Source organism: Eulemur rufifrons, chromosome 20 (assembly GCF_041146395.1).
Source record: "Eulemur rufifrons isolate Redbay chromosome 20, OSU_ERuf_1, whole genome shotgun sequence".
NCBI classification, from domain to species: Eukaryota; Metazoa; Chordata; class Mammalia; order Primates; family Lemuridae; genus Eulemur; species Eulemur rufifrons.
Genome location: NC_091002.1, coordinates 2,247,344 through 2,491,136, shown reverse-complemented (window position 1 = coordinate 2,491,136; position 243,793 = coordinate 2,247,344). Strand labels below are relative to the sequence as shown.

Genomic DNA, 243,793 nt, shown 5'->3' with positions numbered 1-243,793 from the left:
CAGGGCTGGACTCCGCCCGAGCCGATCCCAGCGTCTCAGCTTCACCCGCTGCACTGCCGTGGCGCCCAGCTCGAGGGCCAGCTGCTCCCTGAACACGTCAGGGAGTAGTTTGCTTTTTGTGGGAGCCCAATTTCCTCCCGGAACAAACTTTCTAAGCGCCCATGCTTCCTAGTTTGTAAATAGGGAGGCGCCCCGTCAATGCTGGTTGGGCACCTCTGCAAGGCGGCAGTAACGAGCTGATTCTACGCGCCCTTGCCAAGAGGGCAAACCTGGCAGGCTGGCAGACACGGAGAGCTCTGCTGCAGCGCGGGCTTTCAGGGGAGCGCTGAGGACACTCTGTAGAGTGGCCGATGACCAGTGTCCAGTCTGAATGGGCACCTGCATGCCATCCCAGCACTCGGGGCTGGTGGGGGTGGGGACAGTCTTCTGTGAACAAGGGGAGGAGTGAGCCCACAGCACCGAGACCTTAGGGACCAGGCTGGTCTGCACACTGCACCGTCTTAGAAGCCCAGAAAGACTAGTCTAGCAGAGAATGCAAACTGAGACACTTCAGGTTTTGCTCCAGGATTTGGAAGCGGTATTCTCACAGGAGGGGCAAACATATCAGACGTTTATTTCACCCTTGGGGCTGCATTTTCCAAAAGTACCCTCTAACAATCAAAAATGACCTAAACTGCAAAATCGTGATGGTCTACTTGCTTTGGAGGATGGGAGTGCAGTTCAAACATTAAGGTTGTATTCTGCATGTATAAATAATGTTATAAATACCAAAGGTTTTGCATGTCTGCTACCTAATTGGAGTCTCACAATCCTCTTGTGATTTGAGGTGGGGCAGAGATGTTTAACCCCTTTGGCAGATGCAGACAACTGAGGCACAGGGAGGGCGCGACTTGTCTGAGGTCACACGTTGAATCAGTCAGGGAGCTGGGACCAGAACCCAGGCTCCCCAGCTCCGAGTCCAAGGCTCGTTCTGCATCCGATGTTTTCAGGGGTGAGACAGGGGCAACTGGGCACAGAGAGGCGCTGGGCCTGCAGGGCAGAGCCTCGTGCAGTCCCCGCTGGGCAGCTGCAGGCAGGGGCTTAGCTGTTGCAGCCGTGGGAGCAGGTGTGGCCAGGGACGTTGTTGTTGTGCCCATCCTGGAGCTTGCCCTGGGCCTGGCCCCCAGCCTGGCCTTCCGTGTCTGAGAGCTGGCTGCCCTGCCCCTGCTGCCTCCGGAGCCTGCAGACAAACACAGACATGTCTGAGTCAGTCACGGGAGCAGGTTGCAGAGGCGTGTCCAGGAGACACGCTGGCCGGGCAGGGCAACTGGGGAGCCTTCGGCCCAAACCGTCTGTGCCCTGGAGCCAGACGGGCCAGGAGTCAAAGCCTGGCTCAGGTGCACTCAGGTGAGTTACTTAACACACAGAGTCTCAGTTTCTCTGTCTACAAAATATAGATAGTAATTCCTGCCTCATGGCTCCCTGTGCAGTTTACTTGGGATCGTGTATTTATGTTCACACAGTCAGAGGAGGTGGTGGGCCCAGGCGTCATTCATCCAGTACACGCGTGTTGGATGCCGACTAAAGTACCAGCACCATGCCTGGGCACAGGGGATGCTCCATAAGCAGAACACTCATGTTCTCTGTCCTCAAGGGGCTTACTGTCTAAAGGGGAGATAGGCACTAATCCAATAATCCCACAAATAAATATCCAAACGGTTAAATACAGACTTACAAAACATCCCATTGCAAACTGTGTTGAGAGCGTATGATTCTGAACATTGCATTTCCTAGTAGCTTACCACTTGGTCACCTTCCACATGTTGGAAGATATCAATATCCCTCCGTTTCTAATCTTGAAGTTCAGGTTCATTCACTATGCCACCGCTGTCCTTGCATGTGGATGGTGCAGGCAGGGAATGGGACTGGTGCATTTGAAGAGGCAGGGAAGCTTTAGAACAGTGAAGACCCCAACGCAAACCCTGGCTCTCGACACTGCCTACCGGGGTTATGTTGGTCAACATGCTTTATCTTCTTCTGGGCCTCAGTTCCCCTGTATTACACTGGAGCTCATACCATTCACTTTGCCGGAGGTGAAGGGGGTCAGAGAGGATGCGTGAAAAACATCCAGTGCAGGCTGGGAGCAATAACTACGACTAGTTCTACCTTGCCCTGAAAGACACAGGGTTGAGGCTGAATGTACCTGATTTTGCTTAGCATGTTTCTGTCAAACAAAGTGAGGGAGGAGATCTGAAATGAAAGGACACCAGTGGGTAAGGTGCAGGAGGAAGGAAAGCTCGCTGGAATAATGGCCAGGTCCTCTCTGGAGTGATGGCTCCTCCACTATGGCTCATGCTTAGGCAGAGCTATTTTAAGGAGTAGAATTAGCTGTTTCAGGTCTCCCCTTCTCTGGGGGAGGGCCACACGTGAAACACTGCCACCGTGAGTACTGGAAGCCTAGAGCAGGAACTAAATGAGGTGGGGGCGTGTCCTTGCAACTTACCACCAGGTTCAGTGTCAGCCAGGAGTCAGAATCAAGAAGGAAATACCCTTCTAGAGGCATCTGCCCATCCACCTGTAGGCCTGCAACGCTAGGATTCTAATCTAACTCTGGGGGACTCCACAGCCTGTGTTATTCCCACTACATCCGCACTCCCACCCCCCCGCCCACCCCCGCAGCCACTCACCATCCATTTGCCATCCACCCATCCATAAATGCATCTGCCCACCCACCCTTTTTCTATCCACGGATTCATCCATCCACTTATCCACTCGCCACTCGTCTACCCCATCTGTCTGTCCGCACATTCCCGTACGTTCATCCATCTACCCTCGCCCTCTGTCTACCACACCCACCTGTGTGAACACCTCTTACCTACCTGGCCGTTCACCACCCACACATTCACTGTTCGCTCATCCGCCCACCTACCCACCGCATCCATTCACCATCCCCCTCCACCATCCGTCCGTGCACCACCCATCCACCCGCTCGTCCACCCACTCACTGTCCACCCATCCACTGCTGCCACCCGGCCTCCCCCAGCCTTCCACTCCTCCTTTCCGCCAGCCTCATCTGTGTGCCAGGCTCACCATCGAAGGAGTCAGGGAGCGGGACAGGGAGCAAACAGTGGGCGCTCACTGTGGCGAAGTCTCTGTTGGAAGGAAGCAGTGTGGCGCAGCATTAAGGGTCTGGGCTTGGAGCCAGGCTATTGACTCTAACCCTGGTTCTGCCACTTACTAGTCATGTGACTTTGGGAGGCTGGATTCAAACCCAGGCCTGTCTCCAAGACCCCTGCCCTTCCCCACTGAATCTCATACCTTTCCATCTGACCTGGAAATAAGAGCATGGAATGATTTTTCCACAGTCCGAAGGAATTAGAAAGGCTCACACGGCTCAGACGGGAATCCCTGAAGCAAGAGAGAGCTATGAAACCATGACAGCTCTCGCTGAGAGCTCGCTTACAAGACTAGCCCACGGCCCAGTGATCTACGGCTTAGGAGGAAGTGGAAAAGGATCTCACATCTACTACTCCACGCGGCTCTGTTCTACTGATGCAAATCGGCCAGTTATCTCTGCAATGGAAGAACATTTAATTTCTCGGCCAACTTATCAAATTAATTGTCAGCTTTGTGACTAGAATTCCTGAACCCAACCGTGAGATGTCAGAGCAAGTCCTCCCTGACGAGAGCCTCAATCAATAGGAAACACGTTGAACTTTGTGATAAATAGGGCTGGTGGCATTTTTTTTAAAGGCAAAGCGTTACGTAGGAGTAAAATAAAATGGCTAGCAACCAAACTCACGTCAAATCAGCTACTGCACACGCAGGCTGGAGTCAGAGTAACGCGGCGCTGATGCCGGCGACCAGCCATGGGCGAGGCCTGGCCTCCGCCTCCTAAACTGGAGACGGCTTTCCCTGTGCACTGCGGTTTAGCGAAAACAAAACGTTGTAAAGTCCTTCCGCCCCTGTTCATATCGCTTCACTTGCTCTTGCCTCTCTTTCCTGACTTTGTAGAATTCCGGAGTGGCAGTGTGATGCAGTAGGAAGTCGCAGGCTTTGGAGTCCAGCAGAACCGGATCAGAATCCTAGATTTGCCATTTACTGGCCGAGTGGCCTGGGGAAACTGCTCAACGTAAAGCCTTTCTTTCCTTATCTGTGACACGGGGACAATGACACATCCTTAAAGGGCAGGATGAATGAATGTGTGTCATCTGCCGGCTCTGTGGGGGCACGTTGCGAAGGGCAGCTATCTTCGTGATGCCGACTGCAGTGTGGACGTGCTCGCGTTTCACAGACGGGGAAACTGAGGTTCAGTACAGCTAACTTCCTGCCATCGCTCTAGTGAGCATCTCCTGACGAGGAGCCCCTTGCGTGGCTAGCTCTGCAGGCCTCGTCCTGGGGTCAGGGACGTCTGAGGGTCAGGACCTGAAGTGGGTGAACAGGACAAGAGGCCAAGGGGGAGGAAACCCAGCCCCAGGAGTCACAGGGGTGTCCAGAGAGGTCCACGGGCTCTGGAAGACCAGGGCACGGACCTGGCAGCTGGAACCTGGTCTCCTGTCTGGGATGGGTCTCTCCTCCACTGGGCAAGGGCCACTGCATGCCATCTGTGGCTTCGCAGCCCTCAGCACTGTGACCAGCCTGGGCCAGCTACATAGTGTGACTGGCTGGATGGGTAGGCGCATGGGGAATAAATGGCCCAGCCTGGCTTTTACCCCTCATTAGCAGGGTGTGTACACAGGTTGGCAGGCTCTGCCTCAACCTCCTGAGGGGAAAGGAGGCTAGCTATAACTAAATGGAGTAACAGCGTGTCCTAGCGGGACAAAAATTGGATTGCTATTTGCAGAACTGGAGAGCTGGCAGCCTGGATGCATGCTGATTTGCATGAGTTAACATGCACAGAGCTTTTGTCCTTGTGGCTGAAGGAGTTGGCATAGGTTGTTTATTATTTTGTGTGCGTGTGTGTGTGTGTGTGTATGTGTGTGTTGATTTAAAAAATGGAGACAAGCCAAGTGTAGTGGCTCGTGCCTGTAATCCTAGCACTCTGGGAGGCCAAGGTGGGAGGATTGCTTGAGGCCAGGAGTTTGAGACCAGCCTGAGCAAGAGCAAGACCCCATCTCTGCAAAAAATAGAAAAATTAGCTTGGTGTGGTGACGCACACCTAAAGTCCCAGCTACTTGGGAGGCTGAGGCAAGAGGATCACTTGAGCCCAGGAGTTTGAGGTTTCAGTGAGCTGTGATAGTGCCACTGCCCTGTAGCCCGGGCGACAGAGTGAGACCTTGTCTCAAAACAAACAAACAAATAATGGACACAAGATAATGTTTGACACAGCGCTTTATCGAATGGCACTATATTGGTCTGATAATTTTGCATATAATTAATGTTACTAGCAAACACTTGTGTAGTGCTGACTGTACCACGGGGGCTATTAATACTTAACAAGTGTATCATTTGTCCTTACAATGATCCTATGAAGCAGTTATTAATACCTCCCTTTACCAATGATGACACTGAGGCACTAGTGTGAGCTCTAAGGTCACAAAGCTAGCAAGGATCAGGATTCGAACCCAGGCAGTCTGGCTGCAGAGTCTGCACTCTGAGCCGCTTGTGTGTACTGCCTCCACAGTTAAACACACACATGCACAGACCAGAAAGCAAAAAAAAAAACAGAGTTGAAATTACCAGGAAGTTTTGGAAGGACACACACCAAATTGAATAACGGTTGTCCGGCTGGGGATACAGGGTGAACGCTGAAGAGGGAAAAAGCCAAACGTGATCTGGTGCATTGTCACGCACGGCAAGAATCCCTTCTCTAGAATCCTCGCAGAGACCCCGTCAGTCTCACCAAACCCTGCTTCCACCTCCCCAGACAGCCCACGCCATCTGGGAACAGCTCAAATCCTTAGCCGGGATCAGAAAGAGCAGGGTGTCAGGCCTGGGCACTGGTCCCAACTCCCTCCCTGCACTGTCACCTCGGGTGTTCACTGCTCAGATCAAGGCAGCTCCCTTCATGGACGGCTGCTGGCGGATGTCCCCACACCTTCATCTCCTCCAGCCCCCAGGTGGCAACACCTCGGCTTCGGCAAAGCCCCCGGTACTTCACCAGCCTCTGTGGTGTCCCTACAACCCACCCCATGTCAACAGTCCTCTGTGAATGGATTCTCCTTTGAGTGTTTCCTCTGGGACTCTGACTGATACAGCTTTCCAGTCTCCCGTGAGATTTCTCTTTCTTAAGCAAAAACTCTGTATAACCGGCTGTACTTTCAAACCTCATCACTTATTGGGAAGATCACTTTGTGTGCAATTCTTATCTCATAAATTCAATAATAGCCTTTGGCCAGAGGCATTAGGATTCTGTTTTATCTGCTGTTGCCTGAAGCAAAACATATTTGAGGAAGTTTTGGGATGAAGTCCACCAAACCATGGGTGTGATACAGCAAAATGCCTGCATTCTCTCCCATCGTCCCCTCTCCCTCCCCGGGTCCCTTGCCAGGGAGATCGGCCCTGGCGGAAGCTGGAGGGTGGTGACTCGGGCTTCCAAGCAACGGCAGCTGGTGTGTGTTGGGTGTCTCCTTATTCAACACCTTTCGTTCAGTACCCACGTCCGTGACCATGCCATTCCAAGGGCAAGAAAGGGACGTGAAAGGGATGCGCAACTGGTAGTGGGTTGCACGGCTTCTCAGAGGGGAGCCCAGATTCAGATGTGGGACCCTGCTCTTCCCTTCTTCCCAGCTAAGTTCTCCTTTCCACCACACCTTCCTGGGCAGGTTTCTGTCTGGATTCGGAGGGGAGGCTCAGCTCTTCTGTCTCAGCTGGCTCACGGGTGGGGAGGACAGGAAGGACCTGCCCTGGGGCATATGGGTGGATGGTCACTGAGGGTGCTCACCATGAGTGCTGGTGGGCACCTGCTCCTGACCAGGGCAGGGCCATTCCCCCTGGCTCTCCTGTGGTTGGGTGGGGCTGTGGGACTGGGACTGGTCCTGACCGGGGGTGCGGGCAGAGGTGCTGGTGCTACCATCAGGCCGGAGGATTTAACTGGCAGTGCCAGCCTCTCCAGAGGTGTCTTTCCCTGTCACCATCATTGCAATGTTCCAGATGTTGACTAGGTGAGGAGGAGGAGGAGGACATGGGAGCAGCACTCCCAGCAAACCTGCCGTGGACACAGAGTGAACAAAAAACAAACTTTGTTGTTGGAAGCCACTGAAATTGGGGGTTTCTCCATGGTTACAGTGCAGAGAGGGGACCTGGAGGTCTAGGTGCTGGTCTGTGGGTGAGTAATGAACTCAGTCCCATTCTGAGCCAGAGTTCCCACTGGGACACCCTCATGGCTCTAGACAGGAAATGAGCTCTTTGATGGTCAAGGGGCCAGAGTTAATGGTCCACTTTGGGGCCACTACCTCCATGGCTGGGCCTCGGGCCCTCCCTGTAAGTCCTCCCCCCCAACCCATCTCTGTTACCGAGTTCCACCTGCCCAGAGGAGCGGGGAGGAGACAGGTGTGAAGCACGGGAGGAGACTGCCTTTTCTTTGATACCTTGCCCAGCTCCCAACACCCGTTGTGCTCTAGTCTCTCCTCTCCTGGGCTCCATTAGCCCTACACTATTGTCTTTGTTTCCAAGTGGAGTAGACTGCCATTATTTTGTCTTCCTAACATAGTCCTCTGCCTGTGGCCAGATTTGATTGGTTCAGGGAATGGCACCTGACCCTTGCTGGGCCAATCAGAGCCATTTCCTGAGATACTTGAATTTGAGATCAGAACAACTTTCTCCTTTTGCCTTTCTTCAGCTGCCTGTTTCTTGGGTTTGGTGGTGGAGCTGGGAGACTGTGGTGCTCTTGACAGTCATGTCCTCCCCTGCGTGGGAAGAGCGGGGAGGAGGAAGGCGTGAGCAACGGTAAGCGTCCCGGCCTGGGCCCCAGTTACCTTCCTATAGCTGTTTGGGTCTTCTACTAAGTTCCCATTTCATCTAAATGGTTTGATTTTTTTGTTTCCATCCCTTGCAGCCATAGAAGTCTCTCAGAATCCGCGATTTATGCTTGTGTCTGTCTCTCTAACCTCCTAAATCCACAACTTTTCTAGGCTGAGCAATGGGACCAGTTAAGATACATGCTTATCTTAACCCAGAGCTTCGTAATATACAAAGTACTTTTGCTTATGTCTTATGTTCATATGTAATGCAATTGCAAAAACAATTCTTTATTTTTTTCACCAGACTTCACAGAACTCTTTCCCCTCACTGTCTCATTGGTGGCTCAGAGCCCATGGGAAGGCAGAACCGCTATATCTCTTTTTATTCTGATTTTGTGCCTGCAGTATTAGGTTTGGAGACTTTGTGTCTCATTTGGCCAAGGCCACACAGCCAACGAGCGGCAGAACCAGAGCTGAATGCAGATCTGGCTGCTGGTATGACCCTCTTTCTAGCTCTTCTCAGCAAACCCCAGGATCCCTGGCTTTGCACACACTATTTCAGTGAATACCTCTTATTCCTCTGTTTGTGCTGTGCTTGAGGCTTAAAGTATTTCTTCCCATAGGATCTTTTCAGATAAAAATTCTAATATCTTGTCCTCCAATGCTTAATGGTTGCTAAAAGCTCTGCAAGTTTTTTGCTCACGACAAGAGATACTATCTTTTTGGAATTCTTTGCACAGATTTTCCTTCCCACTGACTCTCACCATCTGTTGTCAGTTTGATGCATCAATCAAACTAATGGTGATGGCATGCCCCAGATGCTCAAGGCAGCGTGTGGCAGGCTGCTGTGATCTGGAGTCCTGGGTTTGATTTCAAGCTCAGCCGGCCGAGCAGTCTTGGGCAAGACATTCCACCTTTCTGAGCTTCAAACTTCTGTCTGTGAGATGGGGGTGATGGTACATCTTTGCCTGCAGGGAGAACTTCCAACTAGGTTTAAATGTGCCGAGGACTGTGCAAGAGCTCCAGCAGCTGTCCCAACGTCACCCAGGAAGTATAAGGCACTTCACAGCGGCAGATATATCTCTATTAAGTGTGTGTATGGGCACGTGCATGCATGTAAAATCTCTACTCATTTATTTTGATAAATACATATCAAATATACAAATATATATAAATTACTGTGATTTTAATTTATTTTACATTATTTATTTGCAAAATAATTTTCCTGATAATAATAGACATGCTTAAAATTTTGGTTGAAATCTGGGAGATGTCGAGTTCAGTGGTGAGACAGCACTGCCCACCAGGGACCCTTCATATGTCCCTGGAAGATCTCTTTGTTCCCGTAGGCTGCCTAGCAAATTTCCACAAAGTGTGTGGCTCCAAACAACAGAAATTTATTCTGTCACAGTTCTGGAGACCAAAGAGACAGAAACCAAGGCTCAGCAGGGCCACGCTCTGTCCAAAGGCTGTGGGGGAAAGTTCTTCCTGGCCCCATCCGGCTGCTGGGGTGGCTGGAAACCCTCTCTGTCTTCTGGGTTGTGGCAGCGTTTCTCCAGTCTCTCCCTGCATCTGTACGTGGCCTTTGTCCCTGTGTGTCACTGCATTTAGGGCCCACCCTAATATAGTATGCCCTCATCATGACCCGATTACTTCTGCAAAGACCCTATTTCCAACTAAAGTCACATTTGTAGGTACTGGGGGTTAGTATATCAACATATCCTTTTCAGGGACACAATTCACCTCACAACAGAAGGCTCTCAGGCAGAGAATCTAAAGCTTCTTCACAAGAATCTAGGATGTAAAAAACAGCTAGATTAAGCAGTGGAAATCAACATCAGGGTGTAAGGCTGGTGGCGGGCATCCCTCCCCTCCCTAATGGAAAAAGAAGAAGCCCCTCCTATTCCTCAATACCTGCCCTAAAGTTGAAACAAAGAAATTCCTTGGTCGCACTCCGTGGGTCCCGTGAGGCTCGCCCGGGGTCCCTCTCTTGGGACTCATTACCCTCACCCAAGAGCTCCCCAATAAAGCCTCTTTACTTAGCCCTTTCAACTCTGCTCCTCTTTCTTTCTCTGGCACCGGCCACTCCAAAAAACTTTACATTTGGTGCCGAAACCCGGGAGGGTGCTTTGACTTTCGGCTGCACCGCCCGTCCCGTGGACTCTGGTCTTAAAACCTTACACAGGGGTCTATCTGTAAGAGAAGTTAGCGGTTGCCCTTAAGTGTGTATTTCAGAATATTTTACTGTTTGTTTCCATATTTTACACATATTCCCAACAGTAGTAATAAAAATGTTCATTTTACTTGGATCTTTTAATTAAAGCTTTTATATTTATAAAAAATTAAAAGTGGGAGTCAGAGTAGGAAAGTGAGAAAGACTATGGGATTGAGAACCCCCAGACCTATGTGGAATCCCAACTCTAAGTGAAACATTAAATACTTTACTAGTGACCGCAGGTGAATGACTCGTTCGTGCTTGATGTCTGTACTGACAAAGCGAGGTGTGGTGAGGGATCGTAGATCAAACGTGAATGAATACAGTGCACCCAGCACAGTGCATGGCATGTAACAGCTTTTTAATGTACTCAAAAAATGATAGTATTTTCCATGTCTTTTTATTTCTATTTATTTGTTTATTTCCCATGTCTTTTATTAGCTGAGATTAATTTGTCAGGATCAGTAACCTTCTTAAACCAGATTGCAATTTCCTTTAATGGAGAGCTGAGTGAAATTGACACAGAGCCCTGATTCCTGTGCAATTTCTTGGTTCCGAGTTTCCACGGAACTTTTAAGATACCGCAATCTAAGCGGCCTTTTAGGCTACCTTCATCTCTGGCGGAACTTCCTCCCGCTGTGTCAGGTCACTGCGCTGATTTTCCCTGGCCACTGGAAAGGCATTCGCCCGGCTCTGCGTATCTTGGTTCCCAGAAAGCCTGGCCCTGCCCTGCTCAGTCTTTGCCTGCCCTCCCCCTGCAGGGAGCGAATCCTCTACGCTGCTGAGATTCAGAGACGCCATTTAAGTCAGATTATGTTTTTATCAGTTTTGCTGACTGCACCGAGAATAGAAATCCTACTGATAGAATCTCGAGGAGAAGGGAATGCTGCCCCAGGGCCCAGCACGCAGAAGGTGGCCTTGACTGCGAGCTGCCTCTACTCCTCCTGCTCACCCATAGAGTAAGGTTTGGACCGCAGTGTTTAACTCAAAGACTGGAGAGAATCTAAATGTGCTGGCCTTGATTTTGGAAGTTTGCTGCTGCCTAGAAACGCGGCTTGGGGGAAGGGGCTGAGCGTGAAGGGTTTTCCCCACTTTTTGAGCTTCAAAATACAGGGAATGACCCTTCCTCTTTTTGCTGGTGGGGCTGTTGGAGAGATAAGAGGGATGTCAAGGCAGCCTGCAAATGGCGCAGACCTCGGTAACACCGAGCCCAGCCCCTGATGACACAGATGAGAAACCGGAGGCTCAGAGAAGCTGGGGACCCACCAGGACCGCAGCACCATGAGCAGTGAGACCAGATTCCCAAGTCTGAGGTGAGTCGCACCCCTCAGGCCCTGTTGGCTCCGCCCCCAGGGGCTTCGGGCCATGCTGCAGGGTCCCTGTCATACTGCTGGGGTCCCCCCAGGCCAGAGTCCTCCAGGGAGGCCACCTGGGCAGATGAAGTCAGCAAACTTTATGTTTTGATTATTTACCTCACCATGGCCTTGGTCTGGGCACCCTCAGTCCCCAGCTGAGAGTGGCCATGGTTTGCTGCGTGGCGTGGTCTAAGGAGGGATAAGGAGGAAAATTGTGGTCTCATTAATTCGTACGATCTTGCACCTGACATGTCTGGGCTCACCAGCACATGGTGTCCACAGGGAGAGCGGCAATTCCTTGTCTAACATTTAACGTGCATGGCGAGAGGCCATTTTGTAGTCTGACTTAGTGCCTGGGCTCTGGAGCCAGACCAGCTCCACGGAACCATGGCTCTGCCATCTCTTAGCTGTGTGCCCTCCATCTCCTCCAGCTTGTACCTCCTCACTTGTAAGATGGGGGAATAAGAGTAACTAGCTCACAGGACGGATGTATAAACTAGGTGGTGCAGGTGGTACCCAACAGAAGTGAGCTCTCAGGACCACTCCATGCCATGCCAGCCACTGTGCCCTGGATGCAATGCAGAGAGACCTCAAAGCCATCGCTTGTGGAAAGCGACCCTTCCTGTATGTCTTAAAGCTCATTCCAGCAGGTGTGAGCTCCATGGAAGCATGGGCCTTGCTTCCCTGGCATCCCCCGTACCTGACCCCGGGGAGAAGCTGAATAAACATCTGCCCAGCACCAGGATGAAGGCACGCACGGCAGAGAGCGCCTGGGATCTGGGGCTTGGAAGATCACAGCTCAAGTCCTTTGTACTCCAATCCGGAGCTGCAAGACCTTGAACATATTAACGAAATGTCCCTTAGGAAAATGTGGTAAGGAAGCAGGACAGCAGTGGCTCTTAACTGGGGCTGATTTTGCCTGCCAGGGAACTTATGGCAATGTCTGGAGACATTTTTAGCTGTCACACTACACAGGTAAGACTGGTATCTAGTGGGTAGGGCAGGGATCCTACACGCACAGGATGGCCACGCAGCCAAGAAGAGATGTCAGCAGTCACCAAATGTCAATAGTGCCAAGGTTGAGAAACCCTAGACTAAAGGAACACCACGCAGAACCATAAAACCATATATAAATGTTGGTCCTTATTAATAGTATTATAAAGTGAAAGACATGCAGTGTTTCATTTTTAAAATGTAGTATTTTCAAGGGCCCCAAAGGTGGCTTTAACGTGATTTTAAATCTGTTTTTGTTGTTTCAAGAGATGACAAGGATGGAAAATGCAGCTCCTTAAACTGCTTTCTCACCAGAAGTTTCTTATTTTTCAAAACCTTGTCAAATGCTATTGAAAAGACCTCTTGGAGAAATCATTCCTGCTCAGATCTTCGGCCACAAATAGGAGGACGAGCCCAACAGTGTGTCTCTCAAACTAATGGAAGCCTCAGCTGCCACGGCCTTCACAGCCCCAAGTAACCCCGGAAGCAGACACTCCACCTGGCTCTGTGGCCTTTTGCCAGCTGAGACCATTAGCCAATAATAAACTGCATTTCCAGAAAATTAGGCAGTGCTAATTTTAATTTTGTTCTCTGTTTAGAAATGAACGTCCAAAAAGGCTAGAGCCTGGGCTCCCCGCCGTGCCCACAGCAACCCCGGGTGCGTGTCCGTCCCGGCACACGCTGCACTGTTGGGTGATCGTCCTGAGGACACGGGCCCAGACCGGGATTACAGCTTATCATTCAAATGATGGGATGAAATGTCCTGCCCACGTCCTCTCTGTGTCTCTGCTCTCACCCGCCGCTTCATGCAGATGGCGGCTTCTTCTTCAGGGAGATTGCAGGGCCCCCCTCTCTGCCCAGGAGCCTTTCCTAGTTAAGGAAGCATCCTTGAGCCCTGCAAGGGGCAGTCAGCTGTGCAGGGGAGTTAAGGCCCCCGGAGCATCCTTCAGCCAGTTGCAGATGATCCCCCGGGTAGGGGAGACAGGGCGGGAGGGTTTGCGGATGGGCAGCCCTGTGACTCGGAGCCCATGGGAGGAGCCGTCAGAGCACGCTAGCCTCCCGCACACGTCTCGCACTATCGAGCATCAGAGCGGCTTGCGGGACGTGCTGCAGTGCAGACCCCCAGGCCCCCCTCTCAGCTTCTGCTTCGGAACGCACGGATTAGGGAGCTGCTTTAGCTTCCTAGGGTGGCCACAGCAAAGCACCACCAACCGGGTAGCTTAAAACAACAGAAACGTATTCTCTCATAGTCCTAGGGGCTAGAGTCTGAGATCTAGGTGAGGCAAGATTGGTTCCTTCTGAGGGCTCTGGGGGAGAGTCCGTTCCAGTCCTCCCTCCCGGCTCCCCGGTGGCCAGCAGTCCTGGGTGTTCTGCGACTTGTGGCCACATCACTCCAGTCTCTGCCTCTGTCTGTGCATGGCTTTCGCCCGGTGCCCATGACTCTTCTCCTCTTACAGGACACCAGTCAAGGTAGATTTAGGCCCCCCTGTCTAGTAGGACCTCTTCTGAACTCACTACACTGCAACAACCCCATTTCCAAATCGGGTCACATTATGAGTACTGGGGTTAGGACTTCAGCATAACTTTTGGGGGCACAGTGCAACCCACAGCAGGTGCAGCAACTCTAAATGCTCCCCGGCCCCCAGGCGATTTTGACATGTGCCCGTGGACCATGGCACTCCCATGCGACTCGTCTTTGCAGCCCACGCTGTGCAGAAGAGGCCTACACTCCCTGCACACGGGCAGGAGCAGCCCGTGCAGGCCTCGGGCAGTCTGTGCACACCGAAGGGGGCAGAACTGCCGGAGCAGGGCGTGGTCTGGGTGAAGCAGGACCAGCCGGCCGGCCGGCCCCCGCTCACCTCATTGCTGTTGTGGGGAGGGAGGTACTCGATTCAATCTTGTAGCTCGAGTGCCAACACAGCAGGTGCCTCGAAGGAAGAAGGAGGAAAAGTAGGGCCCACTTTTTCTTAGTTTAAAGGAAAAATGCTTGGTCTCGGGCAGATTATGCATTGTGAATCATCTTCTCCTGGGCAGTTTTACTGCTGAGAAACCGTGGCAGGGAGGGCTGTGGGTGGACAAAACATGGCTCTCGCCCGAGCAGGGGTGGGGTGGGTGTGACGCTCAGGCATCTTGGGGGACACATCAAGCCCTCCCACCCGGACACCTTTCAGTGGTGGCTGAGCCTGCACACCCGCTCTGATGGGCAGCCGAGGGGGCACCCGGTGAGCCGGGAGGGTGGGGGGGAATGAAGGAGCAGGAACCGCAGCTCAGGCTGAGGTGGACGCTCCCCCGTGGCCACAATCTCTCATGCCTGGGGCTTCAGCATATGCTGTTCCCTGACTCCGTGCCTGGAACACAAGACTTCCGTGCTCTTTCTCCATTTTGCCGACTCCTATAAATTACGCCAGCCTCATTTATAATCCATGACCACAAACCTCAAAGGGGTCCGTCCATAGCCTCACTGGGCGATCCTACCACGTTTCCCTAATCAATTCACATTTCCACGTGAGAAAGAAAACATCTAACTGGCTGAAGCTACTATATAGTTAGGTTTCTGCTAAAAGCAGCCAGATACAACCCCCAAATGACACAAGGAAGTATGGCTCATTCTCATTTTCTTTTGAAAAGAAACAGTTTGGATTCTTTAGACTCCATACTGAAGCAAGTTCTGGCACAGAGCAGATAGGAAGCGCGACCACTGTCTGCTCGAGCTCGCGTGGCTCCGCCTTTCCCGGGCTCACGCCTGCCAGCAGCTGCCCCCAGAGGACCCCAGGGCCCGGGCACAGGCAGATGACAGCTGCCAGGGCCTGCGGTCACTGCTGGGCTCTGAGCTGAAGTTCCTGGGTCTGGGTTTCCAAGGCTGGGGGAGGGGCCGTGAGCCTCCAAGCAGGGGGCACTGCAGGGAGACTGGGATGAGCCCGAGTCTCATGGCTGCTGTTGCGGTGGCCGGACCAAGGGGACGCGATGCCCAGTGGCTGAGGCTGGCTGCCCAGGCCTGGCGTGAGTCGGGGCTGACCTGGGCACCCGCCAGCCCTCAACTGTAGCCACCCAGGATCCATGACAGGCTGTTCCAGGCTGCTTCCGTCTCCCCAGCACCCACTGGGAATGGGGCCCTGCCTTGCCCATGCCCAGCCCGTGGCTAGAACCCAAACACCCCTCCCTGCCCCGCCCTTCACCTCCCTCCAGGCTCTGGTGCATCAAGCTTCTTCACCAGCTGCAGGGCCCTGGCCTGCCACGCTGTCTCCTTCCTCTGTGCATTGTCCCCACTCTGGGAGCAGTATGCTTTTCTCCTTCAGGGCCCCCAGGACTAGGCCAGGCATGGAGGCTTCCCTGAGCACCTGGGCTGAGCCAGGTGCCTGCTGTGAAAGTCATCTCCCAGGGCTGCCACTGATATAGCACACATCCCCTGTGCTGTTGTCATCTGCTGACAGCCAAGCGCAGTTGAACATCGGTGGCTGCACAAGGCCCAGCCTGGTATGTGCCCACCTGACCCTGCTGGCAGGTGAGAAGCACCTCTGGTTTGTCTCGGCCAGCCCGAGGCCTGGTTCAGCTGGTCCAATGGGGCTGATCCGCAGCCTCTGCTCGAGCCCCCTGCTCTGACACATCAGCCACGGCTGATGAGCCCCTAGATGTTCAGGTCGGCAGGGACCAAACCTGTGTCATCTGCTTCCTTGGCTGACCAGCCCTGTGAGGGCTGTCCCGCGGCCAGGGCACACCCCAGCGGAGCACCCCCAGACTCTGCGACGCATTTCCTACCCTGTGCGGCTGCCCAGCCCGCCTGACCTGAGTCGATAGCCACAGCGGTCATCGTTTCCCGTGCTGAGCACTCCTACCATGCCGGGGCCTGTGCCAACAGCCTCACTTAATTCTCACGGCCCCACACCGCAAGGACACCACTGCCACTCTGCCTGAGGCGGAGCAGAAGGCTCCGTGGGGTTCAGCACCTTGACTCGGGTCACTCCGGCAGCGGCAGAGCCAGGGCCTGGCCCCCAGGCAGTGTCGCTCCAGGGCTCCTGCTCTTAAGCACTGGGAGCTGCCTCTCCACACGGGCGTCCCTGGCCCCAGGAGCACCCCGAGGCCCAGGGAGGTGGAGTCAGTGTCACGGGGCAGAGGCAGGATCAGGACGCAGCTCGAAGTCCAAGTCCAGGAGCTCCATGCCCTGCAGGACCCTGTGTCCCAGCCCACCAACACCTGCCCCTCCATCACCAGGGCCGTCTTCGTCAGAGGGTCGGGGCCCCTGGCTTGTTTTGGACGGGCTCTGCCCAGGGGGCGCTAGCTGGAGGACTTACTTCTCTCTGTTGAATACGATGAACTCCTTCCGTACGGTCTCCAAACACTGCTGCAGGTGGCCGTTCTGTCAAAGAGCACAGAGAAGGGACTAAACGACAGAGCACAGTCTGGACAGACAGGGCAGACTGACCTAGATGGGACCTCGGACACCTGGGACAAGCTACGTGTCTGGCCCTGATTGCCTGGGTGGCTGCATCCAAGGGGAGCCTGGCAGACAAAGCTGATTTTCTCAAGTTTAAACCATTAAATCCAACTTAAAGGTCAGGTTAGAATGGAGGGAGGGTTGAAAATCATCAGATTGGTTTCCTGATCATTCCTTAGGCTCGCTTAAGAGGCACGACGAGGGCCGGGCGCGGTGGCTCACGCCTGTAATCCTAGCACTCTGGGAGGCTGAGGCGGGTGGATCGCTCGAGGTCAGGAGTTCGAGACCAGCCTGAGCAAGAGCGAGACCCCATCTCTACTAAAAAAACAGAAAGAAATTATCTGGCCAACTAAAATATATATAGAAAAAATTAGCTGGGCATGGTGGCGCATGCCTGTAGTCCCAGCTACTCGGGAGGCTGAGGCAGGAGGATCGCTTGAGCCCAGGAGTCTGAGGTTGCTGTGAGCTAGGCTGACGCCACGGCACTCACTCTAGCCCGGGCAACAAAGCGAGACTCTGTCTCAAAAAAAAAAAAGGAGGCACGACGAGAAATTCATGCCAGCTGCTTGACTTTTAATATATTTTTATAGAGGAAGGGGCTGTCATGCTGTGTGTTCCCCCAAAAGACATGCTGAGCCCTAACCCATAGTCTGCACAAATGTGACCTTTTTGGAAATAGAACCTTTGCAAATGAAATCAAGTTCAGATGAGGCCATAGTGAATTAGGGTGACTGGTGTCCGTACATGGAGGCCAGGAGAGGGCACAGAGACACAGAGAGAAGCAGGCCATGTGGCAGTGGAGAGAGAGACTGGAGTGAGACATTAATAGCTGCAAGCCAAGCGGTGCCAAGCATGCGGCCACCCCAGGAGACAGCAAGGAGGGCCCCTCCCCCATGGCCTTCCTGGAGCGCATGGCTCTGTCGATACCTTGATTTCAGACTTCCAGCCTCTAGAATTGTGAAAGAATGAATTTTGGTTGTTCTCAGCTGCCCAGTTTGTGGTGTTTGCTATGGCACCCCCAGGAAACCAACACGGTGGTCCCTGAAGGCAAAATGCCCCGAGCCACCAAGGTCACAACACAGCAGAAATGTGTTTCCAAAGGGGCCGAATACCCTGTGCAGCAGTTGTCGTTCAGTGTCGTTTCTCCTCCTCTTCCTCAGAGCTACACGAGCCCCCTGCCTGAGAAACAGTGCTACCAGGAAGCGTAAGGGTGTGACGCCCGACCTGAGGCAGTTCTCCCACAGTTTTGTACTGAAAAAGGCTGACTGTTTGATGCTGGCATTTTATTTACTGCCAAACCAGGTAATTGGAAAGGAGAAGTGAAATGGGCCCTTCTGGTGGCAGAGTAGCCTTGCTCGGTCGTTTCCGTGGGAGGGGAACACTGCCCCCCTCCGGGGACTGCCCCTGGGACGTGCTCACCAGAGGACAGCTGTCCTTCGTGCCATCCTTGGACCTGTTCTTTGCCAACCTCTTCTTCTTTTTGTGAAGTGGCTTGGATTCTAGAATCATTTCTTCAAGTTCAAATGTGGGATCACAATTCAATCTCCCTTTCTAAAGGGAAGCAGAAAAGAAACCATGGTTTGTCCGTGTCCCCCCAGCAGTGAATTTTCTCTCCATTCATTCATCCAGTCAATCAGTCACGCATTCGACAAACGATGATTGCTACTGTGGGATACGTCAGTTACATCTTTTCTTTCTGATGATGAAAGCAGCACATTCCCACTGCGTGCACCACTGATCCGCACATCCCACCCTGGGGTGAGCCCACCCTGTTAACCTAAGTCTCCTTCCTATGCACGCTTTTCACATGAAGGTGAGTTCAGCTTTCCAATCGGATTTTTTTCACTTGGTATTTTATTACATACACATTCTTGTACCATTACTATCTTTTTTATAAATCATTCTAAATAACCTAAGAAAACCATTTCTGGTCAAATCTGCCCGACTCCCTGTCCTGGTGCCCTGTTCCAGGAGGTCAGGAGGAATTTTCGTCTCCCTGCCTTCCTAGACTTGGGCCCCAGGTCCCTGGGCGGCACTTTCAGTCCTGAGCCCTAGCCCTGGTGACAGCCAGGACCCCAGTCCCTGCAGTGGTTGTGACATCAACAGCTCTGGAGTCGTTCTACTTCTGCAGCTTTCTGACCTCGGACAAGTTTCGTGACTTCCTTGGGACTCAGTTCGCGACCTGTAAGGTTTGCATAACCTCCTTTACAGGGAATTACTAATATAATATCTGCAAAGTATTTCAAGCAGGGCCAGGCGGGAAGCAAGTCCTGTCTGCACGGGCTGTCTCTGTGCCTGGTGGACCAGGGCCTGCTGTGACTGGGCCAAGAAGGGGAGAGGCTGGGGGGCTCAGGGCCAGGCAGCCCCACCCTGTACCCGTGTGACTCTGGGAGAGACACACCCGCGCAACCGACAGGCTCAGCTTCCTCTTAGTGCACAGTGCAGCCTCCCAGAGACTGCCAAGGGAAGGCTTAGCTGAGATAGTGTCTGCCAAGGGTCTGGAACAGCAGCTGCCTGGCCCGTGGAAACCTTCACTAACTGGCCATTCCCTGCCGCTCCGCAGCCCCCCGCCTCCCGTGGGTCTGCTGGCCTTGAATCCAACTCACAAGGGGGGTCCTGCTGCCTGCAGACGAACTTGCCTTGGCCAGGCTGCCTGACCTGCTTGGTATCAGCAGGCACCCTGGTCGCGGCCCGGGCAGGAGGAAGACACGCTTTGCAGACGGAAGAGGGGCAGCGCTGTCTTCCCACCTGCCGGCAAGTCACTAAACCTCTGCGGGCCTCTATTCCTACAGCTGCAAGAGGAGGGTAAGGAGGATGATGTGAGAAAGTGCTGGAAAGTCCTCAGCCCAGCCCAGCCACACAGGAGGTGCCCAATAATGTTCCTGCTGTTGTCGTGTCATTTGTGAGTGGATGGAGTGGCGTCCTAGGTCCTTTGCACCTTAGTTTCTCAGTCCTAGAGGCAGCGCCCCCACCTTTCTGTTGGGACCTGATGGGATCCCTCCCTGGGTCTCCTGGTGCCATGGCCCTGCCCTCCCGGGCCCGGTGCTGGGCTCCTGGAGACGTTTTTGGTTGTCACAACCCAGGCAGTGCCACTGGCAGCTCAGGGGCGGAGTGTCGATGCTGCTGAACATCCCACAGGGCACAGTCAGCTCCGCCCGGAAGACTGATCCCTCGCTGAGGGCCGAGCCACGGCCGAGCCTCGCTGCACGTGGCCGTAAGTGCCCCGACAGCTGGCACCACGACTGTGTGCCTCGCTGCGGGTTCCCTCACGCCCAGCACAGTGCTGGCAGCGGTGGGTGCTCAGCGAACACAGAAGGAGTGACAGTGGTGACAAGGAAGCCTGTGTTTTACCTGTAACTGACTTTCACTGGCCAATGAGATCCGGTGGAAAAGGGGCTGAGAGACTGAGACTCCAGGACTGAAGCTGTCCTGCCCTCCAGGGTTGAGCCATCACCCCTGCGGCTGCCCCTGCTGTCCCTGCTGTCCCCAAGGCACACCTGTCCACCCACACGCACATGGACACACTCCCGCAGACACACATAGGGGCACACACGCAGAGACACACACGCAGACACACATTGGCACACACAGCTGCACAAACACACAGACACACACACAGACACACACAAATGCTCACACAGACACACACAGACACAGACAAACACGCAGGCACACATAGAGAGACACACAGGCACACAGGCACACAGACACACACAGACACACACACATGCTCACACAGACACACACAGACACAGACAAACACGCAGGCACACAGACACACACAGACACACATGCACACAGAGCTCGCACGTGGCCAGGGAAGCCCACTCGCTCTCACAGTGGGAGGCAGGAGGCGCCACCTGAGCAGCCCTCTATGCTGAGCCTGCTGGGCACATGTCCCCACGGCCCGTTTCTCGTGACAGTGGGCAGGGTGGCGAGGAGGAGGGGCCGTCTGAGCCCACGCGGGTGACAAGGAAGGCCTCCCACAGGGCAGAGTCCTTAAGCACAAGCCGATCTGGGCAGGTGGAGGGGCCAGGGGGTGGGGACAGGCATGTCGAGGCCTGGAAGACGGGGCAGCCTGTCTGGGGCCGGCCTGGGGGGAGGGGAGGCAGCGTGCTGAGGGTGCAGCAGGCGCGGCCTCCAAGGACCACCGGGCTGGCTCCCAGGCAGGGACACGCTGTCTGCGCGACACTGGACACGGAAAGCCTGGTGCCAGCCCAGCTCTGCTGCCGGAGCACTCGGCACAGAGCCCTGCCCAGGCCGCGGGAGACCCGAGCTCGGAAACGTGCGCCCGCGGCAGCCGCTCCGTGGAAATGGAACCGGGAGCCCTGGATTCTGGGGAACCTGATTTGTGGAAACATTACTTTTGTACCAAAGTGAGTGACAGAAAGGAATCTTTAAGATAATCTGACAGGAAACACCTCCCTGGGGTGTCTGAGGCTCCCCGGAAACCAGCCTGGTGGCCCTAACAAGTCTCTTCTGCATTCTGGGCCTGAGTCCCCCCTACTCAGACAACAGGGGTTGGAGTAGGGAGCAAGGAAGACCAGCTTTTGTGGCCGCTTTTAGGCTCACAGCACCACCAGGCAGGGCAACTGTCACACAACCCACTGTCACAGATGGGCCAGGGGAGGCCTGAGCTGCAGGGTGAGCTCTGCAAGGACACAGAGGTGGCTGGGCTGGAACATCACCCATTTGTCACTATTCCTCTCTCTGAGAGAGACTCAGGTCGTGGCAGGAAGGGGCCACAGGTGGCTTCCGTGCAGGCCCCAGCTCCCAGCATTCCTCTCCCGGAGGTCAGGAGCCTCCTGTCTGCTCCCTGTTCCTGGCCTTTGTAGCTCCTTCTCCACCTCCAGCCAGAGCCTCCCCCCGGGTCCCCACAAAAAATGCGAATCCAACACTTGCACTTCCCTGCCTCGAACACCCCAGTTTTCAGGAGACAAAACCTAAATAAAACCTTTACTACGGCCACCGAAGCCTTCCTGGCGTGACATGCACCCCCCAACCTCATTCCTATTATTTCTGTCTGGTTTATTCCGTACTAGCGGTAAAGCCTCCACGCTGCCTGTGAAGCCCAGGCTTTGTGCTGCCTCCAGGTGTGCGGTCTTGGTGATCCCTTGGCCGGGGGGGTTCGGTGTCCAGCCCTGCACGCCCGGCCCTTCACTTCGTGCAGATCTCTGCCAACTCTCCCGGAAAGAGGCCCCTGCCCCCTCACCTCCCACCCCGTCTCCCTTCTGCTGAGCTTGTTCTACACGTGCTGACTGCCCTGGCTGGGGCGCTTATTGCCTGTCCTCCTCCACGAGGCGGGCAGCTCTCCCCAGTGCCTGGGCCTGTGTGCACAGGAGGCAGGACTCAGTGGAAGACGAGGTTCAGCACCTCCAAAGGAACCACCGCAGGAAGAGAAGCTGCACAGCTGGGGCCTTGGCAATCAGCCCCAAGTCCACCCTGACTCCCAGCAAGATGTGAGCCCTTTGGTGCTCAAGTGGCCATGGCCAGCAGAGGGCTCACTGGCCAGCAGCTGGGGCCATGCTTTGCACCAAGGTGGGGACCCTGCAGAGGGGTGGCAGGACACCTGCCAGGACTTCCACTCACATTGGGCACAAAGCCGGGCATCAGCGTCTTCTCAAACACAGCGTCCCAGTTCATGTCGGCCAAGTAGGGCACACTCTGCAAGTCATGGAGGCTGGACAGGCGGCTCTCGGGGTCCTTGGTCAGGAGCTGCAGTCAGAGGACAAACGTGATTCCTTTAACTGGGCACCTTCCAAGGTCACCGGATACTCTGGAGGAGGGAGTCTCAGGACATTTAAGGAAACTGGGCTCTTCATGCACCATTAATGTCGTGCCCTGTCTGGGTCGCTGTTGCTGGAAGCACCGTCTGCACCCATCTCCTTGCAGCCAGGGAGGGACTGAGGGCTCAGGCCTTTCTGCAAGGTCGTCCGCAAATGGACTGTGGAGTGGGACCAGCGGTTCAGGCCCCGTGTTCCCTTCTGGGACTAGAGCCCTGCACCGGGCTGCCTGTCACTGATGTCTGCAAAGGTTTCCGGTTAAAAATGAAAAGCACTGGCCACATCATCTTAGGACTTCCAACTGGGTAATGGGAGGTATCAAATTGTAATAAAATCTATCCCTGCACAGCTATGAGGTGACCTCAGTGACCTAATGGGGTGGACTCATTTGTAGACAAGGGGACAATTTTTAGCTTCTCCTCAAATTGAGTTTCTGCCTAAAAGGAGTGATGCAGTATAAAAACAGCCAACGAATATTACCTGGCATCCAAACGGGGCCTCCAGCGTTTCAGAACACTGTAGTTTAGCAGGTGTCAAGAGTATGGGGCTAAAAATGCAAGGATGGAGGCCCGAGCCCTGGGACTGCACTCAGCAGTCGTGTGACCCTGGGTGCGCTGCACGCTCTGCACCGGCTGCCTCCTGTGAAAGCAGGAAGAACGGCAGCTCTCCCACTTCCAGCCCGGGGGCAGGACGGGCCCAGGGGGATTGGCAGGGCCTGGCACGTGCTAAGCAAGGGCGCAGGCAGCTTCTGCAGGTGGAGCTGGAAGTCAGAGCCTGCGCCTAGTTCACTCTCAGCTGTTCCTGCAGAAATCTCCCAGCTACACCCAGTCAGTGGGCTGGAGTCACACCACCCCAGGGACACCTGGTGGGGATCACACCCGCTGGCTGTTGAGGCCATTCTGCAGGGGCTGCCCCAAGACAGTGGGTGCCAGTTTGAACAGACTCCAAGTCAATGCCATATGGGGGTCACTGCGTGCGGCAGCTATTCTGAAAGCGTGCTGATGCCCACGCCCGGGCCAGATTCTGAGTCACTGGGTGGGCTGGAGGTGCCAATGTCAGCAGTATGTTAGGCTTCCAGATGATTCTAACAAGCACTCAGGGTTAAGAACCACTGGGGTCTGGGGTGGCGCCTGGAAAGGTGCCTTTCTACCAGGTTCCCACGTGGCACTCGGCTGCTGGTCCTGGGCCCACACTCTGAGAACCACCGCTTTATTCTAACAGCAACAGTTCCTGTGAGAAGTCAGGAGATGCCCGATATCTCAAAGCTCAGTGGGTTAAAAGACCATTTGTAGCAAAGATTTCTAAAATCCATATGCATTAAGTGTTTCTATTTATTGGGATCCCGCAGCCGAGTGACAAGAGCCGGGAGGCTTGCTGCCACAGGCTCAGTGGTCTGAGGCTTGCTGATCTGCGTGCACTGCCGAGACAGTCCTCATTCCGCGGCAGCAGAGCTCATCTGACTTTACTGCTTCCAGCCCTGCTGTGCCAGCTGTTTTCTGCCCCCTCCTCTGCTGGTATGCCTGTGTCCACACCAGCGGACTGCAGCCCTCGGCGGCAGGCTGGTGGCTCCCACCCCTACCTTCTTCAGCAGGGCCACCATCCCCCTGCACCACGCGGACGAGTAGTGGACGCGCTCCACCTTGAACATGTTGAGGATCTCATCGATGGGCGTGGCTGAGTGGATTTCATACGGCCTCTGCAACCAAAGGACAACAGCCAGAGTCAGAGAGAGGGCCACCAGGAAGCCACTATCCATAGGAATTGAGATTGTGTAGTTACAAGGGGCGATTTATTCTTCCCCTTTACGTAAGAGTGGGTGCTCCTCTTTCATGGCAGGGCGGGTGGCTCAGACCCATGTGCCCACAGGAACCAGGCCTGGGGGGCAGTGCAGGACCCGGCAGGTGGGTGCTGCTGCCATGGACACAGGAGGGTGGGTGGCTCACCAAGGCCATACAGCCGGTAAGAGGCAGAGGCAGGATTCACTCACAGCAGCCTCACCCCAGAGTCCCTGCTCTGGTCACAGGATGGAGGGTTGACTCTTGCCACCTAACGGGCACCCAGGGACAACTCCAGTCACAGACCCCCCGCTGCTGGGCTGCTGGGGGGCCTCAGCCCCACTTGGTCTGTCTGGGCTGAACTGGCTCCTAGAGTGGGCAGGGCGGGGACGGCCGGTGTCTGGCTGTGGCTGGGCTGAGTGAGGAGAGGTCGCTGGGCTTCTCCCCCTGCTGTCCTCACCTGCCATCCCCTCCCTTCAGTGAGGACACGGAAGCTCTGCCCTCCCCCAGTTTTCGAACTTGGTAGAGTGTGAAGCCTCCTAACTGTGTTTTTTCGGCATTGCCAGTGGCGATTTCTTGCTTCTAAGCACTTCTCAAGCTCAAAGCCTTTCTTTTTTTCTTTTTATTTATTTCAGCATATTACGGGGGTACAAATGTTTAGGTTACACGTATTGCCCTTGCCCCACCCGAGTCAGAGCTTCAAGCGTGTCCATCCCCCAGACAGTGCGCACCACACCCATTATGTGTGTACAAACCCCTGCCCTCCCCCTCATCTGCCCGACGCACGATGAATGTTACTGCTATACGTGCACTTCAGTGTTGATCACTTAATACCAATTTGATGGTGAGTACCCTGGTGCTTATTTTTCCATTCCTGGGATACTTCTCTTCGTAGGACGGGTTCCAGCTCCACCCAGGACAATATAAGAGGTGTTTCTTGACTGTGACCCTGGGGAGGAGCTCAGAGAGCGTCTGAGCCTCAGCTCTCCCCTCCCTTCCCCACCCCGCCTCCCACTGAAGGCACAGCTCTCTCGGAGCCCCCTCACCCTCCACCTGGCCACCTGGCTCTGTGGTCCGAGACGCTGCCAGGTCTGCAACATGGTCAGATGTGTCGGGACTAGAAAAGCAGTCATTTCCCCGGCACACGCGGTGCAGCAACTGCGCTGGCCCTGGACAGTGCCGAGGGATGAATTCATGATCAATCCATGTGATCTTGGCTGTCTAGTACGGACTTCCCTCGTTAATACTCAGCAGTAAAATTGTTGCTGTCGGTCTCCTCCACGAAACTGGGGCTCCCTGAAGGGGGGATTTTATCATGCTCATCTCTGTGTCCCCAGGCCCTGAGCAGTGTCTGCCATTGAGCAGGTCCCAGAGCACGGTGACAATGGACGCATCAGTCCACCCACAGGTGTGGACTGGACAGTCACCGTGAGCCAGACACCGTGCTGGGACCCCGTGGCATTTAAGGCACTGGCTCCAACCTCATGGAACTTGAGTTCCCACAGGGCTGCTGCGGATAGAGGGTGCCAGTCCGAAGGGGCGAGGGGTCCTGAGCTCTGGGTGGGCTACAGTTCCCTAGGATGAAGGAGCACCTTTAGTGTCAGCAAACCAGGCCCCTGGAGAAGACCTCTGCCCGCACTGTGTGCCTGAGCTGCTTCTGATGCGCCACCCGGAAAGGGGCCTTTCTCCGACCAGCCGCCTCCCCCCGCCTCCCCTATCTGTTAATTACACGGGAAACTGTTCATTTCACCCTGCAATACAGGGAACAAAACCAAAACCTCTGGGCTCTCTTGAAGGGCTAATGAACTTGATTCACTAACAGTCTTTAAATATTTCTTCCAACACTTTTTTCCTCTGGTGGGAAGGGGTGCGCTTCCAGGACTGGGCATTTAAACATTTCCACCTAAAGGTGCTGCCTGCTGCCGCATTCGCGGGACCCCTTTGCCCTCACCAGTAAGAACGACCAACACCAGGAATGACTAAGACCCAACCGTAAGAGTGCTCCCTATGTGACACAAAGCTCACAGAATCTGTATGAGCTGGTGACTATTGACACAGGAGACAAAACAGAGGCACGGCACCCTGGAACTGGGCACTGAGGGTAGAGGCCAGAGTGGTTCACCGAGGACCACTCCCATTACAGGCGGAATTGTGTCCCCCGAAATGCATATGCTGAAGTCCCAACCCCCCAGGACCTGACTTGATATAGGGTGTTCACAGACAGAATCAAACCAGCATGAGGTCGTGGAAGGAGGCCCAATCCAACCTGCCTGGTGTCCCTATAGCAAGTGGAAGGTCTATACGAAGGGGGCGTTAAGGCACAGAGCAATGCACACGCAGCGGAAGAGCGTGAAGACACAGGAGGAAGACGCCCGCCGCCGCCCGGAGAAAGGCCGGGTGCAGGTCCCTCGCGCACAGGCTCAGGAGGAACCAACCCTGCCAACTCCTTGATCGCAGACTTCCGCCCTCCAGAACTGCGGGAGGACACATTTCTCTTGTTTGGCCACCCGTGTGTGGAACCGCAGCCACCCTTGTCGTCGTATGCAGAGCCTGATTGGAGGCGTCTGACGCCTGCTTTTGTCTCCGCAGATGGGCGCTGGAGTGCGCAGGGCAGACGCGGTCCCTCCCGCACCGCGCTCGCCACCTGAGAGCAGGCAGCAGTACAGAGTCCTGGTGGAATGGGCACTGGGCAGGAACCGACAGGAGCACCTGGCGCACGTGGGGGAAGGGCGCGCTCTAGAATCTCCACCGGCGCGGGTGGCAGGAGACCAGGGCTCGGGACCACCACCCGCAGATGGACCGGGCCAAGAGCTCGGGTTCCGACTCTTTAGGGTGGCTGCTTCCCACCTCTTTGCCTTTTATATAATAATAAATGATTCCGCTCACCCTAGGTGCCCCTTCCCGTGGAAACCCAGTTGCTGGAGCTGTGGGGACCCTGGGAGATGATGACTGTCACCTCCTCCCTCAGTCTGAAGGTCAGGAGCGGAGGTTTGGGGATGGAAAGAGACTTCCCCAGCATCCAGATAGACCCGGGTTCTCATTCCCTGCTCTTTCTGCCATGTCACCAGAGCCTGAGAACCCAAGCACCAACTAGAGAACCAGCCGGAAACGAATGTAACGACCTCTCTGATTTACATGTCATTCTCTATTTCCTTCTTGGTCACCGCAAGGCACTCATCAGTTCTGCTTTCCCCTCGGACTCCCAGTGCGCTACGTGCTCTCTCCAATCTCTGCAAATCTCCCCCTTCCCGAGGGAGCCCGACCACTCACAGCAACAGCGATGGTCACAGCGGGAACGGTGGCTGCAGCACGCTGGGCCCCACCAGGAGGTGACTCAGAAACAGTCCGACGCGCTGACTGCAATGAGCTCAGCCTCAGGCTCCAGGCTCAGCCCCACCTGTCTGGGCGGTTGCAGAGAAACCCAGGTCCCTTGGCAACGTGACCGGCAGGTATTAAGATCAGAACCGTGGCTGCCGGTGGTGAAGGACTCTGCTGATGCTAGTGCTCACTCGCCGGCCCTAGGCTGTGTGGACGCAGAACAGCAGGTGGTGTCTGTGAGGTGACCTCGTGTACTGCTGGTGAGAGTGACGGTGGCAGCAGGACACTGGACACACTCACCATGCAGGGCGGTGCATCTCCACTCCAGGAAACTCAGTTTACCAAAAAATGCCAGTTTACTAAGAAATAGAGAGAAGACAGAGGAAAAGAATTGCCGCAGACCTGTTATTTTAACCGTTGAAGCTGAGCCGGGCCTTGGAGACTACCTAAGCCAATGTATTTTCCCCAAATCCTTTTACTTAAAATCCCAAACACGGAGCAGATGAAAGTGAAGAACCATTCCGCAGGCGATTTAAACCTCTAAGGCTTGAAGAAACATTTTCCCCCTCCGGACCTGTCGAGTCATTTCGGCAGGGCTCTGAAGTCCAGAAACACAGCCTGAAACCACTGAACCTTCAAGAAGGTCCTTCCCCCACCCTTGAATGGAGGCCAAGGGGCTCTGACTCCTGGCACGGTGCTCTGTCTGCTTTACTAAGGGACAAGAAGTCAGCACTCACCCCAAGGAGCCTCCCGTCTTTGTTAGGCTGACACACCATCGCTTCTCTTTCTCCAGCCAGAGCCCCCCACCTGCGTACCCCCAGTTCTCAGTGCCGCCCTCCAACTGGGAGCCCCGGACACCCCTGCTCCCTGGCCTCTCTGCACCCTCAAGCTCCCTGTCCACACATCCCCGAAGAGAGGCGCTGCCTGGGTCAAAGGCCGGCACGTGGCTGGTGGGCCTGCAGCGAGGGTCAAGCCCTCCGGGCACCAGAGAGTGGGCTTTCAGGGCCCCGCCCCCCATATTGAGACCCCCCCCCCCCCCCGTGCAGCGCAATGGGCCAACAGCCTTGCACGCGGGGTCTCACTCAGTGGCCTTGCTTACTCTACGGCGGTGGTTCTCAGCCAGGGACAGTAAGTGTGTCCCCGGGGGGTACCTGGCAGTGTTTGGAGACACGTTTGGTTGTCATAACCGGGTGGGGGTTTCTGCTGGGCATTGGTGGGTCGAGGCCAGCGGTGCTGCTGGACCCCCCACCATGCAGAGGGTCGTCCCACACCACCAAGAATCACCTGGCCCCAAGTGTCCACAGTGCTGAGGCTGAGAAGCCTGGTGCTACGGGCCTGTGCGGCTATTCCCACCAGACAGGCTCACCATAGATCATTCAGAGACTGTGCCGCAAAGCCAGGATGTGAACCCAGACATATGTCATGCCACAGATCACACATCCACTGTGCCGCCACGTCCCTGCTTAAACACCATGGATGGCACCACACCGTCCACAGAGAACGGCCAAATGCCCCAGCTGGCCTCCGGGTCCTTTACAGACTGTCCCCTGACTACCTTCTGACAGGTGGCTGGGCCAAACTATCTGCAGAAGCGGGCTTAGCCCCCCTTCCTCCTCTGTGCTCACACCATTCCCTCCAGACACGCATCTATGACCCAGCAGAAATGCCGCCTCCCTCAGAAACTCTCCCCTGCTCCCCTACACCTAAGCCATCAGAACGCTACCTGCATCTACCTGTCTTGTGGCATCTTCGCCCTCTGCATGCCTCCGGTGTACCCCTGTGTCCCGGCCGCACTTTCTCACTTAGTCCCACAGTGACCGCAGGTGGGCTAACGCTCCTTCTATGAACGAGGAAGCCAGTGCTCGGACGACGCAGCGATTTAGCCCAAATCACAGCACCGAGAAGCACGGGGAGTGGTGGGGACCCATCTCTGCTCGCAGAGCCCGCGAGCCTTCCTCGCTGGCAGCAGCAGGACGCGAGCCAGCCTCTGCCCTCGCAGCCAGTCTTGGTGACTGGAGGTGCTGACTTGGGAAGGACGCAGGCTTGCTCGCCGGCCCTCCCCCAGCAGGGGTCCCCCGGCAGGGGTCCCGGGGCAGGGGAAGGAAGCTGACCCACCGTTCGTCAGCAGTCATGTGCTAGGTGATTTACATCATCGGAATCATTTAATTCTCAAAGCAACCCTGTTGGGTAAATAGAATTATTAATTGTTTTTTGTTAATGCCAAAGGATTCTGAGCACTGAGTCTGTTTAAAAGCCTCACTTAAGATCCCAGATGGGGCACCTGTGGAGTCAGCGTTTGAGCCTGTGACAGTCCTCTAAGATTCTTTTTGTCTGTTATGAGGAGGCAGCTTTTGGTTGAGTAAGGGGAGAAAATTTCAGCCATTAGAGCTGTCCAAAAATGAAACAGATTCTTTCTGGCGGTAAGGAGCTCCCTGGATCCTGAGGGCAGCCAACGAACAGGTGGGTGATCACCTGTCAGCCTTCCAGGTGGGGTGGGACAATGGCTGGGTGGAGGTGGAGGATGGGTGTCTCTTCTCTGTGGGAGTTGTCCTCATGGCTGTCCCCGTCGTGTTCTCGTTGGAGGGTGTGGTCCTTGTGCCAGGGTGGCTGAGGCACCGGGCTCTAAAGGGGATGCTGGTGGGCGGCACCTGCTTGGGCCCTTTTCTCTCTCGCGGCAGGGCTGCGGGGGAAGAGCTCAGATTCCGGTCTGGGATCAGAGAGAAGCTGGAGCCTGTTCGTGTCCCTTGTCCAGGCTGCAGGCTGCATCCAAACTCACAGGGCCTCAAGCCTGCCAGTGACTCTGACCCAGTCCCCCTGCTCTCCTTGCAGAGTGCCTGGCTCCTCGTGGGGACAAATGGCTGTTCTCAGGCCACGTCTAAAGTACTCCTGGGTCTCTGGCCAACAAACCGTATTAATACCTTCGACTTCCCACTGCCCATCGCTTTGAAAGCTTCCCGACTCTCAGATCCTAGAACGCAGCCTGGGAAACCCCCATTAGGACTTTCTCTCATCTTGCGGAAGGAAGGAGCCCCCTGGACGCTGCCAGGGGCGCTGTCACTGGTGTGACTGAGGAATTGCAAGCAGGAAGGATGACGCCTAAATTTACATAGTCCATGGGTAAGTGTGAGTGTGTAGTGCTTTTGACTACATCATTTGTTTCTACTGTGAAAAGTAGAGAATAAACTATGTGTATCAACCTGTTACCCTTTGAGTCAAAGATTAAGCCAGGAAACAATATCTGGGAGAAAGATTTACAGGTCTTCTCTCACTCCATCATGTTGTGCTCACGCCCAAGACTCTGACCCCACTATTCACCTCTCCCCGTTCTGTTGAAAGTGGCATCGGGGCCTTTAAGCAGAAAACTCGGAAGAATTAAAAGTGAAACGGGTTATTTGTGGTGCGGCAGGGCCCACTCCATCCTTGGGGCTCTGCCGAGCCATCATCTGCGACTGCGCTGGCCGTGAGGAATGGCGGCCAGTGCTCTCTCTGTTGCGGGCGTCCAGTCACGCCAGGGCAGCCGCTCGCCACGGTCATTCGTAGGAGTGAGCACGAAAGACGAACAGCCTCTGGCAGACGCCTGTGCACTCCGGTTGGCACAGCGTCATGGCCCACATCGTCCTTTGAGCATGTGCCAAACCCACCCGGCAGAAACAAGCAAACCTGTGGGACATTCATCCTCTGTATTCAGTGCCTACGAAAGCGAACAAGTTCATATTTTCTTTGCATTCTAAAAACACTGCATATAGTAATTATGTTTATGATCAATTCAGGAGAAATTATTGAGATCAAGAGCAGAAAATAGTTGCTTGAACTACGGGGTAATAAATCATACCTATTTGCATTCACATAGTGCTTACGATTTACACCTGCTCTCACCTTTCCTTCATTCATGCATTCATTCAACACCCATTATCCCCGTGCACGGGGACCCCCACAATGAATAAGACCCTCACAATGAATAAAGCACTGTGGGCCCTTAGGCACCTTCTTTGGGCATGAATATGCATGTATGCAAATGACCATGAAACAACAGCGAAATTGCAGCCAGTGGGAGGAGCTTGCTTTCTGCCGGCTCTGTGTTAGGCACTGGAGCTATCAAGACACAAAGTTAACAGTGTCTTCCACAGTGCACTGCCCCAGCTGCGTGCCCTGCCCACTCCGCCCAGCCTGGCACAATTTGAGCCCCCCGGTGCATGACCCCTCATGCTCACCGCGTAGGCACACGCCTTACCCAGCCCCGCAGGAGCTCGTAGGCCGTGACACCCAGGGACCACCAGTCGACTGGGTAAGAGTACCCAGGGCCTCCGTCCACGTACACCTGGAACACTTCTGGGGCTGCCAACGACAGGACAAAGAGAACATCATTGGGTGCCACAGCTTATGCAGCCACAACCCCTTAGAGAGGGTCACCAGGATATGAGCCCAGCTTTTATGGACAGTGAGACCTGTACTTGTCCCACTGTGCCACGTGACTCATGCCTCAGTGAGCCAGGAGCTGAGAACAAGCCGCCGGCATCACAGGGAGCCCCCACGCGGCCCCCAGGGCAGAGTACAGACGGTGCCCTCCGGGCGCGGTGGGAGGGGTCTCCTTCGGGCCAGTGAGGGAAAGCCCCCTGGGGAGGTGGATTTGAAGGAGCAGGAATCCCAGTCTGCTGCGAGAACGGGTGGGGCGCACTCAGAGCGAAGAGGAGGAACTGAGCCCCCAAGAGGTTGAGAACCTTGATAAGTGCCACCCTGCTTGTGTCACCAATACCCAGGCCAGGCGTCCCAACAGCCAGGACGCTCAGAACTCTTCGAGCCTGGTGCCTATCGCAGGGACGATTTCATCTTAGCATAGGCGGAGTCTAACAGGAAACACCCAGAGGAGGAAAGTCTGCAGAGGCAGAAGGCAAACTGGAGGTTGCCGGGGGCTGGGGCTGCGAGGCAGGTAACCCACGTGCTCATTCACAGCTTTCCTCTGGGGGTGAAGGCAACGTTCTGGAACCAGGTAGAGGTGTGGCTGCACAACACTGTGAGCGTTCTAAATGCCACTGAATCATTCCCTTTGAAATGGTTAATTTTGGGTTATGTGAATTATACCTTAGTAGAAAAAAATGTGAAGAATGGAGGCCTGAGGCCGGTGGACCCGTGTTCTTCAGAGCCCTGCATTTGTCCTGGGGGCCCCGACCCTGCCCGCTGTCTGAGGGACTGAGCGGGGGGTTAACCTCCTGGCCTTGCCCCCACCTCGCTAGGCCAGGAGTGCATCGTAAGGCCCAATTGTTCACATTGGCTTCCAGGAAAATTTTGTGAAATGTTGATTATTTTCTAGCAAATTAATTTGCAGGCATAATTCCATTTTACAGTTGTCAGAGCAGCCCAAATCTGTCTCGGGAGCCGCAACATGTTGTGATCATAAGCTGTCTCGATTCAGTTTCCCAACTGTCATTCACTCGGCGTGAGACGGGGAGGGCCGATCGGGCAGGAGAGGGGACACACGGCTCGGGCTGCTGAGTCTGCAGCTTCACACGTGGATCCGCCCAGAGGCCGCGTTCCCGCCGCCCTCCAGCGACCCTCTCCGCGTGGGTCGCATTTCACTCTGCACTGGCACCCCGGGCTCTCCTTTCCTCTTCCCAGCAGCCTCGGGGGGACATGGTGTCACGCGACACATTTACAGATGGGGGGTCCAGAGAGGGCCAGCTACGTGAAGGAAGTCACACAGCCAGGAAGTCACACAACACTGACACGCCTTACACATCGGCTGAATTCCTGTTTGAAATAAGGTTTGTGTCAATGTTGCTTTTAGTATAAAAACATACTCAGCGCCACGCAGGGGCAAGACGCAACTAGGATTTGAGGAACTGTCCCCAGGGTTTTTGGCCCTTGAGAAGAAACCGCCTTGGTATGTCGGGGACCAGGAAGACCGCCAGTGAAGTTGGGGTCACTTGCTGGTAACAGGCCACTTACCTGCTCCTTGTAGATTGTGACACAACCCTGGTTCACTTGCAGGGCTGTCCGTGAGGGAACACGCGGCAAGAGCTTCGCAGGCTGCGCTGCCACAGCAAGTGTCCGGACATTAGGCCTTGTTAGCAGGAGTCCAGCTGTCCCTCAACCTCCTCTTGCTCAGTCACGCGTAGCCACCCCGCCATCCCCCTAGTCACCCAAACCAGTAACCTGGGGACCGTCCTCAACTCCATCCTCCTCAGCCTCATGAACTGTCATCTCTGAACCTCGTGGGTTTTGTATTTGCAGCATCTTTTTGTCTCCCCCTTCCTATCTGTCCTAGATCAACCCGACTCCAACGCGGGTGCTCGCACTTGTGCATTAAGCGCCTGGTGAGCACGTTCACCGATTTCCTGGTATGTGCCGGGCGCTGAGCCGGGCTGTTCCGGATCCCACCACCGGGCCCGGAGCTGAGCTGGAACCACGGGGACTTCCTTCCTTATGCCACAGACTGTGCGCCTGGCCTGCTTCCCTCTGTCCCAAGGGTTCTGGGAGACAAGTCACGCCGTGTTTGTCCACGGTCCACGCGTCCCCACGGTGGGACACACCCATGATGGCAGGCGTGGCTGTGCGTGCAGAGGGCTCCCCATAGACCCTCGTCAGGCCGCGCGGCCCAGACCCCATTTGGAACTCAGGGGAGAAGCAGAAGCTGAGTGACTTGCTGCTCTCCTGGCTGCTGTGACCCATCAAGTGGCAAATGTCTGCAGTCCTAGAGAAGGTGACATTCCCTCCTCCCCCACCCACTTGGGGCTGACAGGACATAGACAACATTTATGTCGCAGTCCCTACGCCACCACTGTGACGGCTTTGGTGGCTCAGAATTGCGGTGCCTGGACCTGAGAGACCCGCACAGGTTTGGAGCTGGAGCCAAGGTGACGTCCTTTCACACGGGAGATGAGCGACAGCAGCCGCCACCTGTCAGGGGCTGTGTGAAGGATTCGACGTGTATTTCCTCTTTAATCCTCCCAGCCACATACAGAGATAAGTGCTGTGACGATGTCCGTTTTTCAGATGAGGAAGCAGAGTCTTGAAGGCGTGTCGGGGGCTGAATCACGAAACCCCATAAAAGATTTGTCTAAGTCTTAAGCCCTGGTGCTGTGAATGGGGCCCTGTGTGGAAAAGGGTCTTGGCAGATGTAACCAAGTTAAGAATCTCAAGATAAAACCAACCCGGATTTAGACTGGGCCCTAAACCCAGGGACCGATGTATTCATAAGGAAAAGGAGGAAGAGCGAGGCAGCGGAGATGCCGTGCGCAGACGCAGGCAGACTGCAGCAAGGCAGCCACAAGCCAAGGAAGGCCGGGGGCTGCCAGAAGCCGGGAGGGGCAGGAAGGACCCTCTGTCACAGCCCTTCGAAGGAGTGTGGCCCCGCCGACACCTCGATATTGGACTCCCAGCCTCCAGAATTGTGAGAAAATGAACTTCTGTCGTTTCAAGCCACCCAGTTTGCAGTAATTTGTTTTGCAGCCACAAGACATGAACACAAGGGCTAAGGAACTCGCCAAGGTCACCCAGCCGGCACCACAGCGCAGGGATTGGCAGCTGTTTGCTGACCCCGAGGTCCTTTCTCCTATACGAGGTGATCGGTGCCCTCTGTCCTTCCCTCCCAGGGCCCGGTGCTCAGGCAAGTACACAGAAGGCACCTAATAAATGTGTGTCAATTGGCTCTTTCACCCCGATGCTGTCGGGCTAGGCCAGCTCCTTGGTGTCCGACTCAGAGGAAGAAACAGCTCACGGCCTCTCGGGACGTCAGCGTGGCGGAGGTGAGGGCTCCCTCAGGAACCCTGTCATCCCCTCCTTGTTAGAGCCGGCCACCAGGCTCGAGGAGGAAGAGTGGCTTTCCTCGGCCACCACGTACTGACTCTGGGGTCAAGACTGGAACTCTCGGTCCTGACTCCCAGGTCACAGTGATAGTCACCTGTCAATCCTAGATAATTCTGCCGCCTGATGGCACTTGTACCCACCCTTCCTCTTTGTGCGCACACTGCCGGTGCGACGCCTGGGCTCCGCTCCACGTCCCCTGCGGTGGGCTCCCAACCCAGCCTCAGGTCCCAGCCCCTCTTTCTCCGATCTGTCCTCCTTGCTGAGGGGGGCGTCGGCCTTCCCACACTCAGACTGTGGCATTCCCTGCTACAGACCTTCCCGGCGTGATGGCTGTTTCACACACTGCTCCTTGCAACGCACTGGCCCAGTGCCAGGCTGGCAGGTGCAGGAGAAGAAATGATTCGGAGATCCACCAGGCCTGAGGAGTGATAAGGCTAACCACTCTGTTCTTCCCTGTGGGACTTCTCAGAGCCTTTCGTGTGCCAATGCCCTCCTGGGACTCCCCAAGGGGCCTGACTCAGCAGCAGGCATGGCTTGGAAATGTATTGACTTGATCCTGAAATGTTTTCTCTGTGTCGTTTTTGGTGGAATGCTACAGGGCACCAGGGCTGGGGACCCGCCTGGCCTAGAGGGTGAGTCTGAATTCTGCGGCCCAGCACTCAGGCCCCTCCAGCACCTGCCGGGCGGCCTCCCAAGCTGCCCAGTGCCTCTGCGCTTGCCCACGGCCACCCCTGGTCCCGCCTGCTCATGCTACGTCTGTGCTGCTCCTGACACGCTCTGCGTGTCCCTCTCTCCTCATTCCCCAGGCTGTCTCACAAAAGATGCAGCTCCAGGTTCCCTGCCCCAGGGACCTGCCGTGAGCCATTTACTCCTCAGAATCTCTCTCTGCCGTTATTATTTCCTTAAATTCCCTCCTCTCCATGCTAGATTCGGGGCTACCTCTCTGCCTGCACCCTCTTTTCCTCTCCTGCTGCGGTTTTGCTTATGTGTCTGCCTCTTCTCTCTAGACTCTAAGCACCTTGAGGGAAGGGACTGTCGTGTTCTCCCTGGTGCCTCATGCCTTGCCTAGTACCAAGAAGACCTGTAAGAAAAGTTTGTTGATTGACTAAATGAATGAACGATCATATTAATAATAAAAATAGCACACATGCGTATGGCCCTTGCTATGTATCAAGCACTGTTCTAAGCTGCTAATAAAAATAGCTAATCCTTAAGAAGAATCTGCTATGTGCCAAGTCTTGTGTTAAGAGCTTAACAGTATTAACTCATCTTCTGAGTTATGGAATCTGAGCCAGCCTCTCTCGATTCTCACCAAGGAAGATCCCAGCTGCTCTGGGCCAACACCACTGAGGCCAAGACGGATCCCTGGGGCACAGTGTGATGAGGCAGCCCCAAGGGGAGAGTCCTGGCTTGCTAGGACAGTAAGTGACAAACCGAGCAGATAATCAGAGTAGGCTATGGAGGTGTCCAACAGGTTGTCCAGAGTCCAAGGTCTGGGTGCACCTGCGTGGGTTATGGTTGAATGAAGTTCTGCAAGGCCTTCCAGAAAAAAAGAAAAAACCTAAAACCTCTTCTAATCCCTGGTGGGGGAACTAGCAGCCCCGGATTTATTTTGTCAGCTGTTGGAAATGCCACCTGTAGCCATCACCGTCATGTACATAGCATTTGTGTGGGGCTTCATCAAGCACAAAGATTCCGGCATATGTCACCCCTTCCGTCCTTGAAGCACGCAGGGCCACCGAGGAAGAGACTGAGGCCCACGGAGGCTACGGGACACATTCGGGCCATGAGACAGTGCGCGCAAGAGCCTAGACCGGAGCACCTTTCTCACGCTTCATCAATAGAACTGCTCCATTATGATTATGAGCAGCATCCTTATTGGCAACACCAATAGCTACATCATTAACGCGGCCATTTACTGGGCACCAGCAATGCGCCAGCAGTTCTTCAGGATTCTCTACGTATGTCATTCACTCCTGAGAAAAGCTAGTGTTGACGGAGCACTGCCAGACGCCAGGCACTGTGCCGAGTGCCACCTGCACTGCGTCGCTTCAAGGTGAGTGCTATTACTGCCTCCGTTTCAGGAGAGGGGCTTGGGGAGAGTACGTGCCACGCCCAGGGGGACACGGCCACCGAGGCTCACAACCTTACTGCAGCCCAGGCCTGCTCCCTCCTCCAGAGTCAACCAGAGTGACGATCAGAACCTGGCTCTGTCTCCTTTAAAGCCCACACGATTTCCACCAAATTCTGCTATCTTTATGTATGTGCTGAAAATAAAAATCATATATCATAATATATATACACACAAAAAAAATAAACTATGTTTTATATTCCAAAATCTCTCCGTGGTCAATGTGTTAAGTCTACTAATTTAATTGGAAACCAAATCAAGAGCATTTATGAAGATCCAGGAACTTCATGTTTGAGGAAATGAGGGTTTCAACATAACCCAAAAGAAAAAAAAAGTGGGTTCACCATTAGCATGCATATAAATGATGAATAAAAGTGATTTAAAATCCCGTGGAAACTGGCTCTTGAATCACATTCCCTGACGGTGCCTGTTTTCCTCCCTGCTGCCTGCCGAGGGCTGTCGCCGTGCCGGCTGCATGTTGCCGCTCTGGGGGTTCTCGTGGGCCTGTGAATCCACTGGGTGGACACCAGGCACCGCGGAACCCTCGCTGCCCCCAGCGTGGCCCAGTGGCGTAGCAAGATCAGCCTCGCCTCCCGCTAGCCATCTCTGCCGGCAGCTGAGCACTTCTGCCTATGCAGGTTTGACATGGAAAGTGGGTTTGGATTCCAAAGAGCAGCAGGGCATCACATAATTGGCCTTCCAGGAATGCAAGAACATGGGGCATCACATGACAGAGCCTGCCTTTCTTCCCATCAGAAACGTAAATGTGCTTTTGGTGGGATTTGCCCCCTACACTAACCACACAGAGTTTACTTCCTTATTAGACTAAAAATATGAAAAACATACAATAACCCCCCAAGTTGTAATTATGAGCTTGCTGCTTTAGCTCCATGACTGTTGCTGAGGCTTCGATAGCTTCAGTGGAGCGCGAAATGCTACTCAGCATCCAGTCCAGGAGCTGGCGGGCGTCCAGGATTTGTTTCTACAGGTGAGGGCTCCCTTCTTGGCTGGGAACAGAGAGTGCCCACAATTCAGCCTGGAAGGAACCTTCAGGGGACATTCCTTCTTTCCCAGATTTCATAGATAAGGAAGCCAAGTCCTAGTGGAGGGGTTACAGGATGTCTGGCCAGCCGGGACTAGAACCCAGGTCTCCTGCTCATGGATGCTTTCTTCAAGGCAAGACCAAGACCTGCCGCAGGACGGCCTGAACTGTGCACCTGGACATCTCTACCTAAAGGTCCACGGGCGCTACTCAGCCTGTCCAAACCCAACTCCTGCCTTTCAAATGGCCCCTTCTCCTGGGTTCTCAATTGCAGCCAATGGTTTGCTCAGTTGCACAGTTAGAAACCTGGGAGGCATCTTGGACTGTATTCCTCTTTCGGCCTCTGTTTCTGATCATTCCATTGGTCCCCAAGACTCATCATTTTTCCTTTCCAGAAACTTCCCCTCTGTGCTCTACTCTGGTCCTTTTTCATCTCTGTCTGGTCTCGGGCCAGGTCCCTCCCCCCACCTGCCTGCCTCCAGCCTGGTTTCTTTAACCCCACCTCCACCTGCCCTGTCGGACCTCCCTAGGTCAGCCGGATCGATGGAACGTCGACATGTAGAGGCGGCAACTGCCCAGCCTGCGGCTGAACCCCAGTGCCCATGTTTAGTGGCACAAGGGCTGGGGTGAGCCGCTGAGCCTTTTATTTGTGCCTCAGTTTCCTCATCCATAAAAGGAATAACAATAGCTGCTATATAATGTCACTGTGAAGAGAAAGTGGAGTTGTGTGTATATTTTTATTGAGCATATAGTAAGTGCTCAATAAATGTGGTCTAATATTATCATTGTTGTGTTATTATTCACATGTTTAAATCACTTGCTTAAAATCATTCCAAGTTTTCCTATTTACTGTAGAATAAAGTTCAAACTCCTTGGCATAAAAACTTCCTAAAGATTCACCCCAATTGACCTCATAGCCTCATATTAAGCCACTGTCCTCATTGCACTCATGTAAAAACCTCAAAGAATAGGACACACTCTATTTTTAATCTTCTATCACTTGCCTAATAACCTTTACCCTGTTTTTCATACTCATGAACTCCTATTTATACTTCAAGACCCAGACGAAATTTCACTCCTCCGTGGACTATTCATCAAGTCCCTTGCTGTTCCTCTGTTTCTCTCTTTCACCCTGTCCTTGCCAAGCACATCGATCTACACTCTGAATTCTCACCAAACCCTTGCTCATTCCTCCCTTGCAGCACTGCTTTAGCATGCTGTATTTTATTAATCATTCATGGTATACATGCCCCCCTTCCTCACTGGGTGGTGACTCTCTGCAGGTGGGAACACGACTAAGCCAGACTCAGATCCTCAGGGATTAGCATGGGGCTGGTCTCGAAGTAGGTGCTCACAGTGGCAAAGAAGTTGAAGTCACAAAGTCCTGGCTTCACGTCTCAATAGTTACTCCGCTTGTTATTTGTCATTGGGCAGGCATTTAACCTCTGAGTAAGTCTCATGTTCTGTGGCGTAATAATAACTCCTACATCATATATGTGATAACATATGTGTTGTATTTAGTTCAGGGACAGACACAAAGCAAGTTCTCAACAGATGTGCGCTAGTTTTTATGAGATCAATTCATTATGGAACAGGCAATGACATGCATGCATGAGCGAAAGCCAAGGTCCATGTTGTGCACGGTCCCCGGATGGTTTGAAAGCCCCGTCACAATCCTCTGGACAAGGCTGTGGGAAGTGGAGACGAGCAGCAAGCACGTCCGGACCCTCTGGATCTCTTGGGGGTAATTTATATTCCCTTGGCTCTTGGCCAGATGAACCCCGGTGCCACACACTTTGGTATTGTTTGAGATAACACGAAGCCACCACATCAGTCTGATATTTTCTAGTTTTGAGGGGATGCTAGTAGCATTAATAGCAATGGAAAACTCATTCCATTGCCGTATGTAAGAAACTGCTCGGCTGTTGGCCCTGTCAGGATTTCATAGGCCTGCACCGGAAGAGGGAGAGCAGAGGAAGTTTAACTGGCTACCGAGCAAACCGGGAAGCTCTGATGAGAGCAGAAACAGATCACGTGGCCGTACCAGAAACCTACTTCACGCTCAGTGTGTAGGATTCCACTAATAAATTTTTTCTAGAAAGACTTTGCTGCGGTCACACTAGTTTTCCTTTGGTTCTTTCTATGGGCCAAGCTCCGTTCTGCCTCAGGGCCTTGGCAATTGCAGTTCCATCTCCCAGCAACGCTTTTCCTTCCCTTTTTGCTGAGCAATGCCTACTCATCCTTTAGGGCCCAGGTGGAAAGTTACCTTTGAACCCTCCGATCTAATTCATCTGCCCCATCATTATCTCTCTTTCCCATCATCATTCTTACAAAGATTTCAAACAATTCTGCTTTATTTAAAATGTAGGAATTGTAGTGTCACACCTAGTCTAGCAATAAGAAAAAGCTAGACAATCTTTAAAATCATAACTTTTCTTGAATCTGACTAGCTTGAAATCTAAAGAAATCCAGGGGCTTTCAAGAATAGATAGGGCTGTGAATATTGGCTTACCTTGGGGATGAAATGGGGGAAAAATAGGGCTGCTATGGAAGATGGTAAGATTTTAGCTAAAATTTGGAATCCCTCAAGAGAATGATACTATCTAAATGAACGTTTCTAACAGCATCAGATGCTATTTGGAAGTTCATCCAGGGTTTCCCACAGTGACCATGTAAAATGCACTGATTCTAACTCTGTCCACTAGTTAGAACGTCATTCTTCATGAAAACTTCCAAAAGTCTCTACTAAAACTAGAAAAAAATTAGCCAGGCAACTAAAAATAGAAAAAATTAGCCAGGCGTGGTGGTGCCTGTAGTCCCAGCTACTCAGGAGGCTGAGGCAGGAGGATCGCTTGAGCCCAGGAGTTTGAGGTTGCTGTGAGCTAGGCTGACGCCACGGCACTCTAGCCTGGGCAACAGAGTGAGACTCTGTCTCAAAAAAAAGTCAGGTTCAAAAAGCTATATCCAACAGACGTGATGGGAGGGGCAAGATGGCAGACGAGAAAAACCGCCAGCCAGAGTCTCTGCAAGAAGACAGATTTTTAGAACAAAGTGAAAAAAAATAAACAGGCGGACAAACATAGATCAGACGAGGGTCAGAAGGGAGAGTGCCCGAAACTACAGGAGACTCCACAGGAAGAGGCTGCGGAGAACTGGAAGGAGAAAGGCCCCCGAGAGGCTTGGAGACCAGCAACAAGGGTAGGTGGAGCAGCTACATTTCCCCTCCCTTGTGTTTTGGACTGTGGGTGGGCTCCTGAGCGGAGAGACCTGCCCACTCCAGCCCAGAGACGGCCACCGCCAGTGAGCTGTGAGCCTCTTGCGGACGGGGCACCAGGCTCCCAGCTCCCTCGGGGCACCTTCTGGTCCACAGACGTGAGCCCATCGGCAGGCGCCATATTGCTTCATTCTCCCCTCCCCTTTCCCTACTGGCAGCTGCCAAGAGAGACAATGTAGCCACCACTCGGAGGCATCTGCAGGGAATGGTACCTTTCGTTTTGGGGACCTACAGCAGACTGAGGAGTACTGAGATTGTGAACTCCCTACCCACCCAGCCTCCCAGGTGCTGCTTGCCTGGTGACTCCAGGAGAGCGGGGCAAATCCCGAGGCAGAGAGACATCAATCCAGCTTGGGCACCCCGTAGGTGACTGGAGACCAGCACTCCTCTCCCTGGAAGGGTCAAGGATTGATCTCCAGGGCCCAGGGGACAGGCCTGCAGACCAGATCCCGTACACCCAGGTTTCGCATTGCCCTGGGGCACAGAAGGGATATTTGTGAATGACCCTACTGAGTGTGTGTGCCTTCAGGGGCAGACCAGGGTGGCTGAGGGGCACCCCTCCTCTCACAGGAAGGCCGGGCTGCGATCCTGGGCAGGGAACCTCCTGGCCTGTGTGACAGCCAGGGAAGATCCACTGGCTTGAGGTCCTGCCTGCTGGCAGAGGCCTGGGAGAAACTGTGGAATAGCGGAGCGTGGAAAGGAGCAAGGCCGGCTCCAGACTACAGGTCTCGGACAGCCCCACCCCCCCACACAGACTTTCCTACTGAGAGGGACCACTCCAGCCCCTCCCTGGCAGCTTTGCCCAGAAGCAGAGAAAAGACCTTTGACCCCAGCTAACAGCATTTGTGGAGCTTGAGGGCAGGCTCACCCAACCCAGCTCTGCCCAGCCTCACTCCCCCACCTGGCCCCACTGAGGTGCAGAATAAGGACACACCTGGAAGTCCCAGGGCCACACCCACCACCGGAGGCACTAAAATGCCTCTCCAGAGGAATAAGAGCTGGTTACAAGACACAAAAACAACACTGCAGCCTGCTCCTCCCAGCAAACTCCACCTACTGACAGGGAGGTCATTCTGCACACCCTTTTACTGCATCTACTGACTCATCATAAAGGGTGTGGTCGAATCTCACCCACAAACACTACCTACTGGCTCAGAGACTAAACAGGGCATGTTATTATCGATATGAAAATCTAAAGGTAAGAAGCAACAGCTGATCCAGACGGGAAGGAATCAGTGAAAGAACTCTGGAAGTATGAAGAATCAAACGGAAAGCACACCCCCAAAGGGGGACACTGGCTCTCTAGCAATGGACATCAACCAGATTCAGAACACTAAAATGACAGAAGAAGAATTTCAAACATGGATTGTAAGAAAACTCAATGTTATGCAAGAAAAAATGGATAACCAACACAAAGAAACCACAAAAAAAAAAAAAAAAATCCAGGACTTCGAAGAAAAATTCACTAAAGAAATTGAAATATTAAAGAAAATCAAACTGAACTCCTGGAAATGAAGAATTTATTCAGGGAATTACAAAACACAGTGGAAAGCCTAAAGAGCAGGGTAGATCAAACAGAAGAGAGAATCTCAGACATCGAAGATAACACCTTGCAATTGAATAAGTCAGTCACAGAGCTAGATCAAAGAAATAAGAGAAAAAATAAGAGTATGCAGGAAATGTGGGAATATGTGAAGAAGCCTAACTTGAGTGTTATGGGCATTCCTGAGGGTGAACAAGATAATACTCAAGTGTTGGATAAGCTATTTGAAGATATAATTGAGGAAAATTTCCCAGGCCTTGCTAAAAATCTGGATATACAAGTACAAGAAGCCCAAAGGACCTCAGGGAGATTCATTGCAAATAGGAAGCCACCACGTCATACAGTCATCAGACTGACTAAAATATCCACTAAAGAGGCCCTTCTTTGAGCTGTAAGTTGAAAGAAACAAGTAACAAAGAAAGGAAAGCCCATCCAAATAATGCGAGATTTCTCAACTGAAACCTTACAAGCAAGAAGAGACTGGGGCCCCATTCTCACTCTTTTGAAACAGAATAATGCCCAGCCTAGAATCTTGTACCCTGCAAACCTAAGTTTCGTATACAAAGGAGAAATTAAGACATTCTCAGATAAACAAAGACTGAGGGAATTCACCAAGACAAGATCAGCCCTCCAAGAAATACTCAAAACAGAGTTGCACATGGACCAGCACAAGAAACACTCACAAATGTAAAACTACTCAAAAGCTAAAGATCAAAGGCCAGATACCACAATGGCTCAAGAGAGAAAACATAGCAATGAAGTTCTACCCAACAGGATGAACAGAAATCTGCTCCACCTATCAGTTCTCTCAATAAATGTGAATGGCTTGAACTCCCCACTGAAGAAACATAGGCTGTCCCAATGTATAAAAAAATACAAGCCAAGTATCTGCTGTCTCCAGGAAACTCATCTAACCTGCAAGGATGCATTTATACTGAAAATAAAGGGGTGGAAATCGATATTTCAAGCAATGGAAGCCAAAAGAAGGCTGGTGTGGCAGTTTTAATTTCAGATAACTTAGTTTTTAAATCAAGAAAAGTAATGAAAGACAAAGATGGTCACTATTTAATGGTGAAGGGTACAATTCAACAAGAAGACATAACTACACTTAATGTGTATGCACCCAACTTAGGTGCACCCAGATTCACAAAGCAAACCCTACTTGATCTAAATGAAATGATAAACAGCAACACCATAATAGCTGGAGACTTCAACACCCTGCTGACAGCACAGGACAGATCCTCCAAACAGAAAATAAACAAAGAATTAATGGACTTAAACTAAGCATTAGAACAAATGGGCCTGACTGACATTTACAGGACATTCTATCCAAAATCAACTGAATATACATTCTTCTCACCAGCTCATGGGACATTCTCTAAGATTGACCACATCCTAGGACACAAAGCATGTCTTAAAAAATTAAAAAAAAAAATAGAAATTTTACCATGCATCTTCTCAGATCACAGTGGAATAAAAGTAGAGATCAACCCTAACAGAAATTCTCATTTCTACTCAAAATCATGGAAGCTAAACAACCTTCTCCTGAATGATTATTTTATAAATGAGGAAATCAAGATGCAAATCAAAAGATTCTTTGAACTAAATGACAAAGGAGACACAAGTTATCAAAATCTGTGGGACACAGCTAAAGCAGTCCTGAGAGGAAAGTTTATTTCCATAAATGCCTATATCCAAAAGACAGAAAATTTACAAATAGACAACCTAATAGACTCAAAGAGCTGGAGAAAGAAGAAAAGACTGACCCCAAACCCAGCAGAAGGAGTGAAATTAATAAGATCAAATCAGAACTAAATGAAATGGACAACAGGAAAACTATATGGGAGATTAATAAAAAAGAGTTGGTTCTTTGAAAAGATAAACAAAATTGACACACCTTTGGCTAGACTAAGAGCAGAAAAGAAAAATCTCTAATAAGCTCCATCGGGAACATGAAAGGAGAAATTACAACTGATGCCACGGAGATACAAGATATCATCTATGAATTCTACAAAAACCTTTATGCACACAAACTGGAAAATGTGGAGGAAATGGACAAATTTTTAGAAACACACAGCCTCCTTAGGCTCAACCAGGAAGAAATAGAATTCCTGAACAGACCAATATGAAGAACTGAAATCAAAACAGCAATAAAAAACCTTCCCAAAAAGAAAAGCCCCAGACCAGATGGTTTCACACTGGAATTTTACCATACCTACAAAGAAGAACTGGTGCCTATCCTATAAAAGTTATTCCACAACATCGAGAAGGATGGAATCCTCCCCAACACATTTTATGAAGCCAACATAATCCTGATACCAAAACCAGAAAGGACGCACCAATAAAAGAAGGCTACAGACCAATATCCCTTATGAATATAGATGCAAAAGTTCTCAATAAAATCCTAGCAAATTGAATCCAGGTGCTTATCAAGAAAATAATCCATCACGACCAAGTGGGCTTCATCTCAGAGATGCAGGGATGATTCAATATACGCAAATCTATAAATGTAATTCACCACATAAATAGAAGCAAAAACAAAGACCACATGATCCTCTCAATAGACACAGAAAAAGCATTTGACAGAATTCAACACCCTTTTATGAAAAAAATGCTTAACAAAATAGGCATAGACCGGGCCTACCTAAAAATGGTACAAGCCATATATGACAAACCCACAGCCAATATCATACTCAATGGGGAAAAATTGAAAGCATTCCCACTTATAACTGGCACCAGTCAAGGTTGCCCATTGTCCCCACTGCTATTCAACATAGTGCTGGAAGTCCTTGCGAGAGCAATCAGGCAAAAGAGCAGAATCAAGGGTGTCCAAATGGGGACAGAAGAGATCAAACTCTCACTCTTTGCTGATGATATGATATCATATCTAGAAAACCCCAAGGATTCAACCAAGAGACTCCTGGAATTGATAAATTAATTCAGTAAAGTCTCAGGATACAAAATCAACACACACAAATCAGAAGCATTCATATATGCCAATCACAATCAAACTGAGAACCAAATCAAAGACTCAATACCCTTCACAATAGAAACAAAGAAAATAAAGTACCTAGGAATATATTTAACTAAGGAGGTAAAAGGCCTCTACAGGGAGAACTATGAAACACTGAGGAAGGAAATCCCAGAGCACGTAAACAGGTGGAAAACCATACCATGATTGTGGATCAGAAGAATCGACATTGTTAAAATGTCTATACTACCCAAAGTCATCTACAGATTCAATGCAATCCTTATTAAATTACCAACATCATTTTTCACAGATATAGAAAAAATAATTTTATGCTTTGTATGGAACCAGAGAAGACCCCGTTTAGCAAAAGCAATTTTAGACAATAAGAACAAAATGGGAGGTATTAATTTACCAGACTTCAAACTATACTACAAGGCTGTGGTTATGAAATCAGCTTGGTATTGGCACAAGAACAGGGACACAGACCAGTGGGACAGAACTGATAATCCAGATATAAAACCATCCTCATATAGCCATCTAATCTTTGACAAAGTAGACAAAAACATACACTGGGTAAAAGAATCCTTATTTAATAAATGGTGCTGGGAAAACTGGATAGACACATGTAGAAGACTGAAACAGGACACATACCTTTCACCTCTCACAAAAATCAAACCACGGTGGATAACAGACTTAAAGCTAAGGCATGAAACTATTAGAATTCTAGAAGAAAATGTGGGAAAAACTCTTATAGACATTGGCCTAAGCAAAGAATTTATGAGGAAGACCCCAAAGGCAAACACAGCGACAACAAAAATAAATAAATGGGATCTGATTAAATTAAAAAGCTTCTGTCGAGCCAAAGAAACTGTCATGAGAGCAAACAGACAACCTACAGAATGGGAAAAAATTTTCGCATGCTACACATCTGATAAAGGGCTCATAACTAGAATCTAGTTAGAATTCTGAAAATCAGCAAGAAAAAAAATCAAACAACCCTATAAAAACGTGTGCAAAGGACATGAATAGAAATTTTTTAAAAGAAGACAGAAGAATGGCCAACAAACATATGAAAAAATGCTCAACATCTCTAATCATCAGGGAAATGCTAATCAAAAGCACAATGAGGTACCACTTAACTCCAGTGAGAATGGCCTTTATCAAAAAGTCCCAAAACAATAAATTTTGGCATGGATGTGGAGAGACAGGAACACTCATACATTGCTGGTAGGACTGCAAACTAGTGCAACCTCTGTGGAAAACAATATAGAAATACTTTAAACAGATACAAGTAGACCTACCATTTGATCCAGCAATCCCATTATTGGGGCATCTACCCAAAAGAATAAAAGACATTCTATAAAAAAGACATCTGCACCCGAATGTTTATAGCAGCACAATTCACAATTGCAAAGATGTGGAAACAACCCAAGCGCCCATCAATACGTGAGTGGATTAATAAAATGTGGTATATGTATACCATGGAGTACTACTCAGCTATAACAAACAATGATGACATAGCACCTCTTGTATTTTCCTGGATTGAGCTGGAACCCATTCTACTAAGTGAAGTATCCCAAGAATGGAAAAATAAGCACCACATGTACTCACCATCACATTGGTTTCACTGATCATCACCTAAGAGCACATTTAGGAACAACATTAATCGGGTGTTGGTAGATGTCGGTGGGGGGGAGGGGATGGGTGTATACATACATAATGAGTGTGATCCGCACCGTCTAGGGGATGGACATGCTTGAAGCTCTGATTCGGGGTGGGGGCAAGGGCAATATATGTAACCTAAACTTTTGTAACCCCATAATATGCTGAAATTAAAAAAAAAACAAAAAAAACCCCAAAAAGCTTATATCCAATATGATTTGATTTATATGACTCTTTGGAGTAGGCAAAATCATAGGGGGAGAAAAATCCATCACTGATTGCCAGAAAAATCCATCACTGACTGGGAAGGAGGGAATTTTTTTGGAGAGGTGAAGTAACTGTTCTATATCTCTATGGTGGTGGTGTTTATAAGACTGTATTTGTCTGAATTCATAGAACTACACACTAAAAGAGTACGTTTTAAGTATGAAAGTTATTCATCAAAAATAAGCATCTCAAACTACATATTTATCAGTTTGGTGATTTTTAGTGACTGTCTTCTTCTCAAACACTCAAAGCAATGAGGGCAGGAATACTGTTTTATTCACAGATGCATTTCAGTTCGCAGAACACTACCTAGAACATAGAAGGTGCTCAATAAATCTCTGTCGAATGAATGAATGGCTCTCAGAAAAGATAACGGGGGCAGTGCAGCCTCGCTGCCCTGGGGCTGAATGCTGGCTCTACTATGCTTTCTGGGACATTTGTGGGCAGCAAACTTCACTTTCCTTAGTCCCTATCATTTCTGCGAGGAGTGCATGGGGTCACGTGGACGCCCCGTCACCTCCTGCGTGCTCACTGCGGCATCCCTGGGGAACAGCCCTGATCTCTGGCAGTCAGTGTTTCTGGAGTGTTCATCATGCTAAGCACTTTATGTGCATTACGTCTGGTAATGAGATTCACCCAAGTCCACGCAGCCCCTACGTGGAAGATACCCAGCTTGCTCCACACGGAAGCCCACACGTCACCTGGACCCATCGCTGGCGAGCCTGGCCCCTAATGCTTTCTTGCTACCTGTTCGTCTCTCCAAGGTCACCCATGAGGCTCTGATCCCAGAGTCCGATCACCACAGTCTCCAGCACCGAACCTTCCTCTGGTTCCCTAGGCTGTCACCACGGCACTCAAGACCCCCACGCCTTGGCCTGACCCATTTCTCCCTCCCCACCTCCTCTCGTTCTATAAGACGTAAAACAAGGGAACTGCTCTGTTGTCCGTGCACACAATGCTGTTTCACTCCTCTGTGTTTGCCCTGGCTGCTCCCTCTGCCTAAATGTCCTCTCCCTATTGTTACCGAACAGAGCATGCCCTTGAAGTGTAACTCAGATTGCCCCGTTCTCCAGGAGTCTGTCTCAAAACTGTCCAAAAGAGTTTATCTCCCTCTCTTCGTGCCAGCACCTGCCCCTTCCTGGTGCTAGGCTTCTGCCCCACCTCAGCGGGATCCGCACACAGCCACGTTCACCGCCTGTCTGCCCACCAGCTGCTGAGCTCCTGGGCACAGGCGGACTTCATTCGCCGCTGCAGCCCCAGTGCCTAACCCTGAGCCCTGCGGCTCCCAGACGCCCTGAAAATGTTTGCGGAACCAGCGCCCTGCTCTTCATTTCTCCTCAAATTAATACACTCTGAAGCCAGGGGTGGTTGCTGGAACATTTCTGACTTCTAATCTGGCACATTTTAGAAAGATTTTTTTCTCTCCAATTGTGAATTCCATCTGCTCTTTTAATTAATGAAAATTCAGTTCTATGCAAATGTTTCTTTCGGGATCATCCTTTGTGAGCCACCTTTGGGAGCTTACTCATCAGACCGTTCCCTGAATCTGTGTTTGGAACCTTCTGGGAACTTGTTATTGGATCTTTGAACTGAGTAGCTCAAGTGAATGAAATCAACGAACCTGCCACTTGGCATTAGGAATTTACAGCCCTGGGAACTGCGGGGTTTGACTTTGTCGAAAGAGCTCCCTTAACCCCATCTTCCGCTCTAAGCTCCCATGCCTGGCACGGTTCCCTTACAGTAATAGGTAACGGATGAAAATACATCTACTTGGAAAATCAGCTGTGTCCTCTACAGCGCGTAAACATCTCTGCTGCACATTTGTTCATTAATTCAGGCCCGAAACGTCTCTAATTAGAAAGACGCCAGAAACTCTGACTGTTACGTGTAGCTGGGACTGATTCTCGGTCTGAGAAATACGGCTTTATGGCACAGGAGCTCAGGGTCAGAAAGGCAGCTTGGCGTAGTGGTGAAAGCCTGGACTTCAGATCCAAATAGACTTGGCTTCGAACTCTGGCTCCTTCACACACCGGCTGTGTGACCCTGGGCAGCCTAACTAGCCTCTCTGGACCTCAGGTTTCTCATACATAAAAGAGACATCAAAACCTCTCACAAATCTGAGGATGAAATGTGAAGACAGGCATGTAGTAGGGTCCCCATCCGTGTCGGGTGTCTCGTCCCTTTTGAAGGTGGGGCTGCCGTGGAGCGTGGCCGGCTGGGTCACCGCTGCTCTGCTTTCTGAAGAGCCGGGCCAGAGCTGCCTGGGACGGCTGGGGCTCCGGGAGCGAGGCTGAGGGAGCCGTGTGCCCTCTCCGAGGCGGGCCCCAGCAGTCTGGCAGGCACGGCCTCAAGGACAGGGTGGATGGGGCAAAGCTGGCAGAAAACCGCCTTGAATTTCTCCAGTGGCCCAGGGTCTACATTCCCTGAGGTCAGTGTGCTTTTTGGGAACATTCTAAAGGCGGTTGGAACTGATTTACAGGATTACAGGGGAAGCTCCACCCTCAGGGGACGGCTCCCTCAGCTCCTCTCCGGGCGCCTGGGGAACACCTGGGTGGTCTGAGGCCCCGCAGACACCTCACGTCCAAACTCACCCCTCTGCCACCCCGCGAACCTGCTGCTCTTGCTGGGGCCCCACAGCAAACACCACGTGACCTACTCTGCTGTGCCATCCAGAGCCCTGGGGGGACCTGACCACCTCCTCTGGCCACTGTCCGTCCCCTGGGCCGCTGACTCCTGCCCATTCGGCCTCTCTCCTGCGTCCTACGGCAGTGACCTCCTTGGCCAGACTCGCCCCAGCTCTGGCTGCTGCTGAAAAGGGATTTAACAAAGGTTAAAAAGAAATGCCTTATTGGACTCTTTTTTCCAGCCTCTCAAGGGGACTATTTTCAAGTGAATAGACTCGCTTGTGTGTGTATCTGCTGGTATAAATATTTTTGCTAAAGGGTCATCCCTGTCACGGAGGCCAGGTTAGAAGTACTTCAGGGTTTGGTTTTTGGAGTCACGCTGACCTGGGTCTGACTGTCACCAATAACGTCAACTTAGCAAGTCACCCAACCTCTCCAAGCCCCAGTTCCCTTCACTCTAAATGGAGGTACAGAAATGTGTCTCCCTCGGCCTATGGCGGTGACTGAAGCTGTGGACGGGAGCACTTAGCTCAGTGCCTGACCCGGACCCACCACCGGAAGCAGCTTGTCTGGTGTTTTTACCTTCACAGGGGTTTACTGCCAAGCCTCATTTATTTAATTCATTGAATAAGTTAAAATTAATGCCATAAATAGTGGATTCTGGGGAGACGATGGCATACATTTGAATGTCCACAAATCTGCACAGAAAAACAGAGAAAATAGATAGCTAAACCAAAAGCCCATGGATGCCTTTACTACAAAACTAAGTTGTCCCCTCCAAATGCAAGTGACTGGGAAAAAAGACACACCAGTGACAAGACCTCCGCAACAGTGATTTCTATCCAGGAAGAAACAGAAGCAACAAAGCAGCATGTTGTGGACAAGAGCACAAAGATCTCCAAAACAGCTGGCAGCTATTCACCAGGAAGCACAGCTGACCTGTTTGAGAACAGGTGCTGAAACTGTGAGGCGTCTGTCTGACACAGCCGCAGGGAGCCAAGAGGCCCCTGACCAGCTCTGAAGGAGGCAGGGCGGGCTGGGACGTCAAAACCCTTCCATCGATTGGGCCACGGCTCCTGCCCGGAAAGAGCCCCAAAGAGTAGAACCAAAAGGGAGCAGGACAGGGCCCCACAGACAAAGGGAGGATCAGGTCCCCAGACGAGGGAGAGCGGAACCAGGAGCCTCAGAGAGCAAGCTGCCTTCGAGTTCCACGCTTCACCACAACAGCAGTGGAGAAAGGTCTGCTTGGTTAGGAGAGCTACCCCGAACCACACCGGCCTCTGAAAGTTCAGGAAAACAAATTTCACATAAAAGTGAGCAACATAAACGTATCAAAGTCAAATTCCATACAAAGGTGTTACAAGAAATAGGAGTATAAAGAGCAGAATAACACGAAGACAGTGAAAACACCCCAGAAAGATGTGCTAATAAAACAGATCGAAGCTGTAACCTACTGTTTCAAGAGTTAGAAGACACCATTGTGGGCTGTTTCCTGAATGGCCTCTCGTGAATCGAGCCTTCTGGAGGCCATGCCGAGGATGGTCCCCTCCTCCGTGGTGGCCGTGTGGCTTGCCTGGGCTGAATGAACATCAGGAAGTGTGATGCAGGCAGAATCTTGGTAAGCATAGGGGACTGGCTGTTCCATCTCGAAACCATGTGAAACTAGGGGCTCACTGTGGCCCCCTTGTGAAGGAAGCCCAAGCAGAGAGAGCGGCCTGTCCAACCCAGCTGTCCCAGCTGAGCCCAGCCCCCGGGGGGCTGCCAGCTGGAAGCAGCTGCGTCCGGGGGCCCAGCCCAAGTTGGCGGAAGAACCACCCCATCAACCCACAGAACTGTGGGAACCAGAGCACTGTTGCTGTTCTAGGCCACCAAGCTTCGACCTGGTTTCTTACACAGAAACTGACAAACAATACAGGCATTGAGAATTAATAAGGAATAAAGACATTAAGAACATTGTACAAGATGTAAAAGAACAACATAACTTAGAATAAAAATTTCAGAAATCAGGCTAGAGAGCTCAGGAAAGAATTACAAAGAGAAAATTGCTTCAGAAATGAAGACTTCACTAGAAAACACACAGAGAAAATACGCACAACGGATGATGCCTTGAGGGAAAGAAAGGCAGCGACGAGGACATTTTCAAAGAAGTGAAGGAAGAGGTGATAAAGATTTGAGAGAAAGTGACAAACGTTGAGGTTTGGCACAGAAGGTCCAACGTTCAGAAAACGGGCTCCTCAGCAAAGAATGGAAAGCCGGAGAGTAGACTGCGTACTGAAAATGATGACACGCCCACCAAAATTCCTGATGGAAAACCAGTTTGAAACACACCTTGACAGAGCCCTGGGTAACTGAGAACGTAGACCCAGAATGACCAACGCACGTTACATTCTGGCAACGCTACTGGACTTCAGTGGAAGGGAAAATACTTGTCTTATTTGCCCCGTCCCAAGCCTAAGCTGAGGCTTTCTGGCTGGGCAGGCGCCCTCTACAAAACCCAGGGAGGGAGCGTGTTCCCAGCAGGGGAGATGGTTTGGAAAAGGCCCGAGCTTCGCGGGAGCGTGGCACATACTGGGAGCCGGTGGACCCCGGCGTGTGAGAGGGTGGCAGCTGCAACAGGAGTGGGACGACTCTCAGGCACCGGGGCTGAGCACACCAAGAGGGCCTGGAGCACTCACCCATGTAGGGCTTGGTGCCAGCCATGGAGGAGGCCCGCTCTGCTCCTTCCACCACCGTCGCTATGTTGAAGTCTGTAATGTGAACGTGTCCTGTAAACACAGAAACAGAAACTCCAGTCAGCGAGCGCTGCAGGGAGCTGGGCTATTTAAAGCTGTGGTCTGCCGGGTGGGGTACAGGAAGCAAATATTTGAACTTCTACTTGTATTTTATCTGATACTTTTAACACGTCTATTTTGTGTGCATGTGTTAGAATGTGAATTCATTTGGTAGTACATGCATATTGTTTGTAAATAAGAAGATTTATATTGAGGGGCAGGATAAAACATCCTATGGATTAACAGTTTAGAGATATTGATGCGCAGAAGGAAAGCTCTGGTGCATAATTGAGACAGGTCGGTCCAGGCTCCCTCTGTCGGGAAAACGGTGGGTGGGCTGTGGCTGGGAGAGGGGTGGGCAAAGAGGGTTCTCTTGGCCAGAGGATACTGCCTATTCTGCGGCTTGTCTGCTATTGGCAGAGGGACCCTTAGTACTGTACTGGACGAATTTAGTAGGAAGGGGGCTGGAAGGTTGAGACCACCTACCATCCGGCCTGAAGTGATGGCAGCAGCTGGTACCCGGGTAGGCTGGGTGTAGCTACAATGTAGGTGTTCAAGAAACATGACAAGGAAGGAAGAGAGAAGGGGAAGAAGGAAGGAAGGGGGCAGAGGGAAGAGACACCTGAATGGTCAGTGCTTGCTCTCTGGGGAATTTGGTGCATAAAAGAGACCAGCTCTGGCAGCCATGATTAATAGATATAACTGCAATTACATTTCTATTTGTCTGTCATCGCATCGTGTATAGGCAGCTGATTATATTTTCATCAAATCTGAGAGTGGTATTTGGGGTGTGGAATGTAAATACATGGGCGGGTGGCATATGCAAAACTCACTTTGGGGGGACTTAGGGAGCACCTCCAAGATGTGGGCAGACTCCTTCTGGAGCAGGTGCACGGAGACCTGCTGAGAGGCCCATGGACTGCCCATGGGAGAGGCGTGCCCGACATGATCAGCCACGGTGGGCAAAAGAGCGCCAGCAGTTCCACTGAACAACCCTCATATCTCAGGCTCAGCAGCCAGCAGTGGTGTGTGAGCGAGCAGCTCGCCCGGGGCCCTGTGCGAGATCCACGTGAGACGCCGCAGTGAGGGGCTTAACGGTAATAATACTCTCAGGGTGCTTGTGGGCGAAGCTTAAGTCACCCGGCCAGCTCCTCGGTGTGCACAGTGTTCCCACCCAGGCACTGTTCCTGGGACATGCCCAACCCAACCTGCTTCAGCCTCCGGGGTGTCCTCAGGCCTCTCCCTGTGGCTGGAGTGGGTGTCCCCCACGGGGCCATCCGCAGTCCTGTCTGCAGAGAGGCAGTGTGGGCGAGTGGTTGGGCGCACACACTCTGAGTCAGACTGCCTCAGTTTGGGTCTCAGCTTTGCTGGGACTAGCTGCGAGACCTTGGGCAAGTAACTTAATCTCCTGGGCCTCAGTGTCCTCATCTATAAAATGGGGATGATGCTAATAAAATAGCCATCTCAGAGGGTTGTTGTAGGAGCCAGGGAGAGAATACACATGAAATGGTCAGAGTGACGCTAGCACACAGGACGTAGAAAAGCTTCTCGTAAGTGGTTGGCTGTTAGCATCATTATCCTGCCAGGGCGGGGCTCAAAGCCCATCTTCCCCGGTCGGGGCAACCCACCCCTTGCGCCTCCCGTTCCCTCATTTCTAACACTAACAGAGGGGCAAGTTCACGTTCCTGTGTGGCCGCGAGGCCTGTGAGGGGGGCGCACGTCTTCCTGGCTGCTGTGCCCCGCACCGCTCGGCTCCAGGTGTGGCGGCTCAGCCGTCATGGTGAGAGCATTCTGGAGCCTTCAGATACGGCTTTTATTTGGTTTTCTTTCACCTCCCCCTCTTTGAAAAGTTTAGTATTTGCATTATGAAAGTGACAAAGAGCACAGGACATGTTTCTCAGTTGCCCCGTTGCCTCTCCCCAGCCCCCCGGAATCACGGTTGGGCGGGCTCCTCCGTGGCTTCTCCTTTGCTTACGCAAACTTCTGCCAGGACTCGCTTGTTCTTACAGCGAAGAGATCACACTCCAGGGGTCATTCGAAAAGTTACTTTTGCATTAGCCGAGGACCATGGACATCTTTCCAAGTTAGTACACAGCGGTCTACTTATGAGATGCAAAATCCCTTCTCCTCCATTCTAAATCCAATTTTTCCTCAATTTATCTGGTGATAAGATTTTTTTTTTGATTTTACCATTTTTCTATTTTATTTGCATTTTGTAATAAAGAATGGAATTATTGGTGCAAGAGGCAATTTATGGATAATCTATGCTCCAAATAAAAGTAGATAAGTTGCTTGAAATCCTGTGATTTCTTCCCAGAGGTCCTCCTAAGAACTAGATGTACTTCCCAATTTTGAACTAAATGACCATCTCAATTTAAAAGGACTTGCCTCCAACTGAAGACAGTTGCTGGGAACCACCAGTGTTCCGACCTTGGACCTTTTCTCCATCCTTAAATCACAGGAAGTGTCAATTGGTCACTGTGCTCTCAGTGAAACTGAGAAGGTCAGGCCCTGATTTCCACATCTGTTGGAGTGCCTCATGCTCCTGGGGAGACGGTCCCTCTCGTTCACGTTCAAACCACCTCACCAGCCCGAGCCACAGGAGACGGAAGACAACGCAGGAACGCTGTATTTTTCATGTATTGGGTAGTATCCAAACTTGCTGAACTTTCAATAATTCTAATTGTTCGTCTGTAAATTATTTTGGGTTTTCTGTGTAGACAGTCATGTCCAGTCTGGATAAATGTTTTTGTCTTTCTAATCCTCATAACATTTATTTTTCTTGTCTGTTTTACTGGCTATGACTGAATAGTAGTAACAATAGCAGCATTCTTTTAGTTCCTGATTTTAAAGGGAATGTTTCTATGTTTTACAATGTTTGCTGTAGGATTTGGCAGTTAAAAAAAATCAAATTAAGGGAGCTCCATTCTATTTCTAGTTTTCTAAGAGATTTTTTCATCAATGGGTGATGCATTTTTTTTAAAATGATTTTTCCATCTTTTGAAATGATCAAATGGTTTCTCTACTTTTTTAAAGTTTTTTATTGATACATAATAGTTGTACATATTCAGGGAGTACATGCTATATTTTGATACAAGCATATAACATATAATGATCAAATCAGGGTACTTGGGACATGATTCACCTGAAACATTTATGATTGCTTTATGTTGAGAACATTTGAAAACTTCTAGCTATTCTGAAATATAATAAATTATTGTTAACTATAGTTGCCCTATTGCACTATTGAACATTAGAACTTTTTCCTTCTATTTAACAGAATTACCCCTTCACCAACACCTCTTCATTGCCCCTTCATTCCCACCACTCTTACCAATCTCTAGTAGCCACCATTCTATTCACTACCTCCTTGAGATCAATTTTTTTTAGGTCCCATATATGAGTGTGAAAATGCAATATTTGTCTTTCTGTGCCTGGTTTATTTTGCTTAAAATAATGTCCTCCGGATCCATCCATGTTTCTGCAAATGACAAAATTTCCTTCTTTTTTGTGGCTAAATAACATTCCATTGTGTACATACACCACATCTTTTTTATCCATTCGTCCCTTGATAAACACTTAAGCTAATTCCACATTTTAGCCATTGTGAATAGTGTTGCAATAAACACAGAAGTGCAAACATCTTCTGGTTACATTTTATGTCTTTGCCTCACCCAAGCTAGGTTTAGAGGGATGCCCTTCCCCTCTTAAATGCTCACCGTGTCTGTAACCATTAGTTGTGAGATTTTACCTGAAGTTTCTTTTGTTAGTTTTATTTATTCCATTTAAGGTAAATATTTATGTTTTTCTATAGAGATATTAATCTGCTTGATTACAAGGTGTTTGTTCCCCCAAACGCCTATGGGGTATTATATAATATACAGAATATATTATTTTAAACTATTATTACGTATTAGATATTAGACCCATTATTTTATATTATTATTGATATAATTACTTAATATAAATGTTTTTAAATCTGAAAAATTCTGAATTATGAAAACAGACCTGCCCCCACGGGTTTCCGATAAGAACTGTGGACCTGTGGTTGCAGAGTATTCCGTAGTGCAGCTGGACCACATTTTTTTCAACAATTCCCTAATATGGGTATTCAGGTTGTCTCCAGTCTTGTTTGCTTAATTGTTTGTCTTGTTATTATAGAATATATGACAACAAGCATTCTTGAACATGTATTTACATATTGGTACTTTCACTTTGACTGGATAAATGGATTGCTGGGTCCAAGGGTATGCACATTATGTTTCAAAAGGTTATGATTTATGGTCCTACAAATAGAATATGATGGTGTGTATTTCTCTGCACTTTACTAGCACCAGTTTTTTTCCCAACATTTTCATTTCTTTTCTTTTTCTCAAACAAACACTTTAGATCGCCCAAAGGCTGGCCCTTCCAATGGGGGCTACACATCTCTACTTTGGTGTGATGGACCCAAGGTTTCACTTCTGGCAATTTTAATGCCAGCACTAGTTGCTATTAGTGATTCTGTGTTTTGCACATCACATGGTGAGAGTGGTAGAATGGAGAACTAGTCTGCCCCATTGCCATGGGATCAGCCTCCTCCCCTGTGAATTCCCTCTCTGGAACCTTGGCCAGTTTTTAGTCAGAGCTCCTGTCTACAAGGTACACTTACCTTTTCTCTGCTGTATTTATTGCAAATCTTTTCTCCTAGCCTATTGTTTGTGTTTTGACTTTGTTTATAGTTCTTTTTGCCATGAAGAAGTTTTTTAAAAAGCAAACAATATGTCAATTTTATAGTTTTAAGTATTTTTAATAACTTTCCAGTTTTCAGAAGCCCATTTTATATCCCCTAGATTTTACATATTCTTTTATATATTCTTATAATTCTTATGTAATTTATCTCTTATATTTAAATCTTACAACTATCTGGAATAACGGTACAGTAAGGCCAACAGATCAGAAGACACTGCCATTGAAAAGACAGTTTGTTACTCACAGTTCCCAAGAGGAGGGGCCGGGTCGTGCCCCAGGGAAGGACCAGGGCAGGCCAGGAAATGTGGGCTGGAGCTTTTATTGCGGTTTCCATGGGAAGGAGTGGGCAAGGCAAGGCAGTCAGGCTTAGGATTGGGTAATCTGAACAATTTCAGTGGGCTCTGGGGTCAAGGGGCTGCCTCTAGTTGTCTGGTACCTGGGGTGATGAGGGCAGGTGGACAGTGGCCTCCAGCGTGAACTTCCCATGACAGCCTGGCTCTGGGTTGGTTGGTTGGTGTGAAAAGCCTGCCCGGGGGTGAGCTGTCTACCAGCGCTAGCATTGGCTGGCTCTGGGAAGGGCAGCCCCTCCGGCTCAGCAAGGCCCCAGAGGCCAAAGCCTCAGCATACAGAAAATATGAGATACGGGACGGGCGTGGTGGCTCACGCCTGTAATCCTAGCACTCTGGAAGGCCGAGGTGGGCGGATCGTTTGAGCTCAGGAGTTCGAGACCAGCCTGAGCAAGAGCGAGACCCCATCTCTACTAAAAAATAGAAAGAAATTATATGGACAGCTAAAAAATATATATATATAGAAAAAATTAGCCGGGCATGGTGGTGCATGCCTGTAGTCCCAGCTGCTCGGGAGGCTGAGACAGGAGGATCGCTTGAGCCCAGAGTTTGAGGTTGCTGTGAGCTAGGCTGACGCCACGGCACTCACTGTAGCCTGGGCAACAGAGTGAGACTCTGTTTCAAAAAAAAAAAAAAAAAATATGAGATACGGTTCACACAATGAGGACAACACATTCGCCAGGACAGTGTGGCCGCTGTTACCAGCTGCTGGAGACCCAGGAAGGGTCTGTGGTGCCCAGGGCCCCCATCCTAAGGCTGCGGCAATGACTGTGTTTTTCTGCAACGCCGTGCCCCAAACGCTCCCTCGACCTCACTCTCTCTTCAGGATCTACCACGGCCACCCCTTCCTCCAGGAAGCCCTCCCTCAACGCTCCTGGGCCTCAGCGACCTTCCGCTGCCCCACAGCCTCACCCTTGCGCTGTCCTGGCACTGACCCACTGGGTGGTCATCACCAGTTTATGTGTGGTTGGAACCCCTGGGAACCGTAAAATATCCCACTGCTCAGCACTAGGTCCTGTCGGATGAATCAAATGCACCTCTGTGACAGAGAGCCACCACCCCAGACCACGAGGTCCTTGAGCATAAGGACTCTGTGTCCTTTGGTCACCTGGCAAGTGCCTGGCCTATGGCAGTTCAGGGCGAGGACTACATCCTTCCTCCTCCTCATCTGGGGCCCTCAGTGGGGCACGAGGGCGAAATGCAGGCGCTTCCCTTCTGCCTCGGACGCTTCTTTCCTTGCCCACCTGTGGGGAGTCAGGCTCCCCTGTAGAAAGCACTGACCGCCCCTGCCCACTGTGCAAGCACCCCTTCCGCCTCCCTGTCTCCGGTCAGCGCCGCGGTGGGCGGTGGGGGACCCCAGTATGGCCCAGTGCTGCACCCACCCCTGGGCCACCCCTGCCACCGTGTGGCTTTGCAGTGCCCCTGCCCCCACCGCTTGGGTTGGCCGCCTGCCTTGCTCTGTCTGCTGTTACGGCGGAGGCAAACGCAGCGCGGGCAGAGGCCTGTGTGGCTTGAGGCTCTTGCTGCTGCCGCAGCTGTGAGCAGACTGGGCAGGAGGGCCGCAAGGGAAGAGCCCCAAGGAGCAGGGCTCAGGCGTCTGGTCGGCAGACGGCAGACGAGTGGGCCCAGCCAGCCCCAGCCCGCCTGGGTCTCAGGGGCACGGCCTGCCCCGCCCAGCCCACCCACATCGCCACAGGCCTGTGGGCTAACCGGAAGTTTCTTGCGTTCGCCACTAAAGTTATGTGGTTTCGTGACCCGGCTCTGGCGTCCGGACGGGAAGTGGACTCAACCCTCCCTCCCCATCCCTAGAGCCCACTGCCTGGTGCTCTTGGCCCAAACGCACTCAGTCCTTTGCCTGCTCCTAAGATGCTACATCTTCCTTCAACTCGGTCTCGCCTCCACGTATGGTCTCCTGCTTTCGCTGCCGACCGGGAACCCCACCTCTCCCCGCAGAATGACAGTGCCCTAAGACACAAAACCCACCCCAAAGGGTCAGAGAGCAAAGCGGACACTGGCGCGCAGAGAAGCCTGCGGGAGACACCGGGACTTTGTGTAACTAGCTAATCTTGAACACCATGAACAAAATACTAATGCATTTATTTAACCATGTTTGCATTTCATTGGAAACAGAGCTAACTAACCGCCTTGTTCTCTGAGAGAACACTGGATGCCATCAGGGACGGGACCCTCGAGACAGCAGCGCATCGTCACTGCTCTGTCGCACTGTGTCGTGACGCAGTTCACAGACAGCGCACATGGCCCCACGGACGCACCCCCGGGACCCACTGAGGAGCACACACCACCCTGCCCCTCTGTGGACAGTGCCTGTGTAATAGTAAAGGATTAGAAGGCGTAAGGTTAACAAGTAAAAACTCACAGAGTAAATGGCCGACATATTCCTCAGACAGACATTTCTCTCCACTCTCTGTGGCTTGGCCCCCACTGTGCCCGTGGCCTGTCACCCAGGCCTCTGCTCTGACCCTCACCAGGCCGTCAGGACCCCCGCACGGCACTGCCTCTGAGATGACACACGCCCATCCCCAACCGCAGGTCTCTGCCCCCCCAGCCCCTGGTCTCTCCCCGACCACACTGTGAGACCCCCAAGTGCCAAGAGACCACGTGTGCTGCCTTCCTCATCCTATTCCCAGAACCTGACACAAGGCAGGTGCTCAAGGAGTATTTGCTGAGAGATAAAAGTGAGGTGGCCACAGATTCAGGCTCTGCTAGAAAAACCAGTCAGCTTCTTTCATATCACAAAAGCAGGTGGGGAAAGGCCATGGGCCTAGACGCCTCTCTGTCCCTTCCCTCCTAGGATGGGAGACTTGTCTTTCATGAGAAAGTTCCCTGCTCCTTAATTTCTTGTCTGCACTACCTGAAAAGATGGGATCTCAGCAATTTACCTCTTAGTATGAAAGAGTGCATCCAACACTCCCTCTCGACACCTAGTGGAGACGCCCTGAAGGAGTGGGAGCTCGGGGGAGAAGGAGGCTGGGCGCAGGGGCACTTGGGAAGCGCGCGGCGTGCTGCAAGCCAGAAGGCAGGGTTGGGACAGTGCAAGCTGGCCACGTGAGGGGGCGGTGATGGACGGGGAGCTCAGAGGGTCAGGATGGGATCTGGAAGGAAAGTGGGAAGGGCAAGGGCTGAAGAGCAGCTGAAGCTGGGTGCAGAAAGGGAGCAGGAGGACAGACATCCAAGAGCACGGGAAGGAGGAAACCCGAGGAGGCTGCGTGCGAGCGGCCTGCCCACTTGTGTGCAGCAGCCTCGGGAGAGCGGTGGCCACAGGCCTGAGAACTGAGGGTGGACCATGGAGCCGGACAGGCCCTGAGGATCCTGCCCGGAGCCCAGCCCTCCACACCCCTGCGTCCTGGACAGCCTGCAGAACCTCCCCACCTCCACTCCCCCTGCTCCCACGATCTGACTGCCCTGATGGAGGACGAGCACGGGAAGAGGGTGTGCTAGCAACCCTGCTCACTGGCGTTCTGGTGCTACGATGGGTGGTGACCTTTGCGGTCTCACCTGAGGCCGTCACCACCCTGCAAGGTGGGTAGGTTACTCCTCTGCTCCTGCTGGGAGGGCCAGGGCTCAGAGGCACAGTCCCTTGCCCAAGGACACACAGCTGGCTGGGACACTCAGCTGAGGTCCACGTCAGAGGATCTTGACTTTTAGATACACATGGGGACCTCGGTTTTGCTTCCTCTTCAGCCCCCATTTGGAGCCCCGGCCCCATCCGGGGCCCCCGGCAGCTGGCGCCAGCGGCTGCTCTCCGGTCCAGGAGCGCAGTGGTTGCAGCATCGCTGCCCCCGAGTGCTGAGCCTGGTGTCAGCACGTGATGCAGAGGATCAGATGGGCTCACCCACTGCTCCTGGGCACAGGGATGCACGCTCTGAGGTAGGACACCCTGAGCCACACTGGCAGCTCATGGAAGGTTCTAGAGGGGCTGCGAGACAGAGCAATGACCTCAGCCTGCAGGGATGGGGTGGGTGGGGCGAGGGAGCTGTGTAGAAGAGGTGATTTGTCCCTGTGTGCTTCAGCAGCACCCAGAAAAATCGCTACCCGCTCACTCCAGCCCAGCCCCCGAAAGGCCCTGAGGGACAAGACCCTGAAGCAACACCAGGGAATTTAGTTTTTAATGCTGCAAGGCTGTTGTTGGCATCAACTGCAATTGATTGTCAAGGCCACTGAGCATTCTTGGGCTATGCCCTAGACTCATGGTCCTTAAACTTGGCTGGGCATCTCATCCCTGGATGCTGACCCCAAAGACAGAGGCCCCGGCTCACTGAAGCAGGTGGAGTCTGGTGAGGCCAAGGTCGGAGGGCCGTTGACATGGGGCCTCCCACTCAGAGTGTGGGCCGTGGACCAGCAGCGCGGACCATGTGGGAGCCGTTAGAAATGCACCATCTTAGCTCCCAAGTCAAACCTACTGCATCAGCTCAGGAAGATACTCAGGGATCCACGTGTCCCTGAAAGAAATCTGGAGAAGCCAGACGTAGCCCTGGTTCAAAGTTCATTGACAAGGAGGAGGAAGGATGTGATCAACCCTAAAACGCAAATCACCCAGAGCCCCCAACTTCCCAGTGCCTCAAACTTTCTGCTGCAAGCGTCCACATAAAAGATGCGTGCACACTTACCGTGCTCGTCCAGCAGCACGTTGTCCGGTTTGATGTCTCTGCAAAAGAAAACAGAGAAGCTGGCAACGTGATTCCCGAGCCCAGGGACGGGCACACCCACAACACACACGCAGGACATGCTGGCCACACCCAGGTGCTCACGGCTCCCCAGCCTGCGGGCTCAGGCAGGAGGACAGTAATTAGCGTGGTCATGGAGCGCCTGTGTTCTTCCTCTTCTCCTTCCTGGAACGGCAGGTAAGTTGTTTGAATGTATTTTCTTTCCTGAACATGCTTAACTGTTGGCCTCTCAACTCTGACTATGATGGGCGCACGTGGAGGCATCGCCCCCCCCCACCCCCCCCCCCGGCCGCCAGGCAGTCCAGCCCTCCCGGCAGGGCTCCGTGGGGGTGTTAGGGCGGCCACTGAGCACAGCTTGTCTGTTTCAGGGACAGGCAAACGTAGCCCTGGGCCAAATCCAGCCCTAGGCCTGTTTGTGTGTAGTCTGTGAGCTGAGACTCACTTTTACATCTTTAAAGGGTTAGAAAAGCAAAACAACACATACACAGAGACACACAAACACAAACAAAAAGGAATATATTCATACAACAAAGACTAATGTGGTCCTCCCAGCCTGAAGTATTTATTATCTGGCCCTTTATGGAGAAAGTTTGCTGACTTCTTTTTAGGGTAACACAGTGAACCACATGCAGCAAAATCTGGGCCAGGGAGTTTCTGGAAAGTTCTGCTGTACATCGCCATCATAGCAAAGTGCCTCCCAGTTCCAAGCGGTGCATTTTCAAGGCTGGGGCTTTGATTTCTTCCCCTCTGCATGCCTGTCCCTAGCACAGTGCAGCACCACTGAGCGCAGAACGGAGCAAGGAAGGTGCGGGCAGGCCAGCGGCAGCCCCCATGGACTTGCTATCAGCACGCACACAGGCGCCGAGGCTCTGCATTAGAAACCCAGATTTACAAAGGCGTAGGCTTTCACTTGTTTATAATGTCACATCTACTGAGACTAATGATAGCTTTCTTCAAAATAAAGAGCAATTGCTCCTGAGTTTGTCAAATGTTAATGCTACCTGAAAACACCGTGGTTATCTGTAACAACGCAATGCAATATCTATGGGTTTGAGGATGCAAGAAACACTCATCCAAATATTTAAATTTTTATTTTCATCGTGACTTTTCAAACCCGTGAGTGTTGACAAGCAGTAAGTAAGGAGGCCTCTGTTGCCAAGGTCACGAAACACCCACTGTGAGCAGAGAGAGGTGCTTAGGGGTGATGAACTTGAGAACCTACGGAACTAAAATAAAAGGCGGAAGACCCGGAGTCGGGTGTTTGTGGATGAAGTCAGCAGACACTGCGTTCCCGCCCAGGGCAGCTCCCAGCAGGGCCTCTCAAGAGAAGGTGAAGAAAGGGGAACAACATGTGTCAGGGATGGAAACACAGCAGCACTCATTAAGGCCCCCTTAAGGCATCACTAGGACTGGGATGACGCCCTGCGGGGTGTGGGGGAGAGAGAGGAGGTGGCCGTGGCCCAGGGCCACAGACTGAGACAGAACTAGAGCCAAGACACAGGCAGGGGGGTGAGGGTGGTCTGGTGTACTGGGTTGGACACCGTCTTCCCAAAATTCATGTCCACCCAGAACCTCAGAATGAGACTGACTTGGAAATGTCGCCTTTGCAGATGTAATTAGTTAAGGATCTAAGTCATCCTGAGTTTAGGCTGGGCCCTGGATCCAGTGACTCAAGTCTTCACGGGAGAAAGGAGGCGGAGATTGGGACACCCAGAGATGCGCGGTGAGAGAAGGTGCCACGGGAAGACGGAAGCGGAGGGATGCGGCCACAGCCAAGGGACGCCGGGAGCCACCGAGAGCTGGGACAGGCCAGGAACGAGTCTCCCCTGGACCCCCCAGAGGGAGCTCAGCCCTGACTATACTTCCATTTTGGACTTCTGGCCACAAGTATGAGAGAATAAATTTTGCTGTTTTAAGCCACCAGTTTCGTGGTCGTTTGCTGTGGCAGCCACAGGAGGCTAATACGGTGGGCACAGAGCAAGCAGAGCTGGCGGAGGAGGACGGCAAATCCCAGGCGTAGCTGAGGTCCCGCTGACCACAGCACGGCCATGGACAAGCCCCTTGTCTGTCCAAGCCTCAGGCTCCACGTCAGAAAGGCCCTTCTCACAGCACCTCGTACCTTGAGAACAGAACGGCGGCACAGATGTGGCCGGCTTGGTCACTAGACCCCACAGCTGCAAGAAAAGGGGCTGTCCAGCCCGGGAGCCAGACCGCCTGGGCGCCAACTCCAGCCGCTCTCCGACCCCCTGCGCAGTCCCTGTCTGCGCTTGTCTCCCTGCTGTGCAGGTTAAATAGCTGACACATAACACACACTCCTTCTGTGCCAACTCTTAGCCCGGAGCAGAATCTCCACCATTTATGGGGTGTCCCCTCTGTGGTCACGTAGTGAACAAATCAGACCCGCCCAGCCAAACGGAGCCTGCATTCTAGAGGACAGGCCGGCCAGAAAGCACACAAATAAATGGCGTGACTGCAAGTTGGGACAAGTGCTCTGTCAACCGAAGAATGAGGGGGGTCATATATTCGGAAAGAGAGCTTTCTTTCCCACAGAGGGTTCAGCAGGCGGCCGTCTCCCAGGCTGGGCAGCACAGCCCTGGGCAGAAGCCAAGAGCAAGCACTGCCAGGGGACGGAAAAGGGAACAGGAGTCGATGCTGAGTGGGGTGGCCGACTATGTATATTCACTGAGCTACAGAAGGAGTCATGGGTCCTTCTGAAAGGAGAAACATGCAAATGCACAATTGAGCTTCATGTCCCTTCATAGATCACATGTAGAAAAAATGTTGGCATTAGCGTGATCTGAGGGTGGAGTTTTTGACCCTCTGACATCCAAAGGTGAAGCAGAAGGAACACTGGTCAGCTGTACCAAAACTGCAAGAGGGAAGGGCATTCACAAGGTGGGCTGCGACCGGCCGCAGAGCAAGTCTCCCCAAAGGCCGGCTCTGTGTGGCCCTAAGGAAGAAGCCCCATGGAAGGTGGCAAGTGAGGGGCATAAAGAGGCGTGTCCGCGAACTCTCAACCTCTCATGGCTGAGATTTCAGTTTTTAAGGTTTCTCTGGGGTCTCCTTGGTCCAAGGAGGGATTTGTTCAGTCAGCTGGGGAGCTTAGGATTTTATTTTTATTTTTCAGCTTGAAGAAAGCAAACCAGGCTCTAGAAAAAGGGGACCTGCATTTGGCAGGTGGTCAGGAAGGCCTCTCAGAACAGGTGACACTAGGTTGACCTCTGAAAGCAAGAGAGAGCCAGCTGCACCACCCAGGGAGCAAGCTCCCATTTTGCAGATGAGGAGGAAGAGGCTGAGAGAACAGTGACCGGACCTGGGAGGTACTTCTAGCCCACGGAACCTGGCAAAGGTGATGGCGTCGCTCCCTTGTCACATGGCAAGGCTGCCCGGGTGCCGTTCCCACAGCTGTGTTGTTGCCTAAGACGCTGTCCCAGCAGACTAGGGCAAGAGCCCAAGGTGCACGCTGCCAAGTGTCAGCAGGCCACACGGCAGGGAAATGCAGGTGTCCCCAGGAGTGACAGTGGCCTCCAGCAGACAGGTAGCAAGAAAATGGGGACCTCAGTCCTGCAGCCACAAGAACTCAATTCTGCCAACCACCACGAGAGCTTGGGGACGGCCCCGAGTTCAAGACAGCGACGCAGCTCTGTGGGCGCCGGGTTGCAGCTTTGGGAGACCCTAAGCAGAGGACCCAGGCAAGCTTGCCTCGCCTCCTGCCCCGTGGGAAGCGAGAGAAAATAAACGCCAGTTGCTTTAAGTTGTTCAATTCGTGGTAATTAGCGACACTAGCTGTAACTTGGGCCACTTACTCTGAGCCTCGTCTTCCTCATCTGGGAGGTGGGGACAACGGCAGCTCTCACTGCTGCGGTGAGTGTCTGGCCAGATGGCACTTGCACAGTGCCCAGTGCCGCCCCCAGGCCGCAGGGAGTGCCGAGACAGATAACGGAGGCGACACTGTCCCCGCCCCTTTCAAGGGAGCGAGGGAGCGCAGGTCTCTCACATGGCACCGTCTGGGCAGGTCCCGCAGGGCCGTGTGGAGGAGACGGAGAGCCAGAATCCCTTGGGATTAAATACAAATAGCATTTTGTGGGAGAAGCATCTTGTCAGTGCCTGCAGTTCGCTGGTTTCAGGACCATTTCCTCCAGCTCTATTTTTCACATTGATCATATCTCGGTTCTAGAGCGTCGTCCTGCTGGAAACGGGCTCGAGCGTTTGGAAAGGGCACTGGGAGCCCTGTGTGCACGGGAGAGGCCGCGACAATGTTTTCTGAGCACAGGCCCCTAATTTCAGAGCTGGGCGAAACGGCACTTTGATGGAAAGTATGCATGCGAGGCTATAAACCTCGTCCTGCTCTGGAATTATTCCATGGCCCTCCAATAAAACAAGCACAGAATGTCAGCTGGGCTATTTCAAAAAGCAGAGCAGAAATGGCTCTGGCCCGGCGGAGCCCGTGCACAGCCGGCACAGGGGGCCGGGAGGACACTTCTGCCCGCGTCCCTCAGCAGGGGTGTCTTAGTATTCGATGCCGGCGATCTTACACAGCAATGAAGAAAAATCAAAACCTGAAGGCAAAAGAGCCAGGCTTGGGAAGTGCAAATCTGTGGCTCTTCCACCGCTAGTGGAGGGAACACACAGCCCATGCGTCTGGGAGGGAGGGTGGCGGAAGTGCTGCTGTCCTCTCTTGAACTCGGGGCCGTCCCCAAGCTCTCGTGGGTGTTGGCAGAATTGAGTTCTTGTGGCTGCAGGACTGAGGTCCCCATTTTCTTGCTGCCTGTCTGCTGGAGGTCACTGTCACTCCTGGGGACCCCTGCATTTCCCTGCCGTGTGGCCTGCTGACACATGGCAGCGCGCAGGTGGCAGAGACTGAGTTCCAATCCCGAGTCTGCCTCTCGCTGGCCGTGTAGAGGTGAGCGCCCTGCCCTCTGTGAGCCTCAGTTTCCTCAGCTGTAAGCTGGGCGACAGTATCCTCTCCACGTGGCTACAGTGGGGACTGGGCGAGACGGTTCTTATGAGAACACACTAACAACAGAGGGAGCAAAGACCGTTCAGTACCAAGGCTGCGTCAGCAGAACAGACACTGGGGAAGGCTGGCCACAGGCATTTACCGGGGCCGGGGGTGACTGGGAGGTTCACCTTGGCAGCTGACCTCAGCTGAGTGGGACTTTGCACCCTCCCGGCAGCAAGCCCAAGTGGGCCAGGGCGAGAAGGAACTGGCTTCTCAGGTTTTGGCCTCTCTCCCACATTGGCACGGATTGCTCTTCTAGAAACTGTGTCACAAGGAAGAAACCGCACCCCGACACCACTCTTTAAACATGGCGTCCTTCTCGGCCCCATCTCCTGCCTTCTGTGGAGGCAGCCCAGGTACACGCCACAGCCCCCGGCACCGTGCCCCACGTCCACAGCAGCACTGAGACTGTCCCCAGCTGGCCCGGGCGGGGGCGATGGGACACGTTCCGTGGACTCGGCAATGTGCACTGTGGCGATTCGGTACCAGGTGCCTCGAGAGAAGCCCTTCGTGTGTCACTTCATTTGATGCTGACACAGCTCTTAGAGGCAAGCATTGCTGCTCCTGTGCCAATGATGAAGAAAGAACTATTTACAGACGGTCCCCTTGCGATTGTCACAGGTCAGACGTTAGCAGAGTAAGACCTAGGCTCAAGTCAGTGTACAGACCAATGTTCTCTGCCTGTGGCTGGGAACTAAAAAAGAAAAAAGAACTAGGGTTCCCAGAATTCTAAAGTAGGCAGTAATAATTTGAGGAACACACTCGTGACAAATATCTAATTTGATTTTTTAAAATTATGTTATTCACATTTCAGGATACTTTTCATTTATTACAACACCCACATGCAAAGTTACATTCTCTCTCTCTCTTTTTTTTAATATGACTCAAGTGGCTTTCCACAGCATAAATCTGACCCTGTCCCTCCCCTACCTACAACCCCTCAATGGCTTGCTGGTGCCAGGCTCTGGGATTCTGTGTCCCAGTATAATCTCAGAAATGAAAAGTGAACGCGGAGACGTGGTTGTCAACTTTTAAATCTGACAACTAAGGTCATTAAAGCTAACTACTGAGCACGGCCACCTTATGCAAATGACAAAAGGGGAAACTGAGGGAGCCATTTCAACCCAGAAGAGTCACAAGGACACAGATTTAGACTGAAGCAGAGTTGACACATGCCCAGGCCCGTCTGTGGACAAGTGTTCAGAAGGCACTGTCCCAATGGCCAGGGTCGGGTGTCCTCACGGTGTTTCCTGATCTGGCCAGTCAGCCTGGCCCTGTCCCTGCGGCCCAGCCCTAGCAGATGCCCGGTGCTCCGGCACCTCAGGCTCTCCCTAGCCTTCTCCCTCGAGGACAAGCCCTTCTCCCTGCTGACACCCTGACTGGGGTTTTAGGACCCAGCTCAGGTGCAATCTCTCCGGGAATACTGCAGTGGTTGAAGAGTATGTCCACAACATTCACGTGTACCTAGTACCTTTGAATGGGACGTTATTTAGCAATAGCGTCTTTGCCAGACAAGCGTGTCCATTTGTGCCAGCAAATGGTGTCCTTGCTAGCAGACTGTGACTTTGCCAGTGAGGTAGTTTGGTTTTGCACCTAAGTTAAGATGAGGTTGCCCTACAGTAGTGAGCCCCAAATCCAGTGCCTGGTGTCCTTCTAAGAGGACAGGAAAAGACAAACACACACAGAGAAGGCCTGGTGAGCACAGAGGCAGAGTTCGGAGTGACACAGCCACAGGCCGCGGAGCACCAAGGATTGCCTGGGACCCCCGGGGCCGGGAGAGAGGCCAGGGACTTCCCTTCCCTCAGAGCCGCCAGAGGAACCAAACCTCGATTTCAGACTTCTGGCCTGGGGGAGGGGCAGACACTGTCCTCCAACTTTGAAAGTCCTCCCTGCTCTGGGACCTTGACGTTGCCCCGACAAACGGCGCAGGAAGTGCCAATGTGAACGGGGGAGTTTTGCATCTTCTGTCGACGTGGCCTCTCTGCCCAAACTGCCACCGGGCTGGCAGCACCTGGACGGTGCTGGTCGGGGTCTGGCCGGCGGAGCTGACCCGTCCCAAGTGCTTACACTCTACCAGTGATTGGTCCGGGCACCCTGCGGGGGTCACTCACGTGATCTTCGTGATAGCCCGTGTTAGTGTCCCATGGCTGCCGTGACAAACTACCACAAACACGGTGACTTAAGTCAACACAGATTCACTCTCACAGTGCTGGAGGCCAGAAGTCCAAAATGAGTCTCGGGGGGCTGAAATCAAGGTCAGCAGGGCCGCATTCCTGCCTTCTGGGGGCTGCACGGGGAGCCTGTGCTTCGCCCTCTCGGCTTCTAGAGGCCGCTCAGGTGCCGTGACCTGGGCCCCTTCCTGGTGCCGCCGCAACGTTGCTTCCATGGTCACAGCTGCTGCGACTGCCTGCGTTGTGAGAGCTGCCCCGTGATGACGTCCAGGGTGGCCTCCCCTCGTGATCCTTAACCCGACTGTGTCTGCAAAGGCCTTTTGCCATGAGAGGTGACATAATCGCAGGTTTTGAGGATTAGGGTGTGGCGTCTTTGGAGGGAGCGTTATCCATCGCACCACGCAGCCCGCAGAGGTGGTGTCACGGACTGAATCGTGTTTTCCTCGGATTCTTATGCTGAAGTCCTGCCCCCACTGTGGCAGAACGTGACTGTCTTTGCAGACAGTGTCTTTCAATAGGTGATCAAGGTAAAAATGAGGACATCAGGGTGGGCTTGAGTCCAGTCTAACTGGCGTCCCTATAAGAAGAGATCAGGACACACGGAGGGGCGTGTGCAGAGGGACGACCTTACGAGCAGGCAGCAAGAGGCTGTCTGCAAGCCAGAGCGTGAGGCCTCCAAGACCAGCCCTGCCAGCACCTGCGTCTGGGGTTCCAGCCTCCAGAGCCGGGAGGACATGAGCTTCTGTTGGTTAAGCCACCCAGTTTGCAGTATTTTGTGTTGTAGCCCTAGCAGACGAACACAGGTAGATGGTCTTAGTACCCCTCTTGTACTGGACAATAAAATCAGGGCTGAGGGAGTTAAACATTCTCCTGAAGTCATAGAGTCTGTGCACAGGGGAGCAGGATACACCAGGCAGAGACCCAGGGCTTAATCTGAAGGCAGGGAAGCAAGTTTTCAAACGCACACAGAGTCTACTGAGGTCTCGTCTCTAACATCAAACCTCACGTTGCCACTCAAATCATTGTCTTCTTGCTTTATGTTTTTGGAGAGAATGAGCCTTTGGTTAAGCCATGCTCAGAGGCTGTTGATCTTTCTTTCATTCTGCAAAGAACACACATCAGTGTGGTTGACGTTGATTAATTCAGCTCAAAAGTTGTGTCACTCCAGGGGGTGGCCTGGATGTCAACTTGGTTACGAGAGCAAGTGCATTCAGCTAATTGTTCCCAAGCACATCTCGGGGAGATTTTAAAGCTTTCAGGATTCACAAACATGTTCAAGGATGTGCTTGGGTCCAATTAATCCCTTCGTGGATGGGTGAGCCCAGGCACAATGAGGGGTCATCGTCCCAAAGAGCTCAGGCTCCGCCAGTCCACACGGCCTGCACAGATCCACCCACTGCTTTCTTTCTTTCTAGCTGCTCTTAGCACACTGAGACGCAGCGGTTGGTCCACCAGACGGCGGATCCTCGAGGCCAGAGTGATCACCGCAGCACCGGGAAAGCAGCACGGGTGTGTGGGAGAGCAGGACGCTGGCCCCCAGGGACTGCGAGGCAGCCTCGGTGATGGGTGACGTGCTAAAGCCCTTCGCACGTGAACAATATTTCAAATCCTTGCTCTACTACTGTGAGGGTCTCAGTTTTCCTCATCTGTAAAATGGGGATAAATGAAGTGATGTATGTGAAGGACTCCCCTATTTCCTAGCACATAGTAGGTGCTCAGTAAGTGGTGGTCCCTTCTCCCACCCCTGCCTCACTTCCACTTAGCAGGGACTTCAGGAGGAACACGAAGTGGCAGAAAGGAAGATGGAGGAGCTGACCCCAAAATGGTTAAGACCGTTTCTCACATTTGTACAATCCTGCAGTTCACAAAGCCCCTATCCACGCTGAAATCCGTTTAATCCGCCTGCCAGCCCTAGGGAACCAGCGCTATCTTCTGTTTTGTGGATGAAGAAACTGCAGCCCAGAGAGGCGAAGCGACTTCCCCGTGGGCACAGGTAAAAAGTGGCTGAGGCACGATTTGAGCCCGGTTCCCCTGACGCCACCTGCTGCCTTTGCTTTGCACCCTCTGGGTGCGGCAGAGCCGCCTGACCAAGCCGCACGTGCCTGGACTGCACCGCGGCCCTCGCGTCTGCGCAGGTGCAGTTCCCCGTTCCTGGGGTGCTCTTCTCTGCCCCCAGCCTCCGCCGGGTCCACCCCGCCGCACCCATTAGCTCTTGGCTCGGTGTCTGTCCTGAGAGGCCCCGGGTGGCCCAGGTCGCCGTCCGCACCTTGGTCCTCCCCCACTGCACGGGCCCCCGGTGGCCACGTGGGTGTGTGTGTATTGTGTGACCGTCCCGCGGACGCCTCTTTCTCGGCAGGCTCTGCGTTCCACCGAGGCGGGGCCCACCCACTGCTCAGCCCTGCTTCAGTATCAAGTACACAGCAGATGTTCCAGAACCGCCGGTGGCCTCACTAAATCCATCAACTCGTCACGAGGCACTGGGGAGCGCCGGCCAGAACGCCGCCACATTTGAGTCCCAAGGTCCTGGACAGGCCCAGGCTTACGTACATGGCCACTTAGTGTCAGGTCCCGGCGTGGGGCCCGAGCAGGGGACCCGCACTGTCTGCTAGCACAGTTAATCATGAGGCAGCTTCCCCAAGGCCGTGGCCTGGCGCTCACCTGGCTTCACTCACTCTTGGCAGCGTGCAAATTGCCACGAGGATTCGGTCCTGCGTTTTTCTCCTGGAGGGGTCATCCGGGCGAGCTCTAAGTGGCCGGGCCCGCGGGCGCTGTCACTGCTCGTGAGCTTCCCACTTCTGGGACCGCTCGGACAACACCGCATCCTTAATCCAACTTTCTGAGGAAAACGCTGGAAGGAGCTCAAGTCCATGTCAAGGCCTAACCTTACTCTATCCACGCGATTCCTGCTGGAATCCACGCAGACGGGGCAGCGGGGGCCACGGCCACCAGCGGGAACCCGGCCGCTCCCCAGACACGGAGATCGGTGCTCAGACGGGTCACCCTTGACTGGCCAGTGAGCGCCTGCGCTGGGATTTGCATTGCAGTTCCCCGAGTGTCCTGAGCCTCTCTGCCCAGGGATTTTATCTGCACCATTGAGAAGGGGTTTGAGAGGCGGGAGAGACCTAAGGGATCACGGCGTTCTCTCTCCTTATGCAGACAAGGTGCTCGGAGATGTTCGACTACTTGGTCAAATTACAAACACGTCCATTTCAAAGCTGGGCTCAGGTCTGAGTCGATCTTACCCCACGTGCTCTTCTGACCCCCAAGAACGGACTGTTCCCTCTCCCACCCGTTCCTACAGCCACCTCCTTCTGGCCCCCATTCGCCACCCTGCACGGGCTCTGGATCTGCACCTAGGGGAGCCCCTCCAGGCACTCGGGGTGCACGTGTGGACGCCTGCCCTCTGCCAGGAAGGTCCTGGCGCTGAGGACACAGCGCTGAGCCAGCCGCCCTTGGGGAGCTTCCCCGGGACCCCACAGGGCAAAGCTCCCTCTAGCTGGGAGGCTGGCCAGCCGGAGACAGAGCTGTGATGCATTCCATGAGGGAACAGAGCGGGTGACAGAGGGTGCCATGTGGGAGAGATGGCTGGGAAGGGTCCCGGAGGACGGACAGAGGCAGGGGCTGTGGGCTGGGGGAGGAGGGCACTGGGCCCGTGGAGGGGCAGCAAGGGGGTGCGGGAACTGCGCACCTTCGCCCTAAGTGTTACGGAATGTCCCCGAGATCGTGGAGGAGGGAAAGGACACCACCTGATCACACAGCCCTGGTGAGTGGAGTCATGTTTATTTTAGGAGGTGAGACCGGAACCTAAGCGCGTTCACTGCCTTCCCAGGACGAGCCTGGCTTCTGGCCGAACGCCCTCCTCTGACGGACCCACCCACACTGGCAGGAGCGCGGGGCCCAGAACCCCCAGCAGAGCGCAACCCGCCCTCCCTCGCACTCGCAGCCTCAGCATCACCACCTGCCCTGGGACAGGGGACGGGTCTCACGCTGCCCTTTGTCCCAGTTACATTGGGCACAGGCTCTGTAACACACCTCGCCTGGCTCGTCCCCCTGCCTGGCACCCAGCCCTTCCGCGGTCCCCTCTGGAATTCATGCCCAGTGTTAGCCGCCCCATGCTGGGCATCCCCTCCCCTCCTTGTCCTAATCCAAACCTGGTCGTACTCCGAGGACAGTTCCTTATTGCCCCTCGGCCCAGCCTGGAGGAGGGAAGGGTCCCCTGGTCCTCAGTGCCCCATCCTGCCTTCCACCCAAACCCTGCCACCTGGGGACACTGGGCCCCTATGTCATGTGGTCTCCTTCCTTGCAGTCTCCTGTGGACAGCTAGGACAGTCCCACCATGCTCAAGGGGAGGATTCAGCTCCTGGCCACCGTGAAGACCTTGGTTCTCACTACACCGCAGGACTGGGCACCCGGCCCTCGGGTGCGTGACTCCTCCTCCCCCAAGGGTGGCTGCCACATCCTCTCACTCCCTGCCACAGCCGGCCCTTCCGGCCTCCCACGCTTCCCACTCTGGAACCACCCATAGCTCCTCCCGCTTTCTGCCCCTGCAGGTCTCCCGCCCTGCGGGCACCATGATCCAACCACCCTCGTCCGCCTCCTGGCTGTCCCTTCGGCCTGCCCTGGCTCTCGTCCAGCTCGCCCTCCGGAGCATCCCATGGGCCTCGTGCTCCCCGTACCCTCAGCTCCCTGCTCGTCTGCCCCGACGACAGGGCTGGAGAAGGAGACGTGCAACCGGCCAGCGGGCTTCCCTCCAGATCCCCACCCGGGTCCCTCATGCTCTCCCGCGCCACGCTCTCCTCGCCGTTCACTCCTGCTCTCCGGCGATGTTCTCCTCTCTCTGCAGCCCACAAGGTCTCGTTGTCTCTGTTTGTTCCTCTCTTACCCACACCCACACCCACCCCCGCAGCAAATCGTGTTTCCTCTACTGCAGAGCATGCCCTCTGCTGCCCCTGTGTCCGCCCTTTGCTCTCACGCTTGTCCCCTCCGTCCACTCACCCTTCTTGTGCCTCCCCTGTGCAGTGAGACTCAGGCCCTTGCAGAGGCCTCCTGGGCCCTGACGAGCTGGCCTGCCCCCCACCCCGCCCTCTGCCTGGCCACGTTGGCCCCCTCGCGGCCTCCACCTTGCTGTCCCTGTCTGGAAGGCCCACTCCCCAGGTGTGCCGGGACTGCCAGGACTGCACCCAGCTCCCTGCCTTTGTCCCTCTCTCCCCTCAGCCCCAGCGGACGCTTTGCTTGCTGACTTGTTCCTTGTCTCTCTGCCCAGCAGGATGCAAACCCATGGCAGCGGGGACTTCCCTCCACCTGCTGCGTCACCACCACCTGCAACAGCGTCTGCCGCAGAAGCACACTTAGTAAACAGCTGTGTGGACAGCTGAGCGGACGAGTCACACTCAGCGTTGAGGCCCGGGACTCAGGCCCGCCCTGTCTCCGCCAACGCCGCTGCTTCTGCGTTTTCGCAGTTGGTCCACGTCTAGCGGCTTCGGAAACAAGGCCCTCACTGCCCGTGCAGTGCCCTGGAAGCCACAGCCCCTGACTCGTGGCAGGGCCTGGTGCCTGCGTTTTCCACCAGCCCTGGTGGGATTCCGATGCCTCCTGGGGGCTGAGGGCCTGCTGTGCTCCTGGAACAAGAGAGAGCCCCGAGTTTTCTCACGGCGGGAGCCGGGAGCCCTGGCTCGCTCAGGGAGGAGTTTTTGGGAATTCTTAGTCTGCAACCCCTGGCATGTAGGTGTAGCCTCATTAAAATGCCAGCTCCAGTGGCATTGATTCCTCCGGGCTCTGATTCCTCCGGGAACCAGCTGGAAAGACCACACTACAGCTGCGAGTCCCACGGGCTCCCTTGGAGCCTGGTGCCACCAGTGTGATGGGCGCATGGGGGAGGGGATCACCTGGACTCACAGCGTGAGTACCTGTGTGAGGGGTGGCAGGGCAGGGACAGCTCAGCTGGGAAGGAAATAAGCACCCCCGACAGGCATGTGTGTGCACACGCACAGACACAGACACGCAGACACAGGACACAGACACACAGACATACACAGACACAGGCACACACAGACACACATACAGACACATACATAGACACACAAGACACACAGACAGACACACAGACACACACAGACACAGACATAGACACACATGACACACACAGAGACAGACATACAGACACACACACAGACACACATACAGACAGACACACAAGACACACACAGAGACACGCAGACATACAGACACACACACACAGAAACACACACAGAAACACACATACGCAGAAACACACACGGCTGACGGCAGGGCCCCGGGAGGCACAACGGAAGGATTTCCTGTCCCTGTTCTTGCTAGGAATGTGGGCGCCTTGGTTTGATAGCAGAGTCGATGTGAAAATATTACAGAGAATTAGTATTTTAAGAGCTGCTATTTTTAGGGCAAATCTCTCTGTAAGCGTCACCCGAGGGGGCATGCTGCCAAAATTTGTAAAAGTCACAAAGTCCGAGACTGTCAGCACTGGAAGGGAACTTTATCTGAAATGAACTAGCTTTGGGTCACAAACCTCTCGGAGCCTCAGTCTCCCCATCTGTAATGCGGGATAATCACCGTGTCCGCCTCCAAGGGTGGTCGTGAGAATTCAGTGCACTGATGCATACAAAGGGATTAGCCCAGACTTGGCATAGGGTGAGGGCTTAATTAATACGCCAACCGTTTAAAAATGCATGATTTCTGAATAAGAAAACCTCGCCCGGGGAAGGGCACTGCCAGGCCCTGCAGACAGCAGCAGCGCTGAGGCCGGCAGGGGAAGCAGGGGTGTCTCGGCTGCAAGCTGCTGGGAATTTTGCTTCTTAGGGAGACCACAGAGGGGGACCGGGCACCCTTCTTGCCACCCAGGCGGAGGAGGACACAGGTGGGAAGGAAGGTGCCCAGGAGGCAGGAACGGGAGGGTTCTGCAGGGGACCCTGTGGCCATGTCGTCCGGCACCGCTCACGTGTGTAATTTCACTGTGTTCTCACGACAGCTGTGTGTGGAGGGTGTTATTCCCGTCTTACAGATAACGAGTCTTACGCCCAAAGAGCTGGAGTGACTTTTCCAGGGTCACCCAGTGGGATGGTTAATTTTATGTGCCACCTTGACTGGGCCATAGCACCCAGCTGTTTGCTCAAACATTATTCTGGATGTTTCAGAAGTGGGAGTATTTTGAGATGGGTTTAACATTTAAGTCAGCAGGCTTTGAGTAGAGCTGATTGTCTGCCACGATGTCCACTCAGCTGAAGGCCTTAGGAGAAGAAAGACTGGCCTCCTCTGGCCTTTGAACTTGACTTGTGGCATCAGCTCTTCCCTGGTCTCCAGCCCACAGATTTTGGACTTGTACTTCCACAATCCCATAATTCAATTCCTTAAAATTCTCCCTCTCTCTCATTCTTTCTCTCGTGCACACACACCCTGTTGGTTCTGTTTCCCTGGAGAATCCTGACTGCTCCACCCAACTGGTGAGTGCTGGAGGAGCCAGGGTTAGAGACCAGCCACCCCTTCCAGAACCCTGCCCATTACCTCGTTAGCAACGTCCCACAGACAAGGGGTGGCAGCCAGGTGTGGGCAGGCTTGGGCACAGCCACTTTCAGACAAATAATCTTATTGCAAACAGTCCACGTGCTATTTCCTGAAATCCACACCTCTGGGCAGGGCAGGGGAGAGGTACGCAGAGTCCTGTACAGGATGGCAGGAGGGGCACAGAGGACAAAGGTGGCCCGCCCCTCACATGTACGGGCCACACTTTCCCTGCCACACTGCACTGGCTGCGGCACACACGTGATTTCATTTAATCTAAAGCCCCGTAGGGGTGTGGGGACCATCACGGTGCTTGAGCTACAGACGAGAAGGCTGCCGCTGTCTTGGGGCACACGTGGCTGGGGACACCACAGGCACCTGCCCCTCCAGCAGCACCAGAGAGCCCCGCTCTCAGCCTGGCTCTGCCACTCGTTAGCAATGCAGCCTGGAGACCAAACTCCCTAAGCCTGGCTTCCTCGCCTGTCAAATGGGCACAGCAGTTCTTCCTACTGCTGGGATAGATGTAAGGATACTTCAGATAAAGGACCTGAGCTGTCAGCACAGTTCCTAGTGGCATCTTGGGAAGGCACCTGTTCCTTCCATTCACTCAGCAGCGTCCTCAGAGCTTACTGTGTGCCGGGCGCTGCTCTCTCCGCAGAACAGAGCGGACGGAACCCACGCACGTTCCCACGCTCGTGGCGATTACATCCCAGCAGAGAAAGGCAGGAATGACAAGAAAACAAATGATCCACATGGTCATTCAAGATGTGTCCTGGGTGACAGGACAGAGAGCTGAGAGCAGTGGGCGGGGCTCCTGGAGACTATGAAGGTGATGATAATGAGGATGACAAGGATGATGATGACGATGAGGATGGTGATGACAATGACACCAACAATGACTATGATGAGCTTTGGGACCTTCAGCAGGCTTCTGGAGACGACGATGAGGAGGAGGACAGGATGAGGATGGTGACATCACCCATGCCGACACCCTATTGGGCCATGAGCGGCTCCCTAGCCTTTCTGAGTCTCTCTCTCTTCCCCACACCGCGAGGATGCTAAGCTCCTTCTCGCCGGTCGTCGTAAGGAGTGCACGATTGGGGGCGACAGCCGGCTTAGCTACATGATTGGTGGGTCCTGTGCAAAAAGAACGTGTGGGGCCCCTTGTTCAGAGCTTTTTAGGAATGCCAAGATGGCGAGAGCAGAGCAGTAAATCAGGTGCCAGCCCTCTGTGTGCAGGGTCCTGTGCCACCGGCCACCCTGGGACAGGCACCCGCACGTTGTAGGTGCTGGTCCCGGGAGGGGGAATCGCTCTCCCTGCTTTGCACACAATAAAGAGCTTAGGGAGAAGTCACTGGTTTAAGGTGACACTGCTGAGGGGCTAGGACACGATTCTTGCCCAAATGACTTGATGAAATATCTGTTCACAAAATTAGATACAGCATCAGTAAAATTCCTGTACCTCTTCAGAGCAACACCCTTCTATTTCGTAGTACATTTCAAGTGCAGAAGCTTGGGCTTCTGCACCCCCTTGGGTAGCACTGGAGAGGTTCGGGAGGGGCCAGGAAGAGAGGGCCTGGGCTGGACGCATCGGGGCTGCACAGCCACAGGGCTGGGCTGCTCGGACGCGGCCTGTTCCGTTCCGTTTGCTCGTTTCTCTGCTCAGTGAAGAGATCATGGAAAAGCTCACAGCCAGCTGAGGACGGGTCAGGTCAGGAGTGGCTTCATCAGAATAACAAACATATTCAAATTATCCCTGAGAAGCAAGCACTGGGCTTGGCAGACACTAGATCAGGCAGCCTCCGAGTTTCATTGTGTCCTGTCTCCAGTGATGGTGGCTCCAGCGGTGACCCTGGCAGCAATAATACCGTCAGCCCTGGAGCTACTCTGAACTGTTCCCGGCGTTGAAGTCACCCCCACGCTGATCCTAAAGTGTTATCCCACGCACAAGGAGGAGAGCACTGCCGTAACCAACACCACAGACTGGGGGGCTTAAACAACAGACTTTCATCTCTCACAGTTCTGGAGACCAAAGTCCAAGATCAAGGTGTGGGCAGGGCAGGTTTCTCCCGAGGCCTCTCTCCTTGGCTTGCAGACGGCCGCCTTCTCCCCTGTCCTCACGTGGTCGTCCCGCTGTGGGTGTCTGCGTCCTAATCTCCTCTTCTTAGAAGGACACCAGGCAGATTGGATCAGGGCCACCCTAATGACCTCAGTTTAACTTCATCGCCCCTGCAAAGACCTGTCCCCATGTACAGTCACATTCTGAGGTGCTGGGGGCTCCGACATATAAATTTTGGGGAGCACAATTCAGCATGTAACACGGTCTCATGGGGTTGTGTGAAAAGACTCAAACCCTCTGGACCTCGGGGTGCCAGGGTTGGGGTGCTGCTGCCTCTGGACAAGTTACAGGGGGCAGAACAGGGAGCCCAGGAAGAGCCGGTTCCCTGAAGTCAAGGGAGAGAGCCGCAGTCAGCACAGAAACGAAGACGTGAGGACGTGGGCTGAGGACTGGGTACCAGGGGCCTGGTGAAAGTCCTGGGAGGAAAGGGGCCAGGGAGGGCAGCAGGGGCCATGCAGAGGCCAGTGCCACACATTTTGGAGGCCTGGGTTCGAATCCAGCCCTGCCCACGATCTCCTGAGGAATACAGTAGGTGCTCAATCATAGTTACGACCAACCTCATCATCACCACTGGCTGGCAAAGGCAGGGGAGGGAGCCTCGGTCGGGTTGAATTCTGGGATCTCTTTCCTTCCCTTGGTGCTCCCGCCTCCCTGACCGAAGTCGGCCCCCAGAGTCTCCTCGAGAGCTACCCAGTAGCTTGACCCCTGCCCAGGTCGTCCCCAGCCATCTCCTCAGGTCTCAGGGCAGCAGGGCAGAACTGTCACCCCTTTTGCAGATGAGGCCTCTCTTGCCAAGGGATGGCAGCCACGTGCCAGGGTGCCAGTCAGGGGTGCAAGAGGTAGCAGTGACTCTGGGCCCACGGGAAGGGGGTCCATGAAACACTCCCTGTCATGACCCCATCTGCTGGGCCAGGGTTTCTCAAAGAAGTTTCCGCCAACCAACTGCTGGTGTGCTGGCAAAAAGGCAGGGCCCAGGGCTCCAAGCCAGACACAGGACCTCAGAAATCTTTGGGAACTTGGCTGCTGGTCTGTCTTGTTGAAACAAGCTTCCGAGGGACTGATCTGCGGCCTCAAGTTCGAGAGCCATCGAGGTGGCCTCTGGTCTCATCCCCGCCCATCAAGTCCCTCCTCTCTGAAGCCCGTCTCTCACAAAGTGGCCGCCGTCACCCGTGGGTGCCACTGGACAGGACCCTGATGGGCACTCAGGCAGATGGGGAGACAGCTATTCCTTTTCCAGTCCTTTTTAATTTCCCTGATTACAGCAAGAAGAACGTTTTTTTGACTTGTTATGTCTTTAACATCTCTGTAACATTTGCTAATTCCTGCGCCCTCTTTTAATACAAAGAGAAAATAGGACTGAGCTCATACCCTTGGTAGGCACCCAGTCTAACCAGGATTTGATATTTCTATTTTGTTTTTATTTATTTTTCTTTATGGTTACCTTCTATGTAAAGCAAGCAATATTGTTTTGCCATTTAAGATACTGATATAAAGTCCTCCTTTAAAAATAAATGTATTAAGTGAAAGAAAAAGAATTAACCAAAAATAATAATAATAATAATAATAAGGAGGCCTTCATAGGTGGTGTGATGGGACAAATACCACTATTATGAAGGCATTTCCTGGATCTGACGCCAGGAACCATTCCTCTAAGTCACCGGTCAGCTTGGAACACAGGGTGAGACGCTAACCCCTGTGAAGGTGAGTCCTTAGTGTTTGACCCCTTTTGTTGCTATTTTTAATTTGAGCCTCTTTGCTATGCCTAAATTTAAAAATGTGAATTTTTAACAGTGAAGTTTTAGGCATTGGGCTAGATATGTTTGAATTTGAGGGTATTTCTAGATGGGTCACGCCACATCATATAAAGCCCAATGACCCCCTAGAATCAAGACTCATTTGGCCATAGCTAGAGCATCTGAGTCCTCTGGAAGCACAGGGGCTGCAGAGGCCCTCTTAGCTGGGAGGGCTCGGGGCGGTGGAGGGGACGTCCAGGAGCTCAGAACCAGCTGGAAGCAGGGAGGAGCCGGGGCCTGGGCTGCAGGGACCATCCGGGGGAGCAGCAGGTGGGTGTGGTGGGGGGTGACGGGGAGCAGCCCCAGAGAGGGGGCAGGAAGAATTGGCCCAGGAGTCCAGGCTTTTCCCTGAGACCTAAGCCGCCCCCCACTAGAGACTTTCTAACCAAGTGGTGAGTGGGGCATTTAGCATTTGGAAAAGGCCCCTGGGCCCCTGTGGAGGATGGGGCTGGGGTGGAGGGTAGGGAGACCTTGGGAGGGTCCCTAAGCTGGCAGATAAGTGAGCACAGAGGGAATGGGGGTGAGAACAGACACCCGGGGTGTATGGAAAGGGTGGGGGATGCCGACTCTGACCAACAACCAGAAAAGGGGTGTCAGAGCCTGGGGGCTCCTCTTCCTTCAGGCTCATTTCCCTCAGCCTGACGCTGACAAATGGCCCTGTTGGTGACGGTTCCCAGGGATCCCTGTGCCCTTATGGAGGAGCGAGGAGGGGATACTCTCTAAGTGTCAGCCTTTCTAGGACAAGGCGGGGCCCTGGCTTGCGGATGTGATGATTAGTTTTATGTGTCCGCTGGGCTAAGCCACTGTGCCCAGATATGTGGTCAGACGTCATCCTGGATGTTTCTGCGAGGGTGTCTTGAATGCGATTTCCATCTACGCTGGGGGACTTTGAGTGAGGCAGCTTGTCTTTCATGCTGTGGTGGGCCTCATCCAATCGGCCGAAGGTCTGAACAGAAAAAAAGCCTGACCTCCCCCGGCAAGAGGGAATCTTGCCAGCTGCTTCTGTTCCTCTGGAGAGCACTAAGTGGTATAGTTTGAATGTTTTGGCCCCCATCCCTCCCCAAACTCATGTTAAAATCTAATTGTCATGAAAACGGTAACAGTATTAAGAGGCGGGACCTTTAAGAGGTGATTAGGCCATGAGCGTTCTGCCCTCATGATGGGTTGATGCCATTGTCATGGGAGTGGGTTCCCTAGGAAAGGAGTTCAGCACCCCCCTTCTCTCTCGCCCTCTCTTTATGAGGCAGCAGGAAGGCCCTTGGCAGGTTCCAGGCCCTCGATCTTGAACTTCCAGCCTCCAGGACTGTGAGCCAACGCACTCCTGTTCCTCACAGGTGAGCCTCACAGGTGGGTTCCGTCGCGGTGGTGCAGAGGGACGAAGGCACTGACACACAGAGATGCGAGTGCAGCTGGGATGCGCCTTGGCCTGAGGGACTTGGGGCTGCTGGAGGACTGGGGAACTCCTGGGAGTCTGGCGTGAGTGTCCGCCACCGCCCTCCACCTCTGGCAGCTCCTGCTCTGCCCGCCTTGCCGGGTGTGCCTGGCCGATCCTCGCGCCCTCCGTCTGTTCTTCTCGTCTCTTTCCTCGGGTCCCCAAGCGTGGGGATTCGTGCCAAGGTTGGGCCCGCCCTCCACTTTCCTTCTTTCTGCCTGACTGCCTTGGAACTGGGACGTTGGCTTTTTCCTGCCTCCAGACTGAAACATCGCTCCCCCTGTGTCTGGAGCCTGCCCGCTGCCGTAGGGAGCCACACGGCTGGGGCCGACGCTGGCTCAGGCTGCAGCCTCGGGACTTGCCGGCGTCCACAGCACCCGAGCCAGTTCCTCGCGATGATGGTTCTCTCTGCACCAGCATCCTGCTGGCTCCGTTTCTCCGCAGAGCCCTCACGCGGAGGGGCAAGCTGCAGCCACAAGTGCTCAGAAGCTTGAGCATCTTTTTGCTCCTCTGCTTTCTGGGTGACTCCTACTTAGGGTCAAATCACAGTTTCAAAGTTTTCTCCCCTGCAGGAAGCTTTTCCTGGTTTTACCAGCCAACCTCACAGCAGTCCAACCATGTCGTCCACTTGCTGTGAAGGAATGCTTGGCACATAGCCGGTCTCAGCCGGTCTCTGGCGACCTCAGACGAGTGGAAACAGGATGTGGCATCCGGGCGTAGCCCTGTGTGCTGCGGGGCTGCTTCCCTGTGCTGAACCCAGCCTTGGCCTTTGTCGGGCTCATGCCAGGAAACTCAGCTGTCAGGCTCCGTAGCATGCAATCCCTTGCGCAAGTTAGTCTGAATCAAGAAAGAAATACGGATGTGTGGCAGAGAGGAACGGCTGGGAATATTAGTCTGACAGAACCCCCTTCTGCGGAGGCCACGGGCATAAATCGTGCAGTTGCAGTTATGACTGTAACGATAGAGATGAGTGGAAATGTTATTAAATAGTCCACTGGTCCCGAAAAGATGGGAGCAGAGTTGTCATCTTCTTCTTTTTAAACATTTTGAAATTTTTGGTTTAGGATAGGATGAAATGTTAGATTACTGGCACTTTCCTTAATAGGATGGCAACAACGAATAACTCAGGCGATGTCTCAGATATAAACGTGTGCTAAGGGGAGTGAGACATAGGAGTCCGGAGCTACCTGAGCCCTCAGGGCTCCTGCAGAAAGAATGCCAGCCCCATGGGGGCGCTGTCAGCAAATTCAGCCAGTCCATCCACAGCGCGGCGGGACAGAAGTGGCAGGAGACGAGGGAGAACCAGGCCGTGGCACGACTGGAAAAGTGCTGCTCCTGCCTCACTCGTGGGTCAGAAATTCACCAGGATCTGCGCCTGACCCGCTGCTTCCCCACGTGTCCCATTCTGTTGCTGGCTGCGCACGTTCCCGATCCTTTGTCTTTGTTTTCTCAAATGGAAGGCCTTCTGCCCGCTGGTGTGCACCTCTCTTCCACGGGGTGGGCCAGCTGGTGGCTACTTGCGTAGAGTTTTCCTCTTCCATACCGTCCTCTGTGTCTGCTTGCCTGTCTGCAGGAGACATTCTGGCCCGTTTCCAGGGCTGGCGAGAAGTGGCTTGTGCCCAGGGGACCCCTCTGTGGTCATCTGTGTGTGCTCTGCACAGAGGTGTTTTCACCTTCACAGGGTATTGCCGTGGGACACTGGGGACACCGACCCTCCCTGCCCCAAGTGCCGTAGGCCAGAACCTTGTGAAGGTCACATGAGGTAATGTGTTTGAAAACATTTATATCCACTCTATTCCAAATGGTTTGTAAAGTGGTTTATGCTACACATACATTAATCCTTACATTGTACAGTCAATAACAATGATGATGATGTGAAGGAAATGGAATACAAGTCCTGTCCAAACTGTACCACTAGCTTATACAGTACTTTTGTATGGATTAGAAAAAGTCTCCTCTCTAGACAGAGGTCAGCAAACTATGTTCCGGAGCTCAGATCTTGGTTTTGTAAATAAAGTTTTATTAGAATGCTGTCTCTCTCATTCGCTGAGGCATGGTTTATTATGTCTGCTTTCATGCTACAGTGGCAGAGTTGAGTAATTGCAACGCAGTCCCTGTGATCCCCAAGCCTGAAATATTTACTCTCTGGCCCTTTAGGTCAAATGTTCGCACAGCGTGCAGACCAAGCCAGGGGTTGTTTCAGCCTGTCCCTTGCAGCTGGCCGGGTCTTGTGCTATCTTCCCAATAGCCTGTGCGGCATGGAAGTCAACAATCAGGCTCAAGAGTGACAAGACTCTCTCCTTGATCGAACTTCAGCTGGCTCCTGAGCCCTCTTTTGGACTAGATCTCTCTTTTGAGCCCTGTTTTCAGTCTGCCAAACCCAGTTTTATCAAGACGCCTGCTAAGTCGGTGTAGCGAGAATCCCCCACCTTCGATGTGTGACTGTCCCCGCTGTCAGATCCCATTCCTCCTTCCCTACGTCTGATGTCTAGATCCTGGGCCTGCTTTTAGCAGGAATCCTGGCAAGTCATGTTTGTAAGCATCCCCTACCCTTGATGTCTCTTCTCAGTCATTTTCTGTCCACCCACCCTCCTTCTGCTCGTTGGCCATAAACCCCTGATGTCTTCGCTGTTTCCAAGTTCAGCCCGATCTCTCTCCGCTATTGTGATAGTCTTGACACCATCACTATAGTCCTGAATAAAGTCTCCTCACCATTTTAGCAGTGTCAGAATAATTGTTTTTAACAAGAGGTGAAAACCTTGCCTGAGGTCCCATGGCCAGGACGTGGCGGTGAAGTCCAGAGACTTAGCTCCGTCACCTGCCTCTCTGGGAGGAATTCAAGCTCAGAAGCTCTTTGACATGTGGACTTGCTTGAATAAAAGATTGTTCCTCCCCACCGACGCATAAGCAAACCTGTGGCGCGCTCTCTGCATCACCATCGTCACCCAGTGCTGTTGTTAGTCACTTCAGGATTTAACCCTCTCCCAAGAGTTTCCAACGAGTCTGTTCCCTTATTTGTCCGTCATTCACAAATGCAGTGCACCGCCACCGTGGCGGGTACGGAGGGAGCCAGTGAGAATGCCGCGGTGAACAAGAAGACATCTGCGAGGACCTTTCAGCCGGTGAACTGCTGAATACGATTCAGCGTGATGTGCTCTTTCATAGCTGCAGGGACAATTAACCTTGGCCCACATCTGGAAACTGCACCTAACAGGGTCATAACTGAGATCTTCAGGTTTCCTGAGAACTGACCACCAGGCTCATGGTGTGGACCCACCCCGTGCTGGCACAGTTGGTCTGATCACCACAGCCATCCCCCGCCCCAACCTTCATACAAAAAGACCAGGAGAGTGGAGGAGCATAAACCTGCCCTGCCTGTGAGGATGGGAAGAGATGTCCCCCACCTTCTGAAGCCAAGAGAGGGGCTTAAGAGTCCCACAGGTAGATACCAGAGCTGCCTGCAAGAACTGACGAATGGCATTCTGTCCCCTGGTGCGCGTCTGTGTAGGCAGTGAGCCTGCGTAGCCCGGGCAGTGGGCCCTCTGCTAATCTGGAAAGTGGAAGAAGGAATGAGAATGAGAGATGCTGACATATTAGCAAGAATCAGGGTTGGCCCCTAGATAATTGGGGCTTAACTAAAGAAGGAAGTTTATTTCTCTCCCATGTAGAAATCTAGGCGGCCAATCCAGAGCTGGCGCAGCAGCTGGGCACCAGGCTCACTCTGCCATCCTTAGGGTGTGGTTCTCCATCCCCTCGGGTGGGAGCTCTAGGAATCACATCTCTATCCTAGCAGGAAGATGGAAGAAGGGTGGAAGAAGAGGTGAAGAGAAAGCGTCAGCCGGGTCTTAGGGAGGTTCCTGGAAGTTGCCCTGCAATATTTCTGCTCACATCCCGTGGGCCAGGACCCAGGCACATGGTCACAGCCAATGCAAGGGAGGCAGGCGGTGTGGTGTTTACTCTGGTCGGCCGCACACCCACAAGCCCAGGTGCAATTCCAATACCACGGACCGTGGGAATAACAGCGGCTGGAGTACAGCTGCTGTCTTTGCCACAGCAGGGAGGTGGAAGAGGACAGTGGGGGGGCCACTCCTCCCTGCCCCAGCATCTGGCACTAGGAGGATGCATGAGTTTCCCGTGCAGCGTATGAAACCACCTGGCTGGTTTCACCGTCCACTGGCAAGGGGACGCCAGCCGTGAGTTTTGGGGGTGCTTTCCTGAGGACAAGAACTAAAGGAGGGTCTGTTCTGGAATTCCCATGTCAGGGAGTCCCTGCCAGATCTCCTAAGAACTCAGTCATGGCTTATGAGAGACAAGGCCATTGGCCACCAACACTGCCTGGGTTCACCTCCTGTTTGACCTTGGGCATGGTGCTGTGCCTCTCTGTGCCTGCGTGTCCTCATTCATAATTGGGAGTCATGTCATGCCTAAGTCATGCGGAGACTGTGGGGAGCAGTGAGTTACTGAATGCAGAGCCCCTGGAGCCAGACCTAGCAAATGCTGAGCTGCCGTCATTATTAGGACACCTCCAAGCAGAGGGCACTGATGGCCCGTCAGCCAAGAGCGAAAGGACTAACATGGAAAGTTGTGTAAGTTTCTCTCTCCTTTTGATGCAACACATCAAAGAAGCAAAAACCTAGAAGAGGGAGGAATTGGGGACGGGTATCACAGAGGCAGACCCTGCCCCCTACACTCACATTTTAAGGTGAGAGAGAGGGAGAGGAGGTGGCAGGAATGAAGCCCCCTCTCCACCTCAGGTTCCCGAAGCCACACCTGGACAGTGGCGGGGGAGGGCAGAGGTCAGAATCTCATGTGATACATTGGGCTTGTAATTATCAAAGTTTCCTGGGATTGATGGAATCCACCCACAATGGGATCTGGTATTCAATAGAGAAAGGACACTCACCATGGCACAAAAGGGCAAGGATGAAAGAAAAACAAAAACCATTTTATTTAAATAGCCCAACAGCAGAGATCCACAACAAACTGGCTATGCTCACATTTCTCTTTTTCAAAGTTGGCTTGTACTCAGCCACGTTTGGCAGCCCGCGTGTGGCTCCACTGTGTTTGCACCAACAAGCCAGGGGGAGCCTCAGCGTGGAGGCAGCAGACGCTGCCGGCCCCCAGCCCAGTGCCCTGTGCCCTGAGCCTGTGCTCTGGCCAGCAGCCGACCCGGTGACCCCCAGCCTCCACTGAAGTGGGGTCAGGGAAAGGCCACCGACTACAGCCTCTTGAGGCTGTTGGCCGCAGGGTTGGACAGCTCCAAATGCTTCTTTACACGATAGAGTCCACCCAGCCCCCAGCACATTCACCCTTTTGTTCCAGTGTTGCCTTCTGGGACCGCGCATATACGAGGCCTGTCGGAAAGTATCCGGCCATGTAACCATTCCTGTTACTGTAATATTAACAACGGCTGGATACTCTCCGGACAGGCCCCGCAAGCTTCTTTCCTCTTCCACTGCACACAGGCAAGAGCAAACTCAAAGTCTTATAAAAAGCCTGCATGTTACATTTCTAGTTTAGCTTAGTTCTGGGGGCGGTCGGGGGGGATGTGAGTTATTCCAGGAGATAAGGGTGTTTTTCTTTTTTTCTTCTGAAATCAAAATCTTAACGTGGAGAAGGGACACTAGAGTCGGCAGATGTGAGTTCCAACTCCGCCACCAGGCACTATCCCCATAATCTTCCTCCAGCTACTTAACCTCCCTGGGCCTCCACGCTCACAGCTGCAGACAGACCGGTGACTGTGAGGGTTAAGTGCGGTGGCGCAGGTAACGCATCTCGTGGAGCCCTGTGACGAGTTAGGCACGCCATAGGTGGCAGCTGTCATTGGGGCCACTATTGATACTCTTTACTCAGATTCACTTTCCCAACTTGATGCTCAAGGAATTTGGCATCAACTTCAACAAAGACAAGGTCAGGATTTGGACCCAAGTCCGAAATGCCAATTGCTTCCACTCAATGCAAAGTATTACAAAGAGGCCACCAAGAAGCCAAGTATATGCACTGCCATTTGAGTCACCACTTGGGCCAGGTGGCTGGGCCACTTGTGCCTCTTGTCCCCCATGGTGGGACTGCTGTGCACGTTTTCTCTGCACACATGTTGCCCCAGCACCGCCAAGCACCCAGCGGCTGCTCCTAGTCATCTTGCTCCCTGTCCACCGTCAGCCAGGGTGGGGCGCGTCCTCACCTTTGCTTTAAGATGAAGACGGTGACCGTCCAAGAGATTAATAGGCTTGTTCTTGTGACTCAGAGATAAGTGGCGGAGCCAAGCTCTAAACTCAGTTTTACTTAATATTTCACTCTGTTTTAATTTATCTGACTTGTTGAACATTTGGGGAAGGTAAGAGGAGGGAGGGGTCAAATGGACCTGTGACAGAACATACCAGAATCCAGCTCGCCCGTCCTTTCTCTCTGTGACCCCGGTGGCAGATCTGAGGCTGTCACCCCCAGGCCCAGTGTTAGGGATGAGAACTGGATGGAGGCTCGGGGGACCGAAGCCGCCTTCCCCAGAGAGCACAGCCAGGAGGCAGAAGGTCAGGGACTCCATCTCCGGAGCCGGACCCTCTGGTCACCGACTCTCACTCTCTTTCCAGGACGGGTCGGTCCAGGCTCTGCGGGATGCAGGCTCCAGGCAGGTGTCCCGCACGCAGAAATGGAGGGTGCGGTCTGCGCAAGCGTGAGTCGCCCGTCACTCTCCCTGCACACCTGGACACACCTGAGGGGGAGCGTGGGCTCAGTCCCCAAACCAAGTCTTCTCACTCCCCGCGCCCTCAGAGCTCTGCAGCAGCGCACCTGGGCAGCACGCAGACCCCGCGCCCGCTTCCTCCTCCCCCGCAACTCCCCATTCAGTCCCTCTTGAAAACCGAGTAAGATCGACATCGAAGGCAAGCCCCCAGGTTAACTGCTCAATGCTCCACGGGCAAATGTGTGTGAAAATGTTCAGAATGCCGCCTGCTTCCGCCCTCAGTGGAATTCTCTGTTTTTATGCAATCGGTGAGGTTGAAGGTTTTCAAATGTGACAGTTTCTTTTCCGGCCCAGCCTCTAGTGTCACTGCTAGAAAACAGTGTTACTTGACAGGCAGCTTTTAAAGAATGAGGGATGAACGGTGAGGACGTTTACGGAATTCCTAGATAAGGATGAAAATAGGTTATATTCAGAGTTTCATTCAGAGAAATCTTAGAGGTTCTTATTGCTCAATTCACTCACTTCCTCTGGATATATCTAGACGCTACTTTGTGCCAGGCACCGTGTTAAGCACCAAAGAGAGCAAGATGCATAGAACAGCTTAAACACATAAACCCAGGGCCCAGTGGAGGAAGCAGACAGGTACATGAGTCATTGCTGGTACAGAAATGCGCAAAAGCTCAGTGCAAACATAGAAGAGGGAGGATATCAAATATTGTTAGGAGACTGTGGGGAGGCTCCCAGGGGAGGTAAGTTTTTTTTTCCCCAGCAAGAGTTGCTAGAAGTGGGACGTTCAGGCCAAGAGACCACTGTGAACACACGAAGGCCCCCAGGTTTACGTGTGGGTGGTGGCTGGAGTGGCATGTTTTTCTACATAGCATGGTTTCCTGCCCTCTTCTTCCTGTTCCTTTGGGGGACCCCTTCCCCACTGAATATGGCTGTCCCTGGGGCTCGGCCTACCAAAGGCGGGGTACATGGTTCAAAGTGGCTAAAATATAATATTCCATCCCTTTGGCTACAGAGCTCTGCAAAGCAAGATATCTCTCTCTCTCTCTCTCTCTCTCAACAGGGCCACGGCATTTGGACTTTGTCCTGAGGGTAATGAAGAGTAAGTGGATGCTTTTTAAAAAGCAAAGTGACGTGGTTTGATTTTGTTTCAGAAACACATCTCCAGCAGGAGATGGGTCAGCATACCTCTTATCCGTTAGTTTATGTAAATACTGACAGAGCCTCAACTTACCCAGTGGAGATAGAGGGGAAGGGTGCACATTTTGAAGCCACTAATTTCATCTGAAAATCCCACGAGGCAGTTTTCCTCCTTAATAACTCAGTTTATTTAATTAGCAATGAAAATTGAATTCTTCTGTGGTAAATAATGGGTAAACACTTCAAACGAACATCTATCACACAGCAAAACCCCCGTCAGTAACAGAACATGTGTCACAATTAATAAGCCCATCAATTAATAAAAGAAACAAACAAGTAGTCATGGTAGGGAGGCTCGTGCGTGGTTTCCTCCCCCGGAATTCTCGGCTGGCTAGAGCAGCTCTGCTCCGGCTGCTTTCACTCTTCCTAGCCCCGGCCTGGAAGTCACTCTCTCTTGGCCTAAAAGCCTCAGCCTTTCACCATCCTGATAATTTCTAAAAGCAGCAGTGCCAGGCTTGGCAAGCGAGCCAAGGCCATGGACCTGGCACCAAGTCGGGAGTCTGCCCTTAATGTCCAAAATCTGCCTGGAACCCACAGGAGACACATCCGCAAGGCCACTGAGTCTGAGTCGCACACCAGTGGCAGGGCCTGGTGCCAACCCTGGCTAACTCTGTGCCCTTGGCAAGCCAGTCTCTGGACCGCTGCTTTTTCCATCTATGAAATAAGCAGAATCATAACACATAGCCCAAGCTAAGGAAGAGTTGCATAAATGAGACAAAATGATGCATGACCCTTGAAAGTTAAAATTCCAACTATCAAAACATCTGTATAAAAGATGTATACTCTTATTATGGCCATTCCATGCCCATCCTTCAGACATTTCTGATAGGTACTGTGTCACACATCAGGGCTATATCGGTGATGAGAAAATGGTTCTGAGCTTTTAGGGACAGAAACCTAGCGGGAGAGCTGTGATCACGGAAGACCACAGGAGTGTAGTTGCTGTGGTTGTGGAAGTCTGTACGAGGCGCTTTGGCAGAGAGGGCAAAACAGCAAGGTATCCAACATGCTTCCCTCTGAAGTCACAGCAGCTGTCAGGGAGGGGACAATACTTGAGTTGGGAGTGACATCATAGCAACAATGCTTTAAAGGAATCGCCCAGGCGGTGTGGAGGTCGGATTGTTGGAAGCCTAAAGTACAACATTAGTATAACCAGGGACAAGAAGGCGATGCCCGTCCTGTGCCTGACAGTGATGCACCTGTTTCCTGCCCTTCTCTCTGTCCAGAGAACAGCGCTCCGCAGCGCCCTCGTCTTCTGGTTTCCAGGTGCATTTGCTGTACGGGAGGCACAGGTGGAAGACTGGCCAGAGGGAGCTGGGCTGCCAGGGCATCCCCTCCTTCTTTGGAGAGTGTCTCTCGCAGGGCTGCCTCTCCTCCACCGCTGTTGTCCCAGCCTTTGTCACACAGGGTCTGCCTCTGTGGAGCTGCCCAGCACTCACTGAGTAGGTGCTCTGCGGGCATAGGTTCCACTGCAGGGGCCTGGCTGCAGGGTCACACCTCTCTACTCCCCAGCTCTGGGCTACGTGGCAGCTTCCTGCCGCTGCCCCACCCTCCCCTCGTTTGCTCAACACAGGAAAATGCACCCGTGTCATGAATTTCCTGGACAATGTTCCCCTGTTTGGAAGACGCAGGGTGGTTTCTGTCTTCTGCCTGCATCTTGAGTGAGAGATGGTGATGGATTGAGGCCCAGGATGAACCTCAGTGGATGTAGAATGAGAGAGAGCAAGAACTGGGGACACTAACAGTTTGCAAAGAGATCATGAGTGCACAAGGACCGAAATGTATCCATTCAACACCTGGGGCTTAGTGGACTAGATATGATTTGTGCCTTCATATCTGCAGTTCTAAACTCAAGTCACGAAATACAAGGAAATTTCTTCTTTCAGCACCAAGGAGAGTTCCTCCCCTGTAATAAACCATTTTTATTGCTTAACAAAAACAACCTCACACAGTGTTCTACATATATTGATGATGACGTGGTCTCTCACACATTAAGGAAAGCTGTTTACTACAGCACAGAGAAATCTGGCTTCTGCATCAAAACATTTATAATCTGAATTCCCTTACATAGTGGTGAAAAAAAGGAAGCAATCTCAATTGGTGAGTGCCAAAGGTTAATTCTAATGGTTAGCATCCTCCAAATTGCAAGGCTTATTTTGACTTCTCATTTTATATAGGTATCACGTGACGTTAACATTTGCAGGCATCTTTTAATGGGCCGTGCTGACCCAACACTCTCCCCTCTTGCAACCCTGCTGGGTGTGGAGGCTGGACGTCTGTCTCCAGAGCACACCGGTGCATCCCATGGCCTAAGTAATAAAGTCTGAATTCTTTAGTCTGGCAGTTTAAGCTCTTCATTATAGAACTCTAACCCAGATAGGTCTTCAAAACATTTAGGGGGCCTGGCATCTGGCTCACGCCTATAACCTCAACACCCTGGAGGCCGAGGCAGGAGAGGTGAGAGGATCGTGTGAAGCCAGGAGCTTGAGATCAGCCTGGGCAACATAGCAAGATCCTGTCTGTACAAAATTTTTTTTAAAAATTAAAAGTAGAATCACTGTATGATCCAGCAATTCCACTTCTGAGTATATACTCAAAATAGTTAAAAGCAGGGTCTCGAAGAGATATTTGTACACCCAAGTTTATAACAATATTCACGATGGCCAAAAGGTGGAAGCAACCACAATATCCATCAGCATTTAAATGGATAAACAAAATGTGGTATAGCCCGACAGTGGAATGCTATTCAGCCTTAAAAAGGAAGGAAATTCGGACACATGCTGCAACGTGGATGAACCTTGAGGACATTATGCTAAGCCAGTCACAAAAAGACAAATATAGTATAATTCTACTTATATGGAGTACCCAGCACAGTGAACTCCACGGGACCAGAAGGTAGAATGTGGCTGCCAGGGTGAATGAGGAGCCGTGGCTTAGTGGGTACAGGATTCCAGTTTCACAAGATGAAGAGCTCTGGAGATGAGACGCAGAGCATTGTGAATGCACTTAACACTCAACTGCTGCGTGCTTCAGCTGGTAAAGATGGTGAGTTTTATGTTTGGTACATTTTACCACAATTACAAAACCCCCAAATTCTAGCCCAGCTTCCCAACTTCATTCTCTACCCAGCTACAAACCCATCAAACATAGCCTGGGCCTCTTGCATCAGAAATGCCCCCGCCCCATACGAACTCCCGGTGTCAGAAAATGACTAGCGCCTCCCAGCAGGGCACACACCCAGCCAGCTCCACCAAGGGTTGCTCGGTCTCCCCTGGCAGCCCCTCCCCGCGCGTCCACAGTGACACTGCCCCTGACACAGGGCCTGGCTCTCAGGGCACTCGGTGCTCTCTTCCTGGGTGCAGCATGCGAGCATGTCTGATCTTGTCCCCACTGGATGTGGAGGGCTTTGAAGGTTGGCATGGTTCTGCCTCACTTCTGTCATCCCAGAATGTCGCGTTCGATCTGGCACCTCACAATGGAATTTTTCAAATAGACAGGTGTTAACTTTGAGTCTTTCTTCCCAGGCAACTGAACTGCAGTTGGTTTGGCCAAAAGAGCTACGGGGGCAGGTTAGCTGAGCTTCCAATCAAATGTTCCTCTGATGTTTGGCAAGAGCTTTGCCTTCCCTTCACCTGCAGGGATGTGGGCTCCTGCCTGCAGTCCGTCCTCCACTGCAGTCAGAATGACCGTGTGAGAAGCAGCCGGTGTGCACCTCTGTTGAAAGCGTAGATCGAATCATGTCACTCCTCTGCTGAAAACCCCGCGCTAGCTTCCCACTCTCTCAGGACAAAAGCAGAGGCTGATAGACTCCTATCACCCTGTGTCTCACCTCTCCCCCGGCCAGGCCTGCTGCAACCCTCCCATGGTCCATGCTGCTCCCAGCTGTTCCAGAGACACACCAAGCATACTCCCACCTTGGAACCTCCATGCCTCTGCCTGGAAACGTTGCCCCAGGTGGCCACATCTTGTCCCCTCACTTTCCCCAGCTCCCTGCTCACACATCGCTGTATTACAGAGGTCTTTCTTTGCTCTAAGTAAAATAGCAACAAGCCAGACACCTGCCTGTGGTCGTCCTGTGTTGCTACGGCATTTCCCAGCCCTCGTCACCGCCTGGCGTATCATACATGCGGCCTTTTTTGTCTGCCGCCCACCACTAGGGCACATGTACGGACAAGGCCGAAACTGATCAGTCCTTCACTGCTGCAGGCGTAGCCTGGCACGATGCAGGCACTTGGTAAGTCACTGCCGTGTGGATGGACAGACGGATGGTGAGTGGATGGACACATGAACGCCTCAGCTTTCCCAGGACTTGCACAGGCTATGCGGTCAGCACAAGAAAGACAATGTCGAGTCCCATGGTTAGTAGCACCAACTGCAAATATGGAATATCTACACCATCTTCCTGTTTTGTATCCTCACCTCAACCCGCATCTGACTTTAAGGAATTATTGCAACACTCCTCACGGCAGTTGCTACAACATAAAGCCCACATTTAATGACCTTGCTCTCAAGGCCCTGCACAGGAAGACGTGCAGCAAGCCCCAGCGGCACATTCGCCGGTCGACGGATTTGCCAACCCCTTCCTTGTGTTAATTCCTTCTCCTGGAAAAATGCTCTTCACCATCTGCACCCGCCCAAATCCTCTTCGGACTTCAGAGCCCAGCTCCTCCGTGGGCCCAGGCAGAGCAGAAAGCACATGTGGCATCTCGCTTCTTGGAGCTCTCAGAGCACTTTGTCCCTACTGATCTCTCTTATCATCCACATTGCTCCTAGCCCTGGGTTTTCCTCACTTTCCAAAAGGAGGGGTGCTGAGCTGGATTGCAGCGAGACCGAGATACGTGCGTGTGTGTGCACGTGCGTGTCCTGGCACATGGAGCCCAGATACAGTAATTAGTAATTGTTAGTAACAGCGGCCCCCTCCCACAAGGATCAAGGCTCCTCAAAGGTAGAGTTTTTTGGTCCTAACGTCTTTGCCTTAAAGCCCAGGCTCTGAAACTTCCCTGTGACTGTGTATTGAGTGACTGAATTAATGAATGAAAGATCCCACTTGGGCATGGAGTCACATGCAGGGAGAGCACGGGAGTCTGGCTTTAATCTTGGTGTCCTCACCGCATGCTGACATTTCCGAAAATGCTGACCTGCCTCCATATTCATCATCTTGCTTTTGAACGTCGTCTGTAAAATAGTTTCTCCTTCGTTAGATCCTTCTGGAGATTTGTTTTCTGCTTTCTTATCCTGCTCTTTGATTTTATTCCAGTTTCTTTGATGTTGAGACCTAGGTCCCTATTTCAAAATTTGTTACCTAACGTGAACACTCTCTGCCCAGTTGTGGGTGCAATTTATACCCGGGAGATGGAACAATCCCTTTAAGGAGTAAATTGGATTCTCTCGTATCTCACTTTTCTGCCATCACAAAGCCATACATTATCCAATGCTAGCCTGTACGGAACAAAGCTCTGTGCCTGGAAATAACAAAGTTACCCCTCACATTGAATTGGAATCTTCCTCCGAAATGACTTCTGTGTGTCTTCAAATATTTCCCATCGGAATATTCCTTTCTAGTTGATGGGACCCCCTTCCCCAGGGTAATGACAAAGGACTGTGTAGCCTGGTGAGAATCAGCAATGGATTTTGGCACAGTGGAGGCAGGAGGGTGTTGGGGAAACATCCAGGGTACAAAAATAGGTTACACCAGTTTTATCCTCTATTTATCAATCATTATTATTTTATTATTAATCTTATTGGGGGCTTAGTATGTGCTAGGCAAAATAGTGCTGTGAGTTCTACATGGATCATTCCATTCCATTCTCATGTAGCCCATTTCAGAGATGACAAAACTGAGGCACAACAAGATTAACTTTCCTGAGCTTCCACAGCTGGCTTAAGTGGTGGCTCCAGCACTGCAGCCAGGTTGATCCAGCTAAAGCTCCCACGTGATAGGCACCTTCTCTTCAGGGAGACAGGTCATCGTGCTTTGATTTTCTTCATTAAGGGGATGACAGGCTCATTAAAGGAAATTTAAAAATAGAACAAAGAAGAAAAGGGACATTACATGGAATTTCCCTGCAGCATTGGGAAACTGCTTCTCCGTCTTTTTCATTTGATAAGAAGACATTTCCTGGCACAGTCACACAATTTTATAAGCTATGATTGTCTCTCAAGATTGTAAAAATAACCCTTTTCAATATTGCAAGATTTTCAGAGTAAGCATTACATATGGATGTACCATAGTCTCTTAAAAGGATGTATACGGTTTACTAAGCCAATTCCTTTCCTTTAGGTTATTTCAAAATTATTGGTTATCATAAATAACGCTATGGTAAATAACTCCATGCAGAGACTTTGCATGCAGGCTTTGCCTCGAGCGAATGCTTGAGGCCCAAGAAATCGAAAGGAGCCTTTAGACTGGAGCCTTGCGGTACGTTCCAGGAAGTGAAATTAGTGGGCCAAAGTGTATGAATATTTAAATAGTACTTGATTCTTATCTCCAAATGTCTTTCCAAAAGGGTTGCAACAATTTCTACTGCCACTGGCAAATATACATTCGGACTGCCCACGGAACACTTTTCTAGACTGCTTTGTCTTAGGAAATGTCCCCTTCCTCCAAAAGACAGGATCCAATCTGCATGTTATTGTCTTCCGAAAGCCTGGTTGCTCCTTAATGCCAAATTGTATCCTTGCTTCTTTGTGTCACATATTAGCACTTTGGGCACACGCTGACCCAGCACCTCCCAAACCAGCTGAGATTGTCCTCACACACCTGTCTTTCTAGGCCAGCTGTGAGCACTGTGGCAGACACACAGCAGGTGCTCAATGCATATGTATGGGGTGTCTGGGTTTTGAAGAAAGGGACCGTGTCCGTATGTATCGTGGTTTCTGTTGCACTGTCTGGCACACAGTAGGTGCTGATTACTGACTGGCTGGCTGAATGTGAACCCACCATTTGTTCAATTCAGAGCTTGCCAGGGCAGAAATAGTTCACTGCTTGGGCAAATCCTTTTGATTTCTTGGGCCTCAAGCATTCACTCAAGGTATATATACATTTATTAAACACTTGCTGTGTGCCAGGACCTGTAATAGGTAACTAGGAAATAGAGATAACCCCGAAAGCATCTTCTGAAGGAGGCCGTAGTGCGTGGATGTGACAGGCCATGGGGGAGCTCTCACTAAGGCAAGAGTGGGGCTCACATGGGTGTTCCAAGGAGGGGACCACCCAGCTCTCCTTGGAGCGGTCAGGGAGTCCTCACCAAGCGGCTGTCCTGGAGTTGGAAAGTGACCGCAATGGGTTGAATCGCATCCCCCCAAATCTAAGTCCAAGTCCTAATCCTGGCATCTGTGAACGTGACCTTATTTGGACACAGGATATTTGAAGATGTCATTAAATTAAGTATCTTGAAATGAGATCGTCCTGGCTTTAGGGTGGGCCCTAAATCCAATAGCTGGCGTTGTTAAAGGCAAAGAGACATTTGAGAGGGAAGACAGGGCCGGCAGGTGCACGTGAAGGTGGAGGGAGGGATTGGAATGCCAGCAACCACCAGGAGAAGCTGCCAGAAGGCAGGGAAGGAGTCTCCCCCGGGGCCTTCAGAGAGAAGGTGGCCCTGCCGACACCCGAGCCGCGGGGCTGCGAGAGGAGGAGCTTCTCCTGCTTTAAGCCATCAGGTTGACAGCAATTTGTGTCAGCGGCCACAGGCAACTGATGTGATGGTGCAGAGAACCTAACGCCAGTTCCCGACAGCCTTCCTTTCCTCCCTGCTCCTCAGCCCTCTGCTCGGCGTGGACTGGGGCCCCTCTCTGCACGGCCGGGTCCCTGTGTGTGGGTGGCAGCGCACGGGTGGGGTCTCTCTCACCTGTCTCTCCCTTCCTTGCGGGCAGAGGTAACGCGACCTCCTCCCTGATCGCTTTCTCTCACGGTGCAGCCCTGTTCAGGGGTGTGGCTGACCCTGGCACAGCCGGGGTGTGCGTCCGCTCAGGATTTGCCAAGGGCTGACCGTTCCCATGGCCTGACTCTCCCGGGGCATCCTCCGGGGCACTGAGGCGTGAGATGCTTGGCTCGAGCCTCTGGTCTGGAGGTGCGGAGTCCTAACCAGCTGGGCAGTGTGGGGCTCCCTGTCCTCCAGCTCTGCCCCTAGAAATGTCTTTATGGAGGTTTGGGGCCCACGCCCAGCTATAAATGCACTGGGGGGTCTGTAGGGGTTTCTCTCGGGGGAGTTGTGAGGTTGCGTGTGGTCTGGGGCAGGATTCAGGTATCGTATCCCCCTTAAAGCAGTGACTCTCCGCCAGAGGTGACATGGCTCTCCAGGGCCCATTTGGTGATGTCTGGAGACATTTTTGATTGTCACCCCTTGGGGGAAGGGGTGGGAGTTCTTTGGGCGTCAAGTGGGAAGGAGCCACAGGTCAGCCCAGTCCCCATGACAAGGAATTATCTGGTCCAAAATGTGAGTGGCGTTGAGGTTGAGGGACTCTGCTGATGCCTTCAGGCCCCCGCTGTGGGTGCTGACGGATGGGCACAGCTAGCCAGGCGGAGGGGGCAGCACAGCATTCCCTAGAGGCCTCCGTGCGGAGGGAGAGCAGAGCGGGAGGGCAGCACAGCGCGGAGGGAGAGCAGCGGGTCCGCAGCAGTGGAGCGCTGGGGCTCGTGGGTAGAGCCAGACGAGGGGCAGCTGGCACATGGGGTCCTCGGATACTATGACAATGACAGCAGGGACCACTGCCACAGAGACGCACGTGCATTGAGCACCTGCTGAGTTTAACCCTGCAGTGCACATCATTCCAGTTTGTTCCCTGCACATCCCTGCAAGGCACAGTATTAGTTCCCTGTTGCTGCTGTAACACATTACTACAAGCTCAGTGGATTAAAATAACGAAATTTATTATCCTGCAGTTCTAGAGGTCCGAAGTCCAACATGGAAAGCCAAGGTGGCGGCAGGGTGCGTTCCTTGGGGGGCTCTCGGGAAGACTGTTTCCCAGCTTTACAGGCTCTGGAGGCGCCTGTCTGCCAGCCCGCAACCCCTCCTGCTGCCATCAGAGCCAGCAGCGGCAGGCCAAGGGTTGAGTCCTTCTCACACTGCATCACTGTGACCCCTCGTCTGCCTCCTTCTACTTGGATAATCTGGGATCATCTCTCCATCTCAAGGGTAGCAGGGGAGCAACCTGAATTCCATCTGTACCCGAATGCCCCTTTGCCACATAACGTAGCATAGTCCCAGCTCCCAGGGATCCGGATGTGGAAATCTCGGGGGCACTATTTTTCTATTCACCATAGGTACCTTTTTTTTTTTTTTTGCAAATGGATATATATGTATTATTTTAATGAGTCTTAATTCAAAATTGCATACTATAGGAAATGGAAATAGTTACACATTTTATACCAGTAAACATCTCATGTGATCTCTATTTTTTTTTTTTTTTTTAGTGCGATGTGCACTGTCTAGGGAATGGACACACTTGAAGCTCAAACTCGGGGGGATGGGGAGGCATGGGCAATATATATAACCTGAACTTTTGTACCCCATAATGAGCTGAAAAATAAAATAAAATTTAAAAAAAAGAGAAATACATAGGTACCATTTTTATCTGCAGAAAATAAACCAGAGTTTCAGAGAGAATAGATGATGCGCCTGAACTCGCAACAAGGGAGCTAGGCTGTCTGCAGCCAAATCCAGGAGCCAGGCTGCCCTTGGCTGAACCCAGGCTCTTACCCACAGAGCCTCCCAGCTCCCCAGGATAGACGAGCTGTACTTGGTTAGCACTTTCTGCAGTGCCTCACACTTCATCCCACTCAATCCCGCAACAGCTCTGTGGGAGGTGATCGCTTCTCCTTGTTAGTAGAGCAGCAAAATTGAGTCCGAGCAGTGATGGACTGACCCGGGGTCTCTGGGCTGGAACGTGATGTTAAAGCTCTCCGCACTGCTCCCTACAGCCATGAGTGGTGAGGCCAGGACCCTGTCCTGTTGTCAGTTACAAAATCTGGGTCTTGTCCTCTCCACAGTCTCCCTCCCTGTATCCCACCACTTTGGGGGGCTGGGTCAGAGGTCCGGGTTTGTTTGTTTACCAACTCTGCTGCTCAACAGAAGGAACCCAGACTGGGACCCAGAGAGGGCAGGATACTGCCCAAGACCCAACTAAAATCTGGAATCTTCCATTTTTTTCCTTACACTACATGAGTGATGAACCTTTGCTAAGAGAACATGGGACTGGCAGCCTGATCACATCGGCCTCTTGGTGTAATCCCGGTCCCCACAGCTGGGACACCCTTGACTCCCCTGGAGGGTGGTATTGGCCAGTGGGAACCATTAGCCCAGCCTCATTCTGCAATCAGTTTCCTGGGAAAGACACACAGAGGATTTTGCCAAATTATCAAGAATCAAGATAGTTTGTCTTTCCAGAATTCAGGGGTACAAAAAGGAGGGAGTGGGTCTACACACAAAAATGACAACCACACACACACAAGCATCCCACGTAAGGACACAAATGCCATTCTCATCAGTCCACGCAACCTCAACTGGAGACTGGCACTGTTTCCACAAGATAGCAAGCACTTCACCTGGGAACGTGAGGAGCTTCAGGGAGGGAGGAGACTCAATAGTGTCTCCTAAACAATATTTAGGAATATATTTAACTAAGGAGGTGAAAGACCTCTACAGGGAGAACTACAAAACACTGAGGAAGGAAATAGCAGAGGACCCGAACAGGTGGAAACCATACCATGCATTCTATAAAAAAGATATCTGCACTCAAATGTTTACAGCAGCAGAATTCACAATTGCAAAGATGTGCAATCAATCCAAGTGCCCATCAATATATAAATGGATTAATAAAATGTGGTATATGTATACCATGGAGTTCTACTCAGCCACAAAAACAATGGTGATCTAGTGTCTCTTGTATTATCCTGTATAGAGCTAGTACCCATTCTACTAAGTGAAGTATCCCAAGAATGGAAAAACAAGCACCACATGTACTCACCAGCAAATTGGTATTAACTGATCAACACTTAAGTGCACATATAGTAGTAACATTCATCGGGTGTCGGGCATGTCGGGGAGGGGATGGGTATATACACACCTACTGGGTGCGGTGCACACCGTCTGGGGGATGGACATGCTTGAAGCTCTGACTCAGGTGGGGCAAAGGCAATATATGTAACCTAAACATTTGTACCCCCGTAATATGCTGAAATAGGCGGTACATGGGCAATGGATGTAACCTAAACATTTGTACCCCTGTAATATGCTGAAATAAAAAAAATAAAAAAATATTTTTATTTGCATGCACAAGAAGAAACAAAAGGGTTTCACTTTTGCATGAGAGTGATCTGTGTGATTTTTCCTTCACAAAAGCTGGGGTAGTGGACAGATTCTACGGGTAACTGTTGTTAGAGAACTTGACTCCCATGGACTATGGTATATGACAGTGGGAGCTGGACCCTCAAGCTGGGTGACTGGTGGTAGCCACTTCCTGTTTGTCCTTGTGCGAGTTATTTGGCCTCCATGAGCCCCAGTGGCCTCACCTGTAAAATGGGGCTAATAACTAGGTGAAGTCGCACCCACAAAACCTGAAACAGAGCCTGGCGCGTGCAAAATGCTCAGCAAATGCTGGCTGCCGTGACGGTCCGGATCTCACACACATTTTGATTTGTTTTCTAATTTCCCGCTACCCGTTTCAAGTAGGGTGACTGCCCTACTCTGTCTAATCGCCGACTGCACATAAATACGAACAGAGCCTGGGTCCAGTCCTGCCCTGGCAGGACTCCCCTTCTCACCTTATTCCCACCGAAAGATAGAAAATGTTATAAAACTTTGTGTGTATGCACGTGCATATACTTTTATAGTGCTCTTTATTTACCTTTTTATGTGTTAACATTTTAAAATTAAATTATCTGTGGGGAACATGAGTGGGGAATTTAAAGAGAAAGTTTGAAGCATTTACTTTAAATCTATGAAAATGTTCAAAAATACGGGAAAATTGTCACTTACTTTTCACTTACACTTTTTTGAATCTTTCGAACTTTATAACACGTACACATATTGTCTATTTAAAAATAAGATCTGAGCTTAAATCCAGTTACACTGTCATAGCAAAAAAGGATTTATTTTTTAATTTTCTTACTGAATTTAATAAAGTGATAAAAAGATAAGATTAATAAAAATTAGCATTTGTGTACTTATCTTTCAGACAATTTTGTAGAGAAATGGGAATTGTCTTTGAAAGATTGCATAGATAATGCTGGTTGAACTAAATAAAAGTGCTTGCCAGTATTTCAGGATTAGTCTGGTATTACTCCTAATGATTAAGAGACAAAAAGTTACTCCCCACAAAAAAAGGAAGAAAACCCAGGTAAGATTCATAATTCATTTTAATGATAAAGCAAGATACATAAATATTTGACTCGTTAAGCAGATATTTTCCCAGGGCTGAATACTCTCAATAAACAACTCCGAGGCAAAGCCTTTCCTGTACGTGGTGGCAAGATTCATGCATTGGAAAAGAAGATCGTGAATGTGTTGAAGCAAGGTCGTCGGCACGGAGACTGTCAGTCAACCAGCCTGTGATGCAAATTCAGAGTCAAGAGCAAAAGTCAATGCACCACAGATCATCAAGATGCACCAGAAGACACCACCCAAAGGGTTTGGGCGTCTTCAGACCACAGTTTGATGTGGGTAAACCCACTGGTGAAAATTTACACCAAAGCAGCCTGAAAATGTGGCACCAACCCAACTTTGATTAGCATGTAGATCCCTGCTCTGATCAAAACAGTGAACAAATGGTTGCTGTGTATAACTTCATATTTATGTGACTCTGGATTGGATTTTAAAAAGCCAGAGAGAGGGGAGAATTACCAGAGCCTTGCACCTTCACGCAGGGCATGAATTCTCTTCAAATCAGCGCATATTCCCCAAATTGACAGGTGCAATGCAACAGCGCTTGCCTGCTGACCAAGGAGACTCTGAGCAGCCTTCCTTGTTCATCTTCTTTATTTCCTGGTGACTGGTAGCTTAAGGCACTACCTTAGGTAGTAAAGGAACCCCGCCTACCTAATGGGGTGGCATGCAAAACTTGGAGAAATTTTTAACATCAAACATAAGACTTCAGAGGAATTTCCTGCTTGTGATCTGCTACTTTGGGCCCTCCCACGAACTTTTAAGGACGTAGCTCCTCAGATACCAAGGAATATTTGGGCAGAAAAGTTATAGGAAGTAGTGCAGGAGATGGATTTTGACTGATGGAGTGTGAATGTATATCTTCAACTAATGTCAAGTAAGGCCTGCCGTTTCTTTCTTCATTACTTCTTCACTGATTCAACAAACGGTTACGGAGCACTTCCTACGTGCCAGGCGCTGTCAGGTGCTCAGGACATGAAGATGAGCAAGACGGAGACGCTGCTGCCCTCAGGGAACTGACAGATGAGGCAGGTTCATTCTCCCGCTGCCCAGAAACAAGCTAGCGAATACGTCATCACCAGCTGGGATCACGTGCCAGGAAGGCGCTGGAGGGCTTTGGAGAGAATGGGGCTGAGGAATGCAGTGGGAACCCAGCTTCGACAAAATGTGGTCAGGGACAGCCTCGAAGAAGTGGAGTCCTTGTCCCTGTTCTGGCTCTATGAATTAACCAGATGTGACTTTGGACGGGACACAACCTTAGTTTTTCTTTTGCATCTGGGAAGGCAGCAAGGTGTAGCAGAAAGAGCATTTGACTACAAGTCAGACTCCAGGTTAGAGCCCCAGCTCCACGGCTTAGTAGCTGTGTGACCCGGGGTTAGAGGATCCCCCCAGAAATGTCGGTTGCCCCCTCCACACCACTGGAACAGGGCCTTCCTCAGGGGGCTGTGAGCAGTTGACGTGATCCGTATGTGCTTGTCGGGATGTCAATATGCATACGGACATTCTGTAAACAGTTCAGTGCAGTTGGAACAACAAGGGAGCTGTGTGCTCAGTGGCCATGAGCCTGGGATCCCGGGTCCGAATGCCTTGCTTTGGCGCCAGGGCCCCGTGACCTGCCAGCTGTGTGTCCTGGGGCGTATCACCCAATCTCTCTACAACACTGGGCTTCATTGTAACACCTAGATCACTTCATTGCTGTGAGGATTAAGTGAAATACTTTGGTGTGTGCATGTGTGTATTCACCGTGTGTATGTGCATCTATAAATAATACATGTACATGGATACACCAAATGTAAATACACACATATGTATATGGTTTAAAGTAGTGTCAATACATACAAGTCTAACAAACTTGCTTAGTTGTTGTTATTATTCATTTAATTTTGTATAACCCATCCCTTGTGGATATCTAGTTCAGTAATCCTGCCCAGGATGAAGAACCCTCTTGGGAAGCACTCCCAGGGCCTCCAGGGAGATCATTTTCTATGACAAACTGGACCATGTCACTCCCAAGTTTCAACCCATCAGTCGGGGGCACACAGAGGGCTGGTTAGGACACGCTCCCTCCCACCCTCGCACCCAGTCTTCTCCCCCCAGGCCTCTCCGGGTCCGGTGCTTCTGCCCAGTGCCTTCCGCATGCCTCTACTCCAGCAAATTCCCATTTGTCCTGCAAACCACAGACCAACCGGGCCATGCCAGCTCCATGCCCTTGCCCAGCCCCCACCTTGGGCTGGGCGGGGTGCTCCTCCCTGAGCTCCTGCAGGCTGCTTTGTGGCTCTGTCACGGTCCTCATCCTGGGGCGCAATCGCTTGGTCCCCAGAAAGGGTGCCTTTCTGCCTGGAAAGCTGCTCAGACGCACGGCAGAGTCTTACGCATGATTTTCCTCCCAGGGGCTGGTCCGCTGCTTGGCCCCGACGGTTGTTGACAGAATGAAGAGCCAATTCAAATGCTATGAGATGCAAGTCTCCTAACTGCTTTAAAACAATTTTTTTTGGACCCACTATCAAACTCACCAGGTTATACTCTAAAATACCTTTTATTTTCTAGAGATCTATAACACCATCCTTGAAGGATAGAGATTTGTCACCTCTGAGTGTATAGGAAAGATTGAACATCTGATTTCAAAATCAGCTTCCCCAGACAAAGTAAGAGCCAGGAATCTAAAGGAAGATGTTTATGAACATCTTCTCATGAAATTTGCATAACAGCCCAGTGAAGTAGGTGTCATCAGGCCCATTTTACAGATTGGGAAACTGAGGTGCAAAAGTTAATAGATGGAGTTAAGTAACTTGCCTAAGTCCACCAAGGGGGAAGGCAAATATCCTTGGCAATCTGACCCAGGCTTGCACTTGTGGACTAATTCTTCCACTTCCAAGTGTGGCTACTTTGAAACAAGCAACATTCATCTTCAGTATAAAATATGGCATTGAAAGTTTCTGGTACATAGGCCATGGGGATGTATAAATCCAGCTGTTGTATTAATGCAAAATTGTACACCATCACCGTATGTCCTGACACATAGCTGTGTACAGACACAATTTCAAACCTGCACACATATACACATTGAAAAGGGGATTTATGAACCATATGGAAGGGGAAAAGTCTGATTCGAATCTCTGCCAATTCTGTGATTTTGGAATTGGTAGGTAGCTTAACTGTAGCATCCAGGGCTCTCCGGAGAAACAGAAGCACTGGGATATATAGAGATATATAAAGGAGACTTGTTACGGCAATTGGCTCATGTGGTTACGGAGTCTGAGAAGTTCCACGACCCGCCAGCAGCGAGCTGGAGAACAGGACAGCCAGTGGTGTCGTCACTTTGAGCCTGAGAACCGGGGGGCTGTGGGCTAAGTCCTGGTATGGGTCTACAAGCCCAGGAACCAGGAACAATGACATCTGGGCGTGGGGGAAGATGGACGTCTCAGCTCAAGCAGAAAGAGTGCATTCTCCCTTCCTCGCCTCGTCCCTCAGCTCAGGCCCCTGACAGCCTGGATGAGCCACCACGGGGAGACACCATCTGCTCTGCTCAGCGCAGCTACCCGAACGCTGGTCTCTCCTGGAACCACCCTCAGCAGACACACCTAGCGACCACGTTTCACCAGCTACCTGGGCATCCCTTTGCCCAGTCAAGTTGACACATAAAAGGAACTGTCACACCTTTACTTAGTGGACTTTAAAAACATTTCCCTAAATTGCTGGATAGTTCCTTTTCTCTGAGGTAGACGGGCCGTCTACGAGCGGATGACCTCCACCAGAGAAGTATCTTTGAGAGAGTGACTTAAAAACTTACTGAAATCTAGTGAAATTGTTCCAGCCAGCCATGCTGTAATCCAACAGCTCAATTTCTGCCTTGTCCATTCCCGGCTCAGCTGCGGAAAGTCGTCATCTACCTCACCAACGTCCACGCGACTTAGTGTCTAGGGAGTCCGGCAAACGGATCATCTGTTGCACCCTCGTGCAGGAGGGCTACAGCAATTCATGAGCGGCACGAGTGTAACCCACGGTGAAGAAACCCCTTTCTGCACCTTCGGAGAAGCCCAGCCATTCAGCCGAGGCGCTTCCCTACCCAACGCAGCAGGGTGCTCGCGGAACCGGCGCCTGCGTTCAAAGCCAGTGAGTGGCTGAGCGGGTAAACAGTTGCACACACACTGAACCGTCCTTTTACTACTGTCCTCCTCCTCCTCCCTTGTCACTACATTGTGCTTGTTATTTGTGTCACAGTTATACATGAAAATAGCCAATGAGCTAAGCAGCTGTGCAAGTTTTGTTGCAACAATCCTGCTCCCTCTCTCCCCCTCATCCTTCTCCACCCACTCTCCTTCAGGCTACAATTTTGGCGTCTCACCCCTCATCTCTGAACGGTAGATCTCCATGACTCCTTCCCTTTTTAATTCCAGGCTCTCTGTGCCGGCTTCCTGCTATGGAAGACGAGGGTCTAGCAGTCTTTCCTCTCCCAGGCGCCGGGAGACCCCTTCCTCCCTCCCACTCCCGCATTTTCCCGATGGAGTACTACTGACTTTTTGATTCGTTCACTTTGCAGGGTTTAGGTGGTTATGACGAGGTATTACACAGAGAGATGACCCATGTAGTGAGCCTTACTACGCACAGAAGATGTCCTATACAACATTTTACTCCCCAGAATTAATGTCTTTTCCGTTGAGTTTTCTTTTTTTGAACTTCTCATTAATTCAACTTCAGATGCTTTACCAACTAAAGCATCTTCTCTCCAGGCAGCCAGATGCATCAGGAATTCTATCAGTTCACTCTTCCTAAAGAGATATCTCCCAGGGTCTTCTGACCTGCTGCAAACAGAAGTGGGCATGGTCTACACTGGGGGACAACTGACATCCCTTCAGTGTCAGCCTGCAGATTTCCTGGGCCTGTCCACTTTGTGGGAGCTCCAGCTTCCCGTGTTCCATTTCTTTCTCCTCCCTGACTTATTCCTTCATTTCCCTTCCATCTCATTTTCCTAATACTTGAGAAAAGATATATGGGAGGTACATTTTTTGAGCCCTGGAACTTGCGGAAATGTACACTCCCACACTTGATTGATTAGCATGTCTGCACTGCCTCCTAGCATTTGAGAAATTCAAAACTATTCTGATTCTTCAGCCTATATGACCTGTTGCTCTTCTCTGAAAGCTCATCAGATCTAAAATTTGTTTTGATCTGTGTCTATTTCCAGTCATTGCTCTGCACTCTTGGTAGGTTTCAATCTGTAAACTTACAGATTTCAGATCTGTGAGATTTTCTTTAATTATTTCATCAATGATTTCTTCCTCCATGTTTTCTCTCTTCTCTTTCGGATGGTGAAATCTCTGGACTGGCCCTCTAATTTTCTTACTTTTTTTCTCATATTTTCCTTTTGTCTTTTTACTCTACTTTGTAAGAGAGTATAGAGACCCGGTCCTCCAGCATATCTTTTGGGATTTTTATTTCTGCTTTTATACCTTTAATTTATAAAGCTCCATTGTTTGTTCTCTGAATTATAAAAAACGCTGTTTCTTGTTTTACAGTTACAAAAGTCTTCTTATCTGTCTGAAAATACTGATCATAGTTATTTTGATGTTTTCAGAGTCTCTGTTTATTCCAAACACCATTTTTTTCCATTTGATTGTTTAGATCTTGATGTTCGTGTTAGATTTCCCAGGATGTCTGATAATCTTATGTTGGTAACTTGACTGGGAGCTAACAATGAATGATGCTTGTTGACTATGAACTACACTCCAGCGTGTCCTGGGCAACCTCTGATGTCACAATCTCCACAATCTCTTTTCTCTTGGCTCAGTCACAACACCATTGAAATCACTTGAGTGTCCTGCCTGGAGGGTGAAAACACCAAGGCACCATTGTCTGATCCCAGCCGGGGTGGGAGGGTGCTATTTCAGCATTTGGTATGTGTACATTTAGATAATCTTGCCATTTTTGGTGCAGTATCCCAATGCAAGCAGGCTTGATGTTCTTCAGCCCAGACACTCTCTATTTTACCCTCCTTAGGGGACTAACCTCAGTCTTTCTGGGTGAGGAAGGGGCAGCCCTCTAGCTCTGCAGAGTAGGTAAACGGCTCTGGGGTTCTTAAGAAGTTTTCAACCACTTCACTGTATTTTAGCCTCTTTTTTCACCACCCTCCCCCATTCCATAGGTACCAGGTGCTGCCGGCTCCTGAGCCTTTGGGGGATTCTTTAGCATCTGTCAGTTCTTAACTCTCCCCAGTGGCCACTTGAGACTCAGTTTCTGGTATCCTAAGCTGTTAACCACTCTACACCTTCTTTCCAACCCCCTCAATGTTTTGCTGCAGTCTCTATGCAGTTTTCCTTGTCCTCATACATTTATCATTTTTCAGACACTCCTTCCTGTCATTAAACAGAGTTTTAGAAGGGAGAAAATGTGTGTGTGTGTGCACGTGCACGCTTAACCTGTCATCTTCGAAGTTCAAGTCCTTGTCTTTTCCAAATCTTCTAAAAGTATTTAAGTTGGAAGATCAGCCAAGCACAGCGCAAGGCCACAGGTGAACAAATCTGGTGCCCTCACACCAGCTGCCTCTGTGGGGGTCAGACTGTTAGTGATGCCAGCACTTTCCAAAGCCTCTCACTGGGCTCCTGCTTCTGCTCCACACTCACTCTGCTCACTGGGAGGGACGTGGTGCTGCTGTGCGCAGGAAGGGGAGAAGAAGGTCCCTGGGGAGGCAGCAGAGACTCAACACTTCTACACAAAGCCCAGAGCCAGCACCGAGGCTTCCCAAAAGAAAGAAGTCTTCCACAAGTCACAGAAACGAGAAGGTGTTCTGCTCTATGCTATCCCGTGCACTGCCACTTCTAAACAACGTCAGGGACAGAACACTCTCCCACTGCCGCAGACTGCTCCTGACACCCTACCCACGTACACCACCACCCTAGGCACGCCACCGGCACCCGGTTACCTGTGGATGATGTGGTACCTCTGCAGATACTCCAGGGCCAGCGCCAGCTCGCAGATGTAGAGCTTCACGGCCCCTTCTGTGAAATGCACGTTCTGCTGCAGGTGGTAGCGCAGGTCGCCCCCCAGGAGCAGGTCCACCACCATGAACATGTCCTCCTCGTCCTGGAAGGAGTACCTACAAGCACAGAGAGGCAGCAAAGGTTAGGGACAGACGTCCTCGAGACCAAAGCTCCTAGTTTACGGAAGAGCAAACTGAGACTTGGAGAGAGGCGCGGATGTTGCCTGAGTCACGGTGATATGAGAGTGGGGGGAAGGGGCAAGAGGCTTTTGATTCCCAGACTCCCCCCAAACTGTTGGGGTTTCCTGATTCCCTGAACAGCAAAGGCAAGCAGGAGTACCCAGCATCACCCCCCAGGTGCCGGCAGACAGATGACACTTTAACCAGTACTGGACTCGGACACGTTACTTCAACCGTTTCTAGTAGATGCTTTTATTAGACGTTGTCAGGATTTGTAGGAGCTAGTCTCCAGAGATTCATCCCCCTCCCCCAAACCCCCTCGGTTTCCTGTCTGTGCATGCTGTTCTGCACATAGGACTTGTTTCTGCTGTCCTTGAATACAGTAATGTTCTGAGACATCCAAATCCAGGTCTTAAGGGAAGCAGTAGTCTATAATTCTTGCCTCTTGGAACTTGGCCAGATTCCAAGCCACATGGAGAGGCCATAAGAAAGAAAACCAGGGCTCTCTGATCAACAGCCCCTGGCAGGCAACGTGTGACAGCTAGCACCAATGGCCAGCCATGAGAGTGAGCCTCCCTGGGCGCCTGGATCTTCCACTGTAGCCTGGGATACCACGTGGAGCAGAAGAATTGCCCAGCTGAGCCCAGTTACCATACAGAACATGACATGATATTAATAAAATGGTGAGTTTTTTAAGTCACTAAATTTTAGGGTGGTGTTTTATTTTGTTTCCAAAGCAATATAAAACTGATACAGTATTAAATTCATTTCTTAAAAATGCATTTGGGCTTCCTAAGGACTGAAGAGAATCTCATATAGAATCTCAGAATGTTGTTCATCAGTTGTAGAATAATGTCGCATTATCAAATGTTGTTAAGCTCCTTACAGAGTCATGGAATGTAGTAGCAAAACCTTGTAATCACAGAATTTCAGAACGTGATCGTGGAAGCTTAGACCTGTGTCTTGGATCCTTGCATGCTGGACCTGGATCAGCCTATTCCCCTCACTTGACAGAACATGAAACTGAGGCCCCGAGAGGAAGGGACTCGGTGGGTCAGTGTCAGGGCAGGGCAAGAACCCAGATCCAGGACTCTCACTCCCTCTCATGCCCTGACGACCACACACTGCTGGGATGTTGCTGTAATGCACACGCTGTGTTTCTGCAATCTGGGCGTGCAGCCCCGGGAGGGAGCCTCATGCACGATTTGGTCCCAGGAGAGGTGACAGAATCACATGCTTACAGGATGGGGAACTCCAGCCCCATATGACAGAGACTGGGGTCCAGGAGAGAGGAAATGGCTGGCCAGAACTCGCACCCTCCTTGTGTATCTTACCCACTGCTTATAATTGTTCAGAATTGAAGCAAGGAATAGGGGAGCCTTTTATTGTGCCCCTAGAATCATGAATTTACCAGACAATCACAGAACACCTCTCTTGTGACAGGCATCGGGCTGTGTGCTGGGGACACAGGGACAAAGAAACTGTCCTCACCCTGAAGGAGCACACCGGTTCCTAGGGGACCCAAGCTGACAGTCACAGACAATACAGGGGCTGATACTCTAGGAGTCTTTTTGGGTGCAGCGGGCGTGGGGAGGGTGGGAGGCAGGGCTCCAGCAGGTGGGGGTGGGTGGGAAGAACGGGGACAGTCTTTGTGGATGAGGGGTTTCCTGGGTCAGGAACACACAGCGGGGCTGTGACTCAGATGGGGACAGCATGACCCAAGGCTGGCTCAGGGCCCCTGGAGGCCCACTTTGGGAGTCACCATCCTGATGTGGCTGGGCAAGAGCAAAGTAGGATACAGTCCTGGGCCTTCATGGGAAAGGGGGACAGGAACACCCTACAGGATAGAACGATGGGTCTCCTGCTGGAGACATACAGCAAGTGCTGCAAGAGCAGAGGAGACGGACTAAAGCTGCATTTCCCAGGCACCTCCAGGCCGAGGGGCTCTCCTTCCTTTCCAAGCGAAGCCACCAGGAGTATCCAGGTGTGGCCCATAGCCTCATTTGCTGCCCAGACTTCCCCAATATTTCCAAGTAATGGGGCAAAGGGAATCATTTGCAGAAATATCAGTGAGAAAATTTTTGCCCAGAAATTTTTATTTTTTTAATTCTATTGTGTCAAGACGTTTGAAATATACAGAAAAGTATGCTTTGATTTCTATTCTGTTCCATTGATCTCTTTGCCTATCACTAAGCTAACATCATTCAGTCACTCAGCAAACACTTACTGAGTGCCCCCAGGTGCTGTGCTTGGCCCACGGGGCAGGAGCAATGGTGGAGGCGAGGCCCTTCCTTTTATGGGCCCTAGATTCTCATGGAGGACAAAAGCTGGGGAGACATGAAGCCACGAGGAGGAGACTGGCTGGGGAGGTGGGGCTAATGTAGGAAGGTGCCCTGGGAGCCCCTCTGAGCAGAGGTCGCTTGAGCTGAGCCAGTCGCAGGAAGACCAAGGCAGTGGGGAGAGAACATCCTTTGTGAGTGCAAGGCTCTAAGACAGGACAAAGCTGGGAGGGGCTGACAGTGCCGCCAGAGCAGAGCCGGTGAGACCACCAAGGCCTGAGCTGGGGCCCCTGCAGCCCGGGGAGGAGACTGGATTCTGTTTCCAGGAGGATGGAAAGTCAGCTGAGAGTTAGGCTAGGCAGTGGCCTGGCTACTTCCTCTTTATGAAGATCTCTCTGGATACAGCGTGGAAAATGGGTCTGAGAAGGACTCTGGGCGCAAACCAGTGGGATTCCCTGGAGGGCTGGATGTGGGAGGTGAGGCGCCATGGATGTCCCTCTGGCGCTGGGAGTCCCAGGCTCTGTGGGAGGCTCAGGGCCAGCACTTCCTGCTCCCCATCTCCAGTGCCTTAGCCATGGCCCACCCAAGGGTGTGACCCAGGCCAGCTTTCTCCCCTCTTGTCCCAGGCTGACTTTAGAGCATGCTTGGCCGGAAGGAGGTGGGTGGGGGCTTGCTCGGTGGCCTAGGGACCTCTGGAGCGCACCAGCTCCTCCTTAGATCTGTTTCAGGGAAAGTGTAATCTCAGTCTGACATGCGGTCTCTGCCCCAGTCGCGCACTGCAGGGACAGCTCCGGGTCAACAAAAAGGTTATAAAACAAAGCTTCCTTAGGGGCCTCCTGAGCGGGAGGTACTGACCTTTTTCACACGCGATTGTTTCCAGTTGGCCCGTGTGGTTGGCATGTCTGGGCCCATGCAAGAACCAGCCTGAAAACTCTCCTTTGACTTTTGTTGGAATTATATTCAATTTACAGATTAATTTAAAGAGAATTAACATTTTTATAATGTTGGACATTTTCAACCATGAACATGGAATATCTATTTATTCTGATCTTCTTTTATGATTACCAATACAGTTTTTCAATTCTTTGCTTCACAGCCCAGCATATACATGTTTTTATTCCAAGATTTTGCAAGTAGTTTTTATTGCTGTTGTAAATACAATCCTTTTCGAGAAAGCTTACTGCCCGGTCCTCTCGAGGGTGAAGAGCACTCCACAATCGCACACGTTCGCCTCGTACCTGGAAGCCTGGCTGGTCTCTCAGTCCCAGTTCTTTTTTTTTTTTTTTTTTTTTTTTGAGACAGAGTCTCACTCTGTTGCCCAGGCTAGAGTGAGTGCCGTGGCGTCAGCCTAGCTCACAGCAACCTCAAACTCCTGAGCTCAAGCGATCCTCCTGTCTCAGCCTCCCGAGTAGCTGGGACTACAGGCATGTGCCACCATGCCCGGCTAATTTTTTCTATATATATTTTTAGCTGTCCATATAATTTCTTTCTATTTTTAGTAGAGGTGGGGTCTCGCTCTTGCTCAGGCTGGTCTCGAACTCCTGAGCTCAAACGATCCGCCCACCTCGGCCTCCCAGAGTGCTAGGATTACAGGCGTGAGCCACCGCGCCCGGCCGAGTCCCAGTTCTAATGCTTTTCCCACTGATGCGCCGGGGTTTGCTTATCACATGAAAATTTCTGTATCTTCTACAAAACAACCGCTATCTTTTAAATATTCCAATCCTTATCCTCTTATTTTTTCGTCTTGTTTTACTTCACTGTCTGGGGCCTCCAGTGAAAGGCTGATCAGGAAGGGTGATGGTGGAATTTCTACCTTGAACTGAACTTAACTGTTTCCCCATTAAGTAAACTGTTTGCTGCCTTTGAAGGAGATCATTTATTCTGTTAAGAAAGTTGCTTTCTGTATTGCTGAGAACTTTTATCATGAGCAGGTGTAGAGGTTTTTTCTTTAATGTTAAACTGTTTTTGCATTTCTAGACTGAACCCTACTTATTGATAAACACACACATGCACACACACATAGACCCGTGTATTTTACTGGACGCAAGTTGCCAATATTTTGTTTAGGATTTTTGCATCTGCTGCTCTGAGTAACACCAGCCCTTACAGTCCTGTCTGCCATGGTCCTGACCCAGGTTGGTATCATGTGGTACTGGCCTGGTGGGGTGAAGTGGTCAGCTGTTCCTCTCTGGTCTGTACGGGGGAAGGGTTTACAGGGGCGTCACTTGCAGAAAGGCTGGTCTCACAGGCCCTCTGTCCCTTACTCGTGATCCACGCGGGATTCTCCTTCCTCACTTGGTGTGTTCCTGTTGGTGCCATCAGATGATCCATGTGCTTCACCCTCAACCAAAAGACGAGCAAATACATGCCCCAGGCTGGCCAGGAAGTACAGGCAGACCTCATTGCATTGTGCCTCACAGAGGTCGTGTGTTTTGCAAATTGGAGGTTTATGACACTGCGTCAAGCAAGTCTCCCAGCGCCGTTTCTCCAACCGCGTGTGCTCACTTTGTGTCTCTGTGTCACATTTTGGTAGTTCTCCCAATATTTCAAACTTTTTCATTGTTATTATATCTGTTATGGTGGTCTGTGATCACTAATATTTGATGCTGTTATACAATAGTAATTGTTGAGACACCACGAACCACATCCATGTAAGACGGCAAACTTAACGGATATATGTTGTGCGCTTTCTGACTGCTCCACGAATCGGTCATTCCCCACCTCTCTTACTTTTCTGGGACCTCCCTATTCCCTGAGACACAACAATATTGAATTAATAACCCTACAGTGGCCTTTAAGTGTTCAAGTAAAAGAAAGAGTCACACATTTCTCACTGTAAATCAAAAGCTAGAAATGATTAAGCTTAGTGAGGAAGGCATATCGAAACCTGAGACAAGCTGAAAGTTAGGCCTCTTCACCAAATAGCCAAGTTTTCAATGCAAAGGAAGAGTTCTTAAAGGAAATTGAAAGTGCTACTCCAGTGAACAAACAAATAATAAGAAAGTAGAGCACCTTATTGCTGACGTGGAGAGAGTTGGAGTGGTCAGGATAGACCATCAAATCAGCCCCAACATTCCCTTAAGCCAGAGTCTAATCCAGAGCAGGCCCCAACTCTCTTCAATTCTGTGCAGGCTGAGAGAGGGGAGGAAGCTGCAGAAGAGAAGTTGGAAGCCAGCAGAGGTTGTTTCATGAGGTTGAAGAAAAGAAGCCTTCCCTATAACATACAAGTGCAAGGTGAAGCAGCAAGTGCTGATGGAGAAGCCGCAGCAAGTTACCCAGAAGATCCAGCTAAGATCATTGATGAAGGTGGTTTCACTAAACAACAGATTTTCAGTGTAGAGGAAACAACCTTCTATTGAAAGATGATGCCATCCAGGCCTTTCATAGCTAGAGAGGAGAAGTCAGTGCCTGGCTTCCAAGCTTCAAAGGACAGGCTGACTCTCTTGTTAGGCAATAATGCAGCTGGTGACTTTAAGTTGAAGCCAGTGCTCATTTATCATTCCAAAAATCCTAGGGCTCCTAAGAATTATGCTAAAGCTACTCTGCCTGTGCTCTATAAATGAAACATCAAAGCCTGGATTATAAAATATCTGTTTACGGCATGCATTGCTGAATATTTTAAGCCCACTGTTGATACCTACTGTTCAGAAAAAAGATCTCTTTGAAAAGATTACTGCTTATTGACAATACACCTGGTCATCCAAGAGCTCTGATGGAGGCGTACAAGATTAATGTTAACACAATGCCCATGAATTAAGGAGTAGTATCAACTTTCAAGTCTTACTTTTTAAGAAATAAACCTTGTAAGGCTACAGCTTCCATAGTCTATGGAAATCCAATGATGGATCTTGGACAAATAAATTGAAAATCTGGAAAGGGATTTACCACTCTAGATTCCATTAAGAACATTCCTGATTCATGGGCGGAGGTCAAAAGACCAACATTAACAGGGGGTTGGAAGAAGTTGATTCCAACCCTCATGGGTGACTTTGGGAGGTGTAAGACTTCAGTGCAGGAAGTCACTGCAGATGTGGTGGAAACAGTGAGAGAACTAGAATCAGAAGTGGAGCCTGAGGATGTGCCTGAATTGCTGCATCTCATGATGAAACTTTCACTGATCAGGAGCTGCTCTCATGGATAAGCCAAGAAAGTTGTTTCTTGAGACAGAATCTACTCCTGGCGAACAAAGGATTTAGAATATGACATAAACTTAGTTGGTAAAGCAACAGCAGGGTTTGAGAGGATTAACTTCAGTTTTGAAAGTTTTTCTGTGGGGAAAATGTTTATCAAACAGCATTGCATGCTGCAGAGAAATCTTTTGTGAAAGGAAGAGTCCACCAATGTGGCAAATATAATTTTTGCCCAATTATAAGAAGTTGCCACAGCCACCCCAACCCTCAGCAACCGCCACCCTGGTCAGTCAGCACCAGCAATATGGAGCGAAGACCCTCCACCGGCAAAAAGGTTATGACTTGCTGAAGGCTCAGATAAGTGTTGGTATTTTTTAGCAATAAAGTATTTTTAAATTAAGGTATATACATTGTTTTTTAGACATAATGCTATTGTACACTTAACAGACTACAGTACAGTGTAAACATAACCTTTATAATCTATGCACTGAGAAACCAAAAAATTTGTGTGACTTGCTTTATTGTGACATTAGCTTTATTGTGGTGGCCTGGAACCACCCTGCACGATTTCCCAGGTATTCCTGTACACATAATGTCTTTCGGTCACTAGTGTTGGTTCAGGGATGACCATGTGCTCCATCAGGACTATTTGAAGTGCTCCCTGGGATTGGAACATAGATGATGAAAGAAAAGCTCCTTCCTCTGGTTTTCTAGGCTAGAGGCTGTGACTAAGAGACAGCCCAAGGCCCCGGTGCCCCAAAGCTGAGTAAGACCTGTCTGTAGAGTGAAGCTGCAGACGGGCAGGCCAGCCTGAGAGCTAAATACAGAGAGAGGTGCTGCTGGGGGTGCTGGTCCCACATGGCCAGAAGGAAGAGCCATCCGCGGACTTCATATGTGTTCATACATGGGCGATGACTACGTGGTTTTGACTTAGCTACTTTACATTGTGTTTCTATGATTGGAACTGAAATAGTTGTCTGATACATCTTTTCATGTATCTGTTACTGAATAAAAGGGTTTAGATGTCCAAAAAGAAAGCACAGGAATCAAATATAATATGCCTCCTACAGATGCTCAATTTGTATTCTAAAAGTTGATGGACTATTGAAACATTACATTAATAACCAGTGAGTTCTGCACAATCAAGTCACAGCTAAACTGTCAAAGGGTATCTCATTCAATATTCTGTCAGAATTCTTTGGAGGAGTAACATGAATTTTCAGAGGGAAACTTGGATACTGGAATGAATTCTAAAAAGGAAAACCCAAATGCAAAGAGAATACTTTACGCAGTAATTCAGATTGTGATTTTCTTGCTGCAGATCCACACCTTGCCCTGAGCCATGGACCCTACATTCCCAAGGAGACTCAACGTTATTACTGCAGAACAGACAATGACCTTTCGTTCATCTCTCTGCAGTTTTGTGCTATTCCACAGCTTTATACCATTGTCCCTTTGGTGTCTTCTTGTCCTAGAATTATAATTGCTTTCTCATAATAGTGCCGCACATTGTCATGGAAATGATGGAGATGACACACAAGGAGCTGAGGCTCTATCGCAGCAACCCCGACGGAGGGAGAAATCTGGATAATTGGGCTCCTTGCAAGAGCAAAGGCTGCTGTGGGCTGCGAAGGCGTAAATCACGATGAATGCAATGTCCATGTTTGTTTTTTTAAGATTTATTAATTTCCTACTTTGTTCCAAAAAGGATTCCAGTGGCTTTATAAAATTCATATAGCATAATAAAATTAAAAATAAGTAAGCCAAAGACCAAGTCAAAGGATAAAAAAGAAATCCAGGAAAATGGAAGCAGGCAAAAACACCCCAGTGACTGCCCACAGATCCCGTATGCTTGCCTGCAAGGGGCCCTCGGTGTGCCTTGAGCCTCCGGCACCGAGTGCGGAGAGAAACACGGTCGGCTTCATGGTTTAGTGTCATGAAATCCAATCAATTGTTGAGGAAAAGCATGATTTTTCCCCAGGTACTGAAACCAGACGGAAATTCCTCCTCCAGGTTCTTAGGATGCTGGTGCGCTGTAACGTGGTGAACGGCACATCTGCACAAAATGACTCTAAAACGATACCAAGTTTGAGCAGGGTTTTTGTGTGATGTCTCTCAAGGTAGACTGAAGGCATTAAAAGTCCAATTCTGTAAAAGTGCTGCTAGATGGGGCAAAAGCAATGAGCTCTGTGTGTGCTGCTCATGGCTTAGCTTTCTTAATCCGGGGTAGATTTAGAGGGGAGCACACGGTGAGCGCTCCTCAGGGGCTGCCTTGCCAAGACGAGCGCGTGAACACACCAGCAGACACGCAGTGGCTTCCGCCGTGGGCTCGGGCCTGCGAGCAGCCAACGACCTAGCGGGAGACGAGGCAGACTGCTCACCTGGGTTTGGGATGTTCACCAGGGAGCCTGGGTTTGGATGGCGTGTGCCACGGCACATCGCTGCACGTACCCACGCGCCCGCTCACGCTCTGCACGATCACTCGCCACAGTCCGCAGTCCTGGGGCACCGCCTCGCTCCCCTGGTCTGCCACTTACTTCTCGGCTCAGAGCAGGGTTCCCAGCTGGGAGCAATTCTGCTCCCCAGAGGACACTGAACGATAGTGGAGACAATTATGGTTGTCACAACTGGGAGGGGTGCTGCTGTCATCTGTGAGTAGGGGTCAGGGACGCTGCTAAACATCCTACAACACAGGACAGCCCTACCACAAAGAATTATCCAGCCCCTAATACCCGCAGTGCCAAGGCTGAGAAACTTTCTTTAGGAAGCCTTCCCGAGCCCTGGAAGACTGAGCTGGGTGACCCACTGGTCCCCTCTGATGACAACAGTTAGCACCGGCATGGTGTGTGTTCTGGGCACCGTTCCAAGTACTTTACTTGTATGATCTCATTTAATGCTCCCGGCAACCCTTGAAGGCAGGCATCACTATGAACCATCTCTGACAGCTTAGGACCTCGAGAGTCAGAGAGATTACGTTACATATCCAGGATGACACAGCTAGGAAATGGCAGGGCTGGGAGTTGAACCAAGACGCCCATCCCCAGAACCCAGAATCTGTGCTCGGCGCCCTGGTCACACCTTCCTCACAGCGTCCCGAGCCTCTCTCTCCTGGTCTCTTCTCCTCACCGGCCAGTGGACTCTGAGCACAGGGACCTGGCCTTTCCAGTAGGGTCCCTCTGCATCGAACATGCCGCCAGGAGCATCGCGCATGCTCAGGAGTGAACGGGCCGCAAGCACCCAAAGCAGCCGTGTTCTGTGTGGCACACCGGTCGGCCACTCGTGCCCACCACAACCGTGGGGCGCGGTGCAGAGGAGAAGGTGGGTGGAGAGCTGGTGGGGAAGGAGGGTCCTGGGCTCTGCCTGCTGTTTCAGTCGCTGCCTACAGGAAGCTCCTCTTTCTCTGGCCTCCTCTTGTAACATAGGCCAGGAACTCCCCTTCACCTAAGAATGACGCCCTGGACTCTCCACAGCCCCTCCCTGCCCCCAGGGAGCAGAGCTGCCCTATCTGACCGGAAAGTCCAGAAGGAGGGGCAGCTGTGCTCCCTTCCCCCCACTCTGGGACCACCCGCAGCTGCCCGCCATCTGCTCCCTGCCGCGGCCAGAGCCTGGCCGGTGGAGCGGGGGCCTGCAGGTGAACACCACTTCCATTTCGGGCTGAAGTGTCAGCAAGCCCTTGGGGATGCCGACGGGGCTCGCCGTAGGACCGTGTCAGCAATGAGGTGGACACTTCCACCTCCATTTGCCAGACTCCTGTCTTTCATGATAATCGTTCCAAACTCTAGAAGGAAGAGGGGTTCTCTTCATAGACCCCCTGATCATCCCTCACACTTATCCCACTTAACCACATGAGCATCATCACCCTCCATTGCCCAACAGAGGAAACCAAGGCCAAGAGAGGTTGACTGGCCCAAGGTCACCAGGTCAGGTTTCTTCTTGGAAGTTGCACTCTGTGCAGAATCACCAGCCTTGGAGGCCTGCACACCAAGGGTCAGCCTGCACACCAAAGGGTCACCCTGCACACCAAAGGGTCACCCTGCACACCAAGGGTGAGCCTACACAAGAAAGGGTGAGCCTGCACTCCAAGGGTCAGCCTGCACACCGCACACCAAGGGTCAGCCTGCCACCAAGGGTCAGCCTGCGCACCAAGGGCCAGCCTGCACACCAAGGGTCAGCCTGCACACGGCACACCAAGGGTCACCCTACACACCAAGGGTCAGCCTGCACACCAAGGGCCAGCCGGCGCACCAAGGGCCAGCCTGCACACCAAGGGCCAGCCTGCACACCAAGGGTCAGCCTGCACACCAAGGACCAGCCTGCACACCAAGGGTGAGCCTGCACACCAAGGGTCAGCCTGCACTCCAAGAGTCGGCTTGCACACCAAGGGTGAGCCTGCACACGAAAGGGTAAGCCTGCACTCCAAGGGTCAGCCTGCGCACCAAGGGTCAGCCTGCGCACCAAGGGCCAGCCTGGACACCAAGGGTCAGCCTGCACACCAAGGGTGAGCCTGCGCACCAAGGGCCAGCCGGCGCACCAAGGGCCAGCCTGCACACCAAGGGCCAGCCTGCACACCAAGGGTGAGCCTGCACACCAGAGGGTGAGCCTGCACACCAAGGGTCGGCCTGCACTCCAAGGGTCGGCCTGTACTCCAAGGGTCGGCCTGCACACCAAGGGTGAGCCTGCACTCCAAGGGTCGGCCTGCACTCCAAGGGTCGGCCTGCACTCCAAGGGTCGGCCTGCACACCAAAGGGTGAGCCTGCACACCAAGGGTCAGCCTGCACACCAAGGGTCGGCTTGCACTCCAAGGGTCAGGCTGCACACCAAGGGTCAGCCTGCACACCACACACCAAGGGTGAGCCTGCACACCAAGGGTGAGCCTGCACACCGCACACCAAGGGTCAGCCTGCACACAAAGGGTCAGCCTGCACACCGCACACCAAGGGTCAGCCTGTACACCAAGGATGAGCCTGCACACCGCACACCAAGGGTCAGTCTGTACACCAAGGGTCAGCCTGCACACCGCACACCAAGGGTCAGCCTGTACACCAAGGGTCAGACTGCACACCGCACACCAAGGGTCAGCCTGCACACCAAGGGCCAGCCTGCACACCGCACACCAAGGGTCAGCCTGTACACCAAGGGTCAGCCTGTACACCAAGGGTCAGCCTGCACACCGCACATCAAGGGTCAGCCTGCACACCAAGGGTCAGCCTGCACACCGCACACCAAGGGTCAGCCTGCACACCAAGGGTCAGCCTGCACTCCAAGGGTCAGCCTGCACTCCAAGGATCAGCCTGCACACCAAGGGTCAGCCTGCACACCAAGGGTGAGCCTGCACTCCAAGGGTCAGCCTTCACTCCAAGGGTCGGCCTGCACTCCAAGGGTCGGCCTACACTCCAAGGGTCGGCCTGCACTCCAAAGGTCGACCTGCACACCAAGGGTCGGCCTGCACACCAAGGGTCAGCCTGCACACCAAAGGGTGAGCCTGCACACCAAGGGTCAGCCTGCACACCAAAGGGTGAGCCTGCACTCCAAGGGTCAGCCTGCACACCAAGGGTCGGCTTGCACTCCAAGGGTCAGCCTGCACACCAAGGGTCAGCCTGGACACTACATACCAAGGGTCAGCCTGCACACCAAGGGTCAGCCTGCACACCAAGGGTGAGCCTGCACACCGTACACCAAGGGTCAGCCTGTACACCAAGGGTCAGCCTGTACACCAAGGGTCAGCCTGCACTCCAAGGGTCGGCTTGCACTCCAAGGGTCAGCCTGCACACCAAGGGTCAGCCTGCACACCAAGGGTGAGCCTGCACACCGCACACCAAGGGTCAGCCTGTACACCAAGGGTCAGCCTGCACACCGCACACCAAGGGTCAGCCTGCACACCAAGGGTCAGCCTGCACACCAAAGGGTGAGCCTGCACACCAAGGGTCAGCCTGCACACCAAAGGGTGAGCCTGCAGACCAAGAGTGAGCCTGCACACCAAAGGGTCAGCCTGTACTCCAAGGGTCGGCTTGCACTCCAAGGGTCAGCCTGCACACCAAGGGTCAGCCTGCACACCAAAGGGTGAGCCTGCACACCAAGGGTCAGCCTGCACACCAAAGGGTGAGCCTGCAGACCAAGAGTGAGCCTGCACACCAAAGGGTCAGCCTGTACTCCAAGGGTCGGCTTGCACTCCAAGGGTCAGCCTGCACACCAAGGGTCAGCCTGCACACCGCACACCAAGGGTCAGCCTGCACAGTACACACCAAGGGTCAGCCTGCACACCAAGGGTCAGCCTGCACACCACACACCAAGGGTCAGCCTGCACACCAAGGGTCAGCCTGCACACCAAGGGTCAGCCTGCACACCAAGGGTCAGCCTGCACACCGCACACCAAGGGTCAGCCTTCACACCAAGGGTCAGCCTGCACACCAAGGGTCAGCCTGCACACCGCACACCAAGGGTCGGCCTGCACACCAAGGGTCAGCCTGCACACCGCACAGGAAATGCGGCTGAGCACACACGAGAGGGCTGCAAGTCCTCAGGGAAGGCAGAGTCAGAGCACGCTGGTCCGGCTCCCCCTACTGGGTGAGTGACTGCACCGCCAGCCCCCCTGCCCGGCCGGTGGCCGACAGCAGGCCCTGGGCAAACTGTGCTGTCGCCAGCGTAGGGGAGGCGTGGAAAGGAAAAGGCAGCTTCTGCGGGAAACTCTAAACCTTTCTCAGTCTTCCAGCAGGACATTGCCCCTGGAATCACTTGAAACTGCTTTCTCCACCTTTCCCTCCTGAGGCAAAAGTCACTGAGGGCCCAGAGACTAGACTGTGGGATTCGGGAAGCTCCCGCACCTGGGACAAGCTAGTGTCTTCGACGCTCATCTCTGGTGGCTTCACTGTGGCCCCTGCAGGGGCAGAGAGCTGAGTGTCTCCTCTGAGGAGCACGGGATGGAGAGGAGGGCTCGCCCCCATGCTCACCTCCAGTAACTCCCAGAGATCTCACGCCGGCAAGAGAAGGGCTACCAGCAGCCCGAACACCGCGGAAATCCCACGGTGGCGTGCCGGGCTGGGCTTTCTGTCCGCGCTCGCCGTACAAGTGAAAGGAGCTTACCAGACCTGCATCGTGCTTGGCCCATGTGTCTTTAATAACATTCACAATGATAAGCTTTTTTTGTTTGTTTTATAAATTTGACTTGAGCCACAAGGGTCCACACACAATGTTCGTCACACCAGACTGATTCTCACCCCTGCCTCCTTCCCAGGAAGCCGAATGGAGCTGGCTAGCGTCCGTCTGCCTCCTGGAGGCCAAAGTGACAGGGACAGACTCCCGAATGCTACCCAGGGCTCCCAGACCAAGGCAGGTCAGGGGTGAGGCAAGGCGAGCGGCAAGTCCGCGCCCCCGCCCCGCAGCACGGCGGCTCTGCGGACTGGGAAGTGCCGTCTATCTGCAGAAACGCGGACTGTGGCTCTTGTGGCTTAATGATTTTATTTATTTTAATTTATATCCTTCATGCGTCTAAAGAATTTGTGGTGGCTGACGGAGGACAAGTAAGACTGCTGGAGGAGACAGGAATAACATGGAACGAAGGGCGGGCAGATGGACCATCAGGGGACAAACAGGGTGTGAGCAGGCACCGGCAGCTCCAGCTCCCGAGCAGTGCAAGACAGCAGGGGCGACGCGCGGACAGCCCCGCTCTCCCGTCTGAGCAAGTGAGAAGCAGCCAAACTGCAGCAGCAAACTGCTCCCCTGGGGCTGAATTCTGAGAGAAGCGTATACCTCGCATTCTTTTACTAGGAGCGTGGGATGTAAGGACGGGAAGGGAAGATATCGCTCACACATGCCAAGCTTCCCATGCAGCAGGCATGCTCCTCGGTGCCTTGCCAGTACCACTGACCGAGGCTCCTGCCTGCGTGAGCTCACTCATTGGAGACCTCGATTAATCTTCCAACACTTTGAGGCAGGCATTATCACGTCCATTTTAGAGGGGACAGCACTGCGGTTCAGAGAAGCTGAGTAACTTGCCCAGTGTCACACTCAGCTTTTCTCCAATCCCCTCTCCTCTGAAATCCTTTTGCCAACTTTCTCCTTGACCCTTCCCTTCAGCCGCAAGGGCCACACCCTCCTGAGCCCAGGGAGAGGCGCTTCCGGCTGCTCTCCTTCGTGTAGGACTCAGGCGTCTTGCGCTGGGCCTCACCAACTTGCTCCTGCAAAGCAGCCATTCTGTTTGAACACACTAACCAAGAGCCTATTTCCCATTATTTTAGATGAGAAAAACTACCCATCAACTCAAGTTTCTTGACCAATTTCTTAAAATACAGTGTAAACACAATAAGATAGGTGAGAGATCCACATGTTAGTATGCACAATGCCTTAGACATTCTGTCCTCATGACCAAACACCAACTACTGTTAACAATGCTTATGTTTTTGCAGTAACGCGGTCCTTCTTCCCCTCAGCAGTGTCTATGATTCCCATCCCCTTTGGCAATAGACACTTCGAGTGATTTTTCAAACTGACTACACTTGATTCTGACATTTCACTAGTTATATTTGACATGTAACTTGAGACTTGCTCTGATATCACCTTGTTAAAAACGTTGTTTTAAGCTTTAGGACTGTAAATATAGTTTTTTTCCCATGTAAACAGACAGCTGAAAAAGAATTGATAGATGCACATAGGGTCAAGCCATGTGACACTGACAATTTCACCCAGCTTTATTTAACTATGGAAATGACAGTGTCATATGGCTCAAACTAACACAGTCCATGAAGGTTTGGTAATAAGATTCAAGAGCAACATTGGACCAGGAAAATGTTAATTCAGGAGGCATTCTGTAGGGTGAGTATGGCTGAGTGCGTGTTGAGCACCTATGTGCCAGGCCCCACTGTGGGCGGGAAGCATCCACCAGTCACATGTGGCCCCTACGCAAGGTACTGACCGTACTCCAGGAGGGGAAGGAGAGGGCAGTGTAGAAACACACAGGAGAGGGACCTCCCAAAACAAAGGGGAGGGAAGCTGAAGGAGCAAGAGCCATCGGGTGGAGTGGAAACTCGAATTGGCTCACTCAAAGTCTGTTCCACCCTCCTGCTGGGGTGACTTCCTGCAACTGCAAAGGCTGAGAAGCTTGTTCCCCAGACTCCCTTGCAGCTAGCACTCCTGCATGCTGTAGCTTCCTCGTGGCATGCACGCACTGGAGACTCAGTTACATGAGGACACTGGCAAATCTGAGGTCTCATTCTGGGATCCTGCTTCCCAACTGAGGCAGAAGCAGCCGCCCCCTCTGGTCTCTCCCTATGGCTTTGGGCAGAACTCTTAGGTTCATCCCAGGCTCTGTTCCTCCGTTCTCCAAGGGTTCTGGTAACACATTTAATGCCCTGTAACAGATCCCTTTCTTCTGAACTAACTAGAGTGTGTTCTCTTCCCTGAAGCTGAGCCCTGGCTGATACACCAAGCACAGAGCAGAGAGAAGGGAGAACTAAGAAACAGCATCATGAAGGCTCAGAGGAGAGGCGAGCACCGGTTCAGGCTCAGGCAGCTGGGGTGAGGGTGGGAGTGGGGTAAGAGGGCAGGGAGGAGAAGACCCCCACCAAGGACTTTGTAAGCCACGATAAAAAGTTTGGACTTTATCCTCACACAAGGGGGAGCTACTGAGGAGTCTGAAACAGGAAACAGGCCTAGTCAGATTTGGGTTTTGGAATAGCTGCTCTGTTGGCAAGGTAGCCGAAATCCGGAGGACCTTTGTTTCAAGCAGGAAAGCAGCGAAGGCACCACTGCCGTCACTGATAAGCGTGGCAAACCCTAACACAAAGCCCTACCGAAGTGCACAGGCTCCAGAGGCAGACTCCTAGGTCCTGGGTCCCAGTGTCCTCGTCAATAATCAATCAATGATCATGGTGGTGTTTACCTCCTAGGCTTGCAAGAGTTTAATGGCTTAGTAAGAGTACAGGGCTCAGAACAGTGACTGGCACATAATAAGTGCTTAAAAATTATTTGCGATTTGCAGTATCATCAAGAGCCATCCCTTGACTCTGTCCTGCCTCCCCCTTCTGCTCTGGTCTCCTGAAGGACCTGGGGTTTGTCCAATGTGCTGAGTTCTCTCTCGTGCCGCTGGACCTTTCTTCATGCTATTCCTGTATCTGAAAGTGCCCGCCCTGGGCTTCTGCACCTAGTCCACGCACCTTCAAGTCACTCCAGTGACTTCCCAATACATCAGAAGTACATTCGGGATCCCTTAACCTGGCCCACAAAGCCCTGCAGGGTCTGGCCGCAGGCCTTTCCAACCTTTATCTGCTCCTGACTTTGCTTCCTCTATTTTTTGTGTGTGTGGCTTTTATTTTTTTTCTGTTCTAGTCTTGGGATCTTCGTACTTGCTGGTCTCTTTGTCCGCGATTCTCACCCTCCTCCATCTTCCCTCTTGCCCTCTCCTCTGTCGAGGCCTTTGCTCCTGGGACGTCCCCGGACACGCCCTGCTGCTCGCGTGTTCTCCGAAGCAGCGCCCCTTCCGCCAGCCTGCGCCTCCCCTCGGCCATTTGGGGCTGTTCTTTATAACGTTTATCCCTATCTGAAATACTCTAACTTACCCATTTGACTGTGTGCTGTCTGCCCCTGCCCCACCCACACGTGCACACACATGCACATGCACACACGTGTGTGCATGCACCCACACTCGTGCACACACATGCACACGTACCCACACATGCACACACACACACACACACGCATATGCATGCACACACATACAATGCACACACGCACCCACACGTGTGCACACACCCACACATGTGCACACATGCACACACATACACACACACACACAGGTACCCCCACACACCCACACATGCGCACACACATGCACCCACATGTATACGCACACAACACGCACGTGCACACACACACACACACACACACACGCATGCGCACACATGCAAGCCCCCCGAGAGCCAAGATGTGATCTCCACCAGTGGTTCTCAAACTTGTGCGTACGTCGGCAGCTTCTGGGGGGCTCATGAAAACACAAACTGCCGCCCTCCCCAGGAGTTTCTGACTCAGTAGTTCCGGGATAAGACCTCGAATGTGGCATTTCTAACAGGTCTCCAGGAAATGCCGACGCTGCTGGTGGGCGTCACCGTGAGAGGTGCTCGTCCACATTCATAGTTCTATCCTCAGCACTTAGATGGCGGCACGGTAGGTCATCAACCGATTTTTAAGTCAATTTTTAAGCCTTAACTCTTTGTTATCTTTTAGGGCCCAAATCAAGTATTGCCTTCTCCAAGAAGCCTCCCTGACTAGAACAGGAGGTCGTTGCAGATGGCGCCCACCTGACACCTCTGGAATCTTCCAGCGTCCACTCGGGCCTGGTCCGGGGCAGGAATGTTCACTGAGTGTTGCTTCAGTAGATGGGCCTGATGTCATCTTTAACTATTTTTTCAAGTTTTGTTTATATTTTTCCATTTTTAATTATATATGCAAGAATACAGAAAGTAGAAAAATTGACACACTTATCTTCTCCATCAAAATTAAACAGACATTGCATTTTGCTCCACTGACATCAGCCCTCTTATGCTCATTTACCCCACAATGGGTAGACTTAGCCAAGGGGATTCCTCTTCGTTCAGGTCTGACACAGCCTACACGCAACTGTAGTGGCCAGGGCCCTAGATTCAGAGTTCACCAACCTATTATGGCACCTGGGCCTGGGGGTGCATGTTCACTCTCTGTAGCAGGGTTGAATGTTGCTTGCCCACAGAATCGGAATCTGTGACACGGAGGTTTGGGCCCAGGGACCACGATACAGGTGCAGCTCAGGAACCTCCACCAATAGGGCTCAGTAGCAACGTGGGTCACAGGAGATGATGCATCATGTTGTAATGGTTCTTGGCCCTGGGATGGTGTGGCTTAGCGGTACCTGAGACTCAGTGAAGCCAGGTGCAGCAGCAGTCCTATCCCAGAATGGCAAAGCACAGCTTTCATTTGGCCCCTGGGAGGTGGGGGAGGAAACAGTACAGTGATGACTCCACTCTCTAGAGAGAAGAGTGTTTTAGCAGCTCGGATTCTAGGGGTATAGCCCAGCTCCAGGAACGCAGGGAACTGGAGCTGTCTGGCCTGTAGGGCGGGTATCTCAGCTCAGGCCTGGGGGATATGACTGTTCTGGACATCCAAGGCACCATTTCTCTTGCACGCAGGGCACTGCCTCAGTTTAGGTACCCAAATGACTTGAGTGGCCAACGTACTATTTTCCCAGGAGACGGGGCACTGCTTCAGTTCTGGCCCGAGGGAGCAGGGAGAGAGGTAGGTAGGTGAAGAAGCTCCACCCCCACTTTGCTCCACAGGGAAGGGTTTATCAGCTGCTCATAGCTCAGCTTGGAAATGTCTGGCCACTGGGCTGGGGTGGCATAGTGGTGGCTTGGCCTCAAGGAGCCATGGCCATAGTTCTGGTTCCAAGATGGCATGGTACAATAGCCATGGAGACCACAAGACATGGGCACGGTGTTAGCTCCTTCTCTGGAAGCAACACAGCTGTGTGGACTCCAATAAGCTGTCTTGGCTGGGTTTACTGCCTATGAGGACTGCAGGGGGCCCCACTGGTGACGTCTGTATGTGTCCAAAGTGTTGAGGGAGGTTGCTGGGCCCTACTGCTCACCTCTTCCCCACAGGAAGAAGTTCCTCCCATCGATTCCCAGAGGACCCCAGTAGTTGGGGGGGGGGGGCAGTGAAGGCCCGGCATTTCCTTCCTTCTTCTGTGTGGCCATCCTGAGTTTCTGTTTTTACCAGTGTTTCTCTGAATCCCCTGATGTATGCTGGTGCTCTCCCTCAGTTACTTTCATTAAAACACGGCTGTCTGTTCATTGTCCTGGCTATCTTTGTGAGGGAGACGAGTGCTGGGGACTTCTAGTCAGCTATCTTGCTGATGTCTCCACTCTCTGTTCTTGTTTTATCTCTTTGAGATAAGAACTAAATGATTAGAGAACTTTCCTTTTTTTCTAATGAAAGCATTTACTGCTATAAATTTCCTTCTCATCTCTGTTTTAGCTGCATCCTACAAATTATGATATGCTCTATTTTCATTTTTATTTCCTTACATGTATTTTTTAATTTCTTTTGAGACTTCTTTTCTGACCCATGGATTATTAAGAAGTTTGTTTAATTTCCAAGGATTTAGATATTTTCCTGTTGTCTTTCTGGTATTGATTTCAAGTTTGAGTCATTATAATCAGAACACACACTCTATTATGATTTCAGTTTTTTTAAAAAATTTTCAGTGTTTGTCGATGACCCAGGAATTGGTATAACTTTATGAATGTTCTGTGGACACATGAAAAGTATGTATATTCTGCTGTTATTAGGCTAAGTGTTCTATAAATTTCAATTAGGTTCTGTTGGTTGAGGACATTGTTCAGTTCTCTTATGTTTTTGCTGACTTTTGGTTTAGAAATTTTATTAGTTGCTAAGAGTTGGTGTTAGAGTCTCCAATTATAATTGTGGATTTTTCTATTTCTCTTTTCAGCACTATCAATTTTTGTATCTTGTATTTTGTAGTTCTGATGTTTGATTCATTTTAAACTCATTATTATTTGACTCATTTTTTTTTTTTTTTTTTTTTTTGAGACAGGGTCTAGCTCTGTCACCCAGGCTAGAGTGCAGTTGCATCATCACAGCTCACTGCAGCCTCAAACTCCTGGGCTCCGGCTATCCTCTTGCCTCACCGTCTCAAGTCACTGGGACTACAGAAGTGCTCCACTACGCCTGGATAATTTTTTACACTTTTTGTAGAGATAGGGTCTCGCTCTTGCTCAGGCTGGTCTTGAACTCCTGATTTCAAGCACTCCTCCTGCCTTGGTCTCCCAAAGTGCTAGGATTACAGGCGTGAGCCACTGTGCCCAGCCTATTTGACTCATTTTTAATTTGATGTTATACTATATCATATTACCATATATAAATAAACCAGTTTATTCATGTATGTCCTACTGAGATAAGTAGTTGTTTTTAACTTTTCCTCTGTTATAAGCAATGTTGCCGTGAGGGTCTTCAATCTTTGTGCTTACATACATGCACAAGCTAATTTATTAAACAAATATTCACTGAGTACCACCTATGTGATAGTCACTGATTTAGGAGTTTGGACACATTATCAGGCAAAAGAAATCATGTCCCTGCCTCCATGATGCCTGAAGTGAACAAGGGACTTGGCACAGTGGGCACGTAGGAGAATGTAAGTCATGCTGATTATGAGAATGAGTGACTGTATAAATGAAGTTAACTTTCTGATGTTAAGCATATTGAGTGATTAACATGTACCACATCCTTACTCCTATATGCCTTACAATAACTCCGGAGGAATGCACAAATATATCTATTGTACTAAGGAAGAAACTGACGCATCTGAAGAGTGTAGCTTACTTAAAGTCATACACTTGATTTATTTTTTAAAAGAGGTGGAAGGGTATCTTAATGGCAAATGGACAATCTTTTCAGTAAATGATTCTGTGTTAATTGGATATCCGTAAGGGGAAAAATAAACTTTGACACAAAATACACATAATAAGCAGGCAATATCAGATGGATTGTAGATCTAAATGTGCAATGTAAAACAATAAAACTTCTAGAAAAAGCTCAGGAGAAGATCTTAACTTTAAGGTAGATAAAGATTTCTAAACAGGATATTGAAAGCACTAATCATAGGAATATGTTAATATGTTAGACTTGATTAAAATTAGGAATGTCAGTTCTCAAAACACACACAGAACATAAAGCAAATGAGGGAAAATGTTAAGAATCTGGAGATATGTTTAAAGCATATATAATTCTTTGTAATAGTTTTGAAATTTTTGTAACTTTGAAATTATATCAAAATTAAGTTGTCAAACACACATGTACACACACAGATAGACACATACACAATTAAGTTGTCAAAACACACATGTACACACACACACACACACACACACACTCAGACACATAACACATAGATGTTGGTATCCCCAAGGTGCCAGTAAGAAAATGACTCAAAAATATAGTAAAAGAAACAACAAAAGAATCAAAATGCTAACTAGAAAATGTTTGTATTACACAAAGGAGAGCAGTAATGGAGAAATAGAGGTGAAAAATATAAGACACCTAGAAAAATAGCAAAGTTGCATACATAAATGCTAAACTTAGTAGCAATTACATTAATGTAAATGGGCTAAACATTCCAATTAAAGGGAAAAGATTAACAGAATGGATAAAATAAAACGTGATCCAATTCTATGCTGTTTACTGGAGACATACTTTAGATTAAAAGGAATAGACTTAAAGTAAAAAAATGGGAAAATATAATGCATGCAAACAGTAACCAAATGAGAGCTGGAGTGACAATATTATTATCAGAAAAAATAGATTTTAGGATAAAAATTGTTACTAGAGACAAAGAAAGACATTTGATAAAAATGTCACTCAATCAGGAAAATATAACAATTATAGACATATTTGCACCTAACAACAGAGTCCTAAAATACATAAAGCAAAAACTGATAATTTGAAGAAAGAAATATGTGAACAGTGATAGTTGGAGACTACAGTAGCCCACTTTCAATAATGAATAGAAACATTAGGAAGAAAATAAACAAGAAAATAGAAGAATTGAGTTACACTAGAATTAAAAAAAAAAACCTAACAGATGTCTATCAAACAACCAACAATAGCAGAATACACGTTCATCTCAAACACATATGAACCATTCTCTAGGATAAAAATTATGTTAGGCCACAAAACAAATCTTGATAAATTTAAAATGACTGAAATCATACAGAGTGTGTTCTCTGATGAAAAAAAAGGAAAATAGAAATCAATAACAAAAAGAAATTTTAGAAATTCACAAATGTATGAAAATTTAACAACACACTTCTAAATAACCAGTGGGTCAATGAAGAAATAACAAGGAAAATTAGAAAACATTTTGAGATGCATGAACAAAAATCCAGCATATAAAAATTTGTGAGATACAGCTTAAGCAGTGCTTAGTGATAAACACCTTAAGAAACTAGAAAAAGAAAAAGAAACAAAACCCAAACAAACAGAAGGAAATAATAAAGATAAGAGCAGAAATTAATGAAATATAGAATAGACAAATAGTAAAAAAAAATTGAAAGGTTGAAAAAATTAAAATTCTTTAGCTAGACTGACCAAGAAAAAGAGAAAGCAAATTCAAATTATTAAATTCAAAATGAAATAGGAAACATTACTACCAACTTTATAGAGATAAAAAGATTATAAGAGAATAAAATACAGAATTTTATGTCAACAAATTATATAACTAGATGAAATGGACAAATTAATATAAATATGTAAACTAACAAATGCATTCAAGAAGAAATGGAAAATCTGAATAGGGTTTTAGTAAGTGAAAAGATTGAATTAGTAATACAAAATAATAAATTTTTTTTTTTTTTTTTTTTTTTTTTTTTTTTTTTTTTTTTTTGAGACAGAGTCTCACTTTGTTGCCCAGGCTAGAGTGAGTGCCGTGGCGTCAGCTTAGCTCACAGCAACCTCAGACTCCGCGGCTTAAGCGATCCTACTGCCTCAGCCTCCCGAGTAGCTGGGACTACAGGCATGCGCCACCATGCCCAGCTAATTTTTTTTTTCTATATAGATTTTTAGTTGTCCATATAATGTCTTTCTATTTTTAGTAGAGACGGGGTCTCGCTCAGGCTGGTCTCGAACTTCTGACCTTGAGCAATCCACCCGCCTCGGCCTCCCAGAGTGCTAGGATTACAGGCGTGAGCCAACAAAATAATAAATTTAAAGCTACCCACAAAGTAAAGCCCAGACCCAGGCAGCTTTACTGATTAACTGTATCAAATATTTAAAGAATTAACAACAAACTTTTGCAAACTCTTCCAAAGAATAGGAGAAAATACTTTGTCAAGTCATTCTAGGAAGCAAGTATTACCCTGATACCAAAACAAAAGACATCATAAGAAAGGAAAACTACAGACCAATATCCTTCATAAATACAGACACAAAAATCCTCAACAATATACTGGGAGCAGGATCCAGCAGCATATAAAAGAATATTACTTCATAACCAAATAGGATTTTATGCCAGGTATGCAAGGTTGATTTAACATATGAAAATCAATGTAAAATATGATATTAATAGAATAAAAGACAAAACCTATGTGATCATTTCAATATATGCAGAAGAAACATTTGAGAACATTCAACACCCTTCCCTGATAAAAATATTCAACAACCTAGGAATAGAAAGAGGCTTCCTCAATTTAATAAAGGGCATCCTCAAAAATACCCCACAACCAAATCAGACTTAATGGGCAAATACTGAATGTGTTCTCTTTAAGATCAGGAACAAAACAAGGATATCAGCTCAAACAACTTCTATTCAACACTGTACTGGAATCTCTAGTCAAGGCAATTAGGAAAGAAAAAGAAATAAAAGTTACCTAGATTAGAGAGGAAGTAAAACTATTTTTGTGCCAATACCATGCTGTTTTGATTACTATAGCCTTGTAGTATAGTTTGAAGTCTGGTAATGTGATGTTCCAGATTTGTTCGTTTTGCTTAAGATTGCTTTGGCTATTCAGGCTCTTTTCTGGTTCAAAATGAAGTGTTGAATTATTTTTTCTAGATCTGTGGAATACAAGGTTGGTATTTTGATGGGGATTGCATTGAATCTGTAAATTACTTTGGGAAGTATGGACGTTTTAACAATGTTGATTCTACTGATCCAAGAGCATGATATGTTTTCCCATTTGTTTGTATCATCAGTAATTTCTCTCCTCAGTGTTTCATAGTTGTCTTTGTAAAGATCTTTCACCTCCTGGGTTAAGTATATTCCTAGGCATTTTATTGTCTTTGCAGCTATTGAAAATGGTATTAAGTCTTTGATTTGGCCCTCAGCTTGACTGTTATTGGTGTATGGGAATGCTACTGATTTATGTATGTTGATTTTGTAACTTGAGACTTTGCTAAATTTATTTATCAATTCCAGGAGTCTCTTGGTGGAATCTTTGGGGTTTTCTAGAAATAAGATAATATTGTCAGCGAAAAGTGATAGTTTGATCTCCTTTTTCCTGATTTGGATACCCTTAATTTCTTTCTCTTGCCTGATGGCTCTGGCTGGGACTTCCAGGACTATGTTGAATAGAAGTGGTGACAGTGGGCATCCTTGTCTTGTTGCAGTTCTTAGGGGGAATGCTTTCAACTTTTCCCCATTCAGTATGATGCTGGATGTGGGTTTGTCATATATCTTTTATAATTTTGAGATTAGTTCATTCTATGCCAAGTTTGTTGAGGGTTTTTATTATGAAAGCGTGCTGAATTTTGTCAATGCTTTTTCTGCATTTATTGAAATGATCATATGATCTTTGTTTTTGCTTCTATTTATGCGGTGAGTCACATTTATCGATTTATGTACATTGAGCCATATTTGCATCACTGGGATGAAGCTCACTTGATCACAGTGGATTACTTTTTTGATGTGCTATTGAATTCAGTTTGCTAGTATTTCCTTGAGGACTTTTGCCTCTACACTCATAAATGATATTGGTCTGTAGTTTTCTTTTTTTGTTGTATCCTTTCCTGGCTTTGGTATCAAGGTGATACTGACTTCTTGATGTTATGGAATAATTTCTGCAGTATGGGTACCAACTCTTCTTTATAGGTCTGATAAAATTCAGCTTTGGATTCATCTGGTCCTGGGCTTCTTTTGGTTGGAATATTTTTTATTAGTGCTTCAATATCATTGCTTGTTATCGGTCTGTTCAAGAGTTCTATTTCTTCCTGATTGAGTCTTGGAGTTTGTGTGTTTCCAGGAATTTGTCCATTTCCTCTATGTTTTTGAGTTTATGTTCATAGAGATTTTCATAGTATTCACAGATGATATTTTGTATTTCTGTGGTATCAGTTGTAATATATCCCTTTTCATTTCTGATTGAGCTTATTTTGGTCCTTTCTCTTCTGTTCCTGGGTAACCTAGTAAGAGGTCTATCAAAGACCAATGGAACAGAACAGAAAACCCAGACATAAAACCATCCACATACAGCCAACTGATCTTTGACAAAGCAGATAACACTATACCTTGGGGAAAAGAAGTTCTGTTCAATAAATAATGCTGGGACAACAGGATGGCCACAAGCAGAAGAATGAAACAGGATTTGTATCTCTCACAACTGAACAAAATTATTTCAAGATGGATAAAAGACTTAAATGTAAGGCACGAAACCATAATAACTGTAGGAGAAAATGTTGAAAAAATTCGTCTAGAAATCAGCCTAGGCAAAGAATTTTGAAGAAGACCCCAGTGGCAATCACAGCAACAACAAAAATAAATAAATAAATAAATAAATGGGACTTGATTAAATTAAAAAGATTCTGCACAGCCAAGGAAATAATCAACAGAGCACATAGACAACCTATAGAATGGGAGAAAACATCATCAAGCTATACATCCAATAAAGGACTAACCAAAATCTACAAAGAACTCAAGCAAATTAGCAAGGAAAAGATCAAGCAACCCCATTAAAAAGTGGGCAAAAGACATGAACAGAAGCTTTTCAAACGAAGATAGACAAATGGAAAATAAACATATGAAAAAATGTTCAACATCCCTAATTATCAGGGAAATGAAAATTAAAACCACAGTGGATATCACCTTACCCCAGTCAGAATGGCCTTTATTAAAATGTCCAAACACAATGGATGCTGTCATGGATGAAGAGAGAAAGTAACGCTTACACACTGTTGGTGGGACTGCAAATTAGTACAACTTCTATGGAAACCAGTATGGAGAGTCCTCAAAGTACTAAAAGTAGATCTACCATTTGATCAAGCAATCACACTACTGGGTATCTACTCAAAGGAAAGGAAGACTTTTCATCAAAAGGACACCTGCACTTGAATGCTTATTGCAGCACAATTCACAACTGCAAAGATGTGGAATCAGCCCAAATGTCCATCAAGTCATGAGTGGATTAACAAAATGTAGTATATGTATACCTGGGAATACTAGTCAGCCATGAAGAAGGAGGACTTCCTGCCTTTTGTAGCAATATGGGTGGAACTGATACCATTATCCTAAGTGAAGTATCTCAAGAATGGAAGAAAAATACCACATGTACTTGCTATTAAATTAGAACTAGCTAATGAGCACACATGTGCACAAAGGGAAGTGTAACTCAATGGCAATCAATTGGGGGGAAAAGGAGGAAGAGATGGGTGAAAACCTACCTAATGGGTACAATGAACACTATCTGTGTGACTGGCATACTTATAGCCCGGACTCAAGCATTACAAAAGTGATCCTTGTAACCAAAAACATTTGTACCTGTGTAATAGTTTGAAATTAAAAAAAAAAAAAAAAAAAGGAAGGAAGTAAAACTATGTAACCAGAAGATATTTGCACTTCAGTGTCTATTACAGCAGTATTCACAATGGCTAAAATATGGAATCAGCTTAAAGGTTTATCAAGGGACGAATGGATAAAAATGATGTGGTGTATGTACACAATGGAATATTATTTAGCCATGAAAAAGAAGGAAATTTTTTCATTTGCAGAAACATGGATAGATCTGGAGGATATTATTTTAAGTGCAATTAGCCAGGCACAGAAAGACAAATATTTCATTTTCACACTCATATATGGGATCTAAAAAAAATTGATCTCAAGGAAGTAGTGAATAGAATGGTGGCTACTAGAGATTGGTGAGGATGGTGGGAAGGGGTAATGAAGAGATGTTGGTGAAGGGATAATTCTGTTTAATAGAAGGAAGAAGCTCTGATGTTCAGTGGTACAATGGGGCAACTGTATTTGACAATAATTTATTGTATTTCAGAATAGCCAGAAGTTTTCAAATGCTCCCAACATAAAGTAATGATGAATGTTTCAGGTGAATCGTGTCCCAGTTACCCTGATTTGATCATTGTAGGTTGTGTGCTTGTATCAAGATGTAACATGTCCTCCATGAATATGTACAATTATTACGTATCAATAAATAAATTAAAAAAACCCAAACTATCTCTATTCACAAATTACCTGATTTTTATATAATTTTTTAAATCTACAAAAAACTATTAGAACTAATAAGTGAGTTTAGCAAGGTTCCAAGAAACAGAATCAATATACAGAAAAAAATACGTTTGTACACATTAGAAATGAATAATCTGAAAATGAAATTCAGAAAACATTTCCATTCAAAATAGCATAAAAAGATTAAAACTCTTAAGAATAAATTGCACAAAAGAATTACAAGATGTTTACAGTGAAAGTTACAAAACACTATTGAAAGAAATGAAGTAAGATATAAATATATGGAAATATTCATGGATTGAAATATTAAATATTAAGAAGGCAACACTCCCTAAGTTGATTGATCTATAGATTCAACACAATTGTCAAAATTTCAGTTGCAAATTTTGCCAAAATTGGAAGCTGATGTTAAAATTCATATGGAAATACAAGAGATACATGATACCCCAAATAATCTTTAAAAAGAATAACAAAGTTTCAAACTTATTACAATGCTACAGTAACCAAGACAGTGTGGTATTTGCATGAGGACAGAACAGAATTGAGAGTCTAAAAGCAAACGCCTACATTTATGATCAATTGATTTTGACCACAGTGCTAAGATAAATCAACAGGGGAAAGAATATAGTCATGTGCTGCATAACAACATTTTAGTCAACAATGGACTGCACATACAATGGTCATCCCACAAGATTATGATAGAGCTAAAAGATTACTATCATATGGTGTTTGTCAAGTCTACAGCAGTGTACGGTGACGTCCTGGGCCTTCACATTCACACCTCACTCACTTACCCAGAGCAACCTCCAGTCTGGCAGCCTCCATTCATGGCAAGTACTGTATATAGGTGTACTATTTTTTAATCTTTTATACCATACTTTCATTGTACCTTCTATGTTTAGATACACAAATAATTTTGTGTTGCAATTGCCCACAGTATTTAGTACAGTACCACGTTGCACATGTTTGCAGTGTAGGAGCAATAAGCTATACTATAGAGCCCAGGTGTGTAGTAGGCTACTATACCATCTAGGTTTGTGTACGTACACTCTGTGATGTTTGAATAATGATGAAACGGCCCAATGATGCATTACTCAGAATGTACCCCATCGTTAAGCAATGGCATGACTGTAGTTTTTTCAACAAATGGTGCTGAACAACTGAATATTCACTTGCAAAAGAGTGAAGCTGAACCCTTACCTGACATTGCACAGAATAACTCAAGGTAAATCATACACCTAAATGTAAAGCTAAAACTTTATTACTTCCAGAAAAAAACATAGGTGTAGGTCTTCATAATCTTGGGTCAGGCAATAGTTTCTTGGATAAAACAGCAAAAGCACAAACAAGAGAAGAAAAAAATAAATTGATTGTCACCTAAGTTAAAAACTTTTGTGCTTCAATGCACACTATCAAGAAAGTGAAAAGACAACCCACAGAATGGGAGAAATCATTTGCAAATTATATATCTGATAAGCAATGTTTATACAGAATTCAATTAAAAAAAACCTCTTACAACTCAACAATAAAAAGACAAATAACCCAATTGAAAAAATAGGCAAATAATTTGAACAGACATTTCTCCAAAGGAGATATACAAATAGCCAATAAGTACACGAAAATATGTTCAGCATCATTAATCATTAGGGACATTTAAAACAAAACCACAATAAGATACCACTTAATACCCACGCAGATGACAAAAATGAAAAAAAGACAGACAACACCACCAGTTGACGTATGATTTGGAGAAGCTTCCTACATTGCTGCTGGAAATGTATAGTGGTTTAGTCACTGTGAAAAACAGTCTGGCAGTTCTTCAAGATGTTAAACAAAGAGTTATTGTACCTCACTTCTACTCCTAGATATGTACCCAGGAGAGCTGAAGGCATGTCCACACAAAAACTTGGACATGAATGTTTCCAGCAGGCAAATGACAAAGTATTGTATATACATACAATGGAAGATTATTTGACCATAAAAAGGAATTGAATTACTGATACATGCTATCACATGGGTGAATCTTGAAAACATTATGATAAATGAAAGAAATAGGTCATAATAGGTTGTATATTGTATGATTCAATACTTATGAAATAGGCAAATCTATAGAGACAAACAGTAGATTAGTGGTTTCCGGGGCTGGCAGGTGCAGGAAATAAGGGGTGAGTGCTAATGGATATCAGATTCCTTTTAGGGGAGATGTAAATGTTCTAAAATTAGATAGTGGTAATTGTTTCACAACTCTGTGAACATATTAAAAACCAACAAATTGTACATTTTAAAAGGGTGAATTTTATGTTGTGTGAGTTTATATCTCAATAAAACCATTCCTCCTGCAAAGCAATATGCACACAATGTTTTGTATACCATTCACATAAAAAGGGAGTTTTGTAAAGAGGGGGAAATAACATATGTATCACTTATATGTACATAAACTATCCCTGGAAGTAAATTCACAAAACTTATAACTGATTTGGGCAACAACACCACTAGATGGCCTGTTTTCAAGAACAGGAGAGACTTTTCGGTATGTACACATTTGTACCTTTTGAATTGTGAACCGTGTAAATACACCTATTATGTTCATCTATTTAAACCAAAAATATGGGCAAGAGACTTGAAGAGGTTCTTTAAAAAAAAAAACTGATGTACAATTGGCCAATAAATATTAATGTATAAAATGATTAAACACAAGAGAAATGCAAATTAAAATGAAAATGTGATACCTCCTCACACCCAACAAAATACCTTTAAAAATGACACTATTAAGAGTTTCTGAGGATGTAGATCAACCCTGACTCTCATTCACTGTTGACTGGAATTAACTTGGTACAAACACTTTGGGACACTATTTGGCAGCACCTACTAAAGCTAAACATACACATGCCCAGTGACCCAGAATTTTCACTCCTTGGCATGTATGTGCTCAACAAAAATGTGCACCTCTATTTACCTACATAAATGCACAAAAATGTTCATAGCTAAATTATTTTTATAAAAGTCAACAAAAATAGGACTGAGAAACAGTTCTGTATTTTAATCCCAATAGATAAAAGTCCATTAACAGAAGAAAGCATAAGTAAGTAGTGGTATAATTATACACTGGAACTAGTGCTAAACTAGTGCTATGTACAACAAAATGAAATAAAAGAAGCCAGACGGAGTCACTACATGATTTCATTTGTAGAAAATTAAAAAATGAACAAAACTAATATTTGACATTAAAAGACACCACAGTGGGTGTCTTTGAGGATGAGAATAATGGCTAGAAGGGCTCAAAGGACTTTGAGGTGCTGGCCATCTGCATGGAGAATATTAGTGTGTGCACACGTGAAAATCAAGGTGTACATTCAGTGATCTGTGAACGTCTTCATAGTTCTTATACTTTTATAAAATTTATATTACATTATCTGCTTCCCCACATCTTATAGATCATTTGATGTTATTGGGCATCCTTGTTTTGTTGCTGATTAGTTGGGTGTGGAATGGTTCTCAATGTAATTTTAATTTGCATTTCTTAGATTAGAGTGTGTTAGTATGCTGGGGCTGTCCTAACAAAATGGCAGAGACTAGGTGGCTCAAACAACAGAAACTTATATCCTCACAGTTTGGGAGGCTAGAAGTGAGAGATCAATGTTTTGGCGGGGTTGGTTCTAGTCTTAAGACCTCTCTCTTTGGCCTGTAGATGGCCGTTTTCCCCCTGTGACATCCTATGGTCTTCCCTCTGTGTACATGTGTCCAAATGTCCTCTTATTATAAAAACACAAGTCACATTGGATTAAGGCCCACCCTAGCAACCTCACCTTAACTTAATTACTTCTTTAAAGACTCTATTTCTAAATATAGTCATATTTGGAGGTAGTGGGGGTTAAGGCTTTAACATATGAGTTTTGGGGAGAACACAACTCAGAGTGAGGCTGACATCTATTTACGTGCAGAATTTTATTTCGTGTAGACTTTTACTTCTACCCATTAGCTTGAATTTGTTAAGTGTGTATTTCTTTCTGTCCATTTGATCTGTCTACTAATGAGAGAGGTAAGTTAAACATCTATCACCAAATATTAGATTTATTTTTCTTGTAATTCTAGCAATTTTTGCTTCATAGAGTTTTCAGTTGTATAAGAGCAACACACAAATTCAGAAATGTGAATTGTTCTTATTATGCTGTAGTTATTTTCAGTGTCCTGAAAAATGCTTTCGGTGATGTCATCAGTTTTGTACTGGACTCTTTTCCTGGTTTACCTTTTGCTATTTCAGTACGTTCAGTCTTTCACTATCTTCATGTATTCTCTTGTGACTCTTGTAAATAAGCTATATGTAGATTTTTAAATATCCATACTGAGTTTGGGCATTCTTTAGTAAGTTCATGAGGTTTGCCTGTTTATATCTATTGTGGTGACACATATATTTTGGCTTATTTTTATCATTTATTTATTTACTTTTTGTTTTTGAAGTTTTTATTCTATTTTTTTAAAGTTTTTTTTATTGTTTATTTCAGCATATTATGAGGATACAAATGTTTAGGTTATGTATATTGCCCTTACCCCACCCGAGTCAAAGCTTCAAGTGTGTCCATCCCCCAGATGGTGAGCACCACACTCATTATGTGTCCATATACCTATACTCTCCTCTCAATCCCACCTGCCTGACACCCGATGAATGTTATTGCTATATGTGCACTTAAGTGTTGATCAGTTAAAACCAATTTGATGGTGAGTACATGTGGTGCTTGTTTTTCCATTCTTGGGATACTTCACTTAGTGGAATGGGCTCCAGCTCTATCCAGGATAATACAAGAGGTGCTAGATCACCATTGTTTTTTTGTGGCTGAGTAGAACTCCATGGTATACATATACTACATTTTATTAATCCACTCATGTATTGATGGACACTTGGGCTGTTTCCACGTCTTTGCAATTGTGAATTACGCAGCTATAAGCATTCAAGTGCAGACGTCTTTTTTAAAGAACGTCTTTTGCTCTTTTAGGTAGATATCCAGTAATGGGATTGCTGGATCAAATGGTAGTTCTACTTATAGCTCTTTGAAGTATCTCCATATTGCTTTCCACAGAGGTTGTATTAGTTTACAGTCCCACCAGTAGTGTATGAGTGTTGCTATCTCTCCGCATCCATGCCAACATTTATTGTTTTGGGACTTTTTGATAAAAGCCATTCTCACTGGAGATAAGTGACATCTCATTGTGGTTTTGATTTGCATTTCCCTGATGATTAGAGATGTTGAGCGTTTTTTCATATATTTGTTAGCCATTAGTATATCTTTGAAAATTTTATGTTCATGTCCTTTGCCCACTTTTTTATAGGGTTGTTTGATTTTTTCTTGCTGATTTTCCTGAATTCTATATAGAGTATAGTTATCAGCCCTGTATGGGATGTGTAACATGTGAATATTTTCTCCCATTCTGTAGGTTTTCTGTTTGCTCTCATGATAGTTTCTTTGGCTGTGCAGAAGCTTTTTAATTTGATCAGGTCCCATTTATTTATTTATTTTTTGCTGCTGTGATTGCCTTTGGGGTCTTCTTCATAATTTTTTTGCTTAGGCCAATGTCTATAAGAGTTTTTCCAACATTTTCTTCTAGAATTCTTATAGTTTCACGCCTTAGGTTTAAGTCTGTTATCCACTGTGAGTTATTTCTATAAATGTAATTCACCACATAAATAGAAGCAAAAATAAAGACCATATGATCCTTTCAATAGACGCAGAAATAGCATTTGACAAAATTTAACACCCTTTTATTATAAGAACACTTAACAAAATAGGCATAGACAGGACTTACCTAAAAATGATCCAAGCCATGTATGACAAACCCATAGACAACATCATACTGAATAGGGAAAAATTGAAAGCATTCTCGCTTAGAACTAGAACCAGAGAAGGTTGCCCACTGTCACTGCTTCTATTCAACATAGTGCTGGAAGTCCTAGCCAGAGCAATCAGACAAGAAAAGGAAATCAAGGGCATCCAAATGGGGGCAGAAAAGGTCAAACTATCTCTCTTTGCTGGTGATATGATCTTATATCTAGAAAACCCAAAGATTCTTCCATGAGACTACTGGAATTGATAAACAAATTCAGCAAAGTCTCAGGTTACAAAAACAATGTACAGAAATCAGTAGCATTCCTATACACCAACAACAGTCAAACTGAGAACAAAATCAAAGACTCAATACCTTTAACATTAGCAACAAAGAAAATAAAATACCTAGGAATATATTTAACTAAGGAGGTAAAAGACCTCTACAGGGAGAACTACCAAACACTGAGAAAGGAAATAGCAGAGGACGTAAACATGGTATGGTGGAAAACCATACCATGCTCATGGGTCGGCAGAATCAACATTGTTAAAATGTCTATACTACTCAAAGTGATCTACAGATTCAATGCAACCCCTATTAAAATACCAATATCATTTTTCACAGATATAGAAAAAATAATTTTATGCTTTGTATGGAACCAGAGAAGACCCTGTATAGCAAAAGCAATCTTAAGCAAAAAGAACAAATTGAAAGGCATCAATTTACCAGACTTCAAGCTATACTACAAGGATATAGTAACTAAAACAGCATGGTACTGGCACAAGAACAGAGACATAGACCAATGGAACAGAACTGAGCACCCAGATATAAAACCACCCTCAAATAGCTATCTAATCTTTGACAAAGCAGACAAAAACATACACTGGGGAAAAAAATCCTTATTCAATAAATGGTGCCGGGAAAACTGTATAGCCACATGTAGAAGACTGAAACAGGATCTTCACCTTTCACCTCTCACAAAATATTTTTATCATTTTATATACCATTGACCCTGAACAACATGAAGATTAGGGGTACCAACTCCCTATATAGTTGAAAATCCACATATAACTTTTGACTCCCCCAAAACTTAACTATTAACAGTTTTCTATTGACTTGAAGCCTCACCAATAATACAAACCACTGATTGACACAGATTTTGAATGTTATCTGTATTATATACCATATTCTTATAGTAAAGTAAGTTAGAGAAAAGAAAACATTATAAAGATATCATAAGGAAGAGGAAATACATTTGCAGTACTGTACCATAGGTATCAATATGGTAGGTTTAAATCATCTGTTTACAAGATGAATTGTCTGTCTGAAATGATGGGCAACTGCAGCTGCAGACCTCAATCTACGGTATATATCAAGCAATTCAAAGTTTTCTTGTAACGTCATGACTTTTCTCTGCTTCTTGGTAGCACTTCCACCATCTCTAGTAGTACTTTGTGTGGTCCGTGATTTTATTCAAGGTTTACAGTAGCGAACTAAACCCAGTTAAAAAATATGCAAGAACTGCAAGAGATCACTTTTTACTGTGATACACATAAATTTATTGGAAAGACAAACTGCTCACACAGAGGTTAGTGTCACACAGTGTTTTAAGCCCATACTTGCAACACTTGAGCTGACTACAATAGTAATGGGAGATAGCTACAAAATAATTACAGTAATATAGTATACACTACAGTTAATTTTATGCAGTTATGATTTAATACTGAATTTTTACATGTGTTTATATTTCTCTTGACATCAAATGGTACCATGTACCATCTGTGTTTGTGTAAGTTTTGATAAATTTTTATCTTTTTATAACAGATTTATGTTTATTTTGTGGTAGTAGACAATAAGACTAGATCTATATATATATTTTCTTTATTCATTGTGTATCTAACTTTTCCTTAACTTTTTGATATTTCTAGGATACATGGTTTGTCTGCAAGTTTTTTCAAATTGTCACAAATCTCCAAAAAAGTTTTCCAATACATTATCGAAAAAAATGCACATATATGTGGACCTGTGCAGTTTAATCCTGTGTTGCTCAAGGATCAACTGCAGTACTTTCTGTCATGCTTTTTCTCCCTTTTTGTTTTTATATACTCTTTCAACTTCATTGGTTGAGTTTCTTTATTTCCCCTTTATTTCTAAACTTTGAATGCTTATATTTAAATTACAACACCCTACTTTACTTAACAAGCCATTAAATTAAATATTTCTATTTTCTTTTTGAATAACATGTAAAAACTTTTGAGTAGTTTTACTGTAATTACTTCTTTCTCCAGATTCTTTATATTATTGTTGCCTAAGTTTTTTTAACCTAGTTTTTAGAATTAAAGTTTACTTTTATCTTAATCTTATTCAATTTACTTGTTGCTCTGATGGTTTTCTGTAATGATATGCTTTGAATCCTTTCTTTCTATGTTTTGTGCAACTACTATAGGTTTTTCTTTTGAAGTCACCATAACATATAAGATATATTATCCTTAGAATAGGCTACTTTAAACTGATAACTTCCCTTTAATTACATATAAAAACTCTACACTTTCACTCCCTTCCCCTCTCCTTTTATGATTTTGATGTCAAAAATTACATTTGTTTTGTAATTTGTAACTTTTAACAATTTATTGTAGCTACAGTTGTTTTTAATAATTTCATCTTTTAGCCCTCCTAGTAGGGGTAAAATTGCTTTACACTCCAACCTTGCCATGTCAGAGAGTCCTGAGTGTGACTATGAATTACTAACAACATTGAGTTTTTACTTTCATATGTTTTTTGTTATTAGTTAGTAGCCTTTCATTTCAGTTTAAAGAGCTCTTTTTAGCAATTCCTATACACCAAGCCTACTGGCAATAAACTGCCTTAGCTTTTGCTTGTCTGGGAAAGCTTTTATTTCTCTATCATTTCTGAAGAAAAGCTTTGATGGGTAAAGTATTCTTGGTTGGCACTTTTTATTTCTTCTGCAGCTTGAATATATCATTTCACTTTCTCCTGACTTATAGGGTTTCTGCTGAGAAATCTGCTGAAAGCCATATTGGGGCTCCTTCAATGTGATATGGTTCTTATCTCTTGCTGCTTTCAGTATTCTTCCTTTGCCTTTGATTTCTGATAACTTGATATGAGGTATCTTGGTGAACTCCTCTTTGGGTTGAATTGGATTGGCAGCCTCTGAGTTTCTTATACCTGGAAGTTGTGGTGTTTCCCCAAATTTGGGAAATTTTCATCCATAATTTCCTTAAATATTCTTTCTAGGCCTTTTTTCTCTTTCAGAAACTCCTATCATGTGAAGGTTAATTTGCTTAACAGTGACTCATAATTCCTGTAGGCCTTCATCATTCTTTTTTCTTTTTGCTTCTGTGATTGGATAATATACACAATGGAATATGCTTCAGCCTTTAAAAAGGGAGGGGAACCTGTCATTTGTAGCAACACGGATGAATCTGGAGGACATTATGCTAACTGAAATAAGCCAGGCACAGAAAGACAAATACTGTCTAGTCTCACTTATATGTGATTATAAGAGACTGGGAGTGTTGAGAGAGGAAATGGGCAGTTTTTGATCACAGTATACAAAGTTTCAGATAGGAGGAACAAGTTTTGAGACTTATTGCACAGCAGGGTACTATAGTTAATAATAATGTATTGTATACAGTAGTCCCCTCTTATTCATAGTTTTGCTTTCTATGGTTTCAGTTACCCACAGTCAACTGTGGTCTGCAACATTAAGTGGAAAATTCCAGTAACAAATAATTCTTAAGTTTTAAATTGTGTAACATTTTGGCTCGCATGGTGAAATCTCATGTCATTCTGCTCTGCCCTGTCTGGGATGTGAATCATCCCTTTGTCCCACATATCCATGCTGTATGTGCTTCCCACCCATTCGTCATTGGTATTGTCATGGTGGTCATCCAGTGTCACCTGAAGCAGATGATCCTCCTTCTGTATTTTCAGAAGGTCAATAGTAGCCTAACACCACATCACGATGCCTGTTTCAGTCACCTCACTTCACCTCACCATGTAGGCACTGTACCATCTCACGTCATCACAAGAAGGGTGAGTATAGCACAAGAAGATATTTTGAGAGAAGACCACATTCACATAACTTTTATTGCAGTAGACTGCTATGGCTGTTCTACTTTATTAGTTATTATTGTTAATCTTTTACTGTGCCTAATTTATGAATTAAACTATCGTAGGTATGGATGTGGAACCCACAGGTAAGGAGGGCCAATTGTACTATGCCATTTGATATAAGGGACTTGAACATCCATGGATTTTGGTAACCAATCTCCCACAGAGATAGAGGGATAATTGTATGTGTAGGAAAACACATAGTATTAATATAAATAGGGTTTGGCACTGGTTGCAGTTTCAGGAGTCTGCTGGGGGTCTTGGAATGTATCTCCCATGGGTAAGGAGGGACTATTGTATTTCAAAATACCTAAGGGAGTAAATTCAAATGTCTCATCATAAAAATGATAGGTAAGTGGGGTGATGGATATGTTAGTTAGCTTGATTTGGTCACTCCACATTGTATGCATATATCAAAACATCACATTGTCCCTGTAATTGTGTACAATTATGATTTGTCAATCAAAAAATGCTTACTAATAAATTTAAAATAAATTTAAAAATTTCAGACAAAACAGAAAAAATATGTAATACATGTATTTGTGATTCATAAACAATAAAAGTATTAATATTAATAAAGGTGTAGCCACTACCCAACTTAAGAAGCAGAACATGTCCAATACAGCCAAGCCTTGTGCACCTTGCCTCAATTATATTTGTCCATCTCCCAGATGGACATACTATTCTGAATTTTCTGAATTTTGTATTTATTCGTGTCTTGCATTTTTATGGCATTAATACATATACCTAAAATGTTTTGCTGGGTTTAGCATAGTTTAAAATTTATATCATGGTATTATTATGCCTCAATGTTCCTCTGTGATGACATAGGTACTATAGACTCAGGCCCAGTACTTACGAAGTATACTCCTGGGTTTTCAAACTCACATGCAAAACTTTTTTTCTTACCAGACCCATCAGAGATTTGCTTGCTGTCTCTTGTGCTGATGGACGACAGATCTTTTTGTCCTGGTCGACTCTTGAATGAAGGCACCATCTTCTGAAGGTCCCAGTTCATGTGGAGGTCTCAGTTCATACTCTTGTATCACATGGTGCCAAGATCGCATCACCTACTCCACATGGGTGCTGAACCCCAAGTCCCAACATAACTGAGACCAGATCCTCCGCCTGTCCCCAGGACAGCTGCAGCGTCAGCTCACACCTTTAATGCTCTGGTTTTCAGAGTCCCTCTTCCTTCCTGGTGCACGAAGATTTTCCTTTCTGAATTCAAGCTCAGTTCTGTACTTAAAATAATTTTTAAAATGTATTTTGTCCTCAGTATTTTTACTGAGAGGCTTTTCACGTCATATACCAACCCATCACCTTGCCAGAGGTAGGAAGAGCCTGTGTCATTTCCTCCCCACCTGCTACCCCTGGGGCCCATCTTTAGTCACCTGAGTAACCTTGTCACTCACCAGCAGTGATAGGTATTGCAAATGTGGCTTCTGGATCCATCACTCTCATTTAGGCAGCCTCACGGTGGCTATGTGGCCTCAGAGTGTCACACTGACCATTAAAAACAGTTCCATTCCTAGGTCACTCGTTTATTCATGGAACAAATGATTAATGAACACCTGCTGAGTGACAGGCCAGGTTTACGGTGGCCATATAGTCCTAGGGATGGTCAAAGAAATGTTTTAGAGGAACAGATTACATGTTGCCAGTAACATATAATTTTAAAAATCTGTATCAGTCAATGAAACCATTTCAAACATGAAAGAAAAAAAATTTAAAGGCTCGTTAGTAATTTGGCAATCTGAGCACTACAGAGACAATATAAGGATGAACCACAGAGCTATAAACTATGAGGTGCAGCTCTTTCTATCATCTTTTAATTTTTTTTTTGAGTGAATAAAACGTATCCTATTAATTTTCACATCACAGCAGGGTAGGCAGGTGAAAAGAGATTTTATCCACATATTATTATACAAATGGAGACAATGAGTCCGAGAGTACATTCATAAGCAAACAAAGAATCAGACACTTCAACTTCTCAGTCTCTGTTTTAGCTGATTCACTGGAACCCCATTAAAATTGCTACTGTCTGACTGCAATGTTCTAAAGCTTCTAAGGCAATTTAAGAAGAACGAATTGGCTGGGGGGGAAAAAAAACTTGAGAAAACTTTCCTGTTCTGGAAATGACCTGTTCTCTAGTAGACTCTCCACTGTCCTCTACTGAAAATAAAACGTGAGCTATGCACTTGCACAAATAATGATTCAAATGAAGCAGACACTTCATTTGAATCCAGGGGAAGTTGAAGCCAATCCTAGAGTGTGCACAATCTTTATAAAACACAAAATTGAGCATGCTTGTTATGCCTTATCTCTAAGACAAACAAACAAAAATGTCCCAAACAAACCAACCTGTTGATTTTCAAATGCCCCACATTTATTATGAGGATTTGGAGTTATGCAGAACAAATTCTATAAGGGAAAAGTTCGCCTGGTGAAATCCATGCTTGCTCCCAGGTCTGGCGTTCATATTGGGTGGGAACTAGTCCAAACGAGTGGCAAGCTAACAAGTATTTGCAGAGTGTCCTCTACATGACTGAGTTAATGAGGAAACCCTAAAGGCTCTGGTCTCGCTGTCAGACAGTTCAGTGCTGAGGAAAAAACAAGGGCTGAGTGTTGGGAGAAGCAGAGGTTGAAACCGCACTCAGCGTTTGCCAGCTGTCTCTCTCTGGGCAAGCACGTCCTGTTTCTGAGCCGGACTTCCCCTCTTGGTGACGTGATTATTGCAAAAATAACAGCAAATCCCAGGGTTGGTATGAAAATCCCATGAGAAGATGCATGTGGTGGCAGTTTGTATAACACATAAATCATTATTAAAAAATAGACACATTTACTATTAAAATAATAAAGAAAAAAAGAATGCCTGTGTTTAAAGTCTTTAAGCTTTCTTTTTGGCAAAGAAGCTGCTACACAACATGTAACAACCATTTCATTTGAGTTCCTTCGGGATTTGACATAAGAGACGCTGGACATATCAAATATTCTATCTTGAAATCACAGCCCCAAGAAGTGTCTGGAATGGAACCTTTGCATGACACAAGTGATGTACTGAGAGAGGGCCCCTCGCTGAACTCCCCAAAGTAGGATGCATTTTAACAGGCCTATATAATTTTTAAAAGGCATAAAAGCTTGGCTAAAATATTAAAATGTCTCTTAAAATGTGGGCTGCCATGTTCTCACTTTGTTCTTTGATGAAAAGAGATGACTTGGGGTTTCTACAACGGATGATAGGTGTGGTCTGCTGGGGTGTCTGGGGTGACTGACAGACGCGAGGCTGCAAAATCAGTCCTGTTTAAATTGCTCCAGACAGATTTTTCACGAGGCTCCCCTCAACTTCTCACACGGGGCCCTGCCTTCTTTTCTAGTCCTCCCTCTGCACCCCTCCCTCCATGACCCAGGGGCCCCTGCCGTACTCGTTGTGGGCCATGCTCATGGTGGTTCTGCTCAAAATGGGACCCCCACAACTGCTTTGACTCAGCTGTCAGGCCCAGTCCATTCCTTCATCTGTTCTTCCAAGGGTTTCAAAGCACCCACAGCACATCGGATGCTGCGCAAATTGGTGGGGACACAATGACCACAGCCACAGAGACATCAGAGCCAAGATCTGGAGTGTGAACGTGGCTTGGCAAGCAAAGGATTCGTGGGGCTTCAGAGGGACGGTGGAGGGGAAAACCGCCCCCCAAGGGGTGCTCCTCCTCTGACAAGGCTTCTTGTCACTCTCCTCCCCAGGCTGGGTTAGAGAGTGCCCAGATATAGACCATAGCAAAAAGATATTTGCATAAAAATTGATTAGTGGCTGTTTTAAATAAAATGAACACAGCAGACTCTTGAAATCATGACTGGAAAACAATGACCTACCGTGAAATATGATCTGACAAATGGGAACAAACTCTATTCATCCTATCTCTTTGTGACAAGGCCAGACAGGGTGTGACTAAGTTGAATCTACATCATCACTTAATATCATATAATTGGTTTATTGTTTATCCGAATATTGTTTGCCCCGCTCTGCCCCTGACCATTAGGAGGTCAGCTTCATGAGGGCAGGGGCCTTGCCAAATCAGTTGACCATATGTTTGTGGGTCTGTTTTTTAATTATGTTCCATTCCATTGATCTATTTGTGTATCTTTGCACCAGCACTACCCTGTGTATTTATAAGTCTTGAAATTAAATGACATTAGTTTTGTAACTATATTCATACTTTAAAAGTTATTTTGCCTATTCTAGGTCCTTTGCATTTCCACACATTTTAGAATCAGTTTGTCAATTTCTACATAAAACCTTGCTGGGATTTTAATTGAGATTGTGTGTAATCTATGGATCAATTTGAAGATAATTGACAGCTTAACAATATTAAGTCTTAAGATCATGAACAAGGTATGTATTAATATCTCCATTTACTTAAGTCTTCTCTCTTTTCTCTCAATGTTTTGTGGTATTCAGTGTACCAGTCTTTTTACAGGTTTATCCAGATCTATCCCTAAGTATTTCATATTTTTATGGTATTATAAATGGTATTTAAAATTCAATTTCTGATTATGTGTTACTAGTATACAGAAATACAATTGATTTTTATATACTGATATTGTCTGCAACCCTGATAAAAATCACTTATTAGTTTTATTATCTCTTTGGTAGATTCTATCAGATTTTCTATAAATGACATAAGCATGTCATTTGCAAATAAAAGGATTTTTATTTATCCTTTCCAATCTGAATGCTTTTTCCCTTTCTTGCCTTACTGAAATAGTTAGGACTTCCAACATAATGTTTAATAGAAGTGAGAGTGGACATTTGTTCCAGATCTTAGGGAGAAAGCATTCAACTGTTTTCCATTAGGTTTGATGATCTCTGTAGATGCCCTTTATTGGGTGGAGGAGGTTTCCTTCTTTTCCAAATTTGTTGTTGAGAGTTTTTTTTTTTTTTTTTTTTTGGCCAGGAATGGGTGTTGGATTTTATCAAATGTTTCTTCTGTGTCTATAGAGATAATCACATGATTTTTCTTTTTCAGTTTGTATATATGGTGAATTACATTGATTGCTTTTCAAATGTTTAACCAACCTTGAATTACTGCTATAAATCTCCCTTGGAAATCATGCATTATCATTTTTTATATATTGTTTAATTTGATTTTCTAAATCTTATAAAGAATTTTTGCATTTATGTTCCTGAGGGATATAGATCTTCAGTTTTCTTCTAATGTCTCTGTCTGGTTTTCATATCAGGGTAATGTTAGACTCATAGAATGAACTGGGCAATACACTCCGAACGGCTCTGTCTTCAAGTTCACTAATCATGCTTTCTGTAAGGTCTAATCTGCTATGAATCCCATGCAGTGTATTTTTCAACACAAACATTGCAGTTGTAAGCTCTAGAGATTTTATTTAGGTGTTGGTTTTACTATCTTCTATGTCTCTACTTAACTTTTTGAACATGTAGAATATAGTTAAAATAACCATCTTAATGTCCTTATCTGCTAATTCTAACATCCTGCCCATTTAAATTGATTGATGTATTACCTCACTATGCCTCATATTTTCCTGCTTATATGCATGCTAAACTTTGTGAATTTTACATTTTTATATTCCTATAAATAACCTTGAGCTTTATTTTGAAGTGCAGTTAGTTTAGCTGGAAATAGTTTGATCCTTGTAAGTCTTGCTTTTTGTTTGACAGGACTGCCGGAGTAGCACTTAGTCTAAAGCTTAGTATTTCCTGCTCCTGAGACCCCCCTGAGTACTCTACCCAGTGCCCCTTCAATCCTGAGGTTTTCCATGCTGGCTGGTGCGCACAGGCACCTTTCTCAGCCCCGTTTGAATGCCATTTACATCGAATCCTTTTGGATGGTCTTTTCTCTAGCCACGTGTAGTTTTCTTCCCACACATCCACTGGTCGGCACTCACCTGAATGCTCGAGGGAGTCCCTCTTCCTATCTCTAGATCTTTCTCTCTGTGCATGCTCTCCTCTCTTGCACTCTGTCCTGTAGTCACCTTGGTCTTCCCAGACCCTCCATCTGTCTCTTCTGCTCAGGGAGACCTCTGGGCTCTTCCTTGGTTCCTTCTCCCTGTGGCAGAGCCTGGAAACTCTCAACTCAGAAACGTGGGGTAATCATAAAGCTCTCCTCCCTCAGGGTCACTGTCTTCTGTCGCCTGATGTCCAGTGCCTTCCAAACAACAGTTGCATTTATTTTTCCCCTTACTTTGTTTGTTTGAGGCAGGAGGGTAAACCTAGTCCCTAGCCTGCTTTATTGTATCTTGACCAGAAGCACCAGCCCCTAGCCTGTTTCTGATACGGAGAAGATTTTCATAAGCAATGCTTATGGAACCGACAAATGTAGCCTGTGCAGGTGCAGAAATGTACAGTGATCAGGACAGAAAGGCCTCTGTATTTGTGGAGCTTACAGACCGGTGGGGAATGGTAGCCAACCAGCATAAAGCAAAACATAAAGCCAACCAACATAAAGCATATACATGGCGCATATATATGTGCATGTGTGTATATATGTATATGCATGTGTGCCATATATATATATAAATATCTATGTATGGTAACTTCAGATAGTGCTGGGTAAATAAGGGTGATATGACAGTGGCTGGAAGGGAGTGGGGTAAACAGCTGGACAGCCTGATCTTTTGTACCCCCATAATGAGCTGAAAAATAAACAAAAAATTTAAAAAAAAGAAAAAAAAAAGAAATGTGTCTCTGATGAGGAGAGCTTTGAGCCGCATGATGAGGATGAAGCAGCTGTGCAAAGGTCCTCGCGAAGGGCAGTTCAGCCAGACAGATCTGCAAATATGAACGTCCTGGGTGGGGGTGAGCTGCACGCACTTGCAGTACGGAATGAGGCCAGAGCAGCCGGCAGGTAGTGAGAGAGACAGGGACCAGATCAGCCTGAACCTTACAAGTCAGGAAAAAAAACGCATGCAGTGGAATGTGGTAGAACTGTGCTCAAGCACACCAAGAAATAGCAAAAGCAAAACTTTCTTTACATTCATTCCTCTAAAATGATGCACGGCACATCTCAGGGAAATTGGCTTACCTTTCCTTGCCACTGCAGAGCGTTTGCCGCCCACAGGCTGTTGGCAAGCAGAATGGAATTGCTCCTAAGCCAACTGTTATCCTGTAACTGTTTTTGCACCTCATCCAAAGCAACTGCCCAACAGCATGCCCTGAGCGTTGCTGGCGAGACATCCTCAGAATCTTAACCATCTTCATCACTCTCCATCCCCAAAAGGGAGGCGGCCGAGCTGTACGCTGTTGGGCAGCTGCCATATTTCCCTCCCTAGACGGTGGAGCCGAGGAACGGATGAAGTATTCAGGACTCTCTTTTCATTAGAAAATGTGGTGCAGCCCGTGTCTTTTTAGAGTGGGTTGCCGTTTACAATAATAAGCAGGACCATTTTTCAGTTTCCTTCCCCCGCACGCTGGTGTAATTTGTTCTCTCCCCACACTTGGGCTGGGAGGCTGGATGAGACATCAGGAGACTTTTGCATAACCGGCATATATGAATAAACTTGATTTCTGTCCCAGCTGTGTGACTTACTCTCTGCGTGACCTTGGACGAGTCATTTAATCTACTCAGATTTCGTTTCTTTTCCTGAGACATGAGAATGCTCTCACCATCTCACACTCCCCTAGGGAAGCTGTTATTAACCACGTTGATGATACGGGAGTCTTTCCCCACTCAGATACGAGGCTTAGGTACACACAAACCTAAGAGAATTAGGTGTTCAGCTGAGAAACCCTGGGAAACCCAGGAAGGGGAAGGGCAAGAATCAAGGTCACAGATTGTAATAAATATTTTTCTTCTTATTCAATTTTAAAAGTATAAAAACTGTACTGAATTTAAGAGCATATCAACTGCATTGCACCCATCCTGACTCAGTTATAATGGATACGGGACAATTCTTTCTTATTAGCTCATTGTTCACTGGGAATCTTTCAGGTCTTCCTTACAATTTCGACGAGATGATTGAACATGTGGTTTCTTTTGTGAAAACAATACACATTTTTAGTACTAAGTCCTCCATCCAAGCATTCCATGCCATCCTGGTTTCATGGTTCAGAAACCCAACTCCTGGGTCCCATCTTGGTCCATAGACCCCAAAGAGCTGGGTGTTTGAGAGGGGGAGCCCTGTGGTTAGTGTTTATTTAACCTGTGCTGCAGTGCACAAAACTATGTAAAAGTATATGATCAACGTTCAGGCAAAAGATGCTGGAGGTTGAAAAGGGATTACAAGTAAAGTAACTTTAGAGTTGGCCAAGCACTTTGATCCTCTTGCTGTCATTGCACTTTGCACAGTTGCTGTAACTCATTCCCAGTTACATCGACTGTGCAAAGTGAAGGAATCTGGACCTCAGAGAGGTCAGGGGAATTGCTAACGGTCACAGAGATGAAGGGCAGGGACTCACACCCAGATTTCCAGCCCACACTCAGTGCTCCTTCAAGCAAGTCAATCTTCAGGCTTTTGCTTTGTGTTCCCTGGCGACTGCAACAGAGTTTCTTATCTCATTTCTTCACCTTTTCCCAGAGTTCACACCACTTCTCAATCGAGTCCCATCTGTGAATTTAATTAACCAGCTGCTATCGTGAGATCTTCCAGATCATTAATTAAGACCTTCTTTGAAACAAGACCTAACCCTTTTGCCCTCAGCCATCCTCTGGAGATGTTCATGCAGCTCTGAGGAGAGCTGCTTATTTTAATCTGACATTATATGCTCCGTTTGCAGAACAAGTTTTATAACTGCACTATCTCAAAAACTCCAGGGACAGATTTCTCCAGGGACAGATTGCGAGCCAGCTCTGAATTTGGTGTGTCAAAATCCAAACACAAGAACTTGCCTCCAAGTGCTGTTGTTGTTACTGTAATTGGGTAATTAGAAAAATTATTGATAAAACTCACTGTAGCATCTTTGGGTTAAATCCTAAACTTACTAATGTATTTGATTGTTAGGAAACTATATATATATATATATATATATATACACACACACATATATACACATATATATATATATATGAGGAGACTAAAAATATCTGTATATCATCCCTTGTCATGCTAGAAACAAACATCTAGAAAGTTACCTTAAAGAACTGAATCAAAATAAGGGAAAATGTTTGTGTACAAAGATGCTCATTATTTTACATATTACTGTAATAAATACTGGACCTAATTGATTCTATTATCTAACAATAGGAGAATGAGTAAATACATTTTGTTACATCCATATTATGCTGCCATTAAAATCAATGCTATGCTATTACGAGGAAAACACCTTTAATATATCAAGTGGAAAATAAAGAGGATAAAAAAATTAAAGTCTATAATAGTTGCATTACATGAAAATAGGCCAAAGACTGAAATGACCAGAGGCGGGGGGGAAAAAACAGTCAATTTGGGGTTACAAGACTATGGAAAGGTTTATTTGCATGTTTAACTTTAAGTTAATATATTGCAACAAATAAAAGTAAGACTGCTGTAACTCAAAGTATTGTAGAGACGTCTGGCTGTTGAGGTGCGATTCAGGACGTCTGCGCTAGCAGTTCTCCACAGCAAACGTGCCGGTGCCTGTCCGTGACCGGGGCCCCCACCCTTCCAGCAGCTGTGAGGTACTTGCAACTGCCAGTGCTCTCATATCTGTGTCCGAGAACATTTCTCTGGACCTGCAGAAGGCCACGTGTGCAGCAGGTTGGAAGGACCAAAGCCTGGACACGGCCCTGGGAGCAGCCTTCAGCTACTCGCAGGAGTTGTGGAAACACTCAGGCTTTCCTACCTCTCAGGTGGAGCAATTCTGAGGTGGGTGTTTTGCACCACTGCCCAGATTCTAACAAAGGACCAAAGAAATTCACCACAGAAAGGAAATGTTTTCTAACACTTAGGACTGGAACAACTGATTATCTAGATGGGACCCAGAAAAGTATGAGTTACTACCTCACACCATATGTACAAGATAATTTGAGGTAGATAATAGATCTATGAGTTAAATATATTTTTTAGAAGGAACACAGAGGACTGACTATCTTTGTGATCGGGGCAGGTAAAAATTCTTAGGAGATAGGAAGCAATGAACATAGAGAATGAAAATTGCAGTTGATCCAAGTTAAAGTCCTACTCATGATGACATCAAGACACTATTAATAAAACGAAAAGTGATCCACAGACTGAGATAAGATATTCACAGAATATATCCCTGACAAAGAACTTTTATTAAGAATACGTAAAGGATTTCTATAACTCAATAATTTTACAAAAACAATTTTAGAAATAGGCAAAAGATTTGGACAAAGGGTGATCTATAAATATTAATACTAATAAATAGATTAAAAGTGCCCAACATCACTAGTCTTCAGATAAAAAAATTAAAACCACAAAGAAATACCAACACACACTGCCTTGAATGGCTATGATTAAGGAAAACTGACAATATCAAATGTTGATAAGGATGTGGAGCAGCTAGAACTCTAGTAAAATTTTATGAAGTTAGCTGTGTAAAATTTTATAACTTTGGAAAACTCTGTCAGTTTCTTTTAAAGTTTAACAAATGCCTACTCTGTAACCCAACAATTCTACTCCTAAGTATTTACCCAAGAGAATGGAAGCATATGTTCACAAAAAGACTTATATAAGAATGTTAACAGTAGCCTTATTCATAATAGCTCCAAACAGGAAACAGCCCAAATGTCTATCAATAAGAGAATGAATTATCAAATTGTGGCATTTTAATACAGCAGAATACTACACAGTAAAAAGGAGTAAATTGCTGCTACATGCAGTGATATGCCTGAATCTTGAAAACATTATGTTGTGTGAAAAAAGCCAGGCACAGTCTTTCTATTCGTATGAGATTCTGAAATAGGCAAAACTAATCCATGGTCATAAAAATAAGCACAGTGGTTTCCTGGAGGGCAATAATGGGGAATGACAAAGAAAGTACATAAAAGAAATTTGGGGTGGAGGGTTGATAGAAATGTTCTATGGATTGATAAGAGTGTGGGTTACATGGATACTTCTGCCAAAACAACTTACAGCAGGTCCTCGAATAATGTTTCCTTCACTGACGTTTTGTTATAATGCTGATGGGACAAAAAGAAGGTGGATTTTTTTATATGTTGTTTCACTTAAAATCACAGTTTCCAAGAACCTATTGACAATGTTAAGTGAGAACTTACTGGGTAAGTGTCCTTATATCCTTATACTTAAAAAATACGGTTAATACTTAACCATATATTGTTGCTGGCTCTTCACATCTGAGTGAGTGCATGCTACCATTTTTAACGGCTGTTTAGAATTCCATACCAGAAGCTATGTCTTTATTTAACCAAACTTTTCCTGGGTCATTTACAATTGTTTTAAGTTATTTTTAATGGGTCACAACTGTTAAAAGTGTTTAACTTGGTCTCGGAGGAGGAGGAGCTTCCACGCAGATGTGAGAGGCGAAAGGAAGAGAAGATCTCAGACTCAAAGGCAGGGAGGAGGCCTCGGGCATTTGGGAACGCAAGTCACTCTGTGAGGCTGACGCAGGATGTGTGTGCAGTGAAAAAGGCGGGACAGCAGAAGTGAGTATGGTGAAAACATGCAGGGCCATAATGGCCAATCTAAGGATTTGCACTTGATCCTGAAAGCTGGGGGGAGCACATCAAAGGTTTGAATCAGTGCAGTGACACCAGTGGATTTCTTTGTAGCAAGGCCACTCCTTCCTTCCTGACCATGTTGCTGTTTTATGCATTAAAACCCTGAGTATCTAATTTTATCTGTTCAGGAAACATCTCCCACTCAAGACCATAGGAACTGAATATAAACCAGGGGCAGCCAATAATTCCTTTCATTGAGCCTGTGGATATCTTGGCTCTTTGAATAGCTACCCTTTAGGGCTTGGCATAGCTTTCTGGTTCTCCCCTGTTGGTCTAAGCACTGGCTTCTGGACAGACTGCGTGGCTCAGTGATGTGTTGCTTGTTTGGTTTGACACTCTCTGGTTTAGGGGGCAAGAGCTGGCAGTAAGAAACAGATGGATAGGATGGGAGTCTGGGGGGCCAAGGTGATATGGGGGTGAATATTCTCCCACTCCAAGTGTATGGACATTCTTAATAAAAGATAACCAAAAAATCTAAGTAACCCACTCAAGCTCAAGAGTAAGAAAGTTAAAGAAGGCAAGTGACAGAAACCAAATAAGGTCTTAAGTCAGAGAGGCAAGTGGGAGAAGAAGCAAAAAGGCTCACAGAGGCTTAGTGGTAGGGAGGAGTGAACCCACAGGGGTAAAGGAGACAGGGTGGTGGGCCCCAGACAAGGGGGAAAGGGAAGCGAGAGCTCCATGAAGCAGAAAGCCCTGCAGGGCTGCACGATCAGTGGAAAATGTTGACATCTCTCCACACACCCAGGGAAGTACAGGAAAACCTTGCCATCCACTCTGGAAATAGTGGGAAAGTTATCTGACATCAGAACTGCAAGTCTGCACCAAATGTAATTGGAAGGGAAAATTTATACCATCTATTTTGTAGAAATACAACAAAAAACAAGTTTCAAAGGAGTGAAAACTCTGAGAACCCAGTAGAATAAAAGGTGAAACACTTCTACAACGTAAGGGACACCGGGAAAATCTGCCAAAGATGATTCAAAAACTTCAGGCACAGTTGAACAATTTTAATTATTCCAATCCATTAACATGAGATGTCTTTCCATCTGTTTGTTTCTTCTTCACTTTCTTTCATCAACATCCCATGGTTTTCAGTGTACAGATCTTTTACCTCCTTAGTGAATTTATTCTTTTTTATACTATTTTAAATGGGATTATCTTCTTAATTTTCTTGTAGAGTTCACTGTTAGTGCACAGAAATACAACTGATTTTTGTATGCTGATTTTGTATCCTGCAAAATTACTGAATTCATTTAAGAGTTCCAACAGCTTTTTGGTGGAGTCTTTACAATTTTCTGTATATAAGATGATGTCATTTATAAACAGAGACAAATTAACTTCTTCTTTTTTAGTTTGTATGCCCTTTATTTGTTTCTAAAACATTTTATAGGTGCATAATAGTTGTATATATTTATGAGGTACCTGTGACATTTTGACGCAAGCATGCAATGTGTAATGATCAAATGGCAGTAAGTGGGGTGGATATCCATCATCTCAAACATTTGTCATTTCTTTGTGTTGGGAACATTCCAAATTCACTCCTCTAGTTATCTCAAAATATGCAATAAATTATTAATTCTATTGTGCTACCAAACACCAGATCTTATTCCTACTACCTAACTGTACTTTTGTACCCATTAACCAACCCCTTTTTATCCCCCCTCTTCACCACCCTTCTAAGCCTCTGGTGACCATCATGCTACTCTCTATTGCCATGGGATTATGTTTTAGCTCCCACATATGAGTGAGAACATGAATCATTGTCTTTCTGTGCCCAGCTTAATTCATGTAACATAATGTCCTCCAGTTCCATCTCTGTTGTTGCAAATGACAGGATTCCACTGTTTTTTTATGGCTGAGTAATAGTCATTGTGTATATGCACCACATTTTCTATATCCATTGGATATGGTTTGGATGTTTGGCCCCTCTGAATCTCATCCTGAAATTCAGTTTCCAGTGTTGGATATGGGGCCTGATGGGAAGTGTTTGGGTCATGGGGAAGATCCCTCATGAATGGCTTGGTGACCTCCCTGTTGAGTGTTCACTTTACTAGCTCATGCCAGCGCTGGTTGTTTAAAAGACCCTGGACCCACCTCATATTTCCCTTGCTCCTTCTCTTGCCATGTGACACTCCTGCTCCCCCTTCACCTTCCATCTAGATTGGAAGCCCCTCGAAGCCCTCACTAGAAGCAGAAGCTGGAGCAATGCTTCTTGTACAGTCTTCAGAACAGTGAGCCAAATAAACCTCTTTTCTTTATAAATTATCCAGCCTCAGGTATTCCTTTGCAGCAACACAAAACAGACTAACACACCATTCATCCATCAATGGACACTTAGGTTGATTCTACACTTTGGCTACTGTGCATAGTGCTGCAATAAACATGGGAATGTAGATATCTCTTTGATAAACTAGCTTCCTTTCTTTTGGGCATACACCCAGCAGTGGGATTGCTGGATCATATGGTAGTTCTACTTTGAGTCTTTTGAAGGACCTCCATACTGTTTTCCATAGTGGCTGTACTAATACAGTATATCAGTGTTCCCCCTTTCTAGGCAGCCTTGCCAACATCTGCTATTTTTTTTTTCTTTTTGATAAAAGTTATTTGAACTGGGAGAGATGATATCTTATTGTGGTTTGATTAGTAATGCTGAGCATTTTTATATACCTGTTGGCCATCTGTATGTCTTCTTTTGAGAAATATCTATTCACCTCATTTGCCCATGTTTCAATCAGATTATTATTATTTGTTTGCTATTGAGTTCTTTATATTAATATACTCTGGTTATTAATCCCTTGTCAGTTGAATAGTCTGCAAATATTTTCTCCCATTATGCAAGTTGTCTCTTCACTTTGTTATTTAGGTTTTTAGTTATATAAGGTTTTTAGTTTGATGTGATCCCATTTGTCCATATTTGCTTTGGTTGCCTATGCTTTGGAGGTCTTATTCAAGAAATCTTTGCCCAGATAAATGTCCTAAAGCATTTTTCCAATGTTTTCTTCTAGTAGTTTCATAGTTTCAGGTCTTACATTTAGGTCTTTAATCCATTTTAAGTTGATTTTTATGTACGGTGAGAGAGAGGGGTCTAATTTCATTCTTCTGCATATGGACATAACCAGTTTTTCCAGCACCATTTGTTGAAAAGACTATCCTTTCCCCAATATATGTTTTTGGCATCTTTGTCAAAAATAAGTTGACCATAAGTGCATGGATTTACTTCTCTCTCTGTATTCTGTTCTATTGGTCTATGTGTCTACTTATATGCCAATACCATGCTGTTTTGTTTACTACAACTTTGTAGTATAATTTGAAGTCAGGTAATGTGATGCCTTCAACTTTGTTCTTTTTGTTTAGGATGCTTTGGCTCTTCTGGGACTTTTGTGTTTCTGTATAAATTTTAGGATTATTTTTTCTAGTTCTGTGAAGAATGTCATTGGTATTTTGATAAGGATTGCATTGAATCTGTAGATTGCTTTAGGTACTATGGACATTTTAACAATATTGATTCTTCCAATCCATGAACATGGGATAGCTTTTCTTTTTTTTTTTTTTTTCCTCTTCAATTCTTTTACCAGTGTTTTATAGATTTCATTGTGGAAATCTTTCACTTTTTTGGTTAAATTCATTCATATATATATTTTTTTGTAGCTATTATAAATAGGATTGCTTTCTTGGTTTATTTTCAGATTGTTATCTGAAAATTTATAAATTTTTCCTTTCAACTAAATTTGATGCAGTATTGCAGTTTTGATGTCAGTCAGGTAACTTTCCCACCATTCTGTGAGTGGATGGCAAGGTTTTCTTGTACTTCTTTGGGTGTATGAGAAGGATGTTGAGTATATTTTCCACAGATCATGCTGTTGGCATATAGAAGTGATTTTTGTATGTTGATTTTCTTTCCTGAAATTTTGCTGAATTTGTTTAACAGTTCTAAAAGTTTTGGGGTGGAGTCTTTAGGTTTTTCTAAATATAATATCTTATCATCTACAAACAAGGATAATTTGACTTCTTCCTTTCCAATTTGGATGCCTTTTATTTCTTTCTCTTATTTAATTGCTGTGGCTAGGACTTTCAGTACTACATTGAATAACAGTGGTGAAAGCTGGCATCTTTGTCTTTTTCCAGATCTTAGAGGAAAGGCTTTCGGTTTTTCCACATTTAGTATGATACTATCTGTGGGTTTCTTGTATATAGCCTTTATTGTGTTCAGGTATGTTTCTTCTATACCCAGTTTGAAGAGAGTTTTTACCATGAATGTATGTTGAGTTTTATTGAATGTTTTGGTATCCATTGATATAATCATATCATTTTTGTCTGTTGTTTTGTTGATGTGATATATTGTGTTCATTGATTTGCCTACATTGAACCACTTTTGAATCTCTATGATGAATCCCACTTGATCATGATGAATGATATTTTTAATATATTGTTGAATTTGGTTTGCTAGTATTTAGTTGAAGATTTTTTGCATCTATATTCATCAGAGATATTGGCCTATAGTTGTTGTTTCTGTCTTTGTCTGCTTTTGGTGTCAGAGTAATGCTGACCTCATAAAATGCATTTAGAAGTATTCCCTCCTCTTTATTGGAATATTTTGAGTAGGATTGGTATTATTTCTTCTTTAAAATGTTTGGTGGAATTCAAACAGTGAAGCCATCAGGTCCTGGGCTTTTCTTTGATCAGAGACTTTTTATTGCTGCTTCTATCTTGTTATTTGTTATTCTGGTTTTCTATTTCTTCATGGTTCAGTCTTAGTAGGTTGTATGTGTCTAGGAATTTGTTCCCATTTCTTCTAGGTTTTCCAGTTTATTAGCATATAGTTGCTGATATAGTCACCAATGATCCTTTGACTTTCTATGGTATTGGTTGTAATGTCTCCCTTTTCATCTCTGATTTTATTTATTTGGGTCTTCTCTCTTTTTTTCTTAGTCTGGCTAAAGATTTGTCAATTTTGTTTATATTATATTTTTAAAAAACAACTTTTAGTTTTGGTGATCTTTTGTATTTTTTGTCTTAATTTCATTTATTTCTGCTCTGATCTTTATTATTTATTTTTCTCTAATAATTTTGGTGTTGGTTTGCTCTTGAATTTCTATTTCTTTAAGGAAAATCAAGCATATTCAAAGTGCTGGAGAAAAACAATTTCAATCCAGAATACTGTATCCTGCAAAGTTATCTTTCAAACAGAAAGTAGAAATAAAGACTTTTCCAAACAAAAGCTGAGAGAATTCATCAAATCAGACCTGTCTTACAAGAAAAGATAAATGAATTTCTTCAATCTGAAAGAAAAGGATGCTAATGTGCATTAGAAAATCATCTAAAGGTATAATACTCACTGGTAAAAGTAAGTACACAGACAAATATAGAATACTCTAATACTATAATTGCAGTGTGTAAACCACTCACATATTTAGTATGAAGACTAAAAGACAAACATCAAAAATAGTAACTAAAACAATTTGTTAAGAGATATACAATATAAAAAGATATAAATAGAGAAAAGAAAAAGTAAAAAAGAGGGGTTGATGCAGTTAAATTGTAGAGTTTTTTAGTTTTCTCTTTTTACCCCTTTTCTTTGTGATCAGAGTTAAGTTTTCATCAGTTTAAAATAATTGGTTACAATATTTTTGTAAGCCTTATGCTAAACACAAAGCAAAAACCTATAATTGACACACAAAATAAAAAGCAAGAAATTAAAACATAATACCAGAGAAAATCACTTACAAAGGAAATAAGGAAGAAAGAAAAAAAAAAAAAGGAAGAGAAGACTAGCAAAACAACCAGAAAACAAATAATAAAATGGCAATAGTAAGTCCTTAGCTATCAATAGTAGCACTGAGTGCAAATGGACTAAATTTTCTAATTAAAAGACATAGAGTGGCAGAATGGATAAAAAAAGAGCCAAATATATGTGGCCTACAAGAAACTCACTTCACTTATAAATACACACATAAACTGAAAATGAAGGGATGGAAAAAGATATTCCACAGAAATGGAAACCAAAAAAAAGAGTAGGGTAACTATACCTAAATCATATAAAATAGAGTTCAAGGCAAAAACTATAAAGAGAGTCATAGAAGGTCATTATATAATGATAAAAGCATCAATTCAGCAAGAGGATATAACAATTGTAGATATATATGTGCCCAACACTGGAACACCCAGATATAGAAAGCAAATATTATCAGAGGTGAAGAGAGAGATAGACCCCCAAATACAATAATATATGGGGACTACAACACCCCACTTTCAGCACTGGACAGTTTAGCTAAACAGAAAATCAACAAAGAATCATCAGACTTAATCTGAATCACAGACCAAATGGACCTAATAGACATTTACAGAACATTTCATCCAACAGCTATAGAATACACATTTTTCTCATCAGCACATGAAACATTTTCCAGAATAGACCGTATGTTATGCCACAAAACAAATTTCAAACAACTAAAAAAAAATCGAAGAAACAATATCGAGTCTTTTCTGACCACAATGGAATAAAACTAGAAATCAATAAATAAGAGAAACTCTGGAAATTATACAAATAACATGGCAATTAAACAACATGTGTCTGAATGACCATTGGGTCAATGAAGAAATTAAGAAGGAAATTTAAAAATTTATTAAAACAAATGAAAGTGGAAACACAATATATGAAAACCTAGGGGATACAGTAAAATCAGTACTAAGAGAGAATTTTATAGCAATAAATACCTATATTGAAAAAGTAAAATAACTTTAAATAAACATTCTTTGTCCTGCCTAACTGCTCTGGCTAGCACCTCCAGTACTATGTCGAGTGAAAGTGGCAAAAGTTAGTAACCTGTCTCATTTCTGATCTTAGAGGAAAAGCCTTCAACTTTTCCCTATTATGATGTTAGCTGTGGGCTTATCATATGTGGTCTTTATTATGTTGAGCTACATTCCTTCTGTACCTAATTTGTTGATAGTTTTTATCATGAACGTATGTTGACTTTTGTCAAATGCTTTTTCTGCATCTACTGACATGATTTTTACCTTTGTTAATGTGATGTATCACATTTATAGATTTGCATATGTTGAAACATCCTTATATCCCAGGAATAAATCCCAGTTGATCATGGTGTGTGATGCTCTTAATGTGCTGTTGAACTTGGTCTGCTAGTTTTCTGTTGAGGATTTTTATAACTATGTTCATCTGCATCTCCATGTTCATCACAGCATTATTCATAATAGCCAAGGTTTGGAAACAACCTAAGCATTCTTGACAGAGGAATGAATAAAAAAAATTGTGATATATAAATGTAAATACACATGTAAATATATAGAGAGAATATTAATTATTCATTAAGAAAAGGAAATCCTGCACTTGCAATGACATGGGTCAAGCTGGAGGACATTATGCTAAGTGAAATAAGCTAGACACAGACACAGAAAGATAAATACTATATTTAGCTGTGTAGTACTGTGTTACTTCACTTGTATATGGAATCTAAAATGTCTAACTCATAGAAGCTGAGAGAGTGGTGCCCGGGGCTGAGGGTGAGGTGGGAGGGGTGAGGAGATGTTGGTCAAAGGGCAAACACTTCCAGTTATAAGATGAACAGGTTTTGGGGATCTAATGTAGAGAAGGGGTGGTGATGGGTGTGTGAATGACTTTCATTGCAGTAATCACTACACAATGTGTATGTTTATGAAATCATGTGGTACACCTTGGCTATATATAATCTTTAACGATCAATTAAATATTTTATTTTTTTTTTTATTTTTTTTTTTATTAAATATTTTAAAGTTTAAAAAACTTCAACTACACATCAGATTTTAGAAATTAGCATCTCAACAAATAGAGATAAAGGGAACAATCTAAAAGGGATCTGAAGATAAGTATTAATATTTTCAAAATATTTAAAGAAATATAAGAAAGGATGGAAGCCCCATGTCAAAAATAGAAGATCTTAAGGAAAAAAACAGTAAATTTGAAAGATAATGAAACTGCCCAAACTATGTGTTGACTATTCTTCTTAGTGAGAAAAACGCCTCAAGCCCTGCCTTCAGGAGGCCTCCATTCAGGAGGAGGAAACCACAAATAAGCAAATATAGAAAATGAATCCTGCAGCAATCAACGCCACCTGATTGCACCAGGCCAGTGGACATGAACATGGGCAAAATACACAACTAACAAAGTAACACACTGACCCACCATGAAGGAAAGAGGCAAGAAAGTTTGGTGACGTGGGTACCACACAGAACACTGAAGTAGTAGGAGTAAAAGAAAAGTGTTTATCTCGCAATAATTTCATTAAGACTAAGAAAGAGCTGAGATACGATCGCACCTTCTTAAGTGAAGCTCCCAAAGCTCAGTTCTTGATCCCCAAAGCTCCTACATTTCTCAAATTCAAATAGCTGTTTCTCAATACATCAGAGAATCTTCTCCAGAAATTACATTTCTATCATTCTATGAATGCAGCAACTTTTACTGGAAAGTTTTACTGAAATCTAGATTGACATGAATTTCTAAGGACTAAAACAGAAACATCCCACGTGCCATTAGCCCAGTTTTTCCCCAATAGTAACATTTTGCAAAACTATAGTAAAATATAATATTACAACCTGACACTGGCATTGATACAATCCACCCATCTTATTCATATTTCCCCAGCTTTATTATATTAATATGTTTGTGTATTTAGTTCCGTACAATTTATCACATGTGTGGGTTCCTGTATCCACCACCACAGTTCCATTACCACGAGGAGCGCGGTGTTGTCCTTTATAGCCATACCCACCTCTGCCTCACTGCCTGCTCCAAACAGTCGCCCTTCTCTAGCCCTCTGCAGCAATTAAGCTGTTTCCCTCTTTCCAAACATTGGTTATTTAAAAAATGTCAAATAAGTGGGATCACATAGTATAGTATGGTTTGGGATTGGCTTTTTTTGCTCAGTGTAATTCTTTGGGTATTTATTCACGTTGTTGTGTGTATATATTGATAGTTTATTCCTTTCGAGTGCTGAGTAATGATCCCTGGCATACATGGACAACAGTTTATTGGACCACTTGCTTGTTGAAGGGTGCATGGGCTGTTTCCAACATTTGTCTGTTACCAACAAAGCTGTTATAAACACTTGCACACAGGTTCTGTGTGAACACAACTTTTCATTTCTCTTGGGTGAATGCCAGAGAGTACAAGTGCTGGTCATTTGGTAGTTGCATGTTTAGTTTTATAAGAAACTGCAATACTGTGAAAGTGTTTTACTGAGAGGATGTACAATTTTACATTCCCACCATCAATGTATGAATGATCCGGTTTCTACACATTCTCACCAGGTTTGGTGGTGTCACAATTTTTTGATTTTAGCCATTCTGAGAAATGTACAGTGATTTATCACTGTGGCTTTAATCTGCACTTCCCTCGTGGTTAGTGATGCTAACCACCTTTGCACAGGCCTGTCTGCCATCTGTGCATCCTCTGCAGTGAAATGACTGTACATGGTTTTTGCCCATTTTCTAATTGAATTGTGTGTGTGCGTTTCAATACTGTTTTTTTTTTAACCTATTCTGGATACATTTTACATTTCAGTTCATGATCCATTTTGAGTTATTTTTTATAACAGATATGAGGTTTAGTTTCTTTCTGTTTTGTTTTTGTCTATTTGTTGAAAAGGCTGTCCTTCCATTGAAATGCTTTTGAGCCTTTGCCTAAAATCAAGGGAGCATATTTGTGATTCTATTTCTGGGAGTTCCATTCTATTTCATTGATCTATATTTCCAGTCCTCTGCCAATACCACACTGTTTTGATTACTATAGCTATAGAGTAGGTCTTATTAGGTAGAATGATTCCTTCACCTTATTTCTTCTTTGTCAAGATTGTTTTAGCTAATTAGTAACTGTACCTTTCCATATAAATTTTAAAGTAGGTTTGTCTATGTCAATTAGAAAAAACCTTGCTAAGAGTATGATAGGAATTTCTTCAATTTTTTTTTTGAGTGAGGGTCTCACTTTGTAGCCTGGGGTACAGTGCAGTGGCATCATCATAGCCCACTACAACCTCAAACTCTTGGGCTCAAGCAATCGTCCTGCCTCAGCCTCTCGAGTAGCTGGGACTACAGGCACATGCCACCATGCCAAGCTAATTTTTCTATTTTTTTGTAGAGACAGAGTCTCACTATGTAGCTCAGCCTGGTCTCGAACTCCTGCCCTCAAGCGATCCTGCAGCCCTGGCCTCCCAAAATTCTAGGATTACAGGCATGAGCCATCACAACTGGCCAGGAATTGCTTTAAATCTTTAAATTAATTTGGGGAGAATTGATATATTTACTATGCTGAGTTGATCAATGCATGAAGATGGTGTGTCTTTCCATTTACTTAGGTTTTCTTTGATTTCTTTCTTCAGCATTTGTGAATTTCAGTATACAGAGCCTATAAGTGTTTTGTTATGTGTATACCTATTTCATTATATTTGGGGTGATTGTAAGTGATACTGTGTTTTTAACTTTCGTTTCTACATGTTCATTGTTAGTATATATAGATGCGATTGATTTTTGTATATTGCTCTTGTATCCTACAAAATTCCAAAGTTCTAGGAATTTTTCTGTATAAATTATTTTAGGATTCCTGTGCAGAAAATCATGTCATCAGAAAATAGAATATTTTTATTTCTCCCTTTCGAATATCTATTCTTTTCTTTTTTCTTTTCTTGCCTTAATACACTGACTAGAACTTCTAACACTGTATTGAATAAAAATGGTGAGAAAGTGTATTCTTGCCCTGTTCCCAATCTCAGGGAAAAGCTTTCAGTCTTTCATTACTAAGTATGATGTTAACTTTTGGTGTTTTGTAGATGCACACTTTATGAAGTTGAGTAGTTTCTCTCTATCCCTAACTTGTTGAGAGATTTTATTGTGAATGAGTATGGGATTTTTATCAATTTTTTTTCTACAGCAAATGATGTGATCATACAATTATTTTAGATTGTTGCTATGGTAGATTACATTGATTAATTTTTCTTTTCTTTTTTTTTATTTTTACTTTTTCTTTGTTTTTCAGCTCATTAAGGGGGTACAAAAGATCAGGCTATATACATTGCCCATGCCTCCCCATCCCCCCGAGTCTGAGCTTCAATTGTGTCCATTTCCTAGACAGTGCACATCGCACTCATCATGTAGGTGTGCACTCCTCCCCTCCCCCACCCCATCCCCCCCAGTCAGAACTTCAATCGTGTCCATTCCCCAGGCAGTGCGCATCGCACTCATCAAGTAGGTATACACCCATCCCTTCCACCCAGCCCCGACCTCTGTCCGATACCCAATTGGTGTTAATCCCAAATGTGCACTCAGGGAAACCAGTTTGCTGGTGAGTACATGTGGTGCTTATTTTTCCATTCTTGGGATACTTCACTTAATAGATTAATTTTTAAATGCTCAAACTTACATATCTGGAAAAAATACCATTTGGTCATGGTGGATGACTCTTCTTACACATTGCTGGATTAAGCTTGATAATATTTTGTTGTGGACTTTTGAGTCTACATCTATGAGAGGTATTGGTCTGTAGTTTTCTTTTTGTGTACTGCCTTTGTCTGGTTTTGTTATCAGAGTAATACTGGATTAATAAGATGAGTTGGAAGGTGTTCTACCCTCTCCTATTTTTCTGAAACAGATTGTATTATTCTTCTATAATGTTTGGTGGAATTCTCCAGTGGGAGGCTCTCTGTGCCTGGAGATTTGTTTTTAAGAAATATAAAATTACAAATTAAGTTTCTTTAATGGTAATAGGACTATTCAGATTATATATATCATCTTAGTTGAGTTTGGGTATTTTGTGGTTTTCAAGGAATTGTTGCATTTCCTCTATGGTTTTGAACTTATGAATGTGAGGTTCTTAGTATTCCCTTATTATCTTCTTAAGGGCTGCAAGATCTGTAGTGACAGCCCCTGTTTTAACCCTGATATTGATGATTTGTGTGTTCCCTTTTTATCTTTGTCAGTCTTGTTAGGAGTTTTTCAATTTTATTGATTATTTCAAAGAACAAGCTTATTGTTTTATTGCTATTCTCTACTATTTTCCTATTTTCAATGTCCTTGATTTCTGATTTTATCTCTATTATTTCCCTCCTTCTGTTTGCTTTAAGTTTAGAATGCATTTGTTTTTCTAATTTCATGACCTAGGAACTTAGATTATTAATTTGATATCATTCCTTATTGCTAACGTAAACATCAAATGCTATAAATTTACCTCTCAGTATTGCTTTAGTTGTTCCCCACATATTTGATATAATGTATTTTTATTTCCATTCAGCTAAATGTATTTAAATTTTTTTCTTTATGTCCTCCTAATTGATCCATGAACTATATTAGGAGTTTGCTATTTAATTTGCAAGTGTTGGAGATTTTCCTTTTATTTTTCTGTTATTGATTTCTGGTTTGATTCCATTATGGTCAGAAAGAACATGCTGAATGATTTTAATTCTTCTCTATTTGTTAAGGATTATTTTATTGCCCTGGATATAATTGAGCTTGGTGAATTTTCCATGGGGACTTGGAAAAAAGTGTATTCAACTGTTATTGGATTGTGGTGTGTTCCATATATAACATTCAGATTCTGTGGGTTGATCGCATTATTTAGATCTTCTGTGTTCTTGCCAATTATCTCAGAAGGGAATTCTTTTGTGAGAGGAGTATTGAAGTATCCAACTATAATTATGGATTTGTCAGTTTCTCCATTTAGCTCTACCAGTTTTTGCTTTGTATGTTTTGAGACTCTGTTGTTTGATGTATACACATTTAAGATCATCATGTATTCCTGCTGGATTGATTCTTTTAAAATTATGTAATATTTCTCCTTGAATCTAGTCATTTTCTTTGTTTTGAAGTTGACTTTATCAAATGTTATACAGCTATCCCTACTTTTAAAATTAATGTTTGTATAGTATTTCTTATTCCATCGTTTTACTTTTAACCAACCTATGTTGTTGAATTTGAAGTTTCTTATAAACAGCATATAGTTGGGTTGTATTTTTCATCCACTCTATCATTCTTTTCCTTTTGGTTGGTGTATTTCAACTATTTACATTTAAGGTAATTATTAGTATGCTAGTGCTGTAGTCTGCATTTTTATTATTTGTTTTGTGTTTGCTTCCTCTGATTCTTGTTCCTCTGTTTCTATTTTGTTGCTTATCTGTGGGTTTCTTGAACATCATTTTAAGATTCTATCTTGATTTATATTTATGGCTTTTGTGAGTTTATCTCCCTATATAGTTTCTTGGTGGTTGCTTTAGGTATTACAGTATATATATATAATTTTTCTTGGTCTACTGGTATAATCCAGTGAAGGGTGGAAACCTCAGTTTTTCGTTTAGGTCCTCTTACCTTCCCCACTTTTAATATTAATTAGTGTCTTGAATATTAGGAGGTGTTATGACTTTTGTTTCAATCATCAAATATAATTTATAAAACTCCCAAAGTATAGGACAGTCTCTTATATGTACCTCTATTTTTGCTCTTTCTGTTATTCCTTCTTCCTTCCTGGTGCTCAAAGATATTTTTGTTTGGAGAACTTCTTAAACCATTTTTTAAGGATAGGCCTGCTAATTAACAAATTCTTTTGGTTTTCTTTCATGTGAGAATATCTTCATTTCCCTTTCTTTCCCAAAGGATAGTTTCACCAGATACAAAATTGTTGGTTGATAGTTCTTTCCTTTCTGCACTTAAAAATGTTATGCCATTTCCTTCCGGCCTCCATGCTTTCTGATGAGAAATCTGTTGACATTTTAATTGGTGTTCCCCTATAGGTAATGTATTATTTCTCTCTCACTGGTTTCAAGATTTTTTCTTTGTCTGTAGTTTTCAGAAGGTTAATTATGATGTGACTTGATATGGGTTTCATTGAGTTTATACCATTTGGGGTTTGCTCAGATTCTTGAATCATATGTTTATGTCTTCTATTAAATTTTGAGAAAATTCAGCCATTATTTTTTCAAATACTCTTTCAGGCTCTCTCCCCCTTTCTTATTTCCTTCTGATATTCTAATAACACAAATATTCCTGAAGTCCTATTCATTTTTCTTCAGTCTGCTCTCTTTGTATTGTTCAGATGGGGTGAATTCTATTGCCTTGTGCTCAAGGTTATTGATTCTACCCTCTGTCACCTGTACTCCACTATTGAGCCCATCTAGTGACTGTAATTTGTGTCACTGTATTTTAAGTTCTATAATTTCCTTTTGGCTCTTTTTTATAATATCTATTTCTTAGTTGAGACTTTCTCTTTTTTTATTTGTTTCAAGTGAATTTGTAATTGATTGTTAAAACATCTTTATGAGGGCTGCTTTAAAATCCCTGTCAGATAATGCTGACATATGATTCATCTCACTGTTTGTATCAGTTGATTGTCTTTCTCATTCAAGTTATAATTTTCCTGGCTGTTGATATGACAGGTGATTTTCTATTGTATCCTGGACACCTTGTCTGTTATATTAGGAGACTGGAATCCTAATAAATCCAGAATAAATCTTTAATGTGGGAGACAATCACCCCTGTTTAGGTTTAGTGTGCAGCTCCTCGTCTTCTTTTGCAGGCTATGGGCCCAGTGGATGTTTTCAGAGCCTTTGCAGTGTTATCTTGGTCTGCCTGGTTTATGTGATGTTGCTTGGGCTTTCACTAGCCCCTCATGGTGCTGATTGAGGGCACAGAAGGGGTTTCCACAGGTCAGATGCTGAGTGTCTCTGGGTGGGGAGGGGAGTCTCAGGCCCATAGGATCAAAGAGGCTTCTCAGTCATCCTTTTAGTGACGAGGTCCCTGCTGCTACTCCTGCCCTCATCTCCTAGTGGGATCAAGTAGTCCAAGGTCCATGGGGATGAAGAGGTTTCCATGACACTTGTAGCAGGACTTTGCTTCCCTGGGGGGACAGAGAGCAATGCCTGGTCCAGGCCACTTGTTATGGTGTGAAGACCCTACTGGTTGCTCCCAGTTTTCCCTCTGCTCTGGGTCGGGGAGGGGGATCTCCGGCCCACAGGGACAAAGAGGCTTCCTGGATCAGGCCACATATTTTGTTCTCTCCTGCCTCTTCCTTCTGGCCACTTCAGTATTATCTGTCCTCCAGGGATGGGTCACAAGCCCTGCAGGATGGGCAGCACCTCTCTTGTTTACTTACTGTTAGTGGGGCTCGTGAGTGAGGATTGATCCCTCTGGTAAGTTCTGCTAGGATGACCTGGTGTTTTCAGCAGGACTGTTCAGCCCAGGAAAGGACTGGGCCTCCCTGTGCTGCCTTCCAGTTCCAGGTTGGAGGTCAGGAGGGCTGAGTCTAGGTCACTGTGTTCTGTTGGCTGGGGCATATCAGACATTCTACTGCTGCGTTTTTCTTCAGTTCTGGCTCCCAAACAAGTCTCCCTTCTTCTTACCAATTTTCAGAGATCTCCTTTTGTTGTCCCCAGCATTATTTTGAAGAATTATAGTTATAATTAGTGGGGAGGAACAAGGAGAGACAGTCTACTTCATCCTGCCTAGACCAGAAGTCTTGATTTTTACACTTATGTATTTCTTCTTGTGTATTTACACTCATAGCAGCTTTACTTGTAATATCCCCAAATTGGAAACTACTTAAATCATTTCTATGAGGAATAATTGTGACATGTTCACATGTGGGATATTACATAGCAATAAAAATGAACAATTACAACCACAAGGAGAAATACAAGTATATCTTCCCAACATAATGTTGAACAAAAGAAACCAGAGGTAGAAAAGAACATACTGTGTGATTCCATTTCATGTAAAGTGAAAAAGTGGACAGAAGTAATCTGTGCTGTTAGAAGTCAGGCCAGTGGTGACTGGGGGAAGGACCAACAAGTGTAGGGGCACAAGAAGGGTTCCACGTTGCTGGCAACATTCTGCTCATGACCTGGTGCTGGCTACATGAATGTGTTTCATTAATCAAGCTGTATATTTGTGCCAGATGTACTTCTCTATATATATAGCTTATACTTCTGTGATGATTAATTTTATGTATCAACTTGACTGGGCTATGACGTACCCCGATATTTGGCCGAACAATATCCTGGGTGTGTCTGTGAGAGGCCTTTTGGATGAGATCAACATTTAAATCAATAGTCTGAGTAAAGCAGGTTGTCCTCCCTAGTGAGGACAGACCTCATCCAATCAGGTTGAAGGCATGAATAGAACAAAAGTGCTGGCTTTCCCCGAGCAAGAGCGAATTCCTCTTACCTGATTGCCTTTGAACTTGAACTGAGTTATCAGCTCTTCCTGAGTCTCCAGCCTTCTGTCCTTCCAGCTAGAGCTGCACCTGCAGCTCTCTGGTCCTCAGGCCCTCAGCTCAGACTAGCGCTAATCTGCTGGCTTCCGCTGGGCCTCCACCTTGCCAACTAACCCTGCTGATCTTGCGACTCACCAGCCTCCATAATTATGCGAGCCAATTCCTTATGATAAATCACATGTGTACATATATATTTGTATGTATATATGTGTGTATATATATAAACACACACACATATATATAAATAAATGATCTCCTATTGATTACATTTCTCTGGAGAACCCCAACTAATACAACTTCCACAAAAACATTTTGACAAATATGCATTTTCCTGGGATTCCGCAGGTTTCGATAGACATATCAGCTAGCATTGAGCTGGAGGAGCAGCTCTGGCTAGGAAACAGCATTTGGGAGCCATTTCGGACTTTGTTTAGCCCTTTAGTCTCAATGTCTTCAGGAGTAAAGCTGATGTCGATTCAAGCAGACCTCCTGAGCGCCTGCTGTGTGCCAGACACTGTGCTGGGTGCTTTGGACTCTGCCAGGCCCCATGACATCCCTGCCAAGAAGATACCGCCAGTTCTCATGACTCATGATAGTTTTGTTCCATAAACCCATCACGAACACTGAATTAAAGATTACCCGGCCATTGCTCCTAATGGAAACACGATCTTCGGTTCCGTGATGTGACCCCCGGTCACATTTTTGTCAACCGATCAATACACAACCTTTTTTGATGTGCTTAAAGACACATTATTTAATATATGTTGTTACTTCATTAACATTGAACTCATGGCCAATAGCACTAGAACTCGTGCCTGAACACAACTTAACTAACACACATTTTCTCTATAAGGCATATCATAGCCTTCCAGCTGGGAATGTGTGTGTTGGACAACTCGGACTTTTTGCCACTCCATGCATGTCTGCAAATGACTGCCAAACTGCCCCTAGTGTTGATCCTCAGGTGACAAATAAATTTTAGTGAGTAGGTAAATTCACAAATATAGAATGCATAAATAATGAGGATCAGCCGTATTTTTATCTGTACTCTGCAGATGCAAAAACCAGGGCTCAAAGAGGCTATGTCATCATCCAGCTAGTAAGTGGCAGGGGTGCCTTTCCACAATACAAGCCCAGTTCACCACTTTCCCCCAGACTTTTCCTGGCTCTTCCTGGGCTGGGTAACCCCCGGGGCACAGGTCCAGCACAAGAACAGTTCCAAGGACAATAGGGATGGTGATCACAGCTCACATTGACTGAGCACGTACTATGCTAAATGCTTTCTATGCACCGACATTTAATCTTTACAACCACCTTTATTAATCAGTTACATGTGCTAATGTTATCACTGTAAATATGCACAGAGTGGGTAAGTGATGTGGCCAATGTCACCTAGCTTGTAAGAATAAGATCCAGGATCCAAGTGTCAGCAGCTTAAGTACGTCCTTGGCAGGCGCACTCCACACATATCCTGGTACGTGACCCTAACCTCTACAGCAACACAGCATGCTGTGGGCAAATTACCTACTTGTCTTTCTGCTTTCTCCAAAAGACTGTGAGTTGCTAAAGACAAAAGCCATGTCTTATTCCTCCCTGTGTCCCCAGGGTCTAGCCCAGATGCTGACATGTAGCAGGTGCTCAGCAAATGATTCACAGGCAAATAAATGAAGCAGAACACAGGCACCTCTGTCTCTCCTGGTGCCCAGCACAGGGCCTGGCACACAGTTGTTGCTAGTAAGTGTTTGCTCAAGAAGAAAGTGATCAACGCTTTTTAAGAGCAGGGTCATTTTTCAGCAAGAGAGAGAAGACTCTACGTTCTCAGATTGCACCCGCCTCCCCAGGCCCAGGCAGGCGATGGGGCCTGCTCCTCCTCTGAGCTACAGCCAGATGCATCCTGGCTCCGAGAGAGTCCAGTTCATTAGACCCGTGTCTGCCAGTAGAGAGAGTGGACAAACATGGGAGGAAATTGTTAGCAGCAAAGAGGACGGGAAGGAGGGACGGGGAGGGCAGGAAACCAGCAATTTGTTAGAGGCAATGAAATGGAGCGAGTTACGCCTCCTGCTAAATTACCATATGTGCTAATTGCATATGCACCAGTAGTTGTTGGCTGCTGCTCATTTACATTTGATTATTATATTTGCAGTTTTTAATTGCATTTGAATATTGCTGCTGCTAGTACTGTCAAGATCGTCATTGGCGGTCAGCAGTCCTCAGCGCTGCCTCTGCTAATGAAACGCAGATCTGTTGCCACGGCCTTCGTTTTATCCAGAGAATGATGGCAATGGTAGTGATGATAATAGTAATGACAATAATAATCACGACTACCATTCTGAGTGGCCACTGCTTTTAGGGAGCTGTCCTAGGTGCTAGTTCACAGGAAATAGTGCAGAATTTGAAGTTTAATAGAATTGGGGTTCATTCCTAGCTCAGTTTTTTACTACAGTGTGTTTTTAGGCAAGTTATTCAACCTCTCTGATCCTCAGTTTTTTACGTGTAAAAACGGATAGTTTGCAGAACTGTTGGGCAGGTTAACAACAATAGGTTAAGGAGTCTGACGCGTGGCAGGGGCTTAATGAGTGATGCCTGTTACTACTCTCCTTTGCCCAGAAACCCCCTATGTCTCCACTGCCCCTGACCTTGCTCAGGGCCTTACCCTCTCTCACCTGGACTGGTGCAATAGCTTCCTAACTGGTCTCTCTGCCTCCTTCCCTCCCTCTCAGCTGATACATAGCCTGTTTTGCTAACATGCAAATCTGGGTGCATGTCTTTTCCATGTTCAAAGACTTTTGATGGCTCTCTGCAGCCTCAGGACAAGTCCTAAGCCTCATCATTGGTGCACAAAGCCTCCATGAGCAGGGCCAGGCTATGGTCACGGATGGTGATGTGCTGATGCCCTTGTAGGGCTGCAGGCTCGTCCCCCAGCTGCTGGGTGTCGATGGCAGACAGCCCTCAGCTCTCAGCCATGTTAGAATTGCCTTGCTAAACAGAGCTGCCTCGGCCAAGGTACCCCCTTTTATGGGCAGCCCACAGCGACTGGCTGGTCAGCGTGGGTGTATAAAGTCCTGGCCCCTTCACCCCAACTCAGGATCACTCTGAAGAGCTGTCCAGCTTCAGAGCACCCCATGGGGTCATCTGAGGCTTCGCTGAGACTGCATCAAGGCCACTGCTCCCTCTGCTCAACTCTGCCTCCCTCTCCCTGCCGATGTTGGTCCCCAGGGCACTCCCTGATTAGCTCCCCAAACCTCCTTCTTGCTACTTTCTCACCTCAGTGTCTGCTCCTAAGAAACCAACTTACCACACAGCTCCAGATTGGTCCCCAACTCTCCTGACACGTGCCAGATGTCTGTCCTTCCCGAATATGCCATTTACGTCCCAGCCCCCTGCCTTTACTCACGCTCCTCTCCCTTCCCAGAAGGCCCTGTCAAACTTCACAGCCTAGAGAGCTCGTCCTCCTCTAGCAGGGCTCAGAGCAAACGCTGCTTCCTCCGGACGCCTCCCCTGATCATTCCGGGCAGAGTTAAGGGCCAGGTCCTCGTGTGTGTCGCTCTGAGCACTGATGGCTGCACTGCAGTCTCCTGTTGAGCTGTCTGCTCTCCACACCAGATGTGCGCTCCTCCTGGCCACACCTCGAGCACCTCAGCACCCAGTGGGGGTCCGGTACACTGCAGAAACTTAGCAAATTTCTGTTTAATGCATGAAATCCAGCCCTGCCCAGGGCTCATGACACTTGGCAAGCTTGTTGCTAATTTGCACCATTAGGGAAACTGAGAGGGTGAAGCATTTGGCAGCTAGCTCCCTTTTCCACTTAATCTAGACTTGAAGAACGTTTTATGAAGCTGCACATCTTAGGATGCTTGGATGTGTGTGCATGTGCACACACGTGTGTATGTTTGTACATGGTTTCCACGTGTTTTCCCTGGGAGGACGAGAGCATAAGAGGCTGGTCAGTGTGACTTCATCCCCCAACTGTACCCCTGGCTTTGCACATTGGGCTGCTCTGTGTGGCACCGTCTCGCCCCATCCCTGTCCTGCCATGCCCCCAGGTCTGGCTCAGACAGCGTCTTCTCCAGTAGCCCTCCCTGACCTCTGTGAGCAGGATTAGAGACGCCAAGCTCTGTGCTGCAAGGCCCTCCCGAGTACACGCCCTTCTGTTCTGCATTGAAACAGGCTGGCGCGTCTCTGTCTGAGTGTATCTTCCTGAAGGCAGAAGCGCAGCCTCCAGCCCTCTTCCCAGCATGTGGCTCACTGCCCGGCTCTAAAGGTGGAAGGAATGAGGGAGGAGACGGGTTTTGGAAATTATAATGAAAGTGATGCGTATTGAGCATTTACCTGCTCTGTACCTGGCAGTGTTCTGAGAGCTTCACGAGTGTTCACTCATTAAGTCCTCACATAATCGTATGAGACAGTCCTGCCACTCTCTCTGCCTCGTGAAGACAGAATGAGGAAACCGAGGTCCAGAGATGTTGGGTAGCTTGAGATCCACAGATTTCAGTGGCCTGATGCCGGGGCCTGGGCTCCAACCACAGAACTGCCTGCCTCTGCTGCACCCTGTGGCCAGCCAATCGGTGAACATACGCTTCCTGAGCACCTACTGTGTGGCAAGCACGGCTCCAGGTGCCAAGAACATTTTGGAGAAGAAACAGATACAAAAATTTCTGTCCCCATGGAACGTGCTCTCTAAATGACCTAGATAGTCGATAAAATGGTAAGCATAAAAGTAAATATATCAGGTGTTGATCGGTGCCATAAAAAAAATACAGAAGATATGTGGGTAGATTTTTGAGGCTTGCAATTTTAGATGAGGTGGCCAGGGAAGGTTTTCTTGAGAAGGTGTCACTGAGTGAAGACCTGGAGGAGAAAGGGAGGTTGCCCTGTAGATATCTGGGACAAGAGATTCTAGGAAGAAGGTGCAGCAAGTGCCGAGGCCCTGAGGCAGGTGCCTGAGGACAGAGGCTGGCAAGCCGGGAAGTGAGCAAGGCAGATGAGGTTAGAGGGGTGACAGGCGGCAGGTCACATGGGGCCACGTAGACCACTGGTGGGAATTTGGCTTTACCACTGAGTGGGATGGGAGTTTGGGTGGGCTGAGAAAAGAGGAGTGAAATGACCTGGCTGGGGCTTGACCATGACCCCTCGCAGCTGCACTGTGGATGCACTAACGGGCAAGGGCAGAACCGGGCTAACCAGGCAAGAGGCTGCCCCAGCCACTCAGAGAGAGGATGGAGATTCAGACCAGGGTAGAAGCTGGGGACGTGGTGAGAAGTGGCTGGATTCTGGGTACACCAAAGAGAGAGACAACAAGGTTTCCTCACGGATTAGGTGTGGGTGGCAGAGAGAGACACAAGGACCACTGATGTTTGGGGCACACAGAGGAGAATGGAGCTGCCGCGCGTGACGCCGGGGTGCCTTTGGGAGGAGCAGTCCTGGGAGAGGTCAAGCTCAGCTCTACGCATGGAAGTTTAAGACAGGAAGGCAGGGAGCAGGTCCTGCAAGCCCAGAGAGGCCGCGGGACCTAATAAAGTGAACACACGCCAGCGACAGTTGAGAGCGGGGTGCGTGTCAGGCACTGGTCGAACTATGTCGGTACATTTGATCAAATAATCCTCTCACAACCGATGAGGTATGAGCTATTATTATCGCAATGTGCTGAGGGGAAACTGAGACTTGGGAAGGTTCCATAATCACATGGTGGGTAAGTGACAGAGCCAGGCCTTGAACCCAGGCACTGTCCACCCTGCGCTCTCAACTCTGACACTGTGTCACCTCTCAGTGTCATCACAATTTTTGTCTTTGTTCTCTGACTTGATCCTCGCAACACCAGTAACCAGCAGTTACACAGCACCTGACTGTGCTCTAAGCGCCGTCCTGTGTGTTTCCGCTCTGTATCCTCGGTGAGCACAGAGAGGTGAAGTAACTGAGCAAAGTCACACAGCCAATGACAGAGGAGCTGGGACTTGAACTCAGGAGATCTGACCACAGCCCACACTCTTCCCCATGACATTGCTTAAATGAGGTGGGAGCCACTGCGGTGTCTGAGCAGCAGAGGGCCATGACGTGAGGCCAAAGGGTCTCCCTGGCTGCTGTGCGGAGAAGAGACTGCAGGAGCCCAGGGGCGGAAGCAAGGAGACCCGCAGGGCTGATGGCGGTATCTGGAGAACATGGTTATGGCGGAGCAGGGAGGAGCTGCCGTGTTCTGGACAGTGCTCTGCATTCATTCACCCATCTGTTCATTTGCTGGGCGTCTGCTCCTTGCTAGGTGGGGCCAAGGCAGGCCCAATCCCCATCCGCACAGCTCCACCTCACCAGGAAGGGAGACAAGAAACACACATTCCAGGGTCCAAGGAGCCTGATCCGTGTGCCCAGAGCCAGCTCGGCGAGCACCAGGCTGCAGGGACACAGGCAGAGTCAGGCACTCAGGTCAGACGGGAGGCGGGGGAGGCCTTCCTAGGGCACAGGACGTCTGACTGTGGCCTTGAAGCTTGCCAGCAGTGGGGGACCATTCAGACAGGCAGGACAGCTGGTGCTGAAACCTGGCTGAGCGTTCAGAGACCAGGTGACACTCTGAGTCTGCAGCAGAGGACACGCTGGGGAATGCAATGGGGCAGGGGGAGGCTGGGGCCAGGGAGAGTTCTCTGAAGAACGCTCAGTGTGGGCGTGTGCCCCTCCAAGTACCGAGCTCCTCCCAGCTCCGTGCCCCCAGCCCCCATGGCCCGGACCACCTCAGGCCCGTCCTGGGAGCCCCAGCTCGGACACCCTGTCAGTAGTTTTCAGTCTATGATGAAACTTGCTGTCAACTAAATTCCACACGCATCTATGAAAGACGGCCTCTGGCTTAAAAGACATTAAACTTATGAGGTGAAATGAATTCCATGTGATGATGAGAGGCCCGGGTCACTGCATGGTCTGGGAAGGCCACGTCCTCTCTCTGGCTCTGTATCTGCGTCTCTAACGTGGAGATCTCAGGAGACCAAACGTCACCTCCGGAGGTCAAGTCCTACAACTTCCTGCAGCTCCTCTCAGAGTAACGACAACAAAGTGACCATTCACATTCAACAGAGCCCGAGGGGCAGCCGTGTCTTCTGCATGGCCTGTGCTCTGTGTATTGTACTCCTTTCGACAACACTCTAGGAGACACAAATTGCCCAAGAGACATAAGTGTGTATGTTCACCTGGACAAGAATGTTCACAGAAGCTTTATTCAGACCAGGCCCAAAACATATGCAACCCAACTGTTCATCCGCAGGAGAACGAATAAATAAATTACAGAATTTCCACATAGCAGAATAGTATACAACAGTGAAAAAGAATAAACTTATGATATAAAATAGTATATTAATGACATTATGAATCTCAAAGACATTATGTTGAGTGAAAGAAGCCAAGGATAAAAGAATATTCTGTCATTCCATTCATGTTAAGAAGAAAGGGCCACACAAAATGTCTAGTGACAGCGACTGGAATGGCAGTAGCCTCTTGGAGGGACATTGACTAGGAAGGGGCATGAAGGAACCTCTGCTAATGTTCCATATCTTGATTTGGATGGTTGTCACTGAAGTGCATGACATGTAAAAAATGTGCTGAGTTGTACAGTTAAGACTAATTCACGTTGCTGTATGTGTGTTACCTCAATAAAAAATAAAATTTAAGAAACCTATGAGGTGAACATGAATTAGCAGAAGAAGAAAATCAGATGGTTGTGATGATCTCAAAATAACACAAAAGCTTTGCAGATGCAAGCTATAAATCTTGTCTTTTATACACCAAACCCTATTAGTTTTCCTACGTACAATTACAACTTGATACATAGGACACAGACCTGTCCTCCTCTTCCCCCAGATCCTGAACAGGCAGGCAGGATTCCTTTGCTATGTGCCCTCAGAGGAGCATGTTCATTTTCTTCAGAGCATTCGTCTCAGTTTAAAGCAACACCATTATGCTGATTATTCAATTAGTGTCAGTCTGCCACACTGGGCTATGAGATCTAGGTTGGTGTCTGATTTTAAACTTTGTAGAATTCCCAATATCTAGCTAAGTGCCTAATGTGCAGGGGGAGATCAATAAATATTTTTTTTAGTGAATGATGGCAACTAGTAATAAGCTAAATGAAAGGTTTGTTGAGGATAACTCAAAAGAAAAACCAAGATGATAACATCCATTTTATTTCATGAGTCTCATTCTTTACTTTTATTTTTTACAACCTCACAAAATGTTGTCAAATAACGTAGCACCTGTGAGGTCAGAAAATAAGACCTGGCTCCAGTCAAGTCCACTAAACCCATTCAGTTTACATTCTGGGTACAGTTAAATTAAGCTAGAACTTAATAAGAGAAAACCAGACAATGCCCAAATGTTTGGAGATTTTAAAATATACTGCTCAAAAATGAGTAACAGTGGAAATTATCTCAAGATAATTTGAGCTGAATGATAATGAAAATATGACATATTAAAACTTGTATATTCGCTTGAAGTTCTGACTTGGGGGGATGGGGGTGGGGGGATGGGGGTGGGTGGAGGGGATGGGTGCATACCTACGTGATGAGTGCAATGTGCACTGTCTGTGGAATGGACACGCTTGAAGCTCAGACTGGGGGGATGGGGGGGCATGGGCAATATATATAACCTGAACTTTTGTACCCCCATAATAAGCTGAAATAAAAAAAAGAGGAAAAAGAAAGAATGAGAAAAGATTAAAGATAAAAAAAAAAAACTTGTATATTGAAATAAAGCAATGCTGAGAAGAAAATTATAGCCTCAAGTGCAATATTAGAAAAGGAAAAAAAATGCTGAAAATCAATGATGCATGTATACATCTAAAGAAATTAGGAAAAGAACATTAAAAACTACAAGTTAGAAAATAATTTTTAAAGGGCACAAGGAATAAAATAAAAACAAATGTACAATACAGAAAACCAATAAATCCAAAAGTTAGTTCTTGGAAACCACTACCAAAATTAACATATGAAGAAATAGAAAATCTGAGTAGTCCTATAACTATGAAAAAAAATCCAAACATTTTGCTAGGTTCTGGGGATTTCAGATGAAAAAGCCACCATGCTTGCCCAAGAGAAGCACTCAGTCTCAAACAAACGTCTGGTTGGAGCCCGAGTTGGTGTTGTGCAGCTTTATTCAGACACAGTTGGAAGGAGATCACTGTAGGCAGAGGGAGCAACACAAGCTCTCCCCAGGAAGCAGTGGAGCACGTGGGGGAACCTGCGCTGCTGGGGGCTTCCCAGGGCCTCCCTGGAGGCACCACTGGAAAGAGTTGAGGCCAGATTGTGTAGAGCCTGGTAAGTTCAAATGAAGAGTCTGCAATTATTGTGGTAGATGTCGGGGAGGCCAAGGAGCAGATCAAGGATAAGCCTTTAGGAAGACTAAGGTGACAGTAGTGGCAGAAGGATTCGAAAAGACAAATCGTTAAAGGAATGGAGACACGGTGCTCAGTGAGTGGGTTACCACAGCCGCCCTGGGGAAACAGCAGGAAAGGAATTCACACGACTCAGCTCCTGCTGAATGCCGGGCAGCATGCCAAGGACTTTATTTATCATTCACTGCATGTAGCTCTCATGCTGACTCTATGTTACTGCCTCCAGTTTGCAGACAGGGAAACCAAAGCATGGAATAAACAGATTAGACAGGTTGGAAGTGGTACTACCGGGATTTGTATACAGGTGTGACTCCAAACAGCCCAGGGTCTTTCTCCTTACTCTCTTCTCCTCTCCTAAAAGTGGGTGTGTGACAATGACAGGGTAGGGTTGAGGGGATGGGTAAGTGTAATAGAGTGGTCAGGCTGGGGAGAGACTGACTAAATGGCAAGTGACAAAGGAGGAGGACACAGAGATGAAGAAGACCTGCAGATGGGGCCAGTCTTCCTCTACCTGCCTGGATCCATTTTCTGGGACGATGTACAGCAGCACAGGCAACTGTTACCATGGACACAGATGATGGCCCGGCCTCTTTTGGTGGGAGCAACTAATGGGACATTGTGCCCATGAGCTTCAGTTTTATTTTCTGTAAAATGGGAATACTAAAACTGATCTCACAGTGATCCTGTAAGAATGGGGGATTCATTGATCCACGTGTCTGGCACAGTCCTGGCACAGGGTGGATGCCCACCGGTGCTATTATGGTCAATAATGACAGATATCCATCAAGCATGTATGTGTGGGGACAGGGGTAAGAGCAGTGGCTCTGAGCATAGAAGAGATATCTCATCATAGAAACTATGCTATTCTTATTCTGTTCCTAGATGCTCTTCAACTGAGATGTCTGAGGAGAGGGTGCTGCAGCCTGAGCTGGGATTTCTCCAAAGACTCCTTGGAGATCCCCAGGTTGGAGAAGTTTGAGAAATGTGAACTTAATAACATTAACCTTAAACATATCCATTTACAACTCCTACCTTCTCAAGTTGTCTTCATGGACATTGTATAACCTGCCGAGAAGCAGCAAGGACAGGACTGTCATCCAGGGTGAAGAAACTGGTGCCCAGATGGGGACTGACATGTTATCAAATGTCACCAAACAAATTACTGAAAGAGCCAAACCGAGAACCAGGTCTTCAGACCCTAGGAAACAGGGCCTGTACCCTACCTCTGTGCTTGATATCTAGATCAACGAAGAGTGAAATCATGCTGAAAAAGATTGTTTTAGTAAACATTAAATCTGTATTTTACAATGAGTTTTATGCTGCCTTGGGTTTTTGCTAACCCCTGCAGGTGCCCATTAAATTAAGAAATGAAGGAAGGAAGAAGAGAAGAAAAAAGAGAAGGCAGGCAGGCAGCAGAGCACATGTTGTAATTCATTCATTCATTTATAAATTCAACAAACTTTTTGACCCTTATTTGCTATGTGACCTATATAGATTAACCCCACTCTGAGCCCCATTCTATACATCTGTTATATTTTCATAATACCAACCAACAGAGAGAATTCTTTTGAGAACAATGAAGGTAATTTGGGAATAATGAAGGTAGAAACCTTCTGTAGACCACAAAATTCAGTAAAAATGCATGCCTGTAACAGCAGCAACAATAGCAGGAGAGAGAGCAGTGGTGGCAGCATATTACAAAAGTACTGGTATAGAAAGACATGGTATTTTTATATCCATATTTCGGAAAACCTCTAAAATAAGTCACTGAAGAGTAGCACAGCAATACTACTCATTGCATAAAAGGACTAACATGAGCAGCAAAATTGACCAGCAGTTTTGCAATAGTGGCCCTATGTTTAGAAAGCAAAAGCAAAAATACAAGTGTCTCTTTCATGTTTAGCAAAATAAGGAACATCTACCATAAGACACCGGGTACATTATGTCTCCAGGATCCTTTCTTTGTCACATGTGAGCTCCAGAAAGGCATCACAGATGCCCTTGGGGTGTGACTAAAGCTGAAAGCATCGGGCATTTGCCCTCCTGAATTTGTTCATGTAGAAAGCAAGATGCACTACAGAAAGCACAGGGCTTGGAGACACCAACACCTGAGTCTGAGTTCCAGCTCGTTCACTCACTGGCCGTGTTACACTGAACGGGGTAATTGATGTCACTCTAAGCCTCATTTTCTCATCTATAAGGACCTGAATTTTCAGTAATATGGCATACTGCATATCCTGAGATGACCCACTACATCATCCTACAAATACTGTGAAAAAGCACATTCATATCTGAGGTTTCCAACAATGAGGAGAGAATTGAGAATAAGAAAGGTAAATTGCAGCTAATCCATGGCCACCCTGGGCATATTTGTTGATCTCAGAAAAAAAGAGGCGTGTGTTTCAATCAGCCTAAAAGGATTAGCCAAGGCCCTTGGACTAGGCAAGAAAAAAAGCTGCAACCAACCGAGACCCCATAAATCCAAGCTTCTTTTAAGGCTACATTCTCAGTGATAGGGTGGTATAGTAAAAAGAAATAAAAGAACAAAAGGAGACACAAAAGAAAAATATCCTCATTGGCCAGGGTTTTGGGTGGAGGGAAAAAGGCTTCTCTAAGAATTTATAACCACAAACCTACCTACCATCCTACAGTTTGGCATTCAAATGTAGTCCACCTGCATGATCTTGGAACCCCCAAATTTAAGAATTCACTTAAAATTGCCTTAAGTTGTTTACATTGTAGGCACTGGTCAGAACCAATGGAAAATATCTTTTGTAGAGACAAATGTCAAAGAAAATTATAATGCAACTTACAGAAGTTTTTGTAGAAGAAATTAATGGGACATAGGGGAATAATCCTCAAATCTTTTTATGACACTAGTATCATTTTTATGCTAAAACTCAGATGAGGGCAGTCTCCTTTGTAAGTATAGTTAACAAAAAAATCCTTGACCTGGAAATCACAAACAGCAGTGCACAGAAAAATAATACATCAGGAATAAGTTGGGATTGCCCCAGATATGCAGAAATGGTTTAATATAAAAAAATCCACCAATACAATATACCACCTTAGCAGAATAAAGGACAAAAAACTATGTTATAGTTTTAATAGATGCAAGAAAAATATTTGAAATTCAACACTCATTCATAACAATAATCTACACACCAGAAATTAACCTGATAAAGTATATCTTCCAAAACCCCACAGTAATAAGCATATTAGAAGACTCCCCTTTTAAGATTGGGACCAAGACATTGTACCAAAGATCTCAGTCAAGGAAATGAGAAAGAAAAGTGAAAACCATAAAGCCTATCAAGAAAGAAACAAAACCACTATTATTTATAGATGATATGATTGTGAACCTAGAAAAACCTGGAGAATCTAATATAAATTATTAGAATTTTTCTGCAGATAAGATCAGTAAAGAAAAATAAATTGAATTCCAGTTACCAACAACAAACAGAATACACAGTTTTAAAAAGAGGCAAAAGTATAAGGTACTTAGGATTAAATTCCATAACTGATGCACAATTATTTGCGGAGAAAATTGCAACACTTGGATGAAAGGCACTACAAAGACCTAAATAAATGGAAAGAAATGACATGTTCATGGACTCAATGACATAAAAATGTCAGGTCTCCCCAAATTAATCTGTAAATTAAATGCTTTTCCTGTTAAAACTCAATAGTTTTAATGTAACTTGACAAATAGATTCTAAAGGCTGTATGGAAGAACAAAGAGTGAAGATACCCAAGATAAATTTTGAAGAACAGATGGAAAGACTTACCAGAACCTAAAACTTATTATAAAGCTAAAACCAGTGAGAGAGTGAGATACTGATAAAGGACAAATAGATCAGAGAAGCAGATTAGAGAGCTCAGATACAGACTCAAGCAAACATAGAAACATGACAAATGGCAGAAGTGGCATTTGCAGATCAGTGAAGAAAGACACAACGAAAGCACAATTATCAAAAGAGAAGGTTGATAAACTTGACTATATTGAAACTAAAACTTCTGTGTATCTAAAGGTACCATAAGAGTGAAAAGATATGCCACAGACTTGAAGAACATATTTGCAATGTATCTAATCGATAACAGATTAATATCCAGGTTCCATAAAGAAGCCACATGTTAATTTAGAAAAGCAATGGTCAAGAAAAATTTTAAAAGATTAAAATGGGTAAATCACAAAAGAGTAAACCTAAATGGCAACTAAGCATACCAAAAATTTTAAGGAGGTTGCTCTACCACGTAGGATACAGACAGTCACAAATGACTTCTCTCAACCCAACAACGACAACAAAAAATCCAGAAACACTGTAACATCAGAGTTTTTCTAAATGCATCAGAGAGAGATGATGTGTAAAGAAACACATGTGAACTAAATTCCAGCAAGTGATGATCCATTCACAAGAGAGGAAAACAACAGCCGTGCACATCCCTGGCAGAATACCAGGACAAGCAGGAATCCATCACAGATTGGAGTAGGGAGAAACTAGCTAAAGCTTTAATGAACTTATGACATCAGTGTGTGAGCTGGTAAAAAAGATTAGAATTCTAAGGAGTACCAGCCACAGAGCAAGACTGCACCCACCCACCAACTCTTTCCCTGAGGTTTTGTCAAAGGCTCAGGGAATAGCAGAAGATGAGGGCTGGGAGGTATTTCCTCCGTGAGTCACACACAGCCTTCCCCAAGTTCACTGTAGTTGCTCTCTGAAAATGGCAGGTCAGGAGAGCTGAGATAGATAAATCCTACACATGTTGAACTTTAGCTGCCAAGGGCTGGGCCTGGGGCAATAGAACTGGGAGAAACTTCTCTGAGACATTCAGGCTGGAGGACTATCTCCCCAGGCCTGGGGGGTAGGACTTCAGGACAAAGAGAATCCACAAAGCTAGTAGCCAGGCTATTCAGCAAAAAGAGAACTCTCTCAGGGTCCAGGAAGCTAGCAACTCAGCTGTAAAACAGAATTTCCAGAATCTCACCAGTGCTCAATCTCCAAGCACAACAAAAGGGAAAATTCTTATTTCACACTCAATTCATTTGAAGCTAGGTGTGAATTAAGTCAAATTAAAGCTGCGGTCTAGCTTAACTAGAAACCATAATAATTTAATCTCCAATGCTAGTGACCTGACACAAGAGGCAGCATGCTTTTTTCTGGATGTAAATATTACTTACTCTAATATCTACTGTTATTTTATACAAAATTCCCAGAATACAATGGAAATTACAAAACACACACAAAACCCTAAAATATTCATGGCTGAGGAAATAGTCTGTAGCCATAAATACCAATAGTGCCCAGAAGTTGGATTCATCAGAGATGCACTTTAAAATAATTATGATAATAGTACTAAATTATCTAGTAGAAAAGATAGTTAACATGTGTGAAAGGATGGGAAATTTCAACAGAGCTATGAAATCATAAAAAGAGAATAAATGGAAATATTAGACATAAATCATAAAATATTAGAAATAAAGCCCAAATTAGATGGGCTTACGAGTAGACTTGATTATGTACAGGAAAGAATCAGCTGATTTTGAGACAAGGCAATAAAAAAGTATCCAACAAAAATACACACACACACACACACACACACACACGAAAAAATAAAAGCAGAGACTTCAAGATTAGAGGGACAAAATAAACTGGTTTAACGTATATGTACTAAGGGACTCAGAAGAAGAGGAGAAGGATAACAGTACAGAAGAACTATTTGAAGAGATAATGAATAAAAAATTCCATAAATGCCAACAAAGGCAAATACAAAGAAATCATATCTAGGTATATAAAAGTCAAATATCTCAAAGCCAAAGAGAAGGAGAAAATATACAGTGTGGGGAGCAGGAGGAGTGGGGGAGGGGGAGAGAGAAGAGAGAAGAAGGAGGGAGAGAAAACAATTAGATAGTTTAACAGTTATATGAATGACAACTGACTTCTCACTAAGAGCAATGCAGGCCAGAAAACATTAGAGCAAAGTTTTAATGTACTGAAAGGAGTATACAGCAACTGAAACTATAGTCAGTGAAAATATCATTTATAAATAAAGGTGAAAGAAAAACATTCCCAGACAAAAGCTAAGAGAATTAATCTCCAGCAGATCTGTATATAGGAAATGCTAAAAAATATAAATTAAAAGAAGGATGCCAGGAAATGGTACCTGATGAAAGACCAATCTACAAGAAGGAATGAACAGCATCAAAAAGAATAATATATGGGTAGATATAGAATATTTTAGTATAATATACATGTAAAGTTTTAAAGTTATTAACTATTTAAAAATGAAATAATGGAACTTAGAGTATATATGGAAACATACTATCAGATAGTTTATCATACACAAATCAGTAAACATGATTCACCACATAAACAGAAGCAAAAACAAAGACCACATGATCATCTCAATAGGTACAGAAAAAGCATTCGATAAAATCCAGCACCCTTTCATGATAAAAACCCTCAATTAGGTGCAAAAGGAAATGTCTCAAAATTATAAAAGCCATATATGGCAAACACACAGCCAGCATCATACTGAAAAGGGAAAAGTTGAAAGCATTTTCCCTAAGAACTGGAGCAAGACAAAGGTGCCCTCTGTCACCACTTCTATTCAGCATAGTCCTGGAAGTCCCAGATCATTCTGAATTAGGGTGGGCCCTAATTCCAAGAAGTGTTTTTATAAAAGACAAAAGAAGAAGAGGAGGAGGATAAGCAGAAAGTCCCCTAAAGATGGAGGCAGAGATTGAAGTGACACAGCCACAAGCCAAAGAATTCCTAGAGCCACCTGCCAGGACCTGGAGAAGGCCGGGAAGGACCCACCCTAGAGCACTCTGCCTGAGCACAACACACTGACACCTTGACTTCAGACTTCCGGCCTCCCCAGCTGTGAGAAAATAAATACCTGTTGTTTTAAGACTTTTGCTTTGTGGTAATTGTTTACAGCTGCCCTAGGAAATGGATACAACTTTTTATGCCTCTTATGTTTTTACAAAGACTCACATAATTGTAGAATGTGAGCTTGAAAGCAGCCTTGGATATTTTTAAGTCAAACTCTCTCATTTTCAAATAATAAAATTAAGACACGGGGGGCGGGGGGGGGGGGAAGAGAAGCCCCCTATGATTCAGATACGGGTATTCTGATTCTCTTTCCATTTAACCCATCCAAGTCAATGCTGAAAAATAGTACTCAGGTGGGACAAAGGGAAGAGTCCTTGACCCTTCTCCAGAAAGCTCACCGCCAATCTCCAGCACCATCACACACACCACCTGGCGGTAGAGACACCCAACACAGACAGCACTGCCACCCCGAGCTGGCTACTTTGGTGTTGCGTACTCTTGGTGAGGATGTGCCGGCCGCCTGCTTCTCCCTGGGCACACGCCACCCTCGGTGATCCGTTCTCATTAAACCTCACGTTCTTTTCCTGCACACATTTCCTTTTTTTCTTTTTAATAAGTCCTTTCCCTCATCCTAGATATGTTGTGTTCATATTTCTGATCGGGCCTCAGAGAAAACATCTGCAGGCTCTTCATTTGCCAACAATTAAATCCAGCTGGGCCCGGAGACCTCCTTGAAGAAGCTGGGTTTCTTTCTTATTAATCCCTTGAGTATGAAAACTCTTCGCAATAATAGATGAAATGAAAGCAGGACATTAATAATGAACATCTGCAGAGTGTTTTCCTGTTCACTGAGCATTTTCATATCCAAGTCCTCATCTGATGCTCCCAGCCACCCCCACCCCTGGGCAGCTGTCACTCACAGTGTCCCGCTCGGCAGAGCGGTGGGAATCCGGCATGAGTGGGGCTGGCTCCCCCTCCTCCCGTCACAGAGAGGGGCTCCGGGGTGGGCACATGACCAAGCCTGGCTGGAGGACCCTCTTGCAGGGGTGTAGAATTTAGCCTCCCTGACGTCTGAATCCCAGAGGCTTCAGACAGGCTTTTTCCTCCTTGGTTATATATCCCCCTTCTCCTCCCACAGCCCAGGTTCACCACAGAGCTTCCGGTGCCACCCAGCCAGTGGCAAAGGGTGGAAGAACAGCGGTGCTGGCATGGCTGCTTGGGCAAACTGTTTGACAGCATCTATTCACACTCGGCAGGAGCACACCTATCACCCAAAATTCTACATCTGGGTTTAAACCCAACAGAAATGTGTACACGTTTGCACCAAAAGACTTGTACTAAAATGTTCCTAGCACTCATAGTAGTAGCCCCAAACTGGAAATAACTCAAAAGCGTATCAACAGTAGAATGGATAAATACACTGTGGTTTAGTCACGTGATGGAGTACTGTATGGCAGCTTCCCCGACAGTCTGGATGAATCTCACAAGGCTGAGCAAAGGGAGCCGGACACAAAGACCCTCGTCACTTTGTTCTGGGAGCCGGGCACGGTGCTGTGTGTGCCTTGTGTAGCTCTCATGCCCGCTGCACGGCTGCACGATACCAAGTGCAACGGCAGGCAGAGACAGTCCGTGCCGTCCAAGTCAGGACAGCAGCTGCCTTCGGAGGACAGGGAGTGGAAGGGGCTTCTGGGGTGGGGGGGGCGGGGCGGGGCATGTGTTCTGTTTCTTGTTCCCTCTGAGATAAAGAACCAGCAGGCCATGCTCGATAAGGAGTCATAAGACCCGAACCAAGGTCTCTGATAAAACAAAAGGTGATTGAGAAGCCAGCCAAAAACAGCTAGGACCAAGATGGCCACAAAAAGATGACCTCAGGTTACCCTCACTGCTCTTTATATACTAGTTGTAGGGCATCAGCACACTGAAAGGAACCCCCGCCAGCGCCATGACAGTTTCCAAATGCCATGGCAACTCCCAGAAGTTTAAACCCTATATGGTTTAAAAAGACGAGGGACCCTGGGTTCCAGGAACTCTGCATCCCTTTCCCAGAAATTTTATGAATAATCTTCCCTCCACTTAACATAAAATTAAATGGAGGGTATAAAATAAGGCCCTGGAAACTCACCAAGGGCTGACCCCGCTCTGTTGCTCTGAGACGGCCACTGCTCTGCCTGTGGAGCAAGCCTTCCTTCTGCTTCTTTGTTGCTTCAGTAAACTTGCTTTACGCTGTCAGCTCGCTCTTGGATTCTTTCCTGTGTAAAGCCAAGAACCCACCTGGCCTTAAGGCTGCACCCCGGTTTTGGGGTCCACTTTCTTGTATCACTTCTTATGCATGGATGTGTTCATGTTTTGAAAATTGTTTTCAAACAATTGTTTGAAAAATTTATCACAAGAGCACTTTTCTGCATATATTTAATTTTTTTAAGGTAAGCAGCTTTTTAAAAAGGACAGAGGCTATGAGTCGTCAGTCAGGGAAAGGGGGGTCTCGGAGGGGACGCATGACTGTAGGTCTCCACGCAGCTAAGGCAGTGCCAGGTGGAAGGCCTGGGGGTCAGCAGAGTGAGGCTGGAACCCGAGGAGAGTGACGGGAAAGCAAATTGCAGCTCAGTGTTGGGTGAGCTTGTGAGAATTGCGACCTTCCCACTGCAAACTTGGCCCCCCGGAAGGGCAGCTCTGCAAGGAACGCACCGTGGAGACGCACCAGCAGCGTCCCCAGGGCCTCCGCAGCCAGCCACCCCCATCCAGGCTGCTTCCTGGCGGTTGCAGACCTGGTCCTCCTGGAGTCTAATGCCCTCCCACCCCCTCTTGCGGTCTCCCCGTCGGAGGCTCAGTTCTCCCTGCTTGCTTTGAAGAGCTGGTGTGCGACAGGGACTTGCGGCTGCCTCCCCAAAGACCGTCTCCTATCCTCTGTGTCTGGCAGTGTGTCTGTCCTCACTTCTGCAGACTCACTTTCAGGAGGAGAAAGTTACACACAGGACCCGATGTTGTATCAGCCTCGTTAAGAATCTGAAGTGCTATTGGGTTCAAAGATTCAAACCGAAGTCTTTATTTTTAGCAAAATGAGACCGGAACAGACTATGCTGAGCAGACTCTTGTCCATGATGACAAATACTTTAGCAAACTGTGGTATAACTTGGATTTACTAAAGCAGGATGTGAACTTCTCCAGGGTAGGAAAATTTCTGATGTATTTGGCTAAGGTATAACCTTCTGTTTATCTGAAATTCTCCAGTAAAGTTGCTGGGTTGTGTGAGACGTGCAATCTAGAATGATCTGTGTACCCTGTACTGTTCTAAGTGCTTGCCACATATTGACTCGTTTCATCTTCACCAACGCAGCAGGAGGGTCACACCAGTGTCATTCCCTTTCCAGCACGGGGAGGTTAGGTACATCACCCCGGGCTCCCAGGAAGTGGGGAGCTGGGGCTGGAAATCAGGCGTGCAGGCTCCCGCGGGCACGCGCGTGCCCACCGCACAGACTGCCCAGCACCTGCCGCATGCTAAGCCCTGCGCACGGCACTTTGCATAACGGCCGTGGGCAGCGGCGGCACAACACTCACTTCACAGATGAGAAACCTGAAGTTCGCAGAAATTGAACTTCTCGTCCAAGATGACCCACTAGTAAAGGATGGAGCCGCATCCACTGCACGTCCAATTCCATGCGTTTCCCGCTCGGGCACGAGAGCGTGTGAGAAATGGAATGTCCTGGCTTATTTAAATTCATAGCGAACACCACTGTAGTGTGTAAAATTTTCTGGCGCTGTGCTTGGTTTATGGAAAGTTCTCAGGGCACTTCTTTCCTTTCTAATCATGTGTTGTTAACACTCATTCTTTTGTTTCAACCCATGGGTTGAAAGTATTTCCAAAGCATTTCAAACTCTTTGGGGATAAAGATTTCTTGGAAATTGTATCACAGCGGGGAGACCCAACTCAACCATTTATGCTTTGTGTGCCCTTGGGCACGAAATACAACTTTTCTGTTCCAGGGATTTTCCCATGTAAAGATGGTAACATCCTCCCTGTCTCTCTCATGTGGATTGTTGTGGTGCCGACACCAAAGCCCAGGTAAATGTGCTTTGAAAAAACAAAGGATACAGCCTGCAAGAGTGAGAAGAATCATTCCATCCCATATCTATTTTTTTCACTTATAATACAGAAATAAAATGGAAAGAGTTTATAAGCCCGTAAGGTTATTTTTATGAGCTTTGGTTGGCACTAATTCAATCAACATATGTTTATGGAGCCCCTTCTCTGGGCCACACACTGAGCCGGGAGCAGAGCAGTGACCAAGAGAGGTAAGTCCCCATCTTCATCGAGGGGAACTAACCTTGTCTGGGCCAGTGCCTGTAAAAGATGTGGGGCTGAAAACGCTGCCGCTCTGCAGAGCTCTGCCGTACGTGCCAGGCAAGGTGCCATGTGCACTCTGTACATGTTAGCTCATTTCAGACGAAGTTTCATCACGCCCATTTGCAGATGAGGAACACAGGAGACTTCTCCGGAAGCTGGCTAGCAGCAGCGCAGGTTCAAAAGAGCAAGCACTGGTTGTGCTACACAATTCCAACCCCACTTTCTCCCCACGTGTGACTTACATTTATGAATGAACCAGGTCAAGAACCTGGCTAATAGTCCAGACCGGAACCAACCTCACCAGATGCCATGCAGGCAGCCAGGACAGGGCAGACTGAGCCGGCATCAGGGCAGATCCAGGTCAGGGCAAGAGGTTGTCGAAGGGTGGGTTAGGAGGGCAAGACACAAATAGGTCAGGTCCGGAGGCGGAGGAGGCTTGTCCACACTCTGGGCATCTCCTCATTCCCAAGTATTACTCCTCCGCCCTCTTAACCAGCCCCTCCTCCCTCGGAGCCCCCACCAGCTGGCTGCACCGTCTGCAATCCCTTCTTGTCTCCGCCACTGACCAACCTCCGTTTTGTACCTGTGGACCTGAGCCTGGTCTCGGCTTCCCTCCCTCTCCCAAATCCCTCCTCCAGCGTGGGTGATCCCAGCCCCCATGTGCACGCTGGGTTACTTGCTGCCTTAGCGACAGCGATAGCTTCGCTCCACTCATCCACTCCACTCATCCACTCCCTTGGCTGCAGTCTGGAATTCACCATCCGCTATGATTGCTCCATTATTGAAATGTGAAATTTGAGCTTCCCCGCTCTGACCACAGCTCCTATCCTGTCTCCCTCACTTCTTCCCTCCCACCTCATTCAGACTGCCAGCCCTTCCAGCCCTCTGCTGTGCCTCAGTACACCAGCTCCCTCCTCACTCTGCAGACTCTCCTCCTTGGCTGCGAGCCTTTGGTCCACCCTGTCGACAGTCCTCTTGCTCATACCTGCCTTTCCTGCCACACTGCCACCAAAGTCCTCAGCTTAGTCAATCCCATGACGCTGGCTGGGGACACCTGGACGTTAACAGCGCCGGAGAGCACCATGCAACCTTTTGTTAGTGCAAAGCGGTGGTCCCCAGCCTGATTCGAAATCTTAGCTCGGCCGTACTCCTGTCCATTCTCCACACTGCTACTCCAGACTTACGCAAGTCCTGTGAGCCTCCAGTACTATTTACTCAAGGTCATGTCATGGCAGCGACAAAATTGATGCATCACATTATGTCCTCCCAGGTTTTTTAATGAAAGGACTATTTACAAAGACGTGGGCAGAGTGTGGGCAACCACAAGTGATAACACGGAGGGAGCATGCTTACCGGAAGCCAGAGACAGAGCGGGCTGTGTGGAGTAAGCTGCAGGGACCTTCGGGTGCAGGGAGTTGGGGAATCAGTGCCCCACCTCACTCTCTCCCCACCTTCCAGCCTCCTGCTGGTGCCCCCGTCGGCTTGACCTACGAAGAAGGAGGTATAAATGGAGCCCACTGGTGCAGGGCACAGGGCGGCAAGGAGGCAGGTGGACAGTCGACCTGCAGGGCTGGAGGGAAGCCACCCAGCACACAGGCCATCCCTGCCTGGCAGCCAGCACATGGAAATGCTCTCACGCATGGCGCTGGCACCCACCGCGCACACCACCCTCCGTGTCCTCCCCGCCAGGCCCAGTGAAGAGGTGCAGCACATCCCACATCAGCGCTCTTGGGCTGCAATCCTTGGACAGGACATTTGGGTAGAATTTACGGAGGCCTTTCACTTAGAAATTAGTGAAAATGAAGACGTATTTTTTTCACATCCAACTGAAATTAACATGTCCTTCAATTATGAAGGCAACAAACCACAGTCTCGTTAGCAGTGTCTCTGATTCTGGCAAGAGTTGAAAGTGCTCGGCTTGGCACCGTGGCTCACGCCAGTAATCCCAGCACTCTGGGAGGGCAAGGAGGGAGGATCGCTTGAGGCCGGGAGTTGGAGACCAGCCTGAGCAACATAGCGAGATCCAGTCTCTACAAGAAATAGCAAAAACTTAGCCGGGGGTGGTGTGTGCCTATAGTCCCAACTACTTGGCAGGCTGAGGCAGGAGGATCACTTGAGCCCAGGAGTTTGAGGCTGCAGTGAGCTGCAATGACGCCACTGCACTCTACCCCAGGCAATAGAGTGAGACCCTGTCTCAAAAAAAAAAAAAAAAAAAAAAAGAGTTGAAAGTCCAGATAATTTCATATCACATTATAATTATTATACATATCTCTAAACATGTTATCACTATTTTGCCATGCTTTTAGAGCTTCTTATTTAATACATTAATAAAAGTCCATATATTATTAAATCACCAATTTTTTTTAAACCTTTCAATAACATTATCTCCATATACTGTTACTGATTTCCTCTGTAATTCTTTGCATTCTATTCTATGCAATTAAAAGCATTATTCTGAGAAGGATCCATAGGCTTCGCTGGACCATCAGAATGTGGACTGGGCCTAGGTTCAGTGAGGGAAGGGCTGTGTCTCTATTCGTGACCACTCACCCCAAGCAACCAGTGCAGGACCCGGCACATGGCAGGTGCAGTTAATATTTGTTAAATGAATGAATGAATGAATGAGTTTCTACCACCCTCTTTACAGGCGCCTTTTTCCTTTGTATTTTTGTCCCCACCCCCCCCCCCAGCCCCCATTGGCTCTTTTGTCTTCAACGTATGATTCTGCTAATCCTTCCCCTCTCAGACAATATCCCCTGTTGTCCTGGAACCTCTTGGGGATATTGATTTCTCTCTCATCAGTTCTTCACAGTTACGTTTTTTACAGTGTTGTTTACACTTGCTTCCTCTCCATCAGTCCTCAGCCCTTGGTACTGTTTGCTCTTTTCCACCCAAACTATTCCATTGAGAACTACACTTTGTAGGGTCGAGTCTATGCGTTCATTAGGCGAATCCATGCTTATCGAGTGTCTGCGGTGCAGGGGGCGGGGCAGACAGAGCGTGGAGGAAGACACTTCCCAGCTTTTCCCTCTTGGAGCTCCAGGAAGGCAGACGTCAGACAGGGAACAGCAGGTGTGATGAGGATGTGAAAGGAAGGCACTAGATCCTTGTGAGGGTGACGAGGGAGCTCCTCGCACCTGCTGGGGACCTCACCCAATAAATTTTTCACTTGAAATCCTGAAGTCTTCCTTATACTCAATCAGAAACACAAAAACTACACTTTGTCATCTTGTTTTATGATAATATTTATATAATAATTTCAAAATAATTTATAGAAAATAAAAATATAAAATTTTACCTAGAACCATTGCTATTTTATAATTTAATAATAGTTTACTTTAAAATAAATGAACATTTATTTACAGTATATTTTTCTTATATTTAAGGATAGGTCATTAGCTTTGGAAACTCTAGAAGATGCGCCCCCTCAGTCCATAGCTGTATCACCTATGTCTAAAGATGCTGAACAAGGTGAAACAGACATATCAGCTAATTCTGACTTTGGAATGGAGGAAGCTACTCCAAAGAAACTGGTCATAAAACAAACAAAACTACTTTCTTTCCTCCAGCTTCATAGATATTAATAATTTATCTCTTTGTGTTTTGTGCAACAGAGCATTTTAGAATAATGCTGTGGTACTAGTTAAGTTGTGGCATCATTTTGAGACCAATTATTCAGAGTTTAAAGACGAAAAAGTAAATACAGGCATACCTTATTTACCGTGCTTCGATTTATTGTGCTATGTAGTTACTGTGTTTTTCACAAATTGAAGGTTGGTGGCAACTCTTCATTGAGCAAGTCTATCGGCACCATTTTTCCAACAGCATATGTTTGCTTTGCTAGCATTTTTTCTAGCAACAAAGTATTTTTACTCAGGTATGTGCATGGTTTTTTTAGACAAAATGCTGTTGCACACTTACACTACAGCACAGTGTAAGCACAGCTTTTGTGTGCGCTGGGAAACCAAGACATCCATGTGACTCGCTTAGTGCGATATTCACTCTGCTGCAGTGGTCTGCAGCCGACTGTGCAGTGTCTCCCAGGCATCCCTGGATATTAAACATAGACAAAACAAGTTCTTTAAGTGCCAAAATAAAACCTGTTTATTACAGCTTTTCAAACTATAAATGAGAAAGCCACCGAAGCCCGTCATAGGGTAAGTTATCCCATCACACTGTCTGGGGAGGCACAGTGGGTGGCCTGGCTGGGGAAGCCACACGTGGGCGCCACACTGGGCACAGAGCCAGCAACAGGAATCACAGCACAGCCAGTTTCCAATGCTACAGTCGCCCTTGGAGTGAAAGATTTAGTTGAAAACATGAAGACTGAGTCAACTGAGTTGAACTGCACTTTTTTCTTACAGACGGACGGATCTATAGAAGTGGCTGAACTTGCAGTCTTGCTCGTATTTGTCTGGCATCAGCACTCACCAATCATCAGAGAAGACCTTTCGTGTGAACATCTTGCAACAAACACAGTGGTGGTGAAATATTCAAAGTGCTGAGTGACTTTTGGATCTTGGAATGAGTTATAAAATAAATGTTCTCTCTGACAGCATGAACTCAATAATGGGCAAAACTGCTGGCGCCTTTGCCCCAATTAAAACATTGGCAACAAACTGCACAGTAGTTATTGTATTTCTCACTGCCACAAACTCATAAATAAAAGCCAGTTTCACTTGAGCATGACATTGATGAAGTAGGAAAAATATATTAACTGTGCTAAATTTTCATCCTTGAGTATGCTTTTTAACACTCTGTGTGACAAACTAGGAAGTACATAAGTAGCACTTCTCTCCAGGAAAAAAAAAAAAAAAACTTTTGATATTAAGCTGTAAGTGGAACTAGACAACTTTTGTCATGGTATGTCATTCCTACTCCAAAGGATGACTGACCTATAAACCTGAAGATGAATAAAGGAAGGAAAACGTTTGAATGCTTTTGTTCCCAATAAAATTTGGGTTTTCAAGTGACAACTAGACTTTTAGAAAACTCGCGTTTGTCACATGAATGAGCTTTCCAATACTTAAAGACTTTTCTGATGAGTTTGGTGGATTAATAAATGTAGTTTAAAAATATTGTAAAATGGAAGATGCCAACACTTGGAAGGTCTAAATAAATCAATGACTATTTTCCAAATTACCAGTGTAACCATGCATGGATAAAAGGACGACTTAAATTTGCAGACAGACTAAAGGATTTTAATCTAAGACAGAATGAAATGTTCATTGAGAAGAGCTCAGACGCCATATTGCAACTCATCTTTAAGGAGCGGCCACTTGCTGCATTTTGAGACGTAGCAAAGAATGTGCACAATGATCTGAAAATAAGCTATTAAAATATTTCACTTCTCCAGCTACATGTCTGTCAGAAGTTGAGTTTTCTTCATGTACTTCAATCAAAACATAACATTGCAACAGACTGGATGAAGAAGGAGATTGCAGATATAAGAATACTGCTCTCAATAAAAACAGATATTAAAGAGATTTGCGAGAATGTAAAACAATGGCACTTCTGCATTATATTTTTGTTTTAGAAAAAATAAGTATTTTTCATAAAAATGCTATTTATGTTAACATGTAGGGGATTTACTGTTGTTACAATAGTCCCCTTATCTGCAGGGGACACGTTTCAAAACCTCCAGTGGAGCCTGAAACTGTGGATAGTACCAAATCCTATACAGACGATGTATTTTCCTATACATACATACCTAAGGTAAAGTTTAATTTATAAATTAGGACCAGGAAGAGATTGACAACTTCTCTTGGGCATATATTTGGCTTCCCTTTGGCACATCCGAAATGCCAGCATCACTCTGGTGCTTTGGGGCCATTGTTAGGTAAAATGAGGGAGACCTGAACACAAGTACTACAGTACCAAGACAGGCGATCTGAAAACCAAGGCTGCTCCTCAGGGACTGACCGGCAGGTCGCACAGACGGCGCGAAGTGTTCGACAAAGGGAGATTCGCACCCGGGTGGAATGGACCAGGCTGAGGTGAGATTCCAACATGTTATTCCAATGGTGTGCAATTTAAAACTTATGAATTGCTTATTTCTGGAATTTTTCATTTAATATTTTCAGACTGTGGTTGACGGTAGGTAACTGAAACCGTGAAAAAGAAAACTGCAGATAAGGGGGCTACTGTACTCGAGTCCTGGATGTCTGTGAGTGGGGATTCTAAAGTGATTGGATATTGAAATAAATGCAACGTGGAGAAGAGAAAAGGGCACACCTCGAATCCTCGCTTGGGTGAGGCAAAGTCATAAAATGTAACCAAAATGCTTGTACCCTCATAGTAACCTGAAATAAAAGAAATAAAAATACATAAATAAAAAAACTTTAAGGAAATAATGGAGTCTATGCAAAAAATAACAACTTTTTATAGCTCTAGTCAACATATTAGCTTCAAAACATAAAAGAGTGTCATTTGAAATTTGGTTTGCTCACATGTGATGCTGTCTTCATATTTATAAGCTGAGTTCATTCCTTCAGAAGTTAAAATGTCCTTATTTAATTGATTTTTAAAATGGAATGTTTTGTAACAGTCTTACAGTTGTAACACAAATTGCTGAGCATATGCTTGGGTTTTGTCAGATTCTTAGGAGGAGATAAACTTTGAAAACAGAAGTCTTGAAAAAACTGACAGTATTGAGAAGGAAAAATGGAGGAAAGCATTCTGGAACTCCCTGCTTGCCACTGCTGAGCAGAGCTCCCAAGCACATGTTCAGAAAGTTGCTAAGAAAAAGGCCAAACTATTTGCTTTTCCACGGGAAATGGAAAATGTGCTTGGCCTGGAATGAGAGGGGTGAGAGGCACTCTTGGTCCTTCCTTGAGGCTTTCCCGCCACCAGGACGGCAGCCTCTCCTCGGTAACGTGGACAGAACTTCACACACAGGACGAGGCCCGGAGAGAGCTGACTAGACGCCGCAGAGACGGCTTCGAAGCCCAGCCGGCCTCGGGTGTCGCATCTGCAGCCCCCGGAGTGCAGCACGGCGCGGACGGGCCGACCGCAGGCCGCCGCAACACCGAGAGTGAGAGCTGACGCGGGGAGACCGCTGCGCTTTAAAATGCATTTATAAGTAAACATTTTTTAATTTCTAGGTTTTTATTTCTAAAATTGTGTATATTGGTAGATACAACCCACATACACAGAATCTCTGTGAGGTCCTCAATAATTTTTAAGGGTATGAGAGGTCCTGGGACCAAACATTTTGAGAACCACTGCTCCAAAATGTCTATTTTGTGCCCCCATAGATGGCCATGGGCACCTGAAATAGTGATTGCTAAAATCTCACTTTTTTGGAAATATAATAGATAACAATTCTTGAATGCTAGTATGTGCCCAGCATTGTAATAAAGTGCTTTGTAAGCTTTGTTGTATTTAATTCTCACAGCTCTGTGATAAAAGTTTTATTGATTATCATGTCCAATCTTTGTTCTGATTCCCCAGCGGCAGGCCTGAGATTTGTCTGGTGGTATTTACTAGTATGGGCTCTTTGGAAACCACCAGAGAAGTGGGCCCAGAAAGGACAAGAGGGCAGGGAAAGACCAAGCACTTTCACTTCACCAAGTGGAGCCCCAAAGGAGACTCTGGGGACAGTGAGTCACTTCTCGGAGGATCGCTGATGGGGCCACAGGGAGCTTGAGGATTTACACACCTGCACCCAAGTGTCTCCAGGAGGATACGGCTTCCCAGGAAATTCCAGCTCTGTGCATCAGGCAAAGAAGATTCTAGCAGGCTGGGGGCAGCCCTCCAGAAAAGACAGGCAGCCACTGGCAAGCTGGGGAAAAAGGGCACTGGGGGCTGAAAGGAGGAGCCTCGTTGCCTGGTCACCTTTCAAAGGCTCCACCTCCCCTTCTTAGTCCTACCACATGGGCAACACCTGAGTTTCAGTGGGGACACATTCAAACCACAGTGTTCCACCCCTGGGCCCCCAGAATCCATGTCCTTCTCACATACAAAATGTACTCATTCCATCTCAATAGCCCTCAGACTCTTAATCCATTCCACCATCAACTTCAAAAGTCTAGAGTCTTAACTAGATATCATCTAAATTAGATACGGGTGACCCCAAAGTCGCAATTTACGCTGAAGCAAATTCTCCTCTAGTCCATGAAATCAAAAGTCGTGTGTTTCCACAATAGAGTGGCAGGACAGGTGTAGACAACCCCAGCCCAAAAGGAAGAAAAAGGAAAGAAAAAAGGAGTAACAGGTCCCAAGTAAGTCCAAAACCCAACAGGGAAAACAACATTAAATCCTGAGGCTGGAGAATAATCTCCTTTGACTCCAGGCCTCCCCTTCTGCACACACTGGGGCAGGGATTGGGTCCCCAAGGCTCGAGAGGACTCCACCGCATCTCTGCTGGGCACAGCTTTGCTCTCAGAGGCTGGAGTTGGGTGCCTGCGGCTGCCCCAGGCTGCCATGCCATGCTAGCGGCTGTACAGGTCTGGGGTTTCAGGGAAGGCCCTGCCATCGTGATTCCACCAGGCATTGCCCTAGGGGGGCTGCAGAAGACCTCTGCCTGGGTCCCAGGATTCTCAGAGACATCCCTTGAAACCTAGGGTCGAGGAAGTCGTGCTTCCACAGCGTCTTCACTCTGCACAGCTGCAGAATTAGCAACATGTGGATGCTGCCAGGGCTTACCACTTGCACCTTCTGGAGCAGCTGTCCAAAATGCACCTGGGCCTGCTTGAGCCACAGCGGGGGTGGCCACGGAGTGCTGCACCAGAATGTGGGGAGCAGAGACTTGAGATGGCCCTGAGCTCTGAGGCCCCAAGTGTCCCTGAGTCCCTTCCTCAAAGCCACTCTGCCCTCAAGGGCCTGGCACTCTGGGTGTATGATGGGCATGGCAGCCCCAGAGATCTCTGAAATGCCCTCAGTGTCATTCTTCTATCATGTCTGCAAATAGACCTGGCTCCCTTCTGTGCATGCTAATCTCCTTATCAAGAGATCACTGGGCCACACCTTTCGTTTTCTCTCCTAACCATGCTTTTTTAATCCTTTATAGGGCCGGGCTGAGAATTTTCCAAATCTGTAAGTTCTGTTTTCCTTTTGATTATACATTCTGTCATTAAATTGTGCTCTCTTTCTGCATTTTACTATAAGCAATTAAGAGAAGCCATGCAGCACCCTGAACACTTTTTTGCTTAGACATTTCTTCCAACAAATAGAGTCCATCACTCTTAAGTTGTACTTTCCACAAAGTCCCAGGGCACAGGCACAATTCAGCCAAGTTCTTTGCCACTTTGTAACAAAGACGGCCTTTCCTTCAGTTTTCAATATGATACGAGGAATAAGATATTCCTCATTTCAGTTTAAAACTTCATCAGAATGACCTTTAGTCTTATTTCTACCAACATTCTGGTCATGACCACTTAGGTAGTCACCAAGAAGACCTTGGCTTCTCTGAAGCTCTTCTATGCTCCTGAGCCCTCACCAGAATCACCCTTAATTGTTCAATTCATGGCACTGTAGGCTTTTTCCAGTATTTACTTCAAAACTGTTCCAACCTCTACCCATTATCCCGTTTGAAAACCACTTCCACATTTTTAGGTATTTGGTACAGTAACACCCCACTCCTGGTACCAATCACTATCTTCATCTTTTTGTGCTGCTCTATCAAAATACCAGAGCTGGGGCAGTTTATAAACAATAGAAATTTATTGTATTATAGTTTTGGAGGCTGGGAAGTCCAAGATCAAGGGAGCAGCAGGTTCAGTTGTCTGGTGAGGGCTGCTCTCTGCTCCTGAGATGGCACCTTGATGCTGCCTCCTCCAGAGGAGAGGAACGTTGTGCCTTCATGTAGCAGAAGGCAGAAGGTGGAGGGGCAAGACAGTCAATGGACGAAGCCTCTTTTGTAAGAGCCTTAATCCCATTCCTGCAAGAGGAGCCCTCATGGCCCACATCTCTCAAAGGCCCTACTTCTTAGTTCCATCACATTCACAACAGCTGGATTTTGGAGGGGACACACTGAAAACACAGCAGGAATCCAAGCAGGTACGAGCATGGGCACAGAGCACTGACAGCATCTGCTATATCCCCATTTCACAGTTGAGGTAAGTTATTTCCCTCCAACCCAAATTTGTCTTCCCTGAGAAGTCAGATTATTTATTATCTGTATCATCCAGCCCCGCAAACAATACCATCCTCCCAAGCCTTAAACACAGGTATTATCTAAGACTTCATCTCTTCTTTGATCTTTTATAGGAATTTGGCTACCAACCCATGTCAATTTTATTTCCTTGACATCTCAGGAATGCATGCCAATTAAAAATGCTGGATGCATCGTTTTGCTGTAAAATTGGGGAGAAGAATACAGCTTACTCACCTGGTGAAAATAGGGATGCCACCTATTTCCTGCTTCCAACAGTGGATGTGGAAACTTCCACATTAAAAGAGTTGAGTCTATAGAACAGATCTTTCACCCACCGGCCTGGGGAAGGAAGGAAGCAACAAAGAGAAAGACATCACCTGCTTCCAGGCAGGCAGGACGTGTCTGAGGAAGAGAGAAAGCCAGGCACGCTCGAGGGAGCACTCACATTCAATATGACAGTTCTCTGAAGGATGCCTAAGTGATGTGAGACATTCAATCACTCAGAAATCCAATAGGGCTATGAGAGGTAGGAAGAGATGGTAGCAGCTCCTTTCCCAATAAGCTCCTTAAAGAATCGAATTTTCAGTAGAAATTCTCATTTGGGAAATTGGTAAAGAAGAGAGGGAGGCAATGGTGCTCCCTATACTGTCTGTCCCCAGTGCCACCACCTTAGTTGATCACTGCCACAGCGACCTCACTGACCTCCCTGCCTCTGATCTTCCTGCCCCCATTCAGTTACGCACTCCCCTGGGGACGCAGCTGAGGCAGGCATCATTTCATGGCCCCTCCCTACTTAAAACCCTTCTGTGCCTCCTCATTGTCTTCAGGATGAAATCTAACTTCCAGCGTTCTTGGCCATCTGCTCCCTGCCTTTCCAGCCTCAACTCTAGTCATTTGACCTTTTGCACTTTATGTTTTTGTTACTGCAAGCTGTTTATGTATGAATGCCTTCTCCCTACCTCTCTCTCACCTGGAAACCTGTCGTTCACCTCTCAGTATTCAGCTCAAAGGTCACCTTTACCAGAAAGGCTTATCTGACCTCTTCAGGTTGACCTACGTGTCCCCTTTCTGTACTCTGTATCTTAGCACTCATCACACTGTCCTGGGATTTCTTGCCAGTCATCACAGAAGAACTGTGAGCTCACTGAAAGACCTGCCCTCCCAGTCTTTATACTCCGAGGAGTGCCGGGCACAAAGTCAGAATTTGCTGGATGGCTGAATGGGTGAAAGTGGAGTGAACACTCCAGAACCATGGATGGCTCCGAGGCGTGATTCTGCTCTGCTGGTTTCTGTGTGTACTGGGGTTAATACATCTTCTCTTTGGGACTCTCAGCTGGTAAGGATCCCTCAAATCCTTTACACTGGCGCTGTGGCGCTACCCTTGAGACTCAATCCTTTAGCTGACTCTACAGCCAAAATATACCTAAACATATGAGCTTTCCATTTCTTTGTTACCAGCCTAACCCAAGACACGATTATCTTTCCTGGGCCACCACCAAAGCTTCCTGAACAGGCTGCTTGCTTTCACACCTCCATCTGTCTTCCACAGAGCAGTCAGACTGATCTTGTAAAAACACAAATCAGCTTGGTGGATTAAAGACCGACACCAAACTCTTTGCCACTATTCCCAGCAAGAGGCAGCGTCTGTTCCCCTCCCTCTGCATCTGGCTGGTCCTCGGCCTGCGTCAACCAACACAGTGCAGAAGAAGCGTCTCTGTGCGGCTCCCAGAACTGGGTCTTGAATCAGCTGTATAGAGTTAAGCAGTTTCCAGAGCCCTGAAAGGCTGGTAATGATACATCACACAGGAAAAAAAATAGCGACATAATGACAAAAACAACAACAGCTTTTAAGAATTGTTAGAAGTCCTGAGGCTTTCTTCTATGTATAATTTCCATTATGTCTCCAAATCCTGTGATGTTGGGACTAGAATCCATATTTTTCACATGGGAAGACTGTATCTCTGGGAGACAATTTTCTCAGTAACCCGAGAGCCAGCATTCAAATCCAGGCCTCACCGATACTGACGCTCTCATTCCTTCCACCCCCCGCCCTTCCTGAATGAGAAATCCTCAACTCTTCCTTCCCTTCTATTTGAGAACTATGACAAATGCTCTTCCCCAAGTCTAGACATCAGACTTAAGAGACTGAAAGACAAGTCCGATTGTTGATAAGATCTTATTTTCTCCAAATTATTAAAACAATAAGTCAGATGGCTCTTGGATGCCACATTGCATGACTGTGATTTTTGTCCTGCCCTGAGAAACTCCCTGTTCGTACAAGGGCCAAATCCTGTAATTGAAACCATATGTTAACCAATGCCCTAAACACACTTGCACACTCCCTCCTTCCAAATCTCACTGTTCTTCCAAACATGCTAATGAGGTAAAAAGAGCCTGGCATTCCGGCATCACTTCAATAACAGCAAAATCTGTGGCCAACGTCAGTTTTCTAAACGTTCCTCCCCTACTGCCTCCTTCACATTTGCTGCTTCTCAGCCCTCGGTTCTCATAAAATGTGCAGTGACCTCCCGGCAAGGAAGAATCAGAAATATTTCAGTTCTATAGGTCAGTGGCACTTTTATGAACTTTAAATTATATCAGTCAATCATAATCTTGCCTCTAAGTCTGAAATAATGCAAAATTATGCCTCCTCTAAATCAATTTAATCTGTAATTTAAATGATGCACTGTGTAAGAGGGCCGGAGCCCCGTGCTATCCCCAAGGCAATGCGCAATCAGCCTCAAGGAAGCTGAGCATTGGCAGTTCACACTACTACAAAGTTAGGTTTTGCTGAGCCTAAGCTATTTATTTACTGTGTCCCTGGCAGGCGCACACACACACACACACACACACACACCGGTGCCCCAGAATGCTGCAGCGTTCCACACGCTCCCACACACACACACACACACACCACCCACCAGCAGCTAGTATTTATCGAGCACTCACTATGCACAAGGCAAAGAGCACTTGGGCGCCACATGCACTCACACACTTACAATGTTAGGCACTGGAAATAGAGCCCAATAGGACTTTATTTTACAAATTAACAAATCTGTTCCTATCACACCCACCCCACCTGGTTAAAAACCCAGCTGGGTTTTAATGGCTTCCTGTTAACCTTAGGATGCGAACTAAACTGCTTATGCAAGTTCAGAAAGTACCTCCAACCCCTTCAGCTCCCCGTCCTTTCTGCACGCACCGCGCTGGCGTCTCCCCTGTCTCCTTGGACGGTGCTGGGCGCCTGCCCCCTGCCGTGCCCTCGTCCACACTGTGTTCACGCCAGGGCTTTTCTCCTGCCCCATTCTCCTCGTGCCAGGCTCAAACTCCCGTCTATTTGTCAGCTTTCTGCAAAGAGGCCTCCCTGACTCCGACCCTAAGGCAGATGAGGTCTGCTACTTTCCATTCTCACAGTTTCTTAGCCTTTTTGTCATAACAAACACTTCACTTTGTTGTTTATATTTCCAATCAATCCCACTGGGCCGTAAGCTCTGGGAGGGTAAGTGTTGTGTCTGCTGTGTGCATCGCTGTGTCCTGGGCACCCACCGCGATGCCTAGCACTGGATAAAGGATGCCCCTTGTCCTTAACAACAGCACTCAAAGTGTGGTCCCCGGACCAGCCACCCCACAGATGCCCCACCCCTTCCCACGTGCTGTTACAGTCCGTCTATCAACAGGAAAAGACCTATGTAACTAAGTGTCTAGAGGGACAAAATCTCTGATTTCTCCCAAGATAAACATGCTCTCTTGCTTCCTCTTAAAACTTAACACTTCATTCATTCCTCTTTCACAATAAAAACATCAATTTGGAGCATTGGACAATATGCGCCAAAATATGTTAAGGAAAGATGAAAATTCAAATCTGTATGGACAGTCTCTTCCGAACCTGTGAAAGTAAGCAAAACACTAAAAGAAAATGCCAAAGAAATTGAGACAGAGACAGTCTTTCAACCATGGGATCGTGAGTTATTTTTAATTTCTTCTTAAGTTTCTTGTGTTGTTAGCAAGTTGTAATAATTAAGACAGTGCGCCTGTGGTGCAGGGTTGGACACACAGACCACAGCAACAAGACAGGCGGCCCAGCAACAAGCCCGCAGGTAGAAGGAAATGGTGCATGGCGCTGCAGGGCGCCTGGACCACGAGCCGCTGTGGCCAACAGCGCTGGAACAACGAGTTCTCTACAAGAAACAGAGTGAGACTGGCCTAAATATCAGCACATGCAAAAATTAGCACCTCATGTCAGACACAGAAATCTCTTGAATATAGGAATCAAGTGTGAAAAGCCAAGCTTCAAATTGTTAGAAGAAAATATAGGGAAATATCATAATGACCTTGAGATTGGAAAGGATTTTTCAAAGCAGGCATAAAATATATTAACTCTAAAAGAAAAAGATTGGTAATTTAATCCCATTAAAATTTTTCTTTAATCAAGAAGTGTAAATACAAGCTACAGATTGCAAGAAGATATTCAACATATATAAATCTCCCCGTAAATCTATAACATAAGCAAAAAGACAAATAACCTTGTTACAAGTGAGCAAACAGCATGGATGTAGATGGGAGGGTTGCCACCTGGAACAGGGACAAGGAGGCTTCTCTGAGAAGGGAACATTTGTCACTGCAAAGGGGCAGGCTTCTGTTAACCGGGAGGAGGCTCGATCCAGGTGTGTGTTAGAAGCCCACTGCACAAGGACACCCAAGCCACAGTCGCCAGCAACCTCTTTATCAGTCTCCATCTGCCTCACTTCTGAGTTTTGTTCTCAGTTGGTCAAAGGTGGGGCAGGTAAAGGGAGGATGGAGTGTTATTTATTAGGCTCAGACCCCAACAGAAAGGAATTCAGATTTCATTCTGGGTGGTTTTGGACAAGTCGGACATAATGTGACTTAAGCTGTTTTGAAGTCCAGCCCGGCGGCTGTATGGAGAATAGACAGTAGGTGACAAGGAGGTAAACAAACAATCATTAGTCGGCTTCTGCCATAACCCAGGACAGGGCTGATGGTCACTTGGTGGCAGGAGTGAAAGAATCAAGCCGTCAGAGCCAACAAGATTTGCCAGTGTACTGAATAGGGGTGATGGGGAAGGGCGGAATGGAGAAGGAATCAAAAGAAATAATGGATATAAAGTGTCTTCAAGGTAGCAGTGTTAATTCACAACAGCTCCTTAAGATCATACATTATAAATATACATATATATATATATCTTTAAGTGAATTCACGCTGCTCAGGTTTTATCTGAGTTGGAGAGCAGAGGATGCATAGACTATAACTTGTAGAGATAAAACAAGAAAGTGCGAAGACACAGAATACTTGCGTTTAAAAGAACAGTGCCAACCTTCTCTGCCAGGGTCATAGAAAATGGGTCTGCTCTCACTCGCCAAGATCCCTTGCAGGCTGACTCATCACGTATGAACGTGTTATTCTCACAGCCAGCAGCCCCGACCTTGTGCAAATATGACATTTATGTCCAAGTTGAATGTGCATAAATGTCATCCTACCCTCTCCAACACAGCAACTTCCAATTACATCATGTGTTAAGGGACAATGGCAAATGTGGGAGCAATTGCCTGGTGGCCTTTGCTAAGATAACAGAACTGGAGCGTTTGGATGAGATCGCAGGATGAGGAGGGCATCCTGACTTCACGGGGTGCCAGCTAACGCTGACAAAGCAGACAGTGGCGGCTTCAGCAGGGGGACCGTGGTGAGGACCAGGGTTCACCCGTATCTGCATGGCCCACATCGTCACCGTAGTGCAGAAAATCTCGAGTTGTGTCTTGAAAGCTCTTAATTCTACTGACAGGAAGGCCACAGGCTGCAGGGAACAAGCATTTGTTTCGTGAAGTGTCACATCTGAGTGTTACTTGGACAAATAAACCTCAGTGCCTGGGTCTGATTCCTGTCTGTCCCTCGGTAGCTGTGTCATGTTGGACGTGGTTTTCTGCATCCTGTGCCTCAGTTTCCCTACCTGTTAAATGTCGATAATAATCACATCTACTTGCCTACTAATTGTGAGGATTAAAAATGATGGCCTGTTTAAAACACCTGAACAGTCTCTGACGCATAATACATGCTCAATAAAGATTAGCGAGTAGCAGTATCATTGAATGAAATCACCTATGTCGTGCTTTGTTATAGTACCTGGCACACAGTAGGGGCTAAAAAATCATTTGTTGCATGAGTGTTCAATGAAGTATCATTATCCTCTTCAGTTTTCATTGGTAAAAATTAACTCCCCGGGTGGTCATGAACATGAAATATTATGGCAAATGCCCAATCAGTGACAGTTCATAAAATGAACTGTACAAGCCCCATTCACTGAAGAAGAAACAAAATCAGAGAGACTTGTCACTTGATCATTTTAGAGCTTGTGTGATTCACAGTTTAAAATGCAAGTTTGCTTACTTTTCAAACGAGCAAACTTGCATTTTAAACTGTGAAGCAAGACGGTCTGTTTGTGTTTCTGTTTGTTTTTTCTTCCTGGGAATGGCTTATGCCTCATGGGGTCATTGCGCAGGGTGAGTTTAACACAGGAGAGAAGGCTGGCGTGGATGCTCCGTGTTTGACAATATCCCAGTAGCCTATTCCTGAAACAAACGAACAATGTGCCCGCCAGGGATTCACACCAGGGATTCTGTCTCCCTCCCTGTCTGCCCTGACAGAGTCCCAGATGCCAAAGCGCCCATGGGCTCCTTCTCCTCCCCAGTCCTCGGGGGACCTCCTGGGATTCTGGCCGTCACGGGAGGGGCTAGGGTGACTCTTCTGGTCATCCTTTGTTAACAGGACTACCTCTTGTGGCTGCCAATGCAGATTTTTCTCCCCATATGGCAGCTGAACACCCCTGTCCCACCCCCACAATTACAAATCTTTTCTGTTAGCCTTGGACCAGGAAGGCCTTATCTTCTCAGTTTCTTACAACATACCAGGGGAGAGTTCCGAGGAGTAATGAATATTTGCAGAAAATGAAGTCAGTGGACAAATAAGTTTGTTCTAAAACTTACTTTACCTTGCCAACCTTTGGACGGAATATGCTTTTGCAGGCTATGGTGTAAGTGTTCCAAGGAATATATTAAATGCCCATTTATCTGCTTTTGAAAGCCTGCCAATGCCTACTGTAGGGCAGGGTACATGAAACCGACTTCACTCCTGGTCCCTGCCTTCCTGGAGTTTCAAGTCTAATAAGGGAATGACTGACCAGGAAATAAGCGCACAAGTAGAATTCATAATATACCCCATCGTAGGGCACAAGAACACAACAGTTCAGGTTTGTTTTGGGCGAGTGCAGGGTAAGAAAAGTCTTCGTGGTAAAGGAGGTATTTGTGAAGGACTGGCTACGGTGTGCACGTGCAGAGACGGAAGCAGGAAAACAGACAGCACAGACAGGGCAAGACGGGGGCACACAGGGCCCAGGTTGTGGCACATGGCCAAGGGGAGGGGACACACGGAAGGTGAGGTGGGGAAGGTGTGCACAGCAGATCAGAGGCGTCTGGGAGAAAACCTGGGGGAGGAGGAGGAGGAGGAGGAGGAAGAGGAGAGAGGATGCATAGCACACCCAGGCTGCAGTTGTCTTTGACATTATGCCTTAGTAATAAGATGCTAATTTCAAGTAAATGGCTGCTCCATTGCATATGTGCTGAGCTGTGGGTGTGTGTTTGACATTTTAACTTTCCAGTGGAAGCTCTTCAGTGATGCACAATTTAAGCCTTCCAGAAATTGTGCTGTTACATCCAAATCAAGCAGTTGGCCTCTAAAAATCCACATATTTGACCTACATTCCTGTGTCAGCAACGTGAAACCTATTGCCCTTGGAAATTCACGTTTATCTGACCTAAATTCCTGTGCATGCAGCACCCTGCCCTGAGAGACGCCTCGGCAGAGGGGTCGGTCTGGGCTTTGGAAGCAGACAGCTGCGGGGCCACGTCCTGATTCTGTTTCTTTTCAACGTTGCAACTTCTGACCAGGTTGTTAACGTATACAAACTATTTCCTCACATGTCCAGTGGGGGTAAGATAAACGCATCCTAGGCACCGGCATTCTATAATAATTAGGAGAGAGAACGTAGGTGAGGGGTCTAGCACAGAGACTAGCACACAGTGGGTGCTCACCACAGACAGCAGCTACTATGATGATCATCATCAATCCGGTTCAGTTTAACAAACAGCTATGAACAGAGTAACTCAGGGAATTATGTGTCGTGGAGCTCGTTCTCTAAAAAGTCACATACACAACAGACAGAAGACAAGACTTGTAAACTGGTCCCTGCTTCCACGGAATGCAGGGGAGGGCGGGGACAGCACGGTCCCTCCTGCTGCTCCCCCATTCACTGCCTTCAGGACCTTGGCTATTGTCACATTTGAGAAATGCAAACTCTGCTTCCCAGGGCGCATGGTCCCCCCATCTCTCTCCCCTCCCCCCACCTGCTGTTAACGTCTTCGGTCCCTGCCCCAACCTCTGCACTTGCAGAAGTGCCCGGGGCAGCTGGGACCCAGAGTCCAGAGAGAGTGCTGTGAAGGAGGAGGGGGTGCCCAGCTGGGTGGGACTTTGAAAATCAAACAAAGGAATTTAGACTTCTTCCTGAGGCAGTTGGGAGCCCTGTGAATCTCACAGCAGGGAGGAAGTGGTTTCCAAAGAATGGAGTTTAATGAAGGTTGCTTGTGAGGCATTATGATCATTTATCTGACAGAACCAAGCAATCCTGTTCACCAGATGGGCTTGGCTGGGGAAAATCAAGCGAGGATCAGGATCTCTCATCTTTCCCTACCCACCATGGGGTGATCAGTAAATTTTTAAGTGGATCCTCCCTGCTTCCCCACTCAGGGTTTCTGAGAGGCCTTGAGACCACCTACCTCGCTGACCAGCACGAGGGTCCCAAGCCAGGGCTTCAGCGGGGAGCCCTCGGGGGCACCGTGCACAGAGCTCCTGCTGTGAAGCCAGAGCCACCCTGCCAGTGCTTCCAGCTGAGTGGCTCTGATACAACCTCACTCAGCCTTGCTGGGACTCTGTTTTCTCCCCTGAAACTGAAGTAAGTGGGAAAACTCATGACTGGTGTGAAGATCAAATGTCACAACAGCTGCAAAGTGTTGTGTATGCAGTAAGAGCTCAACAAATCATACATGAGACTTGGTTTTCGTCCAGAGCACAGACCGTGGTTTGTTCTTATTTATCACTCTAGCACCAGTGTTTGGTGATGGCTCATCCTACTCAGCAACATCTACCGTCCTTCCTTTCTAGGCACGTGGTAGAAATTCACCTTCTGATCCTCTGTGCTGCGCAGAGCCCTGTAACAACCATTGCCAGTTGTGAGCAGAAATGTGTGTGTGCCACTCCTGGGCTGAGCTCTCTTTCCCGCCAGCCCTGACATGCACAGGGCTCCAGGGGCACCCTCAGCCTTTGCCCCTGCGTCACCCAGGGAGCAGGGCCCTCTGCCAGCCTGGGCGAGACGTTCTGCAGAGGGAAGAGACCTTTGTCGTGTCAGCCACGCAGAGCTGGAGGCTGTCTGCTACCGCAGCCAGCTTACCCATTCTGATTGACACGGCAGTGCCTGTAACATAACGCGCCCAGAACATGCGTTCTTGCTGCATAAATGTAGAGAAGGAAGTACGGGACGGGGGAGACAAAGAAAAGGAAGGAAAGTAAGTGTCCAGAAAAGAGACAACAAATATATGACACAGGTCATATGACTCCTTCTTTGCCCTCCCAGGGCAGGCAGCAAAATTGGATCACTGTCTTCTCTCCTGAAGGGGACCTGCCTCTTCTCAGACGTGGCTTCAGACTTTCAAAATAATGCAGCCACTACCAACCATTTCCCATTGAGAAGAAAAAATAAAAGCCTATCTTCCCTCCCTGGCCTACTGCCACCAGCCTGCTCTGGAACAAGGCGGCGGGCAGGCGTCCCAGGACAGGAACGGTCTGGAAGGCCACAGGTCCTCAGGGAGTTGGAGAAGACGGGGAGAGGGTGGGGTCCAGGGCTGCCCCTGAGGGGAGTCAGGACAGCTGATTGGGCAAAGCCTGAACGTCCAGTGGGAGGCAGACAGTCTGGCCTCTGTGGGGCCGTACGTCTCTGCCACGCTACTCGGCTCCGCCACCATAGCACGGAGGCAGCCGTGCACACTGCATAAACGAAGGCGCCTAGCTATGTTCCAACAAGACTCCAGTCAGGGAAACGGGAGGCACACCAGACTGGCCGTGACCCTCAGTTTGCCGACCCCACCAAAACTAGCAAAACAGGGAGGCTCCCGCAGCAGTTCAGAATGGGTTGTGTCTGGACTGGCACTGTGGCCTGGGTCGCAGCCGGACAGGGCGGGAAGAATGAGGGAAAGAGATCAAGGAGGAAAGAGTAGGAGAGCTCGTGGAAGCAGCAGGGAAGACAGCCAAGGAGCAGATGGTGGCGCTCTGGGCCCCACCCCCAGCCCCTGGGCATGTCCTCTCCCAGACCCAGGGTCAGGCTCCTTCTTGGACGTGTGTCTGTCCTCGTGGGTGCGGAGTGGGTCTGGCGGATGCTGTCTCTTTCCAGCAGAGACAGATCTGGATTGATGGAAATGTTCTGCAGATGGGCCTTTTCACGTCCCCCGCACAGCTGCTCCCACTCTGCCCGTGTGTGCGTGACGCACCGCTCATATTCTCGATTACCGAGGCCTCCATTCACCAGCCCCCCACCTGCCGGGAGCCCCTCGCCAGGCCCCCGGGCACTCCTGAGACAGAGCTACTGCTGCTGGGAGAAGACACGCCTCTGCTGTCAGCTCGAGACCGGAGAGTGCTGTGATCTCTCCAAGCAGCAGCCGCCGTAAACTACTGACCACGTATCATTTCCCAGGAGCGTGGCGGCTCTGTGGACGAACAGCAAAAGCAGGGGATGCTTAAAGTTCAATATTTAGGATATTCCTAAATATCCTAAATAGTAGGATATTCCTGCAAATACACTCACATGGGAAGCCACTGCCTGCCCTGTTGCTAGAACTGCCCTTCTGCGGAGGGAAAATAGGGAGTCAAAGGGAAGGTTCCTGCTAATCACCGTAAGGGAAGAAAGTTGTAGCTTCCATTGGATTGTGAGGGTTGTTTGTGCTTTTTGTCTCTCTGCTGGGCATGACGACGTAGGAAGATATTTGACCACAACCCGTAACTACCTCCCTCTCACTGTCACAGGCTACAGCAGGAAACAGCAAAGGGGACGCTCCAAGCCAAATCTGCTGGCTCAGCACCACAGAGCTCTTCGGTCCAGCCCGGCTGGAAGGTCTTCACCCGGCGTTGACTGAACCGGGCTGGGCCGCCTGGTGCTGAGACTACCCCCTCTGACCGTGGTGGACATGGCCCAAGTGGCCTGAAGGAAAGCCTCTTCCATTCCTTTGCCCTGGGGTCCCACCCTGACCTTGTGTTCCAGTATTTTCTGAAGGAGAGAGCAAAGGGATGAGAGTCAGTGAGAGAGAATTCCTCCAAGGCAGGGTTTCTCCCTAAGGCCCCGAGTAGAGAACGTGGGCACTGCCCAGTTCCAGGCGGCCTTCCCGGCTCAAGTTGTCCTACACATGCGTGCACACACGCACACACACACACAAATCCTGGTCTACCACGGTCCCTGCTGTCACTTCTCTACTCCCTGTCACCTCCACCCCTCCACCCACATCTCTGAAATTACAGCTGGACCCAGACCACCCCGAGCGCAGGGGGTCGCTTCTCCTCCGTGTCTCTGCGCGCTCTGACCCTCGCCTTGTCTTTGCAGAGCAGGAAGGAGGGGAGGTGTATTAGTAAGGGTCCGCAGAGAAACAGAACCAGTAAAAGATTCATAGACATAAGAGGAGATTTATTGTAGGAACTGGCTCTCAGGATCATGGAGTCCAAGAAGTCCCACCATTTGCAAGCCAGTGACTGGGAAAGCCGCGGTGAATTCAGTCGGAGTCCCAGGAGCTCCAGTGCCCAGGGGCAGGAGAATGTGGCTATCCCTGCTCAGATTTGCAGGGAAAAGGCGCTCTTCCTCCTTCTTTTGTTCTACTGGGCCCTCAAGGGACTAGACGTGCCTGTCTGCCACGTTGGTGAGGGTGACCTGCTTTACTTTACCCAGCCTTCTGATTCAAATGCTGACCTCTTCTGGAAACACCCTCATAGACACACCCAGAAATAATGTTTTACCAGCTACCTAGGCATCCCTTAGCCCAGCCAAGTGACTCTTAGAATCAGCCATGATAGGAGGCGAAGAGAGAGGAGGCTTGAGAACCCTCCTGCTACCCCCTCCAGAGGTTGGTCCGTAGAGGAGGACGGAGAGCCAGAGCCCAGACTAAACAGTGCCCAAGAACCAGGAGACTCGGGTTCTTGTCCCGTCACTACCACTTGTGTGTTCTGTGACCTCAGACAAAGCTTCCCATCTTTACCCCAGTGCGGTCCCAGCGCAGAGCATGTGTTCCGTGAATGAATGATGGAGGTCTCACTAGTTATTATCTAGGACTCCAGCCAGCTCTGGAGTCCTACGATTCTACTAGGTTTGTGGCCTTTCAAATACACGATTTTCTCAGTTGGGTCCTTCTCAATGCAGACTCTGAGAAGATGAGGGCTCATCCACAAGTGACTCTTTAAGGAGTGCTCCCAGGAGACCAGCAGGGGAAAGAAGCTATGGCGTGGTGTCAGGCAAGTCCGAGCCTCAGCCTGACCGACAGGGTGCTCCGGAGAGCACATCATGACATTGCACCTCCATGCAAAAGAGCTGGGCTTTCACAGTCCTGGCCCACCGGTCACTGGCAGGCTGCCGGGGCAGGGGTAGGCGGGCAGGCGTGTGAACTCCCAGGCATTGTGGGTGTGCCACAAGTTGCCATAGCAACTGCAGGATGCAAGGGTGGTCCCTGAAAAAGGTGTGGGTAGTTCCCTTGGAGGCGACGCACACAGGATGGAAGGACTGCTCTGAAGGGATCTGGGTGGAGAACCAACAGATTCGGCTTGGAAACATGAAAATCAGAAATGGAAGCGTGGAACTTCTAGGCTGCAGTGAATGATGACTACCTCTTATGTGCCAGGTGGTATGGAGGCACTGAGGATATAATAGTGAGAGCAAAGGAACTTGTTCCTGTCCTCACTGAACTTCCCGTGAGAAACAGCACTGATCAAAGGGCTGGCCCAGCCTTGTGAGGTCACAGCAGCACTTGTGACAGGGGAGACACGAGTGTGCGGGGAGAACGCTGGAGGGGCAGGCGGGGAAGGGGGCGATGAGCCGCCCTTCGAGAGGAGAGACACGTGTTAAGGGCCACAGCTGCCATGGGTGGGGGAGGGGAAAGAGCTGCATTCCAGGCAGAGGGAACAGAATGTGCAAATTGCTTATGAAGTGAATTAACGAGCAGATGAATGAGTGAATGAGTGAATGTCACAAACAAAAATTCCAGTAATTTAATCAGTCAGGAAGAAAAATCACCAAAGGATACTCTAAAGAGATGGATTTGGGTAAGACAGGATGGCGGGGTGGCCCTTTGTGGAGCACCTTGTCCTAAGTAGGGTACACTTTATATATCATAGTTTTATTTACGTATCACCGCAACAAGAAATACTTCCCTCTTTTCAGAGAAGAATGAAACTGAAGCCAGAGAGGCTGGCTAACTTGCCCAAGGCCACACAGCTGCCAAGTGCAAGGGCTAGGACTCCAGTTCGGGTTCCCCATTCGCCAACGCCCCAGCCTCTCTGCGATTCCACATGGTGCGATCTGCTTCCTAAATCAAAGTATTGGTGACCACAGGGCACATTCTAAGCTGAGGTAGTGAATAAGCCGGTTCCGTCAACACCCATCTACTTCCAGGATGAACGTCTATAGTTCCATGTCGCCTCAGGTCCCTCGAGGGGACTCCTGAAATGACAGACACGGGAGGAGATGTTACCCATCAGCCCTGGGGCTGACGTGCAGGTAGCGTCCCTTGCTGACCCCTGCACTTCAGGGACTGGGAGCCCCACAGGTAGAAATAGCTCCGTGTGCTCTGCCCGTCAGCTTGGGCAGTGCCAGAGGACGGGCAGCTACAAGGCCTTTCCCCAAGAGTGCCCTGGGCAGGAGCACTCCGCTTCCTTCCTTGCCCCTCCTCCTTTGGGAGTGGGGTACAATAACTGGGGAGTGTAACTGGTACCCCAATCACTGAGCTGTGTGTGGACATGGAAAGGAACCTTTTCTGAAGCAAGAGGCTGTGCTGGAAGCTTCCATGGCTGTGGCTACACTGAGGCAGCCCTGCCCCTCCCACCCACCAGGCCCCACAGAAACCCGCAGGGCTGAGACCTCCCAGGGTTAGTTACAGGGACAAGGACACCGGCGTCTCCGTGGGCAACGCTGCCTTTCGGTTCAGGGAGCGCTGGCCCTCCCCCCTCCAGAACATTGCTGAGAACAGTCTCTCCTTCCCGTTCACTCACACCCCCCTGAAAGGGGCGGGGAGACCCACACAGTTGAAGGGAGCCTGATGTCCATTTGCTGAGCCGTGTTTTACTAGTGGGTGGCATCACTCGATAAAAAAGCAAGCCGCGCTGCATTTTCCTGCCAGCCATTCCTTCATTTCCAGGGTCCGGAGGAGAGGCCTGGCCTCCGCTGCCTGCGCCCACTCAGTGGTGCCACTTGTGTGCTGAGGGCTCAGTGGCTCAGGAGTTACAACCCTGGATCCCCTCGGACTCACCGGGGAGCCCTGCAGTTACCTGCGCTCTGGCCGCAGATCAATGGAAGCCGGAGGGATGGGGCCCCAGCGCCCGGAGTTCGCGAAGCCGCCCCATTGACGTGCAGCTCGGGGCAGTCAGAGCTGCTGAGGGGCGGTTTGGGCGAATACATTCGGGGTCTACTTGTCTCACTTTTGCCTATTTCTGTAGCGACACCTGAGCTCCCGGATCCTACAACTAGACTTGAGCTAGAGGAAGAAGTTTCCATTTTGGCCTTGAGCCTAAGCCAAGTTTTCCAAACCTGTTTTTGGCAGAACAGTGCAGTGAGGTGTGGGGGGTTTGCCAATGTATCAATAAAGCCATTCTCTCCCATCTGCTGTGGGACCCCCATGGGCCTGTGCGCCGTCCTGACCCTGGAGGACAAGGGCAGCGTGTGGGAGGCATGGGTGTCACACTCCCTGGCAAACAATGCCACTTTAAAAGTAGAATCGTTGATTTCAGTATATTTTGGCCCCTTCCACAAGTGACTTTAGGTGACTTACAACATAAACATAGAAAACAAATTGATGATAAAAATAGAAACAGAGTTTGGGCCAAGGAATTATAATGTCAAGTGGAAAGCAAGGCAACGAAAGAGAAGGGGAGAGGAACACATGTATACCGAGATTCTTCAACGTGCTGAGAGCCATCAGGCATTTAATAACATGTTTTAAATCTAAGAACTAGATATCATTCCCATTTTACAGATGATGAAACTGAGGCTCAGTAGATGTCCAAAGTCTTGCAACTGGTGACCTGAGATTCACATTCGGGCCAGCCTGTCTTCAGGGTCTCTGTCCCTAACGGCACCATGTGTCCTAGAGGTGGTTTAGCTCGGGGCTTTCTTTCAACCAGAGGGAAGAGGATGACGCAGCCAGACACACAAGTATTCATTATCAGCAAGGAGGAAGCACTCCAGTTCCCCAGGAAAAGTAATTTTTTTCCCCAAGCACTCAATTCAAGAAAGGCATCTCTCAAATGGAAGTGGGGAAGGCTTAACAGAGGAGCAGTGGGCAGGGTTTTGTGGCATAAATAAGAGCTCACCAGGTGGGCAGAGTGGGAGAAAATTCAGGAAAATGGAACAGCACATACAAAGACCTGGACAACTGTAGGAAAACATCTGGTGTTGGAAGCTACGAGCAGGCCAGGATTTGTGGAGCACACAGTGGGGTGGACTATTTTAATAACGTTTTAAAGCTTAGTCAAGTTGGAAAGCCAAAGAGAAGTGAACAGAAAACTTAATTTAAAGAGGTGGGATAAAATCTTATTAAGGTGGCTCCGCTGATTTGGAACATGCAGAAATTCAGAGAGGAAAAGGAAGTCTCTGCAGAGCTGACTTATAATGCAAGCAAGATTGGAGGCAGCAGTTCAAAACCACACAAAATACCAACAGGTTTTTCAATATTCAGGAGTACTTGGTCACATAGCAACAAAGATATGCTAATGACAAGCACTTAACATATTCATTAAAATAGGTCCCTGCGGTACTTTTCCTGTCTACACCTTATTAGTCTTTCTACTTTCTGCACGATGCTGATGCACGTCGCTCTGCCTCACTTGCCTTGCTTCTGTACAAATAACCACCTTGCATCCTTAATTAAAATGATACTCATCTCATGCTCTGCCTTTAGCTGGACTTGTGGTTGAGAAGGGCAGCCTCGGCCACCAATCTCCTTTATAATGTCCCGCAAAGGGTCTCTGTAAGGCCCAGGATTCCCGCGAGATGAATATCCAGACACAAAACCTGGGACTGACTCACGGCTCATCAGAAATCTCATTACTCCCAGTGCAGACCTGGAGGGTGTGGACAAAGTGGAAATTGTCAGAGTGGGTTAGGCTGATTTTCCCTTTCACTGCGCCTCACACAGAAGCGCATAATCAGGAGGGAAAGGCAGGATCAGCCACCTCTGTATAAACACTGTGCACGGCTGGGATTTTAAACCAGCCTGACACCGAGATCTGCCATTGTGTCTCTCAAACAGCCAGTGCCAACTAAATGCGAAGTGAGGACGGGCTGTCTGGGCGGCACGGGCCAAGCCCCCGGGCCTTTGTGCCCGTCAGCCCCTGTGCTTGGTGCCCCCTCCCTCCTCTCTTCTGCCTTTTGAACCCCTGCCTCTTCAGGACAGAGCATGACAGGGTGACCCCACGGCCACCAAGATTAAATTGGACCACGTGGCTGAATATGCTGGGTCTGTTTCTGCCCTCCACTCCTGCCAGACAGACCCTGCCCCAGGGCTGAAGCTTAAGAGCCTCCTCCCACTTGCACTTCAGGGCCCAAGTCAAATATGCATTCCTTCAGAAAGTATTTATTGAACACGTGGCCAACAATCCGAAGAAAAGTATCTGTACTATTGGGAATCAAAGGCATGTGCATTAAAACAACTAGAAGGTACCATCTCCCCCCATCACATTAGCAAATTAGCTGGCGAGAAGGTGGTGAAGGAGGCGTTCCCACAGATTGCTTGTCCAGTGGTATAAATTCTGAAATGTGTCTTCAATGTATGTTTCAAGACTTTCAGATCCAGTGTGTTGACTGACTCCTAGGGAATTACATTCTCAGCAACTAATCAGGGATGCAAAGTTTGACAATAATTATAGCTAACTTTGAGAATCATCCATTGTTGGGCACCAGCCCCTCCCTTTACAAGCTGGTTGACCTCACGCTGTTAGTTTGAAATGAACCGTTAAAAGAGTATTTACACCACAAAAATCAGCAAATGCTACAAATCAGGGCCTGTTCCTCCCCTAGCCCGGCCCCACCCCAGAAGAGCTGGTTGTTGAACGTTTACCAGCACATCATTGCTTCTAATCCCAACACTGCCTCATGTTAGCTATGTGTCTTGCACAAATAACTTAACCCACGAGTCCTCAGATTCTCCACTGTAAACTGGAGATAATAGCAGCCACCTTGCAAGATAGTTCTGAGGATTAATCATGATAAAATACGAAGAGAGCTGTGCACCACAGGTGATCATTAGATGGTGCTGTTACTGCTATTATTGCATAGGTGTGGGATGAACTTAACAAATCCCATGGACCAAAGAGAGTTCTAGTTTCAGAAAGACATGTGGGAAAACATGAGGAGCAGTTAGAAAACTGGGTACAAGAAGGTGTCATGCTGCAGCAGCAGAGCACCCCAAAGAGCCCACAGGTCTGAAGAGTCCTGGCTCTTCCACATGACCTTGGCAAATCCCACGGCCCCCTGATAGACTGTGGGATCCTCCATTCACCTGCAGGAACTGCTTGGCACAGCAGAGCCAACGTCTTCCCTGGGCCCTGTCTCTGCACAGCCTGTCCTCTGGCTCCTCATGCAGCCCTCTGCGTGGCTCGGTGCCGGCCCACTGAGTGTCAGGGTGCAGCTGAGCACAGCCTGTGACCCACACTCACAGCCCCAACCCATGCCACTTGCAAAGAAAATGTTGGAGATCTGGCATCTTTAAAGCACACGATGAAGTTACCATGACGCTACGAATGCTGGAATTGTAAGGACAAGACAGCATCACCTCTTACCCCTTTTATTGCGGAAGTCGCCATGGTGATGGGAGCATCCCAGGAGACTGAAGAAGACCTTACTGACTGGACTCGGGAAGACTCCCAGGAGCACCCTCCATCTCTGTGTGTCGGGGATGGCCCAGGACATCATTTGCTCCCCAGGGGATGGTGGATGTTTGAGATCTCTATAATTAGTTAACTTTCCCCAGGACCCCAAAGCACCATGACTACTCAAGTTGGAGGGAAGAGAGCAGAGAAGCATAGGCACCTGTCAGGTAGCGTCTGTCCGCTCTCACCTGTAAGCTCTGGAAAGACAGGGTGGTTCTGCCACCAGGGTCGAGTACAGCACCTGGCACGTTGGAGGCCCTTAACAGCACCTGGTGAATGAATCTACTGAACATCAGATCATGGGGAGACAGATGAGTAAGGCCTGGTTCTCTTCCCCAAGCAGCTCGCTGCCAGCGGAGGAAGCGGACACATCAGCAGATGAATGCAACAGAGCCTCCTTGTACCATAGCAGGGTCCAGGAGAAGGCACCACCAGGCGCGGGTGGTGGCATGAGGTGGTGGCATGCACCCCGAGGAGGCACGAGGCAGGAGGTGACAGCTGGACTAGCATTCCAAGAGGGCAGGAGCCACACTGCGTCTCTTATCTCTGTACTCTTAGAAATTAGGACGGTGCCCGGTACCCAAGAAGAGCCCAGTAAACATCTGCTTCATGAACAGATTCCCGTGGGAGGATGAGCAGAAGTTCTCACAGTGAGCACAGAAGAGACCGTGCTCCAGGAAGACGGCACAGCAAGTGCCTGGCTCGCAGAGATGAGAGCAGCAAGATGCATTACGGATACCACGAATCAGTGGTTCCACGGACGGAACAAAATCGGGTCCAAAGACAGCAGCAGGCGTGGGTGTCAGGCGTGAGACTGGACGTGGCGTTAGAGTCCAGGTCATGGGAAAACACTTGTTCTGTGTGCATTGCAGAGCCACCGTGCTGCTTTCCGCAGAGGAGTAGCAGGCGCAGATTTACACTTTGATGAGATCTGCCCTGTGGAGGGCAGGCTGGGGATGGGCAGCTGTGGCGGACGTTGAAATGCCAGTCAGGAGGCTGTGACAGCGGTCAAGGCCAGCGATGGGGACATTGATGGGAGTGACGCTGCTCGGCCGCTGGCAATTGTTCATCAAGGGCTTGTTCCTTTGCCAAAGGCTCCCCTGGGGGTTTCCAGCCTCTGTCCTCCTCCAATTTCTTTCCCTGCCCTCCTGCTTCAGCCAGAGCAGCTCTGCCTTTAAATACTTATGTAGTTTTATTTTAATGAAAAATCTCAATGCTTAAAATTTAGCCACTGATCTAAGTGGTTCTTTCTTGGCTTAGAATGGCATGTAAACAGCTGTGCATTGACTCATTCCATTGCCACTCAAAGAAGGTTCTAGAAACCTACACCTGCTCTGAGAGCTATTTAAATGGACTCTAGGTATCTTTCTCATCCTATCCTGCCAGGCATGCTCACAGTTTTTTAGGTATTAGAGGACATAATTCTATTGCACATTTAATAGACTAGAGTATAGGCTGGGCATGGTGGCACATGCCTGTAGTCACAGCTACTCAGAAGGCTGAGGCAGGAAGATCACTTGAGCCCAGGACTTTGAGGTTGCTGTGAGCCACAATGACATCAGTGCACTCTAGCCCAGGCGACAGAGCGAGACTCTGTCTCAAAAAAAAAAAAAAAGACTATCGTATAATATAAACAACTTTAATATGCATTTAGAAATCAAAAAATGTGTTTGACTTGCATTATTGCAATATTTGCTTTACTGCTGTGGTCTGGAACTGAACCTGTGGCATCTCCGAGGTGGGCCTGTAATGCCAATACCAATGCAGACCCTTTATGGGGTGGTTACCAATGTCCAAGACCGTGTGGGTGCCTGTTATGTATCACCCTGCTTAATCCGTAGAACAACACTACGACATCCTTACCCTTTTGTTCCCATTTTACAAATAAGCAGCCTGAGATGCACGAGGGCAAATCAGCTTCTCTCAAGGCCTCCGCAGTAGTCAGCTCAGGCTGACATACAGAGAATCAGACAGGCGGCCTTAAACAACAGAACTTTACTTCTCACAGTTCTGGAGGCTGAAAGTCCGTGGTGAGGGTGCCGGCACAGTGGGGTTCTGGTGAGGGCTCTCTTCCTGCCTTGCAGACGGCAACCTTCTTGCTGTGAGCTCTTTCTTTCTCTCTTCCTCTTCTTACAAGGCCACAGTCCTATAAGATTAGCATGCCACCCTTATGACTTCATTTAGCTGTAATTACCTCTTAAAGTCCCTATCTCCAGTTGCATTGGGAGGTAGGGCTCCAACATGTGAATCTGGAGCTGGGGGACACAATTTGGTCATAGCAGCCTCTTAGCTGGCCAGACGCAGAGCTGGGATTAGAACCCAGGAAGTCAGACCTTCAACTCCCCACCCCACCAGGGCTCCCAATAACAAGCCTCCCTCACTCTCTGGGATGTGATTTTTCTTTCTCTTTCTCCTCTGCCTTGGTTGTCTTAAGCCCAAGAGAGTTAAACAGCTTTTCATTAGAACAGGTGAAAATATTGCACTTGACAATTCAACTCGGATCACCACAGGCTTGGGAGCACAAATCATTCATTCTTTAGAGGCAAAATTGTCATGAAAGCTAATCAATGCAGGGCCTTAGCCTGTGCCAGTTACAGAGCATGTCAGCAAAAAAGAATAATGAGAAGGTGTGCAGTCAGGATTTCCAAGGCTACAATAATTCACCCTCCATGTAATGAGATGAAACGCTGACATATAATTAATATAAAGTGGTGGTGTCCTTTTGAACCCTACAGATGGTGCACCCCAGCAGGTGAGAGAAGCAGCCAAACAGAAGCCCGGGTGGGGGAGGGATATAGCAGGGAGGGTGGGCTGCAGCAGGCTCAGCAGGGAAGGGCCAGGCCCCATCACAGCAGCTGTGGGAGAGGGGGGACAAGTGTGGGCCACGAAGCCAGACAGCCTGGTTTCTAGCCCCATGTCCTCCACTTACTAGTGGCATGACTCAGTTGCCCCATCTGTGAAATGGGACCAATAATAGTAAGATAACAGCAGGAAATTAATGAGGCTGTTAGGAGCATCAGAGAAATTCAGAGAGACACATATAAAGTATCCAGTAAATGTCAGAGGTCATTTCCTGATAAGAACTGAAAACATCAGGGCACGGCAGGATGGTCTTGAGTCTGAATCGAGAGTCACCGGGCAATGAGCTGCCTGGAGCCCTGCTTTCCCTTCCTGAGACACGGGCAGAGTTGACACGAAGACTCCTGGACAAGGATGTAGTGTGGGGGTAGCAGGTACCGACCATGCGGCTAGAACAGACTCCACCCGTCTGCTTCTGGAAACAGCTCTGAATGTCCCCCTGGAGAGCCCTTTCCCCCACTCTCTGCTCATGAGACACAGTGGGGCAACCTCCTGCCCCTCCTCCACTGTGCCAGGGATGGGCACGTGACCCGTGACCTTCAGCCTCTGGGGGCTGTTCAGCTAGTAGGAGAAACTAGATCTACCAGGGGTCAACATGAGTTATGGCTCTGAAAATAAAGCTAATACAGGGAAAGAAGGGGAAACAGAGGGAGAGACCAAAGTCAGCTCTAACTCTACAGTTTTTAGTTATAAAAGCCAAAAAAATTCCCTTTTGTGCTTAAGCAAATGTGTTTCTCTTCCCTATAACTAAGTAAATCCTGACCCATACAGTATATAAAGTGCTCGGCACTGACCAAGGAATGATGGCCTTTCTCTTTTAACCTGTAGCTTGAAGGACCATTATTTATCTCTGTCTATCTACCTATTAATGTCACTATCTATCTATAATCTAGCATCTATATCAAATCCATCATTTGTCTATCATTTATGTATCTATAATCTACTCACCTTTTCATCCATTATCATACATATACATACGTACATATATAACCTCTTAAAGTGAACAAAATTTTTATTTACAGAAAATATACTTTCATATATTTTCTTTTCAGTTAATTCTTGAAACAGTCACAAATATGGCATTATTATGTCCATTAACAAGTGAGAAATTGAGGCTCAAAGAGTTTGGGAAGTGACTACAAAATGCAGCAATAGATTCATTCCCTTCTTGTTTACGATGGAAATATAATGCCAATAGAAGCCAACACTTGCACAGAATTTTCTTATTTACAGCCCTTTCATGTAACCAACAGGTATTTGCCATTAATCTGTTGGTATCTTAGAGAACATGAACAGAGCATCAAAAAACAGTGCCCAACAAGTGGATGCTCCAACATAATCTTTCTCCTTTAACAAACAAACCCAGTTATGCACCTGATCCTGCTGGTCCACTCTAAGGAGACTCTTCTGAACCTATTTAGGCTCAGAGATATTCATCTAAGTAGTATTTACATTGTCAAAATAATTAGAAACAGCCCCAAGTAACCTATAAGACAGGATAAGGGTTTGATGGTTTATGTACTTTGCCAAAGTGGACTATTATGTAGCCATTAAAAATGATAGACAAAGAGTTTGCAATAATAAGGAGACAGGGCCCCTTACCACACTATTAATTTGAAAAAGCAGAAGACAAAATCATTGTGCCTGGTTTTTATATCAATAACACATACAGTCATATGTCATTAATATAAAAAATGTAAGAAAAGGAGTACAAAAAGAACTAAAATGTAATCTGGGCATGATTTGATTCTGGACAATTGATGCTTTCTTATGTATTTTATTTTCTATATTTTCCGATGAACATATGTTGCTTTTCCAATTAGAAATTTACTTTTTAAAAATTGTCTTGCATAGCAATCTAAACACAAAGGGGTGTATTTCTCCCAAACAACTGAAGTGTTTTCCTCTGCAGTCCCCACCCCCGGGGTGCAGACCAGCACTGGTCCACGGCCTGTTAGGAACCGGGCCACACAGCGGGAGGTGAGCAGCGGGCGAGTGAGTGAGGCTTCATCTGTATTTACAGCCACCCCCCAACTCCCCTCCCGCATCCATGGAAAAATTGTCTTCCATAGAACTGGTGCCTGGTGCCAAAAAGGTTGGGGACCGCTGGTTGAGATCACTGCCCAGAGACATGAAAAACTTTCAGCTGTTACTCAGACTGGGATGTACGACATCCAGTTTGCTTTTTCCCATGGAAATGCCTGAGTCTGTGCATCTGCCACACACACCTTGATTTTCTCCAACAGGACAATCGTATTCCTCCTGTTCCCCTATCACCCAGTGTTCACAGTGCTTCTAAGTATGAAGAGACAGGATCAGAGTGACAGGAAGGAACCTGGGCAAAGACGGACGTCCCCCGCCAGGGTCGCTGCTGTCACTCTCAAGATAAACAGTCAGCTGAGCTGCTGAATGGAACAGTTGAAATTTGTTTCCTAAAGTGGCCTATCCTCTCCCCTTCAACAAAATCCAGCTGAGGACACATTGGCAAGTGCCTCCAGTGTGTCTGGCACTGTGTTAGGCCCCAGAAACAGAGACCTGAGTTCCAAGCAGCAAGTGATTTCCTAGTGAGGACAGATGAGTAACCTGATAATCTGGGTTCACTGTGGTAAAGGCTGCTTGGGTCAAGTGCGTGGCGCGGCAGAGATCGTGAGGTGCACTCACCAGGCCAGCAAAGGCTCCTGGCCCCAGGGCTTCCCAAGCCGGGTGCCCGGAATGCACAGGAGCTGGTGAGGGGACACTGGTGCTAGTGGAGACGGGAGAGTGTCAGGAAGAGGAGATGCCACGTGCAAGGGGACAGAGGCAGGGGTGTTCTAGGGTGCAAATTTAAAGTGGAGTAATAGCCAAGGATGGAAAGGAGAGAAAGTTCTGGCACATGAGTCACGGCAGGCCTCGTGGGCTGCATTCAGAACTCAGAATTTAGCGTGTCCATGCTGGGCAGCTATCTTGAGTGGAATAAAACATGGGTCCCAAGTGGCCCTTCTTGCCATCAGCTCTGTGGGTGCGATTTTCCAAAACGCTGAACTCCTTTAGCAGGCTCTATTTGGCATTCTCCTAAAACATTCCACACAGCTTCTCAAATATACAAAACCCTCTCTTCTGAATCCATTTCAACTCTGATTCATCAGATAAGAGCACGGAATTAAAATGAAGCACATCCTTGAAGATTCATCAGAAAATGTACTCTACGACACACTTAAGAATATCTGAACCCAGAAAATGTCATTCCTTTCCCTTTGCAGCACAGATGATTCCTCCCAGCACTTGGCTGCACACTGGGGGGCCACGGGAGTCTCGAACAGACGCACTCACCACAGGTTGACCAGGAAGGGGTGCTCCAGCCCCTGCATGATCTGCAGTTCCCTGAAGACGTTCCGCACTTCATCCCTCTCGATGCACTTCTGCTTGTTCATGTACTTCATTGCATACATCTTCTTAGTGTCTCGCTTCTGCACGATGCACACCTGAGCGACAGCAAAGGGGAGAACATTCAGGCCAGCAATTAAAAAGGAAGGAGAAGAAAAGTCAATCCCCCGCCGATCTCTAGTCCTGGACTCAAGTCTCTGTTCTGAAAACTTGCTAGCAAAGCAGCTCTGGCTGAGTTAGCGCCACAACCTCTACATCTGTGAAATGGAGAACTGGGCCAAATTCATCCGCTCACTAAATACTTACACTAGGACTGGCCACATCCTGAGTGTGGAAAAGGAGCTGCAGACGCATGAGATGGGAGGAGCAGCCCTGCCCACAGGCTCACAGGTGAGGAGCCAGCAAGATGCACCAGAGACCAGGCCCCTGAGGGTGTGCGATGCAGTGTGCCACAGACCCCCTCTGCCCACTGAATGTCCTCCCCCTTCCCACTTCAGCACACACCTGCCTGACCTCCAGCCACCAGCCGGGTGTCACTTTGCCTGAGGCCTCCTCTTACAGGTAGCCCCCTTTACTGCCCATACAGCAGAGCAGCAGAGCCAGGGAATTAGTGTCCACAGGAGCGGCGCTTGGCCCATGATGGATAGAAACGGGGTGTCAGTACCCCAGCCCTGCCCGGTGGGTGGCATAGGTCTGAGGCTGCAGCTCCACGCTGGCTCCCAGAGGGTGGCTACGTGGGGCTGGATGGCACACCCTTCCCGCTGTCTTCCTTCCTATCCTTCCCCGACTCACTTCCCCACTCACGTGCTTGTGTTTTCTTTACCTCTCCAGGTCCCTGTGCTCAAACCCTGGCGTTGGAGCCTGCTTTTGGGGAAACCCAGGCTCAGGCACACGGCCTCTGGGGGAGCGCGGAGAGGTTGTAACAGTGGGGACAGCAGTCTACTGAGCACTTTACTGCAGGCCGGGCACTGAGCAAATCATCTCCTTCGTTATCTCACTTCATCCCTGCAAGAACTTTCTGCATAAAGTGCAAGGAGGCTATAGCCCTGAGTCCTAATTAACTTGCCCAGAGTTCAAGGAGCCGCTACGGGGCAGGCAGGCAGGACTCGGCGCGCATGGGTCCGACTTCTGAGCGACTCTCTTACCGGGGGCAGCAGGGTGGGGGGTGGGGGGAAATGGCTTTCCCCGGGAATCCGGGAATCCGTGCCAGAGGGAGCAACCTTCCCGCCCTAAAGGATGGGCAGACAAGACGGCAAGGCCAGAGGACGAGGCTTCTGGGGGAGGGAACGTCACGAAAGAGGACACGAGCCTGAGAAGGCGCCGTGAGTAGTACGATATGGTGGGAAAAAGTCACCACGGCTGACCTGCGCCGTGTGACGTGGACAGTCGACAAGGATTGCATGATCCATTTGTCCCAACAGTCCCTCGGGCTGCCATAACAAAGTGTCACAAGTTGGGTGAGTGGCTTAAACAGCAAACGTGCCACCTCACAGTCCTGGAGGCTGGAATCCAATCGCGGCGTCAGCAGGGCCACGCTCCCTCTGATGGCCCTGGGGAGGTCCCGCTGCCCTTTCTGGCCTCGGTGGCTGCCAGCAGTGCCTGGTTCTTCGCGGCCTGCAGCTGTAGCACTTCAGTCCCTGCCTCCACTGCCGCGTGGCCTCCTCCCCGTGTCTGTGTCATTGATTCAAATTTTCACCTTATAAGGACACCGTTTACCGTGGATTCAGGGCCCACCTGACTCCAGCATGACCTCATCTTATCTAATTACATCTGTGATGACCCTACTTCCAAATGAGGTCACATTCTGAGGTTCCAGGAGGCTGTGGATCTGCTGGTGGTGGAGGGGGAGACACTGTTCAACCTAGGGCAGCCACTGTTACTACCTTGTACAGATAGAGGACAGCAAGGCCCAGGAAGCTTCCAGGCCTTTCTCAGGGCTCTCAAGCCTCAAACCCAGGCCCTGTGCCTCTCAGCTGTCACTTTTCCCCCACAACGTGGAGTCCTTGAAAAAGAGACACGTTGGAACAATCCAGCAATGAGGCAGTGGGCCCGGTTTTGTCCTGACGTCACAGGTGCTCCTCTGTTGGAAACTGGACCCCTCTCAGCTCCGTCACGCTGTGAACTACGCAAGGCGGATCCGGGCTGTGGGGAAGAGCCTGGATTCTGACTCCGGCTCTGCTCTTGCTGCAGTCCGGGCCTGAGTCTCAGCACCTGTCTGAGCTGCGTCAGCAAAGCTACCTGCACCCCTGGCGTGAAACTAACGAGATCGAGGAGGCAGGAGTGCCTGGAAATACCAGGGGTGGGGGGACAATAAATGTCATCTGAATCTCAATGTATTAAATAATGCACTTTTCAAAACCGCCACCAAGATGTTTTTCTACACAGTGAAATCAATAGCATGAGGCTGACGGCCCGTGGAACTTCCATTCCCAGTGAACTTGAAAATACAAAATGTGCAGAGGCAAAGGTGCGATGGCCAAGGGTAGCTTGGGGAACCGGCTTTGTGGGAGTCTGAGCAGAGAGTCTGGAGCCCTGGGCACAGGCCCCGAGCCCCACGTCTGAAGGCAGACATGCCCTGGGAGGATAATGCCACTCATTAGAGTTTCTCAGCTCTCTCGCTTCTCATTTGCCTGCTCGGAAGGGACGCTCAGCGGGCACTGCCTCTGGGGCGGGCCCGTGGCAGCCACAGCAGCACCTGGGAAAGCCCGGGCTGGGCCGAGAGCGCGCACCGTCCCCGGGGCCTCGTCTGTTCCGATAAAGACATCCCCGGCTCTCCTGGGCTTGGACAGACAAAGGTGCTGAGGGATGGCTCTCACCTCAGCTCAGGGACAGTTTAGGAATTATTATACAAGAGATGCTCCAAAATCAAATTAGAATTCTGGCCTTCAAAGTAGAGCTAATGATTTCAATAGAGCTTGGAAGTTTGACTTTTCTTTTCTTTCTTTTTTTTTTTTTGTGTGTCCATTCTTTTTTTTTCTTTTTTTATTTATTTTTTTTAATTTCAGCTTATGATGGGGGTACAAAAGTTCAGGTTATATATATTGCCCATCCCCCCCATCCCCCCGAGTCAGAGCTTCAAGCGTGTCCATTCCCCAGACAGTGCACATCGCACTCATCATGTAGGTATGCACCCATCCCCTCCCCCACCCCCCTTAAGAACAAGAAGGCGGTCGGCACAGGATGTCGGATATAGCTTGGAAGTTTAGATTTATAAGTAAAAGAAGAGAGACCAAGGGACAGGGGTCTTGGTCAGCTCAATGCGGGGCCCTGAGTGTGGCTGGGGTCCCTTGATCATCTGGGCCTGGGCTCCCTCCTCGGTAAACTGAGGGCTGGGCCCCAGTGCTCTCTAAGGCATCTCAGAAACACCGTTTCTCAGGGACACGTGCTAAGAAGGCTGGACCCAGGGTCAGGCGAGCTGAGCGCTGATCCCGGCCCTCTTGTAGACTCTGGGGACTGCTCTGCACAAAACCCTGTGCTCCAGTGCACTGAATGGAGAGAAGCGTCTGCCAGGAAGTCAGAAACAGAGTTTGAGCTCAGGGGCCACTCTGACGAGGACTTAAACTCCAGCTCTTTGCTGTGTGATCATGGGCAAGTCACTCACCCTCTCTGAGCCTCGGTCTGCTCATCAGTGCTCCTGCTGTTCACCATGTGAGCACACAGTGAGAAGTCAGCAGTCTGCCACCTGGCAGAGGCCCACACCAGAACCCAACCATGCTGGCACCTTGATCTGGGACTTGCAGCCTCCAGAACAGTGATCAATAAATATTTGCTGTATAAGCCACCCAGTCTGTGGCATTTTTGTTATAGCAGCTGAACGTACTAACGCAGTGCCCTTATTTGGACAAGGGTCTTTGCAATTGTAATTAAGTTAAGGGTCTCAAGGTGAGATCATCCTGGATTAGAGTGGACCCTAAATCAAATGACAAGCGTCCTCAGAAGAGAAGAGAAGGGGGAAGACACGAGGAGAAGGCCATGTGGTGACTGATGCAGAGACGGGAGGGTCGCAGCCGCAGAGCAAGCAGCACCAAGGCCGCCTGCACCCACCAGACGCGTAATGAGAGGCTCGGGGTGGATCCGCCTGCAGAGTCTCTAGAAGGAATCCACCCTGCCCACGCCTGGGTTTTAGACTTCTGGCCTCCAGAACTGTAAGGTAATAGATTTCTGTTGTTTGAAGCCACCCAGTTTGCGCTAATTTGTTACAGGATTCCCTGGGAAACCAGTGCAGTCCAGAACCATGCCCTGCGGCGCCCCCCTATGGCTGAGCAGCTCGGCCAAGTGCCCGACGGTCCTGACTCTGCTCCACTGCGGAGTGGGTCTGCAGTCAGGGCTCCACGGCTTGGGGTGGAAAGAGCCCGGCAGAGCATGTGGCCCACGCAGGGGACCGCTACACACGGGCTGGCGGAGTGATGGGCGCACTGACGCTTTGAACCCGCCCCTGCGCCCCTGGCGAAGTGTCCTCTCTGAGTCCCTGCAACTGCAGTGATTTCTGGATTTTAGAGTTTAGTGCTTGAAATTTCAGTGACAGGAAGAATTCACTGCAGTAGCTTCCTAACTGGCCACCCCCACCTCTACTGTGATCTCTGCAAATGTCTTTCTGCCTGGTAGAAACCTCTGGAAAAGCAAAGACTTAAAGCCTGCAGGGGTGTTCTTTTGCCTTCAAAAAAAGTTGAAGGTCAGTATCCTGGCATTGAAAGCCCTCCATGCCTATGTCACCCCAAATACACGCATGTGCACGCGTGCACACATCCCCCCGCTTTGCTACGACTACCTCAAACTCTTTAGAATTTCTCTGAAGAATTTCTCCGCCAACCCCCTCCTGCCCTTGTCACCTCCTCCCCTGCCCCAGTGCTCCCCAGTCTGGCCCTCCCAGCCTGGCCAGCTCCGTCTCTGCCTGGGCTTTTCTTCTTCAGGGAGTTTCCCTTGGAAGCTGCTCCCCCGGGCGGCCAGAGGCCCCGTGTCTATGCTATGCGCACTGCATTGTCAACCCCGGACATTCTCTCACAGGCAGACCCCAGGCACCCTGAAGGCAGAGGTCATGCCTACCCGGTTCCCTGTTCAGGGGTTCATCCGTGTGAACTTGTCACCTTCTCTCCTGACCCCCAGACTAGTCCATTTCACATCCTGTGCTTGGACCGTCCTGCCTGCGGCCTTCCCCATCTTACTCCTTGCTGGGAACACCACCTCCTGGCCTCACGGTTTCCCTGGCCCTGACCTCCAAGGCCGAGTCCCCGAAGGAGCTGAATCTCATTCTCGACTGGGTCTGCCATGTCCCACGTGGCCCCCAGCAGGTCAGCGGGCCTCGGTGCCTCCACAGGTACAGCGTGGGAGGACAGGCTTTGCTACTCCCCACCGGAAATCCATGGCAACCATGTGATTGAGGGAATCTGCCGAAGTAGCATTTTGGCCTCCTGAGCTCCCGACAGGTGTTCTAGAGGGAAGCTGAGCACTTGTCACCAATGGCCGACTCTGCCCAGGACCTGGGCGCCTCCAGAATGGAAGAGCCAGGTCTCAAGGGACACCAGGGCTCCTTAGCAGGGTGGCTCAGGGCCCTTCTCCAGAGGAAATCACAGTTACTGAGGTGAAAACAAGCAATGTGGCCAAAGCCACCCAAGCTGCTAACAGGCAAGCACCCAATTAGCATTCCTCATCAGTCTAATTCAGTTAGGGCCTGATGTCATCATTATTAACGACAACCGAGTGGGACAAATACATAAGCGCCAGCTAGCGTGGATTTCAGTTGATTTGCTGTAAGAAAGGCGTGTGTCAAGCACCCCGAGCATCAGAAACTCGGGAACGGATCCCAAGTCAGCAGAGAAGGCGGCAGAGATCCTACAACTCGCTGCGCCCGGTGGGCACAGTCCTGACTTGCCCGGCTATTCAAGGCACTAGCACGTCAGTTCTGCAGCACACCCGAAGGTCCCGGGACGGCCCTGGAAACTCGTGCTTTTACAATACGCCCCGGGGAAGGCCATTGTGTAGCCAAGGTTGAGAATGACTTTGCTGGAATCTTCAAAAAGGTCCTTCTTGGCTGCATCTTCCCCGTGACCTTTAGGATCGGGACCCAAATCCCTGGTTGGCAACTCAGGCGACTCAGGCTCTGGAAGGACAGATGACCACAGTGCAGAGAGGCCAGAGCTGTGCTGGGACCCTGGGCTGTGAGGGTGCAAAGGCTCGAGCTGCCTCTACAGGGTGAGCCTGCACCGCTCCCAACCCTCCAGCCCGCGGGGCAGCTGCGCTCGGACCCACTGTCCACTGGCCTCGGGGCTGATCCTCCTCCGCGCCTGCCCCTCACCCCCAGCTTGACTGGCCTTAGCAAATAATGAATAAACAGCGACATTAAAGGACAGCGTTTATGCTTGTAGGAGGAAGAGTCCGAAAAACAACCAATTTAGGGAAAGAAAGAAAGAAAATCAGAATGAAATGTAGTCACCAAAGAGAGTGCTCATGCTGGCTGCTATTGCTCAGTCAGCTGAAGGAAGCCTGTCCTTGGTGGATGACGCTTTTAACCACTCAGGACGCACCCTCCCCTTCCTCTCCTATAACAGGACAGTCTTCCTCAGGGAGGCAAGGTGATCTGCTCTACACACACCTGCAGCCAGGGTGGCCACGGTTCTAGCCAGGGACATGTTAGTCTGCTGGAAGTTCCTAGAAAAAGTCTTGCCTTCTGCGTAAAGGGGAATAGCTATAGGTGGTATTATCTTTCTCTTTCCATCCTTCTTGTCCTCCCCATCCCGAACATGGATGTAATGTCTTGAGCTACAGCAGCCCCTTGTGACCACGAGGCCCGGAGAATCTCAGAGGTGCTGAACCTGATGTCATGGGGCCTCCTCCCTTCAGATTTCTTGGTATGTGAGAAAAATGAATGCTTCTTTGTTCAAGGCACCATAAGGCAGGTTTTCTGTTCCTCGATACTGACTGAGTACATCTCAACTGAAACACAAACTCTAGGATGACTTTTCACCGAATATAAAACCCACATGGGCTGTGATAAATGGTGGCCTCACTGAGGGGTCAAAATTTGATCTCAAGAAAAATACTTATTTGGATGAATATTTCACTCAATAAACATTTATTAAGTGCCTGCCATGGGCCTAGTACCATGCTAGCCTTGAAGATCTTGCACTCCCCTAGGAACCCAAAAGTTAATGGGATAATCAGGTAATACACAAGGGGAAAAGGCAAAGTCCCCACTGTGGATCCTCAGGCCCCAGGTGGCCTGAGCCCAATTGCCCTCCCACTCCCCACACCGGCCTCTGTGCCACCCTTGTGACTGTCATGCTTTTCCCAGGCGTCCACAGGTCTTGGGTCCTGGCCAAGGAGGGCTCGGGAGGCCATTCTATTAATGCCACTGTTCACACCCACACACTGATCCCCTCTGGAGTCACTACAAGAAATTGCATGTGGGGGCTCAAGGGCCCCAGGACCACCCCTGATGCCTTGAACACCTCAGTGTCCTCTGGGGTGAAGGGAGGTTGGACGCACTCTGCAGATGTGGAAAGGCCTGGGAATGCAGGTCTGCTGCACAGAACGAGACGTCGCTAGAACATACCGAGCAATGCAGATGAGCAACGGAGTCCGCCCAGCTGGTCATTAAGGAAGCACTGGCTCCGCTGATGCCTGGAAGCCATTCGTGAGCGAGCCTGCAGCTCCGAGACGGCCAGCTCTCAAGAAAGTGATCCCCAGGGGCTGGACAACTCCTCCCAAGTATGCCTCAAGCCAAATGCAAACTAATTGATATGAAATGAATAAATATTTCATTAAAAAGAAATGGGTTCCATCCTTCATAAAATGCATGAACAACGAAGGCTACTAGTAAATGCATCATATTCAAGAATTCTAAAAATGATTCTGACAAAAGAAAACAGCTAAGTCGAGGCTCAGAGAAGTTAAGAAACTTCTCTGAGAGTCACATAGTTGGATCAGAATTCCAACTCAGCTGAGGCAAACTTGAGAGTCAAAGCCATTGAACTATTATACTACAAGCTAATTAACTCATACAGTTTCCTAAAAAGAGCAGTCACATGTTCTGAGACCCCACTTATGGCAGACACAGTGCTGGGCATTGGATATACATCGGCTGCAATTTGTCCCATTGCTGCCTCTGTTCCTGCCTCAGGAACTCTGCATCTGCTGCTCCTTTTGTCTGCAATGTCCTTTCCCCATTGACTTCTCAGCAGTAGGACTTAAGTCAAATATGTTTGCTCAGAGAGGCCTCCCCTGTCACCATGCCCCCCCGCCGTCACCCTGGCCCCCAGTGAAGCAGTCCCAACTTCCCAGGTCACTGCGCCACCAGTTTTCTGCAGAGCAGCTGTCACCAATGGAAATCATCATGCTTATTTACCGTTTGTGTGTGTGTCTGTCTCTCCTACCAAACTGTCAGCTCTGTGGCCTGAGAGACCTCGTTCAGCCAGTTCACACCCACACGGCCACCTGGGCCTAATGTCAGGATGGAGCCAGTTGTCCATAAACATCTACGACCCAACTCAAAATCCTGCAGTGTGTCCTACCGTGCTACTGTTATCCTGGAGACCCAGTAACTTAAAAGATCAAAAATATTCTAAAAGAATAAATTTTTAAGGCAAAAAAACCCCGATAAGCCAAATGTTTCCAAACATTCAAACTTACAAACATACATGCAAAATCTAATCCCTGCTTAATTCCCAAATGGGTTTGTTGCAGTCTGGGCGCTAAATTGGTTAGTCCGCTATTAATCAAATATTTTTTTTCCCACTCTGAAGTCACATGCAGCTGTGAAAGCCTGGGATGAGGCTTTCCTCGTTCTCGTGTGGAATGAGACAGCTAATAACATGCTCGGTGGGGAAACGATCATCATGGCATAATGAGGCAGTGTTGAGTCTGGAATTATCATTTGTGCCACTCTTGCTCAATTTTATCTAGAATCTTCCTTTGAGGGACACAAAGAGCGATTATCATACAACTCTGTGCCATTTTCTGCCATTTTATGTGCAGGCTGCCTCTGGCTGTTCCATGAATTTTAATTAACTCCGTGTTTATCTTGCTCTGACGCTGCAGCTCTTTAAGCAGAGGGCCCACGTGCCAATCCAAGAGAGACGCTTTGGAAGCAAACTCCTCAGAGTTCTCCCAAAGGTGTCCTCCTCCTTCCCTTGAAGATAATTAAGCCCTGTTGACTTCAGAGTTAACTCAGAGTGGAACCCTGCACCCTGGACTCCCTTCCGCTGGCTCAGCCATCGGGGCAGCCGAGAGCCGTGGAGCGTGCAGAGGGAGGGCTGAGCAGGGAGCGTGGGGATGGAGAGGAGCGTGCACACAGGGCAGCGGGGAACGCGCCCCGGCCCAACCCTGAGGCCGTCAGTGCAAACCACCTGCCTGGATCTTATCTATTGACTGGTTCTTTGAAAGTTCCTCGTCATTTACATATATTTCTTTCTATTACATTCATTCATTTATATTATGTGTATGGTATAGGTATCATAGATACACATGTGTGTATACATACTATAGATACACGTGTGTTTACATACTATAGATACACATGTGTGTATATATACACACTGCTTAGTGGGTGCATGTGTATATATGTATATACATATGCATATATGTGTGTATACCTGTATATACTGCTCAGTGTGCATATGTATATGTGTATACATGTATGTGAATGTGTTTGTATGTGTAGTATGTGTTTTGTGTGGTGCATATATGTATGTGTACACATATATACACTGTTCAGTGGGTGTACATGTTATGTATAGAGACATATATGTGTATATGTATATACAGATGTGTGTATATATAGCTTAGTGGGTATGTATATGTTTGTACACATATATGTGTGTGTGTGCACATATATATAAGTATATCCATAGCATATGTTATGCATATGTGTGTGTATATATATAAACTGCTTGGTGGGTGTGTGTGTGTGTATATATATATATATATATATATACACGTGTGTGTGTGTGTGTGTGTGTGTGAGAACAACAGGGAAACATTGCTGCCCTCAAAGAGCTTATGCTCTGATTTATGAGGCCCTCAGCCAAGAGGAGAGATGGACAAACACATAATGGAATCGCTGTAGTTAGTTACAGGTGCTATGAAGAAAAGAGAAGAAAAAGGAAAGGAGATATGAAAAGCTTGGGGTGAAGTCACATGGTGTGGGCCTTCAGGGAAGGTCCCAGGAGGGGACATCTGAGCAGAGCCCTGCACACCTCGAGGGAGCCGGGCAAGAGCGGGGGAAGGGTGAGCAAGGTGGAGGGAACAGCGAGTGTGCGGGTGCTGAGTGAGGGGTAAGTTCAGAGTGGTGGAGAGACCAAAGGAAGGGCCGGAGTGCAATGAGCAGGAACACAGGGCAGAGGTGAAGTCAGAAAGACAGGCCTAAGCCGGTCGCACGGCCTGGCAGGTGGCACAGAGAGACTGGCGCATACTCTGAGTGGAGGGAGGCAGCAACCAGGCAGCTCACGGATGCTCTACGCACATGCCTGGCTGCTGTCTGGACCGAGGCTTGCTTTCTTCTCTCCCCCGCCCCCATCCACTCACTGAGCCAGCATTTACTGAGCCTTCACCACGTGCCCAGCCCTGAGCTAGTGCCGACAGGACCAGGCAGATGGTCGCGACCCAGTCCCAGCCCCCCAGGAGTCTCACAGTCAGATGGGGAAGGCAGATGAGTGACCTGAAAACCATCCGTGGCCCAGCCGTGTGCGAGAGGTGGTGGAGGCAACAATGAGCATAGACACAGGAAGGGTCTCAGCCTCTGAGCCTTCTCCCCTGACATGTCCCGCCATGTGCATTCCCAGATCTTTCTAGAAGCCTTAGCCATGCTGTCTTCAAGAAGACATGGAAAACAATTGAAAAATGCCAACTGCATGCCAGGTGCTGTGCTAGGGGCTGCATGTCATTTGTCCCCTTATTTTCTTATGAAAACTTTAAGTCCATTCTAGTCACTTTTCTTTCTCAGGAGAGGAAAGGGAGGGCTGCGGGTGCTACATGGTTGGTCCAAGTTCACTCGACTAGAAGCAGCAGGCTCAGACTTGGAGCCCAGCCCTTCCCCCTGCAAAGCCTGCACTCTTCCATGCTCTGCTGCTTCCAAAACCAAACGTCCAATGTTGTTGGACACTGGAGGACATTCTGCACCTGTCCCCTGGTTTACAGCTGACGTGCACATGACTAAAGTTGGTTTCAGCCTGACTTCTGTATCTGGGAGGGACCTGTGGAAATGAAACAGGTTGTGTGTGGTGGTGGGTTCTCCCCAGACCTCCAGTTTATCATCTGTAAAAATGGGCATGATAATGCCGCGTACAAGGGAGATGGTGGGTGTCCAGTTCCCAGGACAGCAATTGTTAGTTTCTGATGAGTCAGGACTCGTTATGTTGTAAATATTGGAAGCCCAACAAGATCTCACATAAGCAGACAAGGATATTGTTCCCTTAGCGGGTAAGTACAGGGGATATCTCACGGGACCGGAAGACGAACAAGACAGCAGCACTGTTGTGTCTACCCATGTGCCCCCCACTCGCCTCCACACACCCCAGGCTTCCCGTGAACACCTGCGACTCAGCGGGAGGCCTCTTTCTGCCCTGCACTGGGCAAGCCAAAAGTGCGGGAGAGGTAATGATGCGTGTGGTGGGCCTCCTCCAACGATGAACGAGTGCCACGCATCCCTGCGTCGGCTTCTCTAGGCTGCAGCGCCCCGAAGCCATGCTCTGCACTGTCCCCGAGACGTCCCCCACAGAACCCAGCTCCAGGTGCCCACAGTGGTGAGGGGCGGCCTTTACGGGCCGCCTTCCTTTCTCTGTCTTGCTCCCCCTCTCTTACACGTGATTCCTGGGATCACCTCCTGATAAACAGCTGGCACTCAATTCCTTCTCTCAGAATCAGCTTCTGGAGGAACAAACACAACTAAGACAGTCATCAGCACAGCCAGGGCCGGGGTGAGGCCAGTGAGGTGCCAAGGTGCAAAATTTAAGGAAGCGTGCACCAAGCCTGCACTTACAAAATTTAAGGAAGCAAGATGCTCGTAAAATCAACGCAAGTGCCTCACCTTAATCCTGAACCTCACCAACAGGCCGCCACCTCCCCAGCCACCCCTTAAATCTGTTTCTGTGTGCTGAGGAGAATGGCCAACAGCAAACGCAGACCTGTTTCCTCACAGGACATGATGCACAAGGGGAAGAGGACACGTCTTTCACCTCTGATTCCGTGAAGGGATTCTGAATGTTGGCCTTGGGTCCATATCCACTCCTTGGCGCCGTGCTGTGTCTGGCTGTGCCGCATCACAGGCCCATCTCAGCGGGTGAGCGGGGGCCACCGCCACAGACAGTCACTCTGGGCCCACATGGAGTGGGGGGGGCGGTTTCCTCCAAAGGAAAGGGATGTTATTATGACAATAAAGCTGGACAGTTAAACGTAGTAGC

At 47.9% G+C, this 243,793-nt stretch overlaps 1 protein-coding gene across 2 annotated transcripts; it reads right to left on the bottom strand.

Annotated features, from left to right (window-relative positions):
• Positions 1 to 1,080: 1,080 nt before the first annotated feature.
• Positions 1,081 to 231,481, bottom strand: STK32B (serine/threonine kinase 32B). Of its 2 annotated transcripts, XM_069496003.1 has the most exons (10): positions 231,348 to 231,466; positions 110,840 to 111,013; positions 63,546 to 63,583; positions 53,744 to 53,833; positions 31,983 to 32,086; positions 24,238 to 24,354; positions 22,465 to 22,590; positions 18,295 to 18,426; positions 16,733 to 16,797; positions 1,081 to 1,219 (listed from the first exon to the last, which is right to left on the bottom strand). In XM_069496003.1, the coding sequence occupies exons 1-10, from the start codon at positions 231,464 to 231,466 to the stop codon at positions 1,081 to 1,083; spliced, it is 1,104 nt and encodes a 367-aa protein (XP_069352104.1). The 2 variants fall into 2 exon arrangements, with proteins under 2 accessions (XP_069352104.1, XP_069352105.1); XM_069496004.1 differs by lacking the exon at positions 53,744 to 53,833 and having other exon boundaries at positions 231,348 to 231,481.
• Between the last annotated feature and the right edge of the window lie 12,312 nt (positions 231,482 to 243,793).

Excerpts from the sequence above, each read along its gene's own strand:
- STK32B (XM_069496003.1), bottom strand. The coding sequence starts at position 231,466 with ATGTATGCAATGAAGTACATGAACAAGCAGAAGTGCATCGAGAGGGAT. Across the intron at positions 53,834-63,545 it reads CGTGCTGCTGGACGAGCACG|GACACGTTCACATTACAGAC; the intron begins GTAAGTGTGCAC and ends CTGTGTTTACAG. Across the intron at positions 22,591-24,237 it reads TGGTGGCCCTGCTGAAGAAG|CTCCTGACCAAGGACCCCGA; the intron begins GTAGGGGTGGGA and ends CTCTGACTGCAG.